The sequence below is a fragment of the Athene noctua genome, chromosome 12, assembly GCF_965140245.1.
Source record: "Athene noctua chromosome 12, bAthNoc1.hap1.1, whole genome shotgun sequence".
Classification (NCBI taxonomy): Eukaryota; Metazoa; Chordata; class Aves; order Strigiformes; family Strigidae; genus Athene; species Athene noctua.
In genome coordinates, this window is record NC_134048.1 from 17605825 (window position 1) to 17855462 (window position 249638).

Below are 249638 nucleotides of genomic sequence, written 5' to 3' on the forward strand. Positions count from 1 at the left end.
CTTCTTCCTCTCCTCCCCTCCCCAGTCCCTGGGGCAGCAAGGGCAAGGCCCACACCCATGCCCCAGCAGTGAGCCAATGTCCCCAGCACCTGAGTGCCTCCATGGGCACTGCTCTGGGTAATTCCAGTTGCATGCCCTGCACATGCCCTATGGGATAACAGACTTTTTCCCACACCCATGTTTTTTTGCTTGTCCCCAAAGGCAAAGCAGCCTTGATCAGCATTTCCATTTGTGTTGCAACAAGATACAAGCTCCCTGAACTCTACTGTCCCAACAGCTTTGCCAGTGGCAGCAGGAAAAATGGGCAGAGGTTCCTAGTAAGGTAACAAGGCTTTCCTAATCCGTGCTAGGAAATGCATGTCCCTAGTCTGGGACACAGCCTGGTCCCTGCTTCCAGCCAGCTGCAGCCAAGGGGAAGATGTTGGCTGTGAGCATCAATGCTGAGATGACAACAGTCATGACGGAAAGCTGGCAGGGTGTCCTCCCGCACCCCTCTGGGCCAGATGGATTTCTTCCAAGGGACTGCAGAGGAAGGGAAACAGGGTGCCCATGAATGATTCACACCCAGGCTAGCAGCTGGGGCTCCCCTGTCTCCCTCTAGTGACTGCAGTCCTTGGAAGATTACAGGTTAATTAGGCTGGATTATTAGCTCAAACTGCAGCTCCTCTGGTTCATGGGGCCCTAGGACTTATTCTCCCAGAGGGAGAGCCCACAGCAGTCACAGAGCAGTTGAACAGGAGTGTCCCCAGACTGGTGGGATGGCTCATGTGTGTGACAGCGGCATGTCAGAGCTGGGGTACAGAGCCAGAGCCATATTGTGCAAGATGCTGTACAAAATGGAGAACAAATAAGAAGTATCTATCTATATAAATAAACCAGGCGCATCTCCACTGGGAGTTTCTAAAAGAAAAAAAAAAAATCATCACCCTTTAGGATGCAAAGCAGCTAGGCCTGGAGAGCAGCTAAGCATCGTCATTAAATAAATTAATTAGCTCAGCAGAGCCCGCCAGGTACTGAACACTTTCCACTTCCAAGCAGGTAAATGAGTCCGTGGGAACAGAGGCTGCTCAACTCTTGCCAGGCAGCGCAAGCTGCATTTTAATGGTAATGCAATTTCTGCAGCTCTGTCCCTGGAAACAGCACACTGGGGTGTTGTGTGGCCCCGCAGGAGGGACCAAAGAGCCCAGTGATGCCAGGGGCACAGCCACCTCTCCACCGGCCCTGATGCAGGAGAAGGGGTTGGTGGCAAAGGGATGTCTGCCCTCAGCATAGCCCAGAGCTTTCCTGCCGTGGGCAGCGGTGCTGGGAGCAGCAGGTCTGGAGCCAGCGCTGCGGTCGGGGGGAACCGCGAGCAGGGCCGGGAGGCCGAGGTGTGCCTGGCGTGCAGGGCTGAGCGCCGCCTCGGAGAGCGCAGCCCTGCGCTTCGCATCGCCGGCTGCTTCTGTAGGCAGGCAGGATGCCTTTGATCCCCTCCCCAGCCCTATCTCGCTGCCTTTAAAAACCAACTTTCATCACCCTGGGGTCTGGCAGGAGTAGGCTAAGTAAACTCTTCTCTCTCATCCTAATTGCAGCCGTCAGACGACGCTGGCCAGGCACACGTCGAGCAGGTGACAGGGCAGCACAGCCCTCCCCGCCAGTGCCATAGGTGTGAGCTTGGCTTTGATCCCCAATTAGAAGGGGGTGACCCAGGGCCAGGCTGTGGGTCAGAGCTTGCCAAGAGGAGGTAAGGGAAGTGGAAAACAGGAGCTGGGGAGGAAAGGCAGAAGGCAGAAGAGGTAAGAGGGGACTTTCCTTCCCTCCATCCTCCCTGCAAGCAGGTCTGGCTGTGATGGCCTTTCCTGAATTTCTCCTTCCAGATGTTGCAGCAAAAGGTGTTCAAGTCCCTGTCTCCTGCAGCAGCTTTGCTAAAACTCTGAGAATTTCAAGGGGACTATAGAAAACCCAATGAAAGACACCAGCACTGCTCCAGACTCCATTCTCAAAGAGAGTGTTCACCAGGGAAGTGGGGAGGTACGTCTCTGTTGTAAGAGGAAGTTCACAATTATAGCACAAGTCGTTACTGGAAAATAAAATTCCCTGGCATGTTGCAAATAAAATCTGAATTCCCCAGTCTGGGGTACAAGACAGCCCACAGCGTTCATTCCAGGACCCATTTGAAAGAGAAAATGAGATGATATTTATGATGGCGGAGACAGATAAAAGTTGGTAGGGGAAAAAAACTCCAGGAGGGCATTTCAAACAATGAGTATTACATACAAACCAGCACAAGATTCACTTGCAAAAAGAAGTCCCCAGTGAACATGCATTGCTGACAACTCGTGAAATTAAACCTCTGCATACACACACCCCCCTGTAATCTGAGCAGCACTATTGCAAACAGCTCCAAAGAGCACAATCGTGCTGCCTCTTCCTCTGCTCAGAGGAAATGGGATTATTCAGACATTGAGAATCTTCGAACAGCCCTTATTCTTCACCCGTGGGGGAAGGCAACCATTCTGCAGACAATAGCTATGTCCAGAGCACGGGGCTGCTTGCAACCAGCCCCTGCAGCACACCAGGGTCGGGGTCTCTGCCTTGATTCCAGCTCCAGGATATCAAGACTGATCCACAAACAAGTCATCAGTCACTGATGACCACTGAGGCTGATTCCTTGGTGCACCCAGATCTCCACCGTGGATCAACGCTCAGCATTCCCCATGGGAGCAGAGCACAACCAACCCCTCCCAAGGGCTCCTGCCTGCCCGTACAGATGTGCCTGCCTCTTCAGATGCATCACCTACCCTTTCCTCCCAACCTCCTCCAGAGCTGCAACAAGCCCCAGGAGCTCCCCAACAGGCTGCAGAAGCATCTTCTGTCACCCCACAGCTGAGCAATCCACAGATTTGACCCGACTTGGGCAGGATTAGGCAGAACTGCTGCCAGGCTGAGCTGCCTAGGGAGGACTGATTATTCCTGCCAGGAGCCAAGGCTCTGAAAAGGGACATTGTTTCAAGGATGATTTGCTGTTTCCCCCTCACACACACACACAAGTCTGCAGTTCCAATCTGGCTTTTTTGTGAGGCGCCTGCTACCACCTGCAGTCAGAGATAAGATCAGAGAGGGACAATCAAGGGAAGAAGGGAACGAAAGCCGGGTCTGTTGGCTGAACCCAGGATGCTCTGCAGAGGGGCTGAGCCCTGCCCGGGTGCTCAGCCTTACCTGAGCCCAGCCAGCTGCTCCAGGTGTTGCACATTGATTTGAAGGCACCCCAGAGCAGTAGATGCTCTGCTTCCCTTTCAGGCCAAACCTTGGCTTCCAAATATCCCCTGGTACTGCTCAGGAGCCATGTGTCTGCAGTCATTGCTGGAGGGAACAGGTTGCAATACCTCACTCCCCCTCCCCAGCCCATCTTGGCTCGGGGCATGCTGGCAGCTGGGAAGAGGCAGCGTTGAAATGGTGACCTCAGGCCCTGCGGGAGCTTGATTTGGGAAGGCGATGTACTCCGGTCAGCACGGGAAGCCCACACCGAGAACTGCCCCGCTGTCCTGGCCGTCTCATGCACAGACTCACTTTCCGCAACCGAGCCCTTTGCCGAGCCATGAGGAGCAGGACAGAAGGCAGCTTCCACCTCTTTTCAGCAAATAAACTGCTCAGTGGGGTGTGATCTGATTTCAGGGGCCCTACAACAGCATCCCAAATGCCCTACCCCCAAACACAGTCCCTTGGGGCTGTTTAGCCACCAGCCTTCCCCAGGACAAGTTGAATTGTTTCACACACACACTCCAGCTACAGAGTTCCATTCCTGTTTCTCTTTGCTCTGTGAGATCCTCCGCATGCCTTGCTCACCACAACACTTTCCTCCGCTCCTCAGGACAGCTAGTCCCACCGAGATGGACCGACCCCTAACCTTCTGCTCCAAAACCACCACTCCACCCTGGCTTTAGTCCCACCAAAGCACTCTCAAAGAAGTGATGGGCAATCCCCTCTCCTGCCCTTAACCTTAACCTCCTACCAGCCCCTCCCCTCGTCTTTATCAGGCAGGAAACTCCCCACCTTCACCAGCCCCATTTCCACTAACCCTTTCTCTGCCAGCAGGGTCCCTGCCCAGAGGTGATGCAGACAGACCCACATCAGCATGAGATATATCAGCCTGACCTCTAAACTTTGGGAACTCAAATAAAAATGAGCCTGAGAGAGAAACCAGCCTCCCAGGTTTACTTTTAAAGCTCAATGCAAATGAATACAGAGGACATTTTGCAAAAATTGACATTTTCTCCTGCTGCAGTATTTCAGCTCTGTTATTAAAAAAAAGGAAAAGCCTGGTTTAAGGGATGGCTTGGTACTGGGTACTGCCAACAGTTCAGAAGAACCTGTCAAATGGGCAGCCAAGTAAAGAGGTTGGAGAGTGTCTTGAGGTCTCAGCAAAGGAGGATTTGCGTCTGCTGAGCAAGGAAGAGTGCCTGGAGCTGCACTTCTGATACCCATCAGTCCCAGTGGTCGAGGTTGCTCAAGCACCCGGGCAGCAGGGTTCACCCCGCTCTGCTGGGAACGGAGCAGGAGCGTCGGGCGGAGGAGTCACGTTCGCTCCCTGTGCTACCTCCAGAACACTCATGGATGGTTTGGAGCAGGATGCCAGAACCACCCATCATACTTGACTTTTTTTCCTTTCTTTGTTATAATCCTTTAATGAATTAAGTGGAGCAATTAAGCAGGATTTTTTTTTCTGTTAAAGTGAACACACATAAAAATGGAGATGAGTATTTCTGCTGTTCAAACACTTAATATGATAATTAATGCAAAGCCCCTCAGCTTTAGGGATTCTCCACACCTCTCACCTAGCCCTTTTTCTGTTTATCTTTCTGGCAGACTGCCTCTCATATTTATTCTACTGAAGGTCGACCCTTCCTCTTGCTCACGCTATGCCTGAACTGCATGAGACAGGGGGAGGAGGGAAGGGTGGAGACTCAAAGCTGCTTCAGAGCAAAAGCCCCAACCCAATATCAGTGGTGAAGAGCCCCGTCATAGCAGAAAATGGGGAAACCTCCTTTTGGGGGGAATTCAGGGGGCACCATGACCTCGGGGCAGTGTCAGCATTGTGATCAAAGCCCTGGCACCACAGGGCTGCTCTGCAGCCCTCTCAGGGCCATGTTGCCTGGTGTTAGAGGTAACAAAGAGGTGCCTGCTGCCTTCATCCACTTCCCAGGCATGGCCTCACTGCACACATCTTTTCCAGATTCAGGGCAAACCAGGAAAGCCGTGTTCAGAGGGGATGCTGAAGAGACACTGTATTTGCCATCCAGTAATGTATCCAGCCTCCGCCTCAAGCAGCTGAGTTGATTCCTCATGCCAAGCTCACTGGGGAAGGATCTGCTGGACAGGGTGACATGGTAAGCACCTTCACCAACCCTGACAAAACACAGGGTTTGGCTCTCCAAAGGAGGCTGTAGCCTGTATCTTCTGGCCTCACCAAACCTCCTAGTCCTCAGGCCCCTTCTCCATCCCTCTGTTCCCCCTCACCCTCCTAATCTCTGGATTAAAATATTTGCGAGTATATCTGAACATCTCCATGCCTCAGTTTCCCCACCAATGAAAAGGAGGTTAACGGATCCCCTGCCTCCCTCGGAGGATACAGTTACTGGGAGATGGCAGATGTCTGGGAGATATCACGGGCCCACCTAGAGATGTCCTGCCCCTCCTGCTCTCATCTCCTGTTTTACCAACAGGACTGTCAGCCTTACATATGTCCTTATCCCCTCACCCCAGCAGCAATGGGAAGGAGCCCGGGACTGATAAAAACTAGCAACACAACGTCCAAGGGGAAACTTCTCAGATGTTTCTCTGAGTGCTTGGACAAAGTGTTTCAAAGATGGGCAAAGTCTTACCTGGCACTCCGTGGGCAGTTAGCGAATGTGGCTCACCTGAAAGCAGGCAGTGGGTCACCAGTGAATCCCGAACGGACTGTCCTGAGCTGGATGGTGTCCCTCCGCACTAAGGGTTGCTGTTTGGATTGGGAAAATGTCTCTGCAACCCACATTTTTCACTTTTTTTTTTTTTTTTAAAAAAAACAACTTCTTCCTCTTTTCATCAAAACGCATTTCCTGACACAAAAAGGTCTTGGTAAATGTTCTCTGACTCATCGAACTGGCCAAACAGATCTGTCTCCACGGGAACTGAACCATCCTGTTTGTGGGTGCAATAGCCACCCCCAGATGTGTGCCAAGGGCTGAGGAAAGCTGTTCCCATTGTGAAACACTCCCTGCCAGATGTGGACAAGCCCTCTCTCACATCTGGATAGCAGTCAGCCATTTTGATTTTCTCTCTCAGTTGTTTGTTGCCTTGTCCCAGAGCAGGACAAGACTTGGAGATGAGGCTCTTTACCCATTGCTGCAGAGCAGTCCACCAGATTTTTGCCTGTAGGACCATGGTTTTGTAAACCCAGAAGAAAGGTAACAATACTCCCAAAAAAGTAACTTCGGGGTTGGGAGAGAAGTTTGTCTCCTCTCATTTGATACCTTGTGAGAAATTGATGGGAGTTTGTTCAGTGGATTTGTTCAGTAGTACAAATTCACGGAGATTTGGGCTGCTGGTGCTGTGTCTGTTGGTGACCACTGCCCTTTACAACATGCCTGAGACCCTACTTTTCTCTGGACCAACACACAAAGAGTGCTGCATAGCTTGCAAAGCCTACAGTGGTCATGGCTAAACATAACAGTCAATAAAGCTGATGACCCTTGCTTGATTGTCCAATTCAGCCAAAGCAAACGCTTTTCCCCTTGGGCTGCTGTGCAAGATGCTTCAGAAATTAGGGAAATTGCTCCCACAATGTCCCTGGGAAATCTCAGAGACACGCCATCCATCAATATTTTGCAGTCTGAGACAATAGCAATATCTCCTGCTACACTAGTACAAGCCCAGACACTGTGCTCTGGCTTCCTGTAAACAAGAGCTGTTTAGCTCTAAATTTTTCTTTTGGCTCAGGCTCCCCTGGTTCAGTGAGGATGGTATCAAGATAATCATCATGGAGATTGTGCTCCTGGTACAGGGCTCAGTTGCACAATGGCACTTCTTTATCATGCCCTTGGAGCAAGGAAGTTCCATGCTGGCTTCTCCACCAGGCATGACTGGGTGTCAAGTCTCAGCACCAGGCTGAAGAAGTGGTAGACAGCGAGGATCTGAAAGGGGAGTTGGAAAATCCAGGGTTGAGGCAACTGACTAACAGAGAAACATTTACAGACCGCTATGCAGAGGAGAAATGGCAACAAAGAATCTGGGTTGGAGTAGAACAATTTTTTTTTTCCCAAAGCAAGACAAAGCAGAAGAGAAAGTGGTCTTTCTTAGGAAGAAGAGTTAATGGTCCAGGACTTTCCAGGCCAGACCAGAACAGACACATGTGTTTTCCCCTTCTCGAAAATTAACTTCCACTGTGAAAGGGTTTCTGTTTGAGCCGGGCAAACCAGAGACCTCTGAGTGAAGCAAGAGCATAGGTAGTCCCCCACTCTCCCCATGCCTGATCTCCCAGTGCCTGTGAAATCCCCAGCATGCGATCCAGTGCACTGGACTAAGAGTTAAACATCCAGGCTAAGCTAGTTGTGTGGGGTCAGTGAGGGGATAGACGCATCTTCTGGGAACAGCTCATTCCCCCTGGACGGACACCTCAATTTATGGGGTTGTAATTTAACCTCTCGTCCCCTGACAGTGAGTTCAGATAACTCACTGTCCTCTTTCCTCACCTAGTAAAGACCCAACCATTTCCCATGGTCTCCCCTCCACCCTTTTTTACTGCCACCCATCACCAACCTCTCTCCTGCACAAACACCAAGCTGGAGCTTGGTTTCTCAGCTGGGATGATGCAAAGCCATGGCTGTGCTCATCCAACACAGCCCCAGCTCCTTCCTGAGCAACAGGGCCATGAGGAGGGAGTCGCTGGGGCCCTGCTGAGGCTGGAAGCCACCGTGCCTTGAAGTGCATGGTGGGGAGAAGGGGCTCCAGTGCAGTAACTTCAGCAAGACTTATGGTGGTCTGGGACATTCCTGGTGGACGATACCATGACCCAGTGAAGTCCTGCAAAGAGCACCAGCTCCTTGACTAATTAATCCAGGAGGGTTAAGGAGTCTGTGATGCAAGAGACACTGGCTGTGTAGGCACTCTGGGAATGTAAGGCCAGTGATACTACCTCAGAAACTGAGAGAGAAACCTCCTGCCAGACTTGGAAGTGAGAGGCTGTTCCCATGGCATGCCAGCAAGGACATTGCCTCATCCCCCAGCACGCTCTGATGAAATCACCTGCTCAGGTCTGGTGGGCAATTTGACTTGAGGTCACTTCCCCATGGCTCACAGGGACATGGTGGCTCCTCTCCCTGCGATGCCCCGACGGCCACCCTGTGGAGACCGCAGTCACACGCCGCTCCAGATTCAGTCACCGCCACCCCAGCCAACGATGAGATCAGCCATCCGGCACGCGGTGGAGACCGATTGGCTTGAGATGAGCTAATGCCTGCTCTGCGCAGACGGATGGAGGGGGAGGAGGAGACACGCTGACTCGCTAGCTCATCCCATGACGAGAGCCGTGGTCCAGCCCATGCCCTCCCAGAAGAACAGTGCACAGCTCCCACCTCCCAGTGGGTTTCCACTCGGCATGGGTGATGGAAACGGGGCCATGATGCACCCTGGTACTCTCTGCTGGCCTGGTCTTCATTGCCTTCCCTGCAGCACCAAACCTTCTCCTGGGGTCTTGCACAGCATCTCACCCCATCCCATCAGGGTCCCATCTGTCTGTAGAGCGATGACATCCCCTCTGCGGGCTGGCATCCCAGCCTTCTGTTGTGCTGAGCTTCTGACTCTGTCTTGGTGCCAGATGGCTTCAGAGGCAGATGACTTCATCTCTTTTAAAGGGGCAAGGGATCTGTCAGCAGTGCCCTGTAGGAATCAGTGTGTATCATCCTCAGCGGGGAAGCTAACAAGGGGGAGCATGGCACAGCAGTGGTTATGACCCCACAAAGAGCCCAGAGAGACTTGAATTCCAGTCCAACACTGCCAAGAAACTCGTGTCCTTCACTCTTTGCAATCCATTGTGTTTGATCTGTCCCACACAATAGCCTTGTGCAACACCATAGAGAGTGGGGGGCCCGACTCCAGCATGAGCTCTGTGGTGATGCCCTCATGTGCATACAAGGGCAGGGACTGCCCAGCATTCAGCCTCAAAAGCCAAAGATGTCTTAGTGGAGCCTGTGCAGGATGCTGGGGAGACCAGGAGTGGTTTGCATCACACCAGCCTCTATACCCAAAACTAAATATGATGGGTGGCCTGAGTCAAACCCACCCATCAGTGGACTCCTCTTGGACCTCAGGCTAGGATAACCTGGAGCTGATCCAAGGAAATCCCGGTTCAAATTTGTGTTGGGTAAAAAGGGTGAGTCTGAGTGTGAGAATCAGGTTTGCATGCAGAGATGTGGTTCAGGGCCTTTGGTTACCACTCAGAGGGTCTGCAGGAAAGGGACAGATGCACCCTGTGCTCCTTGGGAGGCTCCAAGAAGATGAGAGAGACACACAACCCTCCTGTCCCTCTGCAGACAGCACCCGCCTCGCTCCCCAGAGTGTTCTGCCCAGCTGGGAGCTGCACCGTGGTTTGCAGCTCCACAGGAACAATCCTGACTCACCGGAGCAGCTTCATGGAGGGTTATTATCAGCACTGGTCAATGAGGTTGCAGTGCACACACAAGCACTGGGAGCCGATTCCTGCGCAGGGCTGGATCCTCCCCTCCCCCAGCACACACGCTCCCGCTTGTTGGGGAAAATGCTGCTGTTGTTCCAGGCAGATAATCGCCCCTTCTCTTGCAAGTCCCTGCACGCTCCCGTGCAAACATACCCACAGAGCATTTCAGCACAGCAGATGCTGAGGCTCAAAGGCCAGACCCACAGACCCGGCTCTCCTTTTTGCAAAGGGGAAACAAAAGTTGTTTGTCCCTGAGGGAGGCAACTCTCCGTCTACCTCAGGGGCCGTCAGATCCCAGCACACCAGTGAGCGGACATTTGCTGTAGATTTGGCGTTGGGCTGATAAATCAGGTCAGGCACCATGGGAGAGCAATGGGAGCTGGGACCGCTTAGGAAGGTTGCCCACCCTTACGAGGCTGGCTGCCCACCCTCACCACAACAACTGGCGCATTTCGGTCCATAGCTGGGCCAGCTCGCTCAAAGAGTGCCAAACCCTCAACAGAGATGAAAAAAAGGGGTTGCACCATCATGTCTGTTTCAGAGGGCAGGAGAGTTTGAAGAAACACCCCAGTGCCACTTCTCATCAGCACTGCCCCAACCTCCAGATCCATGGACACAATGCTCCGGCAGGCCAGTTGCAAGTGTTGGCCAGGAAGGGCATGAGTTGAGGAGGATCAGCTGGAAGATGGGCCTGCAGGCATGTGTTCAGGAGGCAGGTAGATCTGGTCCCCAGGGCAGTGAGTAGGTATAGCTATTGGCAGTGAGGCCCCTATAAGTGTTTCTTGTCAGTCCAGAGAGGCCTGTGGTGACTTCCCTGCCCTAGCCCGAACATGCTGCTTCTCTGCAAAACTGTTTGTGTGCAGCTAGCCCACAGCAGAACGTCTTGGCTTTATCAAATGGAGATCTTGGGTGGAACCAGGAAATGAAATCTCTCCTGGTGATTAGGGAGAAAGGAGCGTCTTTGCCAGCCAAATGATGGAGATCTGACATTCCCTGCGCCCTGGAAGAGGGCCCGTTGCATCTGATGGGGTGAGATCTCAGCAGTGAGACATGGAAGCATGTAATGTTGATATCAGCTTATGGAGCTTTTGTTGGCTTGTTTGATTGACTGTCTGAGTGATGTGAAGCAGCACTCAGGGCAAAGCCAAGCATCATGCACGGCTCCATCTTCCTTCTTTCTTTCTTACTGGTGCCGCTACCCCAGACAGGCTAATCCTCTCTGCTTTCAACCTCAGGTATGATAATTCTGCAACTCACCCCCTTCTGCAGCAGCAGGAGTTGTTCCTTGGGACAAAAACAACACTTTTCTTCCCAACCCAACCTGACTTCAAGCTGAGTAGAAGACCTGAGAAGGTAGAGCCTGACAGTTTTCACCAGTCCCAGTCTCTCACCCACCACTCAGAAGTAACAGCTGGACCTCAGAAGAAGTTGTCCTGGGCTTCTTTCCCTTCCTGGATCCCTGGGATAGTAAATGGTCCAAATGGCCTCTAACAGCCCATGTTCGCTTTTGTATGGAAGGCAAGAGTCCATCCTAGTGTCCTAGCCAACTATAATCTAAAGATTTTGGGATCTCTTCTCCATAGTCAGTGTGCTGCTCACACCAATGCCATGATTTAGTTAGGAAAGGCAATGTTTCTTGTTAAACTATCTGATATATTTGGAAAAATAGACAGGATTTTGGACAATCAAGTCCTCCTTCACTCCTGTCCCCAAAAAGTCTATTTGTTTTCCCAGCTACACCTGTTCAGCTAATATAATGTTTCTCTGCTCCATAGTCAGGGAGCAAAGTCTTCTCTGAGAACTGAAACTAAGTCCCCTGCAGCCAACAAGACTGGTACCATGCCCTGCCACTGCTGGGGAAAGGACGATCTGGCATTGACAATCTGCTGGCAAAGAGGTAAAGTTGTCAGTGGCTTTTGCAGTCACTGGGCATTTGTCGGTGTTTTGTAAGGGGGTCAGGTATAATAACCCCCCCTAACTTACGCCCAACCTTTCTGCAGGGTCTGCCTGATACATGGCTCTTCCATGAGCACCAGGTTCCTCAAACAGCATTTCATCAGCAAAGCATGGCAAAAAAAAGGGACGGAAAGAGGGTCTCTGTGACCACCCGGAGGAGCAATGGGACAGTGCAAAAGGAGAGCCTTGCTGAGGATCAGCACTGCTGGCCTTGCTAGCTGAGAGTTCATGCCTTGCTACACTAGACGAGACCAAGTCCCCAAGTCCAGCGTCTCCAGGGTTACCTGCTGCTCCAGATGCAAGCGAAAGGAGTAAGACACCTGGCCAGTTGTGAAAGGCTCCGAACACAAGGAAATGCTGGTTCTTGTAGCAATCAGCTGATGCCCTGAAGCCAGAGGGCTGCTCACTTGTACCTTGGTATGTCTAAATATAATACAAGTATTGTTCTGAGCCCTGTCTCATCCCCGTTGAAATCCAGCCACCAATACCCGATTTTCTCGCCTTCCACAGCTGCGAAAGATGCGGCTGCGTGAAAGAACTTTTCCTTTCATTTCTCCCAAATGTGCCTCCCATTGCCATTACTGATTGATCACCTGGCCTCCTCTCATGAGACATCTTAAAGAAATGGAGCTGATTTGCAATTTCAAGCTACTATTACTTTTACTATCACTTTTATATTCCCCCAAAATTCTCTGCAAATTCCCCTGCAAGTCATCTGACTAAACCAGCTGGAAAAATGGACAAGCTGCACATGCAAATCCAACCGGATTTATGCCTTCTCATTCAGTTCAAACTACTTCTGAAAGGCCATGATGAGCTTGAAATCAAAGTCATTTTCCAAGAGGAGTTAACTGCTGGGAGGAGAGCACCCAGCATGAACATCTGTAGCACAAAAGCTAGCAGATCAGTTCCCACCGTCCCAGACCGAGCCCAGGGAGATCATTGTCTCACCATGCTGTGCAAATTTCCTCTCTCATTCTGGGTACAAACCGTTCATTAGATTTAATCTAAAATGCTGAGCAATTTTGAATCCATCAAAACTGGATTTTCTGGTGAATTTACCAGATTGCTCTCACTCACCTCCACCAACAACCCCAATATATAAGTCCAATACATCATGGGTCAACCTCTTCACATCTTTTTGTATTTGCACCACGAAATCACATGGATTTTCCCATGGATTGTTGTCCTGTGATTTAATTCAACAGTGTCTAGTTGAGACAAGTTCCAGTCTAAGCTGTGGGGCTGGAGGATTCATAACCTGCTGTCCTGGGGGATTTGCACGTGTCTAGCGAAGTGCAAGTTTACACCAACCACTCCTCCTCAAACACAATGCTAATGGGGTCTCTCTCTCTCCTCTACATGCTACTGTGCTCACTTCCATCATTTTTCCATGCATGGAGCCTCAAAAGAAGCAGTTAGGCACCTCTTCACATAGTTTAAAGTTAAATTGTCCAGTTTCCATATTCTTTACTTGTGTTTCCTAAAACTGTACAGAATCTTTCTGGTCATTTCCTCTGCAAAAACACACCATGGGGGGGGCAAAACTTCACCTTGATTTCCCACATTGAGAACTACCCCTGTATTTGTTCAAGCCCCACTGCAATTTAAAGGGGATACATTAGGATTTACTGAGGGTTGGGGGGAAAAGGAGGAGGGGAGGGGGAAGGGGTCTGGGACAAAGAGCACCGAAGCTACCCACAGACTGCCCATGCTCTAGCCAATGTGACAAGGGACACCCACTGAAGAGTTCATGTCCCTTTCCCTTGGTCCAGCCCTGAACAACACCCCCAGAGCTGGGATGCTCTTTCTTTGCCAAGAAACAACCACACCCCCACCCCCAAAGCTCCAGTACAATGTTTGGTCTCTCTGCACCACCATCTCTCCTTGCTGCCTCCCTCTCTTTTCTCTGCTTTTTCAGGACAGGGACCACCTTTTCATCCTCTGCCTGTACAGCACCGAGCACCCTGGGGCGTATTGGCGGCAGCTGGGGTTTCTGGGGGCTCCCCCAACACAAACAACAACAACCTTCAAAGTGTCTCTCCGCACGCAGCTGCTCTGAGGGCAGATTCAGGTTTCCCCCACCCCCTTCTCCCCATCCCTCCTTGCAACACCCACCTGGCAGCTAGTTAAAAAACAATCTTTGGGTTTTTCAGGTGTGTTGGAGGGATTTACCTGACATATTCTGCACACCACCCCCCCCCACACACACTCTCGTAGTTGAGGTCCTGGATTTCGTGGCAATACTAGTTAAGCTAACAGTAAAAAGCTCTGCAATTATTTGGCTCTAAGGCTTGGGTCCTTGCCCAGCTCTGACATACACACACACACAAGTTCACTTCTCCAGCGAGGGAGCGGGCGATGCCTCCCCTCTTCCTCCTCCTCCAGTCCGTCACGGAAGGGCTGGCTCTTCAGCAAGGCAGTTCCACCTCCTGCAACTTTCTCCCTTGCTGCTCTCAACCTGTGCTGCCAGAGTTTCAGCCAGCAAAATCCCTTCTCGCAGGAAATTCTCTGAGCCCTCTCCTCTGATTTCCAAGCACCATGGACCCCCGGCAGCCAGCGAGGTGCTGCTGCGGGAGAGGATTTTCATCGGTGAGCGCAGAGAAGCAGTAAACTTCAGGAGAGGTCTCCCTCCTGTTGCAACAGGTAAGGCACGCTGCTCGCTGGTGTGGGAACTTGAAATGACTCAGGGAGCAGTCTGTACGGCATGGATGGAGAAAGGCATGGAGGATGCAGAGATTTAGTCATGAAACTGCTTTTGTATGTGAGTAACTTTTGCTGGAAACAGCCTTATCCTAAAGATAGGGATTCGGGATGCAAAGGGAGAACATTTCATCTTTTCCTTCCTTCTGTCAGCCCTAGCGTGAGAAGGGGTATGGAAGGAGCCAGGAAAACTTCAGCTGTGTCGGCACAAAGTTTGCATCTGGTCTTAGCTGGGAAAGTTTAGCACGCTGCAGCCGGTGCAAGCAGGTGGGCTCCAGGTAGCAAGCGTGGAAGCCATACTGCTGAGCAAGGCAGGTGAGGAGGGACTGAACAGAGAAGCACTCCAGGTGTCTGCACGGGGCAGGATTTCTGCAGGGAGCGTGCTTGTGCTGGAGTAAATGGATGTACTGCTGCGGGAGCAGCGATGGCGTCCGGCTGGAGGCTCAGTTGTTGGCCATATGCCACCTCACTAACTGGGGTGAGGTGGTACCACTCCAAGCTCTGTCTCCGTGTTTCCCATTAAACCACTTCCATTGTCACCTCAAACTCTGCCTTGGGGATCCCTGAGAGTAGGCACAGTGCTGGCGGTTCCCAGCCCTGCCTCCCTGTACAGCCAGGCAAGAACTCCTCACCTGCCCTGGTCCCGCTCCGCGACCAGCAGCAGAGCCGGGGAGCTGAAGCGAGAGCCACCATCCCCACCTCGCACGGGAGCGCGTGTGCAAACGTGTGTGTGTTTGCATCAGTGCAACTTCGTTCGCTCTCAGGTGCCTGATGGCAAAATAAGATGAAATCCCAGAGAAAATCCAGTCCCAGTTCTGGGCGTGCAGGAATTATTTCCCGTGTATGTGTGCAGGGCTGAGGAACAGAGGTGGAAGTACAGAGTGGGAGTCCGTTTGGATCAAACAGGGCCCTTCCAAACAGCAGTTATCAGCTAATCAGCCTCCTGGGGGAATTAAAGGCAGACTTGGTGGAGTGCTGCACTCCAGAGGGGCAAAGATCACTTGTCACACGGCAGGGGTTGTTTTGGACAAAACTCTTGAAAAAGCTCCTGCTGACTTGGGTTTGCGGCTGCAAAGGGCTGAGAGTTTCCAGGACACTTGGGAACTCGGGCTGTGCGACTTGCGGCTGGAGCTGGGCAGGCTTTGCCGGGGCAGGCAGGGCTGTGGCCGACAGGCTCCCGTTTCGCCCAGGGTGCCCTGCATCCAGGCAGGGGGGCACGGAGCCCATTTCATCCTCTGCTCTGGCACTCAGGGGGCCAAAGAGCAGGCACGGGATGCGTAGGGAGCTGCCACGGCTCTCCAGGCTGTCAGCTAGAGAGACCGAGGAGGTTATCAGAGCCTCGGGACTGAAAGCAAACAGTCTGTATCGGGCTGCTGAGGAAGGCTGGGCTGTCTCGGTATTCGAGGAGGCAAAAATCACGGGCTTGGTATTGTGCGCTCTTATCACCTCCTAATATGCAGCACACCTCATCTTATCAGGAACAGTTCAGGGACATCCGCCTGTCTGATAAGTGGTTGGGGTTCCTGAGGGACTGAGCAGGCAAGAGGTTTCTAACCCAGCCAGGGGCTTCAGTCTCTCCACTTCTCCCCATCAGCTTGTGCTCTAATGTACTCTGTAACGCTGCAAGATTAAGCCCAACCACCCTGCCCGCAGAGCAGAGAGCGCAGCAGGACCTGCTCCTCTCCTGAGCCTTTTCCTTCGCTACAGCTCGCACCGTGAGTGTATTTCATCCAAACCTAATGCTCTCAGAAACCAGTGCGTCTCCCAGCCCTCCAAACAAATAAGCATCATTCGTGTATGAAGGGAGAGTTCAAAGGAGGCGTAACACCTGGAATCAAACATCTGTTAGAAACTAATGCATTTTGCATCCTACGCTCCTGCCAACTGCTCCAAGGCAAGTCCTGCAGGATCGTTCCAGCTACCTCCATGCTACAGAAATGGCATTCCCTGCTCCACGCACCTCGCTTTTGGTTTTTTTGCCACGTGTGGAGTATGCGAGTGCAGCTGCACCTCCAGCAGCAGTGGGCTTTCTTCTGTATCATGCACAAGCATAAGAGGATTAAATACCTTCAGCCTTTTTTTTTTTTTTTTAAACTGGGTTGGCAACACCGATGCTCCATTGTCTATTAGCAAGCTGATTTGCTGAGCAAGCAATTTCTCCTCTCAACCACGCTTCTTCCTTGGCGATGGGGCAGGTACTGGTTATTAGCAAAGAAACTTTCTTTCCTAAGTCTTGGAAGAAGGAGCTCCAGGGAGGGGCAGGCTGTGAGGGCTGTTAGGAAGGTTTGTAGCTCAGAAATGAACAAGCAGCAGGTTTGAAACAAACCAAAGGAAGTTTGTTGTTGGTTTGGTTTGGTTTTTTTGTTTTTTTTTTTCCACACAGAGGTCATAAATAAATTCTGGAACACATTGCCATGGGATATTGCAGAGGCCAAAAGTGTGCTTGGCTTCAAATAAGGCTTTGATCCATTTGGGATGGATTGCTCCAGTGGAGGTTATTAGACACAACTGTGTACTTGCACTGATGCTGGAAAGCGGAAGAAGGAGCATGTTCCTTATTTCTTATGCCTCTCCACTAAGCAATCAAAACTGGCCATTTTGAGAGGGAGATTATAGAGATGGCCAAGTGTGGCTATTTTGAAGTTCTTATGTTGTGGGACTATTTTGGACTGACCAGGTTGTATCTTGGATAGATGCTGTGACTCAGGCAGCCTGGGAGAGACTGCTTATGCCATGAATAGATACTCCATGTTGCTCAGGTTGACAGAGACATTGTGTACCCAGCCTGGTATCTGGTTGTCACAGGTGCTGCAAGCAGCGTCTCCACACAGCTGCCTGCTCCACAGAGGTGTTGCAATGACGAGAGCTTTCAGAAATGTGTTTCCAGCAGACAGTCCAGAGTGGGAGGTAGCAACTCATGCTGGGACCTTAAGGAGAGCTGACAAGGGCATGCTGTGGTAATGAGGCCAGCCTGGGCAAACATGCCTGTCTCGGGGGTTAATCTTTTCTCCAGTGAAACCCTGAGCTCCACAGAGGAGGGGCTGGCTTTGCATCTGCATGTATGGCACTGTGGATACAGCAGAGGAGGTGGGCTGCTGTGGGCAGGTTTCCTGAGGGCAGGCAGGTCTGGGACCTGAAGGTTTTCTATCAGTTTGCAGGTATTTCTTTGCATTCAATAAATGTCCGCTGCAGGGAATTTCTGTGGCACAACTACCCGCGTCCTGGCCAGCCATCCTTTTACGAGGGAGGATCATGCCCTGATCATCTCATTCATTCACTGTCCTCTGTGTCCTTACACTGCCTCTGAACATGGGAGAGGGATGGGAAGGAGCGTTGCAAGGCAAACAGATGGCAACAGAGTGAAAGAGGCTGCAGGTAGAGCGGAAAGCTGCTCTCCCTGCTCACCTTCAGGCACCAGAAGGGAAAGACCGGCAGGGTGCTGGGCAGGGGAATGAGAATATCTTCGTATCAGTGCAGGGACAGGTCTGGGGGTGAATGAGAATTGGCTGATAGGAGAGAGAAAAAGGTGACGGAGGAGGCACGGGGGCCAGGGCTGTGTGCAGGCCAGAGAGAAGTCGAGTGGTCCATGTCCTGCTGAGCACTGGGGCTCCTCACCTGTGTTTGGCAGGGCACATGGTTCCTCACCCAGCTCTTCATGCCTAGATGCTCTTGGACTCCTTCCTAACAAATTTTACTGATCACAGGATAACATGTATGTTCCCCACGAGAAATCACAGAGAGGGCATCAGAGGACTACCAGCACTCAGGTGATGTAGCCAGTGTCCTCACAGCAAACACCCAGGTTGAGTTAAGGTGCGGACGAGGACTCACGGGGTCAAACAGCTCAGGGTTAGAGCCCCTTCAAACGCCGGGCAGAGCTGCTCCTCTCTCCAGGCCGAGGTGGGAGCTGAGCCCAGCCTGGACTCACAGACTCTGGTGGGTCAGATGGGAGTTGTGTGCTGGGATCCCAGAAAGGATCTCACAGGCTTTTCAGAACCTAAATAAACAGCTGTTTTGAGAGCAGCAGAATTCATGAAGCTTGGTTGCCTGGGGCGCTCTCTCTTGTGTGGATTCTCTGATGTCTAATAATCGGGTTGGGCTCACATTAGAGCCTTTTCTTCCATCTGAGAGTCCTAATTTGGATTGCTCTCCTCTCTCCTGCTGCTTTTCACAAGCTTGTGCAAACTTAACTCCTTTCAAGTCTTTACCTATCTGGTTAAATTTGGCTGAAACTAGCCAATGGATCCAAAAGGCAGCAGGGAGGACTGACAACGCGGTCCCACGCACCAGCTTCCCTCAGAGGTTTGCAGACAGGGGAATGGTTATCAGTGCAAGATAATTTGCATCCTAAGCAGGAGGAAAATGTGAAAGGCTCAGTATGAGTTTTGGCAGGAGGAAGCAATCAAGAAAGAGCCCAGGATCCCTTGTGGGCTCTCACAGCCGGTGCTGATGGTCGCCGCATGCCTGCTGAGCCACCTAGTTTGTAGTGACTGAGGTATGTGGCCCTTGGCACTAAGAGCCTCCATGGGAGCTGAATCCTGGAGAGTGGTGCACAGTCCCAGCAGCAGCAGAGTTGGGGCACGCTCACGTGAGTACCTGGCATGCTGCAGCTGGCTCTTGTGTCAACATGTCAACATGTTTGGACTGCTGCACTGCGGTGCCCAGCGCCTGGGCCCCTCGCACGCTGCCTGGTGAGTGGCTCCCACTGAGCCCCCTTCCCACCGGCACTGCCCGTCTCCAGCCCCCAGGGCTGTTTCTTTTCACAGGCAACAGGTACCCCGTTCCCATCAGAGCCACCAGTGGGATCTGCTGTTTCCTCCCTGTCTCCTGGCTGTTTTAGCTGTTGTCTTTGGCCAAGGAGATAGTCAACCACCCCCCAACACATCCCTGGTTATCTGTGCAATGGCAGCTTCTGGAACACAGGCAGATTTCTCCCCCCCCCCCCCCCCCGCCAATACCTGGGGAGGATAGGAAGCAATCCGTGAGGAGGGAAAAACAGCTGATCTTTTCAGAGGAGAGTGGAGGAAAGGAGTTAGGAATAATGCATAAGGATGCTTCCCCTGCCCTTGGCACAAGCAAGTCAACCTCCCTGATGTCACACTTTCTCTGGGACAAGAGCCAGCAGCAAGACAGTTGGTGCTGCAAGGTTCCCTCACCCCCCAGGCCTCCTGCAGTGACCCCAGACCCCTACTGAGGGCTCGACAGCTCTGGAGCTGTGTGATCAGCTCTGTCTCTAAAATGATGTTGCAATGCCAAGACAGATAAAAATCAGTGACCCTTTTAACTCTATGAGGAGTTCAAGCCTGTTCAAGTTCTTCTGTGCCTAACAGACAAGCTTCTGGAAGCTTACAACAATGACAGAGAAACCTCAGCTATGTGACATATGTGAGCCAGGCTTAGGTGCTGGCAGCAGTACAAAATCAGGCTCTCCCTGGGTGCTTCACAGAGTGTTAGACAGAAACACACACACTGCAGGTGGAAAGGTGACAAGAGAAAGCCTTCACCTTCACATACACGGTGGTGTCTTGCTCATGGACAGAGGATGGCTTGGAGGCCAAGAGATGTAGCGCCTGTTTGCCCCAGTGGAGGAGTGAACCAGGGCGGCAGTTAGAGCAGCAGGGCACAGTCAGAGCCATGATGATGGGGCAATGGGCGAGATGTCTGAGGGGGAAGGGGATGAGCGGCTGGCTGGAGGAGGCCACAGTAAGATGTCATGGAGGAAGGTGCCTGGAGAGCCAGCCTGGATCTGAGCGTCCAACTTGTGAACAGCTGTCACAGTGACAAAGGTGGCAAAAGCATTCAGCTGTATGGGGGAAGGAGGGAGAGGACATCAGAGTAGCTAAACACTTCCCAGCCACCCTTCCCATGTGGAACACCACCCCACTCTCTCCTTCCCTGCACAACCTACCCATGTCTTGCACATCTGCCTTCACAGCAGCCCACCACGCTCTTGCTGTCAGCCCTGAACAGTGGTCCTAGCAGGACCCCTTGCAGGTCCGCTGGCTGCAGCAGACTAAACCCAGAGAAGGCAGTGCTGCCTCAGAATGAAGCATTTTTTACCAACCCCTGCAGCAGTGTAGCCTGGCTAGAGAAAAAGGGTGTCCCAGCACTGTGCCTGGTGTACCAGCCAGGGCCCAGATTGCCCCACCACAAGTCAGTGACTCACAAGCTTCCCTCAAATGCCTTCACGAGAGTCTCCGTTCCTCCAACACCCCTTAGAGACTGCTGGTCCAAGCTCCTGGGGTACCCAGACTCCCCAGGGTTGAAGCACCTGCCTGGCCCAGCTGGCAGATGACGGGAGGTGCATCTCTGTGCTGCTCGTAGGGCTGTATCAGTTCTGCTCAGGGACCTGCGTGTGACCCCCCTGCCATGCTGAGCAGTCCAAGCAAGAGTCACTGCTCACACACCAGCATGACACTAATCCCATGGCTTTCCATGGCTCTGCAGCTGAGAAGCCCCCGGTACAGCCCACCCTGCCAGCACACAGCCCCTTTACCACCGGGAATGGAGTTGAACCCTGAAATTCTTACAGCGCAGGGGGTGGGCGCTGCCCATGGGCCACTCGCTACATGACATGAGCAGTGTTTCACAGGTCACTCTGAGCAAGGGCAGACCTCGGTTGTAAAAGGCACCAGGTTTTAAACGATCAGCCACCTTGCTCCAGGCTGTTTAGCAATCTGGAAACAATTTCCAAAGGTCTATCCAAGCCATTCAGAGACTGGAAAGTTGAGAGGGGGAAATAACAGCCCAACTGCACCCTGGTGGAATCTGCAAGTCCAGAAAAAAAGCTCTACCCACACTAACACAGCCGCCAAGCAGGCTGGTGCAAAACACAATTCTGCAAACATCAGCCCCAAGAAAACCATCCACGGGCACTGGAAAACCCTGAGGTACCTTGAGGAAGAAAACACCACATCTTCAGGGGCTCTTTTCATTAGTTTCCTGTCTTTGTGTAGTACCTCCAGGATGTATCTCTTCTGCTTTGCTGCAAAACGAAGCAGAGAGTGCACAGCGGAATCCAGGAGCAGGATCTCCAAGGACAGTGCCAGCTGCTAGCCTGACTTCAACATCCCATTCAGAGAAACACTGACGAGATCATGGGAACAGCTCTGTGCCATGGCTTGGGAAGGGATGGGTTTTTCCAAGTCCAAGAAAACAGTTCAAAAAATACCCATCTCCCCCACAGAATTCAAACCCTCCAGGCCCAGCTTTGTAAGCAACCAGCAGGGAACTCGCCAAAACTGAACAAGGCACCAAATGGAAAAGGATCTCATTCCCATCAGCATTGCTGCGGCAGAGAAAAGGGCAAACATTAACCAAGCATCCCAGCCCCCACGCAGGGTGTACACAGGTTATTTCCGTGCTGGGAATCAAAATATCTACAGACGTGGCTCAGCACCTGTACGAGAAGTGTACTTTTTAATCTCTGAGTTTCTGGTTGATCCTATTTGTCAGGCAGCTGTAAAGATATTGCCCCAACTGTAGCCAAACCCATTCTGCTCAGCTACTACCCAAGCCAGGAGAAGACAGAGTGCCAACTCCTATTCACTTTCCCAAAGCCTGTACCCACCATCTTCTCTGGTTTGCTTCCTCTTCTCTCTGTCTCTGTTCCTCAATGAGCATTGAAATTCAGACCCACCATTAAACTGCCCCATCATTGATTATTTGAGCAAACAAGCAGATCTCCCTTCTCCCTCACAGCTCTTAGTGCTTGTAGCCTCCAACAAAGATGTTGATGTGCTTGAGGATGGTTTTGATTGATACCTATCTGGGGGGAGGAGGATGTTTCTTGTAGTGAAGAAAAAAAGAGAGAGAGAATGGAGGGGAGGGGCAGGGAAAAGAAAAAGAGAAAGAGAGAAAAAGAGTTTGGGATGTGTGCTGGGAAAAGAGCAATAAGGGAAGAGTTGTCCTTATTTTCCCGTGAAAATGATAATTTTTCTCTAATATTCTGATTTCAAAACTTTGGGCCAAGCCCCCACCACAGGTAGCAAGGGGAATGCTGCTTTTGGTGCACTCGGCTCTCGTTTTGTGTTTTTTTGCATTTACTGCTTTTAAATTCTTCTCTTGAAGGGAATTGAAAGGTGGGGCTGGGGCCACACCTGATTTCTGGCAGGCTGCAGCACTTTTCTGCGATATGGCTGACAAACATAGCAGCCTGCACATCGCAGGAGACCCCTGGGAGGACCCCTGAGGCCACTTCCCAGCTGGCTGGAGTAGCCATCCCCTGCACCAATCCCCCCAAATTGCCCATCTCCTCAGCCTCCACACACACACACACTTTGAACCTCAGCGTTGTGCTTGTTCCTTCATTTCAAACCAACAGATTTGGGCATGTCTTTGACAGAGGATCACAATTTGGATGTTAAATTTAGACGCGCGCTTAGGCTCTGATTAGAGATACACCGAGTGTTTACTTGCTCTGAGGGGAGTTTGCATGTACAGGGCTGAGGGTGAAGCCCCTTGAGGCTCTCTGATCCTAGCCTGGTGATTAGGAGAAGAGGCTGAATCACCACATAATGATGCCCTGGTATTTCCCTCAGTCGGGAGCATGTCTTACCTTCCTCACTCCATCCCACCGATGGGTTTTCTCCAACACATCTGCCTCCCCATGGGCAACCAGCTCCAGGAGGGCATCTGTAATCAGGGGAGCCATGAAAGCAAGAAGCAGAGAGCTTTCAGGAGTAGAAATAACAGATCTCAGGAAATGAGGGACCAGGGGCAGGTGAGGGTGTTTAGGTGTTTAATGCTTGGAGCTTATCTGGCAGCCCTGAAGTGGGTATGTCCCTTGCCAGGAATCCCATGGATCATGCACAAATTACTGTCAGCACAAGGACATGGGGTAGCACAGCTCAGAAAAACAGCAAAAATATTTCTCCTAGTCTACATGAAAAATCTGTCACAGTTGATTTCACCCAGTTTCAACATGGAGATCCTTGAACTCCATTGCAAGGACCCTTGAGCTTAGCAGTGCTGCCCCTCCCTGACAGTCACTTACATCTGGGATTTTAAGGGCTAGTAAATTGATTTTATGCCATTTTCACATTATACGCAACTTTCCCACCCACAGTACAAGAGTCATAGAAAAGTTTGTTACTGACACCTTCCCGGGACTATCGCTGGGGCTGAGCCAAGGCAGTAGTTAACCAGATTTGGCCTCTGCTCAGAGCATTGTGCCCCATTTTTCTGTTAAGCTTCACTATAGCCTCTGGTAATGTCCCAGTCTCACTTCTGGATGGGTTTGCATTGTGAATGTGGTGTAAATGATCCCAGAAGTAGGAGAAAGAGCAGGTGCTGCACAGTTATCTCCTGGGAGATCTGTTATTCTTCACATTACATTAAAACCATGCTGGAGAAAGAAACAAGACATCCAGTGTGTCATTGTTTCATGGAGCAACCTACTAAAGAAGAAACTTCAGGCTACAAGTAGTAGGTGATGTTTTCCAGTCCCAGGGTAGGAAGTTGCAAGCTCTCCTGGGAGTCCCAGGACGCTCAACTGGAATAGGCCAAGTCCTGAAGGACACTACTGTCACCAATCCTCTCCATCTCATTCTTTTACCAAAGGATAAAATAAAATACAACAAACATGGGCTTGTGTAGAACTGCTCAAACAGTGATAGGATTTCCCAGCAATATTGGTACAGAAATTGTCCAAGAGATGCGAATGCACTAATAAAGGTGATGAAGCAGCACATCTCAGAGCACAGCCAGTTTCTGTCAGGGGACACAACTGCCTCTCCGTGCTAATGTTGGGGTTTGGGGCATGGGTCCTGCCACAAAGAGAAACTGTTAGACTTCAAAAGCTGATAGTGATGCTTCCTAGAAAATTCGCTGTAAGTTTTGGCTGTGTCTGTCAAAGTTTTAGGTCATTTCCAGAGGAAATGAGGCTTCTGCCTCATGCCCCATGTGTGTAGTTCCTCTCCATCCCTCATAATAACTGCTGAAGCCATTGACTACTTTCAGTCCCGCTTGTAATTGAGAGCAAAGCTCTCAGAAATATGAGGTCATGACAGGTTTTGCAAAATAATTAGCTGGACAGAGGAATAAAACCCTGCTAATGCCCCCACAGAGGAGAAAACAGCAATGTACGTGAAGCCCTTTTTAGATGTCAAGAAATCTACAAGCAAGAATGAGGTTAAGGATGTTCCAGGAGAGATTTAGAAGAAAGTTTGCGTCTTGTTAAATGCCAGAAAACCCACTCCTTGCTCAAGGTTATCCTCCCATATTGAATTGCTGGTGCCCAGGAAGGCATGTGCTCTAGCTCCAGCTTTTCTTGTGGTTGTGGAGTTCATAATGTCTCTGCCTTGTGGCTTCTCTCATGTCTTATAAGAGATGAGTTCACATTGCCATTTCAGTACAATTCAATTAAAAAGTCAATTAGCCCAGATACAAAGTGATCGACTTCATTAATTCTGCTGTTCATGCAACAACACTGGGTTTTGTTGCTGTTGTATTCTGCTGTCTTACTCTACTCTGAATTGTATGTGACTTTTCCTGCTCTGCAGTCCTAGTAGACACACGCCACGCATGCAGCATGCATACACCTTCTTTCCAGGTTCAGCAGTTGAAAATGTTGGAAGGGAGCAGCTCTAGGCAAGTCCCTACATGCTGTAAAACTCTTAAGCATTGTTAAGTAACAAGCAGAGCTTTTAAGAACATGGTTTTCAACTTCTCAGAAGGAACCACATGCCTTTCTGGATCACCTAGCCCTGTCCTCCAAGATTTTCTTTCATTTGCTGTACATTTGGGACTACACTGTATTTCCTAGAAGTGAAATGATGTCATTAAAAAAAAAAATTAGTCTGAATTTTGTCAAATCCAAATTGTGTTGACTTCTCTACAAATTCTGATAGTTTCACTTCAGCTTCAGACTCTTTGTTTCAAAAAAGAATGACCACGGCAGGGAGATTGCTGGATGGCTGGCACCTGTTTACCAAGGAAAAAGGGATTTGAAGGGAGTATGAAATTTACAGCTTTGTGTTTGTTGGTAATTAGATATCTCAGTGAGAGAATATGACACATGTTGTTTGTTAGACTCCAATAATTTGTTCTTAGCATTCAACTTATAAATTGAACTAGTTCTGGCTTTTAAAGAGATGAGTCTTGAAAAAGTGTCTGGAAAAACAAGTCTTCCCTGTTTAAATAAGGAATGTGCCAAATGACTGGCAGGTACTTGATATATAATTTAAATTTAAAAGAGGAAGAAACAGTTCTAGATAAAGATCTCCTGGAATATCTAGGGGAAATATATGCACCTATATTTAGCTTATCCCTGGTTTCAACCCCTAAATGCACACAGAGCAGCACGCACTTAGTTTTTGAAAAGAGCAGGCCTTGATCCTTTAACAAGCTCTGCAAAACTCACTAATAAAGTTACATCCTTGTTAATCGCATACGTGCTCCCCAGTTCCTTCTTTGATACACCTTGTTCACAGAGATAAATCATGGAGCCGCAGATGTTCAGGAATTGTTACAGAAGGAAGTTGATGGCAGGTGGTCACAGATGGCAGATCTTCCGCAGGAATCCTGACCCTGGGGTTTTGCTGTGAGAAAGGAAGAACCAGAGAGAGATTACTCAATGGCTAAGGGTGACATGGTCAAAGTGTCTTGCTAGAAATCTGCTCTTTCAAGCAACACAGAGGAGGCAGCCAGGGTCAGACCCACCAATTGGAAGAACTTTGTGGTAGCTTAGTCAAAAAGGCCACACTGTAGAGGTGGCCATTCAGAAGGAATTTGCACAACATAGCAGGACATCTCTGCTGGGGAAGGAGAACGGGTTGCTGTAACAGGGGGAGGGGAGAGAGGGCAGAGGAAAGGGAAGATAAGCCATGGACAGAGACATCAAATCACAGTTTGTTTATTGACTCTTGGAAACACTTTGCAAGAACTTGCGTGAAGAGAGAAATTAAGATGGGAAAAGGAGGATGGAGAAACAAAACTGAAGCGAGGTTTGGGTTGCGGGTGGAGAGTTCAAATATACTGTTTGACTAGGGAGAAGGCAGAATGAAGGATGGGTCATGGCTTTTCACATTTTGCCCTCTATAAGGGCAAAAAATTAAGGAAAGAAAATGAATGGATCTGAGCCATCATGGGGGTGTGGGAGGACAGGTCTCCCACTGGGACAGAGGGAAGAAGAACTCAGCTAACAACCACACCAGCAAAGGTCGGGGTAGAGAGAGCAGGGAGGTCAGTCTGAGCCCATGGGGACTTTTTTCCCTAGCACACTGGCCTTAATGAAAATTATCGGTATTCTTCCTTTGTCACCTGCAGGACCCAAGGAGACACCACACCATGGAAGTCACTATCAGGAGGCACTTCCTGAGTTTTGCTGTTTTCCTCATGCACTGTGTGGTCCGCAAGGCGAGCTGTGAGAAAGGCAATACTTCCCCTCTGCACTTCACCCACTTCTTCTACAATGCCACCATCTACGAGAATTCAGCCCCCAAGACCTATGTGGAGAGCTATGTCAAAATGGGTATTTACAAGACAGACCCCGAGTGGGACATCAGATACAGAATAGCCTCTGGTGACAACAGTGGTCTCTTTAAAACAGAGGAGCATGTGATCGGGGATTTCTGCTTCTTGAGAATAAGAACCAGGAGCAGCAACACAGCACTTTTAAACCGAGAGGTCAAAGACAGTTATATGTTAATAATCAAGGCCACAGAGAGCACCTATGCCTACGAAGCCTGGGCCAAAGTCTTGATCCACATTCTGGACAGAAATGACTTGAAACCTCTCTTTTCACCTCCCTCCTACAAAGTGTCCATCAGAGAAGACACTCCTCTGAAAACAGTGGTCAGCATGCTCAGTGCCACTGATGCTGATGCTGGCCAGAATGCCGAGTTCTACTATGCCCTCAACACCAAGTCCGACCTATTCACCGTTCACCCCACCACGGGAGCAGTTATGACAACAGGTAGGCTGAACAGCACCCATCGAGGCAGGCACTACCTGCAGGTTTTGGCTGTAGACAGAATGAGAAAGATCACAGAGGGGAATGGCTTTGGAAACTTGGCTGATCTCATGATCCAAGTGGAGCCATCTGCCAGGAAACCCCCTTCTATCTCCTCAGTGAAGGTGACACCACCTGACTCAGCCGATGACTTTCTCTATGCAACTCTGTCTGTAGAAAGTGGTGACTCAGAAGGAGGGATAGATTCAGTTGACTTTGTTGATGGAGATCCAGGGAGACATTTCAAAGCCATCAAATCCTACTTTGGGAGCACTGAGTTCATGATTGTGTCAACCAAAGAGATCAACTGGCTACTTTACCCGTTTGGTTTCAACCTCAGTCTGCAAGCCAAAGACAAAGGCAAGCCACCGCTGTTCTCTCCTATTAGAGTGATCCATATACCTCCCTCCAAGTATGTCTCTGCCAAGTTTGAGAAAGAAGTGTACCGGGTCCAGCTCAGTGAATTTTCCCCAGTTGGAAGTCAAGTTGTTATGGTGAAGATCACACCAGTCTTCCCAAATCTTAAGTATATTTTGAAACCTACTCCTAACAGCACAAGTTTTAAAATCAATCCTCACACTGGACTGATAACTACAGTCAGAGCAATGGACTTCCGTGAGCAGTCTCATTTTGAGCTTGAAGTTACAACTGCTAACAGTCACACATCCACAACTGTTGTCATTGACATCACTGACTGCAACAATCATGCTCCAAGTTTTAGTCAGTCTTCATACCGTGGGGCCTTTGATGAAAATGTGCCTCCTGGCACCAGTATCTTAACAGTAAGGGCTACAGATGAAGATGAAGGAAACAATGGCTTTGTCACCTACACCATAGCCAACCAGAAGTCAGTTCCCTTTGTCATTGATCCCTATTCTGGCATCATTTCCACCTCCAAGTCAATGGACTATGAGTTGATGCAGAGATGGTATCATCTACAAGTGTGGGCATCCGATTGGGGCTCACCCTTCCGCCATGAAACAGAGGTATACGTCTCCCTCACGCTGAGCAATGTCAATGACAACGCTCCTGTGTTTGAGAAGGCAAGTTGCAGTGGCACAATCCCACGGGACTTTCCTGTTGGGAATCCTGTGGCCACGGTGTCTGCAATTGATAGTGATGAGCTGCAGCATATCAAATATGAAATCAGGTCTGGCAATGAGTTACGGCATTTTGAACTGAATCCCATCTCTGGAGTAATATCCCTTAGAATATCTCTGCGAGATCTTCCTTCTGAACAACCCCTTTTTTACTCTTTGAAAATAACTGCAACAGATGGAGAGAACTACGCGTTGCCAACATCTGTAAATATCACTGTGGTCAACCAAGGTCTCCCCGTCAAAATGCACTGTGAGGAAACAGGAGTCTTGAAACAACTAACAGAAACTATCATACACTCTATTGAGTCTCAGTCTCAAGGCCATGGGCAGGATGATGAAACATCTCTGAACTTGCACCTGATAAACCATAATGCTCCAAAGTTTGATGACAGCTTTCCACGATCTATTGATATCATAGAGACTGTTCCCATCAACTCAACTATTGCTGACCTGTCAGCTATTGATCCTGATACTGGTTTTAATGGAAAATTGGTCTATGTGATCTCAGATGGAAATGATGACAGTTGCTTTACCATCCACCTAGAACTGGGTCTCCTTCAAGTTCTTTCTCCTCTAGATCATGAACGAACCAGCTTCTACATTCTTAACATTACTGTGTACGACCTTGGCACACCACAGAAATCATCTTGGAAACTCTTGGCTGTGAATGTGTTGGATACCAATGATAACACTCCTAAATTCCCACAAGGTGCCTACTGGGTGGCGATACCAGAACATGTAGCAACAGGGACAACAATAGCTCAAATGAAAGCAGAAGATGCCGATACAGATGACAATGGGAGAATAAAATATTCTCTCCTAACCCCCACTGATAAGTTTGCCATTAACAGTGTCACTGGAGAAGTGACAGTTACAGGTGCCCTGGATAGGGAATTGTGGCCTTGCTATGTGCTGAAAATAGAAGCTAGGGACCAGCCCAAAACAGGCTACCAGCTGTTCTCCGTCACGGATCTCATTGTGACTCTGGAGGATGTAAATGACAACAGCCCGCACTGCCTCCCAGCCCTCAACAGTGTGAAGGTCCCAGAGGACCTGCCCGTGGGAACCATTCTCCTCTTTCTGGAGGCTTTTGACCCAGATGCTGGCTCTGGGGGTGAGGTGAGGTACAGCCTCATTAATGATGAAGAGATGATGTTTCATGTGGATAAGCTGACCGGGGCACTCCGGTTGGAGAAGGAGCTGGACTATGAGAAGAAGGACTCTTACAATCTAACTGTGCAGGTCAGTGACAGCGGAAAGCCTTTCTCTCGCTCTTCTCTCTGCCACCTGGAAGTGAACATCCTTGATGTCAACGAGAACTTGCACCCACCACGCTTTGCCTCCTTTGTCTTCAAAGGCTGGGTGCAGGAGAACAGCCCTGAGGGCACATCAGTGATGATGGTCACAGCAAAAGATATCGATAAGGGGAAAGATGGAGAGGTTCAATATTTCCTCCGAGAGGGCACTGGCCTGTCCGTCTTCCGCATTGAAAAGGACACAGGTAATGACAACTTAGTTAATGGTGTACTTTAAAGACTTAAACTATATGCTATGTTTGGCCTTTTTGACCCAATAGAACATTTCTATATTCTCTCTATTTACAAAGTCCTGTGCGTTCAAATCTTTCTTGCTTGTGCAGGGGTGTACAATGTACATCCCTGTATCTGTGGAGGAGCAAGCAGGGCTTTTCTCCTTAAAGTAATGGAAAATCAATGTCTGTCCTTCCCCAAAATGCCAAGGTCTTACCTTTCACTTGTGTATTAAATTATCCTCAGCACAAGCAAGCCCTCACCTTCCACACAATCTCACAGCCATACAAGGTTGGTGCCAGAGTTTATACCTGCAGCAAAGATTAGAGTTTATACCTGCAGGAAAGCAGACTAGAGACACAGACTGGTCTGGCATTAAGGACAAAGTGATCTAAGTTCCTTAAATCCCTCACAAGCACATTCTGTCATTGTTCTAGGCACCATCCGAACCATAGGACCACTCGACCGAGAAGGAACATCTCACTATTGGCTAACAGTGCTAGCTCTTGACCTGGGAACAATTCCTCTGTCTTCTGTGACTGAAATTTATATTGAAGTCACCGATACCAATGACAACCCACCTCAGATGTCCAGACCTGTCTTCTATGCCTCTGTGATTGAGAATTCCCCACGAAACACATCTGTCCTTCAGCTTGATGCCTTTGATCCAGATTCTAGCTCAGAGGGCAAACTGACTTTTCACATCTTAACTGGAAATCCTCAAGGACTCTTCACCATTAACCTCATTACAGGTAAGACTGACCCAACTCGGCATCTGTTTTTGAGGCTTCTAAGTGCCCAGAGGATGTTACATATTCAATATAAACAGCCCACACAGCTGCCTTTGTCACACCTTCCTTCTGCAGCGAAAGTCCCAGCCTCCAAATATACCGTGTGGGGAAGCTAAGGGTTGAAATCCTCAAGCTGAGGGCTGCCTTTTGCATCCAGATGGCTCTTAGAATGACACAAACATGCTACTTTCAAAGCCCTAAACAGAACGAAGCAGTTGTTTTTAATCTTCCCCCTTATAAACAACTGCCCTATCGCACAGCCTGAGCCAGGAAACACCCTCTGGAGGTGAGTATCGGTTCCCGAGACAGACCAAGGCAGGATTAATAAAAATGAATCCCACTCCCTTTAAAGGCTCCACCCATTCTCCAGTGCTATTAATGTAGTAAGTGTAGTAAGCCTCTTCTGCCATCTTCCTAGACTATCTTTCATCTGAGGATTAATTACCAGATCTTTCAGAGCCATCAAAAACCCGCTGATGTTTTGTGTAAACAGCTTCCTCAAACTATCCCGGCAGAGCTGACATTGGGCCAGTCTGGCAAGGAAAGCTGTGCTGAGCCCTTTGCACCATCAGCTCCTGGGAGAAGAGGGAAGGGAGGGCACAGAGCCTGTGTATGGGAGAGGATTAATTGCATGACTTTGATCTCCTGTGGATGATAAAAGCAGTTCACCTACTGCAGCAGGCTAGAAGCCTGCTCTCAGATGAGAAAGGAGATGGATGTATTGAAAAAGGCTAGTGCAGTTCTCAATTACTTGTTACCTGTGGTGTAATGGCTCTCTGGCAGTCCTCTACAGCTGGCTGGGAGGGAGATGTTTAGAAAGGAATTGTTATGCCAAAACACTGATATCCCTCTGGTTGCAAGAGATTCATAGGGTGTCTCCACGTGGCACCATATAGATACACCTGGAGATGTCAGCTAACTGTGACCACTGCTACGCCCAGTTGTAGTTATCTACACTGTCAGAAGCTTTTTAACCAGGTCAGGGCATTGCTCTGCATCCAGCTTTCCCACATAGTCCAAACAACTATGCACAACTCAGCCCCACGGACAGCTTGCACAAATGCAGGGTGCCATGGAGAGGTGCCTTCAGAGGCCCTATTTTAGAAGACCACTGCCTTTTCGATAGGATGTGGACCAGAAACAGCTGTCAGGACACCAGGCCAGCTCCCCTCACCTGCTGAGCTCCAGCTTGCACCCATGCACCCTGCAGGAAATTCAGCCTTCTCTCTGCTGCAGGCAGCAGGCAAAGCTTTCACCCCAGTGTGAGTGCATCCCTACAAAGCCGGGCTCCGAGGCTGGTGTGTTTTATGGCAAAATAAGCAACACTGGCAAAATCTTAACGTTTGCTAATGAGACGCTTCACCTCTAAGACAACCCTTTAATTCCCATCTTAGACAAAAAAAGCTCTCTCGGGTATGAGTCATCTCCTATCCATCTCTCTCTACAGTCAGGTAATTTGCATGTGAAGAGTGATAAGTTTGTCAGTCCTGTAAGAAACCCATGAGCTGATCTTATCTCTTGGACAGTTGCTGGAGGTCTCTTCTTTAAAGCCTGAGCTTGGAGGTTGCTTAAGGGCCTGCTTCCAAGCCTCATGAGGATTCAGTTATCCGTTGTTTTACTTGCATGTCACCCAAAAGAGCAAATAATAACCTGCAAACATTGGCATAAACTGAGCAGATAACATCCTCATGCTTACAGCATCTAAAGAGGAGTCATCTGCTGCTACTGCCAGAAAGAATATCATAGCTTGCCTAAATTTCAGGGCTGTAGGCAGCTTACTGGAAACCCTGTGATATTTTCATTATTTGGACAAGGGCATGCTAGTTGCTCCATTAAGTAGAATGAAAATATAATCTTTGGTCTCAGCTTAGTCATGCAGCATTGGAAGATGAACTGCTCGTCTTCCAGTTCCTGGTCATTCATATCAGTCCAGGGTTGTATTCAAAAAAAGAAATATCCCAGTGCAGTGCAAATCAAATTACTACATCTGAATGGGAGAACAGAGAAAACACTGCAAGTATCTGAGCACTATAGTGCTACTAGACCACTAATGTTTATTCTGGATTTTTAGTTAGGATATGTCCTTTGTTTTTTAAATGCAAGAAATGCATCTCTTCTTTCACTAACTAGAGCAAATGATCACAAAAAGACCCAGAAACATTGCAGTTCTTGAAATGCCAGAGATTTGTATGATTCAGATTGCCAGTGCTCCTTCCATAGTCAATCCCAAATCCTATGACAGCAAAAGAGTTTTGAGTAGGCAGAGCTGCTGCTTATCTGGGATGAAGCTGAATCTCTGTCACATTATTCAATGATAACTGAAGTTTCAAGAGGAAACCACAGAGGCTGCTGCTCTTAGTCACATGATTTGAGCAAAGCACAGGATAATCTGCATGTGTCAGGGGTTCCTCCACCTTTCAGATCAGAAGAGAGGCTCCTACACGCAGAGAAGACTGTGATCAAGACCTCTCTTCTTCTCCTATTCCACACTGTCATCAAAAGACAAATAAGTCACACTGACACACTGAAGCCAGAGCGTAAGAGGGCCAGGGTCACTCTGGGTCTCTCCTAGGCAGGGCACTCCTGGTAGGAGCCCCTTGGCAGAAGGAGAGGAGGAGAAAGCTTGTTCTCATCCTATGCACTAATAGGAATTAAGATCCTGATTTACTATTACAATAGGCATGTCCACACCCAGAATAACCCTGCAGAATAGCCCTGCATAATTATTCAGGACACAGTGGCACGCTATTACAGGTAACCTATTTTTGGTCCTGGAGCCAGCTTGTTCTGTGTTTGATCCAGTATCTCAACACAGCCAGCACAGCCCCTTGACTTCTCCTGAGGTCTTGCAAGGGAGACAGGAATGGCCACGATAACTGTCCCTCAGCAGGGCTTGTCTCCTCCAGCATCCCTGAACTACCACAGAATGGCTCGAAGCTCTTCTAGATCTCAATTCCTTAACGAGGGTGAAGAAAAAGAGGGAAAATAAATGAAAGGCTAATGAGAAGAGAGAATAAAACTGTGCAGTAAGATGAAAGCTTTCTGCCATTGGCAATGGAATCTCTCCAGCCCAGCCTGGCAGCTGGTGCAGAGCAGTGTTGGTGGGAGACAGAGATAGATAGATAGATAGATAGATAGATAGATAGATAGATAGATAGATAGATAGAGAGATAGATAGACAGACAGATAGATACACAGAGATAGATACACAGAGAGATGGGGCGATAGCAGGGTTTGGGGTACTCTTTTGCTGGAAAGGTTTTCAGCTTTTGTGCAGGGTTTGCAGTCCCTGATATGAAGGGGGTTCCAGTCCAGACAGGACCAAGAGAAATCAGGAGTTCATGGCAGGAAGAGTCAGGACAAAGCCATTCATGCTGCTGAAGGACTGTTGGGAGAATCTTTCTACCTTGGACTATTCAGCTCTTATCTAGTGCTTGTTCTTCTGGTGCTTCTCCTGCTGTGTCAGTGTCCACGGGCTTCCCCAGAATGCCTGTGGTTGCCTGAATTTCTCTGCATGGAAGGACATGCAGACACAGCCTGCTCTTTAAATCTGAGGGATGGTTGGACTGCTGCTCCTTGAGCCAGTGTACCACTGGCTCCAGCTGAGCATGGAATAGTGCAAAGCATGGTGAGAACAAAAGGGGAGGTGATAGGAGGAGAAGAAAATAGAATAGAAGGTGAAATGGAAGCAACAGTGAGACAACAGAAACAGGATTTCAGGAGAACAACCTCTTCCCTTCTCAGGCTCTTGTGAAAGCCCCAGTGCCTGCAAACTTGATTCTGGCTATTTTAACTATCTTAGATTTTCCTCCCTGCAGCAAGGGCAGGGGGCCAGCAACCTCCACCCCAGCGCTGATCTTGCCAGCAGAAGTTATTATTATTTTTTTTGTTCCCTAACAACAATGCGCTGTTAATTTTGCTGCTCCTGTTCCAACACGACCAGCTTTCCTCTCTCCCCTTTCCAGGCAGCAAGCAGGAGAATTACAGACAATCCTTTCCCATTGCTGTGTGTAGATAGGCTGCAAGAGCAGAGCTTGTGCCTGCCTGTATGCAAGCAACAGAAAGGATTGTTTCTGGACCTTCAGGTGAATGCAGAGCTTGGCTAATTGACCAAGTGCAATTAGGACCTTTGACGGTTTTGTCCAGTCTCTGTAGGACTCGGGAGAAATTTTCAGGGCCACATAGAAGAATACAAATAAAGGACACCCACTCAATTGCAAGTCCTGTGGAAAGGGCTAGTTGGTGTTTTCCATAGGGGCAGGGACTGCACTGATAACTCACACGTGTGCACATGCACACGCAAAACACTCTCATTAAAAACTAAACATGCACTTCCCAGGTCCTTGGAGGGGGCAGCAGAAAGAACCGAGGAACTGTTTCTCCAGGCCATGAAAGCTAACAGCAGTTCTCCTTTAATAACAGTTTCCACTTCCATTTTAGCCCTCTGGCTTCACAGAGTGTATAACCAAGTAGCAACATACAAAAATATGCATAATTCCAGCTGGCTTCTCTTGAGCACCACGTCCGATCCCCGTCTCCCTGTCTCTGGGTGCTCAACTGCCGTGTGAACAGTGCTGGCAGTTTGTGCATCTTGGCAGCCGCACAGCACCACAGCTCCGTACGGAATTAGAGCGATTAACCGTTAACCACAAGAGCTGTCTGATCTCAAGGCAGAGTGGTAACTGACCCTGGAGTGGGGAACTGGGAGCTGCAGTTGGGCACGGGGTAAGGGACAGAGGGAGTTTACCTGGGAGGAGAAGCCAACCCTTTGACTTGTGGCTCAACAGATATGAAGCTAAACCCAAAAATGCCATCTGTCAGACTCCCAGCTGGGATATGGTACAGGTCTGTGACAGAGAGCAGAGTCAGCTCTTACTCCCCAGGAGATCTGAGCATCTTCAGTGGCACAGACATTCACTTCAGACACTGCCTTCACTACAGTCCTTCTCCAGCTATAGAAAGCTGGGCTACGAACCTGTTTTCTTTCATTTTTATCATTAGGTCATGAAAGAATTTCAGGGTGTGACCAGGCAAATCCAAATAATCTCTTCAGAGTGGTTTAAGTTACCTTCCATCAGCTGCATGCAGTAGCCAAGTGCAAACAAGGTATTAGTCTGTTGCAACTGAATTTTGCAATCTGGTAGACTAGAAATATCCCAAGTGTGCACACAGGCAGCTCCAGGTGGTATCTAGCTATGTGTCCTATGGGCTTCTTAGGCCAAAATTATGAACCATCCTCTAAGGTATCTGGAGTTTTAGGCTTTGTTCCCCTCTTCTAGCCAACCTCTTGGCAACGTGGACAGGCGCACCAGAGATCTCAGTGAAATGCTGCTGCAATGACTCCTTTAGGCCCCCATTAAAAGAGCACTTCCGTGCATATCAAGAGTTTTGCTGCTATTGGAGTCCTACAGCCTCCCACAAACCTGTGAGAGTTTCAAAAGCTCCTCAGCCAGCGTGCTCTCAGGCCACTGCTGAGTCCTCTTCACCTGCCAAGACGTCAAAAGGAAGATTAGGGAGAAGAAAAAAAATCCATGACATACATGCAAACAGAGTCTTTCTAATCATCTTGTCATAACACATTAAGGAGTGTTGATTTATGATTGTAAAGGCATTAAATAAGTGTTTTGTGCAGTGGCTGGTGCCAAATACGAATAATCCCAGAGAACAAGTGGAAACAGTTAATAATAGCCTTGTTCCAAGCAGCTGCTCCTTGCTCCCTCCTTCAGCTGCCCGGTGTTACCTGCAGCCATTTGAAATTTTCTCCTGCCTATCATGATCAGACAGCAATACACCAAAGTATGATACAACTGAAAACAATATTATTAATTAAAACTTTCTGGCTTTGGACTAGAAATGAGAGTTGAGATGGGTTCATTCAACTCTGATTTACAAGTCTTTCAGGATGCACAAGTCCACGTGCTCACACTGCTGCAAATGCACGCTGCCTCCCATGCAAAGCATTTCCCAGAGCAGCATGAGCCTGCATCACTGCTTGTGGTGGTCAGGAAAATTCACCTCGCCTTTCATTTGTGTGAGGGCGCAGGACCTCCCTTCACGAGGAAAAAAACACCACGATAACAGTGACCACTGGGAGCAGGAGATGCAGGGAACGGACAAAAACACTCACAGGTGTCAGACTTGATGACTGTCAGATAATCATGTATTATACATACAACTTCATCTGTAAAGCAGTTGTGAAAATGGTCTAGAGCTGCTTTTCCCCAAAGGTGAAGAGTCAAGGCACCTGATAACAACTATTATCAAACCAGACATGGAAACACAAGCCTCAACTCCATCCTTTCCACGCTTGCATTTACTCAGCTTCGTCACTGACAGGCCAAAAAGAGGCAATTAAGATGATTTTGTTTAATCTAGTCTATTATAGCCACAATTCCTCCCTCCTGTAGCAAACCTATTGCCTGTGGTTAAACTAGTGTGTATTTTTTAGAAATCCCTCAAATCTTGCAATTGTTAGAATATTCATCCTGTCTCTCAGCAAGGCTTAAATAATATACCACTATTATTATAGACTGCGTACCTTATTTTTAGCCTGAATGCATTTGTTCCAGTGGTAGAATAAAGGGTATTTCCCAAGACAGAAGACAAACTTTTGTCAAAACACTGTAAATTACAAAGAGCAAGGTTCAGCACAGGGAACATAAGAGTCGAGACTTGTTAAGAAGCCAAACTTGTGCCAGCACATGCAGAATGTTTCTTACTTAGAGGCATAAGAAAAGTTTTGTTTTCATGGTCCTGCAGCCTTTCCCACCAAATGCCTTGACAACCCTCAACTGATGTGGGCATCTGGCAGGTGTCCACCCTCCTCTGTGGCCTCTGTAGTCAGAGGTGTGAGAGCAGCACCTCTGCACAGGGATTTGCACTGGAAGTGGACAACTTGCCCTCAGGGGATATCTGTCTTTCTCCTCGGATCACAAGGGGAACCTGAAACAGGACGAGCGGGCAGGATGATGTGGGACACGGGGGGATTTGATCAGCCCTGGCTTTCCTTGGATGCCGAGTCTTGGAGCTCAAAGGGTTTCTTTTTTGGCAGGTCTGATTTCTACAACTTCACGGCAGCTGGATCGAGAATACAAGGCTGAACATATCCTAGAGGTGGGTAATGATGATTGTAATTAGCTTTATTTACCTACAAGTGTATTAAGTCCTCAAAGAGCTTTCCTTGCAAGTTGGAGCACAGAGAAAGAATCTCATCCCATCAGCTCCCAACTGCTGGGAAACTTAATTAAATGGTTTGTGTTGCCCTAAGAGACAGCTGCAGCAGTACTGCGGGGTTTATTATTTCCTTACTGAAGACTGGAGCAAAAGGCCTGTTCTGGAAGCTGTGGGAATGCAGGAAGAGGACTGGAATTGTCCTCTAGCAGGATAGATAATGTTATGGGGGGAAAGAGCAAGCCAGAGAAATCCACCCTCATTTATCTCGTTGTATCAGACATTGTTGTGTAGGTTTGTGTTACAGGCCCCCAGCCCCAGCCCCTCCTAGCTATGCATATTTACATTTGAGGGATCTTGAGATGTTTCACTCTATCAGGGTGATTGAGGATAATAAATTTCACCCTGCAATGCAACATGCTGGGAGCGTGCACAGGCACAGCAAAGTGAGGATGGGTGATAACTTGCCAAGCCGCTGCAATACAAACATTTTCGGTTGTGTGACCCCTAATGACCAATCTGACCCACTGCCCGGAGCGATGGCAAGCAGGAGCCCTGCAGACGCGTCTCCCTGTGCATGCACAAAGCTTGTGCATGCACAGCTGCAGCCACCAGCTTTTACCCTGCAGAGAGGAGCAGTGCCTCTGAAAACGTTGAGATACAAATGCAGATCCACACAAAACCCCTGGTTTAGTCACTGCCCATCAGGATGAAGCCTGGCTGCTCATGTCCTAGGTCACCACAAAGAGCTCTGTCACCCACTCCCTTTGCTTGCTGGCAGGTGGCTGTTTCTGACAACGGAGAGCCAGCCCTGAAGTCCACCAGCAGAGTTGTGATACAAGTCCTGGATGCCAATGACAATCCCCCCAGTTTCCCCCACAAGCTCTTCATGGTGCAGCTCCCTGAGAGAGAGGCCTCGGAGACGCCACTGCCGGTCTACAGGCTGATCGCTTCGGACCGTGACCAGGGCCAGAACAGCCAGATCACCTACACCATCGAGGAGGAGGAGGAGGGGATATTCACCATCAACCCCACAACTGGCATGGTGTTCTCCAGGAAGGCTTTTCCTGCCTCTGAATACAACATACTCACGGTGAGAGCAGAGGGAAACAGAGAAAGCCAATGGGAAGAGATGGGTGCAGAGGGAAAGAGGAAAGGCTGAAGAAACAGAAAAGATAAAAGAAGGAAAGAGATAGAGAAAATGCAGCAGTGGGAGGAGTCCTTGGGTGGGACAGACTTGGGTTACAGGGAGAGAAACTGTGAGGGAATGATGGGAAATGCATAAGGTAAGAAGCTGTTAAAAATGGAATATAAATTGAAAATTTAGCTGTCCAAGCCACTCTGAGAGATGAACACAGTGATCCATGATACCCTATGGATGTGGACCCAAACCTGAACAGTCTTTGGATTTCAGCAGTGGCTCCATTTTGCAGTCTGATCAGGCCATGGAGCTTGGATATAGCTTTAAAGCTCTTCCACACTTGGGTCCTTGCAATTCCTGAATTAGTCTTGCTCAGAGAAGATCCAGGTCTCTGCTGTGGATTGAGCTTGGCAGATTTCCTTGATGGTCAAGAGGAATTTGGGTTGCATGGCTCTACCTTGGAAGCAGCCAGAAGTTGGGCCACTAGGTCATGTTTTGTGGGATTCTGGGCACACTTGGACCTGAAACTCCTTGGAGGGTGGGAGAAGCAGCTTCCCATGGGGCTCCCATGGGCTAAACCAGCCTTCTCCCTGACTGCATGTGCATGTCCCGGCAGGTCAAGGCAACAGACGGCGGCAGCCCACCACTTTCCTCCCATGTGCGGCTTCACATCAGCTGGGTCGCCCGGCCTGGCCCTTCCTCAGAGCCACTGGCTTTCGATGAACCTCATTTTAACTTTGCCGTGATGGAAACAGATCCTGTAAACCATATGGTGGGAGTGATCAGCATTGAAATGGGCCCCAGCCAAGTGTGGTTTAATATCACAGGTGAGACACAGAAATTAAACCAGCAGTGTGTGTCTGGGAGCGTTTGCCCCAGCTGCCTTGGCTTTCAGCACTCGCATGCCTGAGCTAATGAAGTTGTTTGCTTTAGGTGTAGGTGAGCTACAAGGAAAGCTTTCTCACAGACACCAAAACGCTTAAACTGCCATAGACAAAGCTGCCTGTCCAAGGGCTCCCGTGCCAAGTGCAATTATCTAACACGCTTTTTTAATGACATTTTGGGACTTGCCAGTGTTTGAGGTGTTCTCCGATGTCGCGTGAAAGGCAGGGCATGCCAGCCCCAGCTCCTCCCGAGAATCAAGTGACACTTGGTTGTGGTAAAACAGTCTGCAAGGATCCAGGTGTCTGGCTGGGTCTTGCAGACACCCCCTTGTCTCTCCGTTCCTGCTGAGCCCATAGTCTCACAGGGAGCCAACAGGGAAGGATTCCTCAAAGAGCTGGTCTGACCTAACTGGTGGGGCTCTCCCTTCCACCTCACAGCATCCCACAGATGACTGACTTCTTAGACATGAAACGTGACGGAGCTCTAGGGCCTCCTCTAAGACACACGATGCTAGGGCAGAGGGGATGTGGGCTGTCACCCCAGGGGACTCGTCAAGTAGCGTGTGTGCAGAACTGGTCCTACCAACAAGGGCCAATTGTGCTCACGTAATTTGGTGTTTTGAAGTGGCGCCCCAATCTGCCTTGCTCAGCCTTTCCCTGGCATTGCCTGAAGGGCTTACCTTCGTCAGAAAAAGCCTTAATTGAGTGAATAGTTTTTCCCATTATGTTAGGGCAGGGATAATGGTGTATAAATACAATTAAGCAACAAGAGATAGAATGCTACAAGAAGCAGACAATATCAGTGCAAGTTTTACCTGGCAATAGTAGTGTCTGCTTGGGTTTGCAAAATTAACGGTATATTCCTCTGAACGTTATCTCATCGTTTTCCTGCTGAGTGCTTGCCTGTATGCTTGGCCTCATCTCTGCCAGTTTCTAGTGCACCAAGTGCTACTCGGGACTCTTAGTTTCTATACAGGTGGAAAAGGACAGGGTTTCATTTTCTCTGCTAGGGAAGCAAAGCATCACAGTCGCTGGTAACCAAGCAGGTGATGCAGAGAGCCAGGAGCCTTCAGCACCTCATTTAAAAACTTTGCCTTTCCCAGTCCACAAAGTCTCTGTCACTGGGGTTGATGGTGTCTGCAAAACTCTGACAAAGCAGCATCTTTCTTCAGCTCTTTCCTTTCCTGGGCTTCCTCTTTTCCTTTGGCACCGTGCAAAGGGAGCCCTTCTGTCTTTTCTCGGGGAAAGGCATCCATGGGTCTCTCTTTTCCTGTCTCTGCTTCTTTCTGTCTCCTTCTCAGCAGGAAAATGGTGGTCCAGATGGCTGGCAACCACTGCATTTCTCCCACAAGGGAAAATGTGTAATTTAACAACCAGCCAAGATTTTCCCAGATAGTAAGAGAATAAAGCAGAATACCAAGCATCCAGCAGCCAGGAAGGGAAAAGTTGAGACCTGGGATAAATCTCAGAAAACTGCTTCTACCTCTCCGTAGCTTAGGACAGCGTAGCAGTGTTTCACATGCAGTGGAGAACTAACAGGCCACCAGCCAGCAAGGCATGAGAAAGGAGCTACCACGCCAGGGCTGAACAGCAGTAGCATGAGGGAAAGCCTTCTGCTGCGTTGCTGCTCAGGCCTGCGGTTCCCTGCACTGTACAGCCATCTGGGTTGGAGGCAACAGGCTCTGCTCACCCTGGAAGCACCGTCTGCCTCCCCAACTGTTCGAGTATTGGGCTTCTTCAGGTAGCTCACAGGCTCCCAACTGGGGCAATGAAGACCATCGCTGATATGCCCATGGTGTGACCTTGAATTGGAAGCCAGCAAGACTGTTGCTCAGCCCTTCAGGTCCCTGATCCGTGATAAGCCTGTGATGCTGCATAGCTGGAGACCCTGTGCAAATAAATCAATGTTCAAATGTGCCTGTTGCAAACTAGCCAGAACATCATATGCATATGTACTTCCCTTCCCCTTCTCTCTTCCTCTTTTTCTCTAATTCCCCTCACCTTCCCTTTTGTACTCCTTTGTCACCATCTGTGACTCCCTCTTTGACAAGCTTCTCCATACCCTCCCTATCTCCTGTGTCCATCTGTCACATTTTGTATTGAGTTTCCAGATTTGGGGGAAACTTCACCTGTGGCACCATCCCCAGTCTAGCTGTGGCCAAAGAGGTATGAAGTGAATGCCTACCCCATTCAGGGTATTGCTTGGCATGCCACATATCTGTCTGTGGCTGAGCATGAGCTCCTTATGTGGTTTGTGTATGGTGTCTGGAGGGGAGATCCTCATCCTTTGGAACTCCAGGCAGCTGCTAGAATCCCTTCCCCTGCAGAGGCTGCCAGCATCTGCAGCTTGCTCCAGACAGAAATCTAAGTGTAGCTGTCCACCCATTTCCTTTTCTCATCTCTCTCCCTTATCCCAGGTGGTGACGATGACATGGATTTTGACATTGAAAAGAGTACAGGCAGCATGGTCATTGCAAGAGCCCTCGATGCAAGGAAGAAGTCGAGCTATAATCTGACAGTAGAAGTCACTGATGGGTCTACTACCATCAAAACCCAGGTAATGTTGTTTTTAGTAGAGACCCCATCTAGAGTGAGTGTATGCCAAAGGGAGTCTTTCTTCTGACTCCGCTGAGCTCTGGATCAGGTGCCAGGCACAAGAATCTCCCTACACTGTGATCTTACATTACACAGTGACCCAAGTATTTCCTAAGTACCAAGCTAAGTTGGGCTTTTTTTTAATATTGTTGGAAATAAATGGTCTAGGGAAGTCTGGGCCTTAGCACACAAGGACAACTCTAGGCCACCAGCCAAGTTGGGGTGGCAGTTCACACTCCCAGACCTCAGCTTGCTCTCAGTGGCTCAGGCTAAACTACAACATAACTGGGACAACATGCTAATACGTAAGGGAAGTGCATACACAGTTAGATCAGGCTTGGGTTCATGGTGCTGTGTCAAGAGGTGTTCTTGGGACTTGCTAGCCTACGTAAAGCCATCACAGACAGATCTGCAAGAGGTGAGGTCAATTATCATTGATAATATATCAGCACAGAGAGCCAGGGGGTGAGTGGAACAACTGCAGAGATCCTGTGTCCTCTGAGTTGCCACATGAAAAGCAAGCACTGGTGAAAGGAGACACTGCTCTCAGGCATGTCCCTGAGCCCCAGTTAAAAGGGCTGGTTTGCCCATCTTTACCTACCCTCAGGAGGGGTATTCAGGGCTTGATCTTTCACCAACCATTTTCTCCACACGTAAGCAACCAAAAATCCAGACCTCACTGCACAGGAAGACATAGAATGTGAGTCACCCCTCAGTGACGCTTACCGTGGGAAATTCACCGTGGAGGTTTGCAGGGTATGATGAGTGAGCAACACTACCATTCCCGTGAAAGGCAATGCTAATGGATGGCTAGCTATCTCAAATATCTTTAAGTATTGTTCCAAATAAACAAACAAAGCCCCACCTTGCCTGGTGTGCATTCCCTGCCACCTTGCAGCTCATGCCTACGTTTATTTTGGCACTCAAGGCCGCTAGCAGATGTCAGAATACTTGCTTGTGCAAAACACCCACGGCATGTTCAGGTTTGCTAGAGGAAGCAAATTATTACACTTGGTTGGGACTTCCTAAGATGCAGTGAACACACCAGTAGGGGGGTCAGGACAGTCAGGGTAGGAGACCAAACAGAAGAAATTAGGTGACTTTGCAGGCAGGATTCAGGCAGGCCATTCACAGGGGTTTGCTGTCAAATGCAGAGGGGAAGATTTGGCTAAAACGTGCAGACCACAAACTTTGCTACGGCATAAGTTCTTCCTACACGTGCTGCTCTTGAGATAGGCCAGCCCCTCCTCTTCCTCTACCAAACATCCCCTCTCTGTCAGCTTTCTGGTGTGTAATTAATGAGGGCCAGTGGCTGTGGAGGCACCAGCCCGCAAAGCTGGCACCACAGCTGAGCAACTGCTATTTCCATGGCAGGCTGTGACGGTTACTCCGTGTGCCAAATACAAGCACGTTCAGTCTGAAGGGCTTGCCAGATTGGAGATATTAAAAAAAAAAGAGAGGAAGCAAACTGAAAATCTCTAAGGGAAAGCATAGCAGGAGTTCCTTGGAGAGAAGGACAGAAGGGCTCCCAGCCACCGTGGATGGCAAAGCTCCAGAAGTTGAAAAGCTGTGATGGTTACAAGGCTCAGAGCATGGCTACACCCGAGAGGGATTGGTAGCTGAGATTTTACATGGCTGCATAAATCAGGTTTCTCCCATGTCCCTGCTGCCCTCACTGTGCTGTCTCAACCATAGGCATTTATCCACGTGATTGACATCAACCAGCACCGTCCCCAGTTCCTGGAGAGCCATTACGAGGTGAGGATTCCTGAAGATACCCCCTCGGGAAGGGAAATCCTTCAAGTCAGTGCAACAGACAAGGACAAAGGCAAGGGGCTCATCTACACCATCCATGGTAGCGTGGACCCCAAAAGCACCAGACTTTTCCAGTTGGATCCAAGCAGTGGGGTCCTCACAACAGCAGAAGGCTTCAGTTCCCAGCCCATGCCTCAGCACACCCTAACAGTGATGGTGAGTCCTAGCCAAACCCTGCTGAGTCCATCAGCTTGGACAGGGTATATGGGTCACTGGAGAAATTAAAACTGGTTCTAGTCTTTGAGGGAGGATTCTCTAGAACAACAGGAAAGAGGGTGTTAATGTTTACTCTATAACCATCTTGAATAAATTTAGGTAACACCCTCTTTTCTTCTAACCATGTGCTGAGCCCATCACCTGCTAATTTCATTGGAGGGCCACTGGATTCTTATACAAGAAAGCACCATGAATAATTGTTAATGTTTGTTTTCAAGTTCAAGACTGAGCTTTGGTGCTGAAACTTACAGGCTCATTCCCACCCAAGGGATTGGTATCACTGAAAAACACCACCTTCTGTAAGAGTCCTGATGAGCTACTTAGAAGCCTGGTGCAGGCAAGACTACCCACTCCCCGAGCATGACCATACCTGCTCTTCCTCTGTCATTCAGGTACGAGACCAGGAGGTCCCCATCAAGAGGAACTTTGTTCGAGTCGTCATCCATGTGGAGAACTGCAACCTTCACCCTCCCCAGTTCAGCAGCATCCATTACGAAGCAGAAGTGCTGGACTCGGCAGTGGTGGGCACAGAGATTATACAAGTCAGAGCCCTTGATCAGGACCAAGGAGCCAATGCTGAAATCCACTATTCCCTTCAGGCAGGTGAGAGACATGTAACAATACAGTTTAGGCTGTGAACATGCCTGCATTTCTGTCCTCTAGCTGGTGGCCAGACAGTTGACCAGCTTTCTCTACCTGTTGCAAAGAAAACGGCTGCACAGTTCTAAAATATGTTTTCTGTCCTATCCAGAGAAGATCTAGATCAAACAAGTAATTTCCATGTTATGGAATGTTAACATCCTTCCTTTAGAAGACAGTTCAATGTTTGGTCGCTGGTCTAAGAAAAAATGTGACTGGATGAGTTAGTCACCTTAAAATCTGCTCTTCTCATCCATGGGAACTGAGGGAGGGATCCCTGTTCAACTGATAGGCAAAAATATTCCAACTCCTAGAACAGTCGTCATCACTTCCACCAATTCTACCAAGAAATACCTCCTTGAGGAATGATGAGTACTCTCTCAGCATTGGTTGATGGTGGGTTTGGGTCATATAAGCTCAGTAGGCCGGTATTTTATCATTCACTCTAAAGGTTAAAACTTAAGTATTTATGTCTGTGCCACACTGCCTATTTAGCACGTAAATACTTTGCAGGAGACAAGGCATCCTTTGCTCCATCTTTCTCACTGCAATTTAGATCAAGGACTGAGGAATTTAATTGCTCCTGAAGTATTGGTAATTATAAGCATGACAGGGCTTGAAGAAACTAGTACAGTCTGTGCTACCATGTTCTGCACACGAGGCAAAAGCTTCAAGCCCATGCTCTGCCACCACTAAATATGCTCAAATTAGAAGGGTATTTATCTCTAATTCACATTTTGATTGATTTAAAAGCTAGCTTGTAGATCTCGATGGGTTAATTGTTCTTAGAATGAAAATTATTTAGAAATTAATGAAGATTCTTGTCTCCCAGTGAAAGAAAGAGATGTTAATTAGGTCTGAAATCAGGAACATCTGTGGAAAAGAGGTTCAAAAAACCAAAACCAATAGGGTGTCTGCATTCTTCACTTTGTAGTTTCTCTTCTTGCAGGTAATGGGGAAGGTTTCTTTAGCATCGACCCATATTCTGGAATTATTACAGTTGCCCAGAAACTGGACCCATCCAGGCAGGAGCGATTTACTCTTATTGTAAAGGCAGAAGATCAGGTGTTCCCCCAGCTTAAAGATTCTGCTACAGTACACGTCCGCATTAGACCATCTGATCGAACCCCTCCAAAATTTCCAGAGGCCGAATACATCACAGAGATCAGTGAATCCACTGCTGTTGGCTCTCCTCTGATCCAGGTTTCAGCCACAAGCTTGTCACCAGTCAGCTATGAAATAAAAGATGGGAATGGAGATGGAGTATTCTCCATGAACTATCAGTCAGGCCTTATTTCCACTCAGAAGAGCTTAGATTTTGAGCAGGTATCTTTTTACCAGTTGAAAGTCCGTGGCACCAACATGGCCGGAGCATTTACGGACACAGTAGTACTTATCTATGTCATAGATGAGAATGACAATGTGCCCATCTTCGTTAAGCCTTCCTTCGTTGGCTGGCTCATGGAGAATGCTCCATCACAAAGCATGGTGCTGGATGAAAGTAATGCTCCCCTTGTGACCCATGCAACAGATGCTGATCAAGACTCCAATGCTCTGCTGGTCTATGAGATTTTGGAACCGGAGGCGCTGAAATATTTCACAGTAGATCCCAGCACAGGGACGCTGACCAGTCGTGCTGATATAGACTATGAACTCACCCCAGTTTTCCACTTCAGTGTACATGCACATGACAGTGGAAGTCCCAGCTTATTTGCATCCAAGCCGGCCAAGGTCACAATCCATGTTAAAGATGTGAATGATTCACCTCCAGTCTTTTCCAAAGACATTTATGAGCGTTCTGTGTTGCTACCTGCCCACCCAGGGATGGAGCTTTTGTCAGTGCAGGCAAAAGATGCAGATTCGGAGGTGACCTACAGCATCATGGAAGGGAACCTTGATAATGCTTTCTATATTCATCCACTCACAGGTCTCATCTCCATTCTTAATGCTACTGGCCTGGGAAGCTACCGTGAACTCACAGTCAGAGCTGGTGATGGCTTATATAAGAGTACTGCTCTGGTTAAGCTAAATTTAACTCAAGCACAAGGTACAGGCTTAAAATTTGATCAAGACATGTATACAGCAACTGTGATGGAGAACTCTACAGATGAGAAGACTCTCACTGTTCTTGGGGTCAAGGGTTATCAGCTAAATGAACCACTTTTCTATTCGCTTTTGAATGGAAAGGAAAGATTCAAAATGATCCAAGCATCTGGAGTACTCCAGACCAAGGGTGTGAAATTTGATCGCGAAACACAAGACGTGCATGAGGTAGCTGTGGAAGTGAAGGACAATAGAAAACCACCAAGAGTGTCCCAGGCCATGGTCAAGGTTTATGTAGAGGATGTCAATGACAATCCACCGCAGTTTGAGAATGTGCCATATTACACCTCGGTGCAGGACGGCACAGAGCCAGGTGACGTACTTTTTCAGGTGTCAGCAACAGACAAAGACACAGGGGATAACGGAGCCATTACCTACTCATTTGCAGAGGACTACAAATACTTTTGGATTGACCCTTACCTCGGAGACATCTCACTTAAGAAGCCTCTTGATTATCAAGCTTTAAATAAATACAACCTCCAAGTCATTGCTAAGGACAAAGGCAAGCCTCCCCTCCATGCTGTAGAGGAGGTTGTGATCAGTGTGAGGAACAAATCCAACCCTCTGTTCCAAAGTTTGTACTACCGAGTGAAGGTGCCAGAAAACATCCCCCTGTACACTTCTATCCTCCACATACAGGCTCGCAGCCCTGAAGGCTTGCGCCTCATCTACAACGTTGTAGAAGAAGATTCCCTGAAACTGTTCAGCACTGACTTCAAAACTGGTGTCCTTACTGTCACGGGCCAGCTGGACTATGAGCTAGAGACAAAACACACGTTCACTGTTAGAGCCACAGACACGGCTCTAGGGTCCTTTTCAGAAGCCAGAGTAGAGGTGGAGGTAGAGGACATTAATGACAACCCCCCCATATTTTCTCAGATCATCTACACAGCATCTGTCTCAGAGAGTTTGCCAGCACAGACCCCTGTTGTCCAGCTCTTTGCTTCTGATAAAGATTCAGGCAGAAACAAAGTGGTCTCCTATCAGATCTTGGATGATGGTTCAGATGCTACCAAGTTCTTCAATATTGATGCCAACACAGGGCAAATAACAACAGCTCAAGCACTTGATTATGAAAAAAATCAACAGTTTCGCATGAAAGTAAGAGCTGTAGATCATGGGATGCCTCCACTTAGCAGTGATGCCTTGGTAATCGTAGATGTAACAGACATCAATGACAATCCCCCTGAATTCAGCCAGCTTCAGTACGAAGCCAAGGTAAGTGAAATGGCTACGTGTGGGCACATCGTGATAAAAGTCCAGGCCCTGGACCCCGACAGTGGAGACACCACCCGCCTGGAATACGTGATACTCTCGGGCAATGACAATAGGCATTTCACTATCAACAGCACTTCTGGAATAATATCCATGTTCAACCGCTGCAAAAAGGACTTGGAGTCATCTTACAATCTCAGGGTTTCTGCTTCAGATGGAGTTTTCAAGAGCATTGTGCCTGTGTATATCAACACCACAAACGCCAATAAGTACAGTCCCTCTTTCCAGCAGAATGTGTACGAGGCAGAGCTGGCAGAAAATGCTGAGATAGGTACCAAAGTGATTGAGCTGCTGGCTATTGACCCAGATGGTGGCCCATATGGCACCATAGACTATACCATCATAAATAAACTCGCCCATGAGAAGTTCTCCATAGACAATAAAGGCCATATTGCCACACTCCAAAAACTGGACAGGGAAAATTCAACAGAGAGAGTCATTGCCATTAAAGTCATGGCCAAGGATGGGGGCGGGAAGGTGGCATTCTGCACTGTCAAAATAATTCTTACAGATGAGAATGACAACCCACCTCGGTTCAAAGCCTCTGAATACACACTGTCCATCCAGTCTAATGTAAGCAAAGGCTCCCCTGTCATCCAGGTACTGGCTTACGACGCTGATGAAGGTGCAAATGCAGATGTCATTTACTCTGTTGACTCCGTGGAAGATGTCGCAGAAGACCTTGTGGAGATCAATGCTGCCACTGGGGTTGTTAAGGTCAAGGAGAGTCTTGTTGGTTTAGAAAACAGAGCCTTTAACTTCAAGGTGAAAGCGGAAGATGGCAGACCCCCTCACTGGAACTCCCTTGTCCCGGTGAATCTTCAGATTGTCCCCAGGGAGGTGACATTGCCAAGGTTTTCTGAGCCCCTTTATACATTCTCTGCATCTGAGGATCTTCCAGAGGGATCAGAAATAGGGTCAGTCAAAGCTTTTGCAGAGAATCCCATCATATACAGCCTGGTGAAGGGAACCACTACAGAAAGTAACAAGGATGAGGTGTTCATACTGGATGAACAAACGGGGGCTTTGAAAATCAAAAAGGCCATGGATCATGAGACCACCAAGTGGTACCAAATTGATGTTATGGCTCATTGCTCACATCAGGAGACTGAGCTGGTCTCTCTGGTCTCTGTGAACATCCAAGTGCAGGATGTCAATGACAACAGACCTATTTTTGAGGCAGATCCCTACAAAGCTTTTGTCATGGAGAACATGCCGTCAGGAACCACAGTCATTCAAGTGACAGCTAACGATCAGGACATGGGGAATGATGGACAGGTGACCTACAGTCTGGAAGCAGAATCTGGTAATCTCCGAGGACTCTTCACCATTGATGGTGAGAGTGGGTGGATCACCACACTAAAAGAGCTGGACTGTGAAGATCAGGAGATCTATCGGTTTTATGTAGTGGCTACTGACCATGGCAGGAAAGTCCAGCTCTCTTCCCAAACCCTGGTGGAGGTCACTGTCTCTGATGAAAATGATAATGCTCCACAGTTCACCTCAGATTTCTATAAAGGATCGGTTATTGAGAATGCGGAGCCAGGACAGGTCGTTGTCACACTGAGTACCATCGATGCAGACATCTCTGAGCAGAACCGGCAGGTCACATGCTACATAACTGGTGAGTTTTTCCTGACTTTAAATCTTGAATGAGCAAAGACAGAGTGTCATCTCAAAGTGAGGATTTTGTACCTTGTCTTACAGAACATTAATACAGAAATAGCATTATACTGACAGTCCTATCAGAAGCAGATGAAACCTGAGCTCTGTCATGAGATGGACTCTGTAGTTAAATAAGTTTGGGGTATCCAAACCTCTTTGATAACTAACTGCAGTGGTTAAATTATCATTATAATAACTATCTCACCACTGATTTTCCCTATTTCTTTGGAAATAAATAAATGAATAAAAAATATAAGTAATTATGCAGTATTGTAGATATATTTATCTACACTTTCTTAACAGAGGAATAATTAAGACAGTGTATTTGTATTACCTGTTGGAAGGACAAAAGCAGCGGTACAGCAGAAAGGAAGGTTTTTCTCACACATACTGTGATCTATATTTAAGTTGTGTGACCCAGCTTTTTCTCTTGCAAACAGTGCAGTCAGTTTACACATCACACATATGTGCAACCTGCCTGTATTTTTTAATAACTATATATATATATGCACATAGGATGCATATAATGTTCTGGTATGGAAAGTTTTTCTTATGAAGGCACTTTGACTTAACAAACAAGCAGACTTCACAAGGTGGATATTTGAGACTGTCATGTCAATCTTAGCGTGGGTTTTGGCTAACAAGAAATACTAAAGATGACTCTTGAATCCCTAAAACATAAGTTGTGCCAACTAAAATTAACCACTGCTGTAAAACAACAAAAAAGTTATACTGGAACATTTGTTGTGCATCTGCACAAGTAGAAGCTTGATTTTACAGTACTTTTTGACCCCAAAGGGTCTTTCTCAGACCTGGAACAGATACTTCAAATTAAAATGTTTGTTCGAACTCAAATGAGGACCCTTCAGGGTCAAAACATTTAGCCAGATCATGCTGCAGCCTGTTATCTATTATTGTAACCATTCAAAACAGTAGAGGAATGCTGGTACTTTCAATTGGTTTATGGCATGCCTAGGTATTTGCAAGCTTTTGGGAGGAAAGATTCGATCCATATATGTATTTGTATTTCTGCCATTTTAAAGGTAGCAGTAACTTACAACTGCTTTAAGCCCAAGAGAATGCACGCTTCTCTTAGTGGTGAATATCGTAAGCTCCATCTGCTACGTCCTTACACAGGTCAAACTCTACCCATAAACGTATAAAAACAACTGCAACATAGCACTGCAGCAAAAGAAAGGAGGAGGTGAACACAGAGCCTAACTCCCCGTTGTTCACACGCACATTGATTTCAAACACGCAGAAACTAAATCTGAGCATGGGCTGGATTCTCCCAGCATCAGAAGGACTAGCAGAGGTCTCGCTGTGCCTCCAGATTCACCACCTCATCACCGCAGTGCAAATGAAAGCAGAAAGAGAGTGAATTTAATTTACCTGGCTGTGAGAGGCCCTTCAGAGTCTAACACAAACAAGCCCTGCAGCCGGCTCTCTTCATTGCCTCCCATTACCTAATGTGCTCCCTCCTTCTGCCCAACGGCGTGGGTTCAGCAGAGGACACCAGCTCCTTGCCAGAAGAGAAGGATTCTCCAGGGGAAGCTTCCACCCCCATTTAAAACCTACTCTGTGTAACATCAGCAGGAGTGACATGAATCTGGTGGACTGGAGAGCCTGCCTAGTCTGGATTTACCTGTCTCTCATCATCTGGCTCTTACGGAATCCAAAAGTAGCCCCAGAAAGCACAGCTATATATTAAATACATCTATAGGTTAAAAGGAAGTACAACTATACATGGTACTGTAACAATAAGATCCAACCAATGTCTGCAGGGTATTTGCAACTCTCACATCCCTTTAGGAACATGCACCAAGAAAGACTGACACGCTTTAGGAAGGCGAGACAATGTGGTTTTGAGGCAATGAATATGCACGTCTGCAGAACATTACCGAGACATTTTTGCAATCAGGAGTTGTTTCCTCCTTCCAGACAGCGAATAACAGGAACAGGCAGGGTGTTTCTCAGCTGTGCAGTGAGGTAGGCCAAAAGCTCCTCACTTGCCTGATACAACACCAGTGCCCTCTCTGCATCACCACTGCAAGTCCTTCAGCTCTCCTAAGGGACCAGCAGTGGACACACCTAGATCCCCTTTCCTTAGCACTTGTGATTTTCAGCACTCAGCAAATGTCTTTTTTCATCCTGTCCCCTTCTAGAAGGAGATGTACTGGGACAGTTCACAGTTAACCAAATCGAGGGTGAATGGACAATTTCTTCCAAGAAGCCTCTGGACAGAGAAGATACAGAGAAATATCTCCTCAAGGTTATGGCCTCTGATGGGAAATTTCAGGCTACCACTGAAGTGGAAATTTTTGTTCTGGATATCAATGACAACAGCCCCGAGTGCGGCCAGGTAAGATGTCTGTCGTGGGACATCGGGGGCACGAGGGGTGGGGCTGGGAAGGAGAGAACACAATAGCAAGGAAGAAAAAACAGAAAGAGCATGTGAAGAGGGTTTGGCTTGTCATAATTCTTCTCACACGATCCTGTTGCTTTGATTATGCTTAGCAATTTTAATTAAGATGCATGTCAAGCAAGAACATTAAATCTAGCCTCCAAGCATGTTTGCCAGCAGTAAGTGAGCGCCTAAGCATTATGAAGGGTAATTTTTGGAGATAAACAATGCCAGGAAGCCTTCTGGGTAGGGTCATGTAAATTACCAAGTTTTATATCCTGCTAAGCTGAGAGATTCCCATCAGGAGGTTTGTTACTCTGATCGCTGGTATGGATGTTACCCATGGTGAGAAAGAACAGAAGTGGTTGCTTCCCAAAGGAGATTCAAAGCCTTGTGTGAAATGAGCTCACTGGTCCCAGTCCACACCCCGGCAGCCGGCAATGTGAGACACATTGTGTTCCCCTATAAACCACATGGTTTATCCTTCTCTGCGAAGCTTCTGCTAGTCTGTTCTTCCCCATGCGGGATGAAGGTATTCTGGAGATGGCTCAGATGCCAATGACACCTTTTGTCCTTGTCAGATATTCTACACTGGAAGAGTCTCTGAAGATGCTCTGCCAGGTCTTTTTATTTTGAAAATATCAGCATCTGACCCTGACGTTGGCAGCAATGCCCAGATAACATACAGCCTCCACGGCCCTGGTGCAGAGGAGTTCCGGCTGGGCCCTCACACAGGTGAGAGCTGGGCAATGGGGTGCTTTATCCTCTTTCTCACCCACTCCTGAGAAATGCCAGCTCCCGGCATGGCTCAACACTTATCTCCTCTTGAACAAACAAAAGGACTGTTCATTCCAGCTCTCCCAAGCTGGGAAGGAATGACAAACATCCAGGTTTATTGCAATAGAGTGAGCTCTGAGTCTTCTTGCTAGCTTTCTTTACAAATATTGGCATTAGCATTGTTAAAATGAAGGGCAGACACTATTGCTAACAGCCAGGTCTCAAGGAGGAGAGATCAGCAAGTATTACAGTGCTGGCTTGAGCCAAAGACCCAAGTTCTAAACTCTAAAAAAATTTTCTCAGGTCTTGGGCAGTGTATCTGCCCAAAGGTCTCCTCCTTTCCAGACACACATGATAATCATTTTAGAGATCACTTGGCGTTCATTATATTGAGGAAAATTTAATGCAGTGGGGTTTACAAAGTTGTTTAGAAGTACAATTTATTTATGAGCGCTTTTATCCCATGATGGCAATCACTGCATGAAGTTTAGCCCAACTTGCAGGACTCCCCATGCCAAGCCCTGCCAGGGCACTGGCTGGCAGTGATCCGAGAACAGCCCTGAGCAATGTGGTGTGGACACATCACTGCTATTAGCTGGATTGCAAACCACGTTCAAGCCTGGTCTGCTGTCTCCCACGGTTCATCCAGGAAGGCAGCATGTTTGAACCTCTCTGAGCTCTCCTAGGCTACATCTGCAATTGCAGGAGACAAGACCATCTCCTGTTCTTTCCAACAGGGGAATTGACCACATCTGCACCTCTTGACCGTGAACAGAAACCTGTATACCATCTTGTTGCCAAAGCGACTGATGGCGGAGGCCGTTCCTGCCAGGCAGATATAACGCTGATCGTAGAGGACACAAATGACAATGCACCAAGATTCTTTCCCAGCCACTGTGCCGTAGCCGTTTTTGACAACACCACAACAAAGACACCCATTGCTGTGGTTGCTGCCAGGGACCTTGATGAAGGTGAGTTAGAATGGGATTTACTTTTTAGTAGAGTTCATCTTTCATTCTGAATAGAAACCTTTGAAACCTAGGGAAGGGCTACAGTGATGGGTATAGATGATTGAATCTTGGCAAAGATGTGCCTGGATCTCATCGCTGACATGCTCTTGACAAGCAGACTGGCATCAGCATTTTTGTTACTGTAGGAAAGGTAATACCTGTAGAAATACTCAAAGACAGACTTTGAGGACATGCTCTGTAGCAGACGCACAGTGCAAACTTTCACACAGAGTTTGTCTGGGATCCAAACTGGACAGAAACTTTACCAAAGATGGAGATCGAGAATGAGCATAATAAGGAAAAAAAAGAAGTTTAGTTCTGGATGGGGTAGATGATATGGATGGGGAGGTCCTTCTGAAGGCATGAAGATTCTCAGAAATCTGAGTAAGAAGGCTTCTAAAAAGGAGCTTTCAAGAAAGCTCTCCAGCAGAGACTGAATTTGCAATGACAGAGAAGCAAGATCATATTTATCTGCTTTGGAAGCAAATACGAAGAGAAATGATATTTAGAAACAAGGGAATTAAAAATGAGAATCACCAGTAAATCCAGACAGGTGATGCTGATGGATGATTGTGAGGGTGGCTAGATGTCTGAACCTACAGATGGGCAGGGGCACACTTGATGTTCATACAGCCTCCATTTTCCCTAGGAATTTAAGGTAATTAAATACACATAGTCTTAATGGATTAAAAAATAAAAGCAATAAAACCAGCAGCATCCCTACCCATGAATTAACACAGCCTGTCCCTTATCCTTGCAGGTCTCAATGCTGAGGTGGTCTATTCTCTGTCTGACTCTGCCAACGGACACTTTTCAATCGAGGAAACCACAGGGGTGATCCGTCTGGAAAAGCCTCTGAAGGATTCGCAGCATTCAGCGTTTGAGCTGACAGTCTGTGCTACAGACCGGGGCACCCCGGAGCCCCTCTCTGCTCTTGGCACTGTCACTGTCTCTGTTGTGGATCTAAATGAATATCTGCCTGTTTTCCTGGCCCCTGAATACGTGGCCATGGTAAAAGAAGATGTGGCTGTGGGTACAGAAGTCCTCAACTTGTCAGCCTTGACAAGGGACAATGCAGAAAACACAGACATCAAGTATGAAATTGTGAATGGCAATGACCACGGGAAATTTCAGCTCAATTCAAACACAGGTAAGACAATCTCATGCCCAAGCACATCCAGGCTGACCCAACATCAAAAGGTGCCCTTGTGTGCGTCTTCTCTGGTTCTTCTCCATTTGGCTTGCACTTCTCCTCCTCGCTGTCTTTAACCAACACAAGGGTAGGGAATACAATCTCTTCTACACTAAATTTTGCCAGCCAAGTCACTTAAGGAGTGATCCAAGTCTTACTGACATTAATGGAAAGATGCCTGTTACATGTCTGAGGCCTGAGACAGGTCCATGGGAATGAGGAATACATGGAGAAGAAGATGGGGAAATTTTTCCACTTCAAAATGTGGGAGGAAGTGGTTTCATTTAAAAAGTCACTCCATCCTGATCCCACAAAAAACCTGCAGCACAGACTAACAGGCCAGCTTTATTAGGTAGCACTCAATGAATGTGGGTAATAGCAATCTGTTAACCATGAGCAGGTGTTGAGCCAGGTTTACTAGCCAAATAAAGCACTGCTCTGTTTGCACAGCGATCTGATAAGAGCTGTTTATCAGAAGGCCAATGTCAACTACCTGAAACAAGCCCTTGGCTGCGTCATCAATGGCCTTCTGCCCTTGGCTGTAACATCCTCATCCACAGCGCCTTCCTGTGCTTCTCTATCTGCCAGGCTCTTGCTGTTTTTTCTACACCAATCTTAATAGTTTGTATGTCTTAAAAGACACAGAACAGTGTTATTTCCAGGGAATAATTTTGTGACAGTTTCAGTGCTGAAACCAGGAAATCATTGAAGTACACAGGCACATTCTGCACACACACACCCCTATTTTTTGCTTTCACTTTGTCTTCAGTCCATGTTCCTCACTCGTTTTTTGAGATTAACAGCCTCCTCCTTCTTTCTGTGTTGCATCACCTACAAATCACAGCGTCTTGCCACACACCTTTTTCTCCTGTACAGTTCTGCATCTACATCTCACACCTTTTCATCTTGCCTATGACACAGTTCAGTGATGCTCTACTACTGCTTTGGTCACAGCTTTCAATACCACTGTTGGACTTTCATTCCATTTTGTCCCAGATCTCCTCCAATCAAGATTCCTGGAGATCTTCCAGAATGAAAGTTTATTTCACCTCTTGAAATGCTTGATACCAGAATGAGTCAGGTTATGGCAGAATCAGTTCAATTATAGTTTGTTTTATGTGATGCCATGACCTTCAGTATCCTGATTTAACCAGAGAAGGTCAAAGTTAAGTCAACTTTTCAGCTGGCAGCTTGGCAATCATCTCAGTATATCTCCAGTATTCCAAGCAACCTCACATGCCACTCATTCAAAGTATCTTCTCTCCTTTTCCATCCATCTGCCAATGCAGGTGCCTTATACATAAATGGGAGCTTGGACTTTGAAGCAAGTCACGAGTATTACTTATCCATCGAGGGCACGAGGAAGGGCTCAGCTTCTCTCAGTGATGTGACCATGGTGGTGATCAACATAACTGACATCAATGACCACGCGCCAGAGTTCATCCAAGATCCTTACTTTGCTGATATCCGGGAGGATGCTGCCGTTGGAGAAATCATCCTCACGGTATGATTATGAACCAGGCCAGCTGTCTTAACTTATTCTTTTACTTGTGCGATGCATTTACTCTTCTTTTGCGCTTTACTTTTCCTTGGACACAGCCACTTTGGTGGGTTTATGTCATTCAACATGTAAGATTTAAGCATGACTTTTAAAAAAGATGATTGCCAGAATTCCTGACACTCTATAGACAGGGAGAACACTTCACTTTATAAGACATCTTTAAATACCTCATGAGGGCTCAGGCGTCTGAGGACTGCACACAAGAGCTAAAATGCCTGAAGAATGCCAACACTCTTCCAACCTAGGGAAAGGAGAGGCTTCCCTGGGCAGAGTAGCAGAGCCCAAGGTATTTCCATATGTGATTCCCTGCCCGGCCTGTTACCATCACAGGGGTAGTAAAGTCAGGAAAGGGACAAGGATAAAGCCATTGTTGTAGCTGTGTTGAGTTTTGTCTGAAAAAACTAATGAATGACACTTAGGTAAATCACCTTCCTTCCTCCTCATTTGAGGCAAGCTCAAACTAATACCCTTAAATGACAAGGAGGTCCTGCCCCCATTCCTCTGAGACCAAGGCCTTTTCGGGCCAGGGGTCCTAGTTTTTTTTCTCCTAACAGGTGTCAGCTGATGACTTGGATGGAGCAATGAACAATCAGATCACATATTCAATCGTGGCAGGGAACCCGCTAGGACATTTTGCCATTCAACCCAAAAGCGGACAAATCAGCATCGCTAAGCATCTGGACAGGGAGGAGGTGAGTTCAAGAAAATGGGAACAGGAAGGCTAAAACAGATGTGCCCCAAAAGACTGAGGGAGCACAGTATATTCAACTTCCTCCTGTTTTCTGAATGATCTACTCATATGACTGTAAGCAAAAGGCATCTTATTCATTCATTTTCTAGACTCCTAGATACTGATGTAGGGAGGCTGGGCTTTAAGGAAGGCAATACAGCCTTCAGTGGTCACAACTCTGGGCTTTGCTCTGTTCCACTGGTGCTTCAAGCTGGCTGGGTGAGAGTCAGCCCCAAACTGGAAACCAGCATGGTTGGTTTCTGCTTCTCTGCATCAGAGCATTATAGAAAACAGGTATGGGGAGGAGATGCAAAGGTCATCTGGACCGTCTCTCATTCATGAAACAGTAGCAGCTCAAAACACTGTTGACAGATGTTTGCCCAGCTTAGTCTCATCCATCTTTGGTAAGTTGTTTTCCTTCTCTGCAACTACTGTGAGGCTGATTAGCAACGTGCTTTGAGATTTATGGATGGAGAGCCTCAGCCAAGGGCAAAGCTCTTGTTATAGTGCAATGCATGGTCTCAAGCATCTCAACAAGCTGCAACAGAGTAAAACATCAATGTGAAAAAGCTGCCATTCCTCCATTTCTTCAAGTAATTATGCACTACAAATCCTCCAGATCCCCAGTTATTCCCTGACAGTTCGAGCCACGGACAACGGCCACCCTGCTCAATTCAGTGACACTGCTGTGCGTGTCCATGTGTCCGATGTCAATGACAACCCTCCTCGGTTCTTCCAGCTCAACTACAGCGTGGTGGTGCAGGTAAGCCAGGAGGCAGTGTGTTCTCCCAGTCCATCTCAGGGTACTAAGGTACTTGTGCGTGGGCTGCTGCTGGAGAAGAGGGGTGAGACAGAGATGAAGCATGCTGTTTCTTTGTGCTTATTGCCACAAAGAACTGGTAGCATCTGCAGGGGTAGATATTTTGCCAACAGATGCCATTTTCTCATTCCAATAGCTTCAGGCACCTCCTGTCCTTTTAGCACAGAGAGCACAGAGCTTTTCACATATTCTGAGCCTGACCTGCAGCCCCTTTCTCCCTTGCAATCATCCATGTCTACACCACAACATAAAGAACAGACCCAAGCACATGGTCAAGCAGCATCATGTCTGCCAGATGAAGCCCAGTTGTCACTTGGACTCAAAACACCTATACATTCTCTGAAAGAAACACACACAAAACATGCTTTCATCTGCCCTGTCAGAGTCAAGGGCAAAGCAGGGGCAGCAGCTCAACTGTAAACACTTAGCTGCCACATACATAATGCCATGAAAGGGGGTCCCTTGCCCCCACTGGGTCTCTGCCATTTCTGGCAAATCTGTCTGCATGTACTGGAGACACGCACATGGGCTGTGGGATCTGTCTCCGTGTTCCTGATCCAGCAGCTCAAGGGGCACTGTGGGTTCCCCTGGGCCTTTTCTCTTTGCTTGTCTATCTCACTAGCATCTTTCCTCATTTCAGGAGAATGCTCCCGTGGGTACAAGCGTCCTGGAGCTGATTATGAGCGACAGAGACTCCCCAGAAAATGGACCACCATTCTCATTCCAGATCACCCAGGGCAATGATGGGAAGGCTTTTGATGTCACCCAAAATGGTCTGCTGGTGACATCATCCATCCTGAACAGAAGAACAAAAGAACAGTACCTATTACAAGTCCAGGTAGAGCCTGCTTTACCGTCCTGGTATCCAGATTCCCCAGTCAGATTAAGTAGCAACAAAATGGGATTAGGATGGCACAGCTGGATGCAAATATCTCTGGCTTTGGAGAAATCCAATCCAGGAACAAATTGTGCAGACTGGAGCCAGATCCAGACTTCATTTCTCTACACAGTCTGCCCACAAGAATCTGGGGGCAAGCTTCTTCACTGATAAAACTAGATAATACGATCATGAGAAATACTGTCAGTTGTTTCCTTGGACAGATGCTTTTCCCAGCATCATTCTAGTGAGTTCCAGTTTAAAGTGAGACCTGGATCTGATCCTGCAAACTTTCTCCAAGTATCCTGGTCATTTAAGAAGTGGTTTAAGTTCCTCTTCAAAGAGGATTTCTGTTATTCTGTTGTTGCAGAGTGAATTAATTAATATTCAGTGTTATCAGTAAGGGTAGTCCATTACAAACAAAAGGATAATTACATGTAAAGCACATACTTCAGTAATGGTAGTTGTGCTAAAAGCTAGGTACTATTATGTTTTAAACCTCAACCACTAACTGCCTAAATTTATGGAGAAACTTATCCTATAATCTGATTATTCACATTTTTCTATTTTGAGGCTCCATGAGTCATTCTAGACAGACACTCTCAGAGGTGGCACATAGACTTAAATAATTCAGAAGGTGAAAAAATGTGTCGATGTGTGTAACTGCTTTGTATCTTTGTACACTCAGTTATGCATGGAACCCCAAAGATTGGCAACATCTCTAAAGATGATTAATCCTCAGGAAATCAGAGCCACTCAGGCGTGCCTCAGCTGCTGATGAGTACACAGGGAAATGAGCATGACCCCACCGCTAACAGAATCAGTCTCCATGCTGGAAGACATGTTGCCATTTCCCTGGGGCCATCTCCAGGCAGAGGTCCAACGCAGCTGCCAATTTTTCCCATTCCTTCTTCATTCCCAACCTGCTGCCTGACAGCTTCCACCCACTGCTACCCGCAAGGAGCTCTCCTTCGCAAGACCTTATCAGCCCATCCAGTCAGGGGAGGTGACAGTAAGTCAGTGTGTGGCCTTAACAGATCCTTCTGTTTTCCTTGGCAGGTCTCCGACAGTGGCATCCCTCCCCTTTCCTCATCTGCCTTTATAAATATCCAAGTGACTGAGCAGAGCCAGTATGCCCCCTCAGCCCTTCCCCTGGAAATATTCATCACCACCAATGAGGAAGCCTTCCGAGGTGGCGTTCTGGGCAAGATCCATGCCACAGACCGAGACCCCCATGACACCCTGGTGTACACTTTGGTGGCAGAAGTGCCCCAGGAAGGGCTCTTCTCTGTTGGAGCTGCAGATGGGAAGATCATTGCTGGGGACAAGCTTCCTCATGGCCACTATCTTCTGAACGTGACAGTCAGCGATGGTACATTCACGGCCACTACCAGTGTCAACGTCCACGTGTGGTGCTTCACGCAGGAGGCCTTGGACAAGGCGGTGGTGCTACACTTCCGCCACCTCTCCCCCGAGGAGTTTGTGGGGGACCATTGGCGCAACTTGCAGAGATTTCTGGGAAACATCCTTGTCACCCGGCGCCAAAACATCCACATGGCCAGCCTACAGCCTGCAGCTACCTCTGATGGAGTGGACCTGCTCTTGGCTGTTGGAGAGCCACACGGCTCCTTGTACGAGCCTCGAGTCCTCGCAAATAAACTCACCGTGTCAGCTGGGGAGATGGACCAACTCGTCGGTCTCCGGATGAAGAAAGCAATTCATGTGCCCTGTCATGGGTCAGACTGTGCCCACCGTGTCTGCAAGGAAACCATCCAGCTGGACCCAGGCATGATGTCTACTTACAGCACTGCCCGACTCAGCGTCCTCACCCCACGGCACAGCTTGGAGCAAATCTGTTCTTGCAACGGTGAGCAATCCTTCCTGGTAGTGTCCCGCCCTGTAAGCCTGGGCATACTGTGTTTTCCTTCAGTACACTGTAAAGCACCTCGACTTGCCCTGGAATTAGGTTGCCCAATGACCAACAACTCCGCCTGCAATTTCAAAGCCAAATCTAGACTCTGAGAGCTTGAAAGTTTCACATAGTTGTGTTTGGTTTGAGCTTTTTTTTTTAATCTCCGGTAGTATTTAATAGCAGGAGTATTTATCTCATTGGGAAAAGTCATTCATACCTAGCAGGCAATGAAGTTCAGTGATCAGAATTTTGATCTCCGAGCTCCTGTGTTGATCCTGGACTCAGCAAAGCACAGACTAACTGATAAATTTGAGGAAAGCCAAATATTTGTTATACTTATTCTAGAATACTTCAAGAAATAGAGGGAGCAGGTATAGAGGTTAGCATCACTTGGACAGAAGTGGTAGGGGGATATGATAGAATAATATAAAGACTTATTAAGGTTGCGGAAATGAGAAGGTGTTTTAGAACATGCTGAGGGCACCTTCCAGTTGCTATAAGACAGAAAATGCCATGCTGATATTTCTGGATTGTTTTACAGTTGAGTACATAGAAGAAATACTGGGAGCTCCAAATGGGAGCTGTGGGAGATATAGTGCAGCAGTACACGGGTTGCCATGGATGGGACTGTTTCTGGACAGTTATGGTGTTGGGCTGGGAAAAGAGTCAAGGCTTGGTACAGTCCATAGTCTCCAAGGATGACAAAGATGAGACCTTTCACTCACTCTCCTTCCAGGAACGGCTGTGAGGTTTGGGGGTCACAGCTACATTTGGTACCAGCACCCACAGATCGGGTCCTGGCACATACACTTTCGGCTGAAGACCCACCAGCTGCATGCTGTCGTGTTCTACACTAACGGGACCAACCATGCCACTTTGGAGGTACGTCTTGCAATGCACAAGGGTTCCCTTCCAGCATAAAAACCCCAACTTACTGTTTTAGGGAAGGGAATCACAGAAGGAAGATGCAGTACTTTGTACCCTTAGTAATTCATCTAGCAAAAATATAAGACTTGGGAAAACCAGGTGAGACCCAAGCACAGTTTGACAATCGCTGCAACCACAACTAGTGAATCATTTTTTACATCTGTGAGTGCATATGCTAGTCTCTGATGTGAAGGCAGCATACACCCGTATCACAGATCTACATCATCTTCTTTCCTTACAGATTACTTCTCCATCCCTCTCAGGGCAAAGAATTTACCAGGTGGAGTTTGCTACAGTGGAAACAGACTGGTCTGGGGAAAAGGGCAAAATTCCCCCCAGACCTTAGGAATGGAGTCAGACCCCCGCCGCACACACAGTTTGCCAGACCACATTATGGCTCGACCTAACGCATAAGAGGCAGCCACATTGGGCTGGAGGGTTGGGGTAACAGGGTAGAGATAAGGAGGGCACAGGTAAACTCTGAGATTAGGAGTGATATCACCAGCTTTACCTGCATCAGAGCGTATGCCAGTCAGGTCACACACCTAATCAAATGGACTTCAAATTAAAGGTCCTTTACAGTAATGGACAGAACAGACAAAACAGGGGTCTTAAATGCTATTTCTCACCCCCCCCCCCCCCCCACTGTTTTCAACCACATTCTTCAGGTAGTTTCACTATTTAAGACACCTGCAGAGCCAGGAACATTTCAGCCTGATTGCTCTCCTCCCTCTGGCTGCACAGTGAATCTACCCAGCATTCAGAGATCATCTCCCTCTTCCACTTTGGCAACAGAAGGAAAGCAGCAGATGACTAAAGAATAGGGTTTTTGTATATTCCTCATCAATTAAATTCAGACTAACTGGAGACCAAGATCATAGGACATACTTACCAGCTTACAGAGATTTATCTCTGAGACTAATCATGTTGAGATCTACACACTGTAACCTACCTGGAAGTATTCATCCTGTCCCTGAATTCCCTCATCCCTTCTCATTGGTTTCACAACCCCATCTTCCTATTTTGAAATCCTTTTCTCTCCACTGTTATAAAAGACTCGCACAGAGTGCAGCCAACGCCCAGGGACCTGCCCAAAGTACATATTGCAAGCTCCTGCTGCCACAGCCATCTCTCCTTGAGAGTAAGAACAGAGAAACATCATCCGTATGTCTTGTACTCATCTCTGAGTGACTTTAAGCTGCACTGTAAAGGGCGGATGAGAAAAACTTAGCTTTTCAAGAAGGGTCTCTAGCTTTCTACCCCATCTCTGGGAAGGGGAGTCACCAAGTAGTTCAGCAGGAGTCCGGCACTCCAGATGGTTCTCAGAAAGAATGAGATGTCAGGAAACTACTGTGCCAGGCCTAATACACAGAGTCAGTGGAGAAAAGACATTATTGATGGGCTTCAGTGTGCCCATGATCTCCTGTACCTGGATGTCTCTTTTCAATAGGAAACATTCATAAAGCCTCCACCATGAAGTTGCCTGTGAATTATTTCTTCCCTGTCTCACTTTATTAGCAATATCTCAGGGATCAAAGCTTTTCTAGACCATCCAGCCTGAAAAAACTGAAGGAATCCCTCAAGATTTTAAGCTCTGTAGACTGCAGCACTCTAGGTATGAACCAAAGCTTTGAAAGAATAATAACCAATGGTTTGTAGATTTGGTGAAGACGATGAGTTCTCCCAAGGGCATGCACGTCATCACCCCTCCAATCACTAAGCTCTCCTTTTGTTCAGAAATAGGTTGCAGCAAGAGCATGGCAAACCAGGCAAGCTGGGAAAGACTTGGCAGTCTGTCAGTTCTTGCTCGAGGGAATTGAGTTCTTAGCTGTCTCCCAGCCCCAGAAGTTGATAAGCCCAATCTACAGACCCATCTGAAGTGAAATCATGTTCCTTTAGATAAAGTGAAGTGACAGAGTTCTCTGGTGCACTTGCCAATTGTGCAAAGAGATTTACACACATGCTGCCCTGAGGCCCTTCCATGGCATCTGCCAGCTGCACCTCCTTTCTCTTTCCTTCAGCAGCTGCTCTCTCCTCCCACTGGGATTTATTTATACGACGGGCTTCTCTAAGAGTTAACTGTTGTCCTGCTCTGCTTTTGACCCCTTTTGACCATATCATCTCATACCATATGTAGTTTCCTCTAGAGTTCAGTGTAGTCCATAATCACTCCTCCCCTTCTAGCCTCTCCAAGCATCACCACTCCTAGCTGTCCCTAATGCCCCCCATGGAGATCTCTTTTGTCTGGGATGAATTGTTTGATGTTACATAGCAAGATCTGCTAGTTTTCCATGAATGCTTTGTTCCATCTCTCTTCTCCTCCATAGACTCCTGGCTTTTATGAGAGGTTTAATCAACAAAGCACTGGGGAGAAAAAGGGGAAAGAGAGGTTAACTCCTGTCTTCACCCTGAAACAGCAGAGCTAACCTTTCCTTTCTCCTTCTTCCATATGAGTTTTAAAAATTAATCTTGGGCTACAAACAGGAATTTCTGATGTCCCAGTTTAATGCAGAAGACACTGGTGTGGTTCACTTAGCAGCTCAATATCTTGTCTCCCTCCTGTTTGCTGGATATCAGGGATTGGATTGCAACCCCTGTCAGCAGCTTTGGCCTGGCTTTCCAGCATGCTGGTTGGGAGCTGGGTACAACAGTAATTCCTTTCACTGCCTCCTCCAGAAAAAGCTGTCAGTGCTCAGCAAGATCCTTTCAGCACCCTCACCCATGCCAAAGGGGCAACTGCTCCAGCACCTTCCCCACCACTAACGAGACAGTGAGAACAGAGTAAAGGCCACATGGCCCAGAACAAGAGTCCATCTGTGACTGGTGATGGAGTAACGGATAGTCTCAATACCAGGGCTCTGATTAGGCTCAGAAAGGGGGAAGAAGGGGCAAGCAGCTGCAGGAGTGCATGATCACACAGCTCTGTACTGTTACATGAAAAAATGAGCTTCCCTCCCTGCGCACTGGTCAAAGGTTGCAGGGAAGGACCACAGGTGAAATCGTGCCAGAAAGATGAAGGTGTTTTGCAAAAGAAAGAAGGTTGCAGTCACTTAAACAGGCTTTAATTGATCCATGCATAGCTTAATATGAGTGAAAGGGGCTGAATTTGTCTACCTGGTAATTCCTGGAGTCTGAAAATCAGGATTCATCCTGACTCTCTTAGGCAGGAAGGGAGGGGAACAGGCAGCAGGAGAAGTGTTGAAAGCCTCCATGAAGAGCAGCCACCTGTACCACAGCTAACCCTGACTTCTGGGGTGTCTTTTGCAGATGGTTAATGGAGTGCCTCAACTTGGGTACAGCTGCAGGGGGAACTACACTGGGAACCTCTCCTCCTCACGTTTTGTGAGTGATGGCGAGTGGCACTCGGTCTTCCTGGAGGTGAAGAATACGTCTGTCCGCCTGCTCATCGATGGCCTGGGAAACGCCTCTCTCCAGCTGCCAGGGACCTGCATTATCTCCCAGGGCAGACGAGACCTGGTTTTTGGGGGCCTCTGGCAGCCACTCCAGTCCCAGAGAGTCACAAGGGGGTTCAGGGGCTGCTTGGATGTGGTTGCAATTAATGGCAAAGAAGTGGTTCTCCTACCTGGAAAAGGGCAATCAAAGGAAGTCATGGAGGAGGTGGGGATAAAGCAGTGTTGCTCCCCCACTGGCGCCTGCAGCAGCAACCCATGCCTCAACAACGGGATGTGCTCCGAAACTCATGGAGGAGGTATGTGAACATCCCACACAGAGCAATAGGAGAGCAATAAGCAGTGAGGGGAGGGAAAGATACAACATCTTCATTCATCCCTATGCCAGGGGCTATTCCAGGGGACAATCAGAAGTCCCCTGTCCCAGGGAACCTCAAGTGGTAGCTGACTCAGTGCAGCAGCAGCTGGGGGGTATGAGATCATCATCCTGGCTCTCACCAGCAGACCTTGGCCCGGAGGGCAGGAAGGTGTTTCTAAGCAGTGTGCATGACCTAGGAGAGTGCAGCAGTTGCCAAAAACTCAAATGCAAATAGAGATTCCACCCACCCCTCTGTATCCTCTTTGCTTAAGGAGACATTAGCGAGGCTGGGATCAGGCAAGATGGGATCATACAGTGATGGTATCTGGCTTGTTTCTAAGCCAAGGCCTTGGTCTACTCCCACTGCAGCCAGTGACTCCCCAGGGGTATGGGATGGGATATGGGAAAACCGTAAGCTCAAATCCAAGAGTCTCAGGCTAACATGGGGTGCCCGTGCTCAACAGAGGTTTGATACCCAAAGACAGTCTCACTACTGCCCCATTCCTCCCATCAGAGGGTCTCCCTGTAGCGAGCTGTATCACAGGGACAGGGCTAGTTTGCATTGGCCTCTGGGGGAGGAACCACTCCCAGTAATGTCCACCCTGTGTCACTGCCCTACACCCATGTCCTAGCTTCCAGCGCGCAGGGCTGCACCCCATAACACCCCTTCTATCGAGATAGATAGTGTCTGCGTTTTGGTCCTTCCTTGGGGCAGAGGGGTGCTTTCCAGACTGCTGCGTGGGACAGAAGCTCCTCCTGCAGCTCTGTGCTCTTTGGGGCCATAGCCAAAGCCCACACCTTGCCCAGCGAACAAGTGAGGACGGAGGAGGCAACACACCTCCTCCTGCCCTGCCCGGAGCCTCTGGGAACAACATTCCCAGCCCTGTCGACTCAGCAGCTGCCTGGTTCAGATGAACTTGTTTGACACAAGGTGTATCCGTACCAAACAGTTAGCCTGGCTAGCACTTGTGCCCCAGCCTTAGCCCTGAGACCCTCCACACAGAAAACCCCTCTGGCTGGGCTGAAAGGGGCTCAAAGCCCACAAGGTGAAAACTCATCTCTGCCCTAAGTCAAGACATCACCTGCTTGCTTTGCAGAGAGCACACAACGAGAGGGGGGAAGAGGAGAATCACTAATAATCTACTAATCATCCAGTGCCCTTCCCAGTTTCCTTCCAAGGTGATCAAGTTCTCCTGCAAATGGCCCAACAGCCCAGGAAAGAGCCTGTGGGACATGGCCACCGTCAGAATCATGCAGGACACTGCTGCAGGGAAGGGGTTGCTCAGGGGACGTTGTAGTTTGTGAGGTTATCCTGGGTGCTTGGCTTCCTTGAGCATTGTGGGCTCAGTCCTGGAGACCACGGGCATGCAGCGCGAGTTTATGCAAAACTCTGCCCAGGGATCTCAGGCGTGGGATTACATGTACAGGCAAAGACATGTCTCTGCAAGCAAGCCCAGGTAAGCCACGTGGCCGCGTGAGAACCCATCTGTGCGGAAAGGGTCAAAGCCAGACCAGGCACCACATCAACCACAGTGCTCAGGACCACAGGTGCAAACACATGTGAACCCCCACCTCCAGGAACACTTGTGTTTGGGCACACGCAGCCCTACAGGCAGTGTCCAGCGCCTGCTGCACAAGCGTCAGCACGGCCTTGGTTGTACAACCACTAACACGCGTGTGGAAACAGATCTACATTTGCTCACCCTGTGCTCTAAAGCAGGGATGTTTAGCTTGCGCATGAGCAGCAAAGACTTTCCAAGCATGGTGCAAGGTGGAAACGCTGAACTTCCTGCACAGCACCACCAGACGAGTGACTAGCAGGAGCTCAGCACAGCCAGGGACATTCCCATGCTTCGGGCTACACTAAACAGCAGCCAAAAATGCAACCAGTAGCAGTCCCCTCCAAGTCCCTGGCTATGCTGGGTTTCTCTCTGGCTGCGAAGCAAACACCTTCTGTAGGCAAGAGAAACCCGACGTGTTGAGACAGGCGCTTCATACCGCGAGAACTCACAGGACCAAAGACTTCAGAGAACAATAAGTTACAGAATATTGCATTTAGCAGAGTCAGAAACTGTGAATCAGCCAGCCAGGCTCCCCTTCCTTTAACTTGGATTTGTCCCCCTAGCTTCTCCATGCAATAAACTGTACCCCAAATGCATCCCTCCTAGGAGAGGGTCAGTATCAGGAGAGGACAGGCTTGACTTGCTGCTTAAATAGCTCTCTAGTGCCATTGTGTTGTCCCAGAGTGGCCACCCAGCCTCCAGCAACTCCTTCAGGTCCTGTAACGTACCCACCAGCCCTCCGTGGATGGCTTGGCTGCCCCACAGCACCTGCGGGAGCAGCAAGGACCTATGCTTAGGTGGCTGGATTGAGCCCTCTGTGGGTACCAGCAGCAGCAGACACTGCTCCTCCCTGCTCTTGTTAGTTCTTCTACACGGATAGTCTCTGTATGGCACTCTCTCACCCTCTCCAGGTTACACCTGCATCTGCCCCGGGTTGTTTTCTGGTGAGCGCTGTGAGCTTGGGGACAGTCCCTGCGAGTCCAAGCCCTGCCTGCACGGGGGAACCTGCACCCTCTCCGCCACCGGCTACTCCTGCCACTGCCCTGACTGGTACCTGGGCGAAAGGTAAGGTCCAGGAAGGCGTTGGGATGGGTCATCTTCCATGTTAGGCTGAAAACACAATCTCTACCAGCAAGTATTGCACGTTTCTGGAGCTCACTAGATCCAGACACTCTAGGATTAATTACAAATCGTGTGTACCTGAGCACTGCAGCAGGAAAGTGTCCAAAAGCAGAGGTGAGCAGACCAGGACATAAATAGCTCTGCCATCATGTGGTCATTGCTTCTCTGTGCCCATCTCCTCTGAGCAGGAGGAAAACAAGAAAAAATCTCCTCTCCTCGCAGATGCTTGGAATGCCTGCAGATGCTGTGCTTGGTGCAGGTTCAGAGCCTCTCCTTGCGAGGGGAGGGTCTCTCCCCACATGCTGCTCCACTCCAGTGGAGCTGAGCTTGGCTGGGACAGGGGCATCCTGGCAGCAGGGTGCTGGCAGGCACTGCCCTGGGTGGCATGGGGATGCTCCGAGGCTGAGGGGAGGCTGGATAGCGTAGTTGTAAGCTGCCTCCTCCTTCAGCAGCTGGGACACCCACCCTGGGTGCTAAAAGGGCTGCTTCTGCCCAGGACCAGCTCTGCAGAGCCCATCCAAGGGGAATTTATCTCCCAGGTCACAGCCAGGATTCATCCACTTCAAAGCTCAGCTCAGGATAGTGGACTACACTGAAAGGTAGGCACAGGATGCCATTCCCCCTCTCCTGTCAGAGAGCCTACAGGTCCCCATTATCACAAGGTGTCAGAGTGTTTGGCTTTGGCCCTGAACCCTATGGTTCATATCACATTTAAGTTCTCACTATCAGTGGTACAGCTTGGATACATTTCCCATATATGAAATGTCAGTGCACACTTGCCAAATAGCTGCAGTTAGAGAATTTACCCAGGCCCAGAGGCTGCTCTGCTGCTCAGCATTACCCACGGCAGCCACACACCCCTCCAAGCCCCCACCCTGCCTCCAGCCCAGCCTGGTGAGAAATGCCCAGCACAGGCTCCAACAGCATCACATCCAGGTCATCCTTCTGCCTCAGACATTTAGCCAGGATGGACACTGGTCCTTTGAATCAATGCAAAGCAGAAATTATTTGTGCAATTCTTGAAATAAAAGCATGTAGCTGAGCATTAGGTGGCAGTGTAATATCTGAAACCATCAGTTGTCCAGCTGGAGCCTGTGGGTTCATGTTACACACACCAGCTCACACATCCTAAAACACCAAGAATCAAGAGGAGCCCAAACCTCACAGTTTGTTCAGTAAGAAAAAAAAAGGAAGGAAAGCCAACAAAACATAGTACTTTGTATATTCCCCCTAGCATGGGGAGATCATTACTGTGAAAGGAAAGGTTCCCCCTTACTGTTGGGGAATGTTTGTGTGAGGTGGAACAGGACAGGGAATCAGAAATTCAGTCTCAGTTCTGCAGATGCTCCATAAAATGCCAAAACAGCCTGTTCAACGAGGATGCCCATTCTCAGGCTAGAAGTTCCCCAAATGTTTGCTGCAACCTGCAGACATCCACAGATGATCCTGAGACCCCACAGAGCCTGGAGGACATATGAGACTTTGTAAGAGTTTAATACATCTCAGAGTGATGCTGAGCTCCCTAATTTAACAGGACAGGAGCACCTCTCTATGCCGTGTTAGCCCTAGAAACTCCAGGTATTCCCTGAGGCAGGAAGCCCCCTGGTTTGATTTGCTGCATATGACTGAAAAATAGGATCATCATGTAAAACATGGGTCTCCTGAAAAGCATCGGTTTATACTCAAATATCATAGTTCTCTGCCAGGAGAGGCAGGTAGCACGAGTCTAGCAAGGGATGGAGCACCCTTGGCTGGTGTGAGTCAGAGCCCTGAACAGGATGACACAGTTTTAGCTGCATCCCCAGGCTGATGGTGGCTGTCTCCATCCTTTCCTACCCGCAGGTGCGAGAAGATGGCCGAGGAGTGCCGAGACAACCCATGCCGAAATGCCGGGCGCTGCGTGAGCAACCAGGGCTCTGTCCACTGCATCTGCCCGTTGGATTACCAAGGGGAGTACTGCACGCAGCCCATCATCACCCCCGCCATCGTGCCCACGCAGTGGGCGGTGGGCCCCGAGGAGATCGCGGAGATCGTAGCTGGCGTGCTGGGGGTGGTCATCCTGACCGTGGCCTTTGTGTTCATCCGCAAGCGCTTTCGCCACCGGGCCAAGGCACACAAGCCTGTGGCCCGGGAGGACCCCGACCTGCTCTCCAAGAGTGAGTTCTCCAAGAGCGTGGGTGTGGGCACCCAAGCCGTGCCACCCATCGAGCTCAACATCCTCAGCGACACAGCACACAACAACCTGGACCGGGCCACGCCGGAGCAGCGCAAACCCACCAGCACCCCTGAATTTGTCACCTTCAACTCAGCCAACGCCCCAAAGCACCGGGGCACCATCGTGTGCAGTGTGGCACCCAACCTGCCCCCCGCTGCACCCCCCTCCAACTCTGACAACGAGTCCTTCATCAAGTGCACCTGGGCCAGGGAGGAGATGGGTCAGTAGCCACAGCTTTTCCTTGCTCTTACACATCCTTCTTCCCCTTGTGAAGTGGATCTAAGGTTTGCAAATACGAGGGACCCACTGTCTTGGTTAAAGCCAAGCAAAGCACAGGCAAATGCTGCCCAAGACCTGCTATAGGTCCTTTATTGGCTCTTCCCTCCCTGCTCACCAGTATATCTGTTTTTAGCTTTAACCTGCTCACCCACATACACAATCAACAAGGAAACTCTTAATGCATAGCCTGGATTCCCATATATCCTGGGTCAAAAGACCCTATAAAAGAGAATAATGAAACTAAGGGGAGAAAATTAAAACTCACACTGATTTTTAGGATTTTAAGGGAGGCATTTGCATCAACACTCCTAGGCAGAGGGATCACACCCTCAGGGAAACAGCTTGCATGGCTGCAGACAGCAAGGTTACTGCTTTCTCCCCATGCAGGAGTTCACCACCAGTGTACACTTTCAGAAGAGCGTTCACAAGTGTAACTACAGGGGAAGGGAGAGATCCAGTGGATCACTCACATGATGAAAGGATGGGAGCAGAGCAAGCTGCTCACATCCAAATGGCATGATGAATTGTGTCTTTTGGGTTCTAGAGTGGTGGATGCCTGAAGGCTGGTGGAAACACTGCCTCAGCACAGCCATGGGTGCCCTCAGGTCCCCTTAATTCCCACAGCAGAAACTGCAACTCCCCTGTCCCCACTTCTCTCTTTCCTGGTCTGTCACACCTCCTGCAGGCTCAGAGTCTACAAAATGAATTAGCGGGAGGGCATGAGAGGCAGAACAACAGCTTGAACTTCAGCTAACACAACTCTCTTTTATTCCAGTCTACCCAGCAGAAACAACCTACTGGCCCCCCCGGTATCTGTCATCGGATGTCCAGGAATATTCACACTATGAGATCATTCAAGGCCCCCCTCCATCCTCCTCCCAGCCTCCTCTCCCCCCACCGCCTCCTCCGCCGGCAGACACGGAGCCGGTTGCTCTTTACGGGGGCTTTCCCTTCCCGCTGGACCAGAGCAACAAGCGGGCCCCCATCCCACCCCGCTACAGCAACCAGAACCTGGAGGACTTCTTGCCCCTCGGCCCGGTGGACATGGGAGCCTCCCAGTGCCAGAACGAATATACGGCCATCAGCTACTACCCAGCCCAGCTGGTGCACGGTGAAGGCATCCCGTACCAGCCCGAACCCGGCTACAAGCGGGTGAGCATGCGCCTGAGTGTGGCCCAGCCCTCCTACGCAGACTGTGAGGTGGGCCACCAGCCCAGCATCCGAGCCCAGCCCCTTCCACCCCCCAACTACGAGGGCTCCGACATGGTGGAGAGTGACTATGGGAGCTGCGAGGAGGTGATGTTTTAACAGGGGGCTCATTGTCGAGATGAGAAGAGAAGCACATCTCCACACAGAACAGTGTGCAGGAGGCTGGCATGTGCTGCTGAAGGGAGGTTTACGTGTCCCCCTGCCCAGCTTGCAGCATCTCCTCCTGCACGGCTGGGTTGTAACTTGGCTGGATCTTTCCCCCCACTGCCCTCCATGGTGCTCCTGCTGCAAACAGAGGGGAAATGCTCCAGCCACTGCCAGGACACGGAGGATGCTCCTGGGATGCCAATGACTAACCTGCCTCCTTGCCAAGGGGACTTCCTCTGACACTGTGCAGGGCCACAGCATGCCACCTCCTCCCACCCCAGGCCACAGGGATGATGAGGAGGAGGAGGGCAAGCTCTGCAAGCATGGCAGCAGTCGTGGTGGAGAAGGTGTGAAAGGACTAGTGATGCACAGCCTGGGAGTACCCCAGGTGGGATAGCAGAGGCTCCCTACCCCCAGCTCTGGCTCCAAGGGCTTGCATCAAGCCAACAGTTTGTCCAGTGGAATGGATCAGCTGGTGCAAACCCTCTTCTATGTCTTCTGCCCATGCAGGGAGAGAGATGAGGGAACGCAGCTGGTCCCATCAGCACGTCCCTCACTTGGCCAACAGACGTCCAAGAAAAAAAATAAATGTCTGTTTCCATAGAAAAACCAAGCAACAAGCTTCATCACACCAGGAACCACTCGCAGACTCAAACCAGTGCAGCTAGCAGCAAAGCAAGACCCCTACCCAGCTGGGCTGCACTCACGGGAGTAAGGGAGACCCTGCCCCAAGGATGGGAGCACAGATGTGCCCCGTGGCTGTCGTGGTCCCATGCTGAACATAACGGTACATGGTCCTGCCACCCAGCCGGGGCTCCCCAGTGTATCCCAGAAAAACTGGCCAGCACCACGTGGCTTCTCCTATCCAAGACGGGGCACTGAGGCCGTTGAGTGTGGGTTTGCCTGTATGTCCTTGTGCTTGGAAATGTATTGTTTCTTTGTGAGAGGTTTTCTTTGGTCGGTTGTTTGATGTAACTTTTTTGTTGTTGATTTTTGGAAAGTATTAAAAGAGTTTGGATTTTTTTACTATGATTTTATCCTGTAACTCGGGGATTCTCTTGTAAATAGGACATCCCTGCCTAGCTCCAGCCAAGGGCAGCCCAGGGAATAGCAGCTTATTTTGGACACCAGCACCCTCAGCCTCTTGAGCCTTCAGAGAAGTACCAAGACAGCAAGTTCAATGCATCTTTGAAGATCCTATAAGGGCCAGAGGAAGGAGGCAGACCCACAGTAGCCTGCCTCACTTCAGAAAGGCACAAGCCTCCCTTATCTGATAGCTCAGGAGAAAAGAGGTTAAAGGACCCAAATCCAAGCCCTGCCTTGATTCCCATCCCCAACCACACTTGGGAAAACAGAAATTCATCTAATTTCTGAAAGTAAAACCACAGCCCTTAAGGAGACGGCTATCACCCAGTTAACCTGGAAAACACACCTGACTGAAGCGTATCTGCAGATGGGTCCCCAAAACACCCAGCACAGGCTCTGTGGGACACAGCAGCCAGCCCCAGCACCTGTAAACCCTGCCCACAGTCCCACACCCCTGCCCGAGCCTCCCCTGGGCATCAGGGCAGCTTGCCACTCCTCCAGCACCCACCAGCCACCCCCACAGCCTCCCAAAGCACTGCCTGTTTCACCTCTCAAAACTCTCACGCACTTTGACAACTATTTTTTCACCAAAAACCCCAGGCTCGTCACTGCTGACACTCCCTCAGGCTTGCTGTCCAGCAGTCATGCCATGGCCCAGCTAGCAATGGGGAAATACTCGTAAAACACTCGGTTAATTCAACAGCCCTGTGGGGAAGATGCCAGCATAGGCTAGAGCAAGGCAGTAACATGTCGGTGCACATCAGCCCATCCCGTGTGTCTGTAAGTGTATTTATTAGACGGCAGTTGAAAGGAAATCCAGGCAGTACAAGTGGGAACACCTCAGAACACTAACACACAGGGCCAGAAGAAGACATCATTAAATTTCTTGCTCACAACAAGGACCAGAGCATCATCTGGGAGCCCCGAACGACTGTTTGGGTGCAGGAGGTGGGTGCACAGAGAGGTTTGCTTCAGACTCCCCAGACCTCTTCCTGGCCAAGGGCAAAGCCACATTCTCCCCTGTGGCAGCCAAGCACCTATAATTCACGCAGCCCCAAATTACCTGTTCCTCATTTGCTACTCCTAAGAGCAAAGACATGTGAAGTCTCCCATGTGCTCATTTTCCCCATACCAGAATAAAACAGAAGCCATTTCTTGTAATGCTCTGCTTGCATTTTCACTGCAGCAGCACTAGGAACACCACAGGGTTGTGCCTGGGAGGTTCAGAAGGACTGTCCATACAGCAGCACCCCCAGGCACCAGTGAAGGGGTATGTCTGAGTCTTAAATACCTATTACACCCCCCAACAACATCGGTATTACACTTCCCATGAACCCCATCCCAGAAACCACTCTCCCAGTGCTTACTGACCCAAGCCTCAAAGTTTTGGCTTTCTCAACTGCTGCATGCCTTAGTGCTGAACTGGGGGAGGGCACGCAAGAACGGGCATAAAGACAGGGGGGCTTGGGACACCCAAGTAGAGATGCTTGGCACAGACAACCAGCACATGTGAAAAAACCTGCTATTCACATCCCCTGCTGGAACCAAAAGCAGGGAAAGGGGATTGCATTTGGGACACACAGGGATGTTCTCAGGGGACAACCCAGCTACAAACTGGAACCAGCCCCAGGGCCAGGTGGCCCAGGCTCTCAGTTACCCCAAGGTGTACAAAGAAATACAGCCTCCTTCTTTGGGAGTCAGCTCTGCTCAGCAGAAATCAGTCCCTACCTGGATTAGGACTGATATTTTAGCTGTTTGGGTTTACATAATAAATCCCTCTCAACACCTTCGTCCTAAAAGAGCACGATCCCTGTGCATTAATCTGGGCACAGCATTTCTAAGCTCAGACATCAGTGGGCTTTGTGGAGAAGCACAGGAGAGATCCTGGGGGAGGTGTGAGAAAAAAAGAGGGTTTTTTCCTAATTCTAAGAGTTGCTTCAGTCTGGAGAAGGTTGAAGGAGAGACCTCCCAAGGTCCTTGCCAGCTTCAATTACCCTACAACGCTAAAGCACTTTGTAGACAGAGTGCAAAGACATTTCTGATGGGCCCAAGACCGGGGCTGCCTCTGGACAGGAGCAGCACAAGCAACAGAAGAAACTCCCGAGTACAGCACACTGCTCCAAACCCCCAGTCTGACCACACAACATTTACGCTGCCCCAGCACCACAGGCTGCAACTCCTACCACCAGCTCCACATCCCAAACCAGGAGCTCACCCCACCCCCCAAAACACCCCAGGGATAGCACAGCATCCTACCTGCTCGCTTGAGGGGGGCTCATCACGCAGAGAGGCCAAGAAGGGAACAGCAGAGCAGCCCCCCACTGCCTAAACTGCAGGACAAGCATCACCTGGCCTCCCCCCCTCCCTGCTACCCACCACAGCTGGGGTTAATCCCAAATTAAAGCCAGGGGAGGGAGCACTTGGCTGCACCTCTGCAGGTCCCCAGCTGGTTTTCTCTGCGGGGATGGGCTTCTGAGTTTTGCAGTTCCCTGTGGCTATATTTAATAAAACTCTAACTGCAGATGAGTCCCCACAGCAGTCTCACCCCCTGTGTGCTGATGGGGTGTTGTGAAGGGTAGGTTGCCATCCCCAGGCCTGCTGGGGAAGTAGCGTTTTCTATGGCCAGAGGAAAAGATGGGATTCACCTGCTTTACGCCTGTTTTCTGCTCACAAGCCTGTTTGTGCCTTAGCTCTCCAGCACCTCCAGCAGAGTGGGATGGCATGAGTCCTGGCACAAGTGGTATCCCAGCAGGGACCCACCAGTGCTGCTGGCTCAGGGTGTGGGCAGGTTTCTGAGGGGTGGCCAGGCTGTCACCCTGCCACCTTCCCACCCTTGTTCCAAGAGGAAGCAGCACAAATAACAGCGATTATATTTTCCTTTAGACTTCTTGATTTTTAACTCCCCAGGGTTGCCTTGGCTGTCAGAAGCGATGCTTTGCTAAGTGACACCTGGAAGGGGCAGCCTCAGCAAAGCCCTTTCATGGAATGGCTGCAGCCCTGCAGCGCTCAACCCTTGGAAGAAAGGACGGTTGTGGATGCAGCCATGGTGACTCTCCACAGTCAGAAATACCCCAACCACCAGGAGCTGCCTGCGCTCAGCCACTGCTCCCACCCTGGGGTTCAGGTGGCCTCCAATCCCCCTCCACGGGCCACACTCTCCACCATGCTTTAAGGAGACTTTTCTACCACAGCTTCAAGAGATTAACTTTTTTATAGCACTGATTGCCCAAAGAGCCCTGCTAATGACACACAGCAATGGCATGAATTTTTCAGCAGCGTGAGGATAAGCCGAGCTGCAGCAATGCTGGCATGGTGCCCAGCTGTCTCCAAGCACGGGCTGGCTTTTGCTCCTTTGATCTCTCGAGCAGATCAGCAGCAGCTCAGCATCCACCATGCTGCTGCCATCGGCACATGCCAGGCTTTTTCCAGCCCCACCTTTGACATAAACCAGGCTGCTGCATCCCAGGACACAGCCAAGGAGCAGCTTTGCTGGGGCAGAGAGAAAAGCCAAGCCCAGCAAGCCCTATAAAAGACTCTGCCCATAACCTACTTGTACCAGTGCAGTCAGAAATAAAAATTGTATTTCCAGAGCAGCAAAACTGAAATACTTCTATTTGAAACCCTCAGCAGAAGGAGAAGTCTTGTATGCTGCTGCAGGGGTGAGAAATGCACAGGGTCTGACCCCAGCTGCCTGCTGGGCTCCAGGTCTCCTGCTCTCCCATAGACGTCCCCACTTCCCCTAGCCCTTGTATTTGCAAAAAGAGCGAAAAAAAAAAAAAAAAAAGAGAAAAAAGAAAAAAACAAAAAAGAAATTAGTCCCAGAAGTTGTAGAATGTCCACAGGCATTAATGCCACATCACTGTTCCATCCAGCCTGGCACAGCACAGTCCCCCTTGGAGACCCTCAGACCTGCTTGGGCCAGGCCCTGTCAGGTAGTTTTACAACTGCCTCGTGGAAGAGAAACCCTCATCTCACACCCCAGAACCTTTTCACGTAAAAAATAGATATTTATTGATTAAAGTAAGATACATGATTCAGGTGCAGCACCAGCTCTTGCACTGGGCAGCTACACACGCTGTACGCTGACAATATCCATAGGCACGAGACATGTACATTAATAACTCCTATATTTACAGTTTCCTTGGTTACAGAGCAGCCTACAATACACAAGTGTCAAGTTTTCGTGTCCATCAGGTCCTGTGTCAGGTCCTCCTGGCTCGGCAGAGCCCCTCACACCACGTGCCCCACTAGCACCTGTGGCCCCATCTCCAAACACGCCCTGCTCTCCCCAGTAAAAGTGAAGAACTGCTAAAAACATTTAATGCTGTGATATCCCAGTCTCCTTGGAAATGAGGTCTTCACCACTGATTGCAAAGTGAGTTTGGATTTGTGGGACCCTTCTAGCAAACCCCCTGATGCCCAGTGCCGGGCTGGGGACATGCCCTGGCATACAGCTGTCCCCTAAAACGTGGCCAGCCTTCTTGTGGGGTACCAACAGGGCTGGGGGCAAGCACCAGACGTCCCCTGCTCCTCACAGCACGCGCTGCTCTGCCAAGGGTGACATTTCTGCACTCAAACCCAGCCCCCAAGGGCCACGCCAGGGTCAGTACAGAGCGATGGATGTGAATATTGCACTTCTCCTGTCCATGGCATGCCCTGGAGCCCCCCCCCCCCCGCCCACCTCCCAGACCCGGGTGTTTGCCCTCTATCCCCATGGTGTCCTCCAGATGGAGGATCTGACTTAAAGCTTTGCTCTGGTCAGGACCAAGTGATGCTGGAGCAGGCCAAAACCTTCACCAGCACAGACTTGGAGGAGATGAAGCGAGCACCAAGAGATGCAGCAAGCAGGTGAGGGGCTGGAAAGGAGCGGCGATGTGGCACAGACCTACCCTGGACCTGGTCACGGGTCCGTGTACCGGCACAGGGCACCCAGAGCAGAGCCAGCAAAGGGGACACAGCGCAAGACACTGAAACACCACACAGAGGAGGCAGGCTGCAGGGACACCGCTCTGCACAGCCTTCTCCTCCCAGAAGCAGGTCAAACACCAAAAATAACCCCAAGCCTCACTCACCCTCCATCAAAGATGGGAACGCAGCCCACCAGGGCTATATTCACACTCCTTTCCCACACCGCCAGCAGCCTTTGCTCACCCACAGGGAGACACGGCTGCAGCAGGATGCAGGGATAAAGGCTCTCCAAAGGAAGCCACCACGCTGCTGGCGTCTGGGAGATGCTGCATTAGCAAGGAGGAGTTTGGCCAACACAGGGTTGCGGGGGGGGACTCAGCCAAAACCTTTTTGCACCTCTAATAAAAGACATCCCATGGAGGATGCATTTGCTCTCTTGTCCTAAAAAAAAAAAAAAAAAAAAGAAATCCAGCAGAAAGGCAAGGAAACTCTTTAGGGAGGAAGCTGGGCTCACTGAGGAAGGAAAGCAGCAGCGTAGCGGGGACTGTTCCCCCCAGGCATGCACCAGCCACAACGCAAGAAGCAACAGGAGCACAGGGAGAAGAGCCAGAGAGCTGCATCCTACCAGAGGACAGGAGCTGGGACAGAGGCAGAGGACACAGAGGGAGTGAGACTAGGAGAGAAAAGGAAAAAAAAAAAAAATTATGGTTTTTTTTGTGTGTGATTTGACATTCAGTGTCAGCCTGCAAATGCAGCCAGAGCATGCCAGGGCCAGCTCGGGCACTGTAAACAAGGTGATATGTTTTTGTGGCGTGTGGGCAGCACACGGTGAGTCCCGGGGACACCATGTCCCGTGCAGGGAAGGGGCTCACACCCCAAGGCAACTGGCTCAGACCCTTGTTCTGGCCGAGCCAATTCGCTCTCTGCATGCCTCGGTTCTCTAACGCCACGCGTTAGGTATGTGCGTTAGATGGGGAAAAAAGAAGTGTCACTACTGAAAGCGTGGACCAGGGTTCAGCAAACCCTCCCAGGCCAGGGAGGTGCTGTGCCCAGTGCCCAGCTCCCGAGACAGCTGGAAACAGCACCGGAGCAGGGCAGAAGCCAATGCCCATGTCTGGGGATCCCACCACGGGAGAGCTGGGGGGGCCCCAGGATGCTCCAAACCTTGGTGGCTCTGCCCACCCTCCCCACAAGGCTGGGGTGGGGAAGCAGCTCCATGCTTTCTAACCTGAGCTGAGGTTTCTCTGTTGCTGTAAAAATAAAGTGCTGAGGGAAAAAAAAAAAAAAAAAAAAAAACTGGCACAAAAAAGAACAGTCCCTGTTCCCCGCCCTGACTGAAGGAACGGGGGATATACAGAAAGGTTGGGATTTAAAAAAATAAAATAAAATCAAAATCTACATCCCTGGGATTCCTCACCTCTCAAAGTGACTATTTACAGGTGCCCAGAGGGCTGTTTTGCTGTATCACCTGCCCAAAAAGCCCCCAAGGAAGGCACTGCCCCAGCTCGGAGCCCAGCACGGGACCCCGCCGCAGAGGGACGGCTGCAGTGGGGGGTGGCCCTGTCCTCTCGCAGGCCAAAGCCACCGTGATTCCCGAGAGGAGAGGGGAGGCCATTCCCAGGGGACCAGCAGCACCCGGTGCCCGTGTGCCCCCAGCATGGCATCCAGAGGGGCCGGCAGGGCGGGGGGGCCCATCACTGCACCATGACACTGGTGCTGTTCACAACAGCAGCGGCGGGCGCTATCAGCTCCACCAGCGCCTCGTACGTCCCCACCACGAAGCCCACGAAGCCGAAGAGGCTGATGGCGATGTCCTTGGCCACAACGAGGGGGTGGATGCCTTCTGTGTAGTAGGTGGCGATCTCCAGCAGCGGGGGGAAGATGAGAGCCAGGGCGCTGCTGCTGACGGAGCCCACCAGCGAAATGACGATGTCCAGGCGCGGGATGAGGATGGCCAGGACACCTGGAGAAGGAGCGGACACGGCGTTAGTGCTGCCAGCTCCCAGGCAGCAGAGACCCTCTTCCCCCGAGTCAAAGTGAGCAAAAACCCACCACAGGGATGTCATCTGCTTGAATCACACCTCTGCCCTTTTCCCTGACAAAAGAGCTTTGAAGACATGGCTGCGTATTTTTCCAGCAACTCCTCCCCAACAAGCCATTAAGCCGTGACACTGAGTTAACAAAGCGCAGCTCACAGACGAAACTCTTTTTGTCGCCCTGGGCACCCCCGTAGCAGGCTCCAGGGCTGAGCGGGATGGGTGCCCCGGCAAACAGACGCCGCTGGCAGAAGAGCAGCTGCCAGCAACGCCGGCCCCCCTTGTGAGAGCCAGCACTCCTGCTCCCCACACCTGGGGAGCCGTAAAGCCTCAGAAACCCCATAAAAGCAGGAGATGGGAGGAGAAAAAAATCCATCTCTTCCCCCACCCCGAATAAATCCTTGTGGTTTGCATGTGTTTAGAGCTACTCCAGCAGCAGAGCACCTACGGCACAGCCCTGGGGAGAACATTTGTTCAGTAAATCTGCAGCCAAGGAAAATCCCCCTGGGAAACTTCTGACAGCTCCAACTTAGCGGTGCAAACTCCAGCATATTCCTGCTCCGGGCCAGGGGAGGACAGAGGGATGGTGCCTCCTCCTTCGAGCCAGCCACAGCCACCACCTCTGGGCTCCTCTCAGGGCACTGCAGTGTTGGTGTTTGGGGAGCAGATCTCAAGTAAAGGATCGTCAAGATTCCATTTTGCAACCAGGAGCGGTGGCCCTCAGGATGCTCATGCACCGAGCAAGCTCCCCATATACAGCAACCTCAGCATTCAAAAGCATCGCTGCTGCTTTTTGGTCAAATAAAGCCAGAGGAAAAGGCAACCTGAGCTTTGCACAACAGAAGAGCATCCTCTGCAAGCAAAGCAGACTTCAGCATCAAGAGAAATAAATTGGTTTATTGCTCTGAAAGCTCTGCTTAGAAATAGGAGACACCTAGGACCATGGCAGCTACAGCTGTGATGAAGGGTCACCTCAGGGCTCCTTACCAGGGGGATTTGTTCACTCCCTGGCAATCAGCTACAGGCAAGAGGCTGTTGGAGCCTCCCTGAGCCAAAAATCACCCATGGCACCGCAGATGGAAGGCTTGGGAGGCTGACAGCAGGCAAAGACACAAAAAGGAGATTCTCCTGAACATCACCACCACTCCAGCCCTGTGTCATCTGAATAAACCTAGAGACAAACCATCCCTCCACCATGGGAAACAGCAGCAAAGGTCCCTGCTGAGCTGACCTGGAGGAAGTTTATCCCAGTGCTCAGCCCTGCACAGAGGCAAAGGAGCACTCTGCCAGGTCTCTGCTGCAAGCAGCATCCCTGCTCCGGCAGCGTGTGGGGAGAGCAGAGCAGCTGACCACCAACAGCACCTTCAGCCCACCCCACACTTCTCTTTGGACTCAAAGTAAACAAAATTATTAACCCTCCTCTAAAACAAGCAGAACTGAAGCACCAGCTGCAGTCCTTAGCCTCCAGGGGCAACGGTCATGCTTTCCACAGGTATTAATTCAAAGGGTTTTTAAGTGTGCTGGTTTTGAAGTCTAAGCTTAAAAGACACCCATACACCAAATTGCATCCTCTCTTTAGAAGCCAAAGCCATGATATGGGCTTGTTCCGAGGCCACGCAATCATCTGATGAATATGCATACAATCCCCCTAATTGCTTTTATCCTCACCAACAGCCGCAGCCCTCTCTTACATGGAAGGGTAAGGGGAGGTACAAAGGAACCAGCATCCTTCCACCAACACCTCCGCTGCCTCCCTACCCCCAAACAGGAGGGCACAGCCACTGCCAGTGCCTAAAGCCATCCCATCACTCCAAGCCTTCACTTCCCTGGCCAGGCAAACCCCAACACCCTCCAGGAGAGGCTCCCATCCCACAGTCAGGCTCTGAGTCCAACCACAGCACCAGGGTGGCTAGAGCCCATGGTCCAGCCCAGCAGGATTTCATCCCTGCACCATCCCTCCAGCTACAGGCATCGAGGCAGAGCACTGCTTCAGGAACTCAGCACACAGTGGTGGGGTTTTTTTGGCTTTGCCCACCTCTGATAATGCAGCACTTCTGGCTCATCGTTAACAAGAGCCCAGAAACCAGCAGCACCCTGCTCTCAGCCAGCTTCACCCTCCTCAAGTTAGCACCACGCTCCTCTCAAACCCAAACTAAAGCCAGCCGAGATGCAGGGCCAGGCCCCTGATGCTCAGCTCTGGTGCATCAGCAGCATCAAGCCAAGGAGATAAGCTCTTTTTCAGCAGGTGACGCCAGGGAGCTCAGTCAAGCGTCTCAGCTGTGCTGACAACAGTAAGGATTTAGCATTTGGGAATCAAAGCCAGTCAAAATCAGATACTCCTGCACCTGATTTGCTCCACACCTTTCCCAAGGTCCACCAGGCTCAAGCCCAGCAGCCCGCTCCACCACAGCCTCACTGCAGGCACCAAACACCATCAAGGGAAATCACAGAATCATGCAGGTTGGAAAAGACCTTTGGGATCACAAGTGCAACCATCAGCCCAACTCTACAAAGTTCTCCCCTACATCACATCCAAATGACCCTTAAACACATCGAGGGCTGGTGACTCCACCCCCTCCCTGAGCAGCCTATTCCACTCTCTGACCACTCTTTCTGTGAAAATTTTTTCCTAATGTCCAGTCTGACCCTCCCCTGTTGCAGTTTAAAGACATTCCCTCTTTTTCTATCGCTAATTCCCTGTGAGAAGAGACCAGCACCAGCCTCTCTACAATGTCCTTTTAGGTAGCTGTAGAGAGTGATGAGTTCTCCCCTCAGCCTTCTCCTCCTCAAACTGAACAGTCCCAGCTCCTTCAATCGCTCCTCATAAGATTTGTTCTCCAGGCCCTTCACCAGCTTTGCTGCCCCCCTCTGCACTCGCTCCAGCACCCCGAGATCTCTCTCATATTGAGGTACCAAAAAAAACCCAACACTTTGGGGCTGATCCAGCCAGACCTGCCCTGCAGCACACTCCGCACCCCAGCAGACTGCCACGGGCACACCAGGGCTTTGGTTATGGGTCATGTACCATTGTGTGCTGCCTTCTGCTGTGCTACACGCTGCGATGAATGTGTGTGCACATGGACACCCGTTCCCTCGTGTCTGCAACCCTTCTGCAGCCGTGTCCCCATCACTCAGGCACAAGGAGCCTGGCTGCACGCTGCCTACACAGAACAGCCTCCCGTCTGGGCTGCCCTGGCTCCAGACCAGGTGCTGGGAGTGTTTTGTACAAAGCTTGATGGATCTCAATGCCCCCCAAAAGTGCCATCAGGGGGACTCCAGGCCCAAGACTCCACGGGGATCTGTGACCTCCAAATGATCTGGGAAGTTTACTACTCCACTCAGAAGACTGGTCTCATACAGAGGGGGCAGAGGACCACTGCTGTTGCTCCTTGGAGGCCACCGTGGTCCACTGGCTCGCATCAGCAAGGTCCAGGGAACTCCTGCTGTGAGGCTTTAGCAGCAGGGCCAGAGGCAGCAAGGCAAGGGGTGAAGGCTCTCAGAACCACCAGCCCATAGGAGGAAAGAGGTGTCACATCCTCATAGGGGAACTCAAACAAGCTGCTTTCTACTCACAGGTCACGCTGACCAGGACCACCCTGAGGAGCAGGTTGACCAGCCAGCCCCAGCGCTCCGACACTCGGGCGACGAGGGGAGGGATGATGATCTCAGCGGGCACGTAGAACTGCACGGCGTACGTGAAGAAAATCCCGAAGGAGAAGAGCAGCTTGACAGCTTGGTACAGCCTGCAAACAAGAAGGAGACTAGTGAGACACACTCTTGCTCCAGCTCTCACCCATCAATGGCAGAAAGTAGAAGGGGAGGCTCTGTCAAGAAGGACTTTCGTGTCCTGAACAGTTTTGGAAAATTAGGGGTGATGCATTCAATCCACAGAGGCCCTTCTTGGGCAAGAGATAGCAAGGAGACAGTGCAACCTCCATGCTGTAGCAACACATTCCCCCACACCTAATCAGAGCCTTTAGGCTTGGCTTTGCATAAAGAATCATCAGGTCAGGAGTTGAGCCAGCAGCCTCTCAGGTGCTGTCTCCCCTTGGTAAAACTCATGGGAACAGATATTGAGAGCTATTTGAAAAAACAACGAGAAAAAAACTCCAAAAAACACCAAACCACTGTCCTGCTCCTAACTCATGCAAGGCACAGGGAAAGCTGAGGTGTCCCAGGCCAAGGGACCAGGAGCCCAACTTATTCCTCAACAAGTTAAGGCACCTACCCACATTTCTAGATGCTCAGGTGTGCCACACTGCCCTTGGCTGCACAAAGTCCTCCAGGTACCTTGCTCCCTGTGTAGACGCAGGCTCCGTACAACCCTCTCCAACTTGACAAGGCTGGACTCTGCAAGGTCCGCAGTGACACTGGGTGGCCTTCATGATTGCCCCCCCAGACAACACCCAAACACCCACCAGCACTGGTACTGCCAAGAGCCTGCAATCCTGACTTTTGGCCAGTGACCCAGAATGAAGTTGCATCCATCACCCACCCCCAGAGGTTCCTCACCTTGACCTTCACTAACAAAATCCAGCCTCCGAGCTAAAGGAAGAAAAAACCCCTCCTTTTCTCCTATTTGTAACCAGCTAGATTTTATTCTCCATCTTAAAACAGGAGACGAAGAGTATCTTCAAAGAGGCTTATCAGCTGCAGCCATGAATAGTTCACAGATTTCTATTACTGTTTGGCTTCTGAGGAGGGAGAAAAGGACAGCACTCCAGGGATAAGTCTGGGCTTACAAAGCAAATGTGATGTAAACGTCACCACTGCCACCTGCAACTCAACCTCCTCCATAAAACGAAAAAGAGCAGCTATTTTTGGAATGCTGCATAATACATGTTTGGGGGCAAGACAGTTAAAAGAGCAGTTTAGGCTGAGCAGAAGGAAGGCAGAGTGCAGACAGGCTGCAGACAACACCTTAGGCTCACCCCGAGACAGATCTCACCACATCCCAGATCCTACAGTGATGCAGTGGGGAGCAAGCGTGGCTGCAGGAGAGCACCTGTCACAGGTGGCCAGAAAGCCACCTTCAAGCCTCCTCTCCATCCTCTCCAAAAGAGGAGTGACATCACATATGATCCCACCCGTTCCCCAACTCGAGACATGCTGACCAAGCAGGATACATGGGTCCTGGCCATACCACATGGGTAAATATGAAGTGGATACAAGCTGAAGAAGGTATTTGGCTCCTGCCTTCTTACACACTTTTGCCTTCTTTGGGCCCAAGCCAGTGTCCCTCTGTGTTGGCTCTCAGCATTCAGCTGCTACAACAACAGTTTCAAACCAGAGAAGGCCAAGTATTCACGGGCAAGACAACTTTGAACACTGGTGGCAAAGTCTGGTGGAGTCAAACATTTCCCACAATCGTGGGGGATGGCGTAACGGATCACCTAAGTGATGGGGCATTATGCAAGTCTGTGGGACCAGATCAGATGTATTCAAGGTTGTGAGCGACATCAGCCTGAAGCCGCTTTATCATCTTTAAAAGAGCAGGGTGATCAGGGTCCCACTGCCTGGGAAGAAGAATCACATCCACCTTCAAGAGGGAATGAAGGCATCAGGGAAGCTACAGGCTAATCAGCCTCACCTCGATCCCCAGAAAAGTATGGACTATGTCTTCCTAGCATCCATTTCCAGGCACATATTGGACAGAATGAACACCCAGTGAGGATTTGCCAATGGGCAATCATGGGAATATCCCCATCAGGGACCTGGATGAGCTCTCAGCAAGTTTCCAGCAAGACCAAATTGGAGGGGATGGCTGACACACCTTGGAGCAGAGCCTAAACAACATGGTGGCACAGGCAAAGTTCAAATGCAAACACAAAATCCCACACATGGGAAGGGCTGAGGCCCAGATTCCCATCTAGCCAGGAGAATAGAACCTGGAGGTCTTGGCAAACTGAACATGAGGCAGGGGCAGGACCTTGTAGTGACTAAGGTCAATCACATACCAGGCTGTGTTAGCAAAAGCATAACCAGCAGGTTAAGGGTAAGGATTATTCTCTTGTCTGGGGCTTGGGAAGCTGCATCTTCAGTATTGTGTCCAGTCTTGAGACTCCCAGGACAGGACAGACATTGACCTACCAGAGCAAGTCAAGTGGAGGCTACTAAAATAGTTAGGACTGGAGCACATGACATACAGGGAAAGGCTGCGAGACCTGGGGTTGTTCAGCATCAAGAGGAGGTTAAGAGGGATGTTACTACTGTCTTCAGCTACCTAATAGGAGGGCACAGAGAAGACAGACAGAGTCTTCTCAGAGTTGCACAGTAGAAGAACCAGGGACAATGGGACAGAGCTGCATCCCAGTAAGCAAGTTAAGCACCAGAACAAGAGCCTGGAGAGGTGGGGAACCTCCCTCCTTACTGATATTCAGAATGTAAGTTGGCCCTGCTTTGAGCAGGTGGGTGGACCCAGTGATCTCCTGATGCCCTCTCCAACCTAAGTTAACCTGTGATTCCATAGGCAAACTAAAGACAAAGCTATCACAGAGTCCAGAGTGCGCCCACTCAGCCACACATGACTTGAGTGCACAGTAGCCTTGAGCCACCCACCTCACGGCCTGCAATATCTTATCGTTGCGTTTTCAGTTAAGTGATGCTGTAAAGCCATAAAGCGCTCGAGGGCAATCCACGATTAAGAGATGTTATTAAAAAAGGTACAGAAGAAGGTTGGGTACCAATCCTGTACAGGTCAGGAACCAGGACAACAAGCTCAAAGGGCATTTTAAATATCAACAAGAGGAAGAGCTTAAGCACTAGCCTTGACCCCCAGAAAACACAGGTCCACACAGGGCCCTGGAAAGCCACTGCTCTGCCAACCACAGCAACCGCCTGCTTGAGCCAGCGAGCTACAACAGGCCATCTCAACAAGCTGCAATAAATGGCATCACCTTCCTTTGGCCATAAGCTCTGTCATGACCTACCTCCAACTGGCCATACGCAACCAAACATCTTGCCCCTCGCTGCAGCATTTCTTCACTCTTCAGATGGTGGGGTGAAACAACGCTTCTGAGGAGGGATTTCTGCTTATTTTAGAGGCCTGGTTAGATGGGGCACTGGGAACTGACACACTCCTCATTTGAGGAAGCTGCGGTTAAAGAGAAATGAGGCTGGAAAAGTCCTTAGTCATCCTGTAACTCAACGATTCCTGACACGTTCATCCAATCTGTTCTAGAGACCTCCAGGCAACAGCTACAGCCAAGGAAGGATGCAGCATCTCTGCCACAATCCTCACCTCTTCTTCAACGCCGCAGGCAAATCCCATGGCTTCTCACCCACAGCCCTTATGACCAGCTTCTGCAGCCCGACATCTTTTACTGATGGGGAGAAAACCCTCAGGCAAAGTAAGATGGGCAAAGCACTCATTTCAAGAGCAAGTCCTCACCCATCACCTACAGTTTAATGCATGGGAATACAGCGGTCAAGGCTTTAGCCCAAGTATCCCAGCCCTCACTTTAGATAACTCATTTCCAAGTCCAGTATTTACAGCCTCCATCAAATGTTCTGCCAGGAAGCAACATGCACAAACACTGAAGTGTTTTGCCTGCTGAGTCACAAGGACTGCAGCACACCTTCCCCAGAAGCAGCCCGCAGGAGCCCTGCCACGTGCCCAGGCTCCCCCAGGCACTACTTCCAAAGGGCTTTCTCACTGTCTGAAAAACCCTATAGTTTTTTTCAGAAAACTACTTTAACATAAAGTGTGGATACTCCTAGAAACACGTATTTGAAATAGGGTCTTTCTGTAGCCTAGCTAGTCACAGAAATCCCATTACCCTCTTCTAAAGGAAGGTCATTCTTTAGAGCAAACAAAGCTGAGATTTCCCACAGAAGCCCCCGGGCAGTGTTACAGGTCAGCAGATGTCATTACAGGCTGTGGCGTTACCTGGTGTCCTGCAGAGCCCAAGACCTGGATCTAACCTGCTTTCCACCTTCAGGAGAAGCAGCAGCACTTCATCACCTCCTCACCTCATTTCAGCTTGCTGAACGGATAGGATTCACACCTCCTGTGCTTGGGATGGTGGGATTCAGAGCTCCCTATGTTTTCCCACCAGCCCCATCCCTCCTTGCTGAGAGCAGGGACCTGGCAGAGCTCCCAGCCCCTGCAGGGGACAAAGCTGGGCTCTCAATAGGGGCAGGACCTTCTACCACACAGACACCAATATCCAGCAGCTCAGTCACTGCACAGATCCAGCATGAACGAAAGTCCATGCACTCAAATTGGAAAAAAACCCATATAGCAATAATTAAAACAAAGCAGGTTCTAATTTTTAAAAAAATCTTCGCTTTCTCCGGAGCCCCAGCTATGCAGCTCTACAAGATCAGCATGTGGAAACCCACTAGTGACTTCAACAGGGGTGAAGAGACAGCAAGACCCACTGCAGTGATGGGCAGCTGCTAACAGCAGAGGATGGGCTGGGGAGGGGGACAGGCACCCCCAGCTCAAATTCTCACTCTGGTCTCTTGCGGGATTTTCAAGTCAGTAGAGACATCGAAGAGAAACTGTTGAACTTCAGAGTGCTCCTAAGCAAACCCAGAGAAACTGTGTTGCCACAGGATGGCTTTCCAAGAAGCCTCATGGCATCAAAGCCAGCCCTCAGCCCAGCTCCGCACCGAGGTGCAGGTGCTGCCGTGCAAGTGGTACCTCTGCAGTGCAGAGAAGAGCTGCTCTCCAGCTCCTCCTCGCCTGTCAGCACCATGTTCTGCCATACAGACACCCCAAAACAGCGTGTCATAAGAACCGAGATGAGTTTTTTCAGGACTTCCTCAAGTAGTCCCAAGCAGAGCAAGCTGGAAAAGACATTTGTTCCCTATATTTGCGTGTTCCACAATTCTTGTCCAAAAGGCAAAAGAAACTACTTGCAATTCTGCTCTGGGATGAATATGGGGCTGTGACACTGAGCAACCAACCCCCAGGACAGACCAGCATGCAGCCCAGTCAGCTGCTGCAACAGCCACCAGCCCTGGAAAGAGGAGAAATAACCCCCCCCGGGTAAGCAGGTACAGGGTCAGGCCACATTTATTTCCACAGGGCTCCAGCCAGAGACTGGAGCATCTCAAGAAGCCTTGCTGGATCCCAGAAGAGGACAGACAGGTTTGGGGAGCTGCAGAGCTTGGCCCCCATGGGAAGGAAGGGGTATCCTCACAGCACCGGCACTCAGAGGCAAAGCACTGCCTCGAGCTGAGCTGCATCCAGGCAAAACACAGAGCCCAGGAGTGGGAGTTGGAGCTCCAGGGCTGCAAACAAGCAGTCCATGCATGGAGACATCACATCTCACGCCCTCTTGGAGCTCCCAGCTTTGGGTTTAGTTTTCCGTGTGCTTCATTTGGGAAAGAGAAGCAGTTTTTCCACTGTTCAATGACCTTCCAATATTGCCATGCAGGGGTTGTGTTCAACATCTGCCAGCCATAGCGCTGTTTATCACCCCAAAAGACACCACAAGGCTCCAAGAAAAAGGCAGGAGCTGCATCTACCCAGGCAAGGACCACCAGGGACCCCGAGGAAGCAGCCTGAGCTGCAGAGCCAAGACACTGCAGCAATGAGCCTCACCACCCCATGCATCAGACAACCCTCGACAAGTTCCTGTGGACAGTTTGGTTACAGCATGTTTGATCCTTCCCCAAGCTCATCCAGATTAGTTCTCCTAAGGAAAAACATCCCCCACTGCCCCATCTCCTGCCTCCCTGGCCAGGACCCTCCTCCCTCACCCCTGGGACTCACCAGCAGTTGGGCAGGTTGAGGGTTATGCTGGCCTGAATGTCCGCCCCGAAGCGCAGGTACCCCAGGACGCTCAGGCTGATATACAAAATGGTGACAATGGTCATCCCCACATAGAGGATGAGTGGGAACTGCCGGGGGTTCTTCATCTTGTTTTCCAAAGGCAATACCTGTGAGAGGAAGAGGAGGAGGAGGATGACAGAGCAGCAAGGTTTTCCCCATTCCTCTATACCCCTCAGCCCTAGAAAGCAGGAGAGGCAGCCCCATGGCCAAGCACAGCCCCCCATGCCAGGGGATGGGACAGTCACACGTGGAGCCCAGAGAACTCAGCTGAAAAAGCCTGGTGACCTGATTTCTGTGCTCCCATTCGAGACCTTCACGCTTGGCATGGCACATCTCCATCAAAGTCACTCACGGCCTTGCCTTAACGAAGGGACCTGCTCCCTCCCCTTGGCAGGAGCTGTGCCCATTGGTGCCTGGCCTTTTGGGGCGATGCCATCTGCCCCATACCTTGGTTGCATTACACTCTGCACCCCAAAACAGCACAGTCATGCCCACTGGGACAGGCTCATCGTGTTACATTGTCTTATTTTCCCCAGCAGACCCTGGAAAGACCAAGACACCTTCTCCTCTCCTATCAAGTTTGAATGGACAGATTTCAACTGGGCAGGACAATTAAAAAAAAAAAAAAAAAGTACAAAGGCAAGTCCCTCACCTCTATACTACTAACACTCGCTTTCAAATATAGGACCTCAGCAAACATTTTTATAGCTGTCCTTGAGTGGTAGGGATTCCAAGAAGAGACAGAGTGGCAGAGCTGGCAAGGAGGCAAGACCAGAAAAGCTTTTTATTTGCTTCTACACCTCCAAGCCATGCGAGGAAGAGAGCATCTGTGCCTCACTGACAGCAAGAGCCCTCTGCCCTGGGCACAGCATTCAGTAAACACTCCTCCTGTAATGGATTTGGCCCTCTCCAGCCCTGTGTTTATACAGCCACCGTATATTAAGAGATGAAAACATTTTTTTCTCCTTTGAAGGGAGCTCCCAGAAGCAACCCACAACATCTTAGGGAGCCATTAAGCTCTCCACCCACCCACCCAGCTTTTTCACAGACACAGCCAGCCTATTTACAGCGTCTTGTATGAGAGGCACATGCAAATCCAGCCCCATGGCAGGCTGGAGCCACGCGGCTGCCGAAGGGAGATCTCGGTGCCTCCGCAGCAGGGTGGGAAGGAACAGATCACATTTTTTTGTCACGTTTTTTGGCCTCCCACTTAAGCAGCTTCAGGATCCAGCTTAGTAACAAGACTCAGGACGATTCCTCGTCCACAGGTTAGCCAGCAGAGCCAAAGGCAGCTGCCAGTGCAGTTCCCTGCAGAGCCCAACCCACTGCCAGATACAGCCACCTTCAAAGCAGCAACCAACCTCCTGAGGTTTGGAGCATGTGCTCCTCCAGCCTCAGATAGAAGCAACAGGGTTTGACCCAGGAGATAGCCTGGAGGCTAAAAGCTAACAGCATCATCCAGAATTTGGGCTACAGTCAGAGAAGTTCATCTGCAAATACAGCTGCAACGCAGAGCAGGTGCTGCAGCAAGCCCGAGCATGGGCTGAGCCTCCTTTGCAGGCAGCCCCGCTGCCACACGCCGAGACTTACCACCCCGATGCCTTCGAAAGCGAAGATCGCGGTGCCAAAAAACAGAGGGTAGGTCTTCCAGGCTGCTGCTAGAGGCAGGTCCCTGGGATCAGGAATGTCCTGGAAAAAAGCCCACGCAGAGTTCAGATGCAGGGTGGATGGGGAGGACCTGGCCTGCTCCCATGGCTCCCTGTCGCGGCCCCATGCCACAGGGGAAGCCCTGTGGAGCAGAGGATAACCGCTGTGCCCACGGGAGCGAGCAGCACCCCACAGCATGCACACACCCCACTGCTGAGCAACCTCCACATGCCAAAACATGGGACATCACAGAAATGACAGAGGGGAGCCACATGCACGTACCCTGACGATGTACTGGTAGATCACAACAAGGCTGACAAGCATGGCCACGTTGGCCAGCATGGAGAAGATGGACAGGACCTTGAGATTCTGGATGAACGTGAGCAACACCACAAAAGGCAGGATGGAAAGCATGTATAGCCGGGAGTCCATGGTGGGGGTCATGACCACTGTCCTGTTTGGGCTGCAGTCATTGGTGGTCCCATTTGCTGCAGATATGACCTGGGGAAACACAGGAAGGCTTGATGAACAGAATCACAGAATCATCTATTTAACCTAAATAAATAATAAATTATATCTATTATATTAGATAATATAATTATATAAATACATAAAAATAATATATATAATTCTATATTGTTATATATATCTAAATTGTATATTATATAATAAATAATATAAATATAATTATATTTATTATCATAAATCATCATTAACCTAACACTGACCGTTCTCAATTCAACCAGATCCCTCAGCACTGGGTCAACCCAACTCATAAACCCCTCCGGGGATGGGGACTCCCCCCCTGCCCTGGGCAGCCCATTCCAACACCCAACAGCCCCTTCTGCAGAGAAATACTACCTAATATCCAGTCTAAACCTTCCCTGGCACAGCTTGAGGCCATTCCCTCTTGTCCTATCGCTTGTTCCTTGGTTGAAGAGGCTCATCTCCCCTCTCTGCACCCTCCTGTCAGGGAGCTGTAGAGGGTGATGAGGTCTCCCCTCAGCCTCCTCTTCTCCAGACTAAACCCCCCCAGTTCCCCAGCCGCTCCCCAGCAGACCTGTGCTCCAGACCTTGCACCAGCTTCGTTGCCCTTCTCTGGCCACGCTCGAGTCATTCAATGGCCTTTTTGGGGTGAGGGGCCCAAAACTGAACCCACTCATCGAGGTGCGGCCTCACCAGTGCCGAGTACAGGGGTCAGATCCCTTCCCTGTCCCTGCTGGCCACGCTATTGCTGACACAAGCCAGGATGCCATTGGCCTTCCTGGCCACCTGGGCACACTGCTGGCTCCTGTCCAGCCGGCTGTCAATCACCCCCCCAGGTCCCCCTCTGACTGGCAGCTCTCCAGCCACTCCTCCCCAGGCCTGTAGCGCTGCTGGGGGTTGTTGTGTCCGAAGTGCAGAACCCAGCATTTGGCCTTATTGAAACTCCTACAGCTGGCCTTAGCCCATCGCTCCAGCCTGTCCAGGTCTCTCTGTAGAAGTCTGAGAGTCACACAGGTCTGAGAGCCACAGATCTTGGCAGCCCAACCCAGGTGGGTCAGAATACTACCCCATCAGCTCACTTTCAACACAGCTAGTCAATTAAAATCAAAGTAACACGGGTTTTCAGGTAGTTTCAAAGCAAATCCCTGTTACCTTGCTAGGAGCAGAGGTGGGACTAGCTACAGCATCTGAGTCAACACAGCAAAACCTGCCCGAGCCCAGGCTCACCGAGCACGCGAACCCGGCAGCCAAGTACACCGAGGGCAGAGGCTGGTTTGTGCTGCCCACCAGTTGAGAAGAGAGGAAAAAGGCATTAAGTGTTGTTTCCTCAAAGGTCCTTTTCCTCTGTCTGCACCACTTTACACTCAACATCACACACACCTTCAGTCACCCAGGGCCCTGTTCCCAGGCAAAGACATATGGAAGCTACTGCTGGCCCCCAACTTTCTTCATAGGAAATCATCCTTTCCTTGGGGTCTTTCATTCCAAAGGCACTCCAGGCCACATGCTCACCTCTAGAGACAGTTCTGTCCCTGGAAATGGGTAGCTGAGCCATCCCTCCCAAGAGCATGGGCACGCTGTGGATTACCAACACAACCATGACCAAGCTGGTTTGGGTCCCAGGTGCCATCTGGCCACTGCAGCAAAGAGCTGCCTGCAAACTAATTTAACCTGCTCTGGAATGAGTTGTGCCCCAGAGGAGAAGCTAAAGAGCTTCTGCACAAATCAGCATCCTCCGTGGGAGAGGGCAGTGCAGAGCCATGCACCCACGGGGCAGCACTGCTCGAGCCCTGGCCTGCCCTGCCTCTCTGTGGCTTGCTCCAAAGCCATTTTCCAAACCAAAGCTCTGTCCAGCACAGCAGCACCTCGCCCAAGGTACCACCTGCACCACTGCTCTCCATCTAACCCAGTATTCCCCACCACAAAAAGAAACAAGCAGCGCTCCCCTCCCCACATCCAAAAAAATCCAAAATGAAGCCAAGCGTGAAGTTTCCCAGCTATGGCCTAAAATGGGTTGGATTTGCAGATTTTTTGCAAATCTGCCTTATGGCTTGAGCCAGTCTTCAGGCTGTGCTGCAAGGGGCCCAGCAAAAGGAAGCCCACCTTGAAACAGCAGCAAGGAGCCATTTGTGGGGAGCAGCAGGAGCCCAGCCCCATGCACACACCCCGCTCGCTCCTGCTCCCAGGGCTGCTGGCGTCAGATCACAGACATTGACCCGTTTCCTACTCCCAGCCATCCCACAGGGCAGCACAAAGGGAATCCCCTCAGCTGCTGCTCCCTGAGCAGAGGCAGAGCCCATCCATCCTCCAGCACCCAGTGGCAGAGACCCCTGCCTTGGTCCCCTGGGAACCACCTCTGGGGCTGAGGGGCATCAGGGAAGAGTTGATGAAGGGCACAGCCGCAGCGGTAGAGACCAGACCATGCTGCAAGAGCAGAAGCACACGGGGGAACAATGCTGAGCCCCACCTGCGAGGCACTGAGCTGGTGGAGGCTGGGAACAGGGACTTGTTATTCCCAGTTTCTGACAGAGCTGGAGCCAGCCAAGCAGTTCAGGGTTTCTGTTTATTTCCTCCTGACACCTGGCAGAAGGAAACTCTTTCCCTAAAGATGTAATTAAGCTCCAGAACCACAGGATGAGGAAAGAAACTGGAATGCAAACAGGTCTGAGAAAGGGAGAAGAGAGGTTCACAGCAGGTCCTGGTACCCACATGTTACCATCTACAGAGTATCAATAAACCTATTAACCACGGCGGGCAGGGCATCAAAGGTACAGTCCCTCTGCTGTCAGCTCCCTCCTGCCTTCCCTCACCAGGAACAGTCCCCACTTCCCCTGGGTGACACGGATGGCTTCAGCACCTCTGCACATGGAGCAGAGTCATTGGGACTCTCAGAAAAACCTGACATCTTTAAACAGGAAAAACGATCCTCCAAAACACCGGGGCAGAGGAGCAGTACCTTCCTGAGCAGCAGCAGCTACAGAAACCAGACCTTTGGTGAAGAACAGGGCCATGACACAGGAGCTAAGAACAACCCAAGCACCTCCACACCCTCTCTCACCTTCCCCTTGCTCACAAAAGAGGGAGCAAGTCTAACCTGTTTGAGATTGTCAGCCAGAAAGACAAAGTACACGCAGCAGAAACCCAGCTGAGTGACGATCAGGAAAAGTCCCACTACACGCCTAGAACAGAAAAAAGACCATTCGTTAGCCAGGCCACACAGAAATAAGAGCCCACTTGGGTTGCTTGAGGCTGCACTCCAAGGCTGCAGCGATACTGGTCTCCCCAGGGGTTGAGATGTGCAGGTCAGAGCATGCCCAGCTGCCTTCTCCTCGATGATCAGGAGAGAGGACCATACCTCCATCTAACCTCGCAGACTTCAGGCTCTCCAGTGTCCCCTCCTATCCCCTCCTGGTCAGGACCAGCCTCAGGAGGAAAGTCTCCTGCTTGGGTTTAGCATCTCCAATCCACTGAATTGTTGCAGCTGGGGCCAACACTCCCAGACACAGGAATAGGTGGCAGTTCCCAGCATCTGATGTGCAATGATCTGTGTGATATGGGACACCCACAGGGCTGAGAGCATCCCTGGGAGCAGCCACTAGACATGCCCAGTGTCTAACAAGACAGGCCAGCACTGCAGTACATGTTATTTACCCCTTTGTTATGCTGTGGAAACTTACTTCACCCCCTCCTTTAGTCTAAGCCACATCTGGCTGGGGACAGGACTGGGTCAGACTCCATTGTTACCCCGGGGGACACTGAGCCCTCAGGGTAGATGAACCAAATAACATTTTATGTCACTTGAACTCATCTGCCAACACAGCTCAGAGACCAGTCAGCTCTTCTGTCCCAGCTGCAGCACATGTTGAGCTTAAAGACCCCTGCCTGGAGCAGGGGAACAAGTACCTTCCCCAGATGGCATGTGTCCGCAGCCATGCGCTGGGAGTTGACTCCAGCCCGTACACCACGGCACCCCCATAGTCCAAAAACTGCTTCTGGAACCTGTCCAGAGAAGAAAGAGAGAAGGGACGTCACATCAGCCCCGTCTGCTGGTTCCCAAGGCAAATGATGGGAAAACAGTTCCTGTGAAAAGCCCAGAAGTTCCAGACGGAGGCTTCCACATGGACAACTTGCTGCTGGGAGGCTTAAAAAAACCCATAGGGCTTCTTGGGAAGGAAGAAAGAGCCATAGGAGCAGCAGTGCCAAGAAGGGGAGGTGCTTCTTACCTGTAGCAGAAGTGATGGGCACATTTCACCAGGATGCCCATGCAGTGCACCGCCACGACTCCCATCACCAGCAGGCTCACAGGACCCAGCTGCAGGGGAAGAGAGGGGGAAGGCTGCACTCTGATGGCCAAAGGCAGAGCTGCACGATGACATTTACTGCCAGACAAAACTCCACCGGCTCTGTGAGCCAAAACACTGCTGAAGGCTGCACCAGGGCTCAGGTGCTGCTCCTGGGAACTGCCCCCCCGCCCCAGGACCGAGAAACCCCACAGAGCACCACGCACTTGGCAGGAATGATGCAAAAGAAGCAAGTTGAGGCAGTTTGGGCTTGGCAAAGCGCTTCCAGGATTGTTTTTCAAAGTATCTTGCACATCCCTGTTATACAGATGACAAAGAGGCCATGGTCTGGACAAAGGAAATCAAGTTTTCTTTTTTAATTATTTTTATCTTTTCAATCTGAGCAACTGGAACACTGCACTGCCGAGTGACAAAACCCAGAGCAGAGCAGCGAGGTGCCCCCACCTCTCACACAGATGGCAGTTGCTGGGGTACAATACAGACACAGAGGAGCTGAACGTTGGGACAGAAGCAGGGGGGAGCTGTGACAGTGGCCAGGGGCTGCTGTTTAACCTCCAAGGGTGACCTCAGGCAGCAAAGCTGCATCACATCCACTGACCCCAGAGCTGCGAGGCTGGACCAGCCCACGTGAAACCCCACAGAGGGAAGCACGCCACCGTCCCCCATCACCAGCCTTAACCATTGATTGATGGGGCTCGTTACGTGTGTGCTGTGCTCGCAGGACCCTCAGGAGACACACAGAATGCTCAGCACGGACCAGCTGGGACAAACTAAGGTGGAAGTCATGCTGAACCTGCCATGAGCAGGGCAAGGAGATGCCACCAGAGCACAGCACGGTGTGTTTTGGGAGAAAGGGGCTGATGTCACAGAAGCCAGGGAAGTAACATCCAGCTGGGTGCAGAGGCAGGGACCCAGCACTCTGCCCGACCCCAGCAGAGCAAACCGCAGCCCCAACTCGCACACTGAACTCCTCAAGAGCAGCCAGCACAAGGCAGGAGTGACAAGAACAGTCTCAGCAGCAAATGAAACAAGCCACAGAGCCCAGGGTGCAAAAGCTCACAAGCTGCCGAGCACCAAGAGACATCTCAGCAGGGAGTCGAGCCCTGACAGCATCCACACAAGCTGCCCAATGCCCAGAGGTGACTGCTCCACAGCTCCTGCACAGCAGGGCTGAGAGGTGCCTTACCAGGATGCCGGCATTCTTCACAGCCAGAGGCAGCCCCAGCAGCCCCGTGCCAATATTCCCCTTCAGGAGGTGGATCAGGGTCTGGTACCACCTGAGAGAGAAAAGATGCATCAGCAGACGCCCGCACACCCACCACGCACAGCCTCAGCCCTCGGCTCATGATGCTCAGGGTCCAGCAGCTCTGAGCTGCTGTGGGAAATGCACGTGGAGGTCCAGATCTGAACCTCAACCCTGAACCCAACTCAGCCCAGTGGGAGCGAGGCAGGACTGGAGGCAAAGACTCAGCAAACAGATTTTGGGTGGGCATTCGCAGAATCAGGTTTGAGGCAAAATCCAGCAAAAGCACAGCTCAGCACTGAGCAGCTGCACAACAAGAGTCTCCGAGTTGAAGGTATTGGTCTCCACTGGGCAGAGACAGCACCCTCTGCCTGAGCTGGTGAATAAGGCATGAAGAAGCCCTCAGGGCATGGCTGCAACATGCCCACATACCCTCTGAAGCTGGACATGCTGTTTGCTCACCACAGCTCCCCATGGAACCTAGCTGGAGCAGGTGAATATTGGAAAAAAGCATCAAACACCACCCACTGCCAGCATGGCCAGCTTCACCAGAGAGCAGAGATCAACACTGAGGCAGCTGCTCTCTTGGTGTCAGCACCCCACAGAGGCAGGGCCACAGCTCTGCCTCTGCCACCCCCAGAAGGGATTCCCCATAAAACCACAGCTCCACCATCCTCCAGCAAAGCTGGTAGGTAGCAGGGAGCCACCGTTACCTCCTCCACCCTCCCCAGGTGCTGGGCCAGCCCAGCAGGGAAGGAAACATCACTCACGTTGTGCCGTTGGCCTCCCCAAAGCGCTGGTAGGACTCAGGGTGGGCGAAACCGTTCATGCCGCCAGGCGGGCTCCCCTCCGGCGTGACATCCGTGGAGCTGTAGTCGTTGTAGTCCTCGCTGCGGAGGCGCCGGGTGGACATGGTCCCTGTGGAGGGAGCTGCATTAGGGGTGCCCAGCTCGACAGCCCCCTTCTCGGGCTCCTTGGGGTCAGCCATTGTGCAGAGACCTGCTGGTACTGCCAGAGCAAGGTCTCCTCCAGGGCTTTTATACGCGCTCCCGCCCAAGCAATCACGAAGCTGGCATGTCCCAAGGTCAAGGGTGCATGGCACATTCCCACTGGCTCTTCCTGCAGGTTCGTGCCCCCATTTTGGGCACACCCAGGCAGGATGGGCTCAGGATCCTTCAGGCAGAGCCTGGATGTGACCCGGCTTGTGACAGGCAAGGGACCTGTCTACCCCTGCTCCAAGGGTGGTGAGTGTGGCACCACAGCCACAGGCAGCAGGGCAGGGAGGGACATGCTGGCAGTGTGCAGGGCTGGCAAGAGGATGCCCAGGAAAGAGCATTTAGCACTATTAACCCACACACAGTTTGCTGCAAGGGAACAGCTTACTCTTGCCAGGGAAGAGAAAGTTTCCTAACTTCTTTTTTTTTTTTAAAGCCTTTTTACTAAAAAGAATTTTTAAAACATTGATTATATTCCATCCAGCAGGAGCATGGTCCACGTGCTGACTGCAAACCACCTGCCCCAAAGGTTTCGCAGCCATGGAGGCGCCCACAGGACTAAGGGGCACCTGCACAACCTGGAGTTCTTGCTTCTGTGAAAACCCCCGCAGGGTCCTGAAAGCCAGGAGCAGGGGTACAAGCCCTGACCAAGGACACAAGCCTCCTGCCTTCAGCTGGAAAGCAGTCAGCTGGTTTAATTCCCACATATGCCCTGAAGAGCTTCTGCACAGCCTGCCGCTCCTTTCCCAAAAAAAGCCTTTGCTTCCTCCAGCCCCCCAGCTGCACCCAGCACCCCGGGAAGGAGAACCAGAGGAGGGAAATTATCCATCAGGCTCCTGCCACACAGCCTGGTGACTCAGTCCTGCCCCAAGACTCTTCTGGGGTGTCATGCCCCAGGCATCACCCCCACCCCAGCAGTCCCAGTCCTTCCTGGAGCTGGTGGGGAGCTGGGATGGGGCCAAGGGGAAGCAGCAGAGAAATATCGCTGCTGCAAACAGGCTCGTTTCCTGCCAGAGGGCTCCTCAAGCACCCGCTGGGTCACGCGAGCACCCGCAGGATGTGGTCCCAACACAGACCTAAATGTTTGGCTGTACAAGGAAAGCTCAGCCCAGGCTGCTCGAGTCCTGCTCCATCCCCAGAGCCCCCAAGCACTCCCCACTCCCAGCACCGCTCTCTGCAAACCTGGCTGCTGCCTTCAAAAACAAGGCAAGTGCTGTAACTACTGGGAGGGTCCGGCCTTGCAACCAGAGGGGAAGCAGGGAGCAAAAGGGACTTTGCTCAACCCTGGATGCTTGCTTCAGATCCCAGCAGCTCGGGAGCAGTTACTCAGGCCACAACAACGCTACTTTATTTCCTGAAGCACCAGGCAACACCGCCAGCTGAAAGCAGGGCCAGTCCATCCTGCGCAACACCAGCCTCCAGAGCAGCGGTGAGCCCGCCTGGCAGGCAGGCAGGCACCCCGGAGCCGAAGGCAGCACATGCATCACTCCTGCCCAGCCGGGCCACGTAATCATGCCCTGAACCGGCTCCACCGCAGGCAGGGCGATCTGGTGAGGCAGGGACCGGGAAGAGCGGCAGCATTAGTTTACAGAAGGAAAGCGTTAGAAGCTTTTTGTCATCAGTGACAGGCCCGAGGGGCAAGGGTGAGGTTTGGGAGGTTTTGCCAAGCATCAAGGGCTGGTTGTGGGCAAGGACAGCAGGCAGAGAGGGTGCCAGGGTTGGGTCAGGCATGGATACCCCTCCCCAAAGATAGCCTGCACGTTATCTGAACTACCCAACAGCGATGTCCTCCAGATAAAACAGCACGGTTACATCAGTCTGCCTGATCGCTCCCTGTGATTTTTTTTTTTTTTCCCCAAGCAGGCCCAGCTGCTTTTTGCTTTGAAGAGCCAAGGAAATGCGTTCATCATGACTTGCCTTCTTTGTGTCTGGATTAAAGGTTGCATAGCAGCAAGGAGCGAGCACTCAGCTCCCCCGCGACCAACAAGAAAAACTGCTGTAAAACTTGTCTCATCCACACAATGAATATTTCAAACTGAAGCAAAACCCCACTACATCATTTCCTCATCATTACAAAGAGCAAAGACAAGAACAGTCACATCTGGTTTCCACTTTAAACCCAACTCCTCAGCCACTTTCATGTGCTTTTTTTTTTTCCCCTACGCACACTAGCAATTTCATCATGGTGAGTGAAGCGCCTAGGAAAGCTGGGCGGGGGGGGTCAGGGTGACAGCAATTTGTCCCTCAGAGTGACAACCCCACGCCAGAAGTCAAAAGCAAGATGAAACTTGCTGCTGACCCTGACAGCTCTCCCCAGCTGAGCAGGGGCTGTGTGCAGAATGGACAATATGAAATCTTTTGGAAAAGTGACCTGCACAGCAAAACTCACTGCCGCTTCCCTTAAGACATGTTGAAACCTCTATTACTGCTTGTAACTGGTCTCAGTGTAACACAAGTGACAGCTGGCACTGCCAGATCCCCCTCCCGCCTTGCCCCACTCCCCTGCCCGCAGGACACCTCCCAGACACGATGGCTGCACCCCCAGAGCACCAGCCTCTCATTCCTGTTACCTGGTGCTACCGCAGTCCCAGAGACACCCCCAGACTCACCCTTCCGTGCTTTGGAGCATGGCCTGGTACCCCCAGCCTGGCTTCTCCCCACAGGGAGGCTGCTCAGCACAAATCCCCACCCCAGTCCCCACATCTCCTGCCCCAACCACGCTGTTGCTGCCCCACTCCCCCTCCACCCTGTGCCCCCACACAGCAGCACAGCTGTACCCCACAGGCACGGGGCTTCCTTCACCCTCCAGTTTGCCCTCCCCGCAGTACCAGACAGCACCCCGCACCCTTACCAGCACCTCACACCCTGTGCACACTGAGGGGGGGGCTATGCGCCCCCACACACTGCACAGCACCCCCAGACACTCTGAGGGGAACCCCGCAGGCTGCCAGCACCCCCACAGGGCACCACCAGAACACACCCCTGGGTACCCACACAGGGTCTAGGCCGGCCCATACACTTATGAAGGCTCTGGGCGCCCTGAGACACTGCTGCAGGCTGCCATGACCCTCAGGGACCCCCGGGCACCCCTGCAACCTGCCAGCAGCCCTCTGCACCCACTCTGAGCATCACATATGGCCACATATACGCGCTACCAGCACCCCCAAACTCCCCTGAGCACCCATGCTTGATGCCAGCACCCCCAGGGACGGGTGGGCACCCATGCAAGCTGCCAGCACCCCCCGGGCTCTGCACACCCCCCTACGCACCCAGCCACGTATAAGGGCTGTCAGCGCGCCCAAGCTCCCCTGAGCACCTACGCGGGATGCCAGCTCACTCCTGCACCCCTGAGCACCCACGCGGGGTGCCAACACCCCCGGGACCCCGCGCACCCACGCGGGCTGCCAGCCCCGCAGCCCCCCGCGGCCCTGCGCACCCCGCGGGCTGCCGGCACCCCCCGCGCATCCCTGAGCAGCCCCGCACGCTGACAGCCGGCTGACAGCCCCCCTCCCGCACCCCCGCGGGCCGCCAGACCCCCGTCCCACCGCCAGACCCCCGGCCCGCCGCCGCACCCCCCCCGGCCCGCACCTCGCCGCCGCCCCGCGCCGCGAGGCCCCGCCGGGCCCGCTCCTTCGTCACGTGACAGCCGGCTCAGCTGACCGCGGCGCCCGCGCATGCGCACAGAGCGCGGTGAAGGCGCGGGGCGGGGCGGGGCACGGCGGCGCCGCCTGGCGGGGGGGTGGGGGGACACGGTGGGGGGGGGGCGGAATGTCCCGCTGCCGCGAGTAGGGTAAATACGGGCACGGCAGAGCCCTGAACCCCTCCACGCGTGGGCAGCGAAGAGCATCTCCCCGCCGTGGGGCTGTGGCTTGGGCAGGGCCTGCAGAGCGCGGCAGGCGGGCAGGCGTCAGGGAAACGAGAGACACCCCCCGAGAGCCCCAGCGTGGGCTGTGCCCCCCCGTGGGCAGGGGGCTGTATCCCTGTGCCCAAAAGCAGCACCTGCAGATCCCTGCTGTGCCCCGGAGCCGGCCTCGGGGCTGCTGACACCCAGCTCTTCTGGCCACAGCATCCCCCACCCCAGCCCCAACACCCCTTTCGCTTCCCCTGCCCCCCCTATTTCAAGGGGAACAAATGCCACCCCCAGGTCACCCCCAGCACCAAGAGGCACCAGCTCCGCTTCCTGGTAAAAAGATTTATTAAGAACCAGCAGTACCTGCCCAAAAGGAGGATGCCGCCCTGGCACGGGCGCTGCACGGCGGCAGGGAGCAAGGCGAGAGGGTTAGTGCTTCTCCAGGCAAAATAAACCCCAGTCAGAGCCAGCATCAGGATGAAATGGAGCAAGCCGAGGGCACAGAAAGGTGGTGTGAGCATGTCTGTGTGGCAGAGAACCCCCTGCCAGGGAAACCCGGCAGTCGTTAAGGCGTATTAAGGGCTTGGAGGAAGACCAGCCCTACGGAGAGACTAAATAATGCACGGAGGCAGGGACAGCGCGGGAGCAAGGGATGCGGGTGGCTGGTGGGTCACCTGCACCTCTGCCCTGTGGGGACCTGGCACAGGCAGCAGTGTCACACGCCCTGCCCAGAGCTGCAGGCAGGAAGGATGCTGCCTGCACACACCTTGGCCCCCAACCACAACCAGATGGGCTGCAGGGCCCCCAAACAGGACCCAGGCTGCTGGTCTTCACAGTCACCTCCCAGTCCATTCCACATCCAGGATGCTGCGCCACGCTGTGGGGGTGCCTCTGCCGGGTGCCAGTGCACTGTTCTGCCTTGGCTCCATCCATGGCAAAATGAGATGAGTGGGACTTGTCCTCGGCCAGGCTGTGCCCCAGCTGCCCATCACAGACGTGTCCCCCCCTAGAGCAAGCACAGCTGATGTCCGGCCATCTCTCCTGCTGCTGGGAGCAGCACCAGCTGCTTGGTCCCTCACAAGTGGGAACGTCCGTTGGGGGTTTGGGTGGTTTCAGTCCTCTTGTGCTTGTGATGTTTGTCGGAGGGACACAGGGAGGTGCCCTCACACGTGTTGCCAAGCTGGTCCCACACACGAGACAGGGATGTGCCAAAGGCAGACCCAGAGCTGCTGTGAGGGTGACAGGTCTCCTACGGCCACTTTGGGGACACTTCTGCAAAACAACCCCATGCTCTGGCCAGAGGTGGTGGGGGCTCATGGAGACGCCCTCCGCAGCTAATCCTGCATCCCTCCAGCCTGCCCCAGCACTCTCGAACACTCCTTCCTCCCCATGGACTGCTCCAAGAAATATTGCTTTTCCCTGGAATGTTTTTGTCTAAAATTGCCCCAATAGGATTAAGAAAAAAAAAAAAAGTAGTGAGTTAAAAAAAACCTTGGTCACACTGAAAGGGTGGGGTTAGGCTCCAAGGCCACCCTGTCTGGTGCAGGGGACACCCTAGTGATGGGGTTGGGGACAGCAGGACAGCCAGAGGGGCCTTTCTGTGTGTAGCAAGGGAGGGGGGCACCAGGTTGGGTTACAGGGGCTGCCTCCTCCTGGCAGCAGGAGGGATGCACCTCACAGGGATGGGGTGGGATGAACTGGGGTGCAACTGGATGGGATGGGACAGGGGACCAAGGCAGTGGGGGTGTCCCAGCCCCTCACTGGGACTGCAGGGAGAAGGCCAGCTTGACGCAGGCGAGCTCCTCCCCACCATTGCTGACAGTCGCCCGGACACGGTAGTTGCCATTGGTCATCCAGGCAGGCAGCTCCATGTCGGGCAGGATGAAGTCACTGGCTGGCAGGGAGTAGGAGCCCTGCAGAGAGAGGGGACATGTAGGCAAGACGTCAGCCAAACCCCCCCAGCCCCACACCAAAGGGCACGGTGGTACACAGCAGCACTGCCGGCATCACACCGACCGGGGGTTTCAGGCGTACCGCTTTGAAGGGGCAGTGGCAGGGGATGCCGTAGGTGAGCAGGGGCTCCGGGCAGGTTGTTCCGGGTGGGATGAGGTTGTCGAGGATGGTGCAGACATCGTTGTAGGTGCAGCTGCCCAGCTGGTCAATGCAGGGCAGCTGGATCCAGAGGTCACCCAGTGCCTTCTCCACCACCAGCACCGCCTGGAGGGAAGGTGTTCGGCACCGGTACAGCCGGCATGGGCAGTCACAACTCCTCTGGCCTGTCCCACCCCCCCACTCCCCAGCTATCTCCCTTGGCTCCTGGTTGTGCAATTCTTTGGGGTGTCCATGGGGCTACCACACACCTTCCCGCTTCCTACTTCTGGTTCCTCTCTACCTATAGGTTTCACTTCCTCCAACCTTGACCTCTTGAGCAAACACCTACCAGCACCCCACACACCCCCTCCTTCTCCTCTCCTCAGTGCCCTGTCCCCAAATTGCCTGGCAGCTCCTATCCCACAGCTCTGCCTCCACACTCCCCCAGCATGCTCCCCGCAGCCCCAAACAGGCACCGTGACATTGCTCAAGACAGCCCCAGCACCTTGGGCAGAGAGACATGTTCAGTCTCATTCTAAAAAGTCCCAAAAAAGTGGTGCAGGGCAGCCAGGCTGGCCCAGGCTCCCGCAGTGGTGCTGTGGCATGTCCCTGGATGGAGCAGCCAGGTCTGGCCACTGAAAAAACAGTGCTGCAGTGACCGCCAGGAGCACCCAGGGCATTTGGGGTTTCATTTCCCTCCCTGAGTCACTGCGTCCTCAAGACGTGACACAGCTCATGTGGTTTCTCTCACTGGGACAAGGTTGAGAGCTTCCCACTGGGCCGTCTGCTCCTACCACTGGTCTCCCCGTGCCCATCACCCCGTTCTTGCTTACAGAGCCAGACGCGCTCAGCCCTTCACTGCTCCATGCCTCATTTCCCAAAGAGCTGCTCATTCCCATACCCACTGCTGGGCATTTCCCAGGTGCCAGTGGTTTTTGGGAAGCTCTTCCCTCTCTCATCGTGCAGAGGCACCTCCAGCACTTACCTTCAGAGGGGAGGCCATGGCCTTGCTGGTGCTGACGGCCGCGCTGACACGCAGGCTCCCAGGGATGCTGATGGGATCAGGCGCCACAGAGAGGCTCTGCAGCACCACAGGGTCCCTCTTGTCACCGCAGTTCTCCCAGGCAAAGCCACCAAACTGCAGCACCAGGAGACAGGAGGAGTTAGAGCCAGGGCGAGCCTTGCCCTGGGTTTGCAGGAGGTTTCCCCAGTGTTGGACCCCTGGTCCCCCACAAATATTTGCTGACAAACACGGCCAGAAAATGACCTTCAGACTCCCTTCAAATGCCAAATAAATATTTCCCTCTTCATTTCTTGCACTCACAGCTCTTCCAAGCCTGAGGGCATTGCAGAAACTCTCTGCCTGCCCCCCCCGCATGTACTTTACACCCAAAGAAGGTTCCCATGCTGCAATTTCCAAACTTGTCTCAGCTCAGCCTCTGAACGCTTTGCATGTGAACAAGTTGAAGCATCCTGGGGCTGTGGGGCCTGGCCAGGACCAGCCTGGCTGCTGTGAGCCCTCATCCACTGGCTCCGGCCACCTGGTCCCATGAAGGAGCAGGAATCACACTCACACACTGCATTTTAAATGTGGCTTAACATTTCCATCTCTGCTCATGCTCAGGGAGGGTCAATGAGCCAGGCTCATCCCCTGCCTGATACACGCCAGGGGCCTAATCCTGAGCTGGTTCAGTCCAAATGAGCCAGGGAAGCAGCGTTGTCCCATGGGATAATGAAAATACACACACACAGGGAATGTCACTCAGATGGGAGGACATCACTGATGTGGTGTGGGAGCCACGCTGGGAGATCTCCCCTGTTTCCTCTGAGTCCCACCAGCCTCCCCAGCCACTACCAGCAAAGCCACAGCAGCCCTTTGCTCCCACAAGTTCCAAGGCCGGGGGATGGCAGCACTCACCTGCAACAACTACCCCTGAACTTGCCACAAACCGGTGGCGAGAGCCCAGCCCCAGCTCCCTCCCTGAGCAGGCTCCAGCCTAATTGCAGGCCTTTCGCTGGCGGGGAGGCAGGAGGACGCCTGGGCTGCGCACCTTGAGCAGGTTTGGCCGGGGCAGCCCGTGTCCCTGTGCCACGGGCGCGGGGCTCTCCCTGCCTGCTCAGCAGCCGCAGAACCGGTGCAGGCTGTCCTACCTGGTGCCAGCCGTGCAGGCTGTCCTACCTGGTGCCAGCCGGCGGCCCCGGCAGGCAGCGCTGCCCACGCAGGCGAGCGCCCGTCCCGCCATCCCACTCGCCAGCCAGGAGCGGCCCAAAGGCGAAGGGCAGGACGTGGGGCTCAGGGCAAGCCGCGCCCCGACATTTAGCAAGAGCTGGGAGCCCCTTGCCCACAGGTCTGCAGGCAAAGAGGCTCCACGGGAGGTAAACACCAGTGGGGGGCTGCATATTGCTGTCCCGCAGGGCCCCCTCCAGCCTTCCTAACCGGCTCCCCCTTCCCTCGGGCAACGGCAGCTTTCCTGGAAAATAAATATATTCCCCTCCGCACCTCGTGAGAGTCACACATCTTAATCAGCTCTATCTTAATCAGTGCGCCTTGATGAGCCCGGCCCAGCGCTGCGTGGGAACGAGGAGGCAGGAGCCTGAGCTGGAAAACGCGCATGAACGGGAGGAGGGAGAACAGAGGTGCTGGGGGGCAGCAGGGCAAGCTCAGCCGAAGGAAGAGGCCGCTGGGCTTCTTGGTGCCCAACGGCTTGTCAAAACCGAAATCCCCGCTCGCTCTGGGGCTGAACCCGAGCCTATACCCCGCGTTCCCCCAACACGGTCAGGTCCACGGGATCCGCTCCCCCCCCCAGCCCAGCCGCAGACATGCGCCCAGAACCAGAAAATACTTCTGATCTCCCGTGTCCCCCCCCTCAGCACCCCCCCTCGGCCCCCTCCCTGCCCCAGGAGGAGCGGGGTGAGGGGGTTGCAGCCTCTCACCTTGCTGAGCCTGCGGGAGCCGCCGAGCGCGGCCGAGCAGAGCTGCAGAGCGCAGAGCGCCAGCACCAGCCCCGCTCCCCCCATCCCTCCGGCCGCGGGAGCTGTGCGGAGAGCTGAGCTGTGCGGAGAGCTGGGCCGGCCGAACGGCCCCGAGAGGATGAACAGCGACAGGGGAAGGCAGCCGGTGGCTTTTCCCCCACCGCCGGGATGGGGCTGGCAAGCGACGGGACTGAGCCTCCCGGCGCGGTGGGACGGCAGCCTGTGAGCTCCAAGCCCGGCCCAGCTGCTCCCGATTCCCCTCCCTCCTCTTGTGTACGCTCAGAGATTTTTCCCTTCCTCCTTTTTTTTTTTTTTTTTTTTTTTCCTTTTTCCCGCCCCCCCGGTTTTGTTGCCAAGCGCAGGACTGGAGTCGCGGGGATGCTGGGACGGGAAGCTGCGCTTTCCCAGGCACCCAGAGCCTTGCCCGCTGCCCGCGGGGCTTGGGGGGAAGCCGGGGTGCACACCCCCCCCCACTTTCTGTGGGTGAGACCAGACCATCTCCCCAGCGCCTCCCCCCACCCCCCCAGGGGTATATCTCTTCCTACACCCACTTTAGCTGGCTGAGGTGTCTGCGGACATGCAAAGGGGCTGCACCCTCCCCGGGCCAGCACCCGGGAACCCCGGGACCCCCCCGGCGCTCGGCACAGGGCAGGCGGCAGCTGGAGAGCAGAGATAATTTGAGACCCTGAACCCGATGCTATGTGTGCTGCGGGGGGGTGGGGGCACTCGGGTGTTGGGCAGTCCCCAACTGGGCTGTTTGCCACAGCACCCCACCACCCACCCTTCCCCCTTCAGGTGCCCATTTTCCAGCCAGAGCCCCCCCATCGTGCTGGAATGGCCTCACAGTGGGTTTTCCCATGTATTTTGATGAACAGATGTTTCTTCCCTGTGGAAAGCTGGAAGGGGCTGAGCCAACTGAGCACACAGGACACGAGAGTGGCAGGGGTCAGACCTTCCCCCCTGCCCCAGCACAGTTAGGACCCACTTGTAGGACCCTTCCCTGTAGGCAGCTCAGCTCCCCCTCACACGCTGACTCTTCCTGGCCTCCCTGTATCACTCCTGACCCTGGGAAGGTTTGCCTGGCTTAGCCAAACTCCAGCCTCAGCTCTATTTTTAGCCTTTCGTCCTTATTTAGCAGCAAGGCCGGCCAGGAGCGTGCGGGCAGGGCGCGGGAGCAGGCAGAGGCCCTGACGGATGCTGCTGCCCACCCTGCGCCGGCAGCGACAACTGTGTCGCTGATCCGCTGCGGAGGCTTAAGGGTGAGGAATAAATAGCCCTGTTCCTCCCACTCAGGAGCAGAGCAGAAAGTTATCCCTCAGGATTAGTTTTCACTTTGAGGCCCCGGAGCAAGCAGGGGACAGAGGTGGGAACAGGGATGTGTGGGGAGAGGCACGGGCATGGCCAGAGCCCCTCTCCTCAAGCCCCTGGCACCATGTGCTTTCCTGCTTCTCACATCCACTATGGGTGAAAGTTTCACTCCCCCATTCCCATCTTTCCCCCCTCCATTTTGCTGTGGGGAAAAAAAAGAGAATAAAGGACAGTAAGGACAAGTTAACCCATATATTTTTGCTTGGAAAAACACAGGCAGGGTCAGAACTGACTTGAAATCACTGCTGTATCTCAAGACAGCACCATGCATGACCTAGATCCCCACCAAATGAATTTGTTACCTTTTTTTGGGTGCCAACACATGCAAGATTCTCTGTTGTTCAAACAGTTTTCTGAATTATCACACCCATGCAAAGCCCAAGTCACGAGTTCTCAGCAGGTATGGCTGAACACCTTCGATTTGCATTGAAGCAGAGCACAAATGGGTGACAGTGTTAATAACTTCCTTAGATCTCATTTACGAATGCAAAATGGTGCCTGGGCTGAGGATGCAACCAGAGACCACCCTCTCTCCACTGCCTGGGCTGTCCGCTCCACCAGGACCCACTGGGCATCGCCATGGGCCAGCTCATTGCCCAAAAAACCTTCCAGGAAACCTTTTTTTTCCCCCAGACTGGGTTTCTGTAGATACAAGAAACAAAAAATAATTAATGACCCCATCTGTGCTCACAGGACCACCCTGCACACAGACCTGGTGCAGGGCCAGGTCCCAGGTGGAAATCCCACACTCTGGCACCGACCTCGCCTTGTACCCACCCTGTCCTGCCCAGTCCTTACCAGCTGGAACTGGAGAGAGAGCTGAGACACTTCAACAGCTTGCATAAATACTTCTCTTATCCATAAGCTTTTGCAAACACTTTAAATGACCATCGGTACAAATTAACTCGACATTCAGCCAGCTGTTATCCCATTTACGGCAATTCAGCTGAGCATGAGATAAACCCTCCTGGGTTCGCTTTTCCAGGCAAAACCCTCGAGACTTCTCCAGCCACTGTCGGTCCTGGAGAGAGATCGCAATAACACCCAAAAAGACATCCACGCAAACTTCAAAACAAGCCAAAGCTGCCCCAGGTGGGTCTGCCCCACACTGCCTTCACTTTCCTGTCTTTGCAGGGGCAGAAATCCCCTCGCTGCCACAGTCCCCATTGCCTCCAGCCCTCTGTGAGCAGGCTCCAGCAGCCCCAGCCCCGCGTGCTGCCCGGGTCCCCAGGCTCCTCTGGTTAGGGAGAGGGGGATGAGTTGTTGCAGTGATGAATCCCACCCCTACACCACCATGGAAAGCCCCTGCTTTGCTCAAAAACAGCAGAATAGTTTCTGGCTGTTTAAGTTTCTGCCCTGCAAAGAGAGCAAGTTGTCAGTGTACTGGGGCAGAGGAAGATGAAGCAAGGCTGAGATGGGAGATCTCTCCAGCAGGGACACGTCTCGTGCAGCCTGCACAGGAAAGGCTGCAGAAACTGAGAAATTGCTAAAATTGAGCTAAAAGAAGAGAGCTTTGGGGCAGTACAGGCAGGGCCTCCGGCAGGCAGCCTCACAGATGCGCCTGCAGGCTGAAGGAAGGATGTAATGTGATCTTGTGCGGCCCCTTCTCCGAAAGTTAGTGATTTATAGCAGTGCAGGGTTGTAGCTGCCATGGCAGAGCCCACAGCGGCAGCGCGGGGTGCAGGGCTGGGGAGCGGGGTGAGGGAGCCAGTCTTGCTGCCCATCCCCAAGCCCCAGCTCTACCTTGCTGGCTTGATGCCTCAGCCTGATGTGACCAAACCTTCTGGTATTTCTCCACCATTAGCAAAAGAAACCCTACCCAGAGCCCCACTTCGTGACACAGGGGAACCCCCTCAGAGCCCCATAGTTGAAACCAGAAATTACCACAAGCACACGTGCAAACTGCTGGATCTTGTGCACCAGCAAGATGTGATGGCAGCTGGACAGGCTCATTGTCAGCTGCCTGCACAGTTGCTTCTGCTCACAGCCACAGCCTCAGCAATGCAAATTCAGCCTGGAAATATGCATGTGCTTTTGTGCTTGCCCCTGTATGCCTTCAGTCTCTAAAGTCTGGACCAGGATTTTAAATTAACCCTGGAGAGGTGGAGACCAGCACCTTGTGCTGATGAGCTTTTTTATCCCACAGAGGATCTACTCAGCCCAAATAAGTACTCTCAGGCAGGGAAGGAGACTTGCCTCATGTATGAAGTCCTAGGAGAGATAAGAACAGACGCTGTCGGTGGTTTCTGAGTGGTGGGAGATGATGCCAGGAAGCTGCTGTGACTCACAAAACGTCATGAAGCTTAAGGAGCACCTACCCACGAGGACAAAGGAAACTGGTCCCACCATTCCCTGGGAGACTTGGGGCAGCCATGGGCCTGCCCCTCACCTTCCCCACCCTCCTATCCAAGTGATGTTTCACAATTTCCCTGGTCTCAGGGTTACCAAGGCAGAAAAAAACACCTTCACGTCGCACGTGATGGGGTGACCACACACCTCTGCTCCCTCGCTGGCTGGGCAGGCAGTACCGGGGTGATGGCGAAACACCAGCCTCCTGGCACCCCCTGAGCCTCAGGCTGCTTGGACTTGTCCCAGGGGATATTTGGAGAATGTCAGGATAGAAACTTGTTGGCAAAACCTGGCAGTGTTTCCATACGGGCACGGCCTCATGACCAGGTTGAAACACTCCTATTTCAGCAGTGCTGGGTTGATTTTTCAGGTCAGAATGTGTGTTGATTTAGAAATGTCCATTATTTCACAGCATTTTAAAAAATCATCAAACCCAAAACTTTTGGAGGAACCTGCCTTTCCTCACATTAATTTTTAGACAGGACACATTCAAATACATGTGTTTCCCTACATCTTCAGGATCTGTTTCCAAAGTGCAGGATTTATTCCTGGAAAAGGGCAGCCTGGCTCCAGGCCCAGCATTTGGGGTGTTTGGGATGCTCAAGAGGAGGGCATTGCCAGGATGCCGTCCCCCCAGACAGTATGGACTTCACTGAAAGCCCCCTCCAGCCAGCACAGCTACCCCCAGAGCAGAGCTCCCACCAGAAGAAAACACCCCAAAGCCACCCCTTTCAGACAACTACCCCAGTACAGGCTGAAACTTCATGGGGTGATGGCAAAAGCCAGGATGGATCCTGCCTTCATTCCTCACATCCCTTCTCCCAGAAGGGCTGGGTGGCCTCACCAGTGGAAGCCCCCCCAAGGCAGCCCTGCTCCAGCTGGACCCCCGCCCTGGTACCGGGGGTCCTGCTCCCCTTTCCCCCCACCCAGGATGGGACACCCTCAGCACAGGGGACACCAGGGACAGAGCATTCCAGGGGCTGGAGGGGTCCCACTACCCTGCCTTGGAGGAAGCGCCCAGGGCGGGGACACCCTAGGGTGGGGGTGCCCCGGGCCGGAGCTCCCCCGCCGGGAGCCCAGGGCCAGCCCCGGGGGCGGGCAGGCTGCGGCCGGGGGCCCTGCCCGCGGCTCGGGGGTGCAGAGCACCCTCTCCTGGCGCTGCCTGCGAGCAGCTGCGGGGACTTTTTTTTTTTTTTTTTTTAATTGTATTTTAATTTTTTTTTTTTTTTTTTTTTTTTCCCCTGACTGCCAGCTGGGGCAGCTCGTCCCGTCCCGTCCCGTGGCGGCGGGTCCCGCCGGGCAGCGGGGGCCGTTCGCCGGGGGGATGCAGCACCCCGCGCCCCGCGGCTGAGCGGGCTCCCGGCCGGGGCTCCATGGGCTGCACCGGCAGCGCCCTGCGGTGCTGCCCCGCCGGCAGCGAGGTACCGGCTGCGGGGGCTTTGCTGGGCTGGGCTTGGGTTGGGCTTCGCCTGGGGTCGGGGCTCGCCTGTGGTCGGGGCTCGCGTGGGACTGAGTGTGCGTGTTGTCGGGGTTCACGTGGAGTTGGGGTTCGTGTGGGGATGGGATTTGCGTGGGGATGGGGTTTGCGTGGAGCCCGGCTTGCACCACTGCTGGGGTGGAGGTGTGCTGGGGGCACCCGGCGTGGATCGTCCTCCCCACCCTGCCCCCGGCTGCGTGGGACCCCACCAGTGTTGGGGGGGGGGGAAGCGGCACCGGGCACAGCGGGAGCTGAGAGCCACCTGCCCTCCTGCACCCTCCTGCACCCCTCCGGGCTCTCCCCCCACATCACGGAGAAGCCCAGACTAAAGGGGGTGCAGCATCTGGGGGGTGACAAAGCCTGTTGGAAATGCAGGTCACATATAGGGTAGGGATGGGTTCCCCCAACTAGACCTCTACCAGCCTCCCACAGCATCCTCCCTTGTCCCAAAAACTGGGTCCCCCCTCGTGCCAGGTCCCCCCTTTTGGCAAAGGTGACACTTCTGCTGGGGAACGTTCTGAGTCCCCGACAGATGTCGGGGAGCTCTTCTGTGAGTTAAGGTCTGGAAATTATCTGCTGCTAATGATTATTATTTTTTGACGTGCTCATGCTGCCTTAGCACCCTGCCATCGGTCTCAGGAGTTGTTTGTGAAGTCGGATGTGCTGTGCGTGCTGGTATCGGTGGGTCAGGGTTGCCGGAGCGTGGCAGGGACAGGAGGAAAGTCGGAAAGGCCCCACGGTGCCAGCGCGTCCACCTACACGGGTGGCTCTTTTTAGAGGCAGCTGTGGGAGCTCGGCTGCCCGGGACCACGCGGCTGAAGCACAACTCGCTGCTGGGATGTGTGGGGGGAGCCAGTGCAGAGCTTGCACAGCCCTGGAGGCAGCAAGTGCCTTTATTTACAGCACTTGAGGGCTTGGCTGCTTCTCCATATCATGGAAAAAAAACCCTGCTTCTCTCTATATCATAAGATCAGACACTTCTGGGTTGGTTTGTGACTCTGAGAGCTCGCACAAGTGGGCATGGGACCGGGAGAAATGGCTGCCCCGAGGCCCCAGGTGTTGAGAGCTGCACGTTTACTGAAATGAGGAAATTTAAGTCAGAGTCATTTACCCACAGACGCCTCCCTTCCTGTGTTTGCCCGCTCTTGAGCTCTTCTGCTCAGCCTTGCAGCACTGCTCACCATGATTTGTGCCCCATAAAACAGCCCTGCTGCTGTGACTGAGTTGCACGTTAATTCTGAAAGCAGCACTGAAAATCCCCTTTATGGCAAAAAGGGTTAAGGGCAGGCACAGAGCCACTCCTGCCCACGTTCTCATGTCCAGGCTACCAAAAGGAGACCTTCACCTTCCCACTGCTGGTGGGTGGACTGGCAGAGATGGTCTCTTGGGGATGGGGGAGCCCTCAAACCTCAGAGGTGAGCCCAGGCAGACCCCGGGTGCACATCACGGGGCTGATGGCTGCAGAGTTTTTGGGGCCGGTCCCAGGTTGGAGGTGACCTTGGGGAGCCCGTGCCGGGCTGGGTCCGGTGGGTGGATGGCATGCCAAGCGCCTCTGTGTGCCCTGGGGGAGGTGGCTTGGCAGCCTTGTCCTGCAGGCAGCAGGGCGATAAGGAGCCATGGGCACAAGTGCCACAGCCGGAGCCTGGCCCGGAGCTGCGGGCACTGTCCCCAGGGGGTCCCTTCCCCTCCAGCTCCATCCACCCACACTTGGCCACTCATGGTCACTGCTTTCCCTTCGGTCGTTCTCCTGGCATGAGAGAGGCCAAGATGCCTTCATGAAAGATCATGACTGAGGCTTGGCCGTCTTCCAGGGCTGGGGTGAATTTATTTTGGAGATACAGGAACTATATGTAGCAGCAGGAGCCAGGGAAAGGTCAGGATGCAAACCTTGAGGCTGTCAGCGGTATGGAGGGTTTGCGTACGATTTGTGGCACAGATCTGACTGTGTGAGAGGTGATTGCCATCTTGTAACACAACCGACGCAGGAAGAAAAACAGCAGCAGAGTCAAAGACAGGTTCCATGGACCTGTACCAGTGTTGCTCTGGCTTCGCTGAGCATCTGCTGTGGGGCCCGGAGAGGTTTCAGGGTCACGGGCCAAATCCTAACCCCCTTCTCCACAGCCACAAAACAAAACCTGGTCCCCAGGAGCAGTGTCGGGATTTAAATGCTCGTTTCCTGCCTCTTTGTGATTTTGTTTGCTGGTTGCATGGTTTAATTGCTTAACTTACTTGTAAAACAGGAAAAGAGGAAGAAAAACACAGTACAAAACCCCAGGCTAAAAGCTGAAGCAGAGGCGGCAGCTGACCCAAGCTGCCCGCACCGTGCCAGCTGCTTCTGCACGGCTGCTCCCCACCACTGGCACCCTTCGAGATGCCTCTGGTTCTGCTGGAAATCCTGATTAATTCATCCATAAACAGTTTTCCTCCAGACCATTAGGAATATTTATTTCTAAGAACACAGATACATTTCTTTTTTTATCGCTAGAAGGTATTTTTTGGCACGAGCCTCCTCAAAGCCGAAGCCAGAGGTTTCCATGCTGAGACCTTGCAGGACGGGGAGTGCTGCCGATGGCCTGCACCTGTGGGACATTTCAGGCTGTTTCTTCCCTGCGCTGAAGCTGTTCCAGCTGGAGCAGCTCCCAACCTGCTCCTTTTACACACAGCAGATACTGGGGCTGTCTTCCAGCTTTTCAAAATGTGCCGGGCGATACCGGAGACGCGGGTGCCACGTGCTGCTCTGGAAGTGGCAGTGGAAGGTGCCTCTGTATTTCAGTTTTCAGCCACATTTTGCTTTTCACCCTGGCTTTGGCAGCAGAGCTCTTCATCCCAAAGGACAATTGAGTGTTTAGGAGTAAAATTAGCTCCAGACACTGTTTTAATTGCTCCTAGAGATAGGAGGGTTGCCTCTTGTAGCCTCGGGGCAGGTATTTAGATTTGTCTGCTGATGCCGAAATACCTCTTGATCCCTTTAGCCATTTCTGAGTTAACTGCACTTGTCTCAAATCATGCTCCCTGAGCAATGAGGGGCTCTGAGGCCCTGTCCTGCTGGGTTTGGGGCATGGGCAAGGGGTGTAAGTGCCCTGGGCCCACGCTGGGGACATTGCCCATGTTATGGGGGTGACCAGGTGTTACCAGCCCTGGATTCTCTGTCCTTGGGCATCGCCTTCGCCAGCGAGTGGGACACATGGAGCAGAGGCGGTTTGGTTTGGGCAGGTTGAGGTTTGGGGGTCGCTTCTGGAGGAGGATACCTGTGTCCTGCTCCTGGCACAGCTCAGATCCCCTTCTGGGTTGTGTCACCCCACTGTGCCAGGACGGTCCCCCTGCACAGCCTTTGCTTTGTTGCAAAGCGGGGAGGAGCTTTTGAGGTTCCCATGGTGCCCCCAGGCTTGCAAAGCCCCGACTGTCTCATCCACCCACCCCCCATCAGACTCCAAAGCCCAGCACAGGACACGGGGTACAGTAAATAGGAAGGGGGTGCACATCAGCATGAGATGGGTGCAGGAGGCAGGCTGGAGACCCTGGGGACCCTTTGCAGGCAGGGCTGCCGGGGCTCAGCAGCATCCCAGGGCACGCCATGTTTTCAGGGTGAGCCGTGGTGGCAACAAGAACAAATCCTGCAAATCCCAACTGTCTGGTGCCTCCTTACCCTGCTGCCTGGGCCGCGTTCAACGCCGCAGCCGCTCACGCCATAGAAGGGAAGATAAAGCCGTGGCTTCCCAGAGGTTTAGAATTTTCCTGCGCTCTCTGGCAACTACACTTCACTCCAGCTTCAGAAGGGGGGCTGCAGGGGAGGTGGAGGCAGGGACGCCTGTTTGCTTTGCCTCGCTTTTTTCCCAAGCCAGGCTCCCTAATCTGGTCTGTATTTGGCCACGCCGCTGTGACGGTGGGGCCAAGCCAGGCTGCAGCCGGCACAGCGGGGTCCCTGGCTGCCTGCAGGCTGCAGGGCTGGTCACGTTAGGGACCAGTATTTTTTGGGGCGGCAACAGGTCTGCAGGTGAATTCCCTCCCCCACAGCCCTGCTCAGAAACACGACCCAGTGACGGGCACCCAGGGCGAGATTTGCCTCACACTGGGGAGGCCGAGGTGCAAGAGCCGGCGAGCTTTGCTTCCATCTTTCAGCAACAGATAAAAATATATCCATCTTTTTTTTTTTTAACTCCTCCCCTCCAAGCCACTAAATTAAACCCATGCAGGGCTGGAAGGCATCCCATGGAGCTGTGTTGCTGAAGGCAGCTCCCGGCTCCGGGTTATATCAGCTCCGGGGTGACAGTGGGAGCGTGCGGGAGCTCGCGGGCCGAGCAGCACATTCCTGCGCTCCTGAGGTCATCGCTTGTGCTGCCGCCAGCCCTCGCCTCCTGCCAGCCCTGCACGGGGTCGGCATCGCCTCTGATTTGTGGTTATTTTTTATTTCTCACTCCTGCTCCAGCATGGGCTGTGCCAAAGCCCAGCTGTGTAGAGCACCAGCGGAGGGGTGTGTTTGGGGTGCTGCAAGGTGCCAGGGACCAGACTGACCCGGAGCATCCCGGGGCAGCAGGGAAGGGCAGGAGGAGTGTGGCAAGGAATCGCCACAGCTGGTGCCCTGACAAGTGCTCCCTTCTCTCTCCCACCAAATATTTTGCTGCCAGAGCCTATTTTGCACCAGCACCATGTTGGGGGTGGGGGGTGGGGGGTGTGTGTGAGCATCCCCAAGGTTTTCCAGCCAGTGGCTGTCAATGCTGCATGTTCTGGGGTGCAGGGAACCACCCCAAGCTCAGGACTGCCTGCCAGGCAACATGTGCGCACCCATGGGTGCTCGGGTTGGCAGGGGGTGACGGGTCAGGCAGGGACCACTGCTGCTTGAGCACCTATGTTTTAGCAGGGCTCAGCACAGGGTGCCTGGCTGCAGGGTGTCCTCTACCTGCAACCACCTGCACCCCTTTGCCCCCTCTTGCTCCAGCTCCCTCTCTCTCTGCCAGAGACAGCTAAAAGTCCAGCAGCAGAGGGGACCGGCTTCCCAGGAGCTCACGGTCTTGAAGACAGAGAATGGTAAGAAGAAAATATGTATCTCCCCCCCCCTTGCTGTGCTTTCTCAGTGTGATATTAAGAAAGCAGGAGGACACACCCCAGGGCCAGCCTGCCCCAGGGCCAGGGAGGATGGGGATGGTGGCTGCAGCCTCCACATGGTGCAGGAAGGCAGACGTGATGGCATCCTAGAGATGATGGCATCCATCCTCTTGGACAGACAGGTTGTCCCCAGGGCAGGAGGCCTAACGAGCTGTGTTCTCTCTGAGCCTGCCAGCGCCATCCCCATTAGTGCTAACATGCACCATTGTGATGGCGGGTGGTATTTGTCCAGTGGGAAGAGGACAGGGGCTGAACCCAGGCCACTGCGCCGGCAGGTCGGCTGCCCAGGACGTCCAAGCAGGATGCGGCTGGCACCATTTCAGCCACATTTGTGTTGCAGCCAATGTCACCCTGTTGCCTGAGGATGGGAAGGAGAAGGCAGCGCTGCGAGAGGAGTGGATGGAGAGTGGGAGACTCCTCCAAAGCCAGGAGGAGGAGGAGAAGGAGCGGCTGCGGGCAGGAACCCCTGGAATCACCCAGGACGTTAACATCCAGGTAAGTTAAAAAGGCAGGTGCTTCTGGGGGCAGGGAGCATGTGGCCAGCCAGGACTTCCCAGGCAGCGATCATGGAGCTAGCACACGCTGGGCTGGGCTCTCCCATTTTCAGAAGGAAGGGGTTAGGAGGGCATTAGGAAGCTGGAAGCAGTGTGGGTCTCACAGCGAGTCATGGTGAGTGGGGAAGGCCAGAGCATCCCTTACACTCGGTCTGTCACCAATCTGCTCCCCAGGTGGAAAAGGGAAAGGACCTGGAGCTGGAGGAACAGTTTGATGCCCTGAGGAGAGAGCACACAGAAACCCTGCAAGGTGTGTGCCGGGACAGCCGGGCTCCCCGCAGCCCCCCTACTTGCCCCTGCCCCCTCCAACTGCCAGTACACCTTCAGATTTGCGTGGGGGCATGGGGATGCTGCTCCATGACATTGTGGGGCTCAGCTGGGGCTCACTGCACCGGTGTCCCTGCACCAGTAATGCTCATCTCGTGTCCCCACTGCAGAGCTCCAGAGAGCACATGAGCAGGAGAAGCTGCTGCTGACAGAGTCCCACCACAGGTCCCAGGCGGCCTTGCAGGTACCCATGGAGAAATCCCTGGGGAGAGGGTGCTTGTGGAGGGCTTGAGGACCATCTCCTGGTACATCCATGGTGCCTCAAGCTCCTTGGTGGTGGCCACCTCAGTCCCTGGTGTGCCCAGGGACCATGCAGGCTCCTCCAGCCCTGGGGTTTTCAGGGTGCCATAGCCCAGCAGTGCCCCTGCTCAGGAAGAAATCCTGGACACCCCTTATTCTGCTTCTTCCCCGGCTACCCTAGGAGACAATCCAGACGCTGAATTCCCAGCTGAAGTCCTTCCAGGAGAGGATGAAGCGGGTGGAGGAGTCACTCTTGAGCACAGACTACAAGAAGCACATCCAGGTGCAGGGAGGGGTGTCAGGGAGGGGACCCTCCTCTGGGGTGCTGACCCAAAGCTGGGGGTGCTTTTCTGATGGACACTGAGGGCAGGGTGGGGGAGGCTGGAGCTGGAGAGGGGGAGCTGAAGCAGGGAGCAGAGCCCTGTCTCTGGGAGGTGCACGGGCTGCTGGGGTCCCTTGAACTAAGTGATGAGTGAAATGTGGTGTCTTGTGGGTACAAACCATGCAGGGCCCCAGCTGAGAGCACTGTCCTTGCTGGGGTCATGGGAGGGGGTGAACCATGGCAGATGCCCCGAGTGCCCACCCTGCTGCAGCTGCTGCACCCCCCCTGTGCCTCGCAGGAGCACGGGAGCCCCAGCCCCTTCTGGGAGCAGGAGCTGGAGAGCCTGCACTTTGTCATCGAGATGAAGAATGAACACATCCATGGCCTGGACAAGAAGCTGCTGAACCTGGAGACCGTGGTGGGTTGAAAGGAGGGGGTCACAGGTGGGCTCTCCTCTTTCCATCTCTTCTCCCCACCTGAACCCTGTCCAGAAATTGCAGCTGAAGCGGAGGTGGATGGGGCCTGGGTCCTTTCTTGGAGGTTGCAATGCCACCGTGCTCCCACCGAGCCAGCATTCCCCCCAAGAGAGAAGGGGGGGAGATTCAGAAGTGCTTTCCAGCTCCCTCCTCACCCTCATGCCCCCCCTTCCAGGTGGAGAAGAACCTTCTGCTGGAGGAGAAGGTGAAGACTCTCCAGCAGGAGAACGAGGACCTGCAAGTTCGCACCCAGAACCACTTGGTCATGGCAAGGTAAGTGCTGGTCCCATGTGCCCACCGGCTCCCTGGTGGCATGTCTGATGGGATCAGAGGTGGCAGCGGTGGTGGGGAAGGGGGGAATACATCACAGCGTGCAGTGCCACCAGCTGCTTTGTGGGGAGCGGAGGGGTCTCGTGGGCGCTTTGCCCAGTGTCTCTGGCAGCGGTGCTGTTTGCCCGCAGGCAGCTGTCAGAGGAGCTCCTGGCCACTCGCGGGGCGCTGGAGAAGGAGGTGCAGCTGCGGGAGCAGGCTCGTCGTGAGAAGGAGGAGCTGCTGTACCGTGTGCTCAACGGCGGGGATGGCTCCCCCTTCCCCATGGCTGCTGGAGAGGTGCCCCTCATCGCCACGTAGCATGCCGCCGACCGGCACCGAGCGCTGCCGGGGGGGGCTGTCGGGGCTTTCCTCCGGGTGCCTGAGCCCGGGGCTGCTCTCACAAGTGCCCCCACTGCCGGGGCAGGACCCCGGGTCAGCCAGGCCCTTGGGGCGGCCCCGTCCGATCAGGGAGATGGAGCATTTCACAGGACACTTGCGCCTGCCTTTCCCCAGCCTGTGTGGGGCTGTAGGGAGACCCCAGCCACCCCCCTGTGCCATCCCTGCACCCCTTCCTCTGGTGGGAGGCTCTGGGAGGCTTTCTGGGGGTAAAAGGGTTCAGCCAGGACACGCAGAGGTGCACTGGGCTAGATCCAACCCAGCGCTTGGCTCTGAGCATAACCAGCATCGGTGCTGCCCAGGGGCATGAGGTGAGGAAGACGAGGCGGTCACTGGTATGGGCATGAGCACCGGGAGGATGAAGAGGGCGCTGGGGACTTGATGGTACTACGGTACCTCATTCCCTGGGGAGCATCTCTGGGAAGTGGGTGGCCGAGTCAAGGGCTGAACCATGGAGTTTTTCCGGGGTGAGGGGCAGGAGGGACGGCTGCAGCTGGGTATATCTGCCACCTCTGGCGCCACCCTTGCTGTAGATCATGTCAACCCATCCCATTTCGGGGCTTGGCCTCCTGCTCAGGCTGCTCTGAGCCGATGCCACCCATTCCTGCCATTTCCAGTGACAGCAGGGCTTCCCCTGCCCAGGACCTGCCTCGCTCCCCAGGGAGAGGGGCCAGGTGGGGCTCCCACCCACACCCTCCCCTCCTCATCGCCTCCTCCATCTTCGGCAAACAGCTCCCAGGGATCGTTCCTGCAGCCCAAGCATGCCCCTGCTCACTGCCACACAGATGCCAAGCCCTCCTTGTCCCCCCGCTGCCCAGTGCAGCACCACCCACCCCACCTTCTCCCTCAAAGCCGGGCAGAGGCTGCATGCCCAGAGGTGCACATTCGGGGAGCAGAGCATCCTCCCGAGGGGGAGCAGGCTTCAGCGGCAGCTGCCAGCAGGTCACATCCATCCCTGCTCCAAGGGAAAGCATCCCCATCGGGGAAGATGTTGCCAGCATGGCTGCGGGTCAGGGCTGGATGCACACAAGCACTTTCCACTGGGCGCCCAAGTGTGGTGGGACGGTCACTGCTCCCGGGGCTGTCCCTGGGCCTGTCCCCTCCCTGGGACTGTTTAGCCAGGGAGGGGGGGGCTGTGTGTATGTGTGTGCACCAGGCCAATGTGCTACTGGCTGTAACAATTACAAGTCTGTAAGAAGCAAGAGCCTCAAGAATCCCATGTCAGTGGTTTTGGGGACTGGTGCGGGCGTATCTTACAGTGGGGCCATGTGCTCCGCACCTAGGGGAAGGGGGGGGATGAGGAAGGGTGGGAGCAGGCGCCACAGAATCACACAAAGGGAGCCCCAGAGGAGGCCTCTGCTGCCAGTCCCCCCTTTCCCTGCTCCTTCCCCCGTTTCATTCATTTCAATGGGCTCAGGGCAGACCCCGACCCTTCCACCCCTGCCAAGCCAGTAGAGCCACAGCAACAGCCGCTTCCGTCCTTTGTGCCGATCCTGATTGGGAAAATATCAACTGAACGAGGCAGCCAGGAAGGCAACGTGGATGCAGGGTCTAGCTCTTACTCAAGCACCTCCATGGGGCTCACAAACTGGGAAATGGGGGTGTCTGTTGTGTCACACCAGTGTCCCCCCAGGGCACCCACTGGTCCATGCATCCCCACGGCTCTGGGGATGGATGGTGGGACACCCTCCAGCTTTGCAAAGTGACCCCAGGGATGTGGGGGGACACGCCAAATGCTGCAGCACCAGAGCTGGAGTCATGGGGCAGGTTGCTGCCCCACAGATCCTGCCCAGCTGTAGTTGAAGGGGGAAGGATGGCTGAGCAAAGAGAGATGATGCTGGTAGCACTGAGCATCCTGCTCCGGGTACCTGGTACTGCATCCCACTCCCCCTGCGTGGGACCCAGAGGAATGTGCCCAGCTCAGGGAAAGGGGAGTGCTGGGAACCGAGGAGGAGGAATAAATGAGTCCAGAAAAGGACTTGCCCACAATAAAGAGGAAAGAGCCAACACAGGCAGTACCTTGGTGGTCACAGGGGGACAGGCAGGTCAGCCCTGCCTGCCTCAAGGTGCTGGGGCAGCGTGGAGGGTCAGGGCAGCCAGCGGAGCCTCCACTCCACTCTGACATGAGTGGCTGAGGGACAGGGTGGGCAAGGGGACAGGCAGAAGTTGGGAGGCAGCAAGGAGAGGTTTCAAAAGCCAAAAAAAAGAAAAATACTCACAACCCAGTAACAGCAGCAAAACCACTTGTCTGCTTTATCCTCTCCAAACAAAACTCCTTCAACAGGGGCTTGCCATGAGGAGTCAGGTTGCTCAGGGAGGTTCACCAGACTTGGGAGAAAACAGCTCCCAGGCTCATGTGAGGGCTGTTCCCCTCCGCGGGATGGGACCTTCAGCCCCTTTTCCCCTTGGGCACAGGGTGGAGGGAGCCAGGCACTCGGGGACCAGCCTGTCTCCTTTTGTTGCCCTGGAGCAGATGGGCACAGTACAGTCTCTTAGGGCTCTGGGGCCACCTCCCTGGCCATGCTTCCCGGTGGCTCCCGGGGGGCCGCCCCTTCGGGCCGGTGGCTCTCAGCACTGTGCCGGATCCCGTAGCCAAAGTAAATGAGGAAACCTGGGAAAGGTAAAATAGGGTGGGTGTGTGTGGGAGTCCATTCTCTTCTCTCTCCTCCCAGCCAAAAAGTTCCCACTCCTTTAGGCCACACATCAGATGATGGAGTGCTCCTGCCACCCTTTGACATTAAAGTTCAGCATCTCCTCCATCTGCCCACCACTGCTCTGCAGTCAGCAATAATGCCCTGGACTCTCAGACCAGCTCTGCTTCACCCAAAAAGGTTGCCACCAGCTCTGGGACCGTGAGGGTGGTTGGTCTTACCGATGGCCATCCAGAGCAAGTACCGTAGCCAGGCAGCCGCGCTGAGCCGGGCCATCAGGGTGCTGTTGATGGTGATGCCAAGGAGCGGCAGGAAGGGCAGGCAGGGAACCTGCAGAGACAAAGCACAAGGAATGGGGTCATGCCTTCACCCTCCGGCACTGGCTGGCCCACAGGTAGGGCTTTCACAGCTGAATTTGGCTGTTTGCTGCTTTGGTTAGTTGCCGACAGGCAAGGGGAAGCCCAGCCTGGCTGTCAGGCTTGGGGACCTGAGTTGGGACTGCAGCCTGTGCTGGAGAGGGATGCTCATGGTGGTTTGGTTGACAGGTCCTGCACTGGGGCAGGAGGTGCTGCAGGATTTAAGGAGGAAGCAGTAACCCACTAGCAAAACCAATCCAGGGTGTCAGGACCAGGTTTCTTTTTACTAAAGAGCAGCTCTGATTCGTGCAGCAGGCACTGGGCTCAGTTGGGGCTGCAAGAGGAGCCCCTTTGGCCTGCGAGACACGGGGGGAAGAACCAGGCAGCACTCGCAGTCCCTACGGAAAACCCTGTGAGCTGCTGCTGATGCCTCCAACAGCACTTTGTTCAACATAGATGAGGTTTGTTCAACACGGGCATTCCCTCTGCCCGACCTGAAGCAGAGGGAACACTCGCCCCGATGCAACATAACCCTTTCCCCACGGGGCTGCGGCACTTGCCTCCCCTCTGCTCCCCAGGTCCTGCTCCCTGAGGATGGTCCCCGAGGGCTGTGTGCTTACCATGAAGGATGCTCTCTCCCGGCTCTGAGGCTGCCTCCAGATGAGCAGAGCTGCTGTCAGGATCCCCAGAAGAGGCAGAGCCAGGGCAGTGATGCACCAGGCACCCCCAGCCCGGAGGCAGGGCAGCCCGGCGGTGCTCGCCCAGCTCACAGCGATGACCAGGGTGGCTGCGGAGGGACCACGGTGGCGCGTCAGGGCAGCGCTTCCCCGGGGCTGAGCCCGTCCCTCTCCTGGGGTGCAGTGCCCAGGCTGCCATGGTGGGAGGGACAAAGGACAACCAGGAGACAGGACTGGGTGGCTTGTCATGGTGGGCTTAGCTTTTCTCTCCAGTCTGGGAAGTGGAGGGAGTGGGAGGTTCCCGAGGTCCCACCGGGGCAGCCAGCTGTGCGGCAGTCAGGAGAGGGCAGGAGGGAGCCAGGCAGGCCCTGCCTGCAGCCTGCTGCCAGGTGGTTTTCAGCAAGCAGGAACCTGCCAGCCCGTGCTACAGCAGCAATGTCCCCACGGGTCCCCCCATGCCAGCTCCCCGTAAAGCCCATCCATCGCTCCTGGCATACCTATGGCAGTCAGAGCCCAGGCCACCACGGCAGAGGATCGTGGGGTGGGATGTGGAGGCGGCCGGATAAGATGGTCCCACCAGAGCTGCACAGCTGGGACTTTCCCCAGAGCAGTGTCCTGAGTGCTGGGTCCAGGCCGATACCTGAGGAGAAGCTATTGAATGTCAAGTTCAAGGTGCACCTGCAGTGCACCAAGGCTAGTGCTTTGTCCCAGGCATGGCCAACATCAGGAGTAGGGTGAGCCCTGTCCCCAGCAGTCTCACCTGAGCAGCAGCACACAGCCAGCCACCAGCGAGTAGGCCAGTAGTGTGCCGATAGACATTATGTCAACCAGGGCTTTCAGGTCAAAGAGGAGGGCCAGGAGAGCTGCGGGGATGAGAAGACCTTTCAGCCTCCCAGCAGAGCTGGCAGCACCATTGCTGTGCCTATCTCAGCTGTGCTCTCCGTCTGCCACCCTGGGTCCTGCTGACACTCGCTGCAACAGGACCCCAGCACCTCAGTGAGCTGGGGATGCTTCAGTCACTACTGCAAAGCATCCCGCCACCTCCTGCCTGGCAGCATGGAGAGGCTGAACTGGTGTCCGGGACAGCATCAAGGCCAGACAGTCTTTACCCACAGTGAGGAGACCTCTCTCTGGGTGAAGAGATATTGTTTAAACAGCTACTGACAAGCTAGGGTGTCTGTGTTGTCCTGCTGAAAGAGGACCTCCACCAAGCCCTGCTCAAGGGTAAGGGGCAGCCCAGTTGCTCACACACCTGCCACTCCTCCAGACACCAGCGTTGCCACCACCGGACACTGACGGCGACTAACTTTGGCCAGAGGTTTGAAGAGGAGCCCGTCTCGAGCCATTGCATACAGGATCCGTGGCATGGGGAACATGGAGCCCAGGAGGCTGCAGAGAGGGGAGGAGGTGGGGGAGAAGAGGGCAAGAATCCAGGAGGTGCCATCCTGCCTTTTGGGCCTCCTTGGGTGCTAAGGGAGCTCCCGTTCATCTGTATGGTCCATGGCCTCCAGACCACACTGAAAAGACCATCATGTCCCTCCCCATCAGATGAGGGACAGTATTGGGGAAGTGATGTCCAGCGGTCATCGGGAGCCCTGTGCACACCGAGACACGCCAGCCTGCTCCTGCGGTCACAGTGTCACCAAACACCTGACCACTTCCTCCAGCTTTGGGCTATAAGTGGCATATCAAGCAGTTTGGTTGTTCTTCTTGATCATGAAGGGCCAGGCTGGGAGCTACAGGATTTGTGAGGAAGGGCTGAGGGATTTTGGCCGAGCAGGGCAGTCAGAAGGAAGGGGTCGGGGATGTGTTATAGCTCCAGTGCAGCCTCACTCTGAGCCACAGAACTGCCATCAGAGGACTCCCCTCACCTGGTTGTCAGGGCACACAGCGAGCCCACAGCCACAGCGTGCTTCGCACTGCTCCAGCCAACGTATTCAAAAGCCACTGGGAGTGGGCTCATGGTGTCCAGGAGATAGTAGGGCATCATCAGCGTGAGGGCAGCAGACACCCCAAAGTATGCGAGGAAGCAGATGAGGAGTGAGAGGATGATGCCTATGGGGATGGATCTCTGCGGGTCCCTCACTTCTTCCCCTGGGGAGGACAAGCTCAGCTGTAAAGACAGATTCTCATTTAATAGCCCATATTCCCCCACGAGAGGGGACACAGAGGCCTTCTAGCAAAGATCACTAGACCTCCTGGGCTCCAGGGTTATGGGGATAGGGACTGTCCCTGCTTCAGGATTAGCCCAGTCATGCCACATGGACCCTTATAGTTCCTCCTCTGAGCACAGAGGGCAGGAGAGAGCCGGGATGTGCCCATTCCCAGCCCAGTCCTACACCAGCTCCCGGAGCTGTGGGGAGAATCACTGCCACAGCCCCATAGTCTGCAGGGAAGGGTCCCTCCAGCATCTCTCCCTGCCTCACTTACCCGTGGTAGCAATGCAGTCAAATCCAACAAAGGCATAGAAACAGGTAGAGGCTCCAGCCAAGGTCCCAGTGAAACCATAGGGCATGAAGCCTCCCACCCCAAAGGCACTGGTCATGTTGTCAGCCACAGACTGGTTCCTGAGAGGAGGAGGAAGAGTCAGGCAGTGCAGGGGGTCAGTGCAATGGCAACCCAGGATGGGGCCAGGCTGAACAGTCCCTCAACCGCTCACCCCTCCAGCATCAACCCAGCAGGGCTTAGGACTTTGGCTCTTTGATGCATTGCCAACAGACCAGGGAGAAACAGGAGAAAGTGGGATTTCCTGGGATAAAACATTAGGGGGTGACCTAGCCATCCCCATCCCCCTCTGAAGGCAGTGCAGGGAGAGCAGAGCCCCTCATACCCAGTCTCGTGGGCAGCTGCCCATGGCAGATCATCCTCCCTGAGCTTCCAGTTGCTCAGGTCGCCTTTGATGAAGCCACTCACTGTGATGAAGAGCAAGACAAGCACGTTGAGAGCTGTGAAGGCTTTGTTGACTGTGGTGGACTCCTTCACTCCAAAGCAAAGTAGCCCTGGGGATGAAAAGAGCAAAACTGGCCAAGCCCCCTGGATGTCACCAGGCCCAGGGTAGACATTAGTGGGGAGGGTGGAAAAAGGGAGACAGTGGTACAGTCAGGAGGATCTGCAAATTTTCCCACATTCCCCTTGAATTCCCCATTCTTCGCTCAGGGAAACGGCAAAGCCTCAGAGGGGTCAGCACCAGCCTGAAGAGCCCAAGGTGGGGTAAGGAGCTCATCCTACACAATGGAGGGTGGCACAGGGGGAGGCACGCTACCTGCCAGCAGGACCACCAGGCCAGCAGCAAAGGCATCCGGGTACTCTGCCAGCCCCGCAGAGCTCATGGCTGCGTGAGCACTCAAAAACCTCCCCATCTTCTTACCGAGGAGCTGGTCAAAGGTAGCACTCCAGGCCCGGGCAACGCTAGCGGTACCTGGGGAGAGGTGGCAGCTGGGGCAGTGATGGTGGCCCTGTGGGGTCTGGGAATGACACCCATCAAAGCCACTAATGCAAAGCAAAGGTGGAGGGATCAAAAGGGTCTTATACCGATGACATAGGACAGCAGCAGATTCCACCCAGTGATGAATGCCCACAGCTCGCCCACTGTCACGTAGCTGTAGAGATAGGCAGACCCGGCCAGGGGCACGCGGGCCCCAAATTCAGCATAGCACAGCCCTGCTAGAGCAGACACCATGGCTGCAATCAGGAAAGAAAGGATGATGCTTGGGCCAGAGCTGGTCTTAGCCACTTCCCCTGCCAGGACGTAGACGCCAGCCCCCAGCGTGCTGCCCACTCCCAAGGCGACAAGGTCCACAGTGGAGAGGCAGCGGTGAAGGCTGGAGCCCCCTGACCCAGCCGGGACTTGCTTTCTGCGGGAAAGTGTCTTCGAAACAGAGACCAGGCAGCCCCAGCACAGCATCTGCCAGAGAGGAAAGCAGCAGGTATGAAGATGCTGCTACTCCACAGGCACCACCCTGGGGATGTGACCCAACCCCAGCCTGAAGGTTTTCCTTGCAGTTCCCACTGTCCACACGGTGCTTCTCGGACTCCCTGGGTGCTGCCTGTTTTCTGCTTCTGCCAGAAAAGCAGCCCATTTTGGAGCAAGGTGGGGCTAAAGTGGCTGCATTGCTCTGTCTTTCTGGAGAGAAGCAGAGCAATGCATGATTGGGGTTTGCTGGACTCTGTCCGATTCATGATATGGTGAGAGGGGACAAGGACACCTGCTTGTCCCCCTGACAGCACAGAAAGTCCTATTGCTCCAGCATCATCCTCAGCAGGGACACACAGGCAGCATTGTCCCAGCTTTGACACAGACACTATTTGAAATGCAGAAACCAGGCCAGAAAAGGAGGGATGGGAGATGCTCTGCTCCTGGAGCAGCCTTTGGCCTTGAAGTGCACCAGGAAGGACCCATCTGCTCAGCTGAAGATGCTCCCACAGCACGTATAACCGCGGGTCACTGGCACAGCTCAGACAGAAACTGGTTCCCTGAGCCATTAGCCTGTACAGTAATGCTGTAGCTTGCTTGAGTCACCGATGGGGACATCAGCCCAGCAGAAACCCAGAATTGTGTGATATTTGTGCTTGGGGCAAGTGAGGCGCTTGGCATGGCATGCCTGGGATTTGCGTGCCTGCCCCCATCCTGCCCGTCCTTCCTCAGGACTGGAGAAAGGGGGGCTGCATGCCTCCACATCAGCATGGTGCTGCCAGGATTTCCGGGTTACCCCACAGCAAAGTAAAATCCACGCTGCGTGCTACTTACAGGGCCAGGAAACCCTGCCCACGGGCACATCCCATCCCAGCAGCCCCGAGGACCACAGGGCCACGCAGCCCCGCTGCGGCGTGGAGCCCAGAGGGGACAGGGATCACCCTGGGGCAGTGTCTGGCACCCTGACCCGCAGGATGGGGTGCTGTAAGCCCTTGTGACACAGGGAACCCCAACCTCCAGGATGACCGCTGTGTTTTCTGGGGGCTGGAGAGCCATTGCCCAAGGCCAGGCCAGCGGGGGCTGCCTTCCCACCCCTCCAGCAGCACCCACCCACTCCACAACACCAGTCCCACCCAGGGCATCTCAGCCTGATGATTTTCCCTTCTTCTGTAAACAAACTACTTACTCCGGCCATCCTTTGGGCAAACTGCTCCAGCTGTGAGCTGATGGGGAGGGCGAGTACCAGGCAGCCCCAGTTACACTCTCCCCTTAAATCCCTTTCGGGAGAGCCCCGGCCCTCCTCCCGCTGACCACCACTCTGAGCTGCACAATGGGAAATCTATGCAGAAATATTTTTCCCACAACGCCTTCCAAATCATACACACAAGCCTGCAATGCTAATAGCCTCAGAGGCATTATTGAGGGAGTTTAGTTAACATTTCAATGTTGCCTGTGCAGATAGAAGGGGGAAGCCCTTCCCTCTGTCCCTGCTCCCTCACACCAGGACCCTCAACTCAATCTGTGGAGCAGGTTTTGGAGGAAACCCAAGCAGAGAGGAGCAAAAGCATGGCCAGGTCGGGATGCAGAGGTGCATGCACCTATAGCTGTGTCCATAGCCAGGCTGAGCTTCCCAGGGAGACACAAAGGGAGGTGAGCAGGTCCAAGATTTGTCTGCAGTAGTGAGGCAGAGGAGACCAGACCCAGGTCCATGGGATGTTTGCAGCAGCACATCCAGCTGTAGCTCCCAGAACCAGAGTCCTGAGGCTGTCTGCACTTCCCTAGTATTTAGACATCAAGACGCCAGTGGCTGCCCACACCTTGTCACAGCCCTGCTGCATGGAGACAGCAGTCTTAGGTGAAAAAAAGAAGTACACGGTCAGCTCAAGTGCAGCTCATAGAAGGGCAGGCAGCAGCACCATCCACCACTGAGCCATCCAGCCCAGCCCTGAGGCAGGTTGCCCAAGCAGCACCAACCCCATCCCAGTCCCCATCCTAGCTAGGCAGTTGTCAGGATGCAACAAGACCTGGGTGTTCATCCCTGGGGAAAGAAATGGGTGCCAGAAATAATACTGACACAGTGCCTCCCTCCTGGGGTGCAGCCCACAGGGGCTGAGCAGCAGAATACAAGCAGGCATCAGGGTAAGTCTGGGGCTGGGCTTAAATGGGGTCCCAGGGGTGTGTGTGTGGGGGGGGTGTCCCAGGTGAGGCTGTTCAGGGCCAGTAGGGCATATAAGTGCCATCAGGCCCCAGTTTAACTGTTCTGTAGGGCTGCTCTTAGTGGGAAGAGGGCATGGGGGATGCTATGGTGTAACCTGGCTAGTTTTCAGCACTTTGGGAGAGAAGGATCAGGTCTAAGGAGAGACTGGGAGCTGGTATTTTGAGCTGAAGAACTAACTTTGATTTTACTGTAGACAGTATTCAGGATGAGTCTGCTTATAGTATTTAGGGACAAAAACCTCTCAGGTAGTTCAGCACATCCTTCAGGTTGCAAGGAGCAGAGGAAGGGGACATCAGTCATACGGAAAAAAAGTAAGGAAGGACCTAGAACATCTGAAGCACAGGTGTAATGCTCTAACCACAAGGCTGCCCTGTTCTGGGTGTGTGGGGTAGCCCCAGGGCAACCTGTAAGCTGCTGGGCCAGCACCTCTGGGGCAGGGGGGCTCAGCACACCATGACACAGCTAGGGCACCGGGAGGAGAGCAGGGCTGTTGTTGAGGATTGCAGTGCAGGGTGAACAAAGCTGTGCTTGTCACCCACGCCATCTCACATGAGTGAGGTCTCCAAACACCAACGCCAGCCTCAGGGAACGTTGCCCTGAGGGAACAAGAGGGCATGAAGGAGCAGCTGGTACTAGCTGGCCATGAGCGATTCTCCCTCCCAGGGTGTCTTCAGTCCCTTGGGGGGGACACAGCCCTGTGACTGTGTGCTAGCCATTGGGCATGTCACACCCAGCCTGGGGTCCCTGCTGCCCAGGACCACCATCTTCCAGGACAGGCAAGGCTGAGTTGCCTTGCAGCCCCAGAGAGATGCTCTAGCTGGTAGGTACCACCAGGGCTTGGATGCTTGAGAGGTTGGTTACATGCCAACAACCTTCACCATCTCAAGGGGGCCCTTGGTTTTATTTTTCTCCTGCTGGAACCAGCCAGAGCACAGACAACACTGCCCATGGCTCCCGGGAAGCCCCACCAACTCCCCCAGCCCTTCTGCAACTTCTGTGCTGGCTGGGGACAGAGCGTGGTGGTAAAGAAGAAGCAGGGTTAACCTGGGTGAGGCGGGGAAGGAAACAGCCTCGGGGCACTGCAGGCAGCTACAGCCCTCCTGCAGCATCTCGGAGAGGTTCAGCCTGCACCTACACTTTCGGTTCTGCTGCAAGGTCTTCTCATCCCTGTGTCTGCAGCATGGGACGGAAAGTTGGGGGGGACAGTGATCTGCCTCTCCCCAGCCCCCTGTGCCAGGTCGGCTCCTGCTCCATGGATGCTACTTGCAGAGCCCTGGTCAGCACCTTCCCCCTTAAGCAGGTCTTGGGGGGCCACCCCCCCCCCCTTGGCTTTTGCAGTCAGGGATGGATGTTTCCCAACCATGACCAGGGAAGGGGGTGAATTGGTGTGGGCAGAGGTGGCAGGAGCAGCCCCGGAGGCAGCGGGGTGCCCTGCACGCCAGCCTTCACCAGGAAACCGCAGCGGGGGGGGGGCAGAAGGGGGGTGAAATTTCCGCAGACGAAGTGCAATCACCATTATCGCTTTGCGCTGCGTGTGTCACCGCTGCTGGCACTCAGCCCCTGCACGCACTGGTGGGGCTTTTCTGCCGAGTGACCCCCTTCCCCACACCCTGGTAGAGGTTCTGCGGGCGGCATCAGGTCCCCCTGCACCGCAGGCACCCAAAACTGAGGGGCTGAGCTCTGGTGCGGTGGCGAGGGTGGGATTGCGGCCCTGACCCCGGTGCCATGGCAGGCGGGGACTGGAGGGCTCGCGAGCGGTGACGTCTCACTGGAGGAAGCCACACGCCAAGGACGAGCGCACGGCCACAAGTGCGCACCGAGCGCGCCGGCGGCCGGCTGTTCCCACGAGCGCGCCCGGACAGGCCTCGGTGCTGCTCGTAAGTGTGCGCTGGCATTTGGGGGGACCGTGCTGGTGTGCGAGGGGATGGTGCTGGGGTGCAAAGCAGTGGTGTGCAGGGGACAAAAGCCGTGGCCAGGCGGGGAGCTGTGCGCAGAGCTGTGCAAGCGGAGGCTCCCTCCAAGGGGTGGCTGCAGGGGGGGATCCTTGTTTTCTTTTTCTTTTTATGAAAAAGCCTTCCTTTTCAACAAAAGCCTGGGGGGCTGCACTGCCAGCCGTTGCTTTTTCGGGTGGGCGCTGGCCTTGCTGCGGGGCCCATGGGTGTGTCCTGGCCGGGATATGGCTTTGTCCGTGCCCCGGTGCTGCGGCGGCTGTGGAAACGCCCATCCCTCCGCGCAGGGGTCCGAGCTGGGCTCGGTGGAGAGGATCCCCCCGGTTCGGTACCCGCTGAGTTTTCCACAGGCAAACACACCCTACGGCACCCCAGAGGCACGGAGTTCTAGAAGGGCAAGGGGACTTTTTAGCACTGGGGTGGGGCAGGCGACTTTGGGGACATCCCTTGTCTCACAGGGAGGATGGATGCCACTTTTTTTCAACCCAGCAAAGCTCCCTGCGAGCAGGAGGATGTGTAGTGGGGCACTGGGTGTGTCGTGGCCTCCGCTGCATGCAGCCCTGCCGGGAAAGCCCTGCCAGGCTGCAAAAATAGCTGCCAGGCTCCTGGGGTGAAAGCCCTGAGCCCAAAGCCATGGTGGGGCCACGGAGAGGCTGGTGGGGTACACACTGCCAGGGGGACAGAGACTTTTTGGCAAGGGTGGGTCATTCTGTGAGGGGGATGGGCTGTGCACATCATTTAGAATTTCTCATGGCATTTTCTGTCCAGGGACCCCCATAACCCAAACCTCTCCATCATTTAGGGGGGCAGGTCACGCCAGGGCTCCGCAGCCTCCAGGTTTCACCACCTGCCCCATGGATGTGGTGTGTTTGTCTGCACATCCTCCCCAGATCGCCCGCTGGCAGGGCAAGAGCTGGGGCTGCTCCCCCAGCCTCTGCAAAGGTGTCAGCAGCAGCGGGGGACAGCACGTTGCGGGGAGAGGATGGGGACTGGGTGTGGCCAGTGATTCTCTGCCACTGCTGAGATGAGTTGGGTGGTCTCGGCATGGCTGCCGCATGCACACAGCGAGGCAGGAGGCCTGTGCCACACAGGGCTTTCTCTGTTCCCTGGAGGGTACGTAGCTTCATATCCTGAGTGGCATTAAAAGGCTGCATGGGCCAGGGGCTGAGATCCCCAGGCCCTGGAAAGGATGGTCAAGGCTTGCAGCCTCCCCAGCTGAAAAGGGAAGGGGAGGTGAAAGGCAGCTCTGGTTTTCTGCAAAACTTCCTTCCCTCAGCAAGGATGCCCACGGGTGACAGAAGGCTTCCTGCACCCCAGCAGGGTGACCCAGCCTCACCAACAGCTGCGGGGCTGGGTCTCCCCCTCCATGGGTGCTCTCACAGAGATGTGGGGCCAAGCCAGGGAAGTTTGTGTGATTTCCCCTGCTCGCTCCACATCATGAAACTGAACTCAGCTGGGAGCAGAAATCCCTCCAGGACGGCCCTGCTGTGCCTTAAGCTTTCCTGCAACGTGTCTCTGAGGGAGGGCGAGTGCTGGCAAGGAGGCGGCTGTTCCTCATGGCTGGAGCTCAGCTGACGCTCAGTGGTTCATTCATGGCCGGGCTCCATTTTCCAGCTGTTTCTCTCCTTCCGTCAGCTTTCTCAGAGCAAACGGCTGTCTGGGGACTTTCTTTGAGGGGGGTGGGGAGAGCCCACACCGCAACGAGTTGCAGCTATAAATGGTGCTGGTGTTAGAAAACAACCTGAGAGTTACCCTGGAAACCGGCTGTGTTTTCTGGGCTCTGTGTGTGTGGGTCTGATGACAGCCTTGATTCGGTGCACAGAAACTCAGATAAAAGCTGGTGGGATCTTGTGGGGGCTGCCCAGCCCCAGTATCATGTGACAACGGGGCACCCCCAGCAGCAGCTGAAGCTGGGATGGTGCCAGGGCTTGGGGGACTGCAGGGGAACATTGCAGGGTACAGCAAGGAGCATCAGCCCCACAGAGGATGCTCAGCCCATTTCCATGTATTCAGCGTTTTCTTCCCCTCCCGGTTTCTCTCCGCGCTGGCAGGAAGCCGTGAGGGGACCCATCTCTGCTCCCGCCTGTGGGGTCCGCAGTTTGGTGCCAGATACCAAAGGATCTCAGCTCCGGCGACTGCAGGGTGTCCAGGGAAGCCCAAAGGGCTCCCCAGCAGCACCCAGGTACCGCACCCACAGCGATGGTTGGCGCCAGCACCCAAGGGAGGGAGCAAAGCCTCCCTTAGCTAACGCAGCCCACAGAGAGGGGGCTTTGGCTCACGTCGGCTTTTCTGTTCCCTTCTGCAGTTCCTCCTTACCCTCGCTCCAGTGATTTCCAGCTTGGGAAGCCATGGCACCCAAAGGAAAGGTAAGGATGACCCACACACGATGGGGGTGGGTACTGGGGGTGCCACAGGGCAGACCTCAGAGCTGGGGCAGCATCTCCATCGTGCAGGGAAGATGGTGGGGAGCCTGTTTACATTCCTGCCTCTCCAGCCAGCGCTGTCTGGATGGGATACGGATGGGGGAAGTGCTGGGGCAGGGAGCTGGGAGAGCAGGGACAGTGAGGAGCAAAAATCCTTTTGGGACCACAGTGGGATAGGGGAGAGAAGCGGGGCTGTGGGAAGGGGAGGAGAAGAGATGTCGCACTGGGGATTTGGACTTTCACTGGAGAGCAATCCCGCCTGAGCCTGCTGCAAGGCGTGCAGCCCCACTTTGGCCTCTCCCCACCCCAGCCTGGATTTCTCCCTGCTCCGAGCCAGGGCTGGTGCAGTGTGGCAGCTGGGTGAGCAGGTGCTCCCTCGCAGCCAGGAAAACATCTCGGCGTGGGTGGAAAACCCTGCCTCGGCGGGCAGCTGCGGCTGGTGGGGTACAGCCTGCCTGCGGGGTACAGCCTCCTGTGGGGTACAGCCTGTGGGCAGTGCGCTAGGCAGGGGAGGACCCCAAGTCCAGAGCCTCCCTTCTCCACTGCTCAGGGCCAGGCTCCACTTTCCACTCCCTCTAGAAATCAAGTAATCGTTGTCTCAAGCCCAATTACCCATATCTTCCTGCCCAGCCGCAGGGGTGGTTGCCTCTGGGTGGGGAAACTGAGGCACAGTGCGGGTGAGCATCACCCCTGCAGTGGTCCAGGATCCCAAGCAGCCATGCGGTGGGAGACAGCGAAGCCATGTTAGGAATTTTGCTTCCACCCTCCTGGCCCCAGCGTGGCTTATTTTTAGCTGGGAGGTCCCAAGCAGGCCGGGATGACTCAGAGGATGGAGGAGGGGAGACCAGAGGCCCCGGCAGCTGAAACGGGACATGGAAAGGGGAATGGGGGTGTGAGGAGGGTGCAGTGAGCAGGATGCTGTTTCCCTCCTGAGTGACGTTTCTGCACCTTCCTGGGGCTCATACCTACGAGAATGCAGGGAGCATGGGGTGATGTATGGTGCTGAGCTCAGGCCTCAGTTTCCCTTACCTCTGCCACGGCAGCACTGTGGAGAGGCAGGCTGCCCATGCTTCAACAGCTCAGCAGGCAGGAACACAGCTCCTCCTCCCTGTTTAACCAGTGTCAACATCATGTCTCCCCAACACCATCCGTGCAACCCCAGCACCCTCCGGCCACCCTTGTTCTCTCCTGCTGCCTCCGGGCACCTTTTCTGCCTTGCAACTTATTTACAGCTCTGCCAGGCATATGTGTGGGCAGCAGCTTGCACCAAGCCAGGAGGGTCTGGCAGCTGCCGGGAAGCGTGGCTAAATCCAGCCCTCCCAATGAATCACTTGCAATACGATCTGTCCCCGTGTCCGCCTGGGTCCCTCGAAGGGCAGCGTCTCCTCTTGCCCGACCTGGTCCCTGACATGTGGGACACCAGTGCCAGCAGCTCCTCTCAAGAGGGCCTGTGGGATGTGCCCAGCCCAGACTGGTTTCTCTCTGGAAAATGGGGGTACAGGGTTTCTTTCTGAAGGCACTGGGTGAGATGTGCAGCAGAGCTATTGTGCCATGGCATTGGGTTGGGACACAGGTGAGCAGTGGGTATGGGCTGCCCCGTGTCCATCCCCTCGGGTTCACTCCTGGAAGCACTGGCTGGCGCAGGGACGCTGGTGCTGCCTGCCTGATGCCCATCTTTTCTGGAGACATGTTGGCTTTAGATGCCCATGCTGGCAACACCCCTTTGTACAGCTCCTGGGGTTCTTAAACAAGCCCTGCAGCAGTTCCTGAGTAAATGATCCCAGGGAGGTGTACATACCCAGTTGGCATGTGCTACAAGACAAACCAAGGGAGGATGCTCTGAGTTTCTCAGGGTGCTGACACAGCTGAGAGCCCCAGCTCAGCCTGGCTCCCAGTCCTTTTGCTCCCCAGCAAAACTGCTGGGAAAATTCTGCTGTTCAGCTCTTCCCACACTGTGACTCCGGCAGGGATGGATCCCAGTTCCTTACGTAGGGCTGGCCCTTCCTTTTCCAGTTTCACATCTGTTTCCATCCAGGGTTTGGACTAATCTGGTTCAGAGTCTGGCTCCAGGCTCCCCCAGGGTGAATTCTCCCAGAGAAAGCTGACCTGGGGAGGGGACGCCAGATCCCTGTTTTTTCCTGAGGTCTCTTTTTGGGGATGTCACTCCTGGGCTCCTCATTGTGTGGCCTGGAGATGCAGAGGAGCAGACAGAAGTGGATCATGCCAACCCCCAGGATTTCTTGGGCTCCTGGGAAAGACTTTCCCTGTATCCAGGATCCCTGCTCCAACCCCTTGGACCACCCTGGGCCCTGCAGGAGCACACGCTGGGTCAGGACAAGCTGTTGGCAGCTCTGGCACTTCTCAGTGCTATCCACTTAGCAGCCCACGATGATTTTGTGCCTGTAAATTTGTCTCCTCCCTCAGAGGTCATGCAGAGCTTGGGCATCCTCAGCATCCGGAGAGTTTCCCTGCTCACAGCAGGCAGTAGGAAAATGACTTCCTTCATTGCTCCCAATCCACCACCCGTAACTTCCTTCAGCCTGGCTGTGTTGCAGCGGGATTGCCCTGGTCCTGCCATGCCTTCCCCTGTGTTCAGGGAGTCCAGTCCTCCCCTGGGGTCTCCCCTTTTCCTGCTGAACCCTCCCCAGATGGAGCTGGGAACACAAATGGGCTCAAAAAACCTCCCTTCAAACCAACAGCTCCTGCTGGTGTGATGGGGCGGGTTGTATCCAGCTTAAACACGGGGCACAAGCAGCAAACAGAGAGCAATGTCAGCAAGATATGAGAGGGAAGGCTCTGTACTCCAGTGGCCTGGAACACAAACAATTTTCACGGTGGGAAGGGCAAACAGCAAAGGAAACAAGTGTGGAGAACAAGTGTTTATGTCTGAGGCTGTTTTGCCTTTGGGCAGCCTGAGTGGGAGTGGATCTCATCCCAGACCTGCTCAACTTCAACTTCTCCTTGCCCTGATCCCACCGGGGGCTGCTCCTTCCCCTTTCACCGTCTCAGTTCCTTTCCCCTAGGTCTACAGGGGGTCAGTGAAGGATTTCCCAGGCTTTGATGCCAGCCAGGATGCAGAGGCCTTGTACAATGCCATGAAGGGATTTGGTAAGGACACTCCTCCAAACTGTCACCCCAGGGCCACCCTGATGTCCCCTACTCCTTTGGCTGACCCTTGCACAGCTGAGCATCCTGTACCACCTCCCCACTCAGCTGCCTGCTTGAGCAGCATGCCAGGACCTCTCCCAGCTCCCCTTTCCTCCCTGGAGCCAGCTTGGCTCTGCTTCTCCTCCCAGCCCCGAGTTGGAAGCAGCTTTGGGCACGGCAGGATGGCTATGCTGAGCCCAGCCATGGGGGGTCAGACCCAGCCATGGGGTTAAATGTGACTCCTGGTTCTCCCGCAGGCAGTGACAAGGAGGCCATCCTCGACCTCATCACATCCAGAAGCAACAAGCAGCGAGTGGAGATCTGCCAAGCCTACAAGTCCCTCTATGGGAAGGTAAAGGCAGAAACATTCCCTGGTCGGTGTCCCCACTGCAGATGCAGGTGGCCTTGGCTGCCACCAACCAGCCCACTCAGGGACCCTCCGTTCCCTGGACCCACTCAGAGATGCTGTGGAGCAAAGGGTCCCCAGCCCCTTTCTTCCCCTCCACTAGGACCTCATTGCAGACCTGAAGTATGAGCTGACAGGAAAGTTTGAGAGGCTGATCGTGAGCCTGATGCGACCCCCAGCTTACAGCGATGCCAAGGAGATCAAAGATGCCATCGCGGTAAGGGGTGGGCAGCCCCGCCAGGGCCCCTCTGAGGACACCCCGGCTGGTCCCGCTGCTCATGAGTCTGCATCTCTGCCCCCAGGGCATCGGCACAGACGAGAAGTGCCTCATTGAGATTCTTGCCTCCCGTACCAATGAGGAGATCCACAACCTGGTGGCTGCCTACAAAGATGGTGAGGGCTGGGGAAGGGCAGGGGCTGCCCTGAATCCGCTTAGGTCAGAATGAGGGGCAGAGGTGAGGGGATCCAGCTCTCCAGGCCCTAACCTCTCCCTCTTCCACCAGCCTATGAGAGAGACCTGGAGGCTGACATCGTTGGAGACACATCAGGCCACTTCAAGAAGATGCTCGTTGTTCTGCTTCAGGTATGTCCTTCTGTCCAGTGTCTGTAGGTGGTGGGTGCCTTCACCCAGCAGGGCTGAGCCCGTCTCTCTCCCACAGGGCACCAGGGAGGAGGATGACGTGGTGAGCGAGGACCTGGTGGAGCAGGATGCCAAGGTGAGTCTTGGCAGGTCACTGGGACAGGTGGCATCTGGGCAGGGACAGGGCCGGTGGCACTGGGAGCATCTGGACTTAGGCCTGTGAAAGGCGGGTGCATGCCAAGGGCACCCACGCTTGGGCAGAGCCCCACATGAACAGCACCCTGACTCGGGCTCTGCCGCTTTCCCCATCCCACAAGGATCTGCTGGAAGCTGGTGAGCTGAAATGGGGCACGGATGAGGCCCAGTTCATCTACATCCTTGGCCGGCGAAGCAAGCAGCACCTCCGCCTGGGTGAGCATCTCCTGCGAGCTTGGGGTTGGGCCTGAAGGTATCCTGGCAGCTTCTCCAGGAATCATCTCGCTCTCATCCCGCAGTCTTTGATGAGTACCTGAAGATTTCCGGGAAGCCGATCGAGAGGAGCATCCGGGGAGAGCTCTCTGGTGACTTTGAGAAGCTGATGCTGGCCGTGGGTACGTCAGCCCCTGCGTGGGGAGCGCTGTGAAAACACATGGCTAGCCTTGCCAGGGTGGAGGGCCTGCTGGGGTTGCGGCTGTACCCGGTTTCAGAGAGCTCAGGGAGGCTCCTTTGGGGTGGGGGGGATGCTGAATGTGGTGCCCAAGGGGCATGGGTGCTCAGAGGCACTGGTGAAGCCGGGTGTCAGTGTCCCTCACTGTGCCTCAATTTTCCCACAGTGAAGTGTGTCAGAAGCACAGCGGAGTATTTTGCTGAGAGGCTCTACAAGGCTATGAAGGTGAGTGGATTGCCCCTTTTGCAGGAGCTGCAACACTGCAGGGAGTCAGCCAGAGGAGGGGTCCCCTTGCCATGGGGCGCTGCTGAAGGGCAGGGTGACGCAAGTCTGTGAAGACAGGACCTATGTGACCTGGGGTCTTTGCTCTTCTCTCCAAATGAATTATTCCTTCAGAACCAGGGCTGGGTAGAAATCTGATAGATGGTCCCAGATGTGATGGGCTGAGCGGGGTCACTTGGCCATGCCAGGGTTGACGCGGGGGCTCTTCCATTGCAGGGGCTGGGCACAAGAGACAACACGCTGATCCGCATCATGGTGTCCCGCAGTGAGATCGACATGCTGGACATCCGCGAGGTGTTCAGGACCAAGTATGAGAAATCTCTCTACAACATGATAAAGGTAAGTGCTGGGAGTCCCCGGTCACCCTTCCAGCAGCTGCTAGTGCTGCCTCCCTTGTGATGCCAGCACCCGCAGGAGGGCTGAGCCCCCTCCCCAGACACCCTGTGCTGGGTGTCCGTCTCTGAGGAGAAGGCTCAGGGAGATCCTTCTCCATGTGCTCATCCCATGGCACTACCTTGACCCTCCGTGCCGCATGGTTCTCCATCTCCATCTCTCCTTCCAGGAGGACACCTCTGGGGAATACAAGAAGGCCCTGCTGAAGCTGTGCGGAGGGGACGATGAGTAAGACCACCTGTCACCCCGTTTGTCCCTCTTCATCCCCTTGGTGCTGGGTACAAACCTCCGGGTCAGAGCCTGGTGGGGCACCTGGACCGGCAGCACCCGCAGTGACAGTGGCTCGGTACGGGGGGCCCTGTGGCCCCTCTGCATGGCCAACCACTATGCCATGGTCCCTTCTTGGCACGTGGGGGCAGAGAGAAACACCTGGACGGAGGATGCTTTGGTGAGGGAGGTTGAGATTTGCCACCCACTCCCTTCCATTCCCATCTGGCTCCTGCCCCCATGCCCAGCACCCGGCAGGTACAAAACACCCCTCGAGGAGGGGCAGAACGGGGTGGGGGGCAGCTGCTGGTAGGGTGCGGGACCCTGGCTCACTGCCCCCTGTCCTTGCCCTCCCGTTGCAGTGCCGCAGGTGAGTTCTTCCCCGAGGCGGCGCAGGTGGCCTATCGGATGTGGGAGCTTAGTGCGGTGGCCAAAGTAGAGGTCAGCAACCCCCCAGCCCCCCCCATACCCCTTCTCTGCTCCCTGCTAGCTTGGGACCCTCGGCTGCTCCTCTCTGCCACGGGGCATGGCCAGCCCCGCACCTCTGCTCTGCCTCTCACTCTGCGGCTGTTCTCAACGCCATTCTCTGGTTTGGGGGCACGAGGTTGTCAGGACATAACCCCGGCAGGGCTGGCTGCCCCCCACGGGCTCCACTAACCCCCTCTTCTCTCCGAGGCCTGCCTCCCTCCCTCGGGGAGGCAGGCCCTGCATGTCTGCAATGCATCATGTGCAGCCCTGGCTCCAGTGCCCACCAGAGACCTCCTGCTCCCTGGGACAGCCCACCCCGACACCAGGGCTGGCAGGGGCATGGGGAGCTGGCACCCTGCATGCAGCTGGAGGCACCCACAAAAGGGTGCTTTGGGATGTGCAGAAAGGACACCCTGAACCCTATGTGCATGTGCACAGGAAGGACAGAGATGTGCTGGGAGCTGTAAGAATAAAAGGAGGGTAGAATTACAGGGCAGGAGCGGGCACCCTTTCAGTGACTCCTCTTCTGGCTCTCAGATGATGTGGCCAGCCTCAGCTGAGGTGTCCCAGCGCTAGGGGAGGCGGGTGTAACGCCAAGCAGGACACTGAGACTTCAGGGAGTGTCTGTTGCCAACTTCTCCCTGCTCTCTGCTGCCCTGGCTATGGTTTGCCCCTCGATGGAAGGGGTGACAGGGACCGGGACATTCTCACTGCGTCCCAGGTGTTTGCACTAACACACGACTTGCTTTGGCCTCGGCTTGCCGGGTGGCTCCATCCCTTCCTCTCTCCATCCCTCCCTCTCTCCATTCCTCCCTCCATTCCACGCAGCTCAGGGATGAACCCAAACCCCTCTGTGTATCCACAGCTGCGAGGAACCATACAGCCCGCAGGAAGCTTCAATGACGACGGGGATGCACAGGTGCTGAGGAAGGCAATGAAGGGCCTGGGTAAGCGGGGGCCATGCGCCCAGCCCCGTCCTGCTGCTCCTTAACAGCTCCTTAAGCAGAAAACCCACACAGGGCTGCATGGAAGCCCCAGGGAGAGGGAAAAGAGCCAGTTTTGGAGCTGTGGGAGCTCCCTCTTCCCCATTTTCCATTTACAGGGTGGGGATGGTGATGTGCTGCAGTTAGGGGTGACATAGTGTGGCTCTGCTGGGCCCCCTCTGCTCTCCCCACATCACTGCTGTCCTTGCAGGCACGGACGAAGGGGCCATCATCGACGTGGTGACACAGAGGAGCAACGCCCAGAGGCAGCAGATCCTAAAGGCTTACAAGGCTCATTACGGCAGGGTACTGCAGCCCTCCACCCTGGCTCCATCCTTCTGCCCACACCCTGCCCCTTCCCACACAGAGATCTGCCCCTCGCTGAAAAAAATCCTGCCCACGGAGCGGGGGGCAGCCAGAGCACCCCAATTTGCCCCGCCATGACTCCCCCAAGACAGAGTTGTCAAAGCAGCCTCCTGCTCCATGCACACCACCAGCCCAAGGGCAGGGTGTCCCTTCCCCTCGCTCACCCCGCCCTCAGTCCCACACAGAGGACTCCAGAGCCAGGATCTCCCCAGAGCCACCCTCCAAAACATGACCTTAAACTGCCCCAAGAGTCTTCCCAAATGTCTCCCACCTCCACACTCTCCTCCCCTGTTTTCTCCCCAGTGTTGCTTTCAGCTGGTCCGTCCCTGCAGAAGGAGCCAGGGACTGAACCCTGAAATGCTTTTGCAGGACCTGATGGCAGACCTGAAATCTGAGCTGTCTGGCAGCTTGGCCAAGCTGATCCTCGGGCTCATGCTGACGCCGGCGCAGTACGATGCCAAGCAGCTGAGGAAGGCTGTGGAGGTAACTGCCACACTGGTGGTATCGGCTTCAGCATGTGAGAACAAGGTGGTTTTTGCTGTGGCTGTACCTGCGCTGCTGGTGGCCCAGGACTCTCATCTCCTATATGGAAGGAAAGCAGAGCAGAAAGGACCAGGACAAAGACCTGGTTTGCACTGAAGACCTGCTGGGAGCCCAGTTTGGCCCCTTTGCAGACCAGCACACTCTAGCCAGCTCGTACACAAAGCCCCTCAGAGAGGCCTCCCAGTGCTTTACAGAGCATCCCCACTTTTCAGTGAGAGCAGTGTCTTGCCAGGAGCAGGCAGCCACAGGAGAGCCAGGGTAGGGGCAAACCAGTGGCATGCACCAGTATCCACCAGTCACACCAGTTGGGACCCCACTAGTAGCACACTTCCATGCTGGTTCCTACCAGCCCTTGGGGCCATTTACTGGACATGGACTCTTGACATGTGGTAGCCTTGGGGCTAGAGCAGCCCCTCCTTGCCTGGCACTGGCAGGGTGATGCCACTGTGTCCCCATCCATTGCTGGCACCCGCAGCACCCCACCGTGCCGCTCTCTTCCAGGGGGCCGGCACAGACGAGAGCGTCCTCATTGAAATCATGGCCACGCGGAACAACCAGGAGATCACAGCTATCAACGAGGCATATCAGCAAGGTACGGCACAGGAGGGACGTGGGGAGCACCCAGGTCCTGGGCACGTTTAATGCTGTACAAGGCTCCTTCCAGAGCCCAGGGTACAATTTTTTTTCTCTGGGTTGGGTCTGTGGCTTGGTGCTATTAACCCTTTCAGGCAAAAGCAGCTCTTCCCCAGGTCCAATCAATACCTTATTAAAGGGAAGTGAAAACCTGGGATGAGGCTGGCAGGAGTCCTCAAACCCATCCTGTGATTTCTCACAGCCCCCAGACCCTGCACTTCTCTTTTCCTTCCATCCATGCTGCCTTCTCTGTAGGGAAAAAGAGCTGCAAGCTTCAAGTTAAATCCCCAGCCTCTTCTCTTCCAGAGAGCCCACGGTTCTAAACAAATCGCTCTGTGGCTGGTCATCCATAGCAGAGCACTGGTCCTGGCCTCTCTCCATGTCATGGTGACATGCCCCAACTCTGACACCTACGTCTCCTCCCCTGAGAGCTCTTTCACAATGATCCCTCTTCCTCAGGAGCACCTGGAGCAAGAGACTGTGCTCATGCCCAGAGCATTAGAGCTGCTGGGGTGATCCCCTCCTCCCCAGGCCCGAAAATAGCAGATGGAGGCATCTGCTTCTGCCATGCAAAGGCTGGAGGATGGCCACCACCATCCGCAGGCCCCACAGGGATCACAGGCACAAGAGGCAGGGATCAGGGTGGGAAGCAGAGCTGCAGGCAGGGTGCAGCGCTCAGCCGTCCCCCTTCTCTACAGCCTACAACAAGCGCCTGGAAGATGACCTGAGCTCCGACACATCGGGGCATTTCAAGAGGATTCTCGTCTCTCTCGCTCTGGTAAGGGCATCTCTCTTGCTGGGGATTGTCCCCTCCCTGCCACGGGCAGCAGCGGGTGTCTGCAGGGGTGGTGGCTACGGAGAAGACGGAGCATCACCGCTGCTGGACCCCTCGCTTGGGGTTCTCCCGGGAGATGTCCTCTCCCCTACTCCATGATTTTTGTACTGAACCACAGGGCAACCGCGATGAAGGGCCAGAGAACCTCACACAGGCGCATGAAGATGCCAAGGTAAGAACCGTTCTGGCAGTGCTCAGGCTCTGCATACAAAATAATGAGGGTGTTGCACCCCTTGGTCTGGAAATGGCATCCTCAGGGAAACGAATGCTGCTGGGGAAGGGGGTCTGGAATCTACAGGGGGAGATGCTGAGTGAAGTGACACCCATGGAGGTAAAGCTCCACAGACCGATTTCTGGTGCCCTGGGCTCTGCTGCTTCACACACTGGGAAGCGGCAAACCATGAGAGCAGCCTTGGGGCCGAGCCCCAGGGAGCTCCCAAACAGGGACTGCACCATTTCTTGTGCAGAGCTGCCACTTTGGGGTCCAGTAACACACACTGACACTGAAATCTGGAGCTTCAAAGGCAGCTTTGGGCTGGTCTGCAGGAGCCACCCACCTCTCGGTGTTGTGCCTAGGGCAGCTGTGAGGCCTAAGCTGCTTTTCACCCTGCCAGCGTGCCGGGATGCCAGCCCCAGCCCCCAAACCATTGCCTCATCTTTACGGGGTTACTGTGAGCCAGGGCTGGAGGGGGAAGGCTGAGCAGCAGCCAAAAACAGTGCAGAGGGGTGCTGGGGCCCCATCGCCTGGCTCAGCTCCTAGTCCCAGGAGACCTGTGATCCTCCGGCTGTGCACTTTGGCCTCCTGCTCCTTCGGGTCAAGTCTTTTCTGCAACGGGCTGGGAAGCTCAGTGCAGGGCCAAACCCGAGCTCTGGCTTGGCTGTCCTGCCCCAGCACCGCTTGCTCCAACGCATGCCGGCAGCGCGCAGCGGTGCAGCTCTCCTGGCAGGGCTGCTGCCGGCAGAGGGAGCGGATGCTGCGCTGCCTGCGCCCTGCCGCATGCGCTGCTGCTCGCCTCGACCTGCTGCAGAGAAAGAGAGAACCAGGGATGACAAAACACAGAGACAAGCCAGCTGGGCGACAGCCGGCCTGGCACTGTGCTGTATTTTGTCAGTAAAGCTGCCTTTCTCCTCCTCCTGCTGCCTGCGTCTGGCAGAGGCAGGCAGGCTGGTATCAGCCAGCCTGGGGCCAGGCAGGGATGCTCCCCAAGGAGCAACTGGCTGGTACCCAAGCCCTAGGGGTGGGGGGCTCACTGTGCTTGGTCAAAGACCAACCCCCACCCCAGGCAGTGGTGTAGAGGCTCATCTGGAGGAGGACACAGGTCCTAAGATCAGATCCACTCACGGGGAAATAGGGGAGCTGGGGACAGGTCATTTTAAGGGATTTTGCTAGATTTCCCTCGCTTTGTCAGGGAAAGATAAAGGTTCAGCAGCACCTTCTGACCCTGTTGTCTTCCTGTCTCTCTCTTTCTCTCCACCAGGTTGTTGCTGAGACCCTGGTGAGTGCCTGCCCTTTTGCTCCTCAGTTCTTCTGTATATTTGAGGGGATGCTGTGGTTCTCAGGTGCAGGACTGGGGCTGGGAATAGCAGCCCCATATGCTGGGTTCCTCTGACAACACAGGCTGTGCTTGCTTGCATGGGGCTCCAGGGTGCTTGCATCAGGATGGGTGGCAAGGGGCAGATGGGACCTGCATGAGGGCACTGCTCTGCAGCACTGGGCAGGAGACAGAAAAAGCCACCTTCCTGCCCTTGGGAGGGCTGGGGATTAATCCTGCCCGCTGCCTGCATGCAGGACCCATGTTCCCGGCAGCGTGGGACTTGGGGCTGGCTTCCCTGGCTCACCAAAAGTGGGAACTGGGGAAGGGGCAGCTTTCTACTGGAATAGACTGATGGGTGTGGTGAGTACAGCCTCCCCACTAAGCCCTGCAGCAGGGGTGGCAGCCGTTTCACCCACGGGCAGCACTGCTGTGGCCCAGGGTGCAGGGTGGCTTCTGTGTCTGGCAGCTCCAAATTCCCTGTACTGGTCACCTCCAAAAGCACTGACATAGTGCTTACGAGTGTGGTGAAGTTAAGGGCGGTCAGTGTTAGGTTAATGGTTGGACCAGATGATCTTCAAGGTCTTTTCCAACCTAGATGATTCTGTGAAAACATCCTCCCCAAAGGACAAAAAAAAAGTCTTAACCATCAGCATTGCAAAGGTTTTTTCATAAAAACTAGACAACGTCTTTTTTTTCAGAGGCAATGTGTGAGTGTGCAGCTGTGCACCTTCACATCCATGCATAGAAAATACCATTTGGGGGGGGGGACACGACACACCCCACTATTTTCCTGTTCATGAGTCCATGGTCTTTGCAAGAGAGTGTTCAGGACTGGCTGTCCCAGGAAGAGCTGTTTGACATCTTTGTCCCTCTCTCCTATGCCTGTCCCACTGCCTCCCTCTTCACTCTCCGTTGCTCTCCCAGAAACTTGCTGATGTCTCCAGTAACGACTCCAGCGACTCCCTGGAGACCCGCTTCCTCAGCATCCTCTGCACCCGCAGCTACCCCCACCTCCGCAGAGGTAGGACCACATTTCTCCATCGCTGCTGGACCCTCGGCTGCAACACAAGTGCATTGATTTGGGCTGGATGGGACCCCTGGGCAGCAGGAGATTGGGGTCTCCCTGAGGCTGAGGTGGAGCCCTGTCTCCCCAGCAGTGGTGGGGATGAGGCAGTGGGAGGAGAGGGCATGGCCTTGCATTTGTGGGGTGTCATGGTTTAAACCCAGCCAGCAGCCAAACAGCCCATGGCCACTCACTCACCCTCCCCGACCCCGGGGAACGGGGGAGAAAGCTGGAGGGGTAAAGGTAAGGAGACTCATAGGTTGGGATAAAAACAATTTAATAATTGAAGAAAAATAAAATTAAAATAATAATTATAACAGTAATAATAGAAAATACAAATGAGTAATGCACAAGGCAATTGCTCACCACTGGCTGAGTGATGTCCAGCCCATTCCTGGCCAGCAATCCCAGAGAAGAGAGAATCCTGGAAACGAGAGTGAGCTTCCCAGTCAACCCTCATCCATATACTGAGCAAAATGTTGTATGATATGAAATATTGCATTGGCCAATTTGGGTCTGTTGCTTTGGCTCTGCTCCCTCCCAGCTTCTTGTGCACCTGCACACTAGCAGGACAGGGGAAGTTGAAAAGTCCTTGATTTCTTAGCAACAACTAAAAACATCAGTGCATTCTTCTCATTCTTCAACATTCTTCTCTTACCAAATCCCATACTGGATCCAAAACACAGCACTATTCTAGCTACTAAAAAGAAAAAAATAATCCCAGCTGAAACCAGGACAGGAGCTTGTTGAAGCTGCCCAAGCCTGCTCTGGTCCCATCCTGAGGTCTCCATGGCTGCGGGTCGAGTCTCCGGGGTGCCCAGGGCTGGGATGGAGCGGCTCGGCACTGATCCTTTCCTCTTGCCCCGTCCCCAGTATTTCAGGAGTTCATCAAAATGACCAACCATGACGTGGAGCACGCCATCAGGAAGCGGATGTCGGGAGACGTGAGGGACGCCTTCATAGCCATCGGTCAGTGCCCGGCGGGTGCTCCCTCGGGGCAGGGCTCCCCAGAGAGCAGGCAGCGCCTTCACCCACCTCTGCCAGGACAACATGATGGCAGATTCCTGCTGCCTTTGGGCCAGGGAGACTCCCAGTGTGGCACGGGGTCGGGGCATTTATAGGGTGTCCTATGAGGCTAAGCCTGCACCCTTGTACCAAGGAGGGTTTGCAGGTGACCCAATGGGTGCCACAGCTCCTTGCTGCGATGTGTTCCCTGGGTGCTGCAAGCCAGGAGCCCACCTTCTCTCCCCTCTGTGTGTTGCAGTCCGGAGTGTGAAGAACAAGCCGGCCTTCTTCGCTGACAAGCTCTACAAGTCCATGAAGGTGTGGACGGGCTCTCTGGGGGCTGAGCTGTGGGAGGGGGCTATGCTCTGGACAGACACCCTTTGGGACTCTGATTTAACCCCACAGCAGTGATGGGGTTTGTCCGCCAGCCATCCCTGAGGGAGCAGGGCAGGGCTGAGCTCAAACAAACACCACATCAGGTTTCTGGGCTTAGCAAGAGACACAACAGGCTTGTGTCTTGGCAGCAGCAAGTCAGCACGTGTCCAGTGGAGATGATAGAATGGTTTGGGTCGGAAGGGACCTTTAAAGGTCATCTAGTCCAAGCCCCCTGCCATGGTAAGGGACATCTTCAACTGGCCCAGGTTGCTCAGAGACCCATCCAACCTGGCCTTGAATGTTTCCAGGGATGAGGCATCTACCACCTCTCTGAGCAACTTGTTCCAGTGTTTCACCACTCTCACTGTAAAAAATTTATTCCTTATATCTAGCCTGAATCTACCCTCTCTTAGTTTAAAGCCATTACACCCTGTCCTATCACTACAGGCCCTATGAAAAAGTCTGTCCCCATCTTTCTTATAAGCCCCCTTTAAATACTGGAAGGCCACTGTAAGGTCTCCCCAGAGCTGTTTATTCTCCAGGCTGAACAACTCCAACTCTCTCAGCCTGTCCTCACAGGAGAGGTGCTGATCACTTTTGTGGCCTCCTCTGGACCCAATCCCCAGTTTGGACTGTGCTGGAGATGCTGGGGAGCCCCAGTCCCTCCGGGGTTATTTGTTCAAGCTTCCCTTTGCAGGGTGCTGGCACGGATGAGAGGACCCTCACCCGGATCATGATTTCCCGGAGCGAGATCGACCTGCTCAACATCCGGGGAGAGTTCATAGACCTGTTCGACAAATCGCTGCACCACATGATTGAGGTAAGGGGACACGGGTGTTCCTCCCCAGCTCGTCACCTCCTCTGGCTGAGCCCTGTCCCTGAGCCCTGCAGGGACTGCACAGGGGCTGAGCATCGCCTGGGGAGGGGGGACATGCTTCAGTCAGCCCCAGTGTTGGCAGATCTTGCTGTAGAGGGGATGTGCTGACATCTTCCACTGCTGCACAGATGCCTGTGGGCACCTTCCCCATGCCCAGCGCCTTCAGCTGGGCTTCCCCAGGGCCTGCATCAGCGGGCAGTTCTCTGACATGGGTCTCCCTCTTGCAGAAGGACACCTCCGGTGACTACCGCAAGGCTCTGCTGGCCCTGTGCGGGGGGGAGGACTAGGCGGCCACGGGAGCCCCTTCTTCGCGTCTGAGCCAGCACGCACGCACCCACCGCCTTGATGTCACTGCAGCTTCGGGGGCTTCGGGGGACGCTCGGTGCCCTGCAGAGGACGACTCACTTTGTGCTGGAAAGCGGCACCACATTGCAAGCCGGGGAGTCTCGGGGAGGGGAGCAGAGGGGTCTGGGTAGGGAGATTGTCTGTCTCGGTGCAAAATAATTCATACCCAAACATGCCACTAACCCAGGAATTTACCCAGATGGAGAAGACAATTTTAAATCTCATAAATAAAACCTTATTGTTGCTGACCCTGGAGTGAGAGCAGTCCATTTATTAGGTCAGGTTTGTGTTGCTGTAGAAACAGACAAAGCAACACAACACACACACACACTCACATGGGTGAATAAGTGGCTAGGTTTTTTTATTACTAAAAGTGTGCATTTTTAGATATTTCAGGTGCCAGAGTGTCACAATATAATTGGTCAAAAAGTTGTTTTTAACATTCTCATTGGATAACCTTTATCAGTTTTCTCCCTGCTTACTTCATCCTGCTGTGTAGTCTGCAGCTCCTTGAAAGTTATTTGCTTGAAGCAAAGCTTCCCTTTCTCAAGGGTACACCAGAATCTTGTCAAGGTCAAACTCCTCTTCAATCTGGTTGTTGGCAGACCAGCTGCCCTCCCCGACAGGTTTGGGTGGGACTGAGCCCATGCTGAGGAGTCTCTGTGTCTCCTTGCTCCTGCAGCCAACACAGGCAGGAGCCCTGCCCCAGCCCCGGGGAGAGCCCTGGAGTCCCCGAAACCCCTCTGAGCAACACTCCCAGGGCCCCCCACTAGTGACAAAGGGGGGCTGGAAATGCATATGGGGCTGGCAGCAGTGCAGGGATTTCACTGAGTGCTTCACTTCATGCCTCTGAAAGCCCCCCATCAGTGTTCATGCCGTTGGGTGGATGATGCTTTTATAAAGCAGAGATACAAATCGGACTTTATGGCATCCATCTGTCCTCACACGTGGTTTCCTGTGCTTTCAAGCTGCTGAAGAAGCAGTCGAAAGGCACATGCCATAGAAGCTACACCCCCAAACAGTTTATGTTTGCACTTCCCCCAGAGCCCAGGAGAAAACTGGAATTTCCAAAAGTGGGAAATTCCAGCACTTTCAATTGTTTCCAAGTCAGAACAAAAAGTCTTGAATACCCAAGTCTTCCTCAGAACAGCTGGGTGAGGAAAGCTTCACCTTCAAAATATCAAAGCAGCATTAGGAATAACACCACAATATTATCATAACACTTCAAAACTAGCTGAGGTCAAGAAGCAGCAACATGTAGAAACAAACCAGGGAAGCTGAAACAACTCAGCTGGGTGTTATTCGACTGAAAATTCCCTTGATGCCTTCCGGTAAAACATCCCCTCATAACAAAATCACCTTTCTTGGGGGAAAAACAGCCTGGATGAAGCTTTTGTACCCTTTCCCATAGAGATTTGGGCTCTTCTGTCTTGCCCCTGTGTGTAAGTAGGAATGGGCATCTCTGTCCAGGCAGCATCTTGGGGGCTGAACCCACCCCACGCCCACCTGCTTGGCCAGGAACCTGCTGCAAAGACTTTGAGCAGACACAGAAGATGTTTTGAAGGGAGGATATAACCCCGATCTTCATCTGCCTGTCTCTTCCGGCAGCTTTGCAGCAGAGGCGTGAGGCTGCTGGAGTCAGGCACAGCACAGCGACTGCAGGAGTAGAGCTGGCCACGTCCCACAGCTGGGAACTGTGCTCTCCAGGATCCAGCTCCAGTGTCCAAGGAAGTTTTGAGGCTCAGGAGACAGCCCAGCACCCCTGGGAGAGCCAGTTTTGGGGCAGTGGAGCTCTGTTCCTCCAGAGCCAGGGGGGAAATCTGCTCATCTCCCTAGCACAGGGACACAACGCATGAGCCATCATCCTGCCTCCTTCTTGTTGCCAAAACAGATGTTCCTGGGGTATGTACAGGGAGGTGTGCTCCCTGAGCACAGCGTAAACACTCCAGTGAATGTTCTGGCTGTCCCACGATCGCTATAAGCCTGTGACCGGGGACTGTCACCCACAGGCTGGGCTGCCTTGGAAAAGCACAGGATGGCAGTGAGACCAGGTAACCCTCAGGGCTGGTCCCCAGGCCAGCTCAGGGTGATGCTGCTGCCAGGAAGCCTGGCTGACCCCAGCACACCGGTCCCAAGGCCAGGAATTTCCCTGGCACTCGCTGCCAGCTGCTCCTACGATGAGGACAAGACAACAGAGTCACACAGTGTTTGGGGACAGGGAGGAAAAGCAAGATGGGATTTCCTCCTCAGAACAACTCCCTCTACTGGAAGAGTCCTGCTACCCAAAAGCCTTCATCTTGCCCAGCGCTGTAGTAATCCATCTCCAGCAGCAGTTGCTACAGCTGAAGCAGAAAACAGCCGGCGGTATTTTAATCACTGCAAACACTTAAGCACACTCAATATCCTCTTTAAGCACAGGCTCTTTCAGCATCCTGTCCCCACACTGCTGGGGTTGGCAGCACACCTGGGGCTACGCATGGTGGGCTGCCCTACGAGGGAGAACCACCAACTGGACTGAGCTCAGCAAAGCTGCCCACCCCAAGAGCAATGCCAGGAGGGTGATGGCATCTTGGGAAGCACAAGCATGGCCTCTGGGACTCACTGCACCTGGGGCATTTTCTCCCCATTTCTCACCTCTATGCTTTCTTGCAGAGGTTGATGAATTTGCAGACAGCTCTTGTGTGGAGACCTGCTCCTGTTTGGTGTAATTCATCTCCCAGTGCCAACCAAATGAAACTGCTGCTGCCTTCTTGTGCTGGAGAGCTTGAGGACTCCACGCCAGGCCCACAGAAATGAGACACTCCAGTTAAAAGCAGCCATGAGGAAGGAGGAGGTGCTGGGCAAGGGCGTTGCTTTAGGAGGATGCCAAGTGAACCAAGAGGAACCTGGGACTGGCAGCACCAAGACAGGCTGTCAACCCTGGGACATGGAGGAGCACAGGGGAGTGGAAGAAACCTAGAAGGAAACACAGAGAAGTGGCAGCCAGAAGGTTACATGTGACCTGTCACCTTGCCAAAGGATTTGGGATGGAGTGAGTGTAACCTGTGGTGAAACAGGGAACACTGAGATTAGGGAGGGAAAAGAATATGCTTGGCCTAAGCCAAGCCTGGGGAAGGAAGAACACTTGTTTTGTTTGATGCCCAAATCACTTACTAGTAATTGTGTTAACTGACAAATTAAATAAAAATTCCCCAAGTGAGGACTGTTTTGCCCATGAAACTCTCTATATGTGGGCATGTCGCAGACCTGTCAGGCTTTTCAGACAAAGAGGCTTCATACCTGTAGCATTCTGGTCTCTAGAGAAAATACACTTCAGAGCACCTCTCTCCAGGCTCCAACCAGCCTAATTCGAGGGCAGTTGGTGGCAAATCTCATGCCTAGCCTCTGTGATCAACAAGAAGGCAAGCAGCTCAAGGAAGGCAAGGAAAGGAAAGGGGAGGACAAAATGATGGGCACAAAAAAGGGGAAGAATTAGAAGGATGTGAGAAGGGTAAGGACTGGAGGCAGGTCTGTGCTGGCCACCCACACTTCAGCCTTCAGGGCGGCCGCAAAGAAGCTGCTGCCAGGGTCTGGGATTTACAAACCAACACACAGTTCAAGGCTGTTTCGTACATTGACCAGCAATGCTGGAGACAAGGACTCGCTTCCAGGCAAAGCCAAAACCAGATTTCACAGGTTGCGACATCCAAAAAAACCCCAAGAGCCTGTGTTTGGTGTGCAGAGGGTCGGACCTCTCCCTCTGAGTCAGCTCCAGAGGCCACTACAGATCCTCTTTACTACCAGAACCTAGGAGGAGCTGCGTCTGGTGCAGAGACACATGGGATGTTGGTCTTGGTCCTTGGTTCAACGCTGCAACACCAGCAAGCCACTTCCATCCCACTCGCAATCCTACCCTTCTCTTGGATGGGAGAAACCCAGGCTTGAATCCTGGGAGCTGGCAGAGGTTTCTTCTTCAGCTCTTCCTCTCCCCCAGCCAAAGAAGCAGCTTTGTCCCTCACATCCATGTGCTGCTCACTGGGCAGCCCGTTCCCCACAGTAAGCTGAAGCTGTGGAAATGGCTGAGCTCACGAGGGCTGCTCTCCCCACACCATCATCCCTGGAGTCAGCTTTCCAGGACATGATGACTGCTGAGGAGCCCTTTTTACTCAGGCATTGCAACTGCATATATATGGCCTGGCGAGGAAGGAAGAGGGGAAAATCCCCTCTGTGCCTATTGTTGATCTTGCAAATTTGGATTCTGAATAATTCAAAGCTTAAGGCACGCAAGGAAATCCTTTGAGCACTCCCAGACCCAGTTCCCACAGCTCTTGGAATATCCACTGTGGGGCTGCACCAGGTCCCTCCATAACCCATCCCCTGCTGACTGTGGAGGAGGGAGAGGGGGGACCACAAGGCTGTGGAGGAAGGCAGGAGGTAGTGATCTCCTCCTGTGAAGCGGATGATGCTGAGCCTTGCCTCACACTCCAGAGGCAGAGGGAGAAGGGAGCTCTCGTTCCGTGAGACAGTAAACCCAGCAAAGCGAAAGCAGGCCGGCATCCCTGGAAAGTCACAGTGCGACTCTGACCCCCTGCGAAGGCACTGTGGGAGGTCCCCAGCACCTCCCTCCTCCATCCCTCTGCTGACCCCTTGCCTATGCTGACCTCTTCCACGCTCCCTCCTTCCCTCTCCCAGCAGCCCACCTGCCCAGGCTCCCTCCCCTACCTCTCCCTTGCCCTCCATCCCAGAGCCCTCCCATCCTGCCAGGTTAATTTGAGTTTCTGATTTGCATAGGCAGCAGATCGCAATGTTCTGGAAATCCCCTCCTGCGGCCGGAGCTTCCTCCTCGCTCTCACAGCGTCACTCTTGGCCTTCTGCTTCCCTTCACCACCGGAACACCAGGATGCATTTGATCAGCACAGCACAAGCAGCAGCCCCCAGTGAAACCCTCTGCTGATGCCAAGAGGCACTCACCAGCACCCGCAGACCCCTGCAGAGCCAAGCCCACGAGCAGGTGCTGTGCCAAACCAGCTGCACCCATCACCTGCTCTGCAGCTGCCCCTCTGCTCCCGCCTTGCTCCGGGGCCAGCTCCCCAGCACAGCCACCCGCGACAGCCAGGCCCTGGCTGGCCCCATCAGGGTTTCAATGCGCTCCGTTGGCCCAGCAGCACGGAGTGCAGGTGGATGTATTGGGTGCCTTGGGCTGCTGGGCCACTTCCATTCAGGATTCACATCACTGGCCATGCACAAGGCCCACCCTGGTCACCCCTGCATGGGGGCTCAACCCAAAGGCAGCCAGACCCGATCTGAACCAAGTAGAAGCAGAGGGCAGGAGAGTTCCGCCACCCTCACTTGTGGCCTGTGCTCCTTCTTAGCCCATTTCCCACAGCATGGCCACAAACACGGAAGCAATCAGGGTGCCTTCATGTGAACAAGCCTCCACTGAAGGTGCTGAACCCAAGCCTCTGTGCCAAAAAAACCCCATGAAACATGTAAAAGTGTCAGCCATGAACACATCTGCACAGGCATGCAGGCGTGCTCAAGAATCACAGCTGCCATCAGGTGAGTTTTCTCCCCTGGGAGCACAGTGGGACCAAAGGAATGAGGAAGGACCAACAGGATCAAAAGCCTTTAGTTTTCATAGTGAGATTCATCCCGGCGTTTGGGCCAGCCCGAGCTGGTGACCTCAGGTAGAAACAAAAAGAGCAGCTGGCTAGAGAGGTGGAGAGGCAGTAGGTGAGAGCACACAATCAACCGACCACCTCTGCAGGGACCTTGGCTGCAGGAAGGCCCCAGACCCCATGGCTGCTCACCCCTCCTGCCAAGCACCCATGCTGCTATCCCCCAAACCAGCCCGACTGAAGTAGGGTGCTTTTCAGGCCTCACAGCTCATGCCTGATGAGTGTAGACCAAACACCCTGCCACGTACAACTTTGTGCCTGCCAGTGAGGAGCTGGGGAGCTGGAACCAGCCTCTGTAAAACAGAAAAACTTAAATCCTTGGTGTTGATTCCAGCACCAGCTGGCTCCAGCCTTTGTTCTGACCATCAGTTGTCTTGGCAGATGGTTTCTAGGGACTACCTGCAACCGTGGCACACCATCGCCTGTCTGGCTCCACCAGCAGCACCAGCTCTTCCCCGTTCTCCCAGGAAGACATATTGTGTTCTGACTCCAGAGATGGACAAGAATGGGATGGAAACACACGTGGGACAACAACGATGCCTCTCGCAAAATGCTGCAGTTTCCTTGGACAGAATCACAACATGTTTGTAAACCTGGTGAACTCGCTCAGAAACCAGGCAAGGAGAATGATGTAACCAGGCTCTCCAGTTGTCTAAAAGTGAATCACAGCCTCCACAACAGCCCCCCACCTCCCCCCTTTTGCTGACTAATACCTGACATGGCTCGGCAGCCCCTGGAAGGCACAGCACTAGAGAGCCCTTTAAGCGGTGCCTGGCTCCTTATCAAAACCACACAGAGGCTGTCTGGGACCTCCATCACGGGGAATTCCCCTTCTTCATGCCTAAAAGTAAGCTCAGCTGGGCTGGTCTTCCTGCATTTGGGGATTGCAGCCGGAGAGTGCCTGGCCCAAAGGGCTCTCACCACCCCGAGTCCCTCCATGACCCAGCCAGGTGAGTAGCATGATGCTTTTTTCGCTGCGAGTGTGCCCAGGACAGAGTGAGGGGAAGGCAGGCAGCTTTTCAGTTGTCAGCCTGGAGCGCTGCAAAGCCAAACAATGCCACCCCACCTCCTCTCCTCATAGAAACAGAGCAGGGTTTGGCTATTTTTTGCAGACTGAGACATTATCTTATAAACAAGATGCTTTCTGGTTCTGTGGGACAGCACTGAGCTTTGAAGCCAGGTTTTCTGAGGGTTTACAGAATAGCACTGGGCCTCTGGGGTAAAACAAGCCCTTCAGGGAACAAAAGGGAAGATGTTGCCTGTGCGTGGGGTCCTGCCATCTCGTCCCCAGTTGAGACCTCGGACACAAGCACAGCCAAAGAGCACATCGGGGTCCCAGCACCCACTGAGCTGTCTCATAACCCAGCCAGGCTGCCAGGGTGACATCCTGGTTGGAGTGAACAGCAGTCAAGGAAAGGAGTTTGGGGCTTTTTAAAATTTTTACAACCCAAAATATCATATCGCCAAGTGATGGAACTGTCTAAACAGAGCTGGGTAGGAAGCCAGGGGTGGGACAGCTGGAAACAGCACAGTGGCCAGTGAAGGACACCCCCGCGAGCCCAGCAGCAGTCGCCAAAGGAGGAATGTCAGGAGCAGAGGCAGAGAGCAAGCAGCACGTCTGCTTACAGCAGGCTTTCTTTGTTTCTAGTTTGTTGTTGTACATATATATATATATATATATATTAAAAAAACACCTTCCTCATGGCAAAACCAACACGAGGAAGACAATCAGGTAGCTGTGGAATGAGTCCCAAAATGCTACATGAAACCAGGTGGTGCTCCCTGCGGTTCTTGCTCCTCTGGCTGATTTCTGTTGTTCATGAATGCAGAATAATCAAAGCAGTGGCACGGAGGGAAATGACCCCCGATAACAACTGCTCTGGCTCAGGGGTGTGATTTCCTTGTCTAACGTTAACTCGGAGACACGGGCTCGGTGGGGAACTCTTAAGATCTGTTAAGAGCAGGCCCTCAGGAGCACGCCAGCCTCCTTCCCGGGGCTGAGGGGAGAGCCCGCGACTGCCCCAGCCCATCTGCCGGAATGGCCACGGGCCCGGGGTCCCCCCAGCACAGCCTTCCCCAGCCACTCCTCCACAGCCCAAACCGGCTGCAGCCCCCAAGCGGCACCGGGGGTGCAAGGGGGCTCCTCCACCCGCCGGCAGGATGGTGCCGCGGCCGGGCCCTGCCCTCCCCTCCGCCATTTTGTCTCTCGATAAGCCGGGGGAGCCGCTGCTAGGCTCGGGCCTGCCGCTCCCCCACGAGCGGGAACCCTCCCTAAGGCAGAGGCAGAGCGGCCCCCTCCGCCCCTGGGGGCCCCGCTATGCCGGGCGGGTCCTCGCAGCCCCCGAAGCCCCCGCAGAGACCTAGAGCAGAACAAACACCCGCTCCGCCATAACAAACCGCCTCCCCCGCCCTCCCTCCTTATATCCTCCGCTCCGCGCCGATTGGCTGCGGCGCCTGTCCGTCAGGCTGGGAATTTCCCGGGGGCGGAGCGCTCGCCCCCCGCCCCGCTTCCTCCCGTGCTGGCGGCGGAGCGCAGCGGCCCCGGCCCCGGGAGCGGCACCGCCTCGGCGGCGCACTGCCAGGTGAGCTCGGCACGGCACCGGGCCCTGCCGGGGGCACCGGGGGTCTACCGGGCACCGAGGCCTCGCCGCCCCAGAGAAGGGTCCCGGAGAGGGGCGGGGCTCGGGGCTGCGCGGTGGCTGTTTCTGGCTGGTTCCCGGGCTCTCGGGCGGTTTGGGGTGAAGCCCCGAAGTGGGGTCGGGGCCGCCCCCGGGGATTTGCTCTGGGGCTGGCCCGGGAGCCGCGGGCGGGTCGCGATAGTCGTGCCCTGCCTCAGTTTCCCATCTCCCGGGGCAGGGCAGGGGCTGACGGCTCCTCTCGCCGCTCCCCGAGGGACGGACTGGTCGCAGGGGAGTCCGGGTTCACCGGCGGTGGCGATGCCGGGGGAGGACAGGGGAAAGGCTCGGAGAGGCGCTGGGGGGGGAGCGGGCGGTCCCTGGGGCCGGGCAGCCCCGCGCCGCAGCCGTCCCCCGGGCTCTCTCCTCCCCTCGCCCTGCCTTACACAACCCCGGTGCTTCCCCGGGCCCACACATCTGCTTTCTGGCTATTTCTGGGCTTGCGGTGCTCCCTTGGGCAGGGGTGGTGCGTGGGTCCCACCCCGGGGGGCTGCGGGCGGCCGTGGCTCCAAGGAACCTCCAGTCGATTCTATTTTCCTGCCTCTTTGCGTTTTTCCTCGCCATCCTGCCGCTGGTCTGGCGGTGTGTGTCCACATCGGATGCGGATCCAGAGGCTGGAACAGCCGGGGTGGGGATGGCAGCATCCCCACCTGCCTCCCCTCCTCCTTTCGGGCGCAGTGTACAGCTCACCCCCTTCAATTCCAGAATAAAGCTCCCATTGAGGGCAGAGGGGGAAAAAAGATGCTGCCTGTCTGCACAGCTTTTGGGTGAGAATAGCTCTGGATGGGACTTGATGAGGACCCACAGCTTCTGGGAGATGTGGCTGTCCCGTTCCTCAGTGCCCCTGGGCACAGGTTACTCCCTGTGTCAGGGGTGGCAAATGCAACCTTTCCCCATTAGCTTGTTATTTCCATCTGCTTGAGTGAGCAAGAGCTGTTCTGCTGCCACAAGCTCTTTTGGAGTGCAGGTTTCACTGAGAGCGCTGGCAAAGCGAGCTGGAGCTGGACTTTGGGCACTGGGGTGAGTCTGGAGGCAGGAAGGCTCCAGCCAGGCACATCCTTGAGAGCTGTCTCTGTGATGGGGCGAAGTAAGCAAGAAGAGAGGAGAGGCTTTTTGCAGCCTTTGGCATCATTCCTGGCTCTGCAAGAAATCCCAGGATGCCCTTTCAGCCTGACCTATGCCAAACAGACCTATTTAGCACAGGGTTCTGGGGCGTTGCTTGCCAGCAGCTGGTACAAAACACTTGTGGGTGGAGGAGGCTGAATTATCTACTCTTGTGGCATTGCAGATCTTGTTTTAAAGCAATAATTCTTACACTTTGGGTGACAGAGGTAGCTTTGCGGGTGTAGCTTTGTGGTGCCGCTGTCTTCTGCTGCTTCGTTGTTGCCCAGCTGAAGTGCACCAGCTTGGACAGGAGTAGCCCAGATTGTGCTGGAGCTGCAAGGAAAGGGGTGGCTGTGCCTTGCTCTGCTTTTGAGTGCTGTGATGAGCAGCCATGATGCTACTGAGCTCTGCGGGGGGAAGAAACTAAGCAGGCAGCACAGAACGAGATAATCTTTGCAGCAGAAGACACGGTCTTGCATAAAACAACCCAGAGGAGCACTGCCACCAAGGCTGGCTGCCTGTCCTGCCTGCACTGGAGCTTGGACCTGTGGTGAGGAGCTCTGCAGCTGTGTGTGGTTATCTGTGTTTGTAAACCTGGCTCTGGATGGGGAAATGCTTTATTTTTCTTGTGAGGCACCTCATCAGAAGCAGGTTGTTTTGTGAAGCCTCGGTGGGAGGTGGATATCTCAGGCGAGGGTGGAATTTCTGGCCGGGGACATCTGTAACATCAGCTGCATTTCGCATGGGGCTCTTGCCTTTCCTACTGTGCCTCTGCAGCTAGTCAGGCTGGGAAGAAAAATCCTTCAAGTGCAGGTTCAGATCTTTCCCTTTGAGACCTGAGCCTTCCAATGCCTGATTTCCTCTTCTTTTGTTACTACCAGCCCAGTGGACTGCAGTGCCTGGAAAGTCTCCTTATTATTGCTCTTCCTAAAGCCAGCTCTGCTTTTGCTTCAGTGCAAATGAGACCAGTTTAGCAGCCCAGGAATTGTCCCTGGTCTGGGGAGCTGCTGGAGCTCTGGAGAGGAGAAGAAACCAGGCTGGGGACTGTGACATTTTGCTCATTTCCAGTAAAATGATCAAACAAACAAACAAAAAAAAATCCCTCCATAGTGTCTATCTTAGTGGATTTTGCTTTTCCTCTAAGGAGGAGGGATGCTGGGGACCCGGCAGCCCTGGTCATGAGAGAATGATGCTAGCAGCCTGCAGGGATCTACTTTTGCTTCCTGTGATCCTGGTGGGGAGGAGACTTCCTGGGAGTATTGAATGCAGGGTAAGGAAAACCCATTTCTCAAGAGCTGGGCCAAGCCCCCACCATGGACCACAGGATGGGAATTGATCCCGTGGCTTTGGAAGGCTGGGCTCCACTCCGGGGCTCACTCCTGAAAGGAAACCTCCAGTGGTGCCAGTCCACTTGCTGCATAAGATTCTCAGCCTTTGTCTCTTCAACTGTTTGGTAATTTTAAAGCAAGAATCATTTTCTTCTACTGCTTCTGTGTGGCCGGTGCAGCGATGGCTGTGGTGCTGGTGGCCGTGATGCACATCTTCCTGGGTGATAGCAGAGAACAGCCTGGCCATGGCTACATGGTTCAGCTCTCTCCCAAGCCACAGCACAGCTATTTAAATACCACCCTGCTTTCATCTTTGCCTGGGAGTCTCCCCTGCCCCCTTGCTCTCTCATTCTCTCCCTTTGCTGATTTGTCATAAAAATTTACTACCTAAAGGTCTCGGGGCCTCGCTTGCAACCAGCAATGCCCACGGGCAACCGCGGCGTCTGGCAGCCTCTGCCAGTGGCTGGGCATGGAGCTGGTGAGCTGTAGCTGAGCAGCCGTAGTCCATGGCTGGCCCTCAACCCCTGGGGCTGTGGAATAGTTAGATTAGTTTAGAAACTGTTGACTGCTAGAAGTGTTTTCTGGTGGTTCGGTGGTTTCTTCTCAAGCTTGTGGTAGTTGTGTTTTCTTTGCATTTGTAACCATTGTTAGGTGCTGGTCTGTAGTCTTCTCCTTCCTCCCCTGGTGTTTTTATTGAAATGTGAGATTTTTTTCACTGCAAATATCACCTTTTGGAACCGCGGGGGGGGGGGGGGGAACCAAACCAGGACTAGGAACAGTGACCTGGTTCAGGGTCCTGTCCCCAGGGTGACAACTCAGTCCCAGCATCTCCTTGCAGAAACGGGGCTGTTCCTCCACCCTGAGCAAACTCACCCTGACCCCCAGCAATGGGCTCAGATGCTGTGGAAACCCTCCCCTCTTGCTGGGTCTTGTTTGCTGGTGAATTTGTAGCTGCTCTGTGCTTCTGTCAGCTGGAGATAATTCTTCTCTCTGGCTGCTGTTTGAAACCAACTCCTGTGGCTCCTCTGCTGCTGTCTCCGTGGTGGAGTGCAGACCTCGGGTAGAAAGATCCTTTATAAAATGTTGGGAATTGGGAATAGCAGAGGCTTTCATGGCTCCATCCAGCTGGAAGAATATGGGGTCACCATGAGTCAGCTCTGTGGGTCTACAGGGTGGTCAGTACAACTGTCTCAGGTTTGAATGTTTTGTGCAAGGACAGGGAACCTCCCACATGTGCTGTGGGGCAAGGCAGAAAACCTCCTGGTTTGGGGTCTGAAGTGCAAGAAAACAGAGAAAACAGGGACTGGTATTTCAGGCTGCTGCAAAGCCACACGGGGAAAGGATGCCATGTGAGAGGGCAGCTTGTCCCCACCTTCCCTGACCTACAGCTGGGTTTGTCCCAGTGGAGGACACAGATACCCCACAAGATGGTCACTGCAAGATCACTTTGCTATGCAGCTCCTCCCGGAGCCCCAGATTTGGGATTTGGAGCAGCATGAGGACCTGAGTCCTCAGCCTGCTTTCAACGCTGTCCCTGTCCTCAGCTGGGCAGGTAGCGTGGCCACAGGCATTTCCCTGTGGTGAAGGTGCCATCGAGTCCCTGGGCCACCTGTCTGCCACCACGCTGGGCTCCATCCTGCCCACCAGCAGGTCTGCTGCGGGAATTTTCTCCATCCCGTGGCGGGGGGATTTCATACTGGCTGTGACGATGCTGCCTGGCGCCAGGACCCATGGCACAAAAACTGCCCCGATTCTTCTACAGCTTCCTGTCAGCTGCTGTGGGCTCCAGAAATAGCCGCTCCTCAGCCTGCCCTGTGCCGCAGCTGGGCAGCTCCTGGTGTCACCACCTCCAGCTGCTTGGGACAGGGCTAATGGCTCCCTGTGGGGAGCCACAGACGATGGGGGGCTTGGTGGCACCCGCAGAGCTTGAGGGTGGTGAGACCTACTGACAGATGCATCTCCCAAAAGGAGACTGCTGCTGAGGCCATGCTTAATTACCTGCTGCCGAGGCAGGCGTTAATTGCCGCTCCAGTTGCGGATGCTGCCAGGTGGCAGTTGTCATCTGGAAAGTCCCTGCTGCTCCCTGGTAGGCAGGTCATCTAAACTGGTGATCAGCCCAGATCGCTCATGACATGAGCGTTAGTCTGAGGTTGAGACGGTTTTGGGTACAAGCTACACACCTTCCCCTTTCAAAATGCCCCCCCAGCCCCCTCCCTCTCACAAACGCCCAGCTGCCTTGGCCGAGTGGAGGAGCACTCAGGGGTGTCCATGGGTGCTCCTGTTGTGCCCTCAGGCAGCACCCCAGCTCTTCCTGGCATCACCCCCCAGGGCTGTCCCATCTGCTATACTGCTCCACTTTATAACAAGCTGGCATCAGGGGGGATGTTTTTGATAAGTTGTGCTGTAATTCACAGCAGCAGCTTTATCACCCCCAGGAGATGGGTGAGACCTGGAGCCAGTATCCTGCCCAGCCATTCCCAGGCCAGACCTCAGCAAGGAGGAAGCCTTAGGCAACCCACAAATGCAAGGAATTACAAAAGCAAATAGCATGCTGTGTATGGGTGTTTCCCCTCCGTGTACTTTGCTCCCAGCCCGGCACATGCCTGGCTGTTCCCCGTGCCCCGATTTGGGAAGCTGTGCCGTTGGCAGCCGGTTTTTCTGGCTGAGTCGGAGGGCAGAGCAGGTCCCTGCCTGGCTACTGGGGCTCGTCCCCCCTGATGCTGCCCACACCACCCTCCAGCTGCAGGTTAAGAGGTTAAGGCTTTTGGAGCTGCAGACGCTGCCCCTCCCCAAACATCCTCCCACAACCTTTCGTGCTCCACAAAAATACCCCGTGGTGAGCAGGATGCCCTGGTGACAGTGCCCAGGTCTGCACTGGTGTGGGTGGATGCTCCTGGGCTGGGTCTCCATCCCTGCCGGGATGCAGTGGCAGGCAGCTGCGACCTCCCTGGGGACTCCCACACACCACAGGGGTGAGAGCCATCCCCAGCAGGGCTGCTGGTGATGCCTCCTCGTGTGACACTTCTCATGGCTCTGAGTCACCCCAGCACGTTCACCCCAAGCCGGGTTGGAGGGGGAAGTGCCTTCACCTGGGACACTTATTCACTGGCTGGCGAGCAGCGAGGCAGTGCTGCAGGCATGGCACCCCGGGCGGTTGGGACCAGGGGACCTGGGTGCTGTCTGGAGCCAGAGGAGGGTGACACTGTGCTCCGTTGCCTTGCAGGGATGCCTGGCTGGGAGGTAGGCGACTGAACGGCAGGCATGGAAGGGAGGGGACCCTACCGCATCTACGACCCCGGCGGGGGCTCGGAGGAGAATGCATCCGCGGCCTTTGAGCGGCTGGTGGAGGAAAACACCCGGCTGAAGGAGAAGATGCAGGGGATCAAGTCTATTGGTAACTGCTGCATGGCTGGGGGATGAGGTTTGCCTTCGGGGCAGCTCAGCCTGTGCCCACAGAGCCTTTCTTGCTCTGTTTAGGAAAGGTCCTATGAGAAGCTGGGGGTCTTGGCACTGGGGCAGCAGTAAAGCTCTCCCTGTCTTGGGAGGATCAAGCAGGATGTCTGGGCATTTTCACATGGGGGTGCAGAGAGAGCAAGGCTTTTGCTGAGCTCCTGGGGTACTTTATGGTGGGATAAATGGCTGGGGAAAAAAAAGGCAAGTGATGGAGCAAGGTCAGCTCGTCGGAGTCCTGCAGTGGCAGATCACAGATACTGGGATCTGTTCTACTTTTGATGAAAGCCCCCAGCTCCCACAACTCCTGTTAGGTCAGGGGCTTTTCCCAGGTGCTACTCAAAGACCCCTGCATTGAGGATTCCCTGCAGTGGCAGGGATGTGTTGGGGTTGAAATTCTCCAGACAAGTTGTGTCACCCCCTTTTTCGGCTGCCTTCCCCCACCCGCCCTCGGTTTTGCTTTCGCTCTTGTGACCCAGCTTCCGCTTTCAAGTCCTGCTTCTGTAGCTGAATTTCCACCTGCCTCGTGATTCCTGTTGTGTCACCATGACCCTACCTGGGACTGGGACTCACTGGTGTGGAGGCAGCTACCAAGGGTGAGCAGAAGATTGCACTGCTGGTGCCAGACCCCAGAGTGGGCAGGCTGGAGCCTAGATCCACCACCCAGGCTTAAATTCATTTCTTCTGGAAAGCAAGGAGACCTGAGAGATGCAGTGATGCCCTTCTGTCTCCTCTAACCACTCCTCTGTGTGTCAGCATGGAGGACTGTGCAGCCAGTGAGCCACTGATACACCTTTGCTGTTGGATTTGGCCAAGAAAAGTTTTTTCTGGATGAAGATGGATCATGTTGGGCATTTCACTTGAGCAGGGGGGCTTGGTGTTGGTGGAGGGGGCTGCTGCAGGGCAGGTGCTTGGGGAAAGAGGATGAGCGTCCTTTGGTTCCCCACAACAGGAGAGCTGCTGGAGGAGTCCCAGGTGGAGGCATCCAAGCTGCGGCAGAAGGCAGAGGACCTCGTGAAGGACAACAAAATGCTGATGGCGTCATCTTCCTTGGAGGACCTGGTAGAAACTGGAGGTAGGAGACACAAGGCTCCCTGCGGAGGGATAACCTGATGGCTCAGGATCCTGAGCTCAGGGGAAGGGAGAGGGTGTGAAGGAGACTTTGATGAAGGTTTCTTGCAGCCCTGTCATCTCTGGAGTGTATCAAAGCACTGCCATCCTCCCTTCTCCTGGAGGGAGGTGTCTGTCCCATCCTCATAACTGTGGTAGAAACCATCCATCAGTGCCCGACCTTGCATGGTATCTGCTCTCTGCATCCCTGCGCTAGGCAGGGAAAGGTCCTGTTCTCCCAAAGGCTCATGGCTTCATCCTCTCCCCTCTCTGCAGCTGTCGGCCCTGATCCCAGCTCCACACGGGCTGCCCCCGGCAGCGCCCAGCCAGACACAGAAGCACGGAAATCTCCTCCAAGTGTGAGTCTGGTGAATGCAAGAGGCGGTGCTGGCGTGGCTGGAGGGAGAGACTCTCCATCTAGTTAAAGCAGGAGGAGGCAGCCTTTAACCTCTAGAAATGGACATAAATCTGAAAGGAGGGATCAGCTTCCCTGCTGTGCTGCAGTCCCTGCCTTGTGGGGTGGGTGTCCTGGGTTGCCATTCCCCGGGGAGACCTGACCTGGCTGCCTCCCCTTGCAGGGCGCCTCTTCGGAGTTTGAGATCGTGGCTGTCGAAGCGCAGGGGTTTCCCCAGGAGAGCAGGAGAGCGGTGAGTGGCCCCGGTGCCTGCGGGGTTTGGTGGGCGGCGGATGGAGAGTGGCGGCGGTTGGTGTGGTGGTGGTGGCGGGGGTGTGGGAGGGTGCGCAGGCAGGCAGCGGTGTGCCCCGGTGGGGTAGCTGCCGGCAGGCACAGGCAGGGCTCGGGGAGACGCCGTGTCAAGGCAGCCCTTGGGCAAAGCACAGCAGAGGGATAAATTGCGCCTGGGCGTTTCCAGGGGAGTGAAGCCAGCCCCCCACGTACAGCCCCCAGGACAGAGCTCGTGCTGCAGTGCCCAGCCTCCACCACCGATGAAGATGAGGGGTCCTGGCTGGTCTGCAGGCAGGAGGGAACCACACAGACCCATGGTTGATTCTTCTTGTGTCTCACCAGGGCGGGAGGGCTCAGGAGTGATGGCACGTGTGCCCCAGTGTGTACCCACTCCCTTTGTCTGGCCGAGGCAGGGAGAGGGGACAGTGTGCAGGCTGTCCTCCAAGGGCAAGGGCTCCTGAGTACAAGTGGCCTGACCAGGCTGCCTGGGCACAGGGCCAACAAAGCAGCCCCAGCCAGATGGGGACACCAGTGTCTCCAGGTGCCATGTGGCAGTGAGAGGAAGGGCTGTGACAACCCAAGGAGCTGTCAGCGATGCTCTGATGCTCACCTCCTGCACTGGGTGGGAGGACCAGGTCTCCAAGCCCCATCATTGCTGACAGGGTCTTCTCCAGCCAAGGCACCTCTGTGCGCTCTGCTGCCACCTGAATGTCCCTTTGGCTGGCACTGCCATGTCCTGTCCTGTTTTGGTTTTTTGCATGTGCTGGAAGGGAGAGGAGGAGGGATGGGGAGCCCAAGGGGGATGAACACCAGCTTGCACCACACGGTGACACTAAGGGGATATGTTCTTGTTGTGCAGCCGTTAGCATTGGCCAGAGAGGCTCCAGGAGGGGTTGAGTCTTGCTGGACCCTGTTGGGGTGCAGCCATGGGGTGGTGGAGAATGAGGTGGCATCTGCTTGGCAATCGGGTGCTGGCACCTCAGCCAAGTGCCAGGCCTGTGCTTGCACCCAGGCTCTCCCAGGCGCTCCAGTTGGGCTCCAGTCCTCACTGCCTCCTCTTGCCAGCTGGCTCATGGGAGGAGCCGGCCGTGCTGTGCCCCGCACACACCCTTCTATGGCAGTTTCGGGGCTGTGAACCCTGGGACTCAGGTGCCAGGGACACACTGGGCTCCTGGCCCTATGCCACACTGCCCAGGGCATTCCCACAGGTGGCAGGCTGAGTCAGCAGGGCAGGCAAAGGTGTGCCAGCACAGTGCCACGTGTGCCAGACTGGGCTCTGTTGTGTTGGCAGTGTCTCCTAGGCAATGGAGGAGTTAACCAGCCACAGCAGAGGAGGACAAGCATGCTGGGGACACCCCTCATGTGTGGATGGGGGTGTGCCCTGACGCTGGTGGGTGCGCCCTGACCCAGGCTCTCCCAGCCACTATTTAAATCCTGTGTATCACCCTCTTGGCTGCTGCCTGCCAAAGAGCCTGGGATCCTGGTGCCTGGCATGCTGTGGTGGCAGGGGAGCCACAGAGTGAGGACAGGAGGAAGGAGAAGATGGGGATGGGGGTAAGACCACCCCTCACATGGCAGACCTCAATTCCTGGAACAGACCAGGGTGTACATGGAAAGGGCAGTCTCAGGAGCTGGGATTTCTAGTCTTGGTGCTGATGGGAAGAGCTCGGGGGTAGAAGGGACCCCAGGGGTAGAGATGCCTCCATTGCTGTCAGCAAGCTGGGAGCATGGTCTGCTCAGACTGCGGAGAGGCAAGGGGAATCCATGGGCTGGAGAACCTGCTGCCTTAATGTCCTCCTTCACCTGGGGACTTGGTGTCCCATGTCCAGCAGCTGGGAATCAAACCTTTACAAAGCTGGCACATTTTTTCAGCATACCAAGAGCTGTTTCAGAATGTCTCAGTGCTGGCCCAGCTCCCCACCACAGCCCTGGGTGTTTGACGAGGCCGATCTGCCCTAAGAGAGAATTTTGCAATGCTCCTTGAACTGATCTGACCCATACTTCATGCCCTCCCTATTCCCAGGACTTGGAGCAGCCGTCAAACGAGGATGCCAACCTGCTGCCCCAGCTGCAGCAGCTGGAGAGCACGCTGAGTGGCTGTGCCAAGGAGGCCAGCAAGGACCAGGTCTTCGTGCGCATGGGCTACATGGCCTCCGAGCTCAAGCGCCTGGCCTCCAAGGTGCACAAGAACGAGCAGAGAACATCGTTCCTGCAGGTGAGCAAGGGCTGGCTGGGCTTTTCCCCGTTTTGTTTTTCCTTTTTCCCACCAAGCCCTTTCTGTCCACCCCGAGACAGACTCCTACCTCCATGCCCAGGCTTGGTGGGAGGTGGGTGGCCAGGCAGGTTCCTGGGGCTGACTGTGCTCCTCATGCTACTGGCATTCACCCCCCAGACACTGTGTGAGACACTGCACAGTGAGAACAAGGAGCTGCGTACCAAGCTGGAGAGGGATCTGGAGCAGAGAAACCAGGCACTGGAGAAGCTCAGGTGAGGGTGGGCAGTGGGGAGGGGGACGTGGCTGCCCTGGGTGCTTCTTCCCACTGACCTGTCCCTCCCTGCCTGCAGGTGTGAGAACCAGGAGCTCCGGAGGATGGTGACACTGAGCAGCCAGGACAGCGGGAAGAGGGAAGCTGCCGAGCAGCAGCAGGTGAGGAGGCAGCATCACCCTTGGAGAGGGCTGGGAAGGAGGCAGGGAGCCTGCTGACACATCAGCAAAGGTGGCCTCATTTTAATGGAGCCCCCAGTTCGTTCCAGTATGACCAGCAGGACTTCTCAGGGTCTGAAGGGGATGGGGGAGGCCGTGGGAGGGGAATTGGCTCGAGTTTAGCCGGCCTCGGGCACAGCCTCCACAAAAGCCCTGAGGGTCCCCCCGTGCGCATCCAGCAGAGCGGGGCCACGGTGGAGAAGGCGCCGGGCAGAGGAGAGCTGGAGGCCAAGGAGAAGAAGGTGAAGATCCTGGAGCACCAGCGCAGGGAGGTGAGGACCAGGCTGGGAGGGAGGCACCACCAAGGAGTGGGGGGAGCGGGCAGCGGGGACGTGTGGCTGGGACAGCACGGGGAGACGGGCAGGGCTGCGGAGTCACAGGGAACCGCTGCTGGAGCCAGGATCTCCATCCAGCTGGTCCCTGAGGTGCTTTTGTGATGGGGGGCTGCTGGGGACTGCCATGGCTGGCTTGGGGCAGGGGTTGGGCTCCTGTTCAGCCACCCGTCTCTCCCCGCAGCTGCTGGAGGTGAATAAGCAATGGGATCAGCACTTCCGAGCCATGAAGCAGAAGTACGAGCAGAAGGTAGGGCTGGGTGCTCAGGGGGCACATCTCTGCTGGGTGCTGGCTGCAGGGGCTTGAAGGCAACTGGGTGCAGGGGAAGGTTTTGGGGCTGCCTGCACCTCCTTCCCTTCCCTGGTGTGGGTCCTTCCAGGCAGGCCAACATCTCCGCTCCCTCCCGGCAGGTCACGGACCTGCACCAGGAGCTGGCCGAGGCCCGCAGGGCACTGACTGAGCTGGAGTCAGAGCGAGAGCAAAAGCAACGGGATTTTGACCGCAAGCTACTCCTGGCCAAGTCCCGGATTGAAACAGAGGAGGCGAGTCCCTCGGGAAGGGTGGTGGGGAGCTGCTGGCCCTGTTGCCATGCCCTGGCTGATCTCCCCTGCCGGGGTCCTGCAGGCGGAGAAGGAGAGGCTGGCCATGGAGGTGAGGGACCTGCAGCAGAGGATGCGGTTCCTGCAGGAGCAGCTGGCCCCGGTCACCAGACAGCGGGAATACCAGGAAAAGGAGATCCAGAGGCTGAACAAGGTGGGGGCCAGGGCACAACCCCTCCTTGCAAAATGTCTTTTATGTTCTCCAGCCTCTACTCTCTCAAACCCAAAACTGACCCTAATCAACCCCCTCCTGCTCAACTCTTTGCCCAGGCAGGAGCTTGTGCCAGACAACATCCACCACATTCCTCTAGGCTCCCAGGAAGGGGGTCTGGAGGAGATCTGTAGTCCCTCTTGATCTTGCCTAGTTATACCCACTTCCCATGCTGGGCACATGCCCATGGTCCTCTGGAGATATCACGGGCACAGCACCTCACTCTGACCCCCCTCTCTGCTCCTCCTCTTCCTCTCTAGGCGCTAGAGGAGGCCCTGAACGTCCAGGCCTCTCCACCACCCATCTTTGCCAACACCATGGAGCCGGTGGGGAAGGTGCCGCAGCAGGAGCTGCTGACCCAGAACGAGCTACTCAAGCAGCAGGTAGGGCAGGACACGGAGCCACTGGAGGCAGGGAGGGAGCTACATGTCCTGGACCTCCCCAGCAAAGGGCCTGCTGTGGCCAGGAGCAGCCCGGCAGCTGTGGCAGATGTCAGTGCCAGATCTCAGCAAAGCCTCCAGGCCTTCAGCAGGAAGGACCACAGCCGTGGGCCATCTTGTCAACTGACATGCCTGGGGCTTGGTGTACCTGGTGGGGTCAGGGATGGCAACACAGTGATGGGGGTTGCTTGGGGGAGGTGTCTGCCCTCAGTCAGGTGCACCCACATCCCTCCCTCCTGCCAGGTGAAAATTTTTGAGGAGGATTTCCAGCGTGAGCGGAGTGACAGGGAAAGGATGAATGAGGAGAAGGAAGAGCTGAAGCAGCAGCTGGAGAAGCTGCAGAAGCAGTTGGTCCTCTCCAACAACCAGGTGAGCAGTGTTGGGTGCCACCAGCAGCATTCTGGAAGCCCCATGTCCACCCTGGGTGTGTCAAAGGTGGTCATCCCAGTGTCACAGCTCCTGTACATCTCAGAGCAGGGACTGAAAGGCTAGAGCGGTGGTTTTGCTGCTGCTTGTCCCTGACAGAGCATCTTCTTTCACTTGTCTATTCCTTCTGCCCCTCTCCTGGGGATCTGATGGGGGGAGCGTTGCAGCCATTCTTGCAGGGCACTGCAGCAACCCTCACCCACAGACACAGGGGGTGCGGGGTGGGCTCTGCACTAACCCCCCCCTTACTCCCAGCTGCGAGCCTCCAAGGATGACTGCCAAAGGGAGAAGGAGGAGAAGGAGAAGCTGAAGAAGCTGCTGAAACAGCACAAACAGGTGAAAATGGGGGGGAAAAAATCTCGGGCGGAGGGGCTGGCCCCAGCCCCTTGTCTCCTGTTGGAGGGGCAGCTCCCAGCCGAGTGATGGGTGGTGGTGGGTGGCCGCCCTTGGGGATCTCCCCAGCATCATCCCTGACTCCTCGCAGGCTTCAGGAGAGAGGCTGCACCCCGAGCCGCTGCCAGGGCCGCTGGGCCCTGCCTGCCCCATGTACCAGTACCAGTACAGTCCCCCCGTGGCTCACCCCATGTACCACGGCTTTGATGAGTGGCAGCAGATCCGATACCCGCCAGCAATGCCAGGCGAGCACACGCCAGCACAAAACTTCCACCATTTTCCCCCGGTGAGTGTCTATGTGTGGCAGCAGGACGGGGAGCAGAGGGTCCTATGCGGGTGGGTCTGGGGCTCGCTGCAGAGCAAGCGCTGGCTCCTCCGGGGCCGCTGACTCACCGAGCGGTGAGCTCAGCACAACGTGTCCTGTTGGCACGTGAATGCTCAGCCCTCTTCCCTTCCTCCTCCTCATGCCCTGGTGATCAAACAGGGAGCGCAGCCTCATAATTCCCATCCCTGGTAATTTGCTGTGTCCATCTCCTGCAGCCCGAGTACCCGTGGCGCCCGCCCTGTGCCATGGCTCGCAGCCAGAACGCCCAAGCGGTGGCCGGGGTGAAAACAGTCCCCAAGGACTTGGGTAAGGCTCGGACCCTCGGTGAGGGGAGTGCCCCTGGCCTTCGCCCTGAGACCCCGGGTGGTTGGATAAACACTTTGGGGAGGGATGGGGGAACAGCTTGCCAGGCACTGGCCATTTCCCTTCAGCCCAGGGGATGATTCTGCTGTGGGGTTGGTCCCTGTCACATCCCGCCAGCATGTGAAGACAGACATGAGCCTGAGCTCTGGCACCCTGTGGGGTTATGGCAGTTGGTGCTCGGGGATAACAGCCATCCCGTTGGCTGGCATCTCTCCTGTGGGGTTCGTCTGGGCACGAAGAGCTGTGCTCACCCCATGCCGCCCCTCTCTTGTGTCTCAGAACAGGGAGGTCCCGGATTGCCCTAATGCCAAGGACCAGCTGCGCTGCGATACCAGCGGAAGAGGAATAGGGTGTGTGTGTGTGCCTGTGTGTATATATCTAGGAGCTTCCTCCGGCTGCCTATCCCTGTGCGCAGACATGCAGTGGACGTGGCCGCACCCCTGGCCTGGAGCGGCTTGGCAGTGCATCCCCACGAGGAAAGTGTGAAGGAGGGATCGGAGGTGCCATCGTGGTGGTGGCCAACGCAGGGTCACTCCCCTGCAGCCATCCCCTTCCCCACAAGGCATCAGGCCCGACATCGCTGTAGACCCGAGCCAGGTCTTTAGGGAAGAGGAGCCGGCGTGTGCCAGGAGCTGCCCCTGTCCTGGGGCGTCAGTTCAGCCCCTGGAGGAGTGGGTGACAGCGGGGGCTCTCCCGGCGATGGGAGATCCCATGCTCGCAGGCGTGTGCCTGCCGCAGCCATGGCCCGGGCTGAGGGTGGTTGGTGTCTTTGTATTTATTTAAGGACTGAAGTGTAGCTGAGTCTCTCTGTTTTTATCCTTAAAGCTGCTTTCCCGGGGTGGCCTCTGTGTGGGGATGGGGAGGGATGCCAGGGCTGCTGCTCCTTATGTGCTCAGGTGGAGCTGCAGGGCCAGAGCGAGCACAGTGGGAACACTGGGGCACCCCAGGTTCTATTGCCCCAAATGCAGACCCCCCCATGTCCCGCAGAGCGGTGGGATCAGCCCCTCTCCTACCCCCCACCTGTGCCAGGGCAGGGGAACCCCTGCTCCCCCTTCTGCCTTGCACTTCAGCAGTGGTCTTTTGGCCCATCTTTCAACTTGTGTGTCTGGATGGGGGAAAAAACACAACACCCACCCTATTTCTGTAAGTGTGGCTGTCATGTGCATGACAGCCGGAGCCCCAGCACCCTGGCATGCGACTCGCTGAGGGCTGGGCACTGCTTCCCGCTCCCAGCCCCTTTTGCCCCACTGTGCTCTGCACCCACCACCCACCCATCCTCTCCCCAAAGGCTGGGCTGTGATGATAAATCTCTGTTAGTATTTGCCCTGGAAAAAAGTTTTTCCAGGCTGGCTGCTGTGCCCTCCACTCTTTTTTGCCCCTCCATCCCTGCCCAAGAAGTGGGGCTGTGTGTTTGCAGAGCCTTTATTTGGTATTTCTATGGTGGGGGGTGAGGGGCTGGCTGCCCCTGGCCAGGAGAGGAGCACGTCTCTGGGCCAGGACCACGGGCAGCTTGAATGCACTGAAGAGCTGCTCCGTGCCCGGCAGGATCAGGCCAGGCCCAGCCCACGCCGGGGGCTTTCGGGCCAAGCCTTCATGGAGACATGGTCGTCTGCTCCGGGGGCAGCCAGCCCCTGCGTCCTCCCACTGCCCGGTGAGGTGGGGTGGAGGAGCAGGGGGACAAGCTGGGGGCCAGGAGGAGATGTCAGCACTGGGGCTGGAGGTGGCACACAAGATTACTGGGAAATGTCCCCTCCCATTGCTGAGGTCTCTGCCACAGGGTTGCCCAGCCCAGTATCCTGGCTGGGGGGTGCCAGAGACAGGAGCAGTGGAGGGGGCAGCGTGTGGGTTTGGTGTTTGCCTCCTGCTGCTGGGGAGCATCCTGGGGTGGGGACAGGACGGGGAGCAGCCCTGCAGCAACCAGGGGGGGAGGCTGGCAGGAGGGAGAAGCCACCCCTCAGGCCGGCGGCCCCAGCCTCTACTGGTCCTGTTCCTGCTGCTGTTCCTGCTGCTGCTGCTGCTGCTGCCTCATGTAGGCGATGATGTCGTTCTTCACGACAGCGATGTTGGCGCGGTGGTACCAGCGCATGACGGGCACGCCGTCGGGGCCCACCAGGAACTTCTCAAAGTTCCACTTGATGTCGTGGTTCCGCAGAGGCTCCCAGAAGAGGTTCTTGGGGTTTCCAAACTCCTCCGCCACTGGGGGACAGGCGTTCTGCAACAAGGAGGCCAGGGCATCACTGTTTTGCCCCCCACCCTGAAAAAATAAGCTGGGTGCTGCCCTCTCATCCCCACCTTGCCATGGCACCCACCTTCAGGAAGGTGTAGACCTTCTGCTCCTTGGCCCCGTTCACGTCCCCTTTCTGGAAGAGCTGGAAGTTGGGGACGAAGCCACCCCCAGGCCGGACATACCTGCAAGGGATGAGCAGGGTGCCATGCACATGCAGCTCAATGCTGCACAGCGGTAGGGGGGGAACCCCAAGTCCCCCATGCTTTTGGGAGCCACAGCCCCAGGTTGGGAGGGGGGTCAGGTGCCCTGCAGCCCCCGCCACAGTACTCACTTCAGCGCGGGGAGGATCTCTGAGTTCTGGCCAGGTTCCTGCTTCCCAAATTGGTTGGAGGGGAAGCCCAGGACAACGAGCCCGTAGGGCCCCAGCTCATTTTGTAGTGCATTCAGTTCTGCATGCAAGCAGAGCCAGGGATGGGTTAGCCGGGGACTGGCCTTACCCCCACACCTACACCAACCCCCTCGGAGCATCCCCTGGGAAGCAGGCATTGCCCCTTCCCCAGCACCCCGGGGCAGGACAGACCATGGGTGCACACCTGGGTGACACCACCTGCTCCTCTGCTGCCTGCCCTGTCCCCCGGGGTGCCCCTGCCCCACGGGACCCTTACCAAGGTACTGCAGGGTGAGGCCTCAGTACGTGGCCACGTTGACGAAGAGCACCATCTTCCCCGCATAGTTCCTGAAGGGGACATACTCGTCCCCGTCGATGGTCAGGGCCCCGTAGTCGTAGATGGTGCCTTGCACTGAGCCGTAGCATTTCACCTGTGGGGCGAGGAGCATCCCATGGGATCAACCTGGGGGCTTCCAGCCACCCCACTCACGTGCCCCAGAGCACCCCCACGCCCACCAGCGCCATGGGTCCAGCCCTGGCCGGCGTTGTGTCTCCTTCCCCGAATGCCGCTGGCAGCAGCCAGGCTCCCGCGTGCCAAGGTCGCCGTGGTGGGACAGGCTGGCTTCTGCATGCACATGCGTGTACACACATGTAGACGCCTGGCCAAGGGGGCTGGCTGCAGCTGGAGGGATGTTTACCCGGCCAGGGTCAGGCAGGAAGGCGAGAGGCTGGAAAACAGCCTGGGCTGGTGTGTCAGCACAGGGGGAGACCAGCCCCAGCCTCCCCGGGGCTGTGAGTAGGCAGGACCCCACCACCCCTGCACACACCCCTCCCGGGGTGCCCAGGAACAGCACGGAGCAGCCAAGCCGGGCCCAAGCAAGAGAAGGATCGAGGCTGGATCAGACCCGTGCAGGGAAGGGCCGGGGTGGAGCAGCCTCTGCTTGCGGTGCTGCAGGGGTTAACCCAGGGGACCACATCTCCTGTTCCCATCAGGGCCCCAGGCTCACCCAAGTGCCACCGAGGGGCTATTTTGGGAGCTGGCAGCAGATAAAGTCACAGGGGCTATGCCCGAGGAGCTCAGCCTCCATGGGGCCGGATCCTGGTGGCAGGGCTCTGCTTCGCTGGCCGGGGGTCCAGGGGTGACAGTCACCCCTGCCCACTGCCTGCCGGGCTGGGGGGAACACAGCAGCTCCCGCACCCTCCAAACATGGGTGCACCCCCCTGGACACTGCATGGAACAGCAGACCCGTGCTCTGCCCCTATGGGGGTCACTGGGGGCGGGGACAAGGCTCTGTCCCCCCTCTGTCCCCAACCCCAGGACAGCAATTCCCCCTTGCAAGAATTAGCCCAGAAAAATCCCCCCGTGATCCAGGCACCGGGACTGGGGGGGGTGTCACAGGGCCACCGTGCCCCACTCCTGCCCCTGGGCGCTCTGCAGCGAGCCTTGGGGACAGGCGGGTCCCCAGGGTGCCACACCCCCCCTCCCCACTCCCCGCAGCCCCCATGGGGGTCTCCCCCCCCCCCATCCTCTTACCTTCTCCCTCTCCTGGCTCTGCCCCGGCTGGACGAGCCCAGCCAAGAAAAGGGGCAAAATCCAGGCGTTTCGGGACCAGCCCCCCATGGCCGGGCCGGGCGTGGGGTGCAGGTACCCCTCCTCAGACCCCCGGGGGAGAGCGGTGGGGGGAGGACACACCTCTCCCTGTCGCCTTCTGCCACCTCCGAGCCCGACAGCCGAGAAATAGCTGCTGGGCTGAGCGGGGGGGAGCCAATCGCCGGGAGGAAGGACGGGCCGAGGGCTGCGTTAACCGTGTGGGCCCTGGGACGGACACCGCGCCGCGGGGACGGACGGGGGGAGCGAGGGGAGGAGGAGGGTGACAGTGCCATGCTGGCACCTCGGCATGGCAGGGACGTGGGACACCCGCGAAGACACGGGGCAGCCGCAGGTGCCGGGGTTTATGCAACGTGTTCTATGAACTGAGCACCTGGGGATTAAAACCCACACGGTGGGAGAGGTGCCAGGCAATGGTCCCTCCCTGCGCAGGGCACCCAGATGAGGTGACATCCCCCACACACCCTGAATGGGGTGCTGGGACCCGAGGAGCAGGGACCAAACCTGCAGCATCCCCGGGGAGGCTGGGCTGGGGTCCGGTGTCCCCCCCTCCCACAGCTGTGCTGCTCACAGGTGGGGAAGGGCTGATGAAGCTTCGCTTCTTTGCAGCCCAGAAAATTAGGGTGATCCTAGAAGCACCCCTGGAGTAGGATCCCTGCCAGGGTGGGGGGCTATGCTGGGGATGGGGGGACCGTAGCCCCATGGTGACCCTGCTGTGGCCAAGGGCAGGGCACTGCTGTCCCTTAGCCCTTGGTGGCCCCAGGGGCAGGAGTTTCCAGGGCTCTGTTTGCATACCCGGGGAATGCAAACATTTACCCTGGGCTGGCTCCAAGGGAAATATCCGTGGTGAGGTGTAAATTCCCTGAAATGCTGCAAAAAAAATTAGTTGATATGAGAATTAACTGTCTGGAGGAGAGCTGGGGGGAGGCTGTGGTTTGGGGTGCGGGACAGAGGGCAGGACGGGGTGGCAGCGGGTGAGCCCCCGGGGGACCGTGGGTGCCAGGACAAAGTTTGGCTTTACTAGAAAGCAGGGCCAGGCCTGCCAGGGCCCTGTCACCAAGCCGGCTGCTGGAGACACTGCCAGGGAATGGGAGCAAGGCCGTGGGCTTGGGGGAGGCTGGGAGCAATCTCCCATCCCGTGTCCTTCTCTGGCAGGAACTCTGTGTCCTGAGAAAGGCTGATGATGTTGTCAGGCTCCAAGTACAGCCTCAGCTGACATGGGAGGGCTGGGGATCGGGTACATCCCCCAGGCACCGGCGGAACCCACAGAGTGGGGGAGTTGCAGGTCTCTCCATCAAGGGCAGTGTTTCTCAAGCTTTAAACCTGCACTGCTACTGGGTAAGTGACTTAGCCCTGCCCTGGCGTGGGTCCCCGGGTGGTGTGGGGTGCTCCCCAAGGTTCAAGCAAATCCCCAAGATGTTCAGCTGCTCCCTGGGGCTTGCCCTGAGCCCAACACAACATGCCAATGGCTGGGCTAGCCGCAGGGATGCTTCAGTCCTCCCTCACAGATATGGCCATGGGCAGCACGAGGCGGCTCCTTGCCAAAACCGGGGAGCCTGTGGGAACCAAAACCAGGGGCTCGACCCTCCCACCCACTTCCCAGACTTTGGGGAGATTTGGGGCTACAGGGCCATGGGTCTGCTGTTCCTGGCTGACACGCTGCCTACACCTCACAGCATCTTGCTTCTAACAGGGACTGGTGTGTGCCCGGCACGGTGCCACACTCCTCAGCACGGTGCCATGCTCCCCAGCAAGCTAACGGTGCTGACCCCAGCCAGGGCTTGAGCCACCTCCCAGGACAGAGCCTGGGAGCTGTTTGGGGCTGTGCTCCCTGTGCCCATAGTTCCCACCATAGGAACAGCCACCCACTTGTAATTATATCCCCTCATTCCCTGCATGGGGCTCTGGTGGGTTTCCCGTGGTTAACAGGGACTTGGGGCCAGGAGAAGCAGTGAGGCACATGGAATGGTGGCACAGTGTGGCTGTGTCCCTTCCACGTGTCCCTGATCCCCACCACATGCAGCAAAAGGCTGAGCCACTTCTGAACTGCATTTTTGTAAAACCAAAATAAAAATAAGGGAACCCTTTCTCCATGGGACCTGGTGCCAAATTGGCCTTGGTGGAGGTGGGGAACAAGGGAAAATTTAATGAGACACAGTCAATGGACCCCACCTCTGCCACTTAGCTTCTGTGGAACCCTGGGCATGTCACCCAGTGTCCCCACTATGCTGTGCCATGCCAGAGGCAGCACAGGAGAGCCGAGGGTGCCAGGGGCTCCAGCAAGACTGTCTGAGGGCAGTGTGCTGCTCCACCCTGACAGATCAGGGTCCCCCACCCCAAATGGCAGGCGCACTGGGCGGGCTGACCCTTGCACGAGCCTCCCTCTTCGGTTGTTTTTCCACCAGAGCTGGGCTGGAGCCAGCCCCCGCCTGCTGCAGATGTTTGGCAGGAGTCCGGGGACGAGAGGCCAGGCACTTCCAGCCCCCTGGCCGCCATGCTGCCGCTGCCACCAACCTCCCCAGCTGTCCCCAGACCACAGGCTGGGGGTTGCAGAGACCTCGCGCCAGGCTGCAGGGCCATGGTGAGCACAGGGGACATGAAACCAGCGGTGGGAACAGTGCCAGCAGCGTGCCAGGGATGGCAGAGAGGGGCTCGGGCAGTGGCAGGCAGCATCACCCCAGCTGGCAGCAGCGCTGATTTCCTTCTTGGCAGCCTGGCATGGCATCAATCCCAGGGCAACCTCTGAACTTTTGTTCTAGGTGTGCAACAGGAGGCGAAAGCAAAACAAGCTCTGTCAGGCAAGAGGCCCCAGCTCCTCCGGTGCCAGGTTTCCTTCACACTGCCACCTCTGCAGCTCGCCCAGCCCTTGCCACCCTGCCTCAGCCCCCATGTGCTCCCACAGGTGCTGCCCGGGCTTGACAGCAGCCTCCCTGCTGGGCATGGTGCTCAGCACCCTTTGGAGCACGGATTCCCCCTCCCCAAATGCCCCTGCACCTCCCTGGCTATGGCTGCAGGTGCTGCCCCCTCCAGCATCCCCATCCTTTCCTCTCCCAGGAAAAGATTTGCCCTCTGCAGAAATGCCCCCGGCCCAATGCCCCCACCCAATGCTGAGCAGGGGAGGGGAGATGGGTGCCCACTGAGTGCTGCTGCTCTCCCCTCCAACATGAGAAGTCCTCCCTGAGTGCTCCTGCAATTATTTGCTCCTCCCTGAGGCTGGGGAAGGATGACCCCACCAGCCATGATGTTTGCGATGTGCTCCCAGAACCCCCACTGCATCCTGCAGTGCAGAGGGCAGTTTGGGACCCCATAAATCTCCATGTGAGGCCATGGGGCTTGTGTCTGGGCCCTGTATCAGCAGTTGCTCCAGGCAACACTTCCCCCACAACACCCAAGATGCTCTGGGTCGGCTCCTACTGCACAGTTGCCGCTGGGGCTCCCCACAACCTTCCTGACGAGCCATGGGGTCCCCGATGTCCCAACCAGCAGGGATAAGGCAGCTGAGCCGGGTGCTCACATCCGTGGCATGGCCCTTGCTGCTGCCCAGAGGCGAGAGCCAGCACCCTGCATCACCTTGTCCCCGCCGGGGCAGCCAGCATCAGCTCCCCCAGCAGCAGTCCCCAGGGGCTGGCAGCCAGTTCCCACCACGCTCCAGCACCCACCAGCGCTGGCAGGGAAACATCCTGGAGGATGCTGAATCACCCCAGCACCCACATCGCGCCTGCCTGCCGCAGCGTCACCACTGCAGGACCCGCTCCCCAACGGGCAGGAAAAGGCATTTTTCCTCGGCAAAATGCCACGCAAAATGCTGCCTCTGAGCTCCAGCACTGTTCAGGCACCAGTCAGGGCTGCGGGGGGATTTGCTTATCTTGCTTAGTCCTGGAGGACAAATTTCCAACTCGACAGTGCACGTCAGTCTAAATCATACACCCAATTTCCATGCTTTAAAAATGTCCCAGCTTCTCCCTGCTCTCTCCCCCCACTGCCATTTTGCTCCATGCAGTTTGTTGCTGTGATGAGGCTTTCCAAGGCTTTGCAATACCTTTCCTGGAAATGTTTGCCATGGGCTTGAAACTTCACAGAAAACTCCTACCATGAAAGGAAACCTCTTGCCCCCCTCCGGTTGCTCATGAGAAGGGGCACGGGGAGGTGGAAACAGCCACCGGGCATGGCTGCAGGGACAGGGGGGATTGCATGCTTTTCCTCGGGTGTTTTGCTCCAAACCAGGCTTCCTTCTCAAACCACTCCGATATTTGTGGTTTCTTCCCTATTCCTCTTACAGCGAAGCTGCTCAGCTCCGGTTCCTGGTGCCAGATGCCGCTGGCTGTCCCCCCACCCGACGGTGTCCCCAGGGAAGGGACGCTGGGGTGGAGCACGGCGGGGGGAGGCAGAGCGGGGGCTGCTCCCACCCAGCACAGCCCTGATTTCCTCCAGCTGCCGCCGCAGTGCCGTGCCAGCGAGGGAGGGAGAGAGGGGGAACAACAGGACAATAACTGGTTATTTGCCTCAAATTCTGCAACTTGAGAGGGGAAGAGAGAGAGACAACTGCTCGAAATTTGTTTCTGGGCCAGGCAAGGAATGCACGTCTGCTTCCTCCCCAGCACAACCGCAGCCCACGGCTCCAGCGCAGGCAGTTTTGTTCTCCAGGGGCTGCGTCCCCGTGCTGGGCTCCCTCCCCAGGATGGGAGGCATTCACCCAAGGTCCTGCTTCCCTGGGAATCGCCTGCCCCTCCAGCCCCAACGCCAAAAGCAAACCTAGTGCCGGCTGTCGTGGAACCCCTGTACAGGGGTGGGATGCAGGGTTTCCAACACCAACAGAGAATTTAAACAATTCCCACCAGCATCACCATAGTGTTTCCCCACATCCCAGACATATTCATCGCATTATTCATGACACTTATCGCTGTGAGTCACCTGGATGCCGTTTCAGCCCCAGGATTCCTGCTGCACGCCGGAGCCCAGCGCAAGAGGCTGGCAGGGAGGGAGCGATTCTGGTCACCCGAGCAGGAGAAAATCAACTGTTGCTGCTGTCAAAAAGTCCCTGTGGACCCTTCCTGCTCGCTGTCTGATGGTTGCTGCTGCTATCACAGCCAGATTTGGGTCTGCACCCCAGGAGTGTGGGGCCGGGCTGGCAGTGTGCACCCCACAGGGCTGCGGCCAGAGGGCTCAAAGGCTGGGCAAGAACCCTGGGGGCCTCGAGCCAAGGTGGTGGCAGGATGTCAGCGTGGGGAGGGTTTCTGGAGAGGCTGCAAAGCATCTCAGATCCTACACATGGGCACCCAGACACCATCTGCGGTGTGGACAGAGCAGCACGACATGCTCACATGTAGAATAAAGTCCATTTATTTCGTAGGAAGGGGCAATGTAGGAGCTCACATGGTCCCCTGCCACCGCCTGGGCATGAGCCCCTCTGCTCCTCCTGCTTTGCCTGCCCAGGCAAGGGGCATACAGATCCCCCCAACAGGGCCAGAAATGTGGGCCCTCACCATCGGCAGGAGCACTGAGCACAGCCGGCGTGTGGGCAGGCAGGCTGGCAGGAGCTGCCCACACTTGTCTGCCCCACAAGACCCAGAGGAACCAAGCATCCCATAGTGTTTTCCTACAATTTCAGCAGGTATCTGACAGAGGAGAAACTGGTGCCAGCTGCACATCTGCTGTGCAGCCAGGACAGGCTCTGTCACCGATGCTTTTAGCCGAGTCTCTGAACGCACAATCAGAAGTCACATCCATCTTGCTCTGACCCTTCTTTCCCAATCACCCCAACAGCTGAGACTCCAAAGAAGAAATAACTTTGCCAGGCATTTCCACTTCTTGCTGCCTGCCTGGGAGGAGACAGTCACCAGTGAAGGCAAGACCAGCCTGCCTGCCTCATGGGAGCGAGTTGTTTCTAGCTGGACATGTCTGCAAAGTCACACATCTCCCCGCTGGTGCTCAGGCCACCATCTCCCTGACGGTCCCCATGAGCTCAGTAAATAGGATGCAACAGGTTCACTCAGTGAGAGCCAGGTTCAGGGGCAGGCAGCTGGGTACCGGCCCACCCCAGCTCCTGCTCATCTCTCCCTTGCTCTCGGGGTGCCCCATTGGGCTCTGCAGGGTCCCCAGTACAGGGTCCCACAGCTGTGGGCCCCTGCCCAGCGAGCTGGCTGTCCCTCGTTGCCTCTGCCTCCACCTCACACGATGCCATTGCGTGTGGGGTGAGTCCGTACCCGGTAGATGATGACGGCAGTGGCTGGGCAGAGCACCAGGGCTGTCATGATGAGGATGGTGGCCAGGATGATCAAGACGATGACCCAGATGTCCAGGATGTGCTTGGGGAGGGCGGCAGGACCTGTGGGGTCAGAGAGGTCCATCCTGCAAGGGAGAAGGAGAGGGGAGACAGGGAAGCTCTCTCCATCCCTCCCATAGTCAGAAACCCCCCCATTGCTCTGAGCACCCCGCTGCTGTCCCCAGGGAGACCCCCGCGGCCACATCCAGCCTTGGCCTTGGGCTCCTCTGAGAGCAAAGAGCTTTGGTAAAGGCTCCTTCGAGAAGCCCCAGGATTTATAGAGTGCTTTGATGCAGCTGGATAAAAGCCCAGGGAAAAACTTCCCTGTTAATTGCAACTGCTGTTAAAGAGCAAAGCCACCAGCGGGTCACCGGATGGAGAAACGATAGGACCGGGACAGCCGGAGCCCCCCTTGCCTCGGGAGAGCCTCACACCTCCTGTACCCCCACCGCGGTGCCTCCTGCTGAGTCACGGTATTAATGACTTAATTAGCAGCAGGGCACGGACCTGGGCACCTCTCCTCGCTGCCTTTCCTCCGACCACCCCTCCACAGGTCCCACAGCCGCCCTCCACCGGCCTGGGCAGCTGAGTGAAACGACAGAGAGCACCGGGCTGAGCACCCCCCCGGCCCGCCCGCAGCCGCCCCAGGCTCCAGCAGCCCGCGGAGAGGGGGGACGAGCCCCCGCTGCGGGGGAGAGGCGGCAGCAGCTGCCTGCCTCGCTTGCCCTGCCAGCCCTGCCTGCTCTGCCAGCCCTGCCTGCCCGCCCGCACCCCCCTACCTGTGGCGCTGCCCGGCTCCAGCTCCGGCGAGAAGCGGCGGCAGCAGCAGGATCCCCGCCGGGGGAGGGAGCCTCCGCCCGGCCCCGCCCGGCCCGGCCCGCGGGGGGCGGCAGGGGAGGGGGGACGGGAGGGAGAGAAGGGGAAGGGAGGGCAGAGCAAGCAGGCCGTTTTTTCTGCACCAGGCTAAAGCAAGAGCACACTCCTGCACATCCCCCCCCTGCCCCAGGACGGGGTCCCACTGGGGGAGGCCATCAGGAACCAAACCCAGAGGTCTCAGGTGCCAGGGAAGCACCGTGGGGACATTTCACAGCGTAACAGCTGAATAAAGGGCTTTTCCTCTGCCCTGTTCCCCTCCTGCCTCACCAACTGTAGGGCTCACATGCACCCACTTGGCTCTGAGGCCTGGGGCAGGAGGGAAAAGCAAAACGCTGAGAGCCTCCATAAAACCCCGGCAGCAAGGGGCCAGCCAGCGCTCCCCAGGGCTTTGGAGCAGGGTTGATACACATGGACACAAGCAGAGAGCACTTCCAGGGAGGTGGCAGACCTCGGCCCACTGGCTGGGAATGGTGTTTCTGCTGCCCAGTGGACTATTCTGCTCTGTCAGTGATGCTGAAGGGCAAAGCCAGCAGCAATTCCTGACTGGCCCTGGGAAGCAAGGTGGGATGCTCTGATTTTCCCGCACAGTGTCACCTGCACTGCACCCTTCTTGGGTCCCCTGCCTTTCTTGGGGGAAAGCGACAGAGTCATAGTGGTAGAAACCACTACCACATGCTCTCAGACACCCCTGGCCTCTAGGCACTTCCCAGGCATGCAGCTCCCCGCTCCCCCAGAGCAGTGCACAGGCAGCCAGCCAGCAGGCAGCCTCTTCTCTGACACCCCAACCGTGTGTCTCCCTCCAGCTGCTGCTATCGGATAAAAAGCACATGGGGTTTTTATCGCAAGCAGAGCGGAACCTTGTGGGCAGGGGTTTCCTCTGGAGCCACACAGGCAAGCAGTGGGCAGAGGCCAAGAGGCTCTGTGGGGACCAAGCATATGGGGGTGAGAATGGGGAAGCGATGCCACAGGCCAGGCCGTGACAGATGACTGGGCAGTGAGCCTAGTAGCAAACCAGAGTGGTTTGCTAATGCAGGCTCTGCCCTCTTGATACACAGCACAGCACAACATAGAAATCATAGAATGGTTTGGGCTGGAAGGGACCTTAAAGACCATCCAGTTCCAACCCCCCAGCCACAGGCAGGGCCACCTTCCACTAGCCCAGGTTGCCCAAAGCCCCGTCCAACCTGGCCTTGAACCCTTCCAGGGAGGGGGCAGCCACAGCTTCTCTGGGCAACCTGTGCCAGGGCCTCACCACCCTCACAGCAAAGAATTTCTTCCTTATACCTAATCTCAGTCTACTCTCTTTCAGTTTAAAACCATCACCCCTCATCCCATCCCTACACCCCCTGATCAAGAGTCCCTCCCCATCTTTCCTGCAGCCCCTGGGGGTTACTGGGAGGCTGCTCTAAGGCCTCCCTGGAACCTTCTCTTCTCCAGCTGAACCCCCCAACTCTCTCAGCCTGTCCTCACAGGGGGTGCTCCAGCCCCCCTGAGCATATTTGTGGCCTCCTCTGGCCCCGCTTGAGCAGGTCTGTGTCCTTCTGATGCTGGTGTCCCCAGAGCTGGACACAGCACTGCAGGGGGGGGTGTCTCATGGGAGCAGAGAAGAGCGGGAGAATGCCCTCCCTCGCCCTGCTGCCCACACTGCTCTGGATGCAGCCCAGGACACAGGTGGCTTGCTGAGCTGCGAGCGCACATTGCTGGCTCGGTCAGTTTTCTATCTGCTAATGGCCCCAAATCCTCCTCCGCAGGGCTGCTCTCCATCCACTCATCACCCAGCCTGCATTTGTGCTTGGGACTGCGTGGAGAACTCACGCTTTTCTGATGATCCCACTGCACAAGGATGTTTGTTTTTGTCAGGATCCCATCTTAGCAACCATAAGACTCAAGAGAAACCATCTCTGGGGTGCGGGAATCAGTCTGGCCGCTCGTGGGCTCAGAGGGGAATGCGGGCAGCGAAGGAAACACCGTCCCAGGCTGCAGCCGCCGCCGCCCCATCCCGCGGGGGTCACGTGGGCGGGGCAGCGCGGTGACGTCTGACGGCGGCGCGGCGGCGGCCGCCCCCCTCTCAAGATGGCGTCGCTGCTGCAGTCGGAGCGGGTGCTGTACCTGGTGCGCGGCGAGAAGGAGATTCGGGCGCCGCTGTCGCAGCTGTACTTCTGCCGGTACTGCAGCGAGCTCCGCTCCCTGGAGTGCGTCTCGCACGAGGTAACGGCGGCCCGGCCGCGCCGCGCCCGCAGCCCGGGTGGGATGGGGCGGGACGTTGCCCTTTCTGCGCGCATCGATTGGGTGGCTCTCCTGCCGCTCACGCGCTGCCTGCTTTGCTATTGGTCGGTAGTGCGGCTAAGGGGTGGGCACAGCGGTGCCTCCATGGAGCGGGGGGATTGGCAGAGGATGAGGGAAGGGGTGGTGCCTTGCGTTGGATTGGCTCGGCTCGCCTGTCCGTCGGTGGAGTTCGAGCTGTGATTGGCTGAGGCGCGCGTCCTAGGGGTGGGGGCTGCATTGAGGGGCGGCTCCCCCTCGTAGGGGATGTGCCCCCCCACATAGGGCGCCGCTGGGTGGGAGCGGCCCGGCCGGGGAGCAGGGAAGCCCCAGCCCTCAGCAAGGCCTGTCCGGGGGGCACAAGGATCCCCTCACACACACATCCCCATCGGGCCCGGCCGGGGAGGGGCAGGGACGCCCCCCCCCCCCCCCTCCGTGGGGAAAAACCTGAGCTTGGTCTGGTGCTGTGTCACGGGGGAGAACTGCTCTCGGACGGCCCCCAAGGCTTCCCGAGATTTGCTGGATGTGGTGGCATTCGCAGCGAAGTAACAAACCCCACGCTTCTGGCAAGGCGGTGTGCTGAGGCCGGAGAGCATCATACTGCTTTTGGGAATGGAGTCGGGGCTGAGAGTGTTTGGTGTGAGTTTATTTCCACCAGGACAAACATTTCCCCAGGTTATACAGTGGGACTTCTGCTGTGGAAGGTTTGTTCTTTGTCCAGGAATGGCTGGAGCCTTAAGATGCAGATTATCATCAGGCTGCCGGTGCGTGAGGGCCTGCCAGGAGTGCTGCCCTATTGAAACTGGTAAAATTGATTTTGTGGAAGTCTGGGTGAATTAAGAAATTTATGATAGATTTGAAAAACCTTAAAAGAATGCTCATGCAACCCAGATCTCAGAAGAGATAATCTCTTTGGAAGTGTTAAAGCCCCCAAAGAGTAGAGAATAGATTTGTCACCATGCTGCATCCATCATGAATTCGTTATAGTGTGAGGAGTGTAGTCATTGTGCCTTTCCATGTTTAATAATTGATTTATTTTCCTCCTCAAGAAGAGGACCCCTTTCTTGTTACTGTTTTAACTGACAAAATTAGTTTGTGACTGTGAGAGATGGGAGTCACTTGTCTCCCTCGTCTGAGCAGGACTTGACAATGACAGCAGACAGATACACATACATTTCAGAAAACGTTTTGTATCTGACCAGTGTAACTACAAGAACACCATAAATTTAGACATAAATAGAAAACAGAATGTTGTTCAAGTTGAAAAATGAAATTCTGGTAACTGCAAAAGGTCAACACCCAGTTGTCCATTTCTCATTTACTAGGCAGAATATTTTAATCTATCCTGGTTTAAGAAACCTTCTGACTTACATTATTAAAGATCAAAATCTGGCTGAGATGGGCTAAGATTTCAGATACCAAAAAATGTCTCTAGGCTTCCCTGACTTCACCTGTCTGTTGCCAGACAGAAAGCCTTGTTAAATCGCGCGGCAGACTTTCAGGCTGCTGCCACCGTGCTGTCTAGACAAACATGTGCCAGGAAGCGTGATGTGACTGTCTTGTTCATCAGGTGGACTCTCACTACTGCCCCAGCTGCCTGGAAAACATGCCTTCAGCTGAAGCCAAGCTGAAAAAGAATAGGTAAGGTTGCTTTGACTTTTTTCATTAAGCGTCCCTATTTTATACAGCTCCTTCTTTAATCAACACCTGACAGTGTTTATCTGAAACTGTCTTCAAAAATTACATCCATTCTTGTTACCTTTTATTCTGTTTTGGGGAATAAGTGTCTTCCCATAATGTAGCTTGTGTATTTTAGGCTTTATGACCCTCTCATAATACAAAGGGTTTTTCAGTATCACTCAGTATTTCTCACTGTTGCCATTCTTATGTTAACTCCTGTTCCCACTGATGGCTGTGTCACCCTTTTTCCTAATGCTGTTGCATAAGATAAAAGTCTGTTGGTTTAATCTTGATTTGCTTGTTGAGAACATTCTCCTCAGCCTGGGACCCTTGTCAGAGTGCTGTCTTATAGACCTTCCTTTTCACAGGTGTGCTAACTGCTTTGACTGCCCCTGCTGCATGCATACCCTTTCCACTCGGGCCACGAGCATTCCTGCTCCACTCCCTGATGACCCAGCCAAGACTACCATGAAGAAAGCGTATTACTTGGCCTGTGGATTTTGCCGCTGGACTTCCCGGGATGTTGGCATGGCAGACAAGTCTGTTGGTAAGTGACAATCAAAGACAAAAAACTGCATGACAGCAGGAGCACAGTATGTGTTTTGGAGGCAACAGATAATCAGATTAGTTTCTGGCTACACAACATACATAATATCGGTCTAGGTTTGGAGTCACAGCTCAAAATTCACAGGAAAACAGTTTTGCTGAACTTTGCTTTGAAGAGCTGAGATGAGTTAGTGGAACATGTAACCCACTTCCATGCTCGTACATGACTAGTGAGAAAGCTGTCAGACAAGGGGTATTTTTAGTTGGTGCATTCTCTCCACAGTTGAGATCTTGTTTGTGTACCTTCAGAGACTTTGAAGCCACTCAGTCTGACAGCATCAATATCTACTTTATTTTCTGTCACTTATGTTCACTTAGGCTTATTTCAGAGTTGCTAGTGAGTGTTTGTACTTAGTTTTTCTCTTCATGACGGCACTGGAACATAGCATTCATCTGTTCTTTGGTGCATAGGACATGCAGAAAATGTCTGTTGGTCTCCAGAAATGGGGCTGAGTAGACCAAGCAGTGTTGAAGTCACAGAGTGAAGACTGGGAGCTGAAGATGCAGGGACATGGACAGCCAGTAACAAGAGTTCTTGTAAATTCATGTGTCTGTTGCTAATGTGACTCTTGGTGCTGTTCTGAGTATCTCTCAAACAGCAGTTGTTTGAAAACACAGTATAAAAGCTGGTGAAGCACCTTCGGCCCAAACCTGCTTGTGAAAATCTTTCAGAGGTGTGTATTTGTGCAGGCATGAACCTAAAGAATGGCAGTGGTAGGTGTAGCAAAAATAGGGAATGTTATATTTAACGAGTAAAACCAAGATAGTTGGGTGTAGATGTGGTTTCTGTGTGGAGCCTGGAAATCTTCTCCTGAGGACTGTTTATTTTCTCTTTCTTGTGCAGCTAGTGGTGGCTGGCAGGAGCCGGAGAATCCTCACACGCAGAGGGTGAGTGAAGGGGAAAGCTGAGCTTAGGCTGAGATGAATCAGCTAAGAAAGAGCCCAGGCCCTCTCAATCACTTTTTCTGCATCTGTATAATCCTTCAGATAACAGTTCCTAATCTCCACCTTGACTGAATTCAGTGGAAGGAAGGCCTCTTAGAGGCTGTCCCGTGGATGTCACAGTATAAAATCTCCTTTTCAGAAGAAACTCATTTGCAGACATCATATCTAATAGTGCTGTTAAAACAGCACCAATGAATATGCTGCGTATGTATGTGAACAAAAGCTGTTTTCCGACCAAGAGCGTGTCTAGGATCTGGAAAACAGAACTGCACCTTTACTACCCTTCCCTGTCACTAGTTAAGGCTCTACACTAAATGTGATCAGCCTCAGCGGGGAAAAAATGATGTTTTCCCCACTAATCCAAATTGCTTGGTTTTGGCCGTGTGACATAACTCTGTTCAGTCACGGCAGATGTGTGAACAAAGTCTCAGTTGCCTAACTGCAAAGTAAGAATTGGACACTGCTCTCCAATAGATGTCATTCCCAAAGGGGGGTCGGTTTGTCACCCACGGTGTGGGTTAAGACACGCAGACTTCTTTAATATCTATCTTTCAAAATAGAGCTGGTTCTAGGAACAGAGTGAAACAAGTAGCAGGAACCCCAGCTTGTTCACAAACAAATACTGCAGCTGGTCTGGCATTTGTTCCCCATTCACTGGGAATCTGTTCCATTTTATCCCTCCAGATTAACAAACTGGTTGAGTACTACCAGCAGTTGGCTCAGAAAGAGAAGATTGAGCGGGACCGAAAGAAGCTGGTGCGACGCCGAAACTACATGCCCCTGGCCTTTTCGGTGAGCTGGGAGTACAGTGCTCTCGGAGCAGAAGTGGTTCACAACAGCCTCAGCTTGAAAGATTAGATAGTTGGTAGCATGATAGGGCTGCTCAGCTTTTTTTATTGAGAACAGCATGAAGAAAATGTGCTAGGACACATGGGTTTCTTTAGGGACAAGTAGTTTTACACCCGTTGCTGTGTATTACATTGTCTCACTCTCTGATACCCTCTCTGATAACGCCAGCAGGGTTTACCCTTGCCGTGCAAAGGAGTATGTTATCCAGCATTGAAATGTAGTGCAACTGCACTCGCAGTACCAGTGGTAGCTCTTTCTCAGGACAGCTGCATGCCACAGCTTGGGAACAGTTAGATCAGGATTGTCTGGCACTTTTCTGCATGAAGTCTCAACTGAAATGAACCTTAAGACTTGGTTGTGGCCTGAATGACTTGTTTATTTTAACTGGTAGGTAAATGCTTACTTACTTTGTTTAGCTGGGTGACTCTGCATATGCTTGCTACTTCTCAATTAACTGTGCTTGCTCTGTGCCCTTGCTTGTGTCTTATGGCTGCATTTTTTGTCTCCGTTGCTACCTGCTGCTATTTTGGGGGCTCTCCGCAGCAACACACTATACACGTAGTGGTAAGTCTTTTCACAGTTTCTGCTGGTGTTAAAGCTCTCATGGTACCAACTGAAAGGGAGTAACAGAACCTACTCTTCACCTTGCCTCAGGGCCTGTGACTTGGATGTGCCTAGAGCGACCACACATGAAGGCTAACTAGTTAGAGGGTAACATTTGTTACCAAAAAAAATATTTTTTGTTAGTTTACAAGCAGGGCAGTGTCTTTGGGTAAGTAATGTACACTTGAAAAGCAGTCCTTCACAAAGCTTGGCTCAGACACAGCCATCTGTCTGCCTGAGGCAAATGGCACTAACATTAATCTTCTGATCCTTGAAAAGTCACCAGGGTAGGCTGATGCTCAGATTTCTTGTTTGATGAGAATTCAGATTTTCAGTCTTGCCCAGAAGGAAGATTTCTGCCTCCAAGCACCCTTTGTACAGTTCAGCTATAGAAAGCTGAGGAGCAGCTCAGCTGTTCCTGCCAGTTGGTGGTGCCTGGCAAGAGAGACCCATAGGTAACAAGGTTTGTAGGAGTCTGAACCTTCCAGCTGCTTCGAGTAGTGCTACAGGGTATTTCAGATGGATGCGTATCCACATTGACCCAGTTCTTTTGGCAGTTGAGCTCATTCTGCACTACTTTGACATGCAATTGGTCCAAAGAGAAGATCAAGGGAAAATGTGTCAGTAGTGCAGGCTGGTGATCTAAGGAAAGAGCAAAAGCTCTGTAAGCAGTAGCCGCATACATCTGTCTCTCCCCGTCTGCAGTGCAGTGGTAATTGCTTTCTCCTTACTAACAGTTTGAGCAGGGGAAAAAAAAAAATCTTGGGAAGCATTGAATACCTTTCCCTTTTTGCTTTCCTTTGCTTGTCTCCCTATGCTTGTCATGCAGCTCAAAGGATGAGTTTGCAGTAGGTCTTCTTGTCCTGGCAGGAAGCAAGCCTGAAGCTGACAGACTTTTTTTCCTTGTAGGATAAATATGGCCTTGGAACCAGGCTTCAACGCCAGAGGCCCGGAGCACCGATCAGTGCCCTCGCTGGACTCTCGTGAGTATAAGTGTTGGGGTTAACCTCTGTGGGAAGGATAAGAGGTGTAGGCAAGAGAGCAATAAAGCAACTTCAGAAAAATGATGAACATACTGCCAGATAGCAGTGAAAGGAGCTTTCTTCTTTGGAGGTTAGAGAGACGTCAAATCCTCGGGCGTCGCTGTGCAGCAGCTTCAGATGCTTTGCTTTCTCTTAAGAGAAACAAGTGACTGCTCACATCCCGGTGCAGTCTCAGCTCTCGCCACCTTCTGTGTTATAATGTGGTTGCTGCCGTTGCTCTCTGTCAGAGCGCATGTGCCATATTTTATGACCGAGTTGTCCCTCACTTTACTTCAGCCTGAAAGAAGGAGAAGACCAGAAGGAGATCAAGATTGAGCCAGCTGATGCAGTGGAAGAAGTGGAGCCTCTTCCTGAGGATTACTACACAAGACCAATCAATCTGACGGAAGGTAACACCTTCATATTCCGCCACTTTTTGCCCTTACGTTTTATAACATGGGCAGTGCCTGGAAACTTGTCCATGGGATTCCTAATAGCCTGAGATTTTAGTCATTTTTATGCAGGGGTGAAATGGTGGGAAATTTGTGAGTTTTTGTATGGTAGCTTTGAATGCACCCTCAGCTTCATGTTGTACGTGGAAAGCTGAGCCAAATACATCAGGCTTCTTAACGGTTGTTTCATTTTCTCACTGACCTTAATTTCTCTTCATGTGAAGTGTCAACTTTTGGATGGAGAAAAGAGCTGATGTCCTTTTTCAAATAATAGCAGGAAACAAGGACATAGCTGAGCTGGTGGGGAGTTGGAACCAAAACTGACCTGTTAAGTAACAGTTGCGCATTACGTTGACATCAGCTTGGAACAGCTTGTGTAAGCTTGCCAGTTATTTAGCTGTCTCATGATTTAATCACAAATATTGTAAATTGGTCCATGAAACTTGGGAGCAAATGGGATAAAACAGCAGGTACAGGAAGCAATCTGGACGTCTTGCTGAGGTGGCTCTAAGTGGGACAGATGTTCTCAATAGTGCTGCAGGCCTACAAAGTCTGCCCATATTAATTAATTCATGAAAGGTTTATGGAAGGGAGTAGATCATCTTAGTCTCCTTTTCTCCTGAGACTTGTTGTGAGAGTACGATGATGGTAAAGATGATGAATTTTCGTGGTTCCCTGCAATGAAGGAAAGGCTGCCAGGTGGCTCACTGCCTCTTAGATACTGGGAACAGTGAGGAGCCTGATTTTTTGGGAGAAACCCACGGGAAGTTTGGCTGCTGGGAGCTCCTTGCCTTAGGAACTATGTAGTCACTAATTCTGTGCGTGAGACTGAGTTACGCAAACTCCTTGCTGAGAGGCTGTATACTCTACTCATGCAGCACCCAGCTGTGAGGGTAACAAAGCTGTGAAAACCCATTTGCCCTTGGCAGGAAAGAACTTTTTGGATGATTACAGAATTCTGTTTCCACCCCAGCTGAGCTTTGAATAGAGATCAGGGTCCCCTGTTTCTCCTGGGCTGGCACTGACGTTGCTCTTGTGTTACTGTGCCCAGTCAGGGCAGCCCTTTATACAACTTTTACCTTTCATTTGTTCACTGTTAGAAATGGTGATACTTGCCAGTGGTTTCTGAATTACCGAGTGCAGGTGAAATTAAGTTTCTTGGAGATTGTAGCATGTCTGAGCAGCACACTTGCTCTTAGGCCAGCATATATTTACAATCTAGTTTCAGTGCATGAGTGAGACACTAATTTGGTCTTGCTTTCCATTGTGCACCCAGTGACAACTCTGCGTCAGCGCCTGCTGCAGCCTGACTTCCAGCCGATCTGCGCTTCCCAGCTCTACCCACGTCATAAGCACCTCCTGATCAAGCGTTCACTGCGCTGTCGGGTAGCTAATTAAATACAAAAACAGAGATTTTTTTTTTTTTTTCTAGGCTCATAGAACTTGGGTTGCAGGAAATGGGCTCTGTATTTTTAAAAGAAGCTGTTCAAATGCTTCTGGTTGCTGAAAGTTCTCAACCAAATTACTGGTGACAGCACTGGGAGATGAGGGAGGCTCTCACATCTCTGATGTGATGAAGATTGTGAAAGGGGGACAACATTGTCAAAGATGCATAAAGATAGAAAGGTGGGTTTGTGCAGGGGTCTGTGCTCTGCTTAGCCAAGGAATTGGAAAAGGCTGCCAGTACAGTCAGAATTAAAATTTCTGCTATTACTAAAGACAAAAATCAAGTCAACTAACACAATTAGTGAGAGGCAGTGCAGAATACTGAAGATGCCCTTAGAGAAATGGGATATTTTGGAGAAGAAAAGCAGAGGGCTGAGAAGCAAAGATAGTCAAGAATTAAATCCAGGTTCTGCTGTTGACTTACTACATGGTCTTCAAAAAGCTGCCTGCTTTCTCAGTGAAGCAGGGATATTTGTCTAGTTCCCAGAGTAATGGAGCAATAATCTTACAAGCATTTAAGATGCAGAATGCAGGATATTTTCTCAGAAATAAGTAATGTTCTGGAGGATTCTGGAGCATAAATCTAAAGGCTTTTAGGTATTTGTGCCTTCTTCCTGCTGCAGTCAGTGACTGTCAAAGTGTTTTTAAGCCTGTTCCAAATCAGTAGCTTGACACAGCTATGGCTACATGCACCCCGAGATGTGTGCTGTGCTAGAGACTGGTAATGTCATGGCTAGTGGCATGGTGCTTGCAGCTCTGATTCTTCAGTATGTGACTGCACACTGTCTTTTGGTGCTGACTAACGTATCTGTGTCTAGAAATGTGAACATAACCTGAGCAAACCAGAATTCAATCCAACATCTATCAAATTCAAGATCCAGCTGGTTGCTGTGTAAGTAAGATAAGGGGACTGGGGAGAGCAATCACCTATCCATACTTAGTTAATGCCTTCTATTTTAATTTCTTTTGTACTCTTCATTTGACCTCTTGTATGATTGTGTCATCTCTTAGGGTGGTGTAATCACCTTTTTAATTTATTCAGCTTATCTGTAGTAGGTTTGCTTCCTGATGTTCTAAAATGTCCATCATGGTTATTTGCTTTGTTCTTGCTGTAGTAACTATATCCCTGAAGTGAGAATCATGTCTATTCCCAACCTGCGCTACATGAAGGTCAGTACTTTTTTTTTCTAGAAACGTTTTAGGGTGAGGCACAGCTGGGAGTTGTGGATGTGGGATATTTTTTGGAAGATGACACGGTGTGGTGCTGCCTGAGGGCTTCACTTACTCCATTTAGAGAGAGTTCAAGGTTTAAGGGAGTGGTTGGAATAACACTGCATGTATTTGTCACTCTGCATGAGTAGATTAGTGTGCAGTGTGATGTCCCACATCACAAGCGCATGCCAATATCTGAAGAATAAAAGGTGTGGGGTTGAGATCTTGGCTAGATTCCAAAGATACGCATTTCTTATATTAAGAAAGAGTACTGCACGGCATTGGCACCTTCCTTGCAGACTGAGGGTGTTCACTATCCATCCCTTGAGTGTACATGATGCAATTTTTGAAGGTGTTGATCAGTCACAGAAGATGGAGATGCTAACAGTAACAATGAATTTTAAGAGTAATTGATTCTTGAACTGTGATTCTTGAATCTCCCCAGGAGAGCCAAGTCCTCCTGACTCTGACCAATCCAGTGGAGAACATCACACATGTCACACTGCTGGAGTGTGAGGAGGGAGACCCTGACAACATCAACAGCACTGCCAAGGTATTGTACCCTCCTGCTGTGTGAGCCCTGGCCTCTTCCAAGGCTTTTCACTCCCATTTATCCTGCCACAGGTCACACTTCTTATGTGTGCTTCAGTCCCTGCTGACTGTGATGCATTTTCCTCCTTGGAGCTTAAATGCCACTCACCAATGTAAACATCAGCCTAGAAAGTATTTTGAAATTGTGTCTGTTCACTGAGATCCAGAACCCAAAGGAGAAATACGTGATTTCACTGGTGGAGGGGTAAGCAGGTGGTACCAGGGTGGAGAGAAGCTGAGGATGAATCACTTTTCTGTTAAGCCATAGTAAAGCAGAAGGGGAGGGCTTTCTCCTGCTCACAGTGTAGGTGGTGATCGGTGCTGAAAGGCTGCTTCTCCTCGTGCTCTGTTCCAGGTGGCAGTTCCTCCCAAGGAGCTTATTTTGGCTGGCAAAGATGCTGCGGCAGAATATGATGAGCTGGCAGAGCCTCAAGACTTCCAGGATGACCCTGAGTGAGTGTCGTCTGTCTTGTGGGGAACCTGTTCCTTAAAAACTTGGCACTTCAACTAAGTAACTCACTCTTCTCTTTGTCTTCAGCATGTTTTGGTTTGTTTTTTGTTTTTTTTTTTTCAGATTTTCTTTTTGGGGGTGGTGGTGATTTTTGGGGGGGTCAGAGATCAGCACTGCAAATCTTTCTGCTTGTAGTTTGGACTGTTCAGGAGACATTTTTCCCTTTGAGGCAAGGTGTGAGTTATAGGTGGTGGTACTAATTCTCTCCAGGAGTACTCTGTGTAATCCTTCCCTTCGCAAGGAGTGGGTTCATGGCAGCGGTGAGAACTATGCAGCAGGGTGTGTGACAGAGTTGCCTACAGCCTTCAAAATGGAATATGTCCTGCAGCCAGAGCTGTGCACTGTGGCCCTTCCCTATTGTGCTCTGGGTGCATAACACCAGTAGCATGTTTTGTTTGATGGATGAGCCAGCAGCAGTCAGCATAGAGGGGGGTACCCACGTTCTGATCGTGAGACAGAAGAGGCTGTGGGTCCCCTGCAAAAAGCCGCAGGGAGTAAGTTACAAACCCAGGCATCTGTTCTGGCAGGGCATATTCAGCTGTAAACTGAGCATCCCTCTTGGGTGGTGTCAGAATAAATCTCTTGGAACAGTTGTGGGAGAACTTGGCTGACCCAGTGTTCTTTTGTTTTCTGCCTTGCAGCGTTATTGCCTTCAGAAAAGCCAATAAGGTGGGAGTTTTCATCAAGGTCACCCCACAGAAAGAAGAGGGCGAAGTGACCGTGAGTTTCAAGATGAAGCACGAGTTTAAAAACCTTGCTGCTCCAATTCGGCCCAGCGAGGAAGGTGATCATACCTCTGAGGTCATCTGGCTCACCCATCACGTGGAGCTCAGCCTCGGTCCAGTGCTCCCATAAACGCTCCCGACGCTTGTGCCCCAACGGCTGGCCGCAGGACAGACTGTCACAGTGAGGAAAGCACCGGCTGAAACGTTCTGCGAGGGCTCCCGTGTGATGTGTGGGTGTGCGCCACGGGCCCCAGCCGGGCCGCGAGGGAGGTGGCTGAGGGTGCTGTGGTTTGGGATGGTTTGTTCTCTCTCCTCTTGTCGTAGTGCCCACTGACTACCGCTCTGCTTCCCCACACCGCCACAGGCTAGTTTTAACTTGCAGCACGTGTTTCAGCACAGAGAAAGATCTCACTTTTTCCAGATTTGCACGACACCTGGCTGAATTTTATCAACAGAAAAGAACCCTTTTGGTTTTTTTTCATGTTAGCCCACAAATCTGATGCGTTACCTACTCATATGAACAACTTCTTTTTCCAACAGAGCGACGCCCTTCCTGAACAACCGTTTCAGGAGGTGGCTGTGTCTGCTGCGTTATTGGCAAGTTACTGGCAGCAGCACGATGCTTTCTTTTGGTTTTCTGCTTCCTTGTACGATACCTCAGCTGTGGGGGGTTGGAACATAGAACCCTACTGCTCTGGCGTATGTAGCTTGCTTAGCTGAGGTGATAGATCTGTTTTCACAAAGGAAATGATCAGTTTGCCTTTAAACTAAACATATAGTGTCCTGTGAGTGTCCATGGATGTGACTGGCAACCCAGCCTGCTGTCAGCCCGCCGTGTCACAGGTGGGTGTGGTAGCGTGATGCCCTGCGAGCTGGGAATTCTGTTTCTGCTACAGCTCTTGGCTGAGGCAGGGATGCTCTGGAGAGGCTGCCTGGCAGCCTTCAGATCTATTAACATGTATTAATAAGGGTAGAGATCAGCATATGCAAGCTAGAGAGTTAAGATTAGGTCTGGTAGTCATAAAACTACAGAGGCTCTTGGAGTTTGTACTCTTATCTTTTTCCAGTTAGGGTGGGAGGGAAGTGGTGGACAGAGTTACATGTTAACTAGCATACACTGTACCATAAGGTAATTTATCTGGGGTGTAATTTGGCTGTAGTCCAAGCTAAAATCAGTAATTAAGAGCAGTGTATCCAGGATACTGAATTGCTAGTAACTGCATAGCTTAGTGCACGTGGGTGAGATCACTCTCCCCACAGAGTGTTCCCAGTTCAGACATTGACCTTTGTTAAATGTTTTGGATGGGCTTGTTTTGCTGGGAAAGGCTTGAATATGCCAGCCAGCCACCTCTCTATTGCTGGAGACACTCGTGCCATGGCTCTGCCAGCCCGGAGCTGCAAACCTGCACAGGAGGGCAGGATGGGGCTGCCTGCTCTCCGGGGAGGCAGTGGTGCGCCACCCAAAAACGATCTCCCATAGCATGAGAAACCTGCCTTGGTGTGCCCGGGCGAAGGCGTGCCTTACAGCCTACGTCCTGCAGCGGGTCTCAGCACGGCGAGGCATCACGTTTACAACTTCGTGTAGGTTACACACAGAGTACAGCATGAGTTTAAGATTTGTAGTTCATAGTTAATCTCTAGTGCTAGCGCCTGCTGCAGCTTTACCTGTCCAGATAACAAAGTGCTTAACTTTTGGCTGTGACTTCTCTTCAGTAGCCAAAATAGCTGCTACACTTGTGACACTAAGGTGGAAAAAAGCCTTTTGGAGACGGGACGGTGGCTGACCAAGGCCTCGAACCGCCGCCTGGGGTCATGCTGGGGCTGATGACCTGCACCTCAACACTCCGTTTCTCACTGAAAACAAAAAGGTGCATTGATTTTTAGGATATTGTGAGCGGTAAAATTAGCTCGGTGAGGTTTGTTGGTTTGTTTTTTTTTTCTCCCTCCCCGTAGGTGCTTGTAGGCGATAGGAAAGGTGTCGGTGTGTCCCGGTCTGTCCCCGCTCCCCGGAGCGCGCTCCCCATTGTCTGCCCCTTCCTGACAGGCGACTGTTGCCTTACTGCTTGACGTCGTGTAGTGACCTTCAATAAAGCAAACGTGGCTCTCGGATTCTTTGCGTTAGTTCTTACGCTGCGGTTCGTTAGAAATAATTATTTAAAAATTAAAAAAAAAAAAAAAAAAGCGCAAAGCACTCCCCCTTTTCCCAGTCGTCTCGCCCTCCTTCCCCGTTCCCGGTGGTTTCGCCCATTCCCACCCTCTGAGCTGAGCTCTATGGTTGGCCGTGCCTAGAGCGCCCCCTTCCCGCCACCGCGTCGCTCTGCTGACGTCACCGCGTCGCTTCCCTCTCCTCCGCCCCGGTGCGCCGCTGACGGAAGTGGCGTCACTTCCGTCTCCCGCCGCCTGCCGGGATCGTGGCGGAGCGGCGCGGCGGCTTCCGGTGACTGGGGGTCGTGGAGCGGAGCGCGGGCCCCGCCGCCATGTCGACGTCGCTGGGCTCCAACACCTACAACCGGCAGAACTGGGAGGACGCGGTGAGCGCGGGGGAGGAGCGCGGCGGGTCTCAGCCGGCGGGGCCTGTCGCTGCCGTGAGGAGGGCGGGGGCCGCGCTGGGGTCACCCGGGGCCTCCTTATGGGCAGCGCTGGCTGGCAAAGGGAGCGTGCTGCTTGGGGCGCTCCCCCCCTCGTCTCTCTGCCGGGATTTGGGGTGTCTGATAGCTGGGGAGGGCTCCCGGCAGCTGGGAGGGCTGAGCTGGGCCCGTCCTGCGCCCGAGGCCGCCTCCCGTGGAGCTGCGGCCTTTCCTGGGTGGGCCCAGTGCAAACAATAGATGCTGAGGGATAATGGGGGGGGTGGTGTCATCTGCTGCAGTCAGGTCGCTGAAGAGCAAAGATCTCAAGAATATGCTTTTTGTTTGTTCCGAGTTTTACTTCAAACCGGAGCAGCTAGAAGATTGCGGTTCTTCCATTTGGGTTGTAGCTTGCAGCTCTCCCAGTGACTCTTTTTAAATTAGATTTTTCACATCTTTTAAACAGTCTGATTAGTTTAACTCAGTAGCATTAGTTCACAGTATGATTTGAAGGCTGCTGTGATGATAGAGTTTGTTGCAAATTTCTGATTTTTCTCCTTACTCAATTCAGGACTTCCCCATTCTGTGCCAGACATGTCTTGGAGAAAACCCGTATATCCGAATGGTATGTGCCTGTTTGACCGTGCGGGCCTTTCCTCTGTGTTGGCCATGAACTTTTGGGGTTTGGGGACTGGAATAAGCCTGGCTGCAGGAGGAGATGCTGAGGTGGATGTGCACTTCTAATTAGTTGGTTCTGCACAACAAAATTAGTTTCAGCCATTGTTGGTCTGTGAAGATATGGCATTAGGTGTGCAATTTAAGAATAAATTAGTCAAAAAGGAGAGCAAGATGATATAGCCCAATGTCCAGAGCATAGGAAATACTAGAAAACAGCTTTGGTACTAGTAAATTGGCAACATGGAGAACAGTGGGCTGCTGAAATACTAAATAGGTTAGCACAGTTTCTAAATTGTGAAAAATATGCACCTGTAAAAATAAGTTATAACTGTCTTATGAAGACTGCTCAATGATAATTTAAATCATTGTTTGTTTACCTTGGTTTCCTCTGTCAGTCCATTTCATGTTGCTTTTCTGTGCTCAGTTCAGTTGTATATGACCTACATGTACATTATCTTTCCTTCACATTTCCATTCCACCAAGTTTGCTGATAGAGATTAAGATATTTTTGTGAAACATAATCCTGCTGCCAGTATAGGTGATATTTCAAAAGCTGCTTATTTTCATGGTTTATTTCATGTAACATCATCTTTGTTTAAAAAAGCTGTTAATATTCCATTTCATTCTTGCCTTTCATCAGTACATGAAGTAGGACTTACAATACTGTGTTTTTAATGAATATTTCTAAAATAAAAAGGATTGAGAGTTTTTTAGACTACTTTTTTGTCTTGTTGACCTGCCAAAGCATAAGCCCAAAACACATGGTAGGTGATTCTACATGCAGCATAATCAGGAAAATAACACTGTGCTATAATATCAATGATATGTTTTATGTTGAATTAATGATAACTTTTTAAAAATTATATTTCAGACCAAAGAAAAATACGGAAAAGAATGCAAGGTATGTTTGTTGTCTTTTGAAGAAAGCAAATCTAAATTGATGTACATCTAGGAATAATACATTTTAATGTTAAAAAACCTGTCAGCTTCAGAAAAATGCTTATCTGGGTTAACAACTTAAAATATTTATGTAACTACATCAGTTTTTAGGTCAATTACTCTGCTTTGTTAGACAAAGTCAGTTGGTCTTAAAATAGTGAAATTATTGAAGACTGTTGAGCTAGACTTACGATTGGCTCATGTTTATCAGAATTAGGTTTTGTGAATATTATTGTGCTATATTTGAAGGTATTTCAGCATTTTAAATGATCTCCTAGTTTCTCTTGTGAGTTTGCTTTTACTCCTAAGTGGTGCATAAATAACTGGAGTTTAGGTTTTATTATGAATATGTTATTCGTGGCTGTGTGGTGATTTGTATTAGCTGTCTAAGAAATAAGCTGTGTTTATTTCTGAGAGCACACAAAATATTTAGTGTTGTCTTGACTGAGGGAAATTAAAGGGGTGTTTTGCCCCTTTTATCAATTGTCATCTGAGGTAGGGAGAGTGTTGAAATCTTGCTTCCCATCTGCAGACTGTACGTGCAGTGGAAGCAGATGCATCATTCCACCAGATAAGGTAGAGAGCAGTAGTCATCTCCCGGACCAAAAGTCTGATACCCTCTCACTGGGCTTGTTGGTGTGCTGGTGACCGATTTACACATAATGGGTCATTTGTCTGTAATAGCTCTTTACTGACATCACCTGGAATGAAGGAGAATTTCTTTTTCCTTAGAGTAGATCTGCTTTCAGCGTTCAGGTGATTGTAATAAATAAATAAATTTAAAAAAACAAACAAACAAACAAAAAAAAACCAGAAAGAAAAAACCTTTCTAAAACTTTCTCCTGTCAACGTAAGGCACCAAATAGAAACAAATATTTGTTGAGGTCTGAGTCCTATCCCTACGATGAAGAAATTGTGTTTAAGGTTTAAAGAGACTAGAAATGTTTGGAGATTAGGTTTCCACGCAAGAACCAGAATGGTAACTTCATTGCTGTGTGACAGCGATACAAGTATTGACTTTGTCTTTCAGATTTGTGCCAGGCCTTTCACAGTATTCCGCTGGTGCCCTGGTGTTCGTATGCGTTTCAAGAAAACAGAAGTGTGCCAGACATGCAGCAAGCTGAAGAACGTCTGTCAAACCTGTCTCCTTGACCTGGAATATGGTGTGTACCAAAAAAAGTAAACTAAGAGAAGAAGTTGGTCTACTTACCTCTGAAATGAAAGTTGGTGAAATGTTTTTAAATGCGTGCATGTAATTGACACGGTTGTCTCTGGACAGTCTTTGAGAAGAACAAGTTCTTGATGATCACATCTCTTCTGAGGATAAGGGGCAGCGTGGTATCCCTGAGCAGTAAATTTGTTATTTTGGTCTAGTGCGGGTTGCAATAACTATTTCTGCTCTTTTATATGAATTTGTTGGGGTTTTTGTTTGTTTCATTCTAGGTTTGCCTATCCAAGTCCGGGATGCAGGACTCTCCCTTAAGGATGAAATGCCTAAGTCTGATGTCAATAAAGAGTACTACACCCAGAACATGGAACGAGAGGTGAGAAAGTATATTTATAATCATGGGCAAGGGGAGGAATGCCCTAGATTATCTTAAAATCATTTGTTAGCTCTGATTCTGTGCATTAGTTTTCAAATATGATATATACATAAATATTTGTGATTTAACTACCGTTCAGATATCCAATTCTGATGGCACTAGACCAGTTGGTGCGCTAGGAAAAGCTACTTCTACAAGCGACATGCTGCTGAAGCTGGCTCGGACCACCCCTTACTATAAACGTAACCGCCCTCACATCTGTTCCTTCTGGGTAAAAGGAGAATGCAAGAGAGGAGAGGAGTGTCCCTACAGGTACAGACACAGCTTAAACAGTTGGTACAGCTCCCGTTGGGGTTCAAAGAATAGGAAATGCTGCAGTGGGCAGGAGACAACACTGTGACAGGGGTCAGTGTGGAACTTGCATTCCGTTGGCACGCAGTGCCGGTGAATGAATCTTTGTTGTGGCGAGTTGGTTTGAGAGGGATTAGCTGCGTGATCTTGTAGTGTTTTGCCTGCTGCAGCAGTGACTGTGGCTCTTCTCCTGCGTACTTCATTTTTCCCCTTTGTGGCGTCGGTCCCCTCAATCGGAGATCTTTGTGTTTGAACAAGAGGCCATTTGAAATCCAGCTCTTGTATTTTGTAGTGTTAAATGCTGAGCTGTCAGAAGTGCCATTCATTCAGAATGTGAGGCAGTCCTGGCTGCAACTTAAGTTCTGGGGGCTTTTTGTTCCATTTTGGCATGTTTATGTGAAGCATAAGGACCAGAGGCCTTCAGAAGGGAAGGTAGCGGTTATGTTAATCTGATGCAGCTGTGACTGGTGTTATGAAACACTTTGTTTGCTGAACCTTAGACACGAGAAACCGACAGATCCAGACGATCCTCTGGCTGATCAGAACATCAAAGATCGTTACTATGGAATTAATGATCCTGTGGCTGATAAACTTCTGAAACGAGCATCAACCATGCCTCGTTTAGACCCCCCTGATGACAAGACTATTACTACACTGTATGTTGGAGGGCTTGGAGATACCATCACTGAATCGGATCTCAGGTGTGTTGGTGAATTTGTATTGCCTTTTTATTTGACACTTTGATTACTGCTCATCTTCAAGTGAGGAAATCTCTCTTGGAAGGAAAAAAAATAAACCTGGTTTTCAGTTTTCCTTAATGGGGAACTAGTTGGTGGGCAAGTGCAGAGAAGTGCCAGCTTGTTGGGGAACAGATAAACAGGCACATTTCAAAAGCTTTGATTAAAATTTCTCTCTTTAAAGATTAATCATCCTTCTGAGCTGTTGGGGATACTGTGTTATGCTTTTTACAAGGAAGTCCCACAGCCTCTCTGTAGCTAGCTGCTGAGGAAGGCTGCTGCAGCGTTTTTATTGCTCCATAATTGCGCAGAGGGACAAGAGACTTGATTCCTAATGATTAGTCTGAATGATGATGGAGAAAAGAAAGGATATGAGCATATCTATTCCAGCATGTGATGAGACCCTACTCCATGTACTCTGCTGTTAGGAGGAGTGCAGTTTCATAATCGTATTTTTCCCCTCCACAGAAATCACTTCTACCAGTTTGGGGAGATTCGGACGATAACTGTAGTACAGAGGCAGCAGTGTGCTTTCATCCAGTTTGCCACCCGGCAAGCTGCGGAAGTGGCAGCTGAGAAGTCCTTCAACAAACTCATTGTCAATGGTCGCAGGCTCAATGTCAAATGGGGAAGGTGAGTGTGGGGGAAGGAAGGAAGCCGTGAGGATACTGCCACAAGGTTTTCTGCTCAGTTGGTGCAGTCTGGATGAGCAGGAGTGGGTGTTATGCTGGAGTAGTTATTGGTTTGGTAAATGGGGTCCTTTTACAGTTTGTTTTTCTTTCAGCAGTGAGATCTGGGCTGGAGATGGCACAAATTGTGTAAACAATTTCCTGGTTGAGGGTTATGGATGAGTTCTGTAGTGTTGTTTCTAATTCATCTCCTGTAGGTGCTGTTTGCACGCTTTGTACCAGCTGTGTCTGATGTCCTGTGAATTTTTCATCTCTGACTTGAAGCAATGGATCTGGATTAGATAAAGTGAAATTACTGTGGTGTGAATATCTGCTTATCCTACCTTTTCTCATCTTTGTTCTCAAATTTTTGTCTGATTTTTAGATCCCAGGCAGCAAGAGGAAAGGAGAAGGACAAGGAAGGTACTACAGAATCCGGGATAAAGCTGGAGCCAGTTCCAGGACTTCCTGGAGGTAAGGGAGTTGTTTTCATCTCTGAAACACTTAATGCTGACCTGCTTCCCTGAGAGAGACTGGTGTTAAACCTCTGCGAGCAGTAGCAGAGCTCAGGACAGTAGAGGCACTGGTGAGCCCAGACCAGTTACATACAGTAGGTTTGCAGCAGATCCAGCTGGACTGGAGTTGAGCTTTGTTGAGAAGCATATTCATGGTGAAAAGAGATTTTGATTTTCTTTTCTTTTTTTTTTTTTTTTTTGGTGATGAGTGAAAAGTTAAAACTGAATTAAAGTTATTTAGGTCTGAGATATTGGCAACCCACACTTTTCAAGGCTTGGTTTATGTTTTCCTAATCCACTGGGCATTGTATGATGGAAAAAGCAAAGCTGGTTCTGAGTGAAGAGAAATGGTGACTGTTCTAGTGTTTCAGTGTGGTCCTGCTTCTCACTCCAGCTCATACGTGTGAGAGTAGCAGCAGTTTGCCGTTGTGGAAGAATTAATTGTGCCTGCTCTCCGAAGGCAGATACCTGTACGTATCTTGACAGATTTTCCATAACTGCTGTGTACTTTTTGTGCAGCTCTCCCTCCTCCTCCAGCTGCAGAAGAGGAGGCTTCTGCAAATTACTTCAACCTACCTCCAAGTGGCCCTCCAGCCGTGGTTAACATTGCCTTGCCACCTCCTCCTGGCATTGCTCCGCCACCGCCTCCAGGTACTTGTGTTTCCCCTTCAAGTGGGGGTGTCTGACTTTGGTGTTAGACGATCTAGTCCTCCTTGCTCAGCTGTGCTGTAGCACTGATGCGTGCCCTGAGTTGATTTTCCTCATCCCTGATCATACAGTGTAAACCGATGATCTAAAATGAGCTGTCAGCACAGTTTAATTACACTGAGCTGCCTTTTGTGGTATGTATTCACTTGCAAATTCTCAGGCATGTCGAGATCCCTGTTACTGGTACTAAGACCTACTCAGTGCTTTTGCTGGCTGTGTAAATGCCACATGAACCTGAACTTCAAAGGGTAATTCTGCAGCTGGTTCAATGCCAGCCTATGTTTGGCTGTGTATATATATATATATCCAGAGACACTTTTTTTTAATGGGATGTCAGACTCTTGTGGATATATTTGCTTTTCTCCCCAGTTGAGTAGAAAGCATTTAGATTTTCATTACAGAGACCTGTGCAGTCCCCCCAGATGCTTTTATCTAGGAGTAAGGATGTGTGTTGGGTGAGGATTGCCCCCAGTTGTACTGGGAAGAGGGGAAGGAGTTTGGGGATTTGAAGAATCGTGGGAGATGTCCACCTTTCAAAGGCACAGCTGTAAACCAGCTGCTTTCTGTCGGTAGTTTCAAGCAGTAACACGTCCACACTGGTTCTTCTGTCGCTTGGTCTGAAGCTGCCAACTTTGTTTCTGCAGGTTTTGGACCACACATGTTCCACGCCATGGGGCCCCCGCCTCCCTTCATGAGAGCCCCGGGGCCCATTCACTACCCGTCTCAAGATCCCCAGAGGATGGGTGCCCACGCGGGAAAGCACAGCAGCCCCTAGCACGTCGTGCCACCCTCGTTGTTAAAGTAAATGTTATTTTCTAGTTACCATGGTAGCACCATATGTCGAGCTGTGGGTGAGCTAGAGAAGCCTTATTTCCCTGCTTGCAGACACTGGGCAAGCTGAGCTCCGTGTCTCCGCTAGCTGATCGGATTGTTGATACATCCCAGGTCTTTCATTTAGTGGAGGGGGGGTTGGGGGGGTGGGCGACAGACAGGAGGGCTGTCGGAGTCTGTGGATCAGGTACACCAGAGTCACAGTGCTATCTGTGTATCCCGTTGGCACACTTTTGAAAATAAATGTCTGGAAAAACAAAACCAAACCTTCAAGCCCCTTTGATATCCTCAGTCTGAACACTGTGGACTATTTAAATGTAACCGGAGACTCTGTCAGGTAACTAATGACTTATTATTCTAATGGGCTATTAAACCAGGACTGAATAAGAGTTGAAAAACAAGCTTATCGGACGTGCCAAACCCATGGCTTTGCCTTACTAATGCCACAGAATTTTCCTCCCTCTGTTTGCCTGACTTCTTGCTTAAAAAACACCCAGCCCAACCTAATGGTGCACATGCTGAGCAAGGTAAGTGTTAGGTCACAGGAGCAGCCCCCAGGTAGCACAGCCTGAGGTGCAGTGGCAGGTTAGCAGTTCCCCTTTTTTGCTTGCTGAGGGCTGCGGGGGGAGGACACGGTGCAGCTGCAAGCTTGTCCAGGGTGTGTTTGGAGCACAACTGGGGCTTTCGAGGCCTGTGGATACAGTCTCCTCTTAAATTGTAAACTGTTTCGATAAGACATGAAACTTTTCTTTCTGTGCTCCAACTGTAGTGTTTGCCCAGGAGCAGCCGTGTCCTGCATGGAGCCTGCTGTTGAGTAAGATGTATGTACACGTGTCTGGAGGATTTTAATTTATCTGTATGTCAGCTGCTTTCATGCAGTGGATCTGTGGACATCTTTCTGTAAAGCAAAACATGATGGGACCTGTTCTGAAGCTTCATTTGCTTGTTTTAAAAAAAACCCCAAACATTAAAATATTTGAATTTTTCAACACTTTGCTTAGACCCTGCTTCCTGGAGCCCAGCGTCTGAGGATTTTGATTTTTATTTCGCTGCTGCCAAAGCCGAGATGCAGAGCAGGCAATGCCAGCAGGTCCACTTTTTGTTTTATTTGTGATGCTGCTGGGCCCTGCCGGGCTGCTGGAGGTGGTGTGGCACAGCAGGGCCATGGCTGGCAGGCAGGCAGGCTGGCTTTCTCTGCAGAGAGCGCTGGGCTGGGGGCAGAGGGGATCAGTTTAGCTTTTGTCGGGTAAGAGCCGTCCCTGGGCAGTGTTGGAGGACAGGCAGGAGCCTGCTGGTGGATGTGGGAGTGCCACAGTGTTTGCTGCTGCTCTGCCACCGGAACCTGTGAGCACCGTGCAGACTGATCTTGAATGCAAGCAGGCTTTATGTTACCACAATTTATTTATTATTTCCAGCCAGGTCCCTAGGGGTACACAGGTTCTTCAGCTGATTGACAAAGAGGAGAGAGATGGGCTTGGAACAGGACAGCAGCTGAGCATCAGCAATTCTTAATGTTTAAGGAACAGACTGTTTTTCGTTCCATTTGCTTGTCCCCTCCTGCTTCTGGGGGAAGGACACAGCGGTGAAAGTTTCCTGCCTGAATGGTGTGTTGTGACAGCAGAATCCCTGTGTGGGATTTGCTCTGCACATCTGTCTGCACGCCATGGCAAATACACTTCCCAAGGGAGGCAGCTGTTAACTGCATTTTTGCCACCAAATTTACTTGCCCGGTTTAACAGCAGTGGTGGAAAAAGAAACTTTCATCCTGATGCTTCTGCTTTCACAAGATTAAATAAAGGTGACATTAAGAACCTGACAGAAGCAACTCTAGAAAGGCTGTATTAAGCTAAATATTTTCTGTCAGTAGGGTTTTCCAGATGTTCTGGTGACTGTTCTGTGGACTGGTGTTAGCTGTGTGTCCCACTGTGTCACTGCTGAAAACCTCTGCGTAGTTGAATCCTCACTGCTGATTTTTGCGTTCACGAGGAAGCCTGCCCTTGCTCTGGAGTTCTGGCTGCCCTGTTTTTCCTTCCTGCTGATGCTGACATTGCCAGAATACACTGCCAGGTTCTTCAGACTCGTGCCCTTCTGCAGTGGGTCCAGGCAGGGCCTGATCCTTAGTGACCAATTCTCTGAAGCAAATCTGGCGTAAGTCAATCCGAGGGCTTAGATGTTTAAGCAAGGCATGCAAATAGCAGTAGGAAGGGGAAAATACAGCTGCCAAGGGCTAGCCAGTAGCTTGTGGAAACAGGGCACAAGCTTCCAACTCCCAGCATTCCTCTCCCATAAATCCCGGTTGTGCTTTGTTGGTAAACAGGCAGATTCCCCGTTCCTCACTCATTTTTGTGGTCTAGCCAAGGCCGGGGTAAGTGCTTTTAACATGCCAATGCCTCTAGTAACTTGTTTTGCTGCTGCTCTTCAATTATCACCTCCTCTCGCCATCCCGACTGGAATGATAGATGTCGAGTTATCCTGAAGATGGAATTTCTCTGCAAAGGCACCAGCTGTCAGAGCAGGTCTTGTGTGAAGAAGCAGGGAGACAGCTTGGTGCGTGGCAGCTGGCGGTCCTGCCATTTTCCACGAGGCAGGGCAGAGGACAGACTGTCCAGGATGTTTTGTAGGGGAGCTTACGGGGATTTGCTTGCACTAACGACGAGAGCTTGGCTGGTTAGCTTAGCACTAAATGCCCTTGTGATGATGGCTGGGACGAGGGGAATTCAAAATGGTCCCAGACTTGAGCTTGTTTGAATCCCGCTGAGGAGGACAACCTGAGACCACTAGCTTTCAGGAAGAATACTCCCTCCCCTCTCCCCTACCCTGCGAAGTATGTTGGAATCTAGCGAGAAAAGCATCCGTGGCGATGGCGAAGGGAGTGTGTGCGCGCTACAGCTCGTCGCTCTCCGGCAGAACCCGCACCCAGCCCTGTGGCACCCTGTTGAAGTTGGGCCTGTGGGCGATCACCTCCAGGACGCTCAGGTTATCCAGCTCCACGGCGGGCACTGGGAACAGGTCGCTGAGCAACGCTTTGTCAAACGGGGTGGGAGTCCTGTGGCACAGGAGGAAGCAGAAACCACGTCACGAGGAGAGGTTGTGCGTCTCGTAAAAGTGATAGAAAAAGCAAGTCTGGATTTACTAGCCAAGCCCAGCAGCAACCTAGTAATGCCTGCAGCAACTGCCAACCCTCCTCTTCCTCCCCAGGATGCTGTGAAAGCCTCTGCTAGCCCAGGGAGGCGTTTCTCCTGTGCAGAGTCAACTGCAGCTCGAGCTTTGGCAAGGCCTGGGGCTTGGTGCCTGTGCATCAGGGGCTGTGCCAGGGAGGGAGGGAGCCTGTTGTTACCTTTACTGTCGCCTTTTGATGGCTCTGCCGACAGCAGTAGGGATGCGCTGCACATGAAGGGGGTTAGATTAGGAGAGCAGGTGATGGTGACAACCCCCCGGTCTTTAGAAAGTGACTTGTCCACAATTACTGTGCTCTGCAGAGGGCTGGGGCTGATGGTGCTGCCTCCTGATCTCTCTAGCACATGTGCAGGCAAATGTCTTTCTCTTGGCCCTGGCTCCAGGCTGCCTTTTGGGACAGCTTCTCTTGAACTGTGACTAACAGAAGGAGCAGCGTGGGAGCAAGAGCTGCCATCCCTTTCTGGAGAAATGTGGAAAGGGGCTGGGGAAGAGAGTGCCAGCTCCCAAAAAGCCAAGAATGTTGGTTTTGGAGCAGCACATGGAGACTGAGCTATCAACGAGGCAGAGCTGGGAATGTTTGCTTTGGGAAGCGCTGCTCGAACATGAGTAACGTGGCACTGTTTTGCAACAAAGGAGAAATAAGAGGGGAAAGGTAAATGAGAGAGGTTTGTTCCAGAAACTTTCTCCCTTCAGGAAAAAGACAGTCTTTTCCAAAGCTTGGCTTTCGCTCTCTCATAAGACAGCACACTGTAGCAAGGTGGCTGAAGGTCTTTGCATCACAGCCTGAACGTTTAAAGTTGGGAATAAATCAGCCTGCCTTAATGCAGTGGCTGTTGAGTGGTGAACTTGCCCTTGCCCTGTGACCCATGTGAGCTGTGTGGGGATTCACCTAGCTTTAGGCAAGACTACTGGCTTTTCGCTAGCCAGTTTGTTCCAAAAACCTTGTTTTTCTGCAGTTTTGATGAACTGCAAAGTGATTTAAAAGCCAGCAGCTTGGAAGATCATGAAAAGCCCAGTTAAATGCAGATTGGCTCTCTGAATCTTCATGCCTCAGTGAAGAATTAGAGGAGGTGGCAAGAGGCTTGGTGTTAAATTAGCATCCATCTGTATTAAATAACAGTTCAAGACTTTAAATAGAAAGGCAGCCTGTGAGAGGGGAGAAATGGTACGGGGTAAAGCATTATTCAGAAACATGCCCTTGCTTCAGTCCCTGTCCATAAATAAATACTGAGGCAGGAACATGGCTAAATGTTGGAAGAAAAGAGCCAAGTGTCTGCAGCAGCTCGTTGTTCTCCTCCTACGGCACCTCCTCGGATGTGACTGCTCCAGGAAAGCTCAAGATGGCTGAGTAGCTGGGAGGAGACCCCGAGGGAAGAGCTCACACAGCCCCACGCTGGCCTGTGGGTTCTTGTCCCTTCTGTTAACCCGGCTGCCTCCTCCCTCTCTGCCTCAGCCCCACTCCAGTGAGGACCAGTGTGCTATCATGCTTTCACTGGTGCGGGAAGGGAAACATGGTGAGGCTGAGTGTGCAGCAGCCTTGTGCTGTGCCCCTCGCCCAGCAAAGCCCCTGGGCTGAGGGGGAGGAGAGTGGCGAAGGGACGGTGGCAGCAGCATCTTGGCTCTGCTGGCGCTCGGGCTGGTCTCTGCCCTTCGGGATGCCGTTTCCATGCGGAGGGGTTGGGGTCCCCCTCCTGCCAAGCAGTCCAAGCACAGAAGTCCTGTCCCCCACGACTCAAATCCCACCTCAGCGGGGGCTCGGGAAAGCTGCTGTCTGCAGAGGTGCAACAGCAGATGGTCTGATGGGGACCGGTGCTGTGTCCCAGTAAGGAGCTCCAGTGGGAGCTTGCCTACTGGAAGGTGACTTTGGCCAGGCCACAGAGGCTAATGTACTTTCATCCTCATGAAAGAGGCTTTCAGTGAGGAGAACCTCAGTTTGCACATTCCCTGGGATGATGTTCAGCTTAAAAGTTCAGTTCTCGTTATTCTACCTTGGGCTGCTGGTGCTTTGCTACCACCAGATCTCCATCTCCTGGAAAGGAGATTTTCCTTGGCAGTCTCCATGCCAGGGTCCCAACCTTGACCCCAGTGTAATTTGGAGGTGCTGCAGGGCATGGAGCTTGCCAGGCTGAGCCACCAGAAACTCCCTGGCCTGGAGACGTCAGTCTCAAGCAGGTGTTTGGAAGGAATCTGGTGACCTCTTAGCACCTTGTGGGAAGATTAACCTTATACCCCCACCGCTTCCAGCAGCTGCTTGGATACCTTAAGAAAATTAGGAGAGAGGAGAGAGACTTGGCAGGGACTGTGCCATTCCTCCCCTCAGCCTAGAGCTGAGCCCGGCTGCGAACAGCAGCCATTTCTTCTCCAGGACCATGTGCATGAGAATTAGTCCTCCCAAATTTCATCCCTGAGGATACCCAGTGAGATCAAGATGCTTAGGGCTGTGTGAGCCCAGTGGTGGAGCTGAGAGGAGATCTGGGGAGCTGCTGGAGGCAGGACCTTTGCAGAGGAGCCACGGAGGAGCTCCTGAGCAGGAAAAGAGCAACCTTAGCCCTTGCTGCTCCCCTGGGGTGTATAAAGCGGGCATGGACCATCGCGTTTCATTGCGAGGATGGTTGGTACTTCTTGAAGCTGAAGGGCTTGGCCAAGGGCTGGACAGGCTGGCAGTGCCTGCTCTTGGCCGCCGTTACCTGTTGAAGCTCCTGAAGTCCCATGGAGAGGGTCTCATGAGCAGCTGGTTCTCACCATGCACAGCATTGTCCTTGTCACGGAGGAGATCCTGCCATGGGGATCGGTAACCCTTAGGGATGGCAGTGATGTTGAACTTCTCCAGGGGGACTTCTTTGAGGGGGCCTGAGTATCCTGCATGGGGGGAGAGACAGTGTGGGCTGCTGTGGCTGCAGCTGGGCTGGGGCAATGTGTTAAGGAGGGGAGAGGGGGCTGGGAACACATGAAGGACCTGCTGCTGGGGTCAGGATTACATATATATAACATAAATATATATATTTATATATATAAAAACACTGTGGGAGAGTTTTGGGGACGACCCTTCAGCAGGAGGCAGCTCGTTTCCTCCAGCCCCAATTACTGAGGTTGCAACGGCCTGGGCTTTGGGGTGTAAGTGGCATTTACCCGGGGCCAGAGCATCTGGGTTGAGGATTTTGCTCATCTGCAAGACTTTCTCTGTCTTCTTGGGCACTGCAGGGGGGCCGCCCTGAGGCGATGCTGCCACGTGGAGCTCGGAGTGATAACTCTGCTGGCCGTCAGCATCTTCCCCTGCCTGTGGAGGGGACAGTCAGCGAGCACAGGGAGCTCCCCCTGCCCTGGTCAGGACTTGGGGGGCTGCCGAAAGCACCTCAGAGCTTCCTCCACCTACTCACCGTCCACTCGTTTGCCGTTCCCTCTGGGTCACCTTTCTTTGTGCGGTGTAAGCCACCTGCCCCTGGCTCTGGGAACTGCAGGAGGCGAGGAGAGGGGTTGGTGGGTGCAGGGGGGACCAGTGCCATCCCCTTGCTCTTCAGTGGATGCAGAACCTGACGCTTGCCCATCTCCATGCCCAGCCCACCAAGCCATCTCTCCTCTCCCTTCATCTCGGTGTAGCAGGCAGCTGGGCATGGCTGCCCTGCTGAGAGACCCCCAGCCCTGCCGGGAATCGCTTCCCTGCAAAGGCTGTGAGAGCTGGGAAGGGCTGTCCCGCTCGGAGCCAGGGCGTGAGCCACAGACCCACCTCCTTGTAGCCGCTGGGATGCTCAAAGATGAAGCGCTGCATCCGCCTCTGGCGCTGCTGGAAGAGCTGGGAGCCGCGGTTGTTCCGCAGGGAGAGCTCCTCGATCATCAGGTCCTGTGGTGTGCTCATCTTCTTGCCCAGGTCCAGCTGGGGCACTGGAGAGGCCGGGGGAGAGCACAGCCACAGCTGAGGCTGCCGCAGTGCTGGGGACCCCCATGCCCAGCGCAAGGACAGCGTGTGCCCTCGCCAGGGTCCCTGACGCATGGCTCGGCTGTGTGCCCATGCCAAGAGCTGCACCAGGGACCGGTGTTTCCTCGGTGTGGGGAATTGTCAGGGAGTTTTCTCAGCTCCAGAGGCTCAAACAGCTTCTCCTGCCCCTGTGCATGGACCCCCTCCAGCCTTTGACATGCAATTGCTGCCCCTTGGGGCTGTAGTACAAGAGAGGACCAAGAAAGCAGGCACAGTGGCCCTGGGGAGCAGGACCAGTGGCTTCAACCAGAGCTGGGTTTGGCCCCTAGGCAGGTGCAGCACTGCCCTGGGACCAGTGGCACCCCCAGACCCCCTTACCGTCTTCAGGGCCCGGTCTCATGATGGTCATCACTTGCTGCCGCGCTCCTGGGGCAGCTCTGTGGGAGAGGGATGGATCCTGCCTGGCTGGAAGAGAGAGGCAGACCCGAAGTGGCACCAAGCATGGGGAGTGTCAGCCCCGGGTGTGCCACAGGGAGAGACCAGACTTTGGCTGAGCATCTCCTCCAGAGAACATCATCCCTGAACACCCCCCTTGGCCAGCATCATCCCTGAACACCTCCCCTGGCCAGCATCATCCCTGAACACCCCCCCTGGCCAGCATCATTCCTGAGCATCTCTCCTGGCCAGCATCATCCCTACGCTACTCTCCATTCCCTTCAGTAGATGCAGGGAAATGTCCAAAGCATGCCACCTGTCAGCCCCTGCTTATCATCTTTTCTCTTTTCCTTTCTTTAGGGCAGAAAACGTCCCCAGTTCTGTCTTTGCCCACAGAAAGCTGGTGTCCTCACATCCTGAGCCCCCTCGGAGCAGCAGCCGCTGACTGCAGCCTTGCCAGGCAAGCAGGGACCCTGCCTGCGCCCCGCCAGCACCTCTGCCCCAGCAGAGCTATTTTCAGCCGCTGGCCTCGAGTGCGGGGGCTGCAACCCTGACCCTGCCGGGGAGCTGGTGAGCCCAGCCAGCAGCGAGATGGGGCACGGGGTCACTGTCCCCACTTACAGGGCTGGGCTGCTCCTTAGTTTCCAGCTTTATGGGGGGAAGGCGGCTGGAGCCTGGCCCTGGTCTGAGCCCCCCGGGCTGCCCACCCACAGCAGAACCCTCCCACAGAGCTGCGGCATTAGGCTCAGCCCTGTTTGATGCATCTCACGAACCTCTGCTCAGGCTGAGGCTGTGCACCTTCCCCGAAGAACCCTGGAGAGCAGGGAGTCCCCACAGGTCCCCAGCACACAGCTCCCTGACAGCTGAATTCAACATTAACCTTCTGCACGGCGAGCCTGAGACCTGCACCCCATCCTTTCCTGGATGCCTCCGCTCTGGAGAGATCATACCCTGACCCCCACGGTGGCAGTGTCCCCATCGCCAAGGCTGGGATGTCCCCAAGCCCCATGCACCCACCCACTTGCTGACCCCAGCATGGGACCCCACCTCCCCTACCTGGTCAGGGGATGGCCCGTCGCCAGGGACTGAAGATGCTCTCCTGCTGTGCTGGGGATGAAGCCAACGCCAAGCTGCAGCCACCAGCCCTCAGTGACTCTAGCTGGCCCTCCGTGGCACCCCCAGGCTCCCTGCTGCTCGCCCCAACCCCTGCTGGGCTCCAGCCCAGATGCCAACGTCCGGCCACGGGACAGCAGTTATTTCTGGCTGAGAAAGGGGGCGGAGCAGGGCTGACCCTTGGGGACCGGTAAGCTGTCACCCTGGCACGGAGCGGGACTGACCCTTGGGGACTGGGATGCCACCACCCCGGCACAGAGCAGGGCTGACGCTTGGGGACTGGGATGCCACCACCCCAGCACGGAGCAGGGCTGACACTTGGGGACCAGGATGGTGGCCATGCAGCAGCAGCAGGAGGTGGCCATGTGGCACATGTGCCCAGGCCACCTCAGGGACAGATTGGAGCCAGGCAGGCCAGGCCGGGTGGGATAACGGCAGTTTATTTCTGAGTTACAACTGTGTGGCAAAGGCAGGTTGTGGTGACTGATGGAGTGAGGCGGGGGGGCCTGTGTCCTGGGAAGGGCAGGCTGGTGGGCAGAGAGACCCTGGGGAACAGGGGTGGACTGGCTCTGCCAGCGTGTCCCAGGGAAAGGGAAGGGGTGATAGGGTCTCCCTGAACAGGGAACGTGCCAGAGCCCCGGCAGCCCAAACGCATCCTCCTTTCTCAGTGCTGGTCCTACCAGCACCAAGGCTGTGTCCTCAGGGGGGGTGGCTGTGGTCACTGCTGTAGCACCTCCTGGCACCCCAGCTGGCTCCTGCTCACCCCTGGGTGGGGACAAGTGCTTTGGGGACCCGTTGCCCTCCTGGGCACCCACTTCTCTCCCCAGGCTCTGCGACATAACTGTGTCCACCCTGATGCCCTCCTCCCCCCATTACTCCACCTCCACCTCCCTCTGACACTGCTGCCCTTGGGGAGCCTCTGCCTGCCCCTCCAGTCCCTTGTGGGTCTCCCCATGGGGACACCAGCTTGTCCCCAAGACACTCTCAGCATTAGTTCCTGCACTGACACCTCCTTCAAACCCTCTGCAACCTGCATCTCTTCCTTCACACCCCACCCTCCCCCCCACCCTCCCTGGCTGCCACAGCACCCACAGGTCCCTGTGTGTCCCTCCATCCCTCAGGGATGGGGACAGGGATGGAGTGAGCCTGGAGATGGGGACAGTGACAGGGTACAGGATGGGACTGTTCCTCTCTGCCTGGGCAGGTTGGGCAGGCACCTGTAAACACTCCCCTTGACATGGCAATAAATAACTTTGGCTCTCTTTTTGGTCACCAGAGAAGGATTTGTGGGGAATTTCTTTGAGAAGCAGTCAAGAGTAAAAAAAAGAGCAATGAAGAACTGTGGGGCTGGAATAAAAAATTAGCTTTTCCTCCCCAAAATCTGGTTTCAATTGAAACCAGCCAGATCTGGAGGCTGGGAGAGGGTCCCCGGCCGTGGCACCTGCTTGGTGCTGCCCACCCCTGACCATGACCCCGTGGGCAGAAGCACTGGCTGTGCCACCCCCAGGAAAGCAGAGCTGCAGTGACACCCCGGGGTGACACCCTGGTGCTGGGGACAGGGGGCTCACAGGGGACCACCAAGCCCATCCCCATCCTATGTGGCATGGGGCTGACGCGGGCAGGGGCTGCAGGGGGAAGTGGGGGGCTGCTGGGGGCTGGCTCCCCCCTTCTGCCTGCTCTGCCTGCTGACCACGCAGTCCTGCCCCAAAAGGTTAGGGTGGTAAAAATAGAGTGGGGCCATGGAATGGCGGGCAGGCAGGAGGCACCTGACCCCGCTGGCATGCAAAGGGACCGTGGTAGCTCCCTCGGGGCGTGGGGACACTGTTTTCTGGGGGGGACCTCAGCCCCGAGGGTTGGGGTGTTCCGGGTGTGGAGGTCAGTGGGTGGCATCACCCGGGCTGGCAGGGCTGGGGAGAGGGTGACCTGGCCGGGGCTGGCTCGTCTAGGACGTGCAGGGAGCCCCCGAGGACAGCCCCCCCGGCTTCAGCCGCAGGCTGCCGGTCCAGCCCCGGGGGCAGAGGTTGAAGCTGTGGATGCCCGGGCTCTTGGTCCCCGAATCTTCGGAGTCAAGGGAGACGTCCGAGTCCGTCGGGGACCGGGAGGTGCAGCGCTTGGCCGGGGACCGCCCGCCCACCACGGGGGATGGCAGGGGGCTCTTGGGGCTGGGGGACAGCCCGGGGACAGGGCAGGAGGACATGCTGGGTGGCAGCAGGAGCCGGCGACCTTCTGCCCAGGCCGCTCGGGGCATCCCGGGGGAGGCACAGAACTGGGGGCCGTCAGCCCGTGGCGATCGCAGGGGGCTTTTGTGGGTGGGCGAGGGGCTGCCCAGGCTCCCCAGCACGCTGCTGGCAGCCTGCGGTGCTGGGGCTCTGGAACCCTCCGGCCGTGCCGGCCGGGGGGACTGGGGCAGACTGGGGGGGCCGGCAGGGATGGGGGTGAAGGGCCGGGAGCCCTCCGGCCCCACGGCTTTGGGAGAAGAGCTCTTCCTCCGGGCAGCGTTGATGATGTTCCTGGCGAGCCGCGCTTGCATCTGCCGGCTGGCCCGAGGGTCGGCGTCCTGCCGCAGCGGGGACAGGGACCTCTCGCTCCATGGCGGGGACATGGGGGGTCCCTCATCCAGCTCAGGCACCGAGGCCGGGCTGGCCCAGCCGTCCAGGCTGCCAGGGCGCCGCGCCAACCGGGGTGTCCAGGTGGGCGAGGCGGGGAGGGACGGCCGCCTTTCCTGGAGGGGGACAGAGAGCGGGTTAGTGCCAGCACCGCTCGGCGGGATGAAGGGGACAGTGCAGAGGGACAGGGGCAGGATTGGTGCCTGGGCAAGATTCGTGTTGGCTCAGCCCTCTGTGAACTGGGGATGCATCCTCATGCACTGCACCCCCGGCAAGGGCTCCCGAAAAATGCATTTGCCTCTGCACCCCCCTACCAGACACGGAGGTCAGGGCAGGCTGAGCCTGTAATTAATCATCCTGGCCCAAAATATGTCCAGGACTTCTCACCACCTGCAGCTTCCTAAAGCTTCCCTCTGGGTGATGCATGGAGACACCCCCCCTGCACCACTCCGGGGGTCCATCGCCCAGCAGCTGCTCCCCAGCCAGCAGGAAAGAGAAGAGCCACGTCTGACAGCGCAGAGAGTGTATTCAGAAAGAGGGAAAAAAAAAAAAAAAAAAAGAAAAACGCAGGAGAAATAAAAGCACAGTCAAAAGGCAACTCATTACTGTGAGGAGAGTGGCAGGAGCGAGGGATGGGCAGGGGCATGACTGGACCACAAGCTGAGCATCACCCAGCAGCCCTGCCCAGCACATCCCTCGCTCCCGGCCGTGCCAAGCTGCGCTGCCCGTCCCCAGCTCCAGCACCGAGTGTGGGGAGGGACAGAAACCCCACGGTGTCCCCAGTCCCAGCACCACAGGGCCCTACTGTTCCCTAGGGATGCAGCTCTTCCTCTGCAGCGTGGAAGCAAATGAGGACAGATCCCAAAGGAGCAGCAAAAGAGAGAGGAGCAGGCACAGTGAGGTGGGAAGGTGGTGTGTTCCTTCTGGGTTTGCTTTGGTAGGAGGCAGATAGGAGCTGGCAGGACAGAGGGGCTGTGGCTGTGCGGGCAGAACCGGCAGCTGCCGGCTGTGACAGCTGGAAAGGCAGGAGGCGAGGAAAGGACAGAGCCAGAGATGCGGTGCTCCATACAGCTTCCAGGTGAGAGAAGAGAGAAAGTGCCGGTGGCTCCACGGGATGGGCAGGCTCCCAACGGCTCTTTGTGATCCTGCGGGCTCTACGCCCCGACTCCTGCCGCCTCCCCAGGACCCCTCGGCTCCCATTACACCGGGGACTCGGCAGCGCCTGTCTCACCCACCGTCCCGGCACTGCAACCTCCCAGCTACTTCTTTTTTCTATTTCCTTTTCTTTTTTCCCCCTTTTTCATGGTTGGTTTGGCTTTTGGCACACCCGTGAGCAGATAGGGAGGACTCAGCCAGCAGCAGGAAGCTAAACCCCCCATGTTTTTCTCTCCGCCACCGCTACTTGTAGTAAAAAGAAGGTTTCCACACCTGCGGCTCTATGCCGGCGTTCCTGGTGGAGTAGGAGGGCCGGGGTGCCTGGAAGCCTCCCTTTGCTCGGGACGGCAGCATGCGGCACGGGGAGGCCAGCAGCACCTCAGTCGGGGCTCCGGGACCGGCACGGCTGCCCTGAGTCAGGGTCAGATCCTCGGTGGTGCTGTGGAAGGGGCTGGAGGTGATCTGGCCGGCGCTGGGCACGGTGGGGGGATGCCAAATGGGGGAAGGAGGCAACAGAGAGGTTGGGCAGGAGGTTTGCTGGGAGTAGGGGTAGGCATCGGGGAGAGAGGGTCTGGGTGGAGGCACCTCCTGGGGCACGGACCTTGCTGGCCCCTTGGATGGGGAGAGGATGAAGAGTGAAGACTGGAGCTGGTAGGGCTGCTGCTTGGAGATCTCCAGCTCCTTCTGGGAGACCTCGTTCTCCATCAGGTTGCTGCCATACAGAGATGCTGGGGGGGTTTTGGAGGGCCTGGAGGGACTCTTGGAGGGGTGTCTGGAGACCATGGGTGACAGGCAAATGTTGGCATCATACTTCCAGGAGGGAGGCAGGGACATGGTGGGTGACGGGGACCGCAGCATGTCAGGCTGGGAGGGAGCCTCAATGATGAACTTTTCCATCCTGGATTGCCGGCGGGCAAAGAGCTCGGCCCCCTTTCCTCTTGCTTCACTGAGGTTGTGGCTGGGCTGCGGCTTCGGCTTGGGCTGGATAGTGGGAGACTTGAGGCAGGAGGACCACGCCGGTGCATCATTGGCTGGTGGGAGGTGCTGCCCACCCCTCGGTGCACTGTTGGGGACAAAGTTGGCGGCTTCAGCCCCGAGGGCGAAGGGCTCGTCCTCAGCACTGGGCTCCCCCTGCTCCTTCTGCTTCTTCCTGCTGTCCACGCTCTGGACCAGGTCCAGCAGATCAGGGTTGGGGCCCAGCTTTGGCTTCTCAACGAAGGTGAACATGGACTTTTTGCCGGCTCTCCGGGCAGCTGACTCCTCCAGGATCCCTGTTTTGGGCAAGGGGTTTGGTCCGCTCACACCACAGCTCAGGGGGGGACCTGGCAGCATCTTCTGCTCCCGGGGAGGGTACAGGGCTGAGTAGGCAGGGGGCGAGCGGACGCGGGTAAGTGGCGGTGGGCTGCTCAGGGTCTCCGCATAGGTGGGTGGTGGGGGCAGCTCGGTGGCAGGGGGTCCCTCCATGGGCTGGCTGCTAGTGGGGGACGCCTGGGTGCCGAAGGGTCTGGCTGTCCGGTTCTTCACAGGCTTGGGCTTGGCCAGGGTGAGATGGACCTCATAGTACTGCCGGCTCTGCGCCCCGTTCTGCTGCTGGCTGGCCGGGGCTGCTGTCCCCGTGGCTGTCCCTGCTGGCGCGCTGGGCACCTCGCTGGGCACCTCGCTGTTCTTCCTCTCCCCGGGGTTCTGTGGCAGGACAAGAGCCACCGTGCTCGTCTCCACAGGGGCTTCTGCTTCCCTGAGCCCCCCGACCCCACTCTCCGACCCGCTGGCCGCCCGCTCCTGCACGCCGTTGGTGGTGGCCGATGGCATGTTCTCCTTCAGGTAGACGCTAAGTGGGACCTGCTGGGCTTCAGCTGGCACCTCCCGGCACGGGGAGGCGTTCACCTGCAGCCCCTCTCCCAGGATGCTGGGCTGGTCAGGAGCCAACTTTGTCCCCTGTCCCTTGCCTTCCTCCATGGCTGCTTGCCGAGGCTGGGGCACAGGGCTCAGCGGCAGCCCCCCACCATGCCCGGCCTCGGCGAGCCCATCGACGCGCTGCTTGCGGCGGTTGAAGAGCAGAACACCCTTGGAGCTGGGGCTGGGTGCCGTGGTGAGCTGCGCCGCGATCCTCCGGCTCCGCGCCTTCGCCTCCTTCAGATCCTTCTCGGAGAGGCTGGCGCTGCGGGACAGACCTGGGCAGAGGGGAGAGGGGGTTTAGGGGGGGCTCAGTGGGGATGTGGGATCTCAGCCCTCCCCACCTAGGACCGGCAGCCCTTCCTCCAGGTATCCCCCAGCATCCCAACCCTTTCCCTGGCAGCTGGAGTAAGGCAGGAGAGATGCTCCAGGGCTGGGGTACACAGTGGGGATATCGCAGTCCAGGGGTGATGGGGACCCAGTGCAGCCCCCGTCGAGCTGCTGAGCTGCAGCTCCGCATGCTGGGGGGACAGACAGAAAAGCCCAGGGCACACCCAGGGGCATTCGGTACCTTTCCTGTCCCACCCCATATTTTGGCTGGGGTCTGCCCGTCCACTTCGGTGACTGTATGGGAAAGGAATTTCTCCAAGGGCTTCAGCAGGTCTCGGGTTGCAGCTCACATGGTTTTGGCCCCCGGCTCAAAGAGCAGCAGGCAGGGAAGGGGCCAGCTCATGTCCCCCAGCCCCTTACCCCAAGCCCCGGCATGCTCAGCCCTGAGCAGGCAGGAAAGCAAACCCAGCGTCAGCGGGGAAATGCCAGCCCGCCGTAAGCTCCTCATGGCCAGGCCAGTGGCCAGCCCCATCTGGGGACTGATTTATGGAGCAACACGAGATGGCAGCAGCTGACAGAAACTGCAGATCCTGACCAGCTGGACACAGACACAGCCTTCAGCAAGGCACCAACCTCATGCCTCGGGAGCCTACGCAAGTGCTAAAAGCAAAGCGCTAAAAGCCCGGCGAAAGCCCTACAGCCATCAGCCGGAGTGTCGCTGGGCTTCTTGTGTGCTGGCCAAAAGGTCAGGGCACCAGCCCTTCCCCAAGGCCAAAAGGATGTGGAGCTGCCAGGAATGCATTTTCTCAGGGTGAGCAATTTCCTACGAGCTCGCCCTGAAGCGCCCGTGGGAAGGGCAGCATCCCCAACCCCACCGAGGCCACTGCTCGGGGACAGATACCAGTGTGGAGCATCAGTATCACCCCAGCACTCAACAAGGGTGCAGCCCCCTCCCCAAAGGCCCTGCCGGGATGGCTGTGATGGGGTGTCCCTGCTCCAGCCCCAGCAGGGAGGTGGGTGGCCAGGGCCGCCCACCCCAAGCCCTGCTTCCCTGGGCGCTGCCAGCACCCGCTCCCTTTCCCTTCCCATCCCTTCCCTTCTTCCCTTCCTTCATGTGTTTCTCATTTTCTTGCCTTCTGTGCCGCTTGGGAGCCTTCCAGGATATTTTCAGCAGTGGCTCAGCCTACCAGCGAGGGAAGGGATGAATGACTAAACCAAATCCTTCCAGCAAGCCCACGGTGAAGCAGGAGGGCTGCTGCAAGCTGGTCATCTCCTCTTCCTCATCCTTCATCCCTCCTGCCTCCCTCAGCACCCAGTAAGTCCCTGCCCTGGCCCCAGCACTGCCAAGGCACGCAGGATGGCCCTGCCTCCCTGCAGAGAGGAGGAGGAGGGCGGATGAAGCTTTTGGGCTGCCTGACAGGAAGGTTTTGGCTGGGCACAGGGGAGAGAAGGCAGAGATGCCAGTGGAAACTCTCTCCTGGAGACAAGGAGCCCATCCGCAGTGGCAACGCCAGAGGCCAACATCTCCCCTGGTTAGCGCCCGGCATTGTTTAACGCCCCATTTCTATTTGCTTTGGCGGCAGCACAGAGCGGGGCCACGGTTTCCTCCGGCCGGGCTGGCTGGAGGGCGGCCAGCACCGCAGCTCCCACTCCACAGGGTCGCCCTCGTCGCCTTTATCTCTGAAACAGAGAAGAAATACAGCCAAGGAACCGTTGAGAAACAAGCCACAGGCTCCAGATGTCTGTGAATTTCGTGCTCCAAGCCGAGCATCCCCGCTTCCTCGGAGGCCGAGGCCGCCTAAGAAGCTGAGCTCTCGGTGGAGCCATTTCGCAGCCTCTCGCTCTTGCTACTGCCTTTTAACAGCAACTGAGGGGCCCTGGGGGATCTCCTCCGTGCTGGAGGGATGACTCAGCTCTTGGCCAGCCCATTCCAGCTTGGACTAGCCGCCGGATACACTCCTGCATGGCCAGGACCAGCACTGGGATTTGTCCCCGGGGGGATTTTTCCCCCAGGTATCCCCATCCCTTGCTGCTGCCCCAGGCACAGGCATCCCTCTGGGCCAGGGGGTGTTGCCAGATTGGAGCCCCCTACCTGAAATCCTCCACTTGGCATCTGCTCCCAGCATCACCCTGCAGACCCCCATCCCCTATGTTCTTCCATGAGCCCCTCTGCCCCTGCCCACCTGGTACCCATTGCTGGGCTGCTCCACCCGAGCCTGCTGGAAAGGAATCCCTCAGGATACTAATGGAAATGCTGGGGGTAATAATTGCTCTTCACATCCAATGTTTATCACATGGATGGAGAGCACTGAAGCCTCTGGCAAGTCAGAGGAAATTGCAGAAAACAACCCCGTAGACCGCCCTGCCTGCACAGCCCGGCAGATGGACGAACGGACAGACAGACAAACGGACCCTGCAGCCCTGCAACCCAGCTCTGCAGGCACCATTGCAAAACTGGCTCATCGACCAGGGGTGGCGTGCCATCCCCAGCCAAAGGACAGGGACCACCTCCTCTGCTCCAGCCTGAGCCGTGGGATGAGGTTATTCAACCTGGCATAAGAGTCTTCAGCCCTCTGCCACGGTGGCCGAAGGGACACTGTCACCCAGGGTGGCTCCTGCACCCCTTGCTCCTCTTCTGGCTGCAGGGGACATCCCTTCATCCTTCCCCGCCATCCTCTGCCAGCTGGGGAGCCTTGGGCAGGCTCTGGCTGGGTGCTTCCCCCAGCCCCAGGCAGACAGGAGGGAGCTCAACATGCTGAAATTGTCCAGCTGCTGGGGAGGAGGAGGAGGGGTGTGGGGCTGAAGGCAGACCGAGCAATGTGGGGAGAGGGCAAAAGAAAAGCTATGCATGGCCAAGGGTGCCGGGAGCTCACACTGCACTGGAAAACAGCTTCCGTCCATTAACGGGAGTCCAGTCCAAAATCTGAAGGGTGACGAGCTCTTCTCGCGCTCTTCCACTCTTCCTTCCTTCCTTCCCACGCCACACACCGGCTCACCACCACGCTGCTCTTCAGAAAGGAAACGTCTCCCCACTCCAAATGTCCTGGCTTCTTCCAAGAACAATGAATCCAGCCCTGCCAGCCCCCTCTGCTGCCATGTCCCCATGCTGGGTGGTCCCCGGCAGCCCCCAGCCCTGTGGTCCAGGGATGCCAGGGAAGGAGATGTTCGCCATGCCCCGCAGGACCACTGGACCCCCTGTGCACGTGAGCAGCTGGCCAACAGCCCCCAAGTGCTGTTTCAGTGCAAAGCACTTCAGCTCTGGCCAGGGGAGCCTATAGATCTCTATCTCTATATTTATATAGGCACTTGCTCCGTAGGTTTCCTGTTGCTTCAGGGGTGACTTCCAGCAACATCCCCCAAGTGCAGGGCTTAACAGCTTCTTACTGAGCTGTCAGTCATCCTTCCCGCAGCACGTACTGTGCTCTCTCCTCCAGAGTGAGGATGACGAGGGTGGTGAAAGGCATTTTTGTTGCTCTCCCCTCCTGGCCAGATGGGAAAAAAAAAATTCCTTCCAGCTCAGCTTTCCGTGCAAAGGATGGGTCCTCTCACACAGCGCTACTGCAGAGGGTCTGAAGTCTAGCCAGCAAAGGCTGAAGTCACCATCGGACCCCAAATGATGGTGAAGGAAATATCAGACCCTGCTTGTGGCCCACCCTGCCCTGACAGGGACTCCAAGAGCTGGAATGAGACAAGGATTTGGCCCCAAATTGCAGGGAGGGGAGGTACCCCAGGGCTCTCTGAGCTGACAGATTCAGTGGGAGCTGCTGGTCTTGACGTGGCCAGGATGTCACAAGAAGAAAAACAGTGACTTGGAAGCTGCCACCTTGCAGGTGTGGGTGGCTGTTGCATGGTGGTGAGAAGTCCTTGTGCAGAGAAGCCAAGAAGTAGCAGAGTCCTGGTGAGATGCAACAGGCCACGTGAAATCTTGGACTCAGGGCTGGCAGGCGATGCCAAAATCTCTGATTTGGGCTCTAGCCTGCTCCCGGGTTGGACGCTCAGCCATCCCAACATCGCAGCCCACCTTGGCTGGCTCGCAGGAGGATGCTCAGGATGTCCCACCAGGCCACCCGCCCACCCCATGGCTGTCCAGGGCCAGGCAGAGCACGGACCTGAAACCCCAAATCCACCTTTGCACAGAGCAGCAGCCACCGTCCCTAACGCGCAGGCGCTCTTCCCGCTTTCTGACCATTTCTTGGGCTGAGGCAAGTCAGCCCAAACAGTGCCTCTTACTGGCAAAATCCCACCAGCAAAACCCAGCATTAAACCGAGAGAAACGCCATCTGTCCAGATGGACACACAGTGCCACCGTGCCACCGCCGTGCCACGAACCCAAACGCACATCTACAGCCGGGCGGTGCTGGGGAGGGACAATCCCGTGTTTTCACCCAAACATTGAGGGCTTTGGACACCGAGGAAATGTAAGCAGGTTTTTTGGCAGTGAAGCCAACTGGCCTTTTGCCCCAACTACAGCTGTGCAGGATTTTTTACAATGCACACTAACTCGCACACATTTAAATCTGCGCTTCCCTCCAGCTCCCAGAGTTATCCCAAATAATCTGCTGCTAGGAAAACAAGGCGGGTAGCACAGACAGGCAGTCAAGCTAGCTAGAAACAGATACGATTCAAACATACGGACAAAAATATGACAAATTTCCGCCTCTTTCCCAGCTTCCAATCCTCTTATACCCCAGATATAAAACCTCCATGAAGTTTTTATCCGTGCTGACCCTTCAGACCCCAAAAGCCCGGGCTCAAGTGGTGGGTGCCATAGTGGGAGCAAGCTCTCCTGCCTGGCAGGGCACACTATGCTGGGCCTCTCCTCGCAGGCTCCTTTGCCAGTGACAAAATCTGGCACAGCGAGAAAATTCGATGCGCTTGCAAGTTTTCCCTGTGCTCTGTTCGCAAAGGCTTTGATGGATTTGGAGCTGTTTGCCTCCCCACAGTCCTCCCAGCTCACAGCCATGCCCCTGCCTTGCCCAGCACCCAAATCCTACTGAAAATCACCCCACAGTCTCCCAGCATCAAGCCCTGGGGTACCCATCTGACACCCAAGGGGAGGAGGAGAAGGTGCTGGGGGGTATTTGCTCTTTGATAGGGGCTGGCTGCCCCCACCCCAGCCTCGCTTTCCCGGGGCACGCCAAGCTGAGGGGGTGCAGCGAGCAGCTCCAGCCCCGCATGCATCCACGCTGGAGAAGAAGAGGCTGCTGCTACCACAAAAGTGGAGGCAGCACCTTCCCCCAGCCAGCCAAAATTAAGCTTTTAGCTTTGCAAAAAGAGGCTAGAGCCAGGCAGACCTCCTCCAGGCTGCCCTGTCATCCATCCACCCGCAGCACAGGAGAGCCAGCCCATCCCATGGCTGGGTACCACGGGGACCCCCATCCCTCTTGGCAAGTGAGTCCCAGCCCCCTGCACCCAGCAGTGCTTGGACTCGCCACAACACATCCCGAGCTGCCAGGGCCCTGGTGACACCGGGCTGGTGCCACAAGTCGGAGGCGGTGGCCTGGCGACCAAAGGTCATTTGGCTCAGCTTGTCCCCGTCGGATGGAGGGAGCGGGGAGGGGAGCGGCACGAAACGAGGCTTTTGCCTGCCCCTTGCACAACCCGTAAGGGATCCATCCTGCTGGCTGCCAAGCCGGAGGGACAGACCTCATGTCTCCAGAGCGGGGTGGCACGGCCAGGGGAGATCACGTCCCCGCCGCAGGGGACAGGGGACACGGCTTGGGAAGACGATCTGCAGAGCTGCGAGTTGTGACCCTGAGGAGCGCTGGGGGGGACCCCCACGTCCCTCCACGTCCCCCACTGTGCCTCCCACGCCCCGTGCCAGACCCCCGCGTGTGGGCAGAGGGAACCGACACCCGCACGGATGATTTCTAGAGAGAGAGACACCCCGCTCAGCCCTCGTCTCCCCCGCTTCAGGCTGTCTGGGGCTCCACTCGCCTGCCCTTCACCCACCATCAGCCCCCCGTGCACCCCCGGACCCCCCGTGCCCCCCCAGCCCGCGGCACCCCCGGACATCTCCAGCTCCCACCACCCCCCTGCACCTCTCTCTGCGCTCCCACCTCCCCCCCACCCCACTTCTGCACTGGCACCCCCGGACCCTGACCCGGCCCCCCCTCCCGGCCGGCCGCCCCCCCCCGCCCCGCCGGCCCCCCCAGCCCCGCCCGGGGGCAGCCGCCGCCTCCCCAGCCCCGGCCCTACCCGCGGTGCCGGTGCCGGTGCCGCCGCCGCCCCTCGCAGCCCGTCTGCACCGGGGAGGAGGCGGCGGGCAGGAAAGTTGCGGCAGCTCCGCCCTCGGAGCGGGCCCGGGGGGGCGGCGGGCGGGGGCCGGGGGGGTGGCGGGTCCCGCCGGCCCTGCCCCTGCCCGCTCCGACCGACCGACCGGACGGGACGGGTCCTCCTCCCCGGCGGCACCGGCAGCCGCCCCGCCGCCCCGGCTGCCCCCGGCGGCCCTGGCCCGCCGCTTCCCGTCCCGGCGGGGGCTGCCCTGAGCCCGGGGCCGGGGGGAGAGCAGCGGCGGCATCCCCTCACCCCGACCGGGGCGTCCCCTCATCGCATCCTGGGGCATCCCCCTTCCCAGCCCTGCACATCCACCCTTCCCAGCCCTGTGCATCCCCCTTTCCCAGTCCAGCACATCCCCTTGTCCCAGCCCTGCGCATCCCCTTACCCCACCCCTCACCCCCTTCCCCTCCTCCCAGCGCTGCTGGAGACCTGCAGCACCTTACCCGGGGGGGGAGCAGGGCCTCCCCTTGCTGCCAGTTTCCCCAGTGCCTAAAAGCTTAGGGCACTCGGAGAGGGGCAAAAATCCAGCACCAGTGTCCCCACCGTGGGGACCCACTGGGAAGAGCACCGAAAGCCCTCTGCCGAGGGAGGTCTGCTCCCAGTGACAGGGGGACCACAGCCCTGGGTGAGATGATTCCTGGGGAGCCGGCATCACCTCCCACCTCCAGCCCGGCTCCTGTTGGGGCTGCAGAGCCCTTGCCGGCTGCCGAGCTCCCAGGCACTGCTGCAAGTGGGACCAGCCTCACCCCCTTCCCGTGCCTGTCCACACCGCAGGATGAGCTCTTGTCCTTATTTTTTGCCTTTCTAATTTCCTTTCTTCCTGTCCTTCTTTGCTTTTTTGTGCTTTTCTGGTTTTTGAGGGAGACTGGCGCTGGCTCGGCAGCCCCCAGGGAGTGAAACCTTCCGTTTATTTGCACACCAGACAGAGAAACCAGTCCTGCCTCCTGTATCTCCCAGTCGCTGCCTCTACCTGGGGCTCCTGCTCTCTCCAGCTTGCCCCGAGAGGTGCCAACCAGCCTGGGCCGCTGTGCCAGATATTTGGGAGCAACCAGCCTGGCCTTGGGCTGCTGGATGGGGACCAAAGGGGCACCTAGGACCTGCCTGTCTGGGTCTGCACCATTCAGGGGGGCACCCGCTTGGCTCCCAGCATTCAGGGCCACCCCTGCACGATTTTGGGTGCAGGTGGATGCACCCCTTTCTCTTGCAGGAGATGTATGGGGTGGGGGGTGCTGTACTCCCACCCAGACAGATAAGCAGAAGGGGAGCACATCCCTGACACCTTCTGGGGATGCTCCTGCTTGCCACCTGTGCTTCCCTCCCTCTTTTGCCGCCGTCTCTGCTCTGAACCAAACCTCTTCTTTGCAAACCTGCAGGGTTTTTACAAAGTCCCAGCACTGCTGCCAGTGCTCAGGACCCTCAGTGACATCCTGCCTGGAGGCTCTGGAAAGTCTGACGGGTCCCACAGGCAGTGGCTGGTGGTGATCTCACTTGGAGGGGGAGGAAACGGGACAGACAAACTCTTTCCAACAAACCTGTTGAGTTACTTTAAAATTCCAGGCTGGCAGCAAAAGTGCTGGATGGCGGCGCGGGTTAGGAAAATGCTGAGCCTGGACAGAGTCAGGCCTGACCTTTCCCCACCGCAGATCTGCCATCCCAGAGCAGAGTGAGAAATGGGAAGGCTATTTGGGTCCATCTGGTTTGTGTGCTGAGCTCTGAAACACGACGCCTGTACGGCCGGGGGAGCTGCTGGGGCAGCAGTGAGCCAAGCAGCTTGGCTGAGCTTCCCAGTCCTCATCCCGTTCAGGGAGCTGCTGCCTTTGAGGACATTTGACCCCCCAAAATGGAGAGGATGGATTCTGGACACCAGGTTCACATCGAGCATCCCCAGAAGGTCCCACCTCCTCCCTATCCTGGGGGCTGCTTTGGGAAAACCAGGCTCTGAGCAGAGCAGCAGCATCCGATAACGTCATCCCATGGGGACAGGGACACACCTGCCTCGGCGCCACATGGCAGCTGAGATAACAGCTGGGCAGGAGCAAAATAGAAAGAAGGGTGGAAGCGGGGATTAAAAATGTGTCCAATGTCTGTAAGAGGGTGGGTTGAATCCTGTGGGAGCATCTCCCCTGGGTGGGGAGGTCCGTGGTCACTCTAGATATGTGCCTGTATCTGTGTCACTGTGATGAAGGGACAGTCACTGAGGGTGTGAAACAGGGCTGTGAAGTGAGGCAAATGGCAGAGAGCACCATAGGAACCAACCAGCTGGAAATAAAGCACTTAATTCTTAAACCAGGGGCTGAAAGAGAGATGGCCCCAAACCTGTAACAAATGCTTGACCATCCTTGTCCTGACCCACCTGGGAGAGGTGCCCCTGCCCCAGACAGCACCCCAGGAGCTGGCCCTGACCACCCCCATTTTGGCAGGGTCCCACCAAGCCCCATGGCCGGGGTGACGCCTGCGAGGTCCACTCTGCTCATGCCCTGCTCAGGGTTTGGTTGAGCTCTTGGAGACCTCAGGAACCCGCCCGCTGCCTTCCCACCCTCCTCCCGAGACAAGCCACAAATTCCTCCTTATTTTTAAGGCCAGAGAGATCATATCAAGCTAAAAAAGTCCCAGCAGCTCGGCCGGGAGCCTGGGACCTCTAACCCGATGGAGGTCCTGCCCTGGGAAGAACCGGGCTTTCCCACCACTGTGCTGGGCAGCGGCAGCCCTGGCCCCAGGAGCACAGCAGCGCTTTTCAGGGTAGGTGACGGTGACCAAAGGAGATTTCTCTTACCCACTTTCCTTGGCTCACTGGCAGGGTTGATGAGGACCCGTTGGATCTTCACCACTTTCCACTCCTGGCTGGGGTTAGCCATGGGGCTGGCTGTAGCGGGGGGCAGCTCTGGAGCAGAGCCGGGACATTCCTGGGGAGCTGCAGGCTCAGCTGCCAAGTCCAGGCTCCTGTCACCCAACATGGGACCCAGCACGTCCCCATTGAGCCCCCCTGGCTCCTGACGGCAGCTCTCACTTGCCTTCCCTCCCAGCAGCCCCGTCCATCCCTCCTGCTCAACCATCTCAGAGTCAGGAGCATCCCGGAGCTGGCGGCACCTCTGCCCCCCTCTGCTCCCCCTCTCCTGCCAACAGCCAGTGTCCCTCTTGGTGTCCCCCTTGGCCATCCCACAGATACACGGGTTTTGTGCAGCCTGGCCGGCTGTGGGGCAGACGGGCTGGGTTTGCAGGCAGGGCTGACGGAGCCTCGCCTTCAGCATATTTGCCGCTTTCCTTGGCTGGCGCTCCACAGCCTTTCAAACCCGCTCCACATCGCCGGGGGTCCGGCTCCTCCCCAGCAGCGTCCCTCGGAGCGTGGGCAGCATCCGAGAGGGAAGATGGCCACGTGCCGGGCACAAGCCCAGCTTTACTCCTCTTGCAGGCAGGAGGACCAGGCGTGATGCCACAGGAGCAGGCAGCTTTCGGAGACCCAGCCGAAGGGATTTGCCTGGAGGACACGCGGCACCAAGAAGGAATTTTCAGGAATTTCTCTTGTCCAGGTGGGCAGTGGAGCAGCATCTAAAGATCTGTACAAAGGGAAGGAGGAGCGTTGAGGATGCTTGTGCATGCACTGATTTCCTCCAGCAGCAGCCACCGAGGCAGCTCCTGGTGTCCCCAGCCTGGGCTCCAGCCCCAGCACCTCTCCCCACAAGAAAGGACCCCCTGAGATGCAAACACTCCCTAACAGCTCATTTGGAAATGTACCCTCATCCCAGGAGCCCCCACCAGCACCACTCTCACCACCCCAACACCCTCTCCCACCTGTCCTCACCCCGGGCTGGAGCACAGAGCCCAGCTCTCTTTGCTTTTGCAGCCCAGACATGGCTGTGGACCACCCTTTTTTGCCAGCACTGGGGGACACTTGCTGCTCAGGAGGTGGGAGCATTGGGGGAAGAAGCCCGTTCCCTGCAGACAGGGTTTGTTCAGGGTTAGAAGAAGCCCTGTCTCTCACCTCCATCCCACTGGAAAGCAAAATTCCCAGCATCCAGCTAAGAAAGCTGTGTTTAACCATTGAGTGACTCACGCAGCGCCAGGACAAGCGCAGACAGACCCGCTTCCCTTCTGCTGAGCATAAATCCTGCCGAATGACGAATGCACACGCCGACACAGCCGAGAGGCGAGGTATCAGCTGGGAAAGGGGGATCTCTTCACTCCCGGGACAGGATATGGGTTACAGTATACAGGGAAATTCCTGTGCCGTGAGTCCTCCGTGGTGGCTCAGCACAGCGTCACTCAGCCCCTCTCACTGCAGGGCTGGGTCCCAGGAAAAACCCCGCTAGGCATCACTGCTGCTGGGAGACCCACGGAGCCCATGGCACATGGACCGAGGTGGATTTCCCAGCCTAAAATCCAGCTGAGAAGGAAGAGGAAAATAGGTTTCTGCCCAACCCAAAACCCACCCTGAGTTATTGCACGGTTTTCAGTGAAAAAAAAATGCGTCAGGTCAACTCTGCAAGTTGAGCTCAGGCAGGAATACACCCTGCAGCTTCATCTGGGGCTTGCACAGCTTCTCTGCAAAACTTTTCCTGCCCTTAGCAAGGTTATTTTGAAAACGAAGGCAGATTTGAAAACAGCCAGTGAAAGCTTTGCTGCCGAACAGGCACTCGGGCATTTCCCAAATGCAAGGCTGCATTTTTTTGAGAATGCCCAAAGGAAATCTTCTGCCCTTTCTGAAATCCTTCCTTCTCCCTTGCTCTGCTGCAATTATTCAACACGGATTTGCAAAGAGATCCTGGGGGGGGAGGGGGGGGGGAAGTATCAATGTTTCTCTCTGAAAAAGGAATCTCACCCTGCTCTTTATGTAATTCAGGGCCCCAGTAGTTGTGGGGAGCTACCCACATTTTTCCATAGAAACCCAGCAAGTTGTGGGAGCTGGAGGGTGCTGCCTTATCTCAAATGAGGACAAAGAGAAAGTTGCCAAAAATAGCCCCAGCACGGGTCAGCAGAGATCCTCTCGGAGCAGCTCTGCTGTCTCCCTGCTCCCACCCCCCTTGCCCCATCCGTAGGGAGAAGGTTTCTCAGGCAGCATGACTCCTGTCCATCCTACACCAGAGCTGCCTTGACAGTTTGCTGGGCGAGCCTGTACCGCCCTGAAAACCATCTTCCAAAGCCGCCCCCTTCCATTTCGGGAGTTCTTTCTGCAGATGGGCATATCCTGAGGACAGGCGCCCACGATTCCAGCATTCCCCAGACAAACCCCTCCTTGGTGAGACCTGAGCGGCAGCGTTCCCTGAGGACGTGGGGCCACCCACACCACCCAAATACGAGTCACACGTCTGTGGCGACTGAGCTGCCGGTGGAGGAGCCTCCTTCCCCCCAGGACATAGCACGGAGACCTGGGCTCTGCAAGCAGTGCGGGAGGGGAATATTTATGGGTAATGTGCATCTCTAGCAAATGCTATGGAGCTGACCCTGTCTGGTAGACCACCAGGGGGGTAGGATGGGCATATATGCCCTGGATGCATCGTTGCACCAGCAAAGAGGAGCAGCATCACCAGCCACATCCACAAAATCAGGCTGAGGTAACAACTGCTCACCTGTACAGACCCCTGTCTGCAAAAACTGAGGCTGTAAAGGGGCGTGAGGGTCATTTCGGGGACCATTTCAGGGGCAAAGCCAAACTGGGGAGCAAGGGATGCTTGAGTCGAGCACTGGTGCTCAGCTCACAGCCCCAGCAAGCCACTGCCTGGCCATGCCCCCCCAGGGAAGTACCTCACGCTCACTGGCAGGAAAGAGTCTCTATGAGAAGCTGCAAAATTGTGCCAGAGGAGGGAAGAATAATAATAAAAAAAATCCTTCAATTCATAAAGTGCTGAAATCTGGCAACAGGGAGACCTTTTGCTCAGCTATCTTTCCCTGCCCACTCACTGGCGGGCGATGCACAGCCCCCCCCGCCTGCCTTTCTCACACCCTGCCACCCCCCCGCCATTGAAAAAAGGAAAACTAAAGTTAACTTTCCACCTCCCACACAAATATTTTTGGCAGGCGTTGCTGGCATTCAGGCTGTCGAACCCAAGAGAGACAGGGCCTGCAGAAAGTCTCCATCTCCATCTGCTCCAGGCACCCGCCCAGGGGACCGTGGTGGCCTGGGCTGCTCCTGTCCCAGCCACAACACAGGGGCAGGAGGTGGTACGGCTGTAAAAAAAATGGGGTGCACCTCCAAGACAGCCCTGGGGACCACGGGTGGCCCAGCCACAGGGATGACATAACTTGGGGGTCAGATTTGCAGCCAAGCCTGGGCTCTGTCCCCAGTTTCCCACTTCGTCCCCAGCCACATCACTGCCCAACACTTGGTTTTCATCATCATTAAACAAGTCAGGACGGGGAGGCGGGAAGGGGTGCGAAAGCTGTCCCCAGCACAGCGGGGACTCTCGGGTTTCCCCGAGGTCAGGCAGCGGGTTGCTGTCACTCAGGCAGGACCCTGCTGTCCAGACTTGCAGTCCCCAGCTCTGGTCACAAGATCGACTCCGTCCTTTTCCAAAATAGTCCTACTGCAACGTATACATCTGGGGATCTTTACACCGTTCCCGTGCCAGCAGCTGAATGTCCCCTTGGGGAAGCTGGGCACCTTCTCCACTCGTGGCACCTTCTCCCCGCCGTGGCACCTTCCCCTGCTGACACCACATGGGACAAGGAGCCTGGGTCAGCTGCATCCCCGAAGGGCAACCACATGTCCCTGGGGGTCCTCGTGTTTCTTTAAGGGAGCGCTGCCTCCGCAACTGATACGGGAGACGTCTTTGCGGTGTAACTGTCACCCAGCAGCATTTGGAGTCGCGCCTGAGTCACCTTGTGCCCAGACACTCTCCCATCTGCTGCAATCCAATATCCCCCCCAGCTCCCCAGGTACCTGGCCGGGATGTGCTGCTGAGCCACGTGCTGGGGGGAGGCACAGCCGAGCTGCCTGCAGCGTGACCCCACTGCACAAGGACCTCACTGCTAAACCCCAAAGCCGTGCAGGGCTGGGACCAGCTCGGTGTCACCCCGTGCCACCCCAACATCCTTCCATGGGAAACCGGGACTGCTCCCAGCTGGGAGGGAATGGCAACAGGAGGGACGTGACTGGGTTGTGCAGGATGGATGGAGGAAAACCCTCTCGACAGGGGCCAAGGACTCTCTGTGGGCATCCAGCACCCAGGCAAGGGGTGCAAGGAAGCTGGGATGTGATGTGATTGCTTCCCTGGAAATCCCTGCCAGGATGAGAGAGGAGATGCCAGGTCACCTCCCTTGGCATGACAGGTCCCCAGCCTTGCCAGGCCAGAATGGACCCTGTCCCCGGAGCAAGCCCTGGGAGTGTGGGCAAGGGTGGCCTCATCCTGGCTCCTGCGGGTGAGGCAGGGGTTGGCAGGCACAGCAGCCGGCAGCGTGCTGGGGAAAAAACAAAAGCCTTTTGCAGCACTGATTTACTACCTTGACGGAAACTGGGATGGAAAAAACAACATTCCTGAGCGCCTGTCCCCGTGCAACCCCTGTGGCCCTCAGTGCCCCAGCCTGCCTGTGAAGACATGGGCTGCCGGTCCTGGCACGTGGGTGCCCACACCAAGCTGTGCCCTCATCCTCTGCCCACAGCTGGTGGGGAGAAGTGGCAGGAGAAATGCCCGGGGATGGTACGGGGGCTGCGGGGCACCAGAGGAATTGTCCTTATTAAGCAGTGAGCAGAGAAAGGGAAGAGGAGGACAGTGGCATCCTGGACAGCTGGACCATGTCCTCTCCCTCCTCCAGCCCACGCTTCCAGTGGCTGCAGGGGCAGCCCTTTGCACTGCTCTGCAGCCCTTTGCACCGCTGCAGGATTCCTCCCGCAGGCCCTGGGCTTGTCCCTCCATGTTCAGGGAGGAGAGCAGTCACCCTGGGCAGCTCACCTCTCTGCTCCCGGGCACCGAGGAGGCTGAGAGAGGGCTGGGGTGGAGGACAGGGGCGGGGGGGATGCTGGCTCCTTGGAGGGCAGCACCACGCAAGCTGAGCTGGACTTGGGGTGAAATGCATTTTGTACCCTGGCACAAACATCCCATATCAAGCCCCGGTGGGTGTTTGCACTAGCTCCACCACCCTGGTTCCCGGGGTGTTTTTTGGCAGGTTATGGCACTCAGCAAACCCGCTCCCTTCCTCCCACCATTCAAACCACCTCCCAGCCCCAGGCTGGGGTGCGCTCCAGTGAACCCCAATGCTCCACAGCGATTTACATCCATCAAACATTAGTCTGTGTACACAAGCAGAGCAACACCGACTTTGCTCAGCCCTCCTGGCTGGATTCAGAAGTCAGTCTACCCCCTCCCATCATCCCTAATGGGGCCATCTGACCTGGGGGACCCATCCGGACCATCCCGGGAGCTGCCCACACCCAGGCTGCACGGCACCGCCCTGCACGGGGCAGGTCCCAGTGTCCTGCCCTTTGCTTATCTTGGACCCTGACTTCAGCTTCAGCTGCTGTGTCTGGGGTGGAGGATAGCCCCAGCCCAGCTGTCACAGCTGCCTTGAGCCCTTCTCAGTGCAGTTTTGGGGAGAAAATCGTCAGGTTTGCCAAGTGCTGCAGACCCCGTGTCCCACCGGCTGCAGCCCAGTGCAAGCCCAAGGTGCCACCGAGGTGGGTGGCTGTTCCCAGGGACCTCTGGCCGCCACAGCTCGGGGACACAGGGCTGTCAGCTCGCTGTGGGAAGACAGGGATGAAATGCATCTCAGCCTTTTCAAAGCTCAACTGAAATGTAAAACCAGGGAGATCTGAGAGAGAAGACAACCTTAAAGACCAAGCTCTGGGCTGGAGGCAGCCGGGGCGGGGAAGCCCATCCCCGCTTCTATAAACCCACTCGGGGCTGAGTGATGAACTGGGGGCTCCTTCCAGCCCTGGGACACGTGAAGCAGAGGCAGCTGGCTGGGGGGAGGGAGGGCAGCGAGGCTCACTCTGGTTGGTGTCCAGTGGTCCGGCTGGCAGTGCAGCTCGGCTCTCCCCACGGTTGGCACCTCCACGGCTGCACAGCAGACCCAAACCATGCCACAAGGAGCCAGCTTGGCGAGATGGGTACAGGCAGCTCCCAGCCCCCCGGCTCTGCTCACCCCTGCCTGCCCCAAGCAGCTCATCTTCGTTACCCATCGCGCAGGAACAGCCGTGGCCGTACAGCCACCGGCTCGCTGGCACAGCAGGTCCCACACCCAGATTTCCCTGCAGAGCTCCAGCAGCAGATGCCAGAGGGAGGGCTGGCGTGACTGCCCCTTCACGCCTTTCCCAAGCAATACTGCTGAACATTTGCTGGGGAGTGATGATGAATGCTCGCTGATTAAACAAAATCTCACTCCTGGAGGCGAGCATCGTGGGGATGGGGTCACCCCCGGCTGTCAGGGTGCCTGTTGTCAGTTGTGCCAAAAACCTGCCTGGTTGGGGAGGGCAGGGCAGTCTCCTGCAGCAGGGTTGGGGCTCATCCTGCAGCAGGGTTGGGGCTCATCCCACAGCTGTGTTGGCCTCAGGCGGCTCAGCCTCAGCAGACATAAAACAGGACCCATTAACTAAGCAGAAAAACCCACAGGGGCTTGAAAAGCCAGTTTAAGCAACCTCTGCACATTTGGGGCCGCCTGAGCTGGGATGACTGACAGCCAGAGCATCTCAGCCTTCCAGGGTCTAGGGCCTGCTGAGCTTCCCGGGCCATCCCGGGGGTGGCACAGCGTGAGCTGCTGCCCGATTTCACAGCGATGTCTGCCACTGTCACAGCCCCCCCAGCTTCCTCTGAGCAGACAAACGAGGGGCCACGACCCAGGGCTGCCGGGATCACGGCGCTCGACCTGCCCACATGTAGATGCAAGGTCAATGGCAGAGCCGGCAACTCGACTGAGGTTTGCTGAGCCCTGGCAGCCCCATCGTCCCCACTGTCACACCCCCCACCAGTCATCCCTGAAGCCCTAAAGCCTGGAGGAGGCGGATGGGGAACATGGTGCTGCTAAGAGAGGGGGAGCAGCTCCCCACCAGCTCCCGCATCTGCAGCCCTGGCCAGTCCCTTGGTCCCCAGCTCTGATCCCAAAGATGCAGGATGGGACCTGAGAGGAGAGAGAGATGCACACGGCCTGGGGACAACCACGACTGGGATCAAGGACATTTTAGCAGCACAGTGAGGAGACAGGGGCTGAGTGCACCCCAGCACAGGGTCTGCCCCCTCCGAGCCCCACGGGCAGTCCATGGGAAACAAAGAGCATCCTGGGGAGGGGGGTGTTTTCTTTCCAGCCCAGGAAAGCAGCCAAATCCCAGCACATGCCCGTTCCCAGGCCTTGGCTCCAGCGGCACAGCGGGCTGGTGGCCTTGGGACATGAGGTTTGCTTCCATCCAGCTCACCCAAGGCTGCGAGCCCGGCCAGGACAGGCAGGGTAGGGGCAGGAGAGCAGCCCTGTCCCTCGGCTGGGCTCTGGGGGTCCCTGAGGCTGGGGCATGGCCACCAGCCATCGCTCCTCAGAGGGGTCCCCATGCTATCTGTAACACAGGGAAATGGGCAGAAGGTAGAAGAGTGTGACTGGGAAGCATTTTAGATGGGGCTGTGCATGCATGAGCAATAGAAGCAGCGTGTGTGTGTGCAGCGTGCTCAGCAGTCTGGCTCTCGCTCTGGCAAAAGTGCTTGTGCAGTAGGAATAAACATGCCGAGGATACATCCAAGCCAGTGCAAACAGCCCCTGACCGACCCGCTCTCTCCCAACTCTGTTTTCTTTCTCTGCTTTTCCTTTCCTCTCTTAACCCCTTCAGGAGCCCAGGGGACCATCACTGGCAGCCCTGGTAGCTGCTGGAGACAAACCCTGTGGACCCCCGGGCCACAAGGAAGGGGTGTCCCTGCAAGGGGACACTGATGGGGTGCCTGGGTCCCCCCAGGGCACTGGGCTGCCTCCCTGGGCTGGCTCTGCTGCCACCAAGCCCCCTGCCCAGCACTGCTCTCCCTTTTCTTTCCTCGCCTCTTCTCTCCCCTCCAGCACAGTTCCACAGCAGCTCATCCTCTCCCCAGCAGCTACGGGGGGATTTGGGGGAAAAGGACTGCTCCCCCTTCCAAACCCCCAGCCCACACCAGCCAAGGACAGGCTCCGTCCCGGGCAAGACTGAGGAGCCAAGAGAGCCCCTGTCATGGGGAAAACATGCCGGGGGTGTTGGGGAAGCCCATCGCCACCCTCCGCTCTGCCTGGAGGCCCCTCCATCCTGGAGTTTGCCGATGTCGGTGCCGGAGGATGTGTCCTGCAACACTGCTCTGCCCCCGCGGGTACCGAGATCCATCCCCAGCCAGCATCCTGCTGGGACAGCCACAGAGCCCTGGGCAACTCTGGTAAGCCCAGGGATGCTCATACTCGCCACACTCACCTCTTTCTCCTTCCCTTTTCTCCTGTGAGGAAGTAAAGCTTTCTGCTTTCCATGTGCTCCAGCTGAGCCTGAGGTGGGGGTCAAGGCCACGGTGCCCCCACCATGCCTGGACCCCGGGGTCCGGCTGGGAGCTGGGGGCCGCAGCGCCCACGTCTCCTCGCCTGCTCTCCTCCAGCCGCGCCGCGCAGGGCAGGGTGAACAGGGGGGAGAGGGGCGGGAGGAGGGGAGTGGGGAAATGAAACTTTAATAGCACAGAGCCCCTTTTGTTTCCCAGCATATGGGATATTTCATACATGCTGAAGGCATTAACCACCTATATGCTTCAAGCGCTCGTAGCGGTTGGGAGCACGGCCCCGTGCTTGGCTCTGGGGCACCGTGTCTGTCCTGGGGGGCTGGAGGCGGCAGAAAGCTGCCCCTCTGAACCAGCACCCTTCCCTGCAGGGGGGGAACCCTTAATTACAGCCTGGAAAACTGCTCAGCTTCACCAGGATCACCCTGCTGCGTGATTTTGTCTCTCCAAGGGAGCAGCTAACCCCCCTAGGCCAGGAAAGGGATGTCCCTGGTTTCGGGACTTGCTGGGTGTCCCTGCTGTGAAGTGGGGGGGACCAGCCCCACCTTCCCTGGGGGTCTGAGATCCCAAAGAGGCCTCCCATCCTGGCGACAGGGCAAAGCCATGCTGTGCTGCAGAGCTGTGACTAATAGTGGCAAAGCGGGGCTGGGGAAGGCTGGCAGCGTGTCCCCTCCCTGCCCACACCCCGAGGACGAGAGAGCATCCCCAGAGCAGCGAGCAGTGGAGGTGCTGATGGAGAGGGCTGGAAAATAGCTGCAATTGATAGCCTCATGCTCTTCACCGGTTCCCCCGGCTCCATCTCCCTCTGTGGCACCTGGGAACGGGCCATGGTGCCTGTAAAACAGGGTGACATCACTTTTACAAGCAGGGAAGGGACATGTCCAGGTCCCTAGCACAGAGGGTGGCTGGCACTCCTCCCTGCAGATCCCATTGGCCACTTCAACGTGGGACAGGGGCATCCCTGGCATTGCATCCCTCCCTTAGTCCCATAGAAGAGGTGCTGGCTTTGAACTTCTGGGCCAGACATCAGCTGGTGGCAAACCTCCAAGTGGGATCTGAGGCAGAGGGGACCACTGCTGTACCCTGTTTTCCCCAAATCGGGTGGAGCCCTCAGCACTGGGGCTCTTCATCCAAGCCCACTCCCTGTCCTGGCACCCACAGGGGCTCCCAAAGTGGGTTCCCCTTCTCCAGTACTTGTGTTTTCAGATGGCTGTGGAGGAGGGGAAGGCATCAGCCCAGCTCAGCCAGGGTGAGGGGACATGTTGTCCATCCCACGGGGCTGCAGCTCAGGCTGTCCCCAAGTCCCCAGCCCCACGTTACGCAGGGTGCCTGGTAAATCGGTGCTTTGTCCGGTGTTTATCCAGTCACACTCTAATTTGAAATAAAAAACACAGCCAGTAAAACGTCTTTATAGCTCTTCAGAGCTCGTAAACCTGCAGCGCCAGCGGACGGGGGCCAGCTGATTGGGGGCCGCTAGGAAAATTTATTGCAGATTTTGGTAAGTTAAACATTACAGCTCTGTGAGCCCCAGGACTGGTTTGCTGAGCAGCTCCCAGCAGCAGGGACGGAACAAGGGATGCTTTATTGGGGGAGGGAAGAGGAGGCCTTGCAGGTCTCACCCAGACCCATGGTGAGCATCAACCCAATTTTAGACTGGCTCGTTTTTAAGGCGAGGCAGGCTTTGCACAGCCTGGATCCATCCCTGAGCCAGGGCTTCTGGACATGAGGCTGCATCACCCTGGGATGGGGCAATGGTGAGCAGGACGGTGCCAGCACCTCCTCGTGCCACAGCCCCCAGCTCAGCGGGCAACCTCACAGCAACCTCTGCTGCAGGGCAGGAAGAGCCAGAACGGGGCGGCCGAGCTTGTCGTGGGAGTCAGGAGAATTTGGAGAGAATGAGAGGAAGCGGCCAGGGTGGGGAGCATGCGAGGGAAGGCGGGTAGCGGGAGGGAAGGCATTTTTTCCTTGCCAGTGTCTTGGCTGCTTCGGTGTGAACTGCTATAAATTTGCTCCTTATCTCTCAGGCCATTTAATGTTTTCATGAAAAGAAAATAGTCTGCAGGAAAAAAAACCTGCTGATAAAATATCCCTTTGGCATTAGGAGGAATGTTAAATGTCTCTAATCAGTAGTGTCTGGGGCTCGGGGCGCTCCCGGGGCTGGTAGGGAGCTGGGAAGCCATAGAGACAGGGCAATGCCTGGAGCAGGTTGGCCCAACACCCTCTGGGGGGGGTGTCAGCATCTGCACCCCTGGGTGGGTGCCCCTTACACCATGAGAGGGGATGGGGAGAGCTGCACTGGGAATGCAGTGGCCAGTGTGGGATAGCTGGGACACCTCACTGGGAACAAAATGAACCAAATACTCCCAGAAAGAATAAAAATTGGGAATCCGGGGGGTAAATTCTGTGGGAATATGGATATGGATCCAAATCCTTCTTGACTGCTGCCCCGGGACAGGCAGGGCAGGCAGGGGCACAGCCTGTTCCAGGGACTCACATGTGGCTTAGCACCTCAAGCACCCAGAGCCTTCACCTGCACCCACACCCGTGGGGGCCCAGAAAGCCCTGCACGGCTGGAAGCATCCTTCTCTGGGAGAGCTGGCCTGTGGACAAACTGCTCTTTTCATTTACAGTTGCAAAAGGAAAACCTGTAGGAGCTTCCCACCACACAACTGTGTTGTCATGCCGGATCAGGTGTGATGACATAAATCACCCTTGGAGCATCCCCCCTGCCCCTGTGCTGACCGTTCCCTTGCTCCCACCGAGGACTGGGATGCAGGACTGGGGGGCACCAGCTCGTGGTCCCTGGGCACAAGCATCCCCTGCTGCAGGATCAGGTGCTGTTTGGTTGCACTCCTCTAACATTTGATCACGGAGCTACATCCATGAGGTTTCTTCCTCCCTCCAAACACCAGGCAACGCGACTGCTGTCATCCTACACGCTGGCGCATCCCTGGCCAGGAGCATCCCCGCAGCACGGCTCCCCGAAGGCCATTCCCGCCTGACAGCCTGGGGCCAGCAGAGCCACAGAGACATGTGAGCCTCTGAGGCACAGCTTCGCACCCAGGCTGAAAAACAAACAAGCAAGAAAAAAATGTGACTGCAAAGGGGATTTTTCAGGGTGGGAAGGAATGGTTAGTGCTGATTTTTTCCCTTCTTTTTTTTTTTTTTTTTTTCCTTTGGTAACATTTCATTTCATATCCCGAGAGATCAGAAAAGCCATTTCAAGTGAAAAAATCAAACCTTTCTGTTTCAACACACTCCCCAGCCCAGCGTCCTCATGCACTAACACACCCACATACCAGCTTTCCTCCCAAACACAGCCCTGGTCCAGCCAAGCCCGTTTCCAGGCAGCGTTTCTCCTTGGCCAGCCTCATATCTGAGCATCCTGCCTCCCCTGCCAGCCCTGCTCCAGACCTCATCCTGCCATCCACATCCCCTCTCCGCAGGCAAACACGTTTTCTTGCACATCCATCACGTGGAAATAGGATGTGCGTTTGGGTGCCAGAACACGCACAGACGGCTGTGCCAGCAACGCCTGTACAGCAGCACAGAGCTGCTTGTGTTTTGGTGGGTCACACAGATGACTTTTGTGGGAAGGTTTTGGCTCTACCTGGCATGGTGGGGAGGGACCAGGACCTGGCACTTGCCATCGACACCGACCTGCTGAAATTGGTGTTGTGCCAGGTCTCTCACTCTTTGCTTTAACATCTATGTGCCTTCTCTCACCTTTCCATGGAGCATTTTTGTGCCTTTCAGAGTCAAAAAAAAAAAAGTTTTGCGAAGTTGAGGATTGTTTGGCTTGTGGGGTGGACTGACAGCACCGCTGGCATCATGGTGGCATCACAGGATGAGGACGGTGGCCATGCATTGGCCCTGGGCACCCAGCACCCTCCTGGCAATGGGGGCATGAGGGTCCTGAGGTCTCGCCTCTGCAAAGCTCCCGGCAGCAGCTCCCCAGCAGCTCCGGCGCAGCCCCGCCACCACCACCGCTACTTTTCCTGCCCTCTGGAAGAACCCCTATCCTGCCGCCGTCTGCCTCTGACGCAGGCAGATTCATTTCCAGACATGCCGCTCTCCCCCCGAGCCCACGCCAAAAGAAAGCGCCTTTGTTCGGCTCGGCAAACGGGGCCCACGCCGCCGGCCGACCCCACTGCCCCCACCGACCTCCACCACCCAAAAACACAGTCCCCGCTGTCTCATGGGACAGGGCACGCATGGGGATGGGGACGGGGGCAGCCCCCAGCGCTGCCTCTCAGGTCAGGATCTGTGCCTGGGGATGCCGGCATGGGTCAGAGAGGGTGCATGGGTATGGAGCAGCTCTGTCCTGCCGGGAGGGATGGACAGATGGATGGAAGGATGTTGTACAACTAAATCTCTCATATCACATTTGTTTGAGACAGGCAAACCGTCACTGGGAAATACCAGAGCCGCCGAGCTCGCCAGGGCGGGACGGGGAGCGGGGATGGAGCTGAACAAGCTGCTGCTAATGAGAAGCAGGCGGAGAGCCCAGCATCGCCTCCCCACTCCCCTCTCACCTCTTGGGGTCAGCTTGTATTTTCTTAAGTCCTGATTGCCGAGAAATTGGAGGCTTGTGTGCCGGTGAGGTCTGGTTAGCTAACGGCTGGCACGGGGCAGAGAGCCCCAGCTCTGCAGAGCTGGGTTAGGCACTCTGAAGCAAAAGAACCTGACTAGAGCTGGAATTAAGGTTTTGAAAGGGCTGTAGGGGGACCCTGACACCTCCCATCCAGGCTGAGCAGGGCACAGGGCCCATGGGATACTGCCTGCTCTGATCCTGCTCTGGCAGGAGTATCCTGGGTGCAGCCCATCTGACAATGCTCAGCTTGGCCTCAGTTTGCAGACAGGAGAAGAGGAACCCCGAGCTCCTGAGCCAGGGAGGAAACGAGAGCAGAAAAATGCGATAAACAGCTGTAAAGCCCAGCCCTGGCTCTGCGCTACTCCCGCCGTCGCGGGTCGGCCCCTCAGACTGTTTATGGAAAGCCCAGTTTGCCGAGAAATCCATCTCCCGTTTCCTGTTGATCGCTGGAAGCCAAGGTCCGTGCTCAGCCAAGGGCTGCTGCCGCCTGCGCACGTTTCTCAGTCACAGGGAGGAAGGGCTGAGCCCAGGTCAGCTCACCCGAGTGTCCCAGGGGCTGGGGGTAACGGTCCCGCGGGGCTGGGAGCCGTATCCCCCCGGGAGCAGATTGAGAGATACGAGATGGGGTATCCCCAGCCCCTCTTGCACCCCTGGGCAGGGTGGGTTTGGGATGCTGCTGAGCACCGAGAGCTGCTGTGGGGGGTGCGGGAGGGATGTTCACACCCACCTGCTGATATCCAGGGCCGGTAACATCCACCCACCACCCCTTCAGCCCTGGGTGTTTGCAGGTGCTCACCAAACACCTCTGAGCCCCTTGGTTGGGGACAGGCGATGGTTCCCCACTCCACTCCCTCCTTTCTTCTCCCTCCCTGTTCTGGCTCCACTTTCCGCCTAAACCAAGCCCCGCTGGGTGCGGAGGGAGCCTGCCGCTCTGCCTAAGCTCGCTCAAGGCCAGCACTATTGTTGCTGCTCCGTGCCGGGCGGGAGCGGAGCCAAGCGGGGCCGGAGCCACGGATGCCGCCGCCGTCGACTGTCTGAGTCATGGGCCCGGAGGAGTCGAGTGAGGGAGAGCCGGGTGCTGACCTGAAATCCAGCCGATTTTTTTTCCCTGAATCAGGGCAGGGAGGAAGTGGAAAAAGACTGAGGGAAGGGGGAAGCAATGAGTGGGGTTAGGCTGCTCAAATCTCCCCTCTTTCCAACTGCTCTGGAGAGAGATGGAGCCAAGGCAGCTGCCAGGGTGATGGAGAGGGGCTGTGAAGAGCTGTGAGGGGGATGATCACACCAGGGCCTGCAAGGAGAGGGAAGGGGCTAAGAGATGTCAGGAGGGTGCATGCCCATGCTCTCACTGTGTTCATCCCAACCAATGCTCAGAGGAGGAGGAGAAAGGAGGAGAAGAGTGAGCAAGAGCTTCCCACATCCTCTGCCAGGTCCCCTCCCTGGGCTGCGGTCCCCATCAAGGCAGGGATGGGGATGATCACCCAGCACACGCCTCGTCCAGCCCTGAGCACGTGTCCGGATCTGAGCCATCCCCCCAGGGATCGCCCCATCCCAGCACCCCTGGGCATGGGCAGAGCTGGGGGGTGAGGGCAGATCTGGTTCCTGCTGGCCAAGGAGGGGTGGCTGCACCCCAAAAATCACCTCTGGGCAGTCAAATGGGTAAAACGAGCCCATGCGATAGCCAGCCAGGGCTGTCCCTCCTCCTCCTCCCTCCTCTGCCCTTCCCCATCCTTGCCCTCACCCCATTGAAGTGCTGTCTTCCCCGAGTCCCTCAGCAATAAGAGAACCCCAAGGGCCCCCCGAGTAGGGCTGTGTGGGTGGGAAGCCAAGCCGCCCCCTCCCCAGTGCTGCCCCCTCCCCAAATCCCAACACCAGGGTTTGGGTTTTTTTTTCCGTTGTGGGAAATCCTGTCTCTAGCCATTCCATGGGGTTTCACAGACCTCCCAGCAACCCCAGCACCAGAACCGGGGAGGACACCCACCCCCAGACCCCCCCCCAGGGCTGCTCCCCACAAGAATAGAGGGGTCCGTCAGCCCAGCCAGGGAGCAGGGGGACCATCACCCATGTGGTCACCAGCTGCTTGGAAATCTTTCCGTAGCTCCAGGTTATAAGTACAGATTTTTTTAATTATTAGCCTTAGTAATTTACCGTAAAATATTTATTCTGGCTCATTCTGAGGCGTTTGATTCGTGTTGGGTCCTTATGGTGTTCAGGGGGGTGTGCACGGGGAGGCACACGGCCGTGCGGGGCTGGATGCTCCACTCCCAGCCTGTATAAATATCCATGTGGATGTGTGTGGCCCCAGGAAGAGACCCCAGCGGCAGCCTGGAGTGGGGGGTCCAGCTCGCCACACTGCTCCTCACCCCCTCCCCACTGCAAGCCCCCCCACAAAGGCCTCCAGGCACCCATGGACTGCACCCACCTTCGAGCCACGGGGCTCCCTCCCAGCCCGCCCTGGCCGATGGGACCCTGTGCCAGAGCGGTCCCCGAGGACACCCTGCTCACCTGCATGGGGGTGCACAGCGGGGATCCCCCCCCGGGGACATCTGCAGCAAGAGCCGTCAGGTCTCAGCTCCGGCGGTGATAGCACTGCTCGCCCCGCACACCAGCCTGTGAATCCACGTCAAGGAGGAGCCCGGCAGCTGCTCTCCCAGCACTGCCAAAACAAGGGGGCAGCTGCTGTGCCCCCCCCTGCCCCTGCCAGGCCCGGAGGGGGCAGGAGGTGCTGGGGTTGGCCAGCCGGTGAGCAGGCTGAAGGCATGGGCAGCCCCACTCTCACCCTCCTTTTTGCTAGGGCTGAGGGGGAGCTGGAGATTTTTTGGATCTGCGAGCAGCTGTGAGCTGGATGCCTGGGCCTCTCCCCGGCACATCTGGAGGGGGGCAGGGAGCCAGCCCGGCTCTCACGGCTGCTGGCAGCATTGTCCTCCTGCTCGGCTCTCTGGTCCTGCCGTGAGCCCCCACAGGCAAGACAGGCAGCCGGAGCATCTTCCCAGTGACCGTGGGGATGGTGCGTGGCAGGGGGCGTGTGTGTGTGTGTGGCACTGACACGGCACACGGACAGGACCAGCACCCATGTGGCCACCAGCCCTGCAGGACACGGGGTAGGGGAGGATGGAGGTGATGCCCTGCATGGAAGGGACGGTGGGGAGAAAGCATCCCGGGTGGGTGGAGGTGGCAGGGAAGGACAAGGAGCCGGAGGGTCCTGGGGGTGGCTGTGGTGAGCCCAGCATGGTGGTCAGCAGGGCTGGGCTGCTCCCGCCTGGCTGCAGAGGAAGGGCTGGGAAAATGGGGGTTGAGGTGGGCTCTCTGCCATGCTGAGGCCCCCCCATGCAAGGGAGAAAGACATCCCCAAGCACCCATCCCCACCTGCCCCAGTGCTGGGACCCACATCACGGCTCTCCAAACCCCAGTGGCTCCAGCAGCGGTGGCCCCCACGGTGCATGGGGAGGGACCAGCAGGGAAACTCAACCCAGATGTGCAAAAGCAGGAAACCCTTAACACTTCCCTCCTCCATACCTAGAGCTGGAAAGCCCCTCTAGCAGCCCTGGCTCCTGAGTTCCTCCTCTCTCATTCCCCAAGTGCCCAGCAAAGGAGGCACAGCCGTTGTCCTGGGGAGGGATGAGGACAGGGACTTGCTGGGGATGCTCCAGCCGCTCTGGGCAGTGCCGAGGTCCCTGGGGAAGGCAGCATCCCTGCCCGGGGCCAGTGGGCAGGGGAGAGGCAAGGAGCCCACAGCGAGCAGCATCCTGAAAGCAAGCTTTGCACCAGCAAACAACCAGCACCGTGTCCCTGTGGGGCTTAAAAAGGGGAGGAAAAGTCTTATAATGGTTGAAATTTATATATTATGTGAGTTGTTACACTTCCACAGCAGTGCCAGCCCCTTGGTGGTGGGAATGTGCTGGTACCAGCATGATTTTTGTTGCTCCCTGAGCCCAGAGAAGTTATATCTGTATTTACGTGGCTGGGAGCTGGGTTTGCTGAAAGAAAAGCTGCCAGGATGGCTAGAGCCATGCGCATCTTGTTGCCCTTTGCACACCCTCTGCGCCTGGAGCCTCGTTTAACGTCTGCCTTTGCTTTTCTCCAGGGCTTAGCATCGCCTTGCAGCCCTTCCTCATGCTGAAGCTGCCCTGAGCCTCCCGACCCGGCCTCGCTCTGCCTGCCTCCCAGCTGTCCCCTGCATTATTAAACCAGAACCACCTTATCAGCCGCTATCTTTTTCCACTCCTTCGAGCTCTGCCAGCCGGCAGCACTTGCATTAGGAACCAGAAAACATTCGGACACCCCTTCAGCGCTGACCCTGCCGGCTCAGGCTGTGAGGAAGACACTGAGCATCAGTTCCCCAGGGAGTACCATTCCTTGGGGAGCTGGAGCTGCCCCCCAATTCATCCCCCTGCACTCTTGAGGCCTCTCTGTGGGGGGACAACCCACTGCTTCCCTGCCCCGAGACCCCCGGGAAATGGCCCCGGCTCCCCCCGGGCTCAGAGCCATTTCGACACCTGGTTTTAATAATAAACGGCGCGGGAAGGGACAAAGGCGTCTTGCGGGAGGGCGGTGGGATGCAGGAAAGGGGGGGGGGGCAGCAGGTGGGGAAGGAGGGGGGACGTGGGGCTGGGATGTGGGGGGAGTTAAGGGGGCATCATCCCAGGAGCTTTGTGGGGCTGGGGGGGGTCTGGCTCCCGGCGGAGGCCCGCGGGGTTACAGCCCTGAGCTGCCCATCACCATGTCTCCTCTTTAAAACAAACACTCCTAGAACTGGGTTAACTACAGCCACCAGAAAGCTGGGATTAATGGAAATTGATTAGAAGACAATTTTTCCGGGTGGAGGAAACATCTTTTTGTCATCTGTCCTTTGACATTTCAAGTCTATTTTATATCTCCAGTGTTTTCTGGTCTAGGTTGTGGCATTTAAATGGGTGATTCGTTTTTACAGTCTTGGGCGTTCTAAATATCTCTCCTATCTATGTTTTATGATGTATAGAAGACATTCTATAAATTCGTATCTTCAAAACAAGAGCTATAAATCTTTACAGGAAAATATACATCTTCTACAAAAAGATTTCTATCAGCTTTGTAATCCAGGGGTAGATGAACATATAATAAAAATTCACTGACATTTTTCAGACACCAGAATTTAGCATTATATCATCACGAAGTGTAAATACATCACTTCAAAATCATGAGAGGCATTAGAAGAAATATTCTGCATGGCTCTTATTCAAGGACTTGGTGACTTGCACTGTTCCCCCCTGCCTAGGCATTGTCCCCACTCTGGTCACAGGTCCCACGACAAGGATGCAGTCAGTGCCAGGGCTGGAGAGCCAAGGTCATGTCCCAGGAGCTGCAGTGTCATGCAAAGGGACATGGCCCTCCTCTGGGGCCGGCACAGCCACCTGTCCCCTCCCAGCACACAGCACTGCTTGGTGACACCACACGGGGTCTCAGGAGGCTTTGGGCTGCCCCAGATCTGACCTTCCAGGAGGGTCCCAACATCCCAGCAGGAGCCTGACCACAGGCAGAGCCCCACCAGCAGCACCTCTGCCACCTCCTTGTCCACACACACCCCACATCCAGGACAGTATCCGCCCGGAGGGAGGTCCCCAGCCTGGAAGAAAGGGCTGTGGAAGAAGGCAAAGCCATTGCCGCTTTGGCAATCCAGCTGCGGTGTGAAATATTTGCGTCATCTGGTTTTAACCTCCAGCCATCTGGTCTGGGGATGCCTTTCTTGGGGGAGCAAGGGGCTCCTCTGCCGTCGGTGATCTCCGTTATTTATAGGGTGCAAATCTGCCCTTGCTTCTCCCTGGGAGACAACAGTTTCTATGGCCCTTCCCAACTCCCTCACCAGGTTTTCATAGTCGAGGTCTTGAACAGGTTAGTGCTTGCTGGACTCGGACCCTTCCCTGTGCCTCTTTGGAGAAGCAGAAATAGGAGGTGGTTAGTTTTGGGGAGGGGGGGGAGGGTCACAGCAAGATTTTTCCAACATAAAACCATGGTATAGACATTTTTTGATAGAAATAATTCTGTTCTCTACTAAGTCTCCTTGTAAAGTTTGATTAAGTATCGAGCTTCAGCGGGCTGTAAAGGCTGGACGCAGTACAGAGTGCTTAGAGAGGAACCCATCCCACTCAAAAACTGTCAAGCACCCCCACCTCCTCCCTCTTTGGGAAGCCAACAGAGGAGATGGCTTTCAAGTCATCCAAGAGGTTTCTTTCCTTGTCCCACCACCCACTCTGCCCACCAGACGATGGAAGGCACGATGTGCCCCTGTGGGGGTTTGCATCCCACATGCCCCCAGCACCGGCATGGAGCCGGGGCACTGATGGCAGCAGGGCAGGGAGACCCAGCTGGGGAGTACGTGAGCCCGACTGCTGGCACCTCCACCTTGTCCTCTTGGCTGGACACATTGCAAAATCCCTCTCTATCCCCTCCTTCTCAGGGCTGGGGGTTTAAAATCAAGCGAGGCTGTGAAACTGGGAACTTCAGTCCCTGTCGTCCAGAGTGGGCTGTTCATTCGCACCCTGCCCAGGGCTGGGCTGTGTGCGGCTGAGCCACCACGCTCTCTAGTAGCAGATGGAGCTGTCGGGGGAGTGGGGGGGCTATAAATCATCTGCTCTTCCAGGTTATAATACTCCCAAGTGATCCTGGAAGGAACCTGGGGATCTCAGCTCTTCCCTCTTCCTGCAGCTCCCACCCCACCCTGGCCCGTCCGGAGGAGCTCTGGGAGCACAGCGCTTCACCTCCAGCCCTCCTGCCAAAATCCCCATCCTGCTGAGACCCGCGGGACTCCCCACGGGTGCAGAGCAGCTCAGCCCTCAGCAGGAGCCAGCCCTCGCAGCCGCTGGGGAGGCCGGGGGCTCGGTGTCAGTGCAGGTGCGGGTGGCTCTGCGTGGCTGTGGGGTGACGGGACATCACACACCGGGTGGGGACCAGGACCACAGCCACCCCGCTCTCTGGGAGGCACCTGGGGGGAGGATCCAGCCCTGGCCCTGTGCTACAGGGGGGACCACAGGCTACCTGCCACCACCAGCACATCCCAATAACGAGTCACCCCATTGTCTGTGCCCAGCCAGGAGAGCCCTGCACCCTGCTGCCTGCATCCCCCCTGCCTGCATCCCCCCTGCCCGCATCCCCCCTGCCCGC

General features: G+C 54.3%; 13 protein-coding genes across 21 annotated transcripts; 6 read left to right on the forward strand and 7 right to left on the reverse strand.

Moving 5' to 3' along the window:
• The first annotated feature begins 26638 nt into the window (after positions 1-26638).
• On the forward strand, positions 26639-73689 carry FAT2 (FAT atypical cadherin 2). Its single transcript, XM_074916485.1, has 23 exons — positions 26639-29903; positions 30369-30683; positions 37774-37835; positions 38674-38985; positions 39650-39860; positions 42335-42474; positions 44208-44483; positions 44936-45146; positions 46132-50184; positions 52391-52587; positions 53211-53364; positions 54144-54377; positions 55177-55566; positions 56898-57112; positions 57724-57861; positions 58519-58662; positions 59360-59557; positions 60656-61463; positions 62245-62390; positions 65703-66144; positions 68677-68830; positions 70730-71322; positions 72157-73689. The coding sequence occupies exons 1-23, from the start codon at positions 26639-26641 to the stop codon at positions 72687-72689; spliced, it is 13191 nt and encodes a 4396-aa protein (XP_074772586.1). The 3' UTR covers positions 72690-73689.
• Positions 73690-77847: 4158 nt separating this feature from the next.
• Positions 77848-99158, reverse strand: LOC141964901 (proton-coupled amino acid transporter 1-like). The gene is made up of 10 exons (XM_074915802.1): positions 98999-99158; positions 98172-98262; positions 96908-96996; positions 96588-96683; positions 95779-95863; positions 92481-92699; positions 92142-92240; positions 90492-90658; positions 84341-84510; positions 77848-80694 (listed from the first exon to the last, which is right to left on the reverse strand). The coding sequence occupies exons 1-10, from the start codon at positions 99139-99141 to the stop codon at positions 80426-80428; spliced, it is 1428 nt and encodes a 475-aa protein (XP_074771903.1). The 5' UTR covers positions 99142-99158; the 3' UTR covers positions 77848-80425.
• A 4237-nt stretch (positions 99159-103395) lies between these two features.
• On the reverse strand, positions 103396-108416 carry GM2A (ganglioside GM2 activator). Its single transcript, XM_074915803.1, has 4 exons — positions 108099-108416; positions 106150-106302; positions 105108-105290; positions 103396-104986 (listed from the first exon to the last, which is right to left on the reverse strand). Exons 1-4 carry the CDS (start codon positions 108180-108182, stop codon positions 104831-104833), a joined length of 576 nt encoding a protein of 191 aa, XP_074771904.1. The 5' UTR covers positions 108183-108416; the 3' UTR covers positions 103396-104830.
• Positions 108417-113100: 4684 nt separating this feature from the next.
• On the forward strand, positions 113101-122985 carry CCDC69 (coiled-coil domain containing 69). Its single transcript, XM_074916193.1, has 9 exons — positions 113101-113275; positions 118287-118356; positions 118775-118929; positions 119163-119238; positions 119426-119499; positions 119737-119838; positions 120176-120295; positions 120529-120626; positions 120815-122985. The coding sequence occupies exons 1-9, from the start codon at positions 113228-113230 to the stop codon at positions 120981-120983; spliced, it is 912 nt and encodes a 303-aa protein (XP_074772294.1). The 5' UTR covers positions 113101-113227; the 3' UTR covers positions 120984-122985.
• A 456-nt stretch (positions 122986-123441) lies between these two features.
• Positions 123442-129909, reverse strand: LOC141965090 (cationic amino acid transporter 2-like). Its single transcript, XM_074916192.1, has 12 exons — positions 129845-129909; positions 128277-128649; positions 128008-128163; positions 127576-127744; positions 127176-127312; positions 126617-126839; positions 125998-126134; positions 125506-125608; positions 125243-125385; positions 124689-124855; positions 123934-124042; positions 123442-123672 (listed from the first exon to the last, which is right to left on the reverse strand). The coding sequence occupies exons 1-12, from the start codon at positions 129851-129853 to the stop codon at positions 123554-123556; spliced, it is 1845 nt and encodes a 614-aa protein (XP_074772293.1). The 5' UTR covers positions 129854-129909; the 3' UTR covers positions 123442-123553.
• Positions 129910-132601: 2692 nt separating this feature from the next.
• On the forward strand, positions 132602-150245 carry ANXA6 (annexin A6). Of its 2 annotated transcripts, XM_074915854.1 has the most exons (26): positions 132607-132753; positions 135131-135191; positions 138272-138356; positions 138653-138747; positions 138905-139018; positions 139104-139194; positions 139305-139384; positions 139461-139517; positions 139699-139792; positions 139876-139971; positions 140194-140252; positions 140526-140648; positions 140872-140930; positions 141332-141410; positions 142303-142384; positions 142632-142726; positions 143156-143269; positions 143831-143921; positions 144661-144740; positions 144916-144969; positions 146276-146293; positions 147257-147353; positions 148269-148364; positions 148660-148718; positions 149473-149595; positions 149880-150245. In XM_074915854.1, exons 2-26 carry the CDS (start codon positions 135174-135176, stop codon positions 149937-149939), a joined length of 2019 nt encoding a protein of 672 aa, XP_074771955.1. In that variant the 5' UTR covers positions 132607-132753; positions 135131-135173; the 3' UTR covers positions 149940-150245. The 2 variants fall into 2 exon arrangements, with proteins under 2 accessions (XP_074771956.1, XP_074771955.1); XM_074915855.1 differs by lacking the exon at positions 146276-146293 and having other exon boundaries at positions 132602-132753.
• Positions 150246-156494: 6249 nt separating this feature from the next.
• Positions 156495-172596, forward strand: TNIP1 (TNFAIP3 interacting protein 1). 4 transcript variants are annotated; one of them, XM_074915662.1, is made up of 18 exons: positions 156495-156604; positions 163985-164155; positions 165164-165286; positions 165598-165680; positions 165900-165968; positions 168030-168221; positions 168399-168493; positions 168572-168653; positions 168890-168982; positions 169227-169292; positions 169454-169585; positions 169668-169796; positions 170114-170236; positions 170537-170662; positions 170975-171055; positions 171204-171398; positions 171653-171743; positions 172080-172596. In XM_074915662.1, the coding sequence occupies exons 2-18, from the start codon at positions 164023-164025 to the stop codon at positions 172103-172105; spliced, it is 1839 nt and encodes a 612-aa protein (XP_074771763.1). In that variant the 5' UTR covers positions 156495-156604; positions 163985-164022; the 3' UTR covers positions 172106-172596. The 4 variants fall into 4 exon arrangements, with proteins under 4 accessions (XP_074771763.1, XP_074771762.1, XP_074771764.1 ...); XM_074915661.1 differs by lacking the exon at positions 156495-156604 and adding an exon at positions 158123-158236; XM_074915663.1 differs by lacking the exon at positions 156495-156604 and adding an exon at positions 158123-158236 and having other exon boundaries at positions 168893-168982.
• A 612-nt stretch (positions 172597-173208) lies between these two features.
• Positions 173209-176155, reverse strand: GPX3 (glutathione peroxidase 3). The gene is made up of 5 exons (XM_074915666.1): positions 175950-176155; positions 174693-174846; positions 174359-174476; positions 174110-174209; positions 173209-174012 (listed from the first exon to the last, which is right to left on the reverse strand). The coding sequence occupies exons 1-5, from the start codon at positions 176034-176036 to the stop codon at positions 173776-173778; spliced, it is 696 nt and encodes a 231-aa protein (XP_074771767.1). The 5' UTR covers positions 176037-176155; the 3' UTR covers positions 173209-173775.
• Positions 176156-181348: 5193 nt separating this feature from the next.
• Positions 181349-185094, reverse strand: SMIM3 (small integral membrane protein 3). Of its 2 annotated transcripts, none has more exons than XM_074915990.1 (2): positions 184978-185094; positions 181349-182372 (listed from the first exon to the last, which is right to left on the reverse strand). In XM_074915990.1, exon 2 carries the CDS (start codon positions 182369-182371, stop codon positions 182192-182194), a length of 180 nt encoding a protein of 59 aa, XP_074772091.1. In that variant the 5' UTR covers position 182372; positions 184978-185094; the 3' UTR covers positions 181349-182191. The 2 variants fall into 2 exon arrangements, with proteins under 2 accessions (XP_074772091.1, XP_074772090.1); XM_074915989.1 differs by lacking the exon at positions 184978-185094 and adding an exon at positions 183066-183142.
• A 110-nt stretch (positions 185095-185204) lies between these two features.
• Positions 185205-198175, forward strand: DCTN4 (dynactin subunit 4). Of its 3 annotated transcripts, none has more exons than XM_074916293.1 (14): positions 185205-185370; positions 186995-187065; positions 187473-187651; positions 188555-188598; positions 189340-189447; positions 190048-190068; positions 191017-191090; positions 191427-191539; positions 192858-192967; positions 193846-193919; positions 194143-194197; positions 194685-194792; positions 195186-195283; positions 195983-198175. In XM_074916293.1, exons 1-14 carry the CDS (start codon positions 185236-185238, stop codon positions 196194-196196), a joined length of 1404 nt encoding a protein of 467 aa, XP_074772394.1. In that variant the 5' UTR covers positions 185205-185235; the 3' UTR covers positions 196197-198175. The 3 variants fall into 3 exon arrangements, with proteins under 3 accessions (XP_074772394.1, XP_074772395.1, XP_074772396.1); XM_074916295.1 differs by lacking the exon at positions 185205-185370 and adding an exon at positions 185891-186229; XM_074916294.1 differs by lacking the exon at positions 190048-190068.
• Positions 198176-198409: 234 nt separating this feature from the next.
• Positions 198410-213506, forward strand: RBM22 (RNA binding motif protein 22). Of its 2 annotated transcripts, none has more exons than XM_074916297.1 (12): positions 198410-198597; positions 199202-199255; positions 200180-200209; positions 201278-201410; positions 201691-201791; positions 201931-202103; positions 202643-202843; positions 203348-203512; positions 203933-204021; positions 204582-204713; positions 205415-205571; positions 213487-213506. In XM_074916297.1, the coding sequence occupies exons 1-11, from the start codon at positions 198544-198546 to the stop codon at positions 205543-205545; spliced, it is 1263 nt and encodes a 420-aa protein (XP_074772398.1). In that variant the 5' UTR covers positions 198410-198543; the 3' UTR covers positions 205546-205571; positions 213487-213506. The 2 variants fall into 2 exon arrangements, with proteins under 2 accessions (XP_074772398.1, XP_074772397.1); XM_074916296.1 differs by lacking the exon at positions 213487-213506 and adding an exon at positions 206371-206582.
• On the reverse strand, positions 208485-214521 carry MYOZ3 (myozenin 3). The gene is made up of 7 exons (XM_074916298.1): positions 214183-214521; positions 213070-213156; positions 212499-212657; positions 212156-212223; positions 211908-212055; positions 211466-211637; positions 208485-208647 (listed from the first exon to the last, which is right to left on the reverse strand). Exons 2-7 carry the CDS (start codon positions 213098-213100, stop codon positions 208485-208487), a joined length of 741 nt encoding a protein of 246 aa, XP_074772399.1. The 5' UTR covers positions 213101-213156; positions 214183-214521.
• Positions 214522-214658: 137 nt separating this feature from the next.
• Positions 214659-229750, reverse strand: SYNPO (synaptopodin). The gene is made up of 3 exons (XM_074916292.1): positions 229276-229750; positions 218274-220171; positions 214659-216961 (listed from the first exon to the last, which is right to left on the reverse strand). Exons 1-3 carry the CDS (start codon positions 229748-229750, stop codon positions 216182-216184), a joined length of 3153 nt encoding a protein of 1050 aa, XP_074772393.1. The 3' UTR covers positions 214659-216181.
• Positions 229751-249638: the final 19888 nt, after the last annotated feature.

Bases quoted from the DNA above. Each gene is read 5' to 3' on its own strand.
- FAT2 (XM_074916485.1), top strand. From the start codon at position 26,639: ATGGAAGTCACTATCAGGAGGCACTTCCTGAGTTTTGCTGTTTTCCTC. The intron at 29,904-30,368 runs GTAATGACAACT...TCATTGTTCTAG, and splicing joins CCGCATTGAAAAGGACACAG to GCACCATCCGAACCATAGGA. The intron at 57,862-58,518 runs GTGAGTTCAAGA...CAAATCCTCCAG, and splicing joins AGCATCTGGACAGGGAGGAG to ATCCCCAGTTATTCCCTGAC.
- LOC141964901 (XM_074915802.1), bottom strand. From the start codon at position 99,141: ATGTCCACCCGGCGCCTCCGCAGCGAGGACTACAACGACTACAGCTCC. The intron at 92,241-92,480 runs GTACGTGCATGT...GCTTTTTTCCAG, and splicing joins TCTACCAGTACATCGTCAGG to GACATTCCTGATCCCAGGGA. The intron at 80,695-84,340 runs GTGAGTAGAAAG...CTCCTTCTCCAG, and splicing joins GGTCCTGGTCAGCGTGACCT to GTGTCCTGGCCATCCTCATC.
- GM2A (XM_074915803.1), bottom strand. From the start codon at position 108,182: ATGGGGGGAGCGGGGCTGGTGCTGGCGCTCTGCGCTCTGCAGCTCTGC. The intron at 105,291-106,149 runs GTAAGTGCTGGA...CCTTCCCTCCAG, and splicing joins CCATGGCCTCCCCTCTGAAG to GCGGTGCTGGTGGTGGAGAA. The intron at 104,987-105,107 runs GTACGCCTGAAA...CTCTCTCTGCAG, and splicing joins GCCACTGCCCCTTCAAAGCG to GGCTCCTACTCCCTGCCAGC.
- CCDC69 (XM_074916193.1), top strand. From the start codon at position 113,228: ATGGGCTGCACCGGCAGCGCCCTGCGGTGCTGCCCCGCCGGCAGCGAG. The intron at 113,276-118,286 runs GTACCGGCTGCG...TCTCTCTGCCAG, and splicing joins GCTGCCCCGCCGGCAGCGAG to AGACAGCTAAAAGTCCAGCA. The intron at 120,627-120,814 runs GTAAGTGCTGGT...GTTTGCCCGCAG, and splicing joins AACCACTTGGTCATGGCAAG to GCAGCTGTCAGAGGAGCTCC.
- LOC141965090 (XM_074916192.1), bottom strand. The intron at 127,313-127,575 runs GTATGAGGGGCT...TCCTCCTCTCAG, and splicing joins GCAGCTGCCCACGAGACTGG to GAACCAGTCTGTGGCTGACA. The intron at 124,043-124,688 runs GTAAGCACACAG...TTGTCTCTGCAG, and splicing joins GGGAGAGAGCATCCTTCATG to GTTCCCTGCCTGCCCTTCCT.
- ANXA6 (XM_074915854.1), top strand. The intron at 139,019-139,103 runs GTAAGGGGTGGG...CTCTGCCCCCAG, and splicing joins AGATCAAAGATGCCATCGCG to GGCATCGGCACAGACGAGAA. The intron at 139,793-139,875 runs GTGAGCATCTCC...CTCATCCCGCAG, and splicing joins CAAGCAGCACCTCCGCCTGG to TCTTTGATGAGTACCTGAAG.
- TNIP1 (XM_074915662.1), top strand. From the start codon at position 164,023: ATGGAAGGGAGGGGACCCTACCGCATCTACGACCCCGGCGGGGGCTCG. The intron at 165,287-165,597 runs GTAGGAGACACA...CCCTCTCTGCAG, and splicing joins GGACCTGGTAGAAACTGGAG to CTGTCGGCCCTGATCCCAGC. The intron at 168,654-168,889 runs GTGAGGAGGCAG...GTGCGCATCCAG, and splicing joins AAGCTGCCGAGCAGCAGCAG to CAGAGCGGGGCCACGGTGGA.
- SMIM3 (XM_074915990.1), bottom strand. From the start codon at position 182,371: ATGGACCTCTCTGACCCCACAGGTCCTGCCGCCCTCCCCAAGCACATC.
- DCTN4 (XM_074916293.1), top strand. From the start codon at position 185,236: ATGGCGTCGCTGCTGCAGTCGGAGCGGGTGCTGTACCTGGTGCGCGGC. The intron at 187,652-188,554 runs GTAAGTGACAAT...TTTCTTGTGCAG, and splicing joins CATGGCAGACAAGTCTGTTG to CTAGTGGTGGCTGGCAGGAG. The intron at 192,968-193,845 runs GTAGCTAATTAA...ATCTGTGTCTAG, and splicing joins AGCGTTCACTGCGCTGTCGG to AAATGTGAACATAACCTGAG.
- RBM22 (XM_074916297.1), top strand. From the start codon at position 198,544: ATGTCGACGTCGCTGGGCTCCAACACCTACAACCGGCAGAACTGGGAG. The intron at 200,210-201,277 runs GTATGTTTGTTG...TTTGTCTTTCAG, and splicing joins AATACGGAAAAGAATGCAAG to ATTTGTGCCAGGCCTTTCAC. The intron at 203,513-203,932 runs GTGAGTGTGGGG...TCTGATTTTTAG, and splicing joins CTCAATGTCAAATGGGGAAG to ATCCCAGGCAGCAAGAGGAA.
- MYOZ3 (XM_074916298.1), bottom strand. From the start codon at position 213,100: ATGACCATCATGAGACCGGGCCCTGAAGACG. The intron at 212,658-213,069 runs GTAAGGGGGTCT...CGGCCTCTCCAG, and splicing joins GAGACCGGGCCCTGAAGACG to TGCCCCAGCTGGACCTGGGC. The intron at 211,638-211,907 runs GTAAATGCCACT...CCCCCCATGCAG, and splicing joins CCCAGATGCTCTGGCCCCGG to GATACTCAGGCCCCCTCAAA.
- SYNPO (XM_074916292.1), bottom strand. From the start codon at position 229,750: ATGCTGAAGGCGAGGCTCCGTCAGCCCTGCCTGCAAACCCAGCCCGTC. The intron at 220,172-229,275 runs GTAAGAGAAATC...CCCTCTGCCCAG, and splicing joins CAGTGAGCCAAGGAAAGTGG to GTCTGTCCCGCAGCGCCAGC. The intron at 216,962-218,273 runs GTGTGGAAACCT...GTCCCCCTCCAG, and splicing joins ACGCCGGCATAGAGCCGCAG to GAAAGGCGGCCGTCCCTCCC.